Source organism: Lutjanus erythropterus, chromosome 14, assembly GCF_056507025.1.
Source record: "Lutjanus erythropterus isolate fLutEry1 chromosome 14, fLutEry1.hap2, whole genome shotgun sequence".
NCBI lineage: Eukaryota > Metazoa > Chordata > Actinopteri > Lutjaniformes > Lutjanidae > Lutjanus > Lutjanus erythropterus.
In genome coordinates this window covers 20,852,414-21,140,771 of record NC_139330.1, presented here as the reverse complement: position 1 = coordinate 21,140,771, position 288,358 = coordinate 20,852,414, and the positions used below count along the sequence as shown (strand labels likewise).

General features: G+C 39.8%; 11 protein-coding genes across 15 annotated transcripts in view; 3 read left to right on the top strand and 8 right to left on the bottom strand.

Moving 5' to 3' along the window:
- LOC146315530 (carbohydrate sulfotransferase 15-like) overlaps positions 1 to 9,865 on the bottom strand; it is a 22,921-nt gene extending 13,056 nt beyond the window's left edge. Inside the window, exon 1 of the mRNA XM_084736347.1 lies at positions 9,538 to 9,865. The gene's annotated coding sequence lies outside the window, so the exon portion shown is untranslated. The remainder of the gene's footprint in view (positions 1 to 9,537) is intronic.
- A 17,198-nt stretch (positions 9,866 to 27,063) lies between these two features.
- Positions 27,064 to 31,332, bottom strand: nkx1-2a (NK1 homeobox 2a). Its single transcript, XM_084735797.1, has 2 exons — positions 30,911 to 31,332; positions 27,064 to 28,242 (listed from the first exon to the last, which is right to left on the bottom strand). Exons 1-2 carry the CDS (start codon positions 31,125 to 31,127, stop codon positions 27,635 to 27,637), a joined length of 825 nt encoding a protein of 274 aa, XP_084591923.1. The 5' UTR covers positions 31,128 to 31,332; the 3' UTR covers positions 27,064 to 27,634.
- A 41,348-nt stretch (positions 31,333 to 72,680) lies between these two features.
- Positions 72,681 to 102,720, bottom strand: LOC146315528 (protein FAM53B-like). Its single transcript, XM_084736047.1, has 5 exons — positions 102,562 to 102,720; positions 89,134 to 89,424; positions 86,840 to 86,894; positions 83,371 to 84,245; positions 72,681 to 73,922 (listed from the first exon to the last, which is right to left on the bottom strand). Exons 2-5 carry the CDS (start codon positions 89,212 to 89,214, stop codon positions 73,569 to 73,571), a joined length of 1,365 nt encoding a protein of 454 aa, XP_084592173.1. The 5' UTR covers positions 89,215 to 89,424; positions 102,562 to 102,720; the 3' UTR covers positions 72,681 to 73,568.
- A 4,546-nt stretch (positions 102,721 to 107,266) lies between these two features.
- Positions 107,267 to 112,756, bottom strand: eef1akmt2 (EEF1A lysine methyltransferase 2). Its single transcript, XM_084735439.1, has 6 exons — positions 112,574 to 112,756; positions 111,828 to 111,893; positions 111,179 to 111,293; positions 110,820 to 110,927; positions 109,069 to 109,285; positions 107,267 to 107,559 (listed from the first exon to the last, which is right to left on the bottom strand). Exons 1-6 carry the CDS (start codon positions 112,681 to 112,683, stop codon positions 107,462 to 107,464), a joined length of 714 nt encoding a protein of 237 aa, XP_084591565.1. The 5' UTR covers positions 112,684 to 112,756; the 3' UTR covers positions 107,267 to 107,461.
- Positions 112,697 to 123,898, top strand: abraxas2 (abraxas 2, BRISC complex subunit). 2 transcript variants are annotated; one of them, XM_084735437.1, is made up of 9 exons: positions 112,697 to 112,865; positions 114,901 to 114,991; positions 116,067 to 116,103; positions 116,575 to 116,641; positions 117,151 to 117,341; positions 118,233 to 118,355; positions 119,133 to 119,217; positions 119,311 to 119,428; positions 120,524 to 123,898. In XM_084735437.1, exons 1-9 carry the CDS (start codon positions 112,794 to 112,796, stop codon positions 121,087 to 121,089), a joined length of 1,350 nt encoding a protein of 449 aa, XP_084591563.1. In that variant the 5' UTR covers positions 112,697 to 112,793; the 3' UTR covers positions 121,090 to 123,898. The 2 variants fall into 2 exon arrangements, with proteins under 2 accessions (XP_084591563.1, XP_084591564.1); XM_084735438.1 differs by having other exon boundaries at positions 112,707 to 112,865; positions 118,236 to 118,355.
- Positions 123,899 to 125,480: 1,582 nt separating this feature from the next.
- Positions 125,481 to 148,915, top strand: zranb1b (zinc finger, RAN-binding domain containing 1b). Its single transcript, XM_084735641.1, has 10 exons — positions 125,481 to 125,899; positions 128,604 to 129,670; positions 135,869 to 136,056; positions 137,823 to 137,976; positions 139,655 to 139,726; positions 141,846 to 142,044; positions 142,899 to 143,019; positions 143,433 to 143,562; positions 145,952 to 146,181; positions 147,015 to 148,915. Exons 2-10 carry the CDS (start codon positions 128,698 to 128,700, stop codon positions 147,231 to 147,233), a joined length of 2,286 nt encoding a protein of 761 aa, XP_084591767.1. The 5' UTR covers positions 125,481 to 125,899; positions 128,604 to 128,697; the 3' UTR covers positions 147,234 to 148,915.
- A 2,346-nt stretch (positions 148,916 to 151,261) lies between these two features.
- Positions 151,262 to 241,510, bottom strand: ctbp2a (C-terminal binding protein 2a). Of its 4 annotated transcripts, XM_084735386.1 has the most exons (11): positions 241,204 to 241,510; positions 212,516 to 212,684; positions 168,793 to 168,947; positions 160,841 to 160,985; positions 159,857 to 160,063; positions 159,027 to 159,241; positions 157,207 to 157,337; positions 155,529 to 155,656; positions 155,318 to 155,441; positions 154,960 to 155,037; positions 152,825 to 152,962 (listed from the first exon to the last, which is right to left on the bottom strand). In XM_084735386.1, the coding sequence occupies exons 2-10, from the start codon at positions 212,571 to 212,573 to the stop codon at positions 154,971 to 154,973; spliced, it is 1,230 nt and encodes a 409-aa protein (XP_084591512.1). In that variant the 5' UTR covers positions 212,574 to 212,684; positions 241,204 to 241,510; the 3' UTR covers positions 152,825 to 152,962; positions 154,960 to 154,970. The 4 variants fall into 4 exon arrangements, with proteins under 4 accessions (XP_084591511.1, XP_084591509.1, XP_084591512.1 ...); XM_084735385.1 differs by lacking the exon at positions 154,960 to 155,037 and having other exon boundaries at positions 151,262 to 152,962; positions 241,204 to 241,509; XM_084735384.1 differs by lacking the exons at positions 212,516 to 212,684; positions 241,204 to 241,510 and adding an exon at positions 195,799 to 198,741.
- Positions 241,511 to 243,532: 2,022 nt separating this feature from the next.
- Positions 243,533 to 255,671, bottom strand: tex36 (testis expressed 36). Its single transcript, XM_084736606.1, is given in 7 exon segments — positions 243,533 to 243,616; positions 243,619 to 243,685; positions 243,687 to 243,791; positions 253,981 to 254,216; positions 254,315 to 254,389; positions 255,173 to 255,313; positions 255,414 to 255,671. Coding segments are annotated over 7 exon segments (759 nt in total). The 5' UTR covers positions 255,465 to 255,671.
- Positions 255,672 to 255,925: 254 nt separating this feature from the next.
- Positions 255,926 to 259,727, bottom strand: LOC146315522 (autophagy-related protein 16-1). Its single transcript, XM_084736605.1, has 7 exons — positions 259,457 to 259,727; positions 259,304 to 259,367; positions 259,109 to 259,193; positions 258,290 to 258,363; positions 257,425 to 257,676; positions 257,173 to 257,294; positions 255,926 to 256,502 (listed from the first exon to the last, which is right to left on the bottom strand). Exons 1-7 carry the CDS (start codon positions 259,542 to 259,544, stop codon positions 256,429 to 256,431), a joined length of 759 nt encoding a protein of 252 aa, XP_084592731.1. The 5' UTR covers positions 259,545 to 259,727; the 3' UTR covers positions 255,926 to 256,428.
- Positions 259,728 to 261,230: 1,503 nt separating this feature from the next.
- edrf1 (erythroid differentiation regulatory factor 1) lies at positions 261,231 to 275,980 on the top strand. Its single transcript, XM_084736119.1, has 25 exons — positions 261,231 to 261,391; positions 261,659 to 261,867; positions 263,205 to 263,271; positions 263,359 to 263,484; positions 263,608 to 263,732; positions 263,838 to 263,985; positions 264,272 to 264,373; positions 264,893 to 265,014; positions 265,394 to 265,505; positions 265,734 to 265,881; positions 265,989 to 266,100; positions 267,028 to 267,139; positions 267,312 to 267,623; positions 267,743 to 267,814; positions 268,657 to 268,804; positions 268,993 to 269,184; positions 270,599 to 270,799; positions 270,981 to 271,199; positions 271,944 to 272,170; positions 272,352 to 272,510; positions 272,729 to 272,878; positions 273,341 to 273,494; positions 273,616 to 273,731; positions 273,854 to 274,026; positions 275,071 to 275,980. The coding sequence occupies exons 1-25, from the start codon at positions 261,293 to 261,295 to the stop codon at positions 275,231 to 275,233; spliced, it is 3,768 nt and encodes a 1,255-aa protein (XP_084592245.1). The 5' UTR covers positions 261,231 to 261,292; the 3' UTR covers positions 275,234 to 275,980.
- A 1,274-nt stretch (positions 275,981 to 277,254) lies between these two features.
- Positions 277,255 to 286,399, bottom strand: dhx32b (DEAH (Asp-Glu-Ala-His) box polypeptide 32b). The gene is made up of 11 exons (XM_084736390.1): positions 285,981 to 286,399; positions 285,371 to 285,564; positions 284,429 to 284,804; positions 284,100 to 284,336; positions 282,918 to 283,011; positions 282,684 to 282,833; positions 281,680 to 281,871; positions 281,157 to 281,297; positions 280,771 to 280,961; positions 278,850 to 279,040; positions 277,255 to 277,585 (listed from the first exon to the last, which is right to left on the bottom strand). The coding sequence occupies exons 1-11, from the start codon at positions 286,260 to 286,262 to the stop codon at positions 277,411 to 277,413; spliced, it is 2,223 nt and encodes a 740-aa protein (XP_084592516.1). The 5' UTR covers positions 286,263 to 286,399; the 3' UTR covers positions 277,255 to 277,410.
- Between the last annotated feature and the right edge of the window lie 1,959 nt (positions 286,400 to 288,358).

The following is a 288,358-nucleotide window of genomic DNA, read 5'->3' as shown; positions in this document are numbered from 1 at the left end:
CATTTCATTGCAATTAATATAAACCCAGGTCTCCTCTCAAGATAATTAATAGGCATATAAATTCCACTTCTCTGCTATTCACATACAACGTCAAACTATGGCCGTGATTTTTTTTCTCAACACAACTAACCAAATCAAATAGGAAATTGCATCTCTTCTTTTGCATCTCTAACTGTGAGTACACGATAAGTAAGTAGTGGTCAATTATTCACTCAAATTCATGTAAGACATGACATCTTTATCACACATACAGAACCGGCATCTTTCAAGAACTACAAAGGAGAAAATATTTTTTATTTGTGTGTGGTTTTTTTTTTACTTTACTCTTTCTGTTGATCCTCACAAAGGCTATAGTGAAATACAAGTTCAACTGTTTTGTAGTAACAATATGTTCAGATGTGATAATGGCTGTCCATCACATCAGTAGCTTGTGGCTGTTGCATGGACAAACCATGAAGCTCATTATTTTTAATTAGCCCCAGCTGGACAGATTCTACAGCTGTGTGTCAAATTTGGAATTCAACCTTTTGCGCTGCTGATGAATATTAACAGTTACTACTGTCAAACTACAGGCCAGCGTCTTATTCCCTCTCCTTCTCATCCTTCCTCCTTCAGATAGAAGACAAGGTGACAGTATATTAAATCTTGATAACATTTAATATGACATTTCAGATTTCACATGGGCTCTTATGCATCTGCTTGATTTGTTCACTGAAATTCTCTTCGGGGTGTTAAATGCACGCTCCTTTCTCCTGCTTTGTACCCTCTAATTTATCTGACAAAATGATGCCAATCAGCCTCAACCATTTCTCTGCTGCAGATACCAAGATACCAACTAAACAACAAATCAACCTCCCTGCAGAGCTCCTCCACAGTCAGAATGCTGCATGCTGTATGCAGATGTACAGCTTTGTTAAGTATCAACATTATGAAAGAAAGATGATCCTCTGTGACCATAAAATCACTTAAAGAGAACAGGCAATCACTTCCAAAAGCAACTATTCAATGCACACACATATTCTCGCCTCTCCTGAAACATGTTTTAATCATGTCTTCATGTTTATAACTGTGTAAACACGTTCTGACCTTGTATAGTACATTCTGTGACTGGGACTTGGCTGAATCCCAGCGCTGGGAAATGGGAGGCACAAGAGAAACCAATGCCACAAAAGGAAATAGAACAGCCTCCCTGTTGATGGGGAAGTCAAACAAAGACGGATGGGCTACCAAACCGCAGTAATAATAAAAACTTCGTGGATGAAAAAGAAATCAAAAGTCAAAGTAATTTGAAGAACAGAAAACAACGATTACCCCCTGCGGGGTAGAACTCAAGAGATCAGATTTGGCCCTTTTTTTTTTACAATCTGATTATGGATGAAATCTTGGCAGGAAATCTAACAGCTCCGTGAGAGCAGAAATATCTCAGGAAGTGGGCTTCATCCGTCTCATGATGCGGGTCTAGTCCTCCCCTTCCTTTTCACTTCCCACAAAGAGAAGTGATGAGCGGGTTGATTTTCTGTCACGGGAATGTGATGTTTGTCTTCACGGGAATCTGAGTCCTTAATCTGTGCAATAAGCAGGCTGCCAGAGCGACGGTACAGTCTAAACAAAACAGACGTGTGCTAAAAAAAGCACCAGAAATATTAAACCCCTTCTTTAACAGTGGTTTCTGCCCTGATCGGCCAGGTCACTACAGTCCACCTTGACATCTGGAGCGCAGATGTGGTCCTTAGCTCAACTGTGTATTTATGCATGCATGTAAGTGTATATATCTACATGCATAAGCTTGCCTAATAGCAACAGGTTGTTTACTTTAGCAGCGCTTTAAAACCAATGTGACATTAATATCAAGCAGAGAACCTCTGAAGCTAGTCCTGTTTAATGAGGACAAGAGGAAAGGACTGGGCAGTTCTGTAGATGAGAGGTGACTCTGAAGTCTACCTGGGTGGGCACTGCAGCTTTTTGCACATATTACAACCTGGGTCTCATTTTCATAGTTCTGGCCTTTGCCTCTATCACCAAAGTGATTGCTGAGATCTGGCATCAAAGCCAGACAGTCAGACGGGTTTTGTAATCTTATCTAAGGCACTTTTTCTTAGGAGCTGAAGCCAAAGTTCAGGTAATATTCCCTCATTGCACAGGAAAACAACAATGAGCATGGTAATGTTGAACCAGGCCGTCAGACTGTAAACTTCAAGGAGCTATTAAGAGAGGTGAGCGTCATGTTCCAGGATGGCGCTCTATTCATTCCAATGAAAGCTGTTCACCAGACACAAACACAGAAACATGTTTTTGATGTTTTTTTCAGCCCACAAAGCATGGATATTACTGGTTGGTTCCACCAAGCACGGCATGTCTGTGTCACAGTTCTGATCCGTCCTCCGCATGGCTGCAAGCCCCACTAGCAGTGTTTCAGAAGCATTTCAGCAGCGGAGTGTTTTGCCTGCCTGATTATGTTTACTTGCTCAGATTTTGTTGATGAGGTCCTCTTTCCTTGCCCTTTGTGCCTCTAACATGGATTAGCAGACTACGTGGTTAAAAAGTTTCTTTTCTGTCTTTATGATTGTGAATCTGCACAGGGTCTTTTATTTTGAAAATTAACCAGATTCTCCCTGCCTTTTCTGTGCCTGACTTCCTGCCCATTCGATCAGCTCTGTGCTAATTGATGCAGCATCCATCAAAAATAGACTCAGTGCTTATTTGAAGTGGAGCGGAGCGGAGAGCTGCCTCTGGGACACACCGAGGTGCTGCTGGTGGAATCACAAGCATTGTGTAGAATGACTACGGACAGCTTCATTCGATGCGGTGGTGATGGAATTCAGCCATTAGAGCCCTTCCCTGGCTGAGCTAGGTGACTTCCCTGTAATTCTCAAAAACACATCAATCGCACTGTGAAATAATTGACTTTTTCATTCTATTGGACCCACAACTTATTAGGATAGTACAAAGACTCACTATCAACTTTGTGACATTCAAAAAATGCATGCTTTGTTTTAAGTAATTTCTTTTGTAATGATTGTGCATGGAATGAAGGCTTTTTTAGCCAGCAGACATCACATGACCTGCAACTTCAACTGTGGCCACTAAAACAAAATCACCTCACAGTGCAGCACTGACTTTGGAAGCTAAGCAAACTGTGATGGGCTTTTATGGGGTAAGGTTACTGTCAAAAGATGTGTGCATGCACATATAAAAAATTGTTCACATATTAAAAATGTGTGCATGTTAGTCTATAATTGTGCAGAGCTGATGGATCTGCAGCAGCAACCTTGCTCTATTCAATTGCAGCTCATAAAAGATTAATCATTACGAAATGTAATGCCGACCATTTGGAACTCGTGAAACTTGATTCCGGCGAAATTAGGTCTGGGATGAAAGAAAAACTCACTGTCGGATTATAATTGAGGTTATGGAATAAAGTTATGAGTGTCAATAAGTTTTTCTTCTTTTTTTGTGATCATGTTGTGTCAGTTTGTGGTTCTTTTAAATCTCTTTGATGTTGTTTTGAATCTCTCTGTGGTCTTTTTGAGTCTCTTAGAGGTTGTTTTGAGTCTCTTTGATTAATTCGTATGCTCTAGTAGTCCTCCTGAGTCTCTTTTAAGTTTTTGTGTCACTGTGGCTGTTTTGAATGTCTTTGTGCTCACTTTTTCTGTTCGTAGTTGTTTTACATTTCCTTGTTGTTGCTTTGAGTCTCTTTTTTGGCTATTTTGCATCTCGTAGTAGTTGTTTTAAGTCTTGTGGTCTTTTTGTATCTCTCTGTCATTGTTTTGAATCTCTGTGGTCTTTTTTTGTCTCTTTGTCATTGTTTTGTGTCCATTTGAAATGATTTTGTGTCTCGTTTGTGTCTTGTAGTTGTTTTGAATCTCTTTACAGCAATTTTGTGTCTCTGCCATGGTTTTAAATTTCTTTGTGGTTGTTTTTAGTCTGTCTCTTTGTGGTCTCTTTATGTCTTTGTGGTTGCTGTGCACTTTTTTGTAGCCATTTTGAGTCTCTTTGGTCATTTAAAGTTTGTGTGTGAGTTGGTTGTTTTGAGTCTCTTTTTGGTTATTTTGCATCTCCCAGTAGTCATTTTGAATCTCTTTGTCACTTTTGGACGCTTTTTCTGTCCTATGGATCCTATGGATTTTTTCAGTGTGCATTGGGATATGGGGACTGTAAGAGTGTCAAACTAAAGCTTCATTCAGTGGAAACCTACAGTGTTCACACGACTGGTTGTGTTATTTGTGTAATATTTGTAAATTAGGGTTCTGGTTTGTTACAGCATGCATTTTTGTTGGTGTTGTTGTAATAAGTATGGTATCATAATGTATTTTATACTGCACTGACATCTCAGATCCATGTACTGATCCAGATTTCATAGTGTGATGTTTTCATGACAGCAGTCTGGGCTTTTCTGGAGTTGATGGCGCTGGTTTAGCTGATCAGGAAACACACAGACCAACTGCAGAGAAGCTGCATGTGGAGGAGACTGTTGTTAATGATGGAGTTTATTACAACAGTCGAAATTAACATGATGGTTAATGACATCGACACCAACCAGATGCACTTATAAAATTAAACAGCTGTATAAGGAGGCCTAAACGTAAAACAGGAGAGTCTGTGTTTCTCTGTGAGAAACTTTCAGATCTTCTCACAGCAGAGTGAACAGGTGAGGGAGGAGAGGAGGGCAGACTGATCATTAATCAATCACTGATACCGTCGTCCTCTCGGGCTGATTAAAAAATAAAAATGCCAAAATTGGTGACAAACCAAACCTGGGTGTCCACACAAATAAAGTCTTTGTGTGAAACACTGCAGAGTGTAACATCGTGCTGTTTAAAGACAGTCTGCTGTCATTAGTTTGACAGAGAGGCAGAGAGGGTCGTGTCTAGAAGGGAACCCTAGACCCGCGCGATCGTGTCGAAAATCATGTCATGGTGCCGTTGTTTTTAATGTGGCGGGCTGCCATAAATTAAACACTATTCACTGAACCACAGAGAGTCACTGAAACACTGATCACTGACCTGCTGTGATGGAAAAAACACTCACATTCTTTACTTAGGTATTTTTACATTGTGGTATTAGTGTTTTTATTTAATTACAATTTAAATATTTTGCATGTTATTGTTTCCTTTTTTGAAAAATCTAAATTTTTTTTATTCCTGTTGTTGTACTTTAATGGTATTCTTATTGTTATTTTTTGATGACTAAATACAGACCTGCAAACTCATAAGAGGAGAAAAAGGTGGCATGTTGGTAAACCAGTCCCCTGTCCTCTGGGGGTCTGGGAGCGTCTGTCCTGCTCCAGAAGAAAAATGTTGTGATTTTAACATGTTAACAAAACATTCTGGTGACTGTTTCAGTTAAAGAGTTAGTTCCATCTTCTGTTTGTGGTTTCTGCATAACATTACTACCTTTACTTTTACCTTTGTGCTAAAGTAAAGTAAATACAGTAAAAGTAAATCTACATTAAAAGTAAAGTTACTTTAATGAGTATGTTTACTTCGGCAATTTGTAGTCAAATCATGCATAGATTATGTATATATTTATGTATATTTTCTCTGTGAGAATACAAATTTAAAACTTTACTAAATTACAAATACGGATTGCAGTTTTATGGGTGGGTTTTCTTCATTATGGATATGAATCTGACAACTGTGAAATTACTGTCAAAACTACGTCACGAGGTCACAGGCATTATGTATCGTATTATGTATGTATATTATGAACATTACATTGATTCTACAAACTGCTGCACTGTTTCTTTTTTTTACTGATAGGCTGAGTTATATTTGCTAATAATATGTTGGGTTCATTTTTTATGTGTGTTTTCATATTTTAATAACTAAACCCATCATTTAGATCGTAATGTAATCTAATGCAAATCTAAGGCTAACCTTGAGTTTGTTAACGATCTGTCAGATCATCTGACTGCTTGTGTTCCTTGATCAGTCCCAGATCTCAACATTTAACTTGATGAGTAGAGTGTTTATAGGTAGAGCACAAATCTCTTCTTATGATTATAAAATGATGATAGGCTACATAACTAACTGCAGTGGACTAGCAGGATCAAATGCTTTTTAACACAAGATTGAAGAGAGATGTTTATCTTATAGATTTTTGTTGATAACTCCAGTTGATTCCAGTCTTAAATGGCAACAAAACAGCATGCAATTCTTCTTTATTGGACCTCAAAGATGATGAACCACAGCAAAAATAAGCCAGTTATATCTGAGCAAATTAACTCCTCTGCCTGATCATGCTATTCACAAAAGTGGCAAAGTCTTGGCTGGGGCTTTCGAGAACAACCACAGCTTGATCTTTTCCACCAACCTGACACATGTATCTTCTTGAGTAGCTACCAGGAGTGCATGTGGCTGCCGATTATGCTGATGACAAATGCCTGAAGACAGAACCTGTCAGCGCTGTTCAACTGCTGCTGCTTTTGATTGTGTGTGACGACCGACTACTGGAAATCCTGTTTGCGCACACAAAACGTTGCCACATGACGTGTAGCAGCTTGATCTCACTTGTTGGATTTCTTTATTAACTCCTGTGAGCCAAAAGCTGTTCACACACTCATTATATACCAACAAGGTGTGAGAGATGGAATTCAAAAAAGCATGGTAAATGAATAATTCTAATTATAATTAGACTGTAATTACTATGTGTCATGAACATAATAATTACACCTTATGAATCACTCATGACTACTATGAATACATTTCACTTTGAGTGCTGCCTGATCCCACATTGTAATGCGTTTATACATGAGGGAAAATATTTGTCTTGGCTGATGACTCATTCAGGATTACAGCAGCACATATGCAGCAGCTAATTAAAGACATGTTGATTTGTTAAATCTTGAACTTTCATTGTTGGTTTTAAGCTCTTTGGAGGTAAGATCTTATCTCAGCTAAAGATTGCAGTCAGTGTTTCAATAGTGAAGTTAAAATGTCGGCTAACAATTGTTATCACATCAGAATAAACTCAGTTTCTTGGCTTGAGTATTGATGCCACATTGCAAATAAACATCATTTGCTTTTCATTAAAAACCTCCTACAATGAAATTTCTTTTTACCATGTTAACATGTCAGTAAGGTGTTTTGTGCTAGAAGACACATCATGAGCGAAACAGCAAAGGTATAGAGTTACATCAAAGTCATTTTAAAGGGATAGTTCGTATTTGAAGTGGAGTTGTGTGAGGAATCAATAGGCAGTGTACTACCTACAGTAGGTGGTAATACATTCAAGCCCAGTTTGGAGAAGCAGAGAGGAATACTGGTGTGCGAAGCCTGGCTGTAGACAGAATCTGCAGCAAAATGTATTTTAGCCACCTAAAAAAAAATCAATATCAGTATACTTACAATATTGTCACTTTTTTTACCACCAGACAGCGTTTTTTGAACTGATATTGATTTTTTTAGGTGGACCTTTTTCTAAGTAGCTAAAATATGTTTTGCTGTTGTTGCCACTCCACAGCAGTTCATTGCTTAGCTGCCTACACCAGTGATCTTGCTGCTTTTCCAAACTGCTGTGCCAACCGCCAACTACTATAGGCATTACATTGACTATTGATAAGTACCTCATACAACCCCACATAATCTGAACTATCCCTTTAAGGCATGAAAGGATTTTGTTCATGGAAAACTTAAATATGTAATTTTGTGGAAGTACGTGACTTTTTGGGGGTTTAATCAACACCAGTAGAGGAGCTCCAAGTGCTTCAAATGGATGCATTAACTTAAATTTAAATTGTATCGCACCTTACAGATAAAGTTTATTTCATTGTTGTGATGAGTGCAAATTCAACCTCATTCAAGCTCAGTCTTAAAGTAGAAAAATGACAGAATACTTTTTAAAATCAACTGCTGTAAAGAATAAAGCTGCCGGATACAACTTTAGAAAATATGACATTGAAACATCACATCATCGGATGGAAAAAGACAAAACAAACGAAGAAAAATCCCTGCGAAAAACATAATCCATCAGGAAAATTACTCAACGGCAGGGCAGCTCAAGCAGAACAACAAGGGAGTGACAGATGCTGGTTAAAGTTTGACTACATTGAATAGTCCTCTCTAAAACAGTTTTCATGTAAGAGATAAAGCAGACGCAATCTTTCGTTACTGAGGATTGTTATCATCTGAAGTTAAAAACTACCAACTCTGGAAATAGAAACTGGGAGCTGTTGCCAGAACACTTAAGTATCATGCAGTCCTCCCACATTCCTAATATGCTCTGTTACTGGATCCCTTTCTTCCATTTGTGGTGGACCCCCAGAGTCCAGTCTAAACAATCTGATATGGTACAACTCTCCCTGCTCATACTTTCAGCATTACCTAAGCCTGTGAGCATCAGCACTTGCCAAAAGAAGCATGGCTTTGACATCTCACTGGCTCCAGACATTTGTTCCGCGAACTCAGGGGGCAACCTAAAACCTTCCTGCCCTGTCGAGCAGGCAGACTGCAGGGCTGGGTGCAGCAGCTGAAGTGAGCTCTGGCTTCGGTGTGTGTGCAGAGATATGGGGTGTGGAGAGGTGCTCCAAACTGACACTACATCTCTGTCCTCTCGCACTCTTTCACCCTCCAATTAACAATAAAATACAACTTCAGTCATTTGAAAGCTGCACAGAGGCGGGTTTGTCCAAAGGTCATCTGCCTACCTGTCAGGACCTGCGTTCTGCACCCTGCAGCCGCTTTAATAGACCACGATGGGGGGAACAGGGGAGGAAATTGACCAAAATGTCAAACAGAAACAGTGAGCGCACAAACATCTCATACATCAACAGATCACTCGCCCCAGACTTCAAACGAAAACCCCAGCAATGAGCTGGACAAAGAATACTCACTCACTTCATGGTTTGTTTGCTGGGATGCATGAGAGAAACATCTAGGCATAATGGAAGGAATTAGCCATGGGAAACCTGTTAAATACTCAGATGCTCCAGCTTGTTATGTTACAATAAACAGAATAATAATTACAAGATAAGTGCAAGACATTGGGAGCATGTGTACAAATGTTTACAGAGGTTTATCTTTGGCTCATAACACACAGTCCTGTTTGTGGTTGAATCTCGGAGGGCCTTTTACCCCCCAGAGACATGACACTGAGATATTCTACAGCTGTTCAGAGAGGGAGAAAATTCAACCAGGAAGATGTTAGTTAAAGCCTTACACACATATTATCACTTTTATGGACTTTATTTCTCATTTTTGACACTTACTACAGAATTTGTGCAGTGCTTTGATTATGTCTTTATCTTTCCTACTATTTCAGTTAAATTTAGGCTGTTAATGGGTATTACTGTCTATATTTAGTCACAGTTTCACTACTCCACTATCAAACTGTCAACAGATTATAACAACGTTTCCTCTGAGACTAACGAACTGATAAAAAGCTGAATTTATGGCAAAGCCTGAAACATTTTTAGTATCGAGATGATGAACTTTTTATCGATTGAACAAAAACGTAATTTAGCTCTAAATGCACCACAAATGTCACAGAATCATTTCACCTAACTCTTTTTTAAAAGATCAACAAATACAGGCTACTCACAGTGGAGTTGAGTCGGTTTAATCCACGCTCCTCCGGTGTGGTCGCTCACGATCCATGATGACCAACGAGCTGGCAGGTGTCTGTATGAAATCTTCCCTGAGATAAACGTGGGTGTATCCTCAGCAGGAGCGGAGTTCATGTTGACAAACACGGGCCGGGTTTTTGTCGCGGAAATGCGAGACTTTCCGGAGTCTTCATCTGTGTGTCTGAGCTCCTCTGCGCTGAGCTGCGCTGCGCTGCGCGCACCACAGAGTGGAGAGGAGAGACCGAGTGAGGGGAGGTGCGCATGTGGAGGAGCAGCGCAGGAAACACAGGCAGCACCATCAGTTTGAGCTACACTTCAACATCGACACGCTTTCATTGTCGAGGTCTGACGAGCCGCTATAATGAATGGTACATCAGTTTAAAAGAAAACCAACTGATGCCAGCTTCTCCTTCCGGTCACTGTGAGGATTACCACAAAAATGGAGGCGTTTAACGACCTCGCTTGATTAAAAGTTGTCCTAATAAGGGAAATGCTCCAACACACTTGATGGAATTCAAGAATCAGGAGAAGCAACAGTCTTGATTCCCTAGATAAACGTCTATGACATAAAATGCCTGTATTGTTTGTGTATTATTTCATGTGCACAGTTTTTGTTAGAAACAGTGGGAGACAGCACATCAAAAGTCTCGATGCATTTATGGTATACTTACCAACTTTGAGTTCTCAAAAACCATTTCAAAACCAGAGCTGAGGTTAATGGGTTTCTTTATTTTTTGGGGGAATTTGAGTTCCATAGACTAAATACATATGTATTGCACATTTCAAATTTAATTACAACACAGAATTAATATTTTATAATTGGTTTACAAGGGTATTGCTCCTTTCTTTCCAAACATTAGGTAAGAAAAAATGGTGTGAAAAGTTTGTCATACATTGTGAGAAATTGAGGGCAATGAAAACATGAGTCTTCCTGGAAAACTGGACGGGTTGGAAGGTACACACACACACACACACACACACACACACACACAGACAGACAGACACGCACACACACACACACACACGATATACAAGAGTTGTAGATTGTAGATAAGAATGTAACAGGTGGGAGTAAGTTATAAGTCACAAGCAAGTCCCAAGTTACTGTCGTGAGAATCAAGTATGTTGCCAGGTTTGGAAGCATTGCTCTAGAAATCACTTAGTCATTTTTCAAAAACAAAATGTAAAAAAATACAAAATATTCAGTTTTTTAAAAGTCCAGTTTTTTTTTTAGCAATCTTTCTCAAGTCTAAGCCAAGTCTCAAGACATAAATAACAAGTTAAAGTCAGGTTAAGTCTTTCATCAGTGTTTGTCAAGCAAGTTTCAAGTCCCCCCCCCCCCCCTTGCTATTTGATTCTGACTCAAATCCACCACCACTGGAATGTAATGTGTGAGCTATTTTGGATTTAATGACTAAAATATTATTTATTGTTTATTTACAGTTTAAAGGACCAGTACACAGGAGGATCTATGTTGGTCGTGCAAAATGTGAAAGGCCACATCTTGAGCCAGGGTTTGGTTTGTCCATTCTGGGATACAGTAGAAACATGGCAGACTCCATGGAGGAGGACCTCTGTCTGTTGTAGATATAAAGGGTTCATTTTAAGGTAATCAAAACACAACAATTCTTATTTGCAGGTGACTATACAGTGACCCCTGATCCCTATTTGTGAACCAGTGAGTACAACAACTACACCTACCTATCAATAATAAAAACACACAGGGAACTATTAACTAGTTAATCATTTAGAGGTAGAGGCATTTTCTAGCATGTAGGGCAGCTTGTATGGCACTGCTATGTTGTCTTGGACATTGGGCCACCCTAGAGGGCACTTTACCATGTTTAATCTACCATAAGAGCATCCAAGAGGGCACTTTTGCTGTGTGTTTTTTTTTTTTTTTTTTTTGGTCCACCAGCAGTTAGAAAAATCTCTTCCTCAAACTATTGTTTCACCTCTGATGTTTCAGACCAGTCTCTGTTGCACAATGCTCCAGTGTCCTCATGAAACTCCACAGAAATCAGTGACATACCATAACATGCTCACCATTTCCTGTAAATGGTCCGTTTTATTTAATTTGGCTGCACTGCAGTCGTTTCACTTTCATGAACAATCCAGACTCTTTGAATACACAGCAGCACTCCAGCCTTGAAATAATCCCCACATTATTATTTCATCTCTGTTTGGATGATCATCCGTCATACATTTTGAAGCACAGATGAAAAGGTATTAAAGCAACACTTTGTGGCCTTGAGCGATCTGGAGAATAGGTGTAGTGTTGATTCACCAACTTACAATGTGTGATGATTATTGTGCAATCAGGGACATTTATTGGTTACGTAAGTACACGGTATTATTACCGGAACAGCTGTCATGTGCAGAGGACAGGTGGCTACCTCTGGTTTTCAAATGAAGTGTTCTTTTCCACTAATAGAGAATCTTTCTTCATTAGTTGTCATGACTCATTCTGTGTGAGTGGGAGTCGTAGATGTTTCACAATGTCAGGTCTGATGATAAAACGACAAGCTGTGTTGAAACAAAATTGAACTGCAGTCCTCTGTGAGCACATTTTGAAACCTTGTTTCCTCCTACACAGGCCATGTATACCTGATAAAGAAATGAACAATAATTGTGAGGCACTGTACTGTTTACCTCCTTTGTATGTTATGTGTTGTTCTATGTAATGTGTCATTGTAACGTCTTATACTTCCTGCTTTTTGTTATTGTTTTCTGTTGTATGTGCATCTTAAATGTAAGAATGCAACACCACGATATTCATCACTTTGTTTATGAAATACAGACTGTGTATTTATCCACTTTATACACTTAAAATCTTGTGAGCTTCTTTTGCTGTTTACATTTTGCCATCTCAAGATTCTGAAGGAGAAAATAGGCAAACATCATCTTATCAGATCTAAAATACTTAATAAATAATTTTGGTGCAGTAATAATCCTCTAACCTGCCTTATCAGCTTTTACCTCAGTGAATGGAGTTAATCTTCTTGAGAATGGGCATACATTTGTTATCAGTGGAAGCTGAACATGTGCCAAGAAACAGGAGGGGAGAGTCGCCACAATTAACATTTTTCACATTTCACTCTTTTACACAGAGATCTTTTTTTAACAACATATTTAATATCTTCCGGCAAGTTACCTGTGTCTGCCATCATAAACCACTTAAAGTTTTTCAATGTAGAAGTCAGATCATGAGGTATTATATTTAAAAGTGGACTCTCTCCGATGTTACAAGTACGTTAGTCTTAGCTGTAACACCATTAGCTATGGATTTAACACGGCTAAAAGAAGAAGATTGAACAATGACAGTTAAACAGTTTTCATGGAAAATCAACTATACTTCAGTCAAGTAAGTGTTTATGTTGACTCATACAAAGGATATGATCAGATAATCTATAAAACATAATGACATTATTAAAGCAAGTCCTTATTTGTTGGCAAGTACACTGATTACACCTATATAATTAAATTAGATTGATGGAAGTTGTAAAAATACTATACATTATATTTTTTTAATACACTAAATAACCCTAATCTGACAAATAATTCAATAACATGTGACGTGTAGCCTATTGCCCAAGACAACTCAAGCTTTTTTGTAACATTAATCCCTTAAATAATCGTGTGTCACAAATGTGCTGCTGGTTGCGCCCGTTCTTTGCTATTCTTTAGAGACCACACCCAACATGCATGACATGACAAACTATGTTAACTGGTAAAGAGTAGATGCATGCAGACACCCGTTTGGATTTTTCGCTTCACAAAATACAGACACAACTTTATCTTTTAATTATACCCCTGGATCCTGATTTTTACATAATTTGTGCTAAACTGGTTTTCCAGATGCCATTCCCTGCAGAGCAGACGAATTCTGTTGATATTTCAGGGATGTTTAGTGCGACACTGGCCACATGTTGATGACATCATGTTGACGTTAACATAACAAGAGAAAACGTACATGTTACAACTGTGACAAGTTACATTTAAGGCAACTCTTCCCTTTCTGTATCAAGCTGACCAACCACAACGCAACACAACATGACTAATGACTTCTAATTTATTGAGGCTACTGTTGGTGGAGGTATTAATTGTCGAAATTGTATTAATCTCATCCACAATTGATATCTCTGTTCCACTGCTGCTTCACAAAGATTACTAACAAGGCATTTCTCTCATGTTTAATAAACCTGAAAATGTATTTATACTATTAAACTCAGTTAGAAAAGTGCTGTGAATTTTAAGTGTGACAGCACCATTAAATCCCAAAAGAGATGCAATCAAACAACAAAATATGTCTAAAAATGCCAAGTGAAGCCAGTTACCATTGCCAGTTACAGTTTTTATCAGCACAGATGGGTTTAACACGGTGTAAAGACCTATCACGATGAAATGAAATCCTTTCAGTTCACTCTACATCACACAAGATAGAGTATTCTCTGTAAGCCCTGCCATTGACATGTTTCCTCCTCTTTACAGGAAGGAAATTAATTCTGTTGTCGAGAGCCAACTCTCTCGCCATTCGTCATGACATCTGTTTCTTGCAGGGAATAAACAGAAAAAATAAGAGAAATGAAATGAAATGTTGAGGGTTGCCATGATGTTCATCTTTGCAGCTCCCACCGGTTGCAACTTTAAAGAGGTGAGATGGTTCATTTCTGACAAGTGAAAGAGCCTGCCCTGAGAAACTGACGCTGCTCTATGAAGATAAAGTCTCATTTGAATAAACTGCCTCCCCTTTAGAGCATTTCCATATGCATGAGACGCCGAGTGTAATTGCTGTTAATTTCTGTTAAACTGATTGTGATTTATTCACATCTCACAGAGATGCACACGCTGTGTGTATGAATGGAGTCTAACAGATAGATTTCCCCACAGAGTCACCTGAATCACATTTGATCTGTTTGAATGTATCAGATGTGATTTATTTTAATAGATGAACTCATATAAAATACACCATTAAATGAAGTTATCTCTCCAGGGATATAATGCCGGTCGATCGGTCAGTCGGTCCACCACCTTGGTCCCAACAATTATTTAATGGATTGCCACTGATGCCGACATTCATGTTCCCCTCAGGATGAATCGTTTGAATTGTAGTGATTCTTTTCCTGTTGTGTCACCATGAGACTGATGTTTGTAGGTCTTGTAGTTGTTTGTAGGAAAAAAATTTGGATGAATTTACCCTACATGTCTCCACAAGGATGCATTAACCTTTCATCTAGCTCCATCTACAGGTCAAAATTCCAGTTTGTCTGTACTTTCGTTTATGACCAAGTACAGAATCAGATATACTCTGTGTTTAGTGCTGATTCAGATATGTCATGACACCAAAATAAATTAAGATGGTGACCAGGAAGACCAAGGGTCTACAGCATTTTTCAGGCTATGAACCCCTTATTTGATACAGAGACAGAGCAAGGACCTCCGTACACTGCATTGAATATTTTCAAGTCTTCCCTTGTTTGCTCTTATCTGTAGCTGCTAAGTCGGCAGCAGTTATAGCATGATTAATGTTAGCTGCGTTAGCCTCACTCTGCACTTGTAGTGCTGGTTTCTTAGGTGGATGTTAGGCCGACGTTAGAGTCGCTGCTCCAGAAGTTATTAAACCATTCTTGTGGCTCATTCTGTTAGCTACTGTTCAATAATACGGAGCTAACTAGGCTGCCTTTATTGATAGGTACTGCGCAGTGATTTATTCAGGTTAGCTAGCTTTTGTCAGTGTTGTGTCAATTAAATGTTTTCAGTTTTCTTTACAAATGAAAAGGGGATGCCGTTGGGAACATCAACATTTTCCTCTGGCATACTATAAAATTCTGAAGAAAAACTTAATATGTATAAAATTATAATATATTAACTTACCATCCACTGAAAAATGAACTTCGGTCTTCACCATTTCTAAAAACATTAGCAAACAGTCATGAACTCTTGGCTTTCAGATGACCTCCACTTCAGAGCTCATGAATACTACAGGAGGATGGTGTTCATATTGACTCTTCCTGCGAACAGTTTGAACCTCCATATGAAGACAGCATATGTCAGTGTTGTACTCACAACTTGTTTCTGACATTGTTTTGGGGGGTGTTTGTTAGTAATTTCCTGTTCTATATTGAAATTCATGCATTTCCTCTTGTCTCTGGTTTCTGTTCCTGTCTTCGTCTGTTTTCCTGCCCTTTTGGTGTCTGATTGTTTTCACCTGTCAATAATTAGTTGCACCTGCCCCTTGTTTAGTCCTTTATATAGTCAGTTTGTTTTCCCTCTTTCTTGTCAGGTCATCTACATCCACTCCTTGTCCTTTGTCTGTTCCTCTTTTCTGCTCCTGGTTTTCTTTTGGATTATTTCTTTGTTGTTTTGTGGACACTCTGTCATGTGGACTTTCTTAGTTGAACTTGATTTTACCTGGACTTCCACCCTCTCTTTGTTATTTTGTGTTCCGTGCCAGTAAGTTAAATTTTCTTTTGTTCTTATACCAGTTCTGTCCTTTTTGATAACCGTGACAGTTTCCTCTTTCATCTAAGATGCCAAAAAAAAAAAAAGAGTTATTGCAGGTTGCTATAGGCACCCTTAAAAATAGGAATCAGGACTGTTTTGCTCTCAGTGTTTTACTTTTGGCTGTTTAAACTTTTTTAATTTTATTATTATTTTTTATTCCTAATGGATAATAACTAGTTCAGTACTGCAGTTTTAAACTTAAAATATAATGTGTTTGTGGAGCCATTTTATGAAGCTGATCTCTTTTTTTTATTATTATGTGAAGAACTTTGTGTCTTCTTTTAACAAATGCTATATAAGCAATTCCAGTATTTACTTTTAGTCCTTCTCCTCTCCTGTGCCACTCTAGAAAAATACTCATTATTTGAGGTCCATTTAAGATATAATTCTCATACAATATAGAATCTACCTAATTACTCGACAAACACACAACACAGGCCTGCAATCTTCCCTTATCATCTCTGGGAAAAAGTTGACACTTTCTTCAAAGCCCTGCAGAAGTATTCCACGAGGTAAAAAAGTGTTTTTATACTGTTATTGGAGATGCTTGAAGGAAAGCAAGGCTCATTAAAGAAATCTGAAATTTTCCTCACTGCACACTGCCTCCACCTTCACCGTTCCGAGTCAAATATATGGATGTCAGCTCACCTTGGAGGGTTTTCTATCCGGCACAGAGACATCATGATATAGGCAGTAAACAGAGGCTTAGGTCTGCTAACATCTGATTGAGAAATTGTGCTTTGTGGAATCGGTGCATGAGAGGTGAAAGGCAGACAGACTGTTGCATCTCAAAATCTAACTGCAGCAACAGAGTTCATTAGACTGCCATTAGTTCACACAGCAGCCGTTGCGAGATAATGTCCTCTAATGAGCATGTTGGAGCCATGTGTGTGTGTGTGTGCGCGCATGTGTGTGTGTGTGCGAGGGAGGATGAGCTCTCTTGCAACACTGTGGTCTTTGACTTTGAGACAGTCTGTAATTAACAGCGCTCTGTCCTCCTCTGTGTTATTAGCACAGCTGACCTTTGAGTGCATCAGATCAGTGAAACAACACATCTGGTAAAGCTGCAGTGTTTGGGGAGAGGAGGAGTGAAGAGAATATTAAATAGAGATCATCAATGAGAGGCGATTTCACAGATTATTGCTTGACTCAAAACTACTGTTGCATTGTTTTGATCAGAGGTGAAGTCAATATCCAGATCTGCTTGAGTAGCCATTTTTTTAGAATTTTATTTTGCACTTTGTTTTATAGTACACTAATAAGACGTGGCAAGATGTACTTTGTATCACGTTTGACAAAAACTAGAAATAATGTTATGTTAATGTTATTAGACCCTTGTTAGGCTTTATTAGAGAGTAACTAGACACCCATTACAACAGAAATGTTCTGTAAACTAAAATGAAATCACATATATGTCTGATATGTTGCTCCATGATTACAGTTCTTGTGTTTATATTGCAGTTTTAAACCTTAAAAAGAATGCATTTGTAGCTTTTTATGCTTTTGCTCTATATTATCATTGCTATGTGAAGAACTAATAACTAATTCATTTAAGTTATTTACCTTAAGTCCTTCACCAGCCTTTTTTACGATTTTCAGTCACATTTTATTTTACAGTACACTAAGATGTAACAAGCCATACTTTGTATTGAATTAGGTGAAAACTGGAAATATGTTCTTTATTAGACAGTATTAAACCAGCAGAAGACTTTCTTAAGATATAATTTGAGACACATTGGAACAGAACTCTACTAAACTAAAGTGAAATCACATATCTGGCTGATCTGGTTCTATGAAGGGTAAAAAAAAGAGAGGAATGTTCTTAAAACCGTACAGACCTGGAAAATTCTTTCTTGCAGCCAAGTGTGTAACAAAATGAAATCACATATCTGCTACTTGATACACACTTTCTTTGGCTGGTCCCATACATTTGGCCGAGTAGCCAAGACTGATGCCTCCATCTTTGATCAAATCACATTATCTGACTACATGCATCACAGTATGTCTGTGCAGTCATTATTCCTCTGACTTCTCTGACTGGGATGGCACAAGTGGGGCATTAAGCATGAAGTATATGTGCGTGCACACACACACACACACACACACGTGTGCATATACACACATACATCAGATTGGCATGAATTTACATTTATCTACTATGTTTAACATTTTAACATTTTATTTAAAAGATAAATAGTCCTACCAATTACAACACAGTGACATCACACAAATGTAATGTGTGGCATTCCATCATGTGAAATAGTTTTATTTTTATGATTTATTATTCATCTACCCATTTGATGTAAATAGTCTTTTCTGTGTGCGCCCTTGGTTTTTGCAACTTGCATGTCATTATACAACTCTGTGTTGTAAAATGATCCATAAAGTCAAATTAAAAACATACAAAAAAACATTTATAAATACTCTTCAAACAGCTGGCTCAAATTAAGATTCTGCTTCTCACTGGACAGATTTTGGAGATGTCCAGTGCTGCACCAGGCCCCAACACCCCAGTTTAACATCTGTAATTTGGCCTTTAGTCAGTAGATCTGGTTTACATGTTGTTTTGGAATGGGGAAGTAGCAGATATATGATTTCACTTCAGTTTACAATTCTGTTGTAATGTGTCCCTAATTACCCTCTAATAAAGTCTATGAAGGGCTAATAGTGTCCAATTAAGCAGATATTATTTAGAGTTGTCTAATAAGTGTCTAATACTGTCTAATGAAGACCACATTATTTTAGTTTATTTTAAGTATGGCTTGTTACGTCTTATTTCATTATTGTTCTGTAAATAAAGTGCAGCCAAATGTGTATTCTCACTGAAAATCATTGCATAAGACTGTTATTCACAGAAGCACTTGACCTTGATGGAACTTGTCTTTTTTTTACAGTGGATCCACCAGGATTAATGATGTGTCTGTCAGTGGCCCAAGCCGATCAGATGTTAGAATGATTTTATATTAAACAGGCCTTTAATAGAACAGCCAGGAACACACTGCTGTCAGCACTGCTTGAGTTCAGCCCGCAGTTAAAGTTGATTCAAGGATATGGAATCCCCCCTCATTTTACTCAAGATTAAATCATATTACACCCATTTCCAAAGCCATAAAACCTTTTCCTTGGAAAATCTGTTTTCATCCAGAGCTTGACTCCTGTGCCAGTGGTCTAGTAATCACATCAGTGTGTCCATGTTGGCCTGCATGAAAAAATTAGAACACGTTGTCAAAAGATTTGTGAAGGAGGGGAAAGGATGGACTAGACAAGCTTAAGCAGCACTGCCTGCCAAAGATTTATCCAAGACATCGCTCATACACTGGCACGCCATTTCCGGACTTTCTAGAGCAGAACCCTAACTGGGAAGTTATCCAAATATTTCCCCTGAAGTCAGATTAAGCTTGAAGTCTCACTCTAAATGATAATTGCTCTTGCTGTAGCTCAATGGGGTTGCTTTAATTGTTCTGCTACTTTTATGCCTCTCACAGGCAACTTTTTCACTCTTGCAGGGCAATTCTATTGAAATTGCTTCATCAAAACTACATTGTTCATTAAAGTAGGAAGGAATCAATGAGGAAGGGCAAAACCAGACTGAATGAGACAAAATATTGACTCTCACTGAAAAATCTCTCGGGCAAATCCAAAGACAAATCCCAAAATAGAATCCGTTAGACCGAAGAAACTTTATGAAAAAGTGATTTAAAGGACCAGTGTGAAGGATTTAGTGGTATCTTGATCTTTTGCTTGCACAAGGAAGGAAGAGGAAACAGGAGTGTGAATCCATTTTCAGGATGGAGGATAACAACCATGACCTGTACCTTGTCACCACCCATTTAGCTTGGCAGTCTCAGCCCTTTGTATTTAACGTTACCTCTGTGCTTCTCTGCATACTCTCTATCCTCTCTGTGCATGCACATTAGCTAGTTGTTAGATCCCAGTTATTGTCAGATTCTGTTATTGTATGCAAGTGGCTTGTAGATTTGCTTCACTTTTAGCAGCCAAATAATAATATTAATGATAATAAACTTTATTTGTATAACACCATTCATACAAGTGTAACATATAAATACAGTTACAGTTACAGTTACTAATGAAAACATACAGAATATTATGTTCTATTTTTGCTATACTCTGCCAATAAACCTGCATAAATCCTACACACTGATCAAACTGATTTAATTATGAATATGGAAAAGATGATATTTGCTTACTTTTAACATTTGGAGATCTCATTTCATTACATATTTCCTAATGGCGGGTAACAGCTGGAGAAGACAGCTAAAATGATGACAGACTGCAGGCAAGCAGAAGGCAGCAATTGGATTGTCGAGCATTTGGCATTTTCTTCCTTTTCAAGCACAGTAGCTGTCTGACGTTTGGGTAATTTGTGTTTTAGCTGCGAGGATTTAGACAGAATTTAACTGAAGGAAACAGCTGGTGTTACAACCATAATGTAAATATTCTGCATGCAGTATAAAGCAATTATGCAAAGATGTTCAACAAGTCTTGCTATGGTAGCTAATTATGCTGTTTAAGTTTTTATGACTTCCGAGCTTTGTCATTGAACTGACCCACAGAGGAGGTGGTACATTACAGCTCACGTCTGAATTCCCAAACAGGCGAGCCCCAAACCTCAGAGGACTCCTCCCCGACTTTAAACCTCAACCTGACTTTCACTTTCTCCAGCTGATTAAAAGACCATTACAAGTTGGCTCCTTCTGCCAGCTGACTGCCGCTTGGTACTGAAGAAATCAGTTTTTATCTCCTCCTGCTTTGGCCGGGGTCCCTGCTGCGCTGGAGGATGCAGTTGAAATACAAAGCACCTACAAGAGCACCTACAAGGCATGTCGAGTCTGACAACTCAAGCAAAAACAGGGTGTCTGCAAACTCTCCAGGACTGGCTTTTGTCACTCTTTTTCATGGTCTGCATATGCTCACAGTGAGGCAGTAATGTTTCCAGATTAACAGATATACATACAATATGTGCTTCAAAAAGGACTAATACTGTTTTACACCCCTTGATTCATTAAGTTTGTATGATAGAATAAAATGTCCAGGAGCCAGAGCACATAGAGAATAGGCTGCAGTTAATCATTAATAATAAAAACCTGGGGCTTTCTTTAGGAGAGCACTTTCACAGTGATTTGGGGAAGTTTATTCTCCAATCAAACACGCTATTCAGATATGTTCAGATATTACAGCTCATGATCTCAGAGTGAAATTTTAATTTTTAATCATAATCTTTAAACTATATCAGATCCTGTGTCTGTTGAGCTGACTTTGTATTCTGCAGCATGTAGAGGAAAGAAATCAGTGATTTCTAAAAGTTAAAGTTCACAAAACCAGACTGAACAGCCTATATGATTTATTCAGAACACCACATTGTAAGGAAAATGTAGGACATTCAGAGAAAAAGGCAGAGTTTCTGATAGTGGGCAGCAGCGTGATGTGTGTAGGTGCAAATATCTGAACTGTTGCCATTGTGGCTTATAAATACACCAAGTTGGTGGATCCTCGCTTCTGTTTTAAAAGCTGCTCTGGATATAGGCAGATAGATTGTTAAAATATTGTCTTGCTTCATTAATTCAGGGCACTTGTAATATGCAAGCTTTTCGGGGGTTTTATAGTTTTTTTTATGTTATGATTTGTGTTGCTTTGACAATAGAAACCCTGCTTTGACTGTTCAAAAATACGTGAGATGGATATAAATGTATTTGACAACAAAAAAATAATAATCACTCAAGGTCCACCTATTCCATCTCTAAGTCTTCCTCAGTGGATGGAGTTTGCACAGTTGTCATCATCAAGGTCGTGATGACAAATGAGCTGTTTCCATGACAACTGGTCCAAATCCATCTGTTGAGGAAGAGAGTGATTTGCTTTTAAAACCCCCAGATAAAGTTAGTAAATGGACAAGGAGGGTTTTTTGGGGGGCAAACTTTGGGTCAAGAACAAACTTTCACACTTGATGAAAATGTAGCTTTGCCTGTTGTTTCCTGGTCCTTCCCTCAGCTCTATGGATTGAACAGTTTTAAGCTCATTGTTTTGGTTTTACAGCCTGCGACTTGATATTTTTGTTCAGTCTCACTAGTCTCATCATCAGCATCATTTCCAACAAGCACTGGTTTTCACTGTAACACAGTGTTTTCAGTGAGCCCGCTGACAAGAGTTAGTGGTGATCAAAGTCTAAAAATATTGGATGAAGCCTCAGTGCATCACCTATAGGCTTCTGAGGAGCCATTTTCCTGCTCACAGTGTGGTGGCTCTTGGCAATGCCTGACTAATTCCTGGCTGATCCAAAAATGGGCAAAGAGGTGGAGCATATGTGGGGCTATAATTCCAACATGTTAAATTAAAATTCATCCCTATAAAGTTGTCATGAGTGGGAAAATTAGCTATAAAGATGAAAAGCATATTTGTACTGTACCAGGTGGTAATCATGTTTATTTTCCCCTGTAAAGTTGGGCATTTTAATGTGTGTGCCTGAAGGAATTTAATCACTCTTTGGGGCAGTCTACAAGCTCACTGCTTGATGCCACTGATCCTTTAAGTTATATCTTTTCTTTTGTTGCCACTTTTGCTTCATTTTGTCGACCCATCCTGCATTTTGTAAATACTTATTGTGAAAAAGAAAACTATTTATACACCTTTACCTGCTCTCTCGCTTTTATATTTGCCCTGGTCCTTTACACTGTTTATCTGCTCCATGTTAAATAGGCAACTGTTTGCTCACAAGTTCAAATATATCAACTTCATGAGGTGCTAATGTGTCAATGTTAATGCAGGTTTAAGATGTTGTAGTTCTAAAATTCAAATAAGCAGTCAGGCACTTGACCTTTCTAGGATTAAATCAGCTCATGAAAGCTTATTTTCATTCAGCTGCATCAAGGACTGAGTGCTAATTAATCTCTAATATGAGTGAGTAATCATAAATGAAAGATCAAGACAGATAAAAATGTTTCATAAATTATTAGAAGGAATCAGAGTGTGGCTGTTTTCAGCATGTACACACGGTTGTGTCCTTATAAAACACAATAATATTCTACCTGGAAACACCTCCTCCTGTATCTCTTTTCACCTCCCACCACTCCAGCAGCTCTTCCCATCTGACCTGTGAACCTCAGTGGAAACGATGCTGGTCCCTGTGGACCACCTCGGCTGAAGACAGCACACACACACACACACGCACACACATACCAGGAAATCCTCAGCTCCATTTTATTTATTCAAGCCTCCCACTCGTTTCTCTGCACAAGATAAGTACAGCCAACAGGGGCTGTAGATGGAATTTTCTCCCCATACCACTGTGAACACACACGCGCACGCACACACACACACACACACACACAGACATGAAAGCACTGTTACTATTAACATCTGACCTTGTCCCAGAGCATTCTCCAACATGAATTTTAAACAAGTGTGCTCCTCGCCCAGACTTAAATGACCCCCCTCAGATACCTTTGCAAAATTATTCATCACATTGTCATACAACGGATGCCTAAAGCCAAAATACAGAATAGGTTCCTTATGCCGGATTTTCCAGAGTATTGATCAAATCTGTCAAATTCTTCGGCTGAATGCCAGGCCTTGTTGGAATGAAAAGTATCACAGGACCAAAGGGGGGATGACATTCATATGCACCAGTCAGAACAAACAAATATGAATGGAAGGATGACAAATATTTATTAATGTATGTTGTGCATGCTTGTAAGCATGTGCAAATGCATGCATATGTAAAAGAAAGATGGATAAAATGCAGCTACAGTAACACCAGCGCCTCAGCGACAGGTTGACATTGGCCAGGTTTTGACAGCAGTGAGAAAATCCCATCTAATTGAAGGATGCTTGTCAGCCCTCTAACTGTCAAACTGATGTCAGGAGAAAATTGCCTACCAGCCATTCTCAGTCAGCTCTCCTTCCTGTCTCTTCCCCCAGCAGCACGCTCACTGTCTGCAGATATAGACAGAAGCAGCTTATTCAACCAGTGTATTGTAGATCAAAGTCGTGAAAGCACAACACACTCTTGAAAGATGTCAACTAATGACACTGGGTTGACAGTGGGTTTGAAGCTCTGCTATTCCAGTGCTCTGCTGGGGGACTGCACTGATCATCCCGGCTACCTATAGCTGTTGTACCGCATCTTTCTTTCTGCTGTCTGTCCTGCTCTTCTGCTGGTTGGCTTCTCTTAGCTCAGTGGGTGTTACATTACATGCACACTGCTACAAATGCAGGCAGAAATGAATGTAAATTAAGCATAGCAGAAGAGTGTATTCCCAAAAATCAGACACCATTTACACCGGTAGTGCAGTGAATTAGCAGGAGGTCTGCAATCGCTCCTGGCTGCGTGGCTCTATTTTTCTAAATTTCCTCTCTGTAAATAAAACATGTTCATACATGCCCTCCTGAAAATGTTCCTCTACCTATTCAACTTCCCTTTCACACACTGTGTTTCTTTCACATGCTGTTAGCAAAGCAGGAATGAGCGACTGCCTCATATATGATTTTACTTCACAATGAAAGGGCTTACAATCAATTAGAATCTGAAGAGAATTATCAAGCTTGAGAAAACATACAAAATCAATATAAAGTAAAATCAACATCAGTTAAAAGTAATATGATATGCAGTAGACTAAAATTCTTTAAAAAATCGTAAAAAAAAAATGGATATACATTAAAATATAAATAAATCCTAAAGCAGATGGCATTGATGATCATAATGTGCCCTAAATTCCAACAAATAGAGCCAGTTAGTGCGTAATGATCTTTATTATATTTTCTTCCACTAGTGTCTGCATATAAACTGACATGATCTACGTAGACTGAAAGAAAGGAAATGGTGACACTGTGTGGCTGTATGATGTAAGTGAATGTTATAGACTCAGTATGACCACTGGTGCAAGATGACACATAAAGCATTCAAGTAAAAGTCCTGCATTCAAAAGTCTCCTTCAGTTAAAGTAGGCCTGTGAGCAGATAAATGTATTTCTGTATTTAAAGTAGCTCATAACAGCACCTTTAAATATACGTTTATTGGCACAACTCTCTAATAATGACCTTTTCATAAATGGTTTTAATTGTCATTAATGGTTTCATTAACAATTAATAAATTATTTGCTAAGCCATTAACGAGTGCAATAAATCATCCTTCAGCATGCATAGTCATTAAAAAGGGTCATGGGTTCCTCAGTTTCTTGTAACCCATCAGTGAAAGTTGGTCAGTCACCTGCAGTTATAAATGTTATTAAATCATTGATTAAGGGTTCTTTTGGACCTTTTCCAAAAGGTGAATGGTTGATTCTATAGGTGTCCTTGATTCATTTATAGGACCAGTGCCTAGGATTTACTATCATCTGACAGTGAGCGACACCTCGCCTCACCCTCCCCCCACACTAGGCCGAATGAAAACATAATCATGAATATTATTGTCCATTTATGTCATATAAATCTGCCAATAAATCCCTGTAAATCTTACACACTGGACCTTTAAAACTAATAATTTACAATAATGATATCAAATGATGCAGTGATGATCCTACAGCGAATGATCACCAGACTTTACAGATCTGCTCAGACTCACAGAGCTTTATAGGGAGTTCCAGCTCATTGTTTAGCTTAGCCCATAAATATACTGTTTTGGTTTCCTCTCCCCACTCTCACAAAGTCAGTTTTGGAAGCAGATGGCAGCTGTATTCAATGAAAAAGCTCTAAAAATCCTCTTTATACTGTTTGCCCCTGCAGACAGCAGACAGACATAGTCAGCAGCTAGGTGGTGAACATAGTGAATCACTTAACTGTTAAAGGGCCAGATATTTCCCTCAGGAGATGATGATGACCGAAAACAGAGTGAAAAGAGGGTGGATATTAGACTTACATTCATCAGCTGGTCAGAAACATGACGCTGTTGTTCTGTAATTGTTGGAAATAAGTTTTTGTTAACAACTCAAAGGTGGAGTAAGAGATTCTGCAGAAAGACAGTTTATTGTTCAGTCTCATTCTCAGGTTGTCAAATACCGATGTTTCATGTTGGATTGATTGTTGAGTCTCATGTCTTGTTTGGCACAGTCCAAGCCACTTCCAACAGAGGTTGGTATTTGACAACATATAAATCAGACTCAGCAATCAACTATCTTTCTCCAGAATCACTTACCTCACCTTTAAAGTTGATAATATGACAATGTTGTGTTCACAACTTATTCCTGCTGTTCCTTAATTGGCCAAAAAAATAATTTATTGTAGGTTTAAAGAGATAGTTAAAAGACAAAGCAACTGTCCTTCTGCAGGAGGATTTCTATAACTTGACAAACAAAAGTTGTTCTTATTAATGGCTTATAACTGATCCATTAAGTAAATGATTTGCTAAACATTTGTAAAGTTGCTGCTATTAGAAAGTGGTACCCTTATATTGTAGGATTATACTTATTGAATTGTATATACTGTATGGTTTATGATTTACATGCTGTTGGGTAGGTTAATGGATAACAGTACAGCACTGTGTAAACTCATGTTTAGTGTATGTAAAATGTTGATCTGCAAAGCAGCTTGTGAATTCAGCTGTCCTGAAATGTGTTGGAGGAAAAAAGTACTATTACCCTTGAAATGTTGTAGTAGAAGAGAAAATAACTTAAAATGGAAATAGTCAGGAAAAAGTCAGGACAAATACATGAGGAAATGTACTTGATCACATAATGGTGCTATTATTAAATTGAATAATGGGTGCTTTAATGTCTTTTGTCTCTGTAAAGATGTAAATATTCACAGATGTTTCAGTCTCAGGTCAGACATACTGATTTTTGGTCAGACCTCAGCCTTGTTGCCCAGGAGATGGCAGCATATGAGTGATTTCTACTGGGCGCTTTAACAAGGACATGATCTACCACGATTACAAACCTATTACTGTAGCAGCGTTTCTCCAAATTAACATTAAGAGGGAGGCAAAATGCCCTGCAATTCATTCTCATTTGAAATGTTTTTACTTTGTAATACATGAGCCACACACAGATGTTTTATGTTTTTTTAATTAAGTTACACTGATAATGTTGTATAAATGGCAACAGACGTGAGCTGTGCGAGCCTGTGAGAGGTAGAAACACAGCTGGGTACTGGATGGTTGCAATATGCCACAGTCTGAGATGTAAGACAATACATAGATGCAGGAAATGATACTGTATGAGCTGTCAGACACACAGTGAGAGCAGGTGTTTCACCAAACACAAGGACGGACAATCAGTGCATAGTGGTGTAGTCTTTTGACAGAGCCATAAAGGAGCACTAATGTTTAAATAATTGGCGGGCTCGGTCACAGATCACTGATTTGGCCTCTTGTTGGGATGTTCACGTTTTGGAAAAGGTCCATGACAAAAGATTAAAGACAGTCAACAGCCTTCTTGCAGTTTTATAAGAAAAGTTATGACGAAAGCTGTGATTTTCTCATCAGTTTGCAGAATATGATATGACATTAATGCAACAGTTACATGATTCTGGGCAGTAAAAGTTCAGTTTTGGTAGTTTTTTTTTTTTTTTATTTGCCCAAAAGAATCACCAGTTGCAACATGTCAGTCTTGGGTTCTTTCATAGATGTGGGTTAAAATAAGCCGACTGGACGAAACCACTGGGCATGAAGGGGTGCAGGAGCCCTCCGGTGGATGAAAGCGGAACACCACCAGCTGTGTGGAAGATCACATTCCCAGAGCTGAAGCTGGGGAACGTTTGGTGAAAGCTGGCGGGGCTCGACCCACACGTGGGAGGGTTTGGACTGATGTTGACTAGTGAGTTGGAGCCGGGCTGCAAGGTGCTGTCCGCCCCGGGGTTCTGCTTTTTCCACTTGGTCCTCCTGTTCTGGAACCAGATTTTCACCTGGGTTTCGGTCAGACTCAGTGACAGGGCCAGGTTTAGTCTCTCGCACACGGACAGGTAACGGGTCGTGCGGAACTTGTTTTCCAGAGCCACCAGTTGCTCGTAAGTGAACGCTGTTCTGGCTCGCCGAGGTTTGGCACAGGCCTGGTCAGGGCGTCGCCTTTTGTGCGGTGAGGGCTCCTGCAGTGTGACCACTGACTCTGCATCGTCCTGCTCCCCGGTGAGACAGGGCTCTGTTTCAACTGGTGGGGAGGGCAGAGAGGGGTCAGCATCCACTGCATGATGCCTGGAGGCAGCAGAGCATTCATCTCCTGTCTGTTCCCCTGTAAATAAAACAGAAGTAGAACAGTTTACATCATGCAAAACTCTGCAGCAAATTTACCATTTAACATTAGGTGCTAAGATTAATATTTCATTTTCAAGTAAAAATTGCTCAATCACTTATGAATGAAAGGGACAGTTCATCCCAAAATCAAAAATACACATTTTTCCTCTTACCTGTTGTGCTATTTAGTGTAATGGAACTAAATGACACACAACTTGTGGTGCTTGCAAGTTACAAAAAAGGGGAAAAACTCAAAAACAGTGTCTCTTTACAAAAACTCTGTCCTGATGTAGGAAGATGGACAATGTAGGGAAACAGTAGTAGGATATATATATACATATTAAGTTTGAAGATAATAAAACTTTCATGGTTGAAATCAATGATCAAACTAGGATTACTATAGATTACAATCAGAATGACCAACTGTATATATTCCCTTGTTCAAACTTCCAAAAAATGTAATAAGGATTCAAAATATTCTATTTCTCTTTTTGCTGGGGATCACCTACAACCTATTTTGACCCCAGTTTGAAACCACTGCTTCACACCATAGAAAAAAAAAAAAAAAAAAGGTTCTAGATGAAACTGCTCACGATGCCTGTGGATTATTTTGATTAACCGGGTCAAGATTTTTTGGAAGTGGTGTTGATTTTTAGTTTTACTTGTAGTCTTAGATTTCTAGTTCCATTATATGAGAGAGAAGGCAAATGTCTCCAAGGCCACCATATAGGGCTGTAACTATTATTCTCATTATTGATCACTTTCCCAATAAACTGATTAGTTGTTTAGTCTATAAAATGTCAGAAAATGTAGAACCGTGCTGATCAGTGTTTCAAGATGATGTCCTCAACAGCCAAAGATATTCAGTTTACTGTCATAGAGAAGTAAAGAAACCAGAAAGAATTCATTTCAGTTGAGAAGCTGAAATCAAAGAATTTGGACATGTTTTTCTTGAAAAATGGTTCACGATTAATTGATTACCAAAATAGTTTGCAATTAATCTAAGAGCTGACAACGATTGATTAATCAACTAATTGTTGGAGCTCTAATAGACACTATCTCCAAAACATGGCACCTAAGACCAAAAATATCAGGGAAAAAAAAACTGTAAGATGAAAAATCTGTATTTTGGATTTTTTGGTTGAAAGGTGTCTTAAACAGTGAAAGTGTAGGCCCTATCATCCCCCATCTGGGTGACAACAATATTGGACATCAAGGCTTGGCTTCCCCAGTGGTTCTTAAAAATGTAATTGATTAGTTGACTGAATTTTCAAGGTGATTTACAAGATTAAAGTGAAGAGCCAGATCTTTGATTTGACCTTTTGATGTGCCTGTGTTGTGAATAATAGGCCAAAAAGCCTAAACGCTTGCTAAATGGGCTAAATTGTCCATGCATGGTGCTGAAAGGACAGCGCCTGACAAGACACAAGTCATGTGTCAAATCTCAAAGCTGAGGGCACACCGCACCTGCCTCGGAGATTCTTCTTTAGTGTGTAAAGATGTTCCTTTTTGTCCTGTTTGAGCTGCAGTTTAAATACCAAACACAAAATAAGGCCTGAAGTTGACATCTCTCAAGTGTTTGATTGGGATCCGGAGGTCGCTGGAGCGGAACGCAGCATAGATTCAGAGGAGGGGAGAGACCTGGTCACTAATCCTTAAATAATTTATAAAGCACACAGCGCCTCAAATGTCATGTTGCGGAAAAGAAATCCCGTCTAAATCCAGCTCCGCCACCTCAGCCATGACGTGCTAATGGAGTTTCATATTTGCGGGCGGGTCGATAAATGTCATCTATTTAAAGGGAAGTTTTAATCGAACGATATTTAGGATCAGACATGGATGGGGTGTGAAGTTTGTACCTGCAAGGTGCTGGAGGGAGATATGCAGGATGCAGTAATGGGATATCGATCAAAGCGCGCGCAGGCATCCTCAATGGGACGATTTAAACAATTATCTAGCCTGCCTGTCCCGGTGCCAATCACACGCTGGGGCTCTGGGAGCAAGCCTTTGTGGCTTCCTTGAAAGGAAACGTAGCCTTGGAAATTAAAGGAAGGTCATACGGAGATGACAATAAATCTGATAGAAAATAGCGTCTCACTTGCTGGTGTTTAGTCTGGAGCAAAAAGTTTTTATTGCTAGATTTCAGAATAATTTCATCTTTTTTTCTTTATTTTGTAATGTTTAGATATGGCGACTGCACATTTATTAAAACCATTTCTAAGAGTTTATAACCGGTTATGAAACCGTCTCAAACCAAAGCAGATGCCTTTATGTCAGCTTTATAAGCATACTTGGCCATCAGCGAGAAAATCTGCTATTTCTGTATAGTTATTCTTAATGCCTGACAGCGGTTGGGACAGAGGTTATCCTTGTAATCGGAAGAAATAATCCTCGCAAAGTTATATTGAGTCGTACGTTAACAAGTTAAAAGAAGCAGGAAAGGATTTTTATTCAGGTAATTTTATTTCTGACGTTGTATTTTGTGGTTATTGTGGTGAAAAAACCTTTTTTGTCAATAAGGGACTTCAAAATTGACAGAATTCCTTGAAATAGCTTTCTGTTAAACTGGATGTTTTGAATCAGTCGGCACGTGCATTAAAAATGTATAACACGTAATACTGTGATAAATAGGCTGAATGATATTGTGAAATTGTCTGCTCTCTTACCTGCTTCCGTGCGCTCAACTCTGAAGTCTCCGCCCGCAGCTCTGTCCGACTCCACACTTGTCCTCTCTGCATTTGGTGCAGAAAACTTCTCAGTCACGATGGAAAGTTCGTTCACCCTTTTACTGTTGAATTTCATCGGATCCAGTATGTCGATTATAGAAAAGGAAATCTTATGACTGGTCGTCATTGTCACTCCACAGTCTTTTGGGTCCAGCATCCTTTATAGAGAGAAACCTTTGCAGAAAGGAAAAAAGACGTGCGTAATTACGCGCGTGGAGAGTAACTTCTCATAGTTTAGTACACTTCACGTCTTCAAGCTTCATCAGAGCGGATCAATGGTGACGATCCTCCGGAATGTGTGTGGACGTCGATCCTCTGCTTCTGTCTGTCAGTCTAGCAGCGTGAATGAGATGACCGGAGCGCGCTCTTTAAAGCGTCTGTCCCCCCCAGACACGTGACACAAACACTATTAGTGTTTCACACGACCACCTAATGGGCTCAAAGCATTCGTCGATAATCACCCATATCATTAAATTCAATAATCCACGACCTGAGAGTAAATTGGGCACAGATGGCACTTGATCCATATCAGACATCGCCCTGTCTCCCCAAATTGGACTCTTTCACTGTCAGGGGGGGGTGTTTGTGTCCCTTGAGTGACAGAAAAACTTTCTCCAACGGTTTTTGCGTATAAACTGATAAATATTCATGGGGATGTTGCAGCATTACGACTGATAAGCTGGGAATGAGACTGATCGTTAAAATGTAAAACATATGAACTGTGTTCAAGTAATATTTAGGTAGGTGCTGATATATTCAGGATTACACAGATGGTGATTTTTTTTTCAGGTATTATGATAATACTGTGTTGTATTAATACTTTAGATGCTGTGGCAGCTTTAGTTGGATAACATTTTAAAAAATGTATGCAGGTTAACAAATGCTTATAGTCCCTCTATCCTTTAGAAGTTTTGCTTATTCATATTTGCAGGTGTCTTCTGTTATGAATTATATATCTTTGTTGTCTTTGTTCTTTCATGTTTGTGAAACAATAATAACATTCCCAGTATAGCATATTTCAATTTGCACTGCATTGCAAGGACTGCAAGATTTATTTTAGTGTCACTTTCTTGTGTACTTGAGACAATAGATAGGGAAATAATGATAGATAGGGAATAAAAAAATTCTGATATCAACATATCGGTCAATACTTTTTATAATATACAGTATAAAGAATATATACATAAATTTATTTTATTTTTATTGTTTTGCAGATACTCCTCTTTTGCCAAAGATATGCAATGGAGGCAGGATATTAAATAAACTTTGCTGTCCAAAATGATACTGGGGCACTGAAAGAGTAAACATTTACCAGTGTTAGTAATTATTATAAATAATAGGGCAAAATATATGTATTTATTAAAACTGAATAAAAAAATAAAATAAAATGATGCCTAGACTGTTAACAGCTAGAACAATCTGCATTCTGTTTTGTTATTAATAAAAAGTTTTTATATTAGACAACATATTAGTCAATACTGATATAGATCAATATAATTATGAAAGACAAATATCGGTCCGATATCAGTTGAGCAATATATCAGTCTGGTAACAACAATCCAACTAAAATCACACAACAGCTTCCATCCACTTAAATAGCAGAAAACAGAATGCTGAGGTTTGTTGTTTTTTGATGAGGAGAAAATTGTTTATGGCCCATTTGCTTGCACCAGTATGGTAACAATCTATAACAAATGACAAGAATGTCTGCTTGCTCATTAGAAAAAAAAAACTAAATAAAGATGTGTGTTTTGGACTAAAAGGATCCATTATGAATGTCTAGATGCTTCTTTAAGGCGTTCAAAGCTAAATAGCAGCCGTACAATGAATACAGCTGATTGTTTTCTCACCTCAGGTGATAGATTTATATTCACAATCAGTCGGCTCCCTGGTCTTTGCTATTAGTATTCAATATAAAGTGACATGGGGTTGTTTAAAGCTTGATGCCTGGTGATGGCTAAAATGGTGAAACCAGCATAGGATCAATATTCTCAGCAGGTGTCCAATACAGATAAAACCTGATGGCTACAGACAGTCATTTTGGATACTGGAAGGCCAAACCAGTAAGTGCAACAGCACAGGAGGGCTCGCTTGAAGCTTTCTTTAACTCCTCAGTCCTTGAATGGCCTAAATATTTGTTACTGCTCCTCTGATAATTTCTATCAAATTAGTAATTTCTATTTTTGAAGAATCAGAGTGGGTCTAAATTAGGGCTGCACAATATCTGATTTTCACTACACGATAATCGTAACCGAAAGAATTTACAATAATACTTTTATCTTGACATCCATAGAAAATTTGGGAACAAAATAATTCTATCAGTCAAATTTACCTTTAACTTTATTTACTGTGTGTTTTATCTTTTGTTGGCAAAAATATTGTATTTTTGCACTCAAAACAGAAATGTAGGGAGGAAGAGAGAGTCTGTGACCATAACTCTGACTGATTTAAGCACATACAGTATGTTTAAGAGGTGCAGGATTACTTACACCATATATCATATGTGCAATATTCAGGAAATCTAGATAGTTTTGGTGTGAGTTGCAAAGGTTTTCTCCGTCTCTTCAGTATAATGAGACTAATACATTTGCATACATTTGAAAAACTCAACAGAAATGTCTGTCTCAAGATAATCCACAGGCCTTGTTCATGAAACTTCTCACAACAAGGTCTTTGAACTTACATTCAAAACAATGTAAAGACTCATATAAAAATAATTCTTTTCAAGAGAGAGACCATATCCTCTGCCTGTATTTCCTTTTTTTCTCATTATTTTGAGACTGATTGCTTTACCAACCCCAAAACTCACTATTTGACACCCTGGAAATGAGACTCAGCAATCAACTATCTTCCTGTTACATTTACGAACACCTCAGACTGATCCTACTGATTCTACTTTTAAGATTCTGTTTTGCTCCACACATTTATGCATTAACATATTTTACCATCTAAGCCTGTGAGGTCCACATTGTGTATGAATGAGACAGACAGAAGGCATGTTTGTAGTTCTGTCTGGTGTTGGTGACATGGGGGATCTGATCATGTTTACACACTGTTAAAGGCCTCCCTACACAATTTCCTGTGTCACTTCTACAGTTCAGGGTGATTACTCCTCTACATGGAGGTTTCATTGCTGCCCTGTCATAGTCTGGTGGACTGGCATGGTCTGCAGTGGTTACATAGTCAAACATTTGTTAAAGCCGCCCCTACAGGGTGTCTGCGTGTCGGCATTTGCATGTGTATGGCACTTGCACGGCCATTACTGTAGTCCCTCCATATGAATAGAGCCCACTGCACACTGGAGGTTTACAACTTCCTACGAGAGAGCCCAGTGGCCGGACATCTGTTTGTGTGGGTCAGCGGGACAAAGGGATGGGCCCCAAGGACAAAGAGGCCCTCAGGTAGACTTCAGAGAGCGGGAACAGCAGCTGGCTGCAGCTCAGAGTCTGTACAGGGCCCGAGCAAGACTTCAGAGAGGAGGAGTGCTCCCTGTCAGACACCGCAGGGAGCCAAAGAGACACACTTCCATCCGAGACCCCCCTTCAGGGTCAATAAAGTCATCACTTCACAGGGAGGCTGCCCCCAGTCTGCTAAACGTCAGATAATTTGTCTAATGGCAGGAGCAGCATTATGAGCTGACAGACTGTAGTGTCTATTGTTTTCTCTGAAGTCCTCCACTGTCTCCCCAACGCTCCTGTAAAGTGGGACTCAAACAAAAGATCAGCAAGTGTCTGGTGGACCATTAAGGGAGGCTGTTAGATCCTCTGTGCCAGATTCCTAAACTTTGAGGTTGTGGTGGTTTCTAAGAAACAGTGAGATCGCTGAGTTTCGCACGTTTTAGCCCATAAGTGTACCATTACTGTTTGCCATTTTCAAAATTGTACCAATCCAGACTGAGTTTCTACCTTCCAGTCTGTCTCCATTTATTTCATGTGATGTGCATCAACTTGCAACTCGCTTGACCTCACATTGCACATTAAAGGGATAGTTTGGGTTATTTTAAGCAGGCTTGTATGTTGTACTCATCCACAGTCAGTTTATTACCTACAGTAGATGGCAGTTGATTGGTTAGTTTGTTTGTGTTACTATATGCCTTGAGTGAATGAGCTAACTTTTTGAAACTGAGTAACACAATAATGAAACAAACTAACCGATCAAGGCAACAGTAGACCAACAACTTCCATGTTCTGCAGAAGTTAATGTTGTTGTCAAAAAGGCTGCTTTGAGTTAGTTACTTTGGAGAGAGCAATTATTAAGTGCACAGTTTCCTGATGGGAAAATCTCTTTGATCGTTTTAGGTGGGCCATTTTTTTGACAATCCAATTCAAACACTCCATTGAAAACATCCAAACTATCCCTTTAAGTCTACTTATTTTTTCATTTCTTTGTTTTGTTTATGCTTTTATCAGACAGTCAACACAACCAAACCCATAACATCAACATCATCCTTCTCACAGCATCAACACAGCCCTGGTTTACTGCTTTTAATCTGGGACTCATGACAACACAGCATTTTTTTTGGCAGCTGATTTGCAAATTTTAGACACAGCACTTGCAACTATACAATGAACCTTTGACAAACAACAAAGACAAAAGTTTTTGTGTAACCTCTTGGTGTGAAAATATATGATCGAACAATTAAAATTTTGGACATGAAAGCTGATGATCACATCAATGCCATGTCATTGTTAAGTTTTGAGCATTTTATTTATTTTTGTCATCTTAAATGTATTTCAAATGTCTGCATAATCGGGCTTCTCAGGTTCTCAGAGCTTCCGTGGTTCTTCTCAGAACTTCAGGCTCATTAGCATGTGCATCATTCAAGAATCCAAAAATTGTAGGTTATGAGGTGCCCTAAAATCCTCATTTGAACAAACAGCTTTTTCTGTTCAGGTATGAACGTGTGGAATTCCTACAGAACTCAAACTGGATCCTGAGTTGGATCGAACTCAAACTGAAAAAGTTTTTTTTAAGAGGGATCAGTCATGTGGTCATGAATAATCTTCTCGTTGGTGCTCTAAGTTCTGTGTTTTTAATGTGTGTTTATCATTGATCTTGTGTTTTGTACTGTCTCTTGTGTATTTTCTTGTTGAGTTTTATGTGTTGTAAAGCCCCATCTAGGCACAGGTATTGAAAATCAGCTTATAGTATAAATGTTGGCATTGGTTTATGCTACATGTTTGTCCCTACACAAATAATCATTAAATAAATTAACAGATACAGAATGCTAACTGAAGCATTACAGATCTTACACAGCTTTGGTCTCTTCAAGTTGATTTGACATGAAATCAACCTCATAATGTATGGTATTATTTTGAGAATTTGCAGTAGTGATCCACACTCAGCTTGTGGTTAATGGGCAACAACACACAAAACCTCCAGTTTGGTCATTTGAAAGCTGTGTCTAACATGTGACGCTACTTTAGTGCTGCTACCTACTTTATCTGCACCGAGAGGCAGTTGGCATTGATGTGTGCCAGTGTAGCTGTCGATCAATACAGTACAATCTTCCTAAATGGGTATGAAGCTTCCCTCATTTTGCCAAGTCTCCTGTCTGCACTGCAAGCCTGCGGCTTTTTGCTGCCAGGCCTCCTTTCAGTTAGACCTCTGTGTTTGTTTGACTCTCTCTGACAACAAGGTCAGTGGCATTGCCCAGTAATTGTCCTAACGGCCTGTATACCTGTTGGGTGGAGGCGAGTAATGAGAGTTTTTCATTATGGGTGGGACGGGTGAGTGCGCCTGGCAGATGCTGACAGGCAGCAGATGTGTAAAGTTGGGGGTGATTTGTAAAGGGGTCAACTGCATCACAGAGGAGATGGAGGGCGATGTGGGGTGGGGGTAAATTATGCTGAGGGACATTGTCAGTCATACTGTGCCCCTGTCACAACAGGGTAAAGGTCAGTTCAAGCATTGATGTTGTCAACTAACGACTAGAACAGTGTGGTCATGTCAGCAAGGTGTGCAAACTTTCTACCACATAAACTGACCAGAGGTGTTTAGTTCAAAATTTATTGTATTTTTTTGAAGCCTTGCCCGAGATTGTTTTCATGTTAAAACTTTCCTTATAACTGGATGTACATGTGCAAAAAAAATCATAATGTGTGTATGAGTGTTCTGATGTTTTTTCATACTTGAAACTACACAGGATCAAAAATTTTCTTGCTCAGAAAACCACAAAAAACTGAATTGAACTGGATGGTAAACTGCACAAAACTCATTTATTGCTAATTTCTTTAACATTAGTCCCTCATTAATTCATCATTATTTCATTCATTGCTCTTTTTGTGTCCTTTAAAGTAAAGTGACACATAATACTGAGGAGATTACTGGCTAGTACCTCATTATCTTATGATTACTTTGCACTTTTGAGTCCCTTCAAGTCAAGTGGTTCATAGTCCTGAGTTGTTACTGAATCATTACTTCATCATCATCATCATCATCATTTTTGTTTCCGTTTCATCATTGTGTAGAGACTGTGCTCATTTGTTTCCTCAGGCTTTGCAGGGATTCATGGATTCAGAGATCAATGAAAATCATGATCCTCAGTTGTGAGAGGGCCGTGTGTGAAGGATCATCAGGGTATTTGCTTTCATTCCCATTCCCTAAGCTCCAGATCACTTTTAATTTTAAACAGAAGACAGCACTGATATGATATATGTTAAAATTATAAAGACTATTCATACTAATAGTAAGGATTAGTCTTTGTGAAAGGCTGTGTTTTGATCACCAGACCTTTCCAGAGGGACTAAGAACCTTGGAGGAGATCAGTGCATTTTAACCACAGGGACCAGGGTCTAAATTAAGTTTCTATTTCCCAAAGGTACTGGGACTTTGGGGGTGGGGCTTTCAGTGCTGTATATTTCTGATTGGTCGAATACTGGTGGCATTTTATTTAAGCTGCCAGGTTAAAAGTCCGCAGTCACAAACCAACTGTTACAGAACACAGCTTTCAACAGACGAACCGATGACAATGTCCAGGCCTCACTGAGCATTTCCAGACATTATTGAGCAATGACAAAGTGTATGGAAAAATATACAGCAAGGTAAGTGAGTCAAACATTGTTCACAGCATAAAATAGGTCCAATAGAAGCTTAAAAAAACAAAAGAAAGACTATAAGAAAATTAAAGACCACAACAACTGAAATGGTTCTGACGAGGAGCCCAGCGAGTGGTTCGACTGGCTATGTTGCTGGGTTACTGGCCGGCCTTCTGTGGTTCAGCGACAACCAAAGATTCGGCCACTACATTGTTGGACGCCGTATGGAAGAAACAGAAACATATGACCAGTTGTTTAAAAACTACAAAACAGTTAGGTGACACAGCAGCAGTTTGTCTTCCCAGAGCAGAGTGGCTACAAAGCTACGCTAGCTTGGCCTAATGCCCTGGCTAGACCTTCAGATTGTTCTGTCTGTAAATTAGGGAACACAGATATTTTGGCTGGCCGGGGAGGTGAGTGTTGTGGTGAGTAAAGGAGAGTGTACACATTGTGAGAGACCAGGAGAAAACTGCTGCAGCTGCCTGTTTTCCACAGGGCTGGGGCCCTGCTAGTAATGGCTCTGTGGTCTCTGGCATCTGCACAGAGCGCACTGTCACTCAACGTGAGCATTGATTAGCCATTGTTCTGAGAAGGTCACATCATAATTCATTAACAATAATTAGTCCCGCAGTGCCACCTGCACTCCTTCCCTCGATTGCCCTGTTAAATTACGAGCAACCATCACGGTTCACGCGTGGAACAATGAAGATGTATCCGCAACGTAAAGGCAAGAGCTATTAGTTACATTATTTAAATGGACCCGTTTAAACCAGGGGAGCTGTCTTTATGAAGGGCAATTAGGCACTAACCGTAATTGATAATTCGTGCTAATTACAATTAGGAAATATAAATAGTGGGTGTAGGATTAATCATCATTGCGGTTAAGCGGGGAGCAGCCATGGTGCATGCTGGGTAGGTGTGATGGAAGGCAATGGATTATACCCCATTCATCTCCATCTAGCGCAGAAACAGATTGTGTTTGTCCCTTTATATTTCTCCATTGACCATTATCTCTTTTTTGTTTGTGTGCCCTTGCCAAATAGTCCATGAGGTTGTGAAAGTGTGAGGCTGTAGTTAGTGAGCTGCGGAAAGAGGGCGCAGAGGCTCTGCAGTGGTATATGTTACTGGGAGGACTGATGTCTTTTCATCCACACCCTGCCCAACAGAGGTGAGATCTCTTGTTTTAGTTTCAACATTTGTTTCATTTCTAGTTCAGTAGAGACAACGTTTTCTGATGACACATTTATTTAAGTGAAGAATATGTGTTTTTATTGTTATAGTTGCGATATATATTTTGTAGGATACATCCATAACTGAGGCTGTTTATACTGCACTTTTAAAACAGACCATTCAGCTCACAATAATCAAATAAACCAAATAGAAATTCTTTTTTTTCAAATATTTAACAATGGTAAGAGGTTCACATATAGAGGCCTAATGGGCCTTTGTTTTAATGTTGGAGTTAGGATTCAGTAAAAAGAATCAGGGAAAAAAAACACAGTATATTTTATTAGTATATTATATTAGTATATTTTAAATTTTAAATAAAAAAAAAGTTTTTAAAGTACCCTGTTAAAATTCACTTGTAGTTGTATCATATTGATCTGTGTTTTCTGTGTTATTTTATTACAATATTTTAAATCATCATTGTCTAAATTTTAATTAACTACCTTTTCAGGTCTGTCTCATGCTATTTGCAGAGGACCCGGTCACATTTCAGATTAAATCTCAGCCCTTCACCTTTAATTAAATGAAGGTCCTCCCAAGGTCACCTCATCCGACCTTTGAACTTAGTATCTCGACCACAGGGATGAAGATGTATGTTCCGGTCCAGCACATTCACTTGCTTCTCAGCGCATGATGACTATATCATGTGACACAATGAGATGCGACCTATTCCCTCTCATAAAGAGAGTCAGACGACATTCTGTCTTGTTGGTATGCAATGGCTACATTTAAACTACATACAATTCATCACCATGCATGCGCCATGTGTCAAGCCACCCACGTAAGTGAGCGTCTGCAATCGAAACAACTGCACAGATAAGTCAACTTACACATCAATTGCCTAACAGCGTCTTTGGTCTAAGAAGAGACAACAGTCTGATTTAAATACAAATACAGAGCTGTCTTAGCTGAGCAAACAAACGAACGATCAGCCTGGCCTCTGCGGTAGGTATGTGGGCATGTTGACTCAGATGTGGCCCCATTAGACTTTATTGCTTCATTCACAAGGGATTTGAATTAATCATTGGTGTTAGTGTGTGTGTGTATGCGTGTGTGTGTGTAAGAGAGAGACAAAAAGAAGAAGATGCCTCTTTATTCTGCATTGTCATATGCAGATCCCAGCCTGCTCTGCTGCATGTGTATAAACTATACAAGGCCAGGGTTTTGGTAAATGTAGTAAAAAGGAAAAATAATTATTTATGTTGCTGAGGAGCAGATCCTACACAGTAAATATATGCTACGTTCCATTCTCCAGTCCAGGACGCAACCTAAAACTTTTCCCTGAGCCCAGAGCTGCATTCTCTATCATTTTGTCTCTATTTTGTTTCTATTTGTCACACCGCAGAAGTATGGGTTTTATTTGTTTGCTTACATTTATGTTTTTTATATTTGCTGTACTTTTTTATCGTAAAATTTTATATATTTTAGTATTTTCCTATTTTATCGGCATGATTTCGTGTTATTTTACCTGACATATACATAATTTGCCTTTGTCGGCAGGATTGGGTTTTGTGAGCTACTGTGATTGAAAAAAAAATCTTTGTTTTTGTGTGGAGCTCAAACTCTAACCACCTTGACAAAGACTAATGGACAGATCTAATGTTGCAGGGACTGCCAGCATTAAATAGTGGAGAGATGTCACACAGCCAAAGTATGGATTCTATTTGTTTTCTTAAATTATTTTTTTTTATATTTGCTGTGCTTTTGTATTGCATGATTTCATATATTTTGTATTTTGCTATTTTATCTGCTTGATTTTATGTTGTGTTTGTTTAATGTTTTTTATTGCTCTGTTTGGTTTTATTGCAGTTGTATGTGTCTGGTTTAAACTGTATGCTTGGAATAGTGTGGGATTTTATGTTGATATTTATTTCCTGTCTGGACATTCGGACTGATTAACTCGTATATATCATATATCTTGCCTCTGCTCTTTATAATCAGTATTCTGCAGCTGTTTTGTAGAATGTTAGGGCAGAATATTTATTCTCAAAATCATCTAATTAGTTCATTTATGAAAAAAATGGAAACCTTAATGGGAATATTTGTGACTTTCTTCTGTATATTTCAGCATAGAATTTGGAACAAATGTTCTTGTGTGTTGTTCTGTCAACTATAGTCCAAAAATGTTTCCTCAGTTCCTGTCTTTCTCATCTTCAAATGGGGCCCTGCACCGCGAGGCCCCCACTGGCTGCTGGTAATTGCTACAGTGAGAGCTGGACCGGTGAAGCTGCTCTAATCAATAAAGTCTTCATCAGCCATTTCCCCTGATGATTCTCCCTCATTTCTCCCTTAATTGTTCTTTTTCATCAAACAAGGTCTGTGCCGTGAGCATGTGTGTGAGTGTGTGTGTGTGTGTGTGTCTTTGTATGTTTGTGTGCTCCCAGGAGCTCGTGCTCCGGTCCTCCCTCTCAATGGACTGAGGCTAACAGATTGCTAATGGAAGTTGGGCTGAAAACAGCGGAGGGAACCTTTGCCTCATATAACTAGACTGTGACCTCCACGGGTGGAGGATTACTGTTGATCCAGGCTCAAGCTTCCCCAGAGCAGCGTCACTCCTGACACTGAGCGCGACCACTGACTCAAATAAAGACCTAAATATGTTCAGTCGACAGCTCAGCTGTGTTGTACTTTAACCCTGTGCAATAAACAGGGATCCAATGTGCTTTTTATAGACCTTAAAGTATATTGTGATTAGCTACTATATATTTTTATAAATGCACTGGCCCACTTGGATACTCGATAAAGGTAGAATATGTAAGTTGTGCAAACAACGAAAGATTTAGTTTGATGAGTTTGTGAAGAAACATAATGTTTAGTGATGCTTGGCGAATTCTTGCCTCACTCTCTTACGTGTCCTGTGTTTTCCCAGAAGTTATAGCAACTAGAGGCTGGTAAATGCACCGTTATCTTGAATTAATTAGCGATTTTGGACCATTGTTGGAAACAATAATGTGAGTACACAAAATATATAACATGGGTCTAGTCACTTTAAAGATGATTCCTATTAACCTAATGTATTTTTTAAAGGGTCAGCTCCCTGAATTATGAAACATCACATATATCCCTATTGTAATTTTGATTTGCAGATACTTATGGTATCAATTTTAACACAGCTGTGATACCTGAAACCTGCCAACAATAACTTTAACTTCATTTTAATATGACATGTTTATGTAAAAGGTATTTTTTATCATTTAGAGACATTTTTGTTCATCTACAGAGCAAATCATGCTCTAACTGAAGATTTTTTTTCTAGCCAGCTAACACAGAAATGTTATATTCTAAGCCAGGTGTCTCAAACTCAGATTGGCTTGGGGCCACTGCTGGTATTATCATCACATAGGAGGACCAGTTCACCTTTCAAGTTCTAGAAGAAGTGCAATATTTTGGAAAATTTACTTACCAGCAGCTTTTAACCTTTTTGTTAGTTAGCTGTGACTCACAAACTCAGCAACTCTTCTGTCACTTTGAGGTGGTCATTAATACCCCTGATGAAAAAGGCTGACTGAGCATTTTGTCTGTGCTTTGGTCAAGTGCCAAATTATGTTTTTATTTCATATTTATTCATTTTATTCATGTATATAAAAATTTAATTGAAATTTGTACGAAAAAACTGGCAAAACAAAATCATTTTGCAGGCTGGATTATATTCATGTTGCAGGAGGAGCAGAGGCATCACTTCCTTTATTAGCGTCTGATGTTTTTGTTTGCTTTGTTCAGTTTTTAAGCATAACACCATCAACACTTTGGTCAGTGCTGATAGTTTCTCTCTGCAGCCCTGTAACCTTCATCCTCAGACTGTTTTTGGCCCATGACTGCCAAAGAATCGGAAATGATTGGGGTATAATTGTTTTCCTTTAGCGCTTATGGCCCTTCTGTGCTAGTAAAACGGTGTGGGTCCTCTCCATCCCCCAGGGGGAGGAGTCGCTGGCTTTCATAAGGCGTCCGTCCTGCCTGTCTGGCTCTGCAGGCATCACTGCCCATGTGGAGCATCCAGCCGTTAAAGGGCCGACTCTGGTGCAGAAGAAGAAAAAAGGAGCAGGAGGGGTATTTTCTGAATTAAATGGCATTTGTGTGTATTTCAGGTAAATAAAGTTCATGGGAGTGACACCAAATTGCACATTCTTACAGCTATGACACCAATTTTCAGCTTTGATTTTCAGTCATCTGTGTCTTTTAACATGACTTATGGAGTCACTGTGGTTCATACAGTTTTAAAACAATATTAATTCTAGAAATATTGGAATTATAAGTGCTGTCAGAGTATCAAAAGAGGTTAAAGACTTTACAGATTTTCAGAAGTCAATGCACATTAAGAATTCTTCACTAAATACTCAAAATTACCTCTCGGGAATCAGCAATAATTATAGGGAGTTGAACTGGGGATCATCTGCTGGGGAGAGCTGTGGGTCATTAACTGCTCTTAATAAGATGACTAGACATTGCCTGAAATTAAACGAACTGCCATCACTTTAACCTCATTGATTTCACACTTATAGAACAGAAAAGGGGATAAAGCACCAAGAAAATTTGCTGCTGAAATACTTTCTGAGGTCACTGTGTGTCTTTCTGCATATGACTGATCTGATCAGTTCTGATTGTGTCACCAGCACTTACTAAACATACAAAATACATAAGAGCAAACCACTGAGGAAGGAGGAAAGTTGTAATTAACTGTAGTATAATTCTGAGTCTTAATTTTCTAAAAATGAGAATCTTAATTTAAGATACACTATGTCACTATTTAAATTATTTTGTACACAAAACTTAGTTTGTGCACAGTAAATCATTTTGCGCTGGTTCAACTTAAAATATAAGTTAACTGAACTTAGCTTGAATAAAACCAATTGAGTTAAGTTGACTGACCCTGAGAAAACTGGTTCAGTTAGCTCAAGATACTGAGTTGAACCAACAGCAGCTACTTTATTCCTGCATTGGTGCAAAGATATGTTAAGTATAAGGGCATAGGGACTGAATACTATCCATCGTCATGATTAACAAAGTTTTCATTATTGTAAAAAGAAAATGACTTATCTTAAAATGTATGAGAAACACACAGCAAGTGCTCATCTTATATGTTTTTTCACACTAAAAAAGACGGGTCTCATCAGAGTTTTAACTGTAACATAACGCGTGCCAGGATGTCTGTTAATACGCTGCATTCTAAACATAGATGTTGCTTTGATTTTTCTAAATTGTGTGTGCAAGGAAATAATAAGTTGGCAAAACATAGGAAATCGCTGCAGTTTTATGCAAAAGAAAGGAAGGAAAACATTGTTGTGTTCCGCATAACATTGAAATGATTGTTGTAATAATGTCTTTTTGTTATGTTAAGTGATTACAAATTATTTTTTATATTGAACAAGAAACTGACTACCTGTCATATGAACATACAAACACTGACTTCATACTGTTTTTTAATTTCTGAAATGTGACATGTATCAAATCTATCAAAGATTATTTAAAAAAAAACAAAAAAAAACAATACCATAGTGAAAGGGTGTGCGTCTCAACATATTATAAGAAATGAATCACAAACAGCAATAAAGTAAAATAAAATAAAATAGAAATCCAGATCAAAACTATGGTGGGGCACATGCCCCCCAGCTTGAATGATCCTGAAGCCTCTGTATGTTAAAAGCACAATGCATGTGCTGATAATTGGTCTTGAACTAACTAGATTATATCAGTTTTTTTTTAAGTCAAATGAACTCAAAAATAAAAAATGTAGCAATCTAACAAAGGACGAGTGTTTCTGACATTTTTTGTGTCATACAGAGTAGAGACTAGTTTTTCTTTTCATCATCATAGTTTCATTGATTCAGAATTAACTGCAACACTGTTTAGGAATTAAAACTTGTATAAAACTTGAAGTCTTGAATAATAGCACAGCAAGAATAATTCAATATGTGTATGAGATGATAACGGAAATGAAAGAGAACAGCTAATTTTGCCATTAGAGCGGCACACATAGTGATAGGATTAATGCTGCAGTGGCACCCTGCCACAGCAATAAATACGGCCTTGATGAATCTGTCCAATATTATGATTTATAGAACCTTTAGGGTTGTTGACTTACAGGGCTTTATTGAGAAAATTAGATTTGAGTTGTCTAACAGCCGGGCCACTCATCTCCTCAGTAAACTGCTGTAGATTGTGCCGCCGTGGGTTTTATCGACATATCCCATTACTGAAGTCTTCACGTTTTATGACCATTTCCATAAATTCTGTCTGGGACAATCTCCGCTCTCTGTGGAGCTGATGGAAAGATCATCTCAGGGCTGTCGTTTGACGCCTCAGCACCCTCTCGCGCACACACACACACACACACACACGCCATATACTCTGAGCTGTGTGGCTCACTCTCTATCTCAAGATCAGAGATGCCCCCCTGCTCAGTGATGGAAATGATTCAGACTCTCGCAGACATCAGGGGAAAGGACGCACAGTGTTGAATGAGTTTACAGATGATGAGAGCCTTAGTTCAGGTCAATCTGTATTTACAGCTCAATCACTTAACAGAGCAGGCCTCTCTATTAGACCTCTATCTATCTGACTGGGTGACACTCAGCAGCAAATAGGGCAGTATAAGGGACACAGAGGGCAACTGATAAGACCTCTGGGACACAGAGAGCTCTCTCAGGGGGGTTAGCGCTGCTTTCCTCCCATCCCCACTCCACTATTAATCCATTTATGGTAAACATTAAATTACTGATCAGTTATGGAGCATGTCCTTAATCAAAAATGATGGGTCAGTATGGGTAAATTCACTAATATAAGTAGTTACCACCAATAATGTTTTGGTTTGTGGAAAAAAACTGCAAATTTAATCCCTGCTTGGTCCCAGATTGTTCCAGTTAACGCAACATAACAGAACGCTGAATCACGCTTTTGAACACATATGGTTGGATGTTTTGTGGACTTTATCCAAACCCCATTAAAATCAGTGTTGCATAAAAAGGGGGATTTAAAACATCTATAAATATGCACATGAGAACCACAAAGGACAATTCAGTCCTGATACTTCAAAGGGTTGACTCATCCAAATGACAAAAAAAATAAAGCCCATATTTCCTCCTTTGCCTCTAATGGCATCCATGCAGATAGTTTTAAGTTCATTTAAAAATATCTATCACTGAGATTTCTGCTTTCACCACAATACAATGGAGGTAAACATTTCATTTGGTCAGTAGTGCTCACAGCATTGAAAATAATACTTTAAATTGAACAAATTAGTCTGGAGATAAAAGCCCAAGAGAGACAGAAAACCTGAGCAAACTAAACTAAACTGCCTGTGTGTGTTCTTGCTTTGGGTTGTGGCACAGGGGAGGACAACATCACGTCCTTTGTGTTGTTTAATGTCAAATATGCAGTTTCACACTTTATTTCATTATTGCTCTTCTCAAGGCATCAGCAGCAGTTTCCTGGACAGGAAAAGTATACTGGTGTTGCTGTTTCTGCTCACTGCAACGTAACTTAAGAGAAACTTAAGTGTCTCTGTGTTGTAACTCATTGGTTTCTCTGAAAGCTTGATGATATAAACACCTCACTTAAATTTCTATTTTTATACAATTATTTTCATGTATTTCTACACCCATGTTACATTATTATTTTTATTTAAGTAGATTTATCATATATCTGTACTTTTCTTGACACCTTTTTCCTTTTACTCTTTATACATTTAAACGCAAATATCTGTATTTTCTACTCTTTATATGTTCAAAACAGGCTTGTTACATTAATGTTATTTGTTGTTTTGCGTCATTGCATGCCACATTCATCAAGACCAATTTCAGTCCAAATGGATGGATCAATAACACATGTCTCCATCAGTGCATATCACGCATGACAGACATAGAACACTGCAAAAGACCTAACTAGACAAAACAGACAAGAGAGAGAAACACAGCCATGGAGAAAAGGTGAGGTTCAGTTAGCTTTCTGCAGAAACAGCCAGAACAAATGTCCTTCAGAGAGCTACTCTCTGCTTTTAGAGTACATTTCAGAGCCTGTACTTTCTCACTTTTACTTGAGTAAAGAAGTTGAATCAGTACTTCTACTTTAGTATTTGTACTTCAACTTGAGTAAAGAATGTGTGCACTTTTGCCACCTCTGCCTTTCACACAGTGGACTGAACTATTTGTGATATTTGATAGAGTCAGAAGGGGGAGCAGTGTCTTCAGAGATGTCACCCTGCATATTCATCGAGAGTTTCTCTGAAGACCTGCATGTGATGTTGTGATTAATAATAATAATACAATTATTTATCTGATAATTGATATTAGTCTGATCCAGTTATATTTTCATGTTTGTGCACAAAAGTTTTACTTTTTATTTTAAAAAAAAACACACAACAACTGTCACTCATTGAAAAACTTAGGTTAAGTCAGAAAATTCAGTCATATTTATTGTGCAACACCACTCAAATGTGGCTGTGCATTTATTTTATTTTATTTATTTAAAACATTTGAGTAAGATTTCTGAATCAAGGTGCCTCAACTTATCACCTCTGCACATATAAAAGTAAAATGGTGCCATCTGCTGGCTTGTTGTTGTAATGAGGTGCTACAGAGTGTATTGGCTGGAGTGTTTTCCCACAAATTACATGCCTTTTTATGATGGGCTTTATTATTTTGGTCACTGGACTTAGCCTTTATGTGCTCAAAGTTACTCACAGCCATAAAAATCTCCAAGTCCAAATATTGCTAAAACATGTGGTAGCTTGCATACTTGCAAGTGTGTTTGTGAGTGTGTGTGTGTGTGTGTGTGTGTGTGTGTGTGTGTGTGTGTGTGTGTGTGTGTGAGTGTGTGTGAGTGGCATGAGGAGGCTGCTGGATGCCTTTATTAAGTATGAGTGTCACTGGCAGCACAGTTTGTTCCTTGGAGCCAAGGAAAGGTGTTGTGCAACCATCTGTCAAGCGATTAATGGCCCTGATGAGAACTATTAGAAGACGACAGAGAGGTCAGGATGGGGTTATCAAACGCACACACAAATGAAAAACCCTGTTGCCGCTGTTTGTGAAGCATTGGTACTGTCATTTTTAATAATTACAGCTGGTAGATGAAGAACAGTTAACGTTGTTTAACTGTTCAGCTCAGAGCCATATAGATCTCTTCCCAGCTTCATCTATCTCCTCCTGCAGAAGCTCTGCTCAGGTTCAAAGCCATGGTGAGCGTTTGACTGCCCTGACAGCTGCCTCTCAGGGGTCAGGGTGTTGGATAATCATCACTGGGCTTATTGGTTTGGTTATGGCTTCTCAAGTTCCCTGTCCTTCTGCCAGATAGGCATCTAGATGGCTTTCTACTGAAGCACAGTGTAATAGAATGGCATTTCATGAAGGGTGTATCACATTAGCTGTAAATACATTGTGTTTCTGTGTGCATTAACATTGCACTTGAATGCAATTTGTAATGTGTTTTTTATTTGTTCAAGGCCAGATGCAAAAGCGTTGGTTCACTGCATGAATAGTTACATGCCAAACCAGTTTATGCTCTGCTCTCTCAGTTACCTTCAGTGTGTATACAAGCCCTGCAGGGTCAGACCAGCTGATTAGTCGGGGATTATTTTACCGAGTCAGGATTTTAAAAGCAGCCTGCTTATTTAGGTTTTTATCTCCCTGCATGCAGAAACTATTAGCCCATATTAGTGCCATTACACAGACTTTCATGTAAATGGTGTAACCACTTGACTCAGTGAAAGTAAATCTTGGGGGATTATTGTGGAGTTCTTACTATAAAGTAGAGAAATCTGTTGCTCCATCTGTGGATCAGATTACCTGAAGCTCAGGGGGCTTTGGGATGAACTGACCTCGGTCTCTTTGTCATTCTGAATTAAAGCCATTCTTAATGTAAATTTGGAGGCGAAACAGTTCAGTTTGGGCTGGGTCTTATTGCTTCAGTACTGTTTGTGCACATGATGTAAACTGCCAGAGAGACCCTGAAGGAAACTGTTGGCCCTGCTGACGCCCTCTCTCTCCATTTTTCGTCCTCCTTGTCCTCTCCTTTCACTCACTCCACTCTGTCCTGAACCGTCAGCCATCTGGGACCCTGAGATTTGTCATATTGAGTTGTGTCTAGAAGAGATCCCCATATTTGCAAAACTCTTGCGAGATTTGCACATGTTGTTTCGTAATTGTGCGCATCGTACAAACTGATTATGTCTTATAAAGTGACAACACTGTGGTTAAAGGTAAAATATGTTTGTAAAGGCACCATTCAAAGTTAGCCCCGGCTCACCCAACAAGAGACAGGAAGAAAGTCAAACACTGAATGGAGTGAAGGAGAACCATCAGCAGGAACAAAACAGTGACTCTGAGAAGTAAAATGTTATTTTCTGATTGTTTCATAGCAGTTAAAGCACAAATACACTGGCTCACACCCCGGCAGACTCAAAAGTTGTACAAGACAAAGCAATTCAACAGGTTTTCTTATCTCGGCAGAGAGGAACTCACACGGAGTTCAGATTTATCAACATTTGCTGAGAAGGGAATTGAACAAAAGACAGGCCGAAACAGTGTCGCGGTAAAGGCAAAACTATTATGGAGCATCACGTTAATGTTAGACCCGAATGATCTTTTTAAACCTTGTCACGAACATGATGTCTTAGTTACACGCAGAACAGGTTCCATCTATAAATCTTTGTCAGTAATGATTGCTTAATTCTTGCTTAATCGTCTTACAACATCACCTGCAGCTGACCCTGTCCTACACAACAGTTAGACTAATGATAACAAACCAGCAGAGTTAATTTCATACTTTTAGAGAGTGTTGAACTCTTGACCCAGAGCCATATCAGCTCTGTGAGAGAGCAAACTCAACATTTCTGAACACCAAATAAAACATCACTCTATCATAATAACCACTGACATTATCTGTCAGTGCCCTGACTTGGCTGGAATCCTACTTAAATAAGAAAATAAGAAAAAACAATGTCCAAGAGCGGGTGATAAGTGTGTGTGTGTATAGACAGATAGATAAAACATGTTACTAACTTTGTTTTTTGCTTGCTTTTCATTGTTGCAAATTGAACTTTTGGCCCTAATACCACATTATAATAATCCACAGACAGAAGGGAAATGACAGGGAAGAGAGGGGACAGTCAATGTGGAGACTCTGACAGAGAGAGAGAGAGAGAGATACAAACAGCAAAAACAAAAGCACTTATGATACTTTATGAAGTCCGCCCATGTAAAAACAAATGTGAATTTATTTTGGTTTCAGATCTCTCTGCATTAGTTTACATTCACAAAGATCAGAGTATGACTTTGATATTCATGAAGGTGTGTGTATGAGAAGCAGAACAACATTGCTTGTGTCCTCCTGCTCATGATTTTGTACAGTGTACAACGTCGATGTTGGGCAAACGCTAAAGGTAAGCATTAATTTAACACCATGCTGATGTGGATGGAGCATTTTACAGCAGAAAAGGGGGGAAACTGTAAACAAATGCTATTGTGAATACAGTCAACTTGTATAGAACATTTCACTGCAGGCATTTTGACATGAAATAGTGGGACAAACACAGGTGTTACCCAGTGATACTGATGAAGGAGTCAGGTTGCTATTGTGCATGTTGGGACACTGGAAAGGCTCTGCTACACTAAATTGAACAGGACTTTAATTAGCATGATTGGTAGCACCTGTGTTTACCCTGCAATTTCATATCAGTAGGGATGCTGTGAAACAGATCTATTGCTTGGTAATTCACAGTGCCACGTTAGATTCAGCCGTACTCTGGATGATACACATCAGAACAGCCCCATGCATATTATCACCAGGAAACAACACAAATCCGTAAACTGACAGTGAGAGTAAACTCCAAACATCCTCTGCATCTTACACTTTCTCTCCGCTGCCTTGCGCTCAGTTTCCCACATGTTGTCTTCACCTGCACAAACACCGTTTTCATTCCTTTTGCTATATAATTGAACAAAGATTACCTTGATTCAAATACATTTTATGAGAGATAATGCACAGTTCTGGATTTGTCTGCTGTGTCCTCCCCATCCCTTGCAGATAAGTGCCGGCTTCCTGTGTTGTTGTGCCAGCCTTCCAGTCAGGCAAGCAGCCACAGGGTCCCAGACCACTTGGCCAACTAGACTGCACACACGCAACCACATGGACAGAGAAAGGGAGAGTGAGGAATGTTGAAAAGAGCCAGAAAGTGAAAACATGAATGTTTTGTTTTTCTTTTCTGCAACTGCCATCATCATCACAAAGGATTTTTTTTTACATTTGCATGCCATGTCATATTTGAATGCATGTAATCACTGAACAATAGGCACAAAAGCTGGCACACAAGGAGACTCAACAGATAGGTCTGTCTCACTTCACTGAGTGAGGGGGTTATTTCGTGCCTTTCTGTCGTCTTTATTCTGTCTGAACTATGTTGTGGTTTGGGCCAATTCAACTCCTTATGCAGCTTTGAGATCACAATCATAATATGAGTAAGAAGAAAAAGTTTGTCCTGTCATCAGCCGTTTATTGTCTCGTTGATGACAGCCCTGTGGCTGTTGTAAACACAGACATCCAGACAGACAGACAGTGGCAGAACTTGATTCTGTGGCAGTGTTACTCTATGGCAGTTATGCGAGTCTGCCAAAAGTGGAGCAGGCACACACAAAGTGCTAGACAAACACTGGTGGTGTCATGCAATCGCACATATATCACAGGGTAACAGGATCTTAGATGTGTGTGTAATATCACAGATCATAATATTCACACAGTAAACATTCACCGGAGCAAGGTCACGCACATATACACACAAACTGCTCTACTGTACACAAATACAAGTAGTGAACATGATGTTACCACAGGGATTACCATGTCATGTGTCTCCTCTGTCACTATTTGTTGTACTAGCAGAGGCCACGATGTCACTTCAGGGAATTTGTCAGGACTTGAGTTCAGTGTCGGTGACTGCCGCTGTCAAAGCATGAAAAAACAACTTCAGCAGATTTCACCTCTGTTACCATTTTGTGTAGGTTTTAATGAGAAATCTGTAATATATTTACTGTAATAAATCATAAAATGACTATGGGAAACGATTCGCCCATAGACTGTGTATTAAATTTGATTTTAACCTATTTAATATACAGTCTACAGCTCCAACTCGCTGCACTGCAGGACTCATTTATGGATGCACAATTGTTACATTTTGCTCCTTTAAGCATTACGTCAGTGCCAAGCTTGACTGTCTTCATTCCTTAAAACACTCTTATCTCTGGCAGGGTTACACCGAGGTGGCATCCTTTGTATCATCTTGTTCTCATAACTCATCCTCCTGACCCCTCAAGCTCTTGCCTATTAACACCCATGTTCCCCTCCCTTCACCCCTCCTCCCACAGCAGATCTTGACTCATGCACCCCAGGGGCCACCCAATGTCAAAAGGCAGACACCCTACCCCCACATCTACTTGCCCATGACCCCCTAAGACCGCAACAGGAACCACATTCTTTCCTTTGTGGCTGGTCTTTCATCCTTCTCCACCGCCGGCCGGGGCACCAGAAATAACCTGCGAGGAGCATTGTGTGGCAAAAACGGGGCCTTTTGTTCGGGCCATGCCACGACGTGCTGATAAAGTAAACACACTACTCTCTACGTCTTTCTCACTTTCTTTTTGTGTGTCTCTAGATGCCTCTGTGCGTTTGTGCTGGGGCCTTTTATTGCAAATCTGTGGAAGTATCAAGTGAAACTGACATAGTTTCATCAAGGAAATGCCCTTTAAGAAATCATATACTACGTATTTTATAGGTATGAGTATGCTCAGGGAGTTCCTGTTGGTGCATCTTTTTCCTGTGAGACACAAACTGTTCCCTTGAAATTGGTAATTGTGTGCACTGAACACACCTAGTTTCATGTTTTTTTCAGCAGCTTGCATGTGGTTATAGCAAGAGAAGTGCTGCAACAGATTTATGCTTTCAGGACAATAAAAGTTATGCCTGATTTAGAAAGTCAGATACATGCCCCTGCCGCTTCTGTTGACCCAGAGGCAGCAGCAGCAGCAGTCAGGCAAAGTGAGACAGGATCTGACAAGACAAGACAGTACGAGGTGTGGTGTGTTTATCTTTTAGTTAGGTTTCCTTCATTACACACGCACTTCCTGCATTACAGATAACCACTTGGAATTGTGGTAAACATCACCCTATTTCTGCACTGTGTATTCATGTACATGCATGTCATGTGTATAAATGTAAATGACTAGTTTTTTGCTCCCTGGAAGAGAGTTAGATGAGAAGATTGATACCAGCCTCAAATTTGTCTGATAAATACAGTATGAAGCTACATCCAGCTGCTAGTTAGCTTAGCTCATCTCAAAAACTGGAATCAGTGGAGAACAGCTAGCCTAGCTCAGTCTGAAGTTAACAAAATTTATCTACCAACATCTCTAAAGCTCACTAATCAACACGTTATGTCTCATTTGTCCATTTACAGGAGGTTACGTGCCAGACAACTTCTTGGCTGCAGGCAGTAATGCTCTGTTCACGTGCTTCTCAGATGGTGCCATTTTCTGAGTTGGGAAGTCGTTCTTCCAACTTCGGTGTGTTAAGTCATAATGTGAAAACAACATGAATGCTACAGAGAGTATGGTAGGGTAGTACTTGTAGTGTGTGGCTAATGGGTTGGCTAAGACTAGCATCCCAGTGTGGACTCATGTTTCAGTGTAGTTAATATTACAAAGTCACATTGTCCCAGACTTGTTGCTACACCAGTGTATTCCATAAAAACACTATAATATTACTTCACTTCACTTCACACTTTCTAACTAATCCAGGTCACTGTATGTGGACAACAACAGAAGGCCACAACCTAATACCATAATACAAATCACATGTGAGAAAAAAATGATATACAATACATCCAAAGTTTCTTACCTGTGCTGCAAAAAGCTAATATTAGGCTATAAACTATAAACTTTTTTAAAGACATGTAAAAGCTTAAAAAATTAATAAGTGGTGTATTTACTGAATTATTTTATGTTGTAGAGCAAAACATAAAAATGCTCATCTTCACAACAGACCTTACGTCATGACAAAAGGTTGCCTGAAGGCATCAAACCAAAACCAAAAAATCTTATTTAGTTGGAGACAAAGTATCCAGAAGTGCTAATATGCTAACTAATTTCCAGGTTTAAGGACTCATTCCTGCAGCACTCTATGGGAAATGTTGAACTATTCCTTTAAGCTGCAAACAGTCAATGAAAAGCAATGGTGATCTTCCCGAATCTAAAAAGGAGTTATAGTTTCACAGTTATCTTTTTGGCCAACCAATGAAAGAGGCCAGAAGCGATCTGAGACTTACAAAGATCTCACTCAATCGTTATATGAATAAGTAAATACATAAACAGACCAGAATGTTCAAGAACAGATCACCAGCAAAACATTTTGAAAAAGACTAAGTGACTTCTAAGAATTATGAGAGTGATGTCACAATATTCGTAGTAGTCATTAGACTTTCTCAGTAACCATCAGAGAAAGTCACGCAACTTCATTTGGTTTCTCATGATCAAATATTAGCTTAACTGGGTTATTCTAACAGAATTACGATGTTTGCATCTGTCAAACCAGGTTACTGGAGTGCATGAGTTGCGCAGACTTCCCTGTACATGTAGATTTTTATTGAACACAACCATTCATGGAAAAAGAGACACGGGGCGGGAGGCATACAGCCAGACAGATGGAAGGCAGAAACCTTATACCAATCAAAGTCGGATGAGGAGGGCAGGACCTGTCTGTAATGTTTAAAGTAGAACTGGTCTGATCAATAGTTATCTAGCCTGTTTAGTTTTGTACTCATCAGCACTGTACTTATCAGAAATCTAAATCTCGATCGCCTGAATATGATCTTGACTGGCCAATGACAGTTTAAAGTTGGCACTATGCAGGGAAACCACCCTTCTGGATTACACAAAAGAAGGAAGAGTGATGTTTGTTCTGCACCTCAGATCACTCCCTTTTTCATAAACCCACAATTTCCATGTCAGCACTGAGTGCTTTTCCCTGTCTGACACTCTCTGTTGGACAAACACCTCCAGTAATCCAATGGGCTTTATGCCAGTAACTAGATGGTGTTCAGGTAATTCCAAGCTAAACATGCAGTGCAGTTTTAGCAACAGGCCTACAAGGAAACTAACAGTCATCTAGAAAAATAAGAGATGTCTGCAGCCTGGAGTCAATCCAATGAAGGAATCGTAACTGTCAAAGGAAAACACAGAAACACAAGTGGTTTTTTTAACTGAAGAAAAAAAAAAAAGTTCTACTAGTGAACCCAGAGAACATTATGACCCAACTCTGCCGATTACCTCTACTCAACCATTGGTTTAACTTAACATCTCACTGCATTTATCAGTCTTATTGTCAGCTGTAATAGGCAGATGTTTTCAGCAAAAAAGCTCTGACAATCCCACTGGACTAGTCAAACTAGTGACTAGCTCGTAAACACAGAAGAGAATTTAACGGCTAAAGAGACAGATTTTTCTCTTACCTCTACCTGTGTGTGATGGTTACCACTGAACTGCTGCAACATACACATGTAGGCGCCCACACAGACAGCTTTGCTGCTGCTGCGCTGCTTCTGCCAGCCCTTTTCTACGCTGATTTTGCAGAAGAGTTGTGAGAAGAGTTGTAAGTGAAGAGTTGTAACCAGAAAGCAGTGAGCACATTGGAAAAATACCATCCTTCACCTCAAATTTTCATGTCTGTGACCTATTCTACAGATGTAGACATGAAACTGATATGATGTTGATCATTTTCACAGTCTATTTTTTCTGTTAACATGTTAAAATGGGCGCAAAATTGAAAAGCAAGCAGATTTTCAGAGTGCCTTGGGCATTAGAAGTTGGTAGCAATCAAAACCAATCTAGAAGGAGAGTGAATATTGAACTGACATTCACCAGATGGGCACTTACACAGCTCCAGATTAATGCTAATTTTGCTGTTTATACACTGGGTATATAAATAGGCAATTTGATGTCCATAACAACTTTAAAAAGTTATAATTCATCAACAGGCATGGGTACCAATTTGGGTTAAACACTGGGGAGAGGCAAAAATGTCGGCCTATGTAATGTCAGATGGTGTGATGTGGTGAGGAGCAGGAATTAATGTTTTTCCAGAAAATTACACATTTTCTATCCTGGGATTAGAAGCTCACGATCCCAGGAAATGCATTTGTTTTTAAGGTATAATTTCAGCCATGGCATCACAACACAATGGTCATAGCCTGTTTGTTGTTTTTGGTTTGGTTTGTCCCTCCAGGCTTACTGTAGACACATGGTGGTTCCATATGGTGGACTCTGTAAAAGAGGACCGCTGTAGATATAAATGGCTAATTCTAATGTAACAAAAACACAATAACTCATATTTTCAAGTGAATATACACTAATGTAAGCATACATATGAATATTATACTCCATTTTTGTCATATCGTGCCAACAGATACCCCTAAATCTTACACACTGGACCTTTAATGCAGTTTCAAAGTTGTTTTCATTCTTTTCTGAAAATGAACAGAAAGTAAATAAAGAGTTGAGATGTACATCATCACCACCCGCTGCTGTAGTTATTTTTGCTGTATCTTTACATGAACCACATATGCTGTTCTGACAGCTCACATCCTTACAGGATCACCTTCCACAACAACTGTTTCAATGATTGGCCGCCCTCCAAAATTTGATGTATGGGAGGAATTTTCACCTCATGTCCTGAACATAAAATCTTCTGAATAGGAGGAAGCTTTTAGTAAATATTTGGATACAGCTACATTACAGATTTGTATAGATCAGAAAGCAGATCAATTGTGTATACATTAATCCGTCTAAACAAGTATGCTGTTGTAGAGTATCCAGTGAGTTCTGTCTTCATGTCGCTGTTTTTTAAGTGGTGAGACCATAGGGAGAGCAAAGCAGAGACAGACCAGATGACACAGATTTTAAAGCACTTTGTGGCCGGTTTTGGCAGCTGGAAACACCACTATAGCTTCCATGGTATGCACCAGGGGAAGATAAAATGGAGTGAAGAAAATGAAAGAAAAGAAAGAAATTGCCTTAAATGAAACCTCCCTTTTTTTCTACAGGGAGGCTTTCCGAGTATTTGTGTCCACCCAGAGCTGTAAGATGGCTCCAGAGGGGTTTAGACTGGTGAATATATGTTTGCCATTTTTCCCCAGTGGATGATATTAGAGGAACAGGAAAATCTGATAATCTCAATCCACAGAGGTCAGGCTGGGCGTCTGGGAATGTGAAAACCTAATTATGGCACATTTTATGTGAAGAGTGAACCAATTTTTGAGACAAATACACGTCCCCTTTGATGCTTAAAAAAGATAATTCTGCTGCTTTACACAGGAGGTTTTACTCAATCAACTCTGAGAACTTCCTTGTATTTAGCTTTAGATTCGAGAAGGAAAGAAAGAAAATGAAAGAGAACAACGTTATGGTGACTAATGCTGAAAAAAGAAACTTGAGCCTATATGCTCATAAAGCTCCTTCCTACTCTACTGCTCTCTTGACACCCAATCAATCCGTCCCCGACATCCTGTTCTCTGCACAGGTCCACCCGTGAACGCAGGCCTTTCCACATGGTACCGTTTTGTGCTGCGCGGGTTACATAACAGTTTGCTATAACACAGGGCCTGGATGTCATAAGCTGTCATTAGCTGACGAGAACTTTCATTGTTAACAGTGCACACACTTACTGACGTCAGTGTGATTTAATGTCAGCATGATTAACTGGTATAGGAGTTTTCATCAAACACCCACATATAACCACTAGGCCTATAAATTAGCTGGCATCCTTGAAGAGCAGTTCATGATCACCTCATGATTATTCCCAGGTTTGGGGAGTAACAGATTACATGAGGACAACAGGATTATGTAATGCATAAGAGATAACTGTGTTCCATCACAGTTACAAAAAAATAAGATGAATTCACATTTAGTAAAATGGGGCTTATTAGCACAATTACAATTTTGAAATATATTTTAAAATAAAGAACAATATGCCACCATGCAGAGCGTGCACACGTCTCATAACATCCCTCGGATCTCAGTGAAACCAGCTAATCTTACAGTTGCCAATTCATTGTCTCTTGAAAAGATACTTTCACAAGGTGGAAATTTCACCATTATCTTCTCTCAGCATCTAATTTAAAGACACATGTACAGGTAAGACCAACCACAGAAGTTAGCTACACAGGCTAGCTGCTAATTTTAGCTACAAAAACTAGCAGCTGCTGTTAGCTACACAGGCCAACGGCTAATGTTTCCAATACAAACCAAGCAACATGGTGGCCTCTGTGGAAGAGGCCTTCTCTAGATATAAACGGCTCATTCAAAGGTAACAAAAACATTAGTGGATATATATATATATTTTTAGTGGATTATACACTACACTGCCCATACACCCTAAATCATAGTAATGTATAACGAAAGTAATGTTTAATGTATCATTTTTTATTCATAAAGAAATTTTGCAATACCTAAAAAACAAAGCTTGGTTTACTTATGACCCCACATCACAGGTTGCATATGGCAGCCAAATTTATTTTTTCCCTTCTCAAACTGTCATTTTTGAATACTTATGTTATATTAATGTAAATATATCCAGTAATTAACAAGCACAACACAAAGGCTCAAAAGGAATCTGTAAAACTAAACAGATTTTTTTGTTATATTTCTGAGTTCCTATTCTGTTAATTGTCTCACAACCCCTCAGATTTATCTCGTGACCCTCTACAGGGCTCCCAGCCCCCAGGAACTACTGAATCGCTTCAATCTGCAAATCAGAAATCTTTGTCCTGCAGCTGTTGTCCAGCAAATTTAATTCGAAGTGTGTCAAGAGTTTGTCACAGGCTTCATAGAGTCCCCTGTGTGCCAGTGTGTCTGGAGGCCAGCTTCTTGTTGCCTGCATGTGTTTTTTGTCTGCGTGTCTGGCGGTGGTACCAGTAAATGAGCTGGTGACTTGTATCTCACGCCTCGTGCCAAGATATGTTTTGCCTGCTGACTGTTTCCTCCCTCCTCCTTCGCCTCCTCTCATTTTTTACTGCCCATGTTTTCTTCTTTCATGTCTTTGTTTGTTTACATTCACAGTGGATGGAAATCACAGACTCAGGAAGATGCAGCCAGGAACAAGTCTGTTCTCTCCCTTTCTTCGTCCTTTCCTTCCCCCGTTTTTTTCCTCACTGAAATGCAGGCGGTTGGGCATGCTTGGGGTTTCCAAACTAGCGTCTGTGTTGGGGGTCCCTGGAGAGCAACCCCGCCATAATAGCCGGGTGGAGTGGGCTGGCGAGCGCAGAGGAGGGAAAATGAGTAGCATGCTATGGGGCTTTCCAAACCCTAACTCCTTACAAGGCCTTTGTAGACAACATTGTACTGAATTTACCCATATTTACCCCAGCTGACAAACCATCCAGCATGTGATGAAGGACAAAGGTTGAAAAATTGTTTTGTGGCTTTCTCACACTCACGCTTGGTGAAAAAAATCGCGGTCCATCTTGTAGCTCTGTAAATGTGCACGAGAGGAGTTGTTTAAATCTGTTTGTGTTACATGCAGAAGCATTCTTGGTTCAATATTTGATTCAACTCTCCCCCAAATTTCACAACTCATCCTCTCCTCTCCCTGTTTCCTCTTTTCTCAAAGACAGAAGTGTGCTGAGAGTGTGCACATGCACATACATGGTGACATGATGGAGCCATGATGGAGAAAAAAAGATGCTAGCTAGAACTATATAGGGTTTTTAATTTTGTCCCCATGGGAGAACCCCTTTTGGCTCCTGGTAGAAGAAGCTATTTACAGTATGCAGGTGCAGGACACTACACCGGCATAAATATTCCACAATGCAAGGCTGTAGTGACAATGAGAACAACAACTTTACAGACACAGGCAGACAGCAGCCGAGGCAGCTCCAGGATAACTTCAGTAACACTTTCTTTACAGGTTATCATGATCACATGTGTCCAACAACCAAGGGAGCTCTTGGGAAGTGACAAGATACATGCTGAGCAATGTGCCCAAAAAGGTACATACTACTGTTTATTCACACAAAAGTAGGTGAAACAATGGTACAGATTTTGATTTGTAGTGCACAGTTTTAAGATGCAGTGCCAGAACTGTGGTATGTGATCCACAGGTGTATTACTAGATCCATGTGATGATCTCAGCATGAGATTGACCCTTCAAAATAAAATTTGCTGTGATGATGGTAATGAGCTCAACCCTGCAGTGGGCACCACATGACCACAGTAATGCGGTTATCATCACAGCCCTAACCTTGTCACCTTCTGAGGATGCTAACAAGAACCCATCCAGGGGATTCAATAAAGAACCTTTTAATGTTCCAAGGGTTTCATCTCGAACCCACCCAGAGGATCTAAATCTAGGCTAGAAATTTGAAATATGTGAAACAGCCATGCTTTTAACAATCCTTGAAGAATTCTGTCTTCAAAACCGGGTTCTTTTGATGAAAGGGGATCTTAACTGAACCTTAGTAACGCAAAGAAACCTCAATAAACCTTTTGTTCAGTAAAGGATTCTTCAGAACCTTGGGCCTTCAGAGAGAACCTTTTTGGAACCCTTATTTTTAAGAATGTGTGGTATGTGTGCATGTCACTGCCCTTGCATATGTGCACTTATGTCTGCGTATGTGTCTCGCTCTTCATAGCGGCCTGTGGATTCTCGTGCAGAGGAGTAGACCACGATACGGCTGTAAATCTCACAGGGAAGCTGATAAATTGGCGCACCAGTGACAGTTTGACTTCCTCCCCTCAGAATGGACTTTTGCTCCCTAACCTTGGGAAAGTACTGCCACGTGCTCCGCAGAGGAGGGATCAGACAACTCGGTGATGGAGCGCAGAGATGGAGGGGGAAAAAAAGAAGAGGAGACCCCCCCCATCTGTGCTCCCTCCTCTGACACTCCTCCCATCCCTTCATCTCACTGATTATGAAGGTATGTCAAAGGAAGGGAGGAGTGATAGAAAGAGCCAGAACAAGAGGAAACGTACGAATCTCAGACAGGCGTGAAGTACATCCACTGACTCACAAACACTGAGTGACTCCTACACAAGCGAATCGCATTGTTTGATGGCTGAAAGACGCACACAGACATGTACACAAACAGTAGAGAAGCAGGGCGCACACTTGGAAAGCACACACTGTGCAAACATGGGAAGAGCCCTTTCTCTTTTGTCACAGACATGCAAACCTACAGGGAGGCAGAAATAACAGACACCGGCCCTGTCTTTGCTTACCCATAGTGCTCTATTGTCCTCTCTGCCTTTCCCATTTACTCATATCAACTGCTTGCACTTGATCACCCTGTAGAGCTTTCACACAATGGCCGACTTAACTTGTGTTTCTGAGGATGTGAGGGGAAGTGAAAACATGAGACAGACAACAGTTGAGTCTTTACAAAGAAAGTCAAAGCCTTGCACAAAAAGGCTCCATACAAATGAATGTATACTCATTGTAAGATTCCCGGTCTCCCTCTCTTTGTCAATACAGGTGTAACCTTTACCCCCTCTGAAGAACGGATTACGCAGTACTTTGCACAACTACTAAACAAGAAATATTATAAGAAAAAACAGAATATTAATCATAAAAATATGATTAGACCATTATTAGACTTAATTAGATGGTAATGTGTCCCAAATTACCATCTAATAAGTCTAATAAGGGTCTAATAGTGGGAAATTATACATTTTAGTTTACACTTTAGTTTTGTTGCAATGTGTCCATTATTACCCTCTAATAAAGACTAATAAAGATCTAATAGTGAGAAGTAATAAACTTTAGTTTACATTACAGTTCTACTGTAATGTATTTGTTATTACCCTCTAATAAAGATTAATAAAGCTCTAACAGTGGAAAATAATTCACTTAAGTTTACAGTACAGTTCTGTTGTGATGTTTTTGATTTCTTTTGATACAAAGACTGGCTTGTTACATCTTCTTAGTGTATCAGTGGATGTATGGTGTATATTAAGGTATAACTACTGCCTAATAAAAAACACATTGTTTCTCATTTCTGTCTTATTCCATACAAAGTACAGATTGTTATGTCTTATTAGTTTATTGCAAAATAAAGTGCAACCAAAAAAAGTATTCATTTAACCTTGAAGGCTTTGCTTGACTGAGAAAAGAAAAATGAGACACACAATGTACCACTTCTACAGAGATAATGGCAAGCTGCTGATGCTTTACCAAGGATTTTCTAAGCACTCTAATTTTCTGTCTTCCCAGCTAGATCAAACAGGACTATCTGTGCCTATCCTTGACAGAGACCCACACCAAAGCAACAACACCGGCTCACACAGATTAGTAATCTGTCAGTACTTGGTGGGAACCTGAAACACCGAAAACCAGCCGCATCAAGAATATCTTCTCCCACAGGATTTGGTGGCATTCCAAGATCCTGTTTGTTCCTCCTCCCTGCAGATTTTAAGGAAACAAAATGAAAACATTTATCAGGCTGAATCCATTCATCACGCAGCTACAGTTATTTACGCTTTTCTGGATACAATATGGGAGTTATTATAATTATCTTACAGGAAAAAGAGAGAGGTGGTTTGAATCAAAGAATAATGACAAATATAATGAGGATGAAGTGCAATCAGTTTTGAAAGATGAATTATAAAAGTTTGTGAGCACTTTTTGTTTACAGTAGTTTGAAAGTGAGCCACCTCCTACTTGTTTAAAATGCAGAAGCAAGAATTTCATCCTCAGTAAATGACATTAATATATTCCATAACTACTGTGGCTGCCAGTTCATTTTACAAATATTCCTCACCCAAATTGTGTTTGCTTACTGCAAATTTTTGAAAGCATGTAATTTAAGATGTCAGAAGAAAGATCTTTTTGTTTTCAGCAAGCTAAAATGCTGTGTTCTGGGAAAATCCACTGAGGCCGTTTCTTAGCTAAGGGCTAATAGTTGGGTCATCTCCAACAATTATGTGACTGTGGTCATCTATAAAGGTTAAAAATCAAATTTAGCCCTCATGTCCCTCGTGAAAATGCAGACAAACTTTGTGAGAGCCCCAGCACAAAATGACCAGTCATTTTGGAACTGATCTTTTCAGTGGTTTGCCCTATGATGCTGCGCAGTACATGGTTTCTGTGATTTTATGGGTCCAGGAATTCATCATTTATGGCATTTGATGATTTGATTTGATGATTACATTTTGTTTTTGGGGCTCTCCCAAAGTTAGCCTGCATTTTCATAAGGAGCTTCATTTTTTTTTTACCTTCATAGATGACAAATCCACTGGGAACAAACCTCCGCGTTCCACAGTCATGGGTTTTCTGGAGATAGACCAACTATAAAATCACTTTAAAGGACTAGGGTGTATAATTGAGGTGAGCTTGCAGATTGTAAGCACCTTGTCTCACCCTCCCACCAGCTCATTCTAATGTAACAAAAACACAGCAGTTCTTATTTTCAGGTGATTATAACAAATGAAAACACCACTACTTTTAAAAGATGTGGGGTCCATTCATGAGCTTCCTACAATTTAATTCCATGCAATAGAGGAACTCTGTTTTAAAGTACTAAATTAAGACCTAAATCAGGGTTTAAATTCTTTTTGAATCCTATTTAAGCTAGTGTAGTATCTGAAGTGTATGTTTGTTTTGTGAGTTGTTAGGCTTTGGAGTGACTTACCTTAGAAAATCAAACTCACAGTGTCATCATGAAATGTCTTCAAGCTGTGTTTGTTGATCAGAGAGAAACCCAACTAACCAGTTCATCCAGGGGCCCAATTTGAACTTAATTAGCATTTTCATGTTAATTTGTTGTCTGACCTGCAGCAAATGTCTGTGGTGATAACATCAGCGACTGCTGCCTCCTCGTCTGCCCATGTTTACAGATGTGTGACCGTGGCAGGCGCCTTTCCTGTACGCACCCACAGGACCCAGCTGCAGGGTGGTAGAGTAGATCTGGTGGACGTCAGACTTATTATTCTTACTCTGACTGTGTAATCTACACCACACATCTATACAGAGCTGTAGTTCATAAATTACCTGCGAGTTCACTTCATGTCAACAGAAGAGGCAGCCTTTGTGTGTGTTGGACTGCATGTGTGCAGTTTAATGAACCCACTTTGTAAAGATAGTAATGATGTGATAATGTGATAATAATAATAGTGATAATTTGTTTGTGCTAGATCAGTGTTGCAATGTAATTTGCAATAAAGTTATAAGATCGCTGAAATCTCTGTTTATAGGTGCCATTACCTACAAGTGATACCCACGTATCATGTTTCAGTGTCTTGAATTTTCATGGTCGAAAGGGGGTGCAAGACCCAATACCCAAAAACCCAACCCAAGCACCAAATAATTGTGTAACGGATGGGGATATGGTCTTCTTACATAGCTGGGATGCTACCTAGCTACATTCATGAAAAATAGCAGCAGAAACAAGTCAGGGGTACAAGCTGTACAAATCTTCATACAGAGGTAATAACTCTTAAATAAACACATTTATTTAATTATTTTGGAGTTGAGCTAACTGCTCCTAGCAACAGCTAACGTATCCTCTGACTCAACTGAAAATGACGCCAGCAGGACAGATGTCTCACTTGCTTCTGAAGCTTGAGCTGTCATAGTGAAGTGCATAACATTTAAAACCACTTCCAGGTCAACCTTCTGGCTGAAGTAACAACGTGAAGTCCTGGAAGACAAATAAGTATAATGCATAGTTAGATAAATGGGTGGTCCTCAATATTATGAAAGCAAAAACAATATTACACAATGATGGACTTGGGCTGAGTCAAAGTTGAGAGAGTGCACATACTGTAACACATGCGAGCTGGGAAATCCATTTGGACATGGACCTATAGCACTCTTACCACGAGGGGATTTCATAAGTACTCACAGGAATCCAACATGAGTGCAGTGGACACTAAAAACTGCAGCTCCCTCTCTATTGATTTCCTGTTTCCCTGATATATCTATCTTATGTGTTTGTACTATAAACTCTGAGTGGAAGATGCTGCAGAGGAGGTCATCTGCTTTGTCTAACATCTCTCTGAAAAAGAGGGATTGTGAGATGAAAAATGAAGTGCTCTTAGAGTAAGAGCACTTCATATGTATGGAGTTTCAGAGACATGTGGCAACATAAACTATATAAACTGTAACATGTATAAAATTATACTTTGTACCATCAGAGCTTTATATTCACCAACCCATCCTGCCATATGTGCCCATGTGTGTGTGTTTTAGTTGCTGTCAGTCACCTCAATTTAAAGTTCAAAGACCTCAAGGAACAGGTGCAGGTTGTAAAGGTCAAAGTTGAAATGTTTTAGTCAAGTCTTAAAATGTGATAATAGCCAGGTGTGTATCCTCCCTCGAGTCTTTTACTGACAAACACTGATTTTGAAAATTGTTTTCTTTTTACCTTTTTTAAAACTGTTCATCTAGTGTCATGGAGAGAACAGCATAATCACTAAAACTCTTTCAAACAGAAATTGAAGTATAATCTTAAAAATGCATGTAGGCAATGTGTGTTAAAATGAATGCTGTTGTCAAACAAGAGGTCACTTCACATCCATTATCACTCCAGGTGGTCGTAACACCAATTCAGCCTCTATTAGCCATGACCAGGCGAGGCTCCTGAAATGACAGCCCCCACCACCACCACCGCCACCTTTATACCCAAGGTCAAAGGTAAGCATGCAAGCGGCAGCTGTGCTGACTGTTTTTTTCAATCCTGAAGTTGTCTCTGATAGTCGCCCCCCGAGTAATCTCTGATTTTCAGTTTGATTACAAGTTTTCTCAAGTGTCCTGACTCAACCCTGTCTGTTTTGGTCAGCTGGATCTGGAGAACAAACATCAGGGATTTAAACTGACAGGGCAGCAGACCTGAAGCCAGATTCAAGTCAAGGCTTTTATACAAAACAGTGATACAGATCTGTTTACACTGCTTTTACATGATCCAGTGCCTGGTTGCATAAAACTATTTAGGTTAATGTTTCCTTTAAATTTTCATCTAGGAATTCCTCAGAAAAAAAAATGAGTTGCATAAAATCACTCAAAGGATTCCTTAGGATGTTGTAAGGGGGAAAAAAATGATCTATAAGCATTTGCTCTTGGCTACTAAAGTATTCCCTTATGTGGTGCCAGAACATAAGACAAACGCTGAATTCATGGTGTTTGAAGAAGAGGTGATACCGAGACACATTTTCAGGACAGGGAAAACCCACTGGACAGATTTGACGTTAGCACAAGAAATCTTGTAGCTAACTAGTCAAACGTTAACATAACTCTCAGGTTTTGTCGCCTCTTGTTGATGTTCTCTTTTCTTGGTGCCACAGTAATATTTTCATATTTCTTCATTACTTCATCTATGGTTTACTGTTTTTCTCGCATCGATTCTGTCAGAAAAAAAGTTTCTTCCTTTATTTCCCACAGGTTACTTTAAATTATTGTTACTCCTCTCATCTCCTGGACCACCATTGAGGGAACATAGCAGCAATGTAAACCCCTCCTCTTTAGGAAATGTTTTACCAAAGACGGTTTATGCAACCAAGCACAGAAATTTAAGTATATTGCACTGTTGCAATTTTATGTAAAGGGTTACTTGAGTTGCTACATCCAGATGACGCTCTTGTGTAAGGCCAATTAGGTGTTCATTATTTGTTGACAGGCCAACAAATGTCATATTAGTCAAGGAACAGCTCTCATTTGTTTTATGTTTTTTCCCTCAGGATATGTTCATTATTTTCTGAAGATATTCACTGAAAACAGGGTTGATGTTTCGTCTTGATTCATGAGAAGCAGCCACGCTGGAACGGGACCAGGAGGAAGGCGCTCCAGGCAGCACTAGTCGACCCAGATGTGACTGGTGTGATGGATGGATGTGGACCAGCCATTGCAACAACATGTCTATTTCAGTCGCCCATTGTTTGGCACTCAGTCATCACTGTGTATGTAGCAAGTCAACAGGCAGCCTCCTGTGTGTACTACCCTTTAGCTCACAAAAGAAAAAGGATTCATAGGGAAAAAAAAAGGGGGCATGTGTTTCCTCTCGCTCAGCACGTGTCCTTCCACTGAGTAAAACTGCCCATCTCCCACTTTCCTCTCTCTCATTTTCTATAATACACATACCGTTGTAGTTGCAGCTCACAGAGAAATGTTTGGGTGGCATGGCAACGCATTTCCAAAATGGAATAAATGCTTGGCAGGATAATGTGTTGTCAAATAGTCTGTGGTCTGATGGCACTCCTTTTTCTTGTAATAGGAGAGTATGGCTGGCAGCGACAGTCCTTTGAAAAACACTTGATTTGAAAGAGTTGCTGTTGAATACCACAAAGCAAATCAACACCAAACAATATTGCCATCTGCTCCTCATAAAAACGAGCAAGATTTACGAGCAGCATTACAGCGTGAATTCTGGGTTTTCCGGGGTTTATCTCGGTCAAGTCAACAACATGAACTGCCCAGGTCACATCAATCAGCTGCCCATCACTATCTCACCCCCCCCCTCCTCCAACTGACAGCTGCGAGGAAAAGGCTGCTTGCTCTATGGAGACATTTTGCATCATAAGTATAATAATTAATGGCACTGATGGAAAATATCGTTCAAATAACACCCCCCTTGAGCAAATGCTTTAAAGTGGTTATGGCTGATGTTGTTCTATTGGTTAAATTATCGGCTGCTGGAGGAGAAACAGATGACTACTTATCCTTATTCACACCATTAAATAAGCGCATTAACTTTAATGTTTTTGGATTGTTTTTGAACCCAGGAAGCCGATCGTAAACTCCTCATGAGATTTCAACTCATTACTGGATTTCATGTCTGAGTCCTCTTCGAGAGAAGTGAGCTTTTCCTCCCTCAGAGCAAACAGGGAGCTTAGTGCCTTTAACATATGTGCGAGCTTATGCAATGGCAGAAATACCTAAAAGAAAAAAAAGCTTATTCTACAGGGATTTCCAGGTACTCTTGGGTGGCTGTCCTACAACAAAACCACTCATTACAGCGCATTATGAAGATGTAAATCACACTGAGATGCAGAGGTGGAGGGGAGGGCGCAGCATTCATGGGAACCATGGTGACAAAGTGTTGGGTTGCACTCTGTCACCTTTGAGTGGAGCATTAGTCAATCAGTGACATGTGACACTGCCGGCCACCTGTCCAACTACGATAGGTGTCTGTTAACACACGTACGCTCTCACAAGTACACATGTAGATGCAGACAAACCCAGCTGTCCTGGACAGGAAGATTAATCTGACCAACCTAAAGCACAAAATGTACTTTCAGTAAAGTGGAGGAGCCGTTCTCAGCATTTTTGTCTCATTAATCCTGAACAAAGAAGTAAAGCCTTCTTTCACAGTTATCACTTTGTTTCATAACTTTAATTTTCTTTTGATTGTTTTATTGCTTCTTATTATAAGTTATCAGTTTCTGTGCTCTTTTATTTTGATCTATTTCTGCACAGAGTATTTAACATATTGTTTATTCACACACACACTTTAATAATTTGTAATCTGTCATCTCTGATCTTTTACTCTGACAGAGGTGCGTGACAACAAATTCTGGTTTTTGATCAAGTTATATGAGGTACAAGGTAGATTTATTCATCATCTTTATCATATTTTTTTGTCATGCTTATCAGCAGCAGATACCTCTGTATCTCTTGCCAGACGGCAGCAGGCTTAAGATATGGTAGATATTGTCTGCCTTGACCAGACTGACCAATATCAATTATGATACCAATAATCTTTGTTATGAAAATATGCTGGTGCATTATCATGTGTTGGAAAGCCATACATCATGATTTATGAGGTGAATGTATCATTATCACCATCAAATTATTTGCAACTATTTAACATTAAGTATTTCTTCTTAATATTATCTGATATTTATTTAACCAAATGCATGTTAAAACACAGGACAGTTTCAATCATCTGCACAACAGAAGCAGAGAATAGTGCAGGCACTGAGAGTGCTTATGTAGATCAACATGGTCTAACATACAAATCCATTTTTAGTGTAAATGATCTTATTGAAATTAGCACTGATATTCAAAACAAAACAGAAGTTACCCTGCCCTCTGCCTGCATTTCCTTAATTTTCCCATTGTTTTGTTCGGGATGTTCCATCATTCCTAATGTTGGTATTTGACGTCCTGATGCATTTAGGGAAAGCTCAAACAAATCCTACTGACTTTCCTTTTCACACCAGTGACTCAAGACTTCAATTGGACTTAAGCCTTTTGACTTGAAAATACCTGACACTTTCCCCCAGCCCAAAGATTAAAGTGTGTTGTTTAAAAAAATGGGCCATAAGTCAATTAATTTCCTGAATTAACTAATGTTAACACTATTCATTCTCAGTGACTTGTTTGTTTGAATCAATCCAACAGCATCCAGCCAAGTTTCAGGAGAGAACCATGAAGAACTAACATTAAACTCAGAGTTCCAGTTGTAAAAAAAATGATGCCAAAGATAATTTTGTTCTCATACAAAAACTATGCAGTGGTCGACAAAAAATGAATAGTATGTAAAACATGTGGGTCGAAAATTACAGACATGCACAAGTTCATTTGAAATGTGAAGTTGCATAAAGAAAGTCTGTTGTCTGTTGTTAAACGGCATTACATTTGATGAAGAGCAGATTATGATTTGTTTAAGAGTCAAACTCCAAGTTTAGGACATGGGAAATGCTTGGATTGACTTGGGACTTGAGTGCTTACACTTGAGACTTACTTGTGATTTGAAAAACAATGACTTGGTCCCACTTCTGCTTTGTGCTATTTTTTGTTTCTTTGGCTCTTCTTATGCTCACTTAAGTATATATGATGTCTTCTTTACCCTGTTGTTCTGTTCTATTTCTGACTTCCCATCTGTACTATAAAATAGCAGCCTTCAATCCAAACAAAAACACGCAGAGAAGTCCAAGAAGATTCAAATGTATCAGCATTTCAGTAGAAATCAAAGAAACATACTTCTGAAGCAAGTTGCAAGCACGCATCCCACTTAGCTGGACATAAACAACAGATTAGGCCTTAAAAGGCTGGCAAAAAATGATGTCAGTATTCTGACCTCTTCTGAAGTTCTCAAAGGATAGTTCAAGTGATTTTGCTGACAGCGTAAAACACAGCTTTCTTTGAAAACGCAGCCAATGTTTTCTCACATGTAATCGAGGTGGCGCAGTCCAGGGCGCTGTAAATTTGTGTAACGTGGTCTTTCCTGTCTCCCTCTCTGCAGTGTCTATGTTTGCCAGCCACAACTACAATGCTCCCTATTTATAGCGCTTTTACCTCAGATATTAACTCTCTCTCCTGCTCAGCCCGCCATTTCCTGCCAAAGAGGAAATGTGTGTGTGTGTGTTTGTGTGTGTAGTTCACTGACCTTTGGGAGCAGTGTGCAACCATAATACTGTTGATGGCAACGGGATTTTGTGTTTCCAGCCTTTTGTGTCAAGTTAAAAGAGTGAGGTGTGAACAGATGTCTGAGGCTTTCACCAGTTTTTTGCCCGTTTTTGTTTTCCATCCTCTAAATTCGAGCCCACTGTCTCTCTTTTCATCAACTCATTGCTATTCATGCAACATCAAGAGCCAAACTCTCATCCAATGGGAATGAAAAAGAAGGAAAAGTGACAGCTAATGTTGTTTTCTGGGCCAGGTGGCAGGTTTTAAGCCTAGCACACTCAGTATCTATTTCATGGCCTTTGAATGAGTGCGTGTGTTGTACGTGTTTGGGTGTGCATTTGTGTAAGCCAACACCTCAGGGTTGAGATGTCGAACTTCACCTTCTTTCAAGGCCATGATCGAAGGAAAAGCTGCGACTGGCTGGAACATCCTGTTTTGGACGTAAACACTGTCATGCAGGCAGGGCTTTCCTCCCCGTGTTGGAAAAACAATCTGCCCTATCACTTTATTTCAGCCGCCAGCCTCCCCGGTGGCCAATAATAATGACGACACAAGCCCTTTAATGCAGACCCCTGCAGGAGTGAGGCTTATAAAAAGGTGGCAGGTGCTTTGAGTTTATTTCAGCGACTTGGACAGACATAAGAGACACATGATAGGAAATCCCAGGGAGGAACAAACTCGCCCGGTCGACGTGTCTGTCTGTCTGTCTGCCTGCCTGCCTCACAAGGCCCGGGACATTTTCTCCTGACATCACTTCCTCTGGTTACTGCTGGGTTACTGGCCAGGGATATTCCACGTCTAGACTTCCTGTCATTTTGCTTAGAACGGGTGAGCAATATAAGGGTATTACACAAGTGTTTACCTAACTTACTATATTCATCAAGAGCTGCAAATAGCTGTGAAAAGAACAGGGATGGGTATCAAGAGGTTGTATTAAATTAGTACCGGATTATGATTGGTCAATACCAAAAACTGATAAGCTCCTGGACAAACGGTACTGTTATCGCAAACATTAAAGGCACAGTATGTAAATTCCGGTGCTAGGGGTCTCTCTCACATTAAAACAATAAAAAAAAAACTAGTTTAATGAAGTGAAATGTCATGAGATCATGGGAGTTGCTATCTTCATAAACACCATAGCTGATGAAACTCTATCTGACATGACTCAGTCAGAAATCATGCTCATGATGACTGTGAAGTTTTATTCACATTACATTCAGTCACATGCGATGACTTTCTTCCTCACTCTCTGACCTATTCCTTGTATTTCTGGATGTTATGGCAACTACCTAGCAACAACTAGCAGGAAAAGCATTGTTACTTTGAATAAATTACAGATTCCCCTGCGTTTGAACATTGTTGGAAAAAATTGTGATAATGTAAGTACACAACTCAACAAAATATGCAACATATATCTAGTGTTTTTAGACAATTTAAAGCCCACATGTAACATTATATGCCATGTCCTGTGGAATCAGGCTATAAGTTTCAACTATGTGCGAGCTGTCCTGACAACCAGAGACAACCAATTTTGTGTTGCTTATGGTTGTTCATATTTTCAACTCCAGGAGAATTGAGATGATCCACCACTGTTACTAATTACACCAGTCAGAAGAAAATATTTTTTGCATCAAGTTATGGAAAGTAGAAGGGTTGGGCAATGTCCACCAAACTGGCATGAGACAATATCCATAGAGAAACACTGCTAATCGGCCCAATGCCAGAAAGTAGTATCAATAAGAGTATCAATAAGTATTGGTGTTGATAAGCGGTATCCATATCAGTAAAATCATAATGATACCCATCCCTAGAATAGAAAACAGCAAATTTTGGATTTGCTCCATAAACAAAAGAGACATCAAAAACACATCTGGGGAAATTCAAAACAATGAAGTTTGAATGAATGAGCTTCAGTAAAATGGTTCTGAAATGTGATGCAGGAAGTGAGTGTGGGGGAGCGAGTGCAACTTCTAAAGAGTAGCTGGAAACTTTGCAGCTTATTCAGACCTTTGATCTGTCACAGTGAAAATCTTCCACAGTGATCTTTAGCATTCATTAATAAGCTGAGATTGAACCAGACATATGAGTGCAGGTTGTAAATTTATTTCATGTCCATTCTGTTAGAAGAAAGGCCCTGTATTCTTGCTCCTTCACATACAGCTCATAAAAAACAGTTACTTAGAAAAATATACATTGATATTAGGACTGAAAAGTTGAGATTCAGTGTTGAATTCAAATATACAATTTGCATATTAAGAAACTACAAAAAAGGTCAGAAGAGGCGCCTTCGGTTGAGGCTACTTTCTTGAAGAGAACATGGAGAGCAAGCATCCAAAAGAAGGCACTGTCATTTTCCAAACTCCTCATAAAGCTTATCGAGCCTACATTCAGCAAAAAAAACATCAGATTTTAATGTGTGCACTAAAGATGAAGAGAAAGGGGAAGGGGAAGTCTGTGAGAAGACATTTCTTCCTGTTGTTTACCCCCCCGCCCCCTGTTTCATCCCATCCTTGATGCCCCCACTTTCTCTGAAACAAAACAAAAACTTGAGCTAAATACAGGAGAGCCCAGCTACTGCTACAGTACTACAAACCTATGGTTAGCTGACTGTGGAAAGGTCATCAGGTTGAAAAGACAGTGGGGGCTTTTAAGACTAACCCTCACTTTCCTACTCCTGAGTTAAGCTGAATACCCAATAAAAACAACTAAGGTCACTGCTTTTTGATTCAAACAGTAAGAATGTTCAAGGCAAATGTGTCATTAAGAAGCCATTCGTTCACAACGTACTCAATCACTTAATCCTTTCTTATCTTACCACTTTCCTTATCTTTCCCTTTCAAAGTTTACCAAAACCTCCTCTACTCTTTCTCACAACCCTTCTCAACAGTCATCTCTCGGTACACCATCAATGTCCAATAACTTTCCACAACAGTCCAGACACGTTCTTTTAAAATCTTCTATAAAAAAGTTCAGTTTCTCTCAATCTGGTCAAGATCCAGCTCTCCCCCCAGCTGGAAAATGTCCCTCTGTGTCCCGCAGTCACCCTTCCAGAGGGTGCGTTTGCCGCCCACGATGTCTACAGGAGAGCCGGGCCGTGAGTCCATGCTACAAGCTGAGTCGCTGTCCAGCTCCTCATAGGATGAATCCTCTTCCTCGTCATCTGCCGCCACTTCCTGCCGTGGCTCCAGTCCCAGCTCGGGCACAGCAGTGAAGTCTGAATCTGGGTGGATGGAGGTCTCAGAGGTGGGAGGGGGCAGGCTTGACTGGCAGCCATCTTTGGCTGAGAACCCGGGGCAACTCAAGCTCTGAAAAGTCTGAAGTTTCTGTATAGAGGAAAAATAAAGAGGAAAAATAAATGTTAATTTGTTTACCTTAAAAACTCAATGTGTAAAGCTGTGCAGTTAGGGGTAGTGTGGGATCATGGGAGTTGTTCTTCTCACTGTCAAAGAAGAAATCTAAATCTGTTTACTGAAATTTATCATAGCATGACTATGATATGCCATCAGAGATTAAGATAACTACAGCCACAATGTTTTCCTTTGAAATGTCTATACTGGGCCGGAATAACTGTTTTTGTGTGTCTGTGTCATGTTAACTGGAGTAAAAATTAATGCAGAATTTTCACTGAATAAGTTAGCGTCTGTTTATGAGTTGTTAGAATTCGTTAACCTTTTAGAAGGAGAAGATGTTTATATGGTTTAAACTGAGCAATAATGTAAAAGGAGTCTGACAGGCATTAAGGCAGACAGTCACTGAACTCCAACTCCAAAGTGTTTTTTTTTCAGAGCAGTGGGCTTTTGTTTTCAAGATATTACATATTTCTCTGCGTCTGCCCAGTTTGTTGTTGTTTGTTGGACAACAACAGTAACAAAACAATTTAACAAAATATTTAACATATGTCTACCATTTTAAAACATTTTAATATCAAAATGTTACATATTATAGCTTGAACTCCTGTTCACATTCTGGCTAATGAGGCTATAAAAGTTTGTCGGGGGGAATTCGAGCTCAGGGCTTTCCAGAATGTCAGTCTGAGATTGGGTTTCAGTTTGGGCAGCAGAAAGCTGGCCTTCCCTTTCACCGACGGCATGTGAACATGTAAACACGAGTACACACACAAGCCATCCAAGAACGTACACAAAGTCTAACCTTCTGGGTTGTTTTAGAAAAACAGAGACGAGTTGCAAACCACAAAAAGGTATCTTGTTTCAAACTGCGCTCTCGGCCTATTTATCACCGTGGAAGCCACTGTGAAACCCATACTGCATGACTGGGTACCCAAACCTCTATAGTGGAGGGCATTTCTTGTTTAAGCCATTGTTATTCACAGTTTTTACAATGTTTTGTAGTTCTGCACTCTAGGGAGAGTGCATGTGAACAACTGCCTGTGTTTCTGCTTTCAACACTTGACCTTAAAGAGCTTTAATTCTCCGAGAAGCTGTGTCCTGGTTTGCTTTCATGCTCTCTTTCCAGCCTGAATTCCTCTCTGCAACAAAGAAAGGCAGCCGTGCAGCGCAGTGAAGGGGTTAATGATCTCTGGAGTGCCCCAGCAGCAGATGTTGGAGGCATGGAGGTGAATAGAGATGAGGTTTTCTCTATAGAGCCTCAGCTTACATGACAGACACCTCTAATGTTCCTTAGTGAGTTAGGACATAGCTTTTCCTGTTACAACAAACTGGGAGTCTCCCTTTCTTAAATCTCACTATAGGCTCCCTATTTTTCAGCATGGGCCAAAAGGAAACTATAACACAGGATTTTGGCTGCTTGGTCACTTTTGTTGGATTAACTTTACATGTAAACTGCTCAAGCTCAGGATACTTCATCTGCAAACGCTTGAGGTGATCGTGTGAGGAGTGGGAGGCCTTTGCTGTAGTTACCCCACCGGAGTGGAAAAGGGGATTTCTGAGCCCTTACTCTCTCTGTTCAACCCCCGTATTACCCCACTACTAATTATCACAGCAGAGGAGGAGACGAAAGGAAGAGAGAAAGGAGTAGGAGAGGCAGCTTCTCCACAATGTGCTTTCTATAAATTCTGACTGGGCTGACTGGGATTTGGGTGGGTGTGTGGCAGGTTGGGGGAGCAGAGTTGGATTTCTGCTGTGTACCCAGCTTTGACTGTGTGTTTTTTTTCCCTTTCACTTGAGCATACCTCCAACCAGATGGAACACATTCAACCCACTGCCATAACCAGGGGTTAGTCTGATAATTTACTGACTAAAGAATCCACACTTTAATGATGTACTGTTAAAGGGACCACAAGTTCCAGAAAGTTGAGGGACTCAAAACAATCACTGGAAAAAGAATGGCTGAAATTGAAGCAACAGAAGCGACGATATCCTGGCTTTTAGTCATTAGTATCAAGCTCCAAAACCATTGGATACTACATTTCCCAGACTGCAACATCTTTATTTAAACAATGACTTCCCTCTTTTTTTCTTTTAAAGACTTTGCTGCCACACTTTCAAACCCCACAGCTCCTGTTTCTACTGCAGGCTTTTTGTTAAAGTCCAGATGAGCATAACAGCATTTCAAAAGCATCTAGCTTCCATTTCGTTTTTCTGAGTGAAACAAGGAGGGGCAGAAAGGCAGAAGAACATTGGGAGGATTTTGACTTGAACACTGAAAAGTGGGTGTATCATAACCATACCATGCTGTTGTTAACTGGCTCACTGATGAATCTTAGCTCTGTGTCGATAAAAGTTGAAGAGTGATTAATGGGTGGATGTCATGATATCATTGGTTGAGACTGGTAAATCACATGTCGTATTTTGTTTGAAGAAGAAAGCATGCAAGCCAGAAAACATGATTTGATTTGGATGGACGGGAAGAATACAAAAAAAGTAATTTTTGCGTTTATCGTGACCAGAATGTGATCTGAAAGGGATCTTGATTTCATCTTGACATCGACTTGATTTCCTAAATGTCTGCGCTGGTTGATTTGGCAAGTGCACTTCAATAGTTAAAATCCCAGAGCTCTTGTCAAAATGACATGTATCCACCAATGGGGGCAGCCAAAATACTAGAAATGCAAAAAAAAGAAGAGCAACTTTTCCATCTGTAGACGCTGCACTGACAGCTTTGGCCCGTCGCTGCAATGCATCAACGTCAGCAAGACTGGCCTGTGAACAAATACGAGGTAAATGGGGGAGCTGCATTTTTTTTTGTATTAAAAGGACCATGCTGTTTACATTTCTCAATTGATTTCAATAAGTCATGTTATAGTTAAGGGTTTGTCATCTACAGAGAGAAGGAAAAAAGCTTTTTTTTTTCTAACTTACTCCACATATATCATGAACCCTTGAATATAACACGACTCACTGAAATCAGTTGAGAAATGTAAACATTGCAGTGTTTTTTTAATCCAGAAAAACTGCAGTTCCCGGTTTACTTGCATTTGTTTACAGGCTAGCCTTACCCTGTCCTATATGCTGACAGCACTGACGTCCTGTCCAATATGGTGGTGACACGTTGACGTAGGATCCAAAGGCCAATATGCCATCTATGTATTTATATATATATATATATATATATATATGCGGTTTACACAACCAAACAAACTGTGGACCGACACCGTTTTTATAAAGAAGACGTAGAAGTTAACAATGTGATAATTAAGACATGATCTATTTCGACTGAAAGGCAGCGGCTGTGTGTGAAACACAAGCACACGCCAAGAAGTTAGGCAAATATCCTCCTGATAATTAGGGCAAACAACAACCTGCTAAGTACCATGGCAAACGTCCTGCTGTGAACTTGACTAGAAACACTCACACACAAATAAGCACGCATATACAGAGAGGTTTACGCTCATATACAAAAGAAAGCATGCAGGTATTTTACTATGCACTGTACAGAATCAAAATATCCGTATATTTCTCTGGATTAGCTCTATGCTGAAATGAGGTCACATAAACAACATCCAGTGACACACTGCTTTGAGGAAGACATGCAAACAGAGCTCCAACAGCAAACAACTGTAAAACAAAACAGAGGGCAGAGGTGCGCAGACAGGAGAACTTAACTCATTCGTGACAGGCAGACTACATACCTGCACACCTCCACATCAATTATCTGTTTGTGAGTGTGTGTGCATGACCACTTTGTCTGTGTGTTTGTCTGGTATTCATTGTACCGCAGAGAGAATGCATGGCAGATACGAGCGAATACCTACAGGTAAGATGAAAAAAAGATGTCAAGTTGGAGCAAAGGTTGAACAAGCAGAGGGAATTTGTGTGACTGCACAGTGGTGTTTGGTGATGCTTTACCTTTTGGACAAGTCACAACATGTTGTTACATACACGGTGAGCACTGCACCTTAAGACACCCACCTAGGTGTTCCCATAAGGCTTGCCGCTCAGCTATGATCACCATGTTTGCCATCCCAGGAATGGGGAGAGATGGGGAGAGGAGGAAAAGAGCAGAGAGGCTCGAACTTGGGCCAGAGAGTAGATATTAATAGAGAGGATTGAGGAGTTTGTCTGCCAGCTTCCCTGCAGAAATAATACCCCCTTTCTTCACCCTGCCATCTCTCTCCTGAATGCACAGACAGCCGCACACACGCATTCAAGCATTTGGTCAACACACCCCCTTTACCACCTCTACTGCTCACATAGCTAAGCCAAAGATAGGCTGTCATTTTTCTTCAAATGTACAACAACCCAAATGAAGTTGTCAACTGGGGCCACAAAGTCGACACAGGCATTAAACAATCCCAATGAAACTGGCCTCACACGGGCCATTTCCTCAAAAGCAAAGTGCGAGCTGCGTCAACAATCGTTCAGCCTGTGACCTAGAATCAAGAGATAACATTCCCCATCTGACAGCTCACTACGCCCACCATACTGAGGAAAAAACAACGGAGGGCCAAGGTGGAAGGGCAGCCATGGATAAAAATGAGGCAGTGGACAGAGGAGTGAGCTGATACATGGCTGACAGGGAGGTCATTTGAGGAATTTTGGGGGTGGTCACACCTAAATCCCTACAGTAGTCAAGTTATAGCCGATTAGCATGACATGCATCCCCAGAATTCACACCAGCCTTCATTGACGTGGTTGAGGAGTCTAGAGGCCAAATTACACCATGTTCCACTGACAGAACACACTGGGGACCTGTTAGGGGTCCAAGCCCAAAGGGGTGGGGGACCACAACTGCATAGGACTCAGGGACCAGTACCAGTGGTGCTGCCAACCCTAATAAAACAGTTCAGATTTTATTTTCTTCTTTCTAAAAGTGGTACAGCAGCCTACACCGTATAAGTGATGCAAGTAAAAATCGCAGGGATGATACAGAATGTTGCATATACATCAGACACCAAAAATGCCACATCCACCAGCAGGTGGCACTATAGTGGAAGTAAAACATTTTAGTTAGTAACTCGCATACAGTACATCGCACGTTCAAAACCTTAAATCCAGGCGTTCACTAAATTTAGCAGAATCTCATGATATAGGCCACAACCATTAATGATTTTTTTTGCAAAATATGTGAAACCTACTTTTTCAAAATCCGATCTGCATGAAACTCGTCATGTAGAGTCTATGGATGTTCATGACCAAAAGTCATTAAAAGAATTTTAATATTCCAAAAAAATGCATAAGTTAGAAAAAAAACAACTTCCTATAGGTTGCAGTCAAAACAAGAAGTTTTCCATATCTTGGGAACAATCAAACAATCAGACCTATAAATACAAAACTTACTACACTAGTTACTCAGGCCGCCCTTAGGGATGGTACACAACATGGTGCCAATGTGGTGTATTTACACAACACTGAACAATATGCAACTGTTTGGTTACAAAGGTATCCTCAGTACTCTGAAAACCCAGCGAGGTATCTCACTATGGGAAGCGCAAGGTTAGTCCAATAAATATGAAACACGTTTTTCAAAATAAATAAATGAATAAAACTAAATACATAAAGATTTATCTAAGTCATTAAACAAGCAGCAGGATCAGGTGAATGCAGAGGGATTTCCAGGATGCATCTAAAATGTAAACGAAACCAAGTAGGGGATGGTAATTTCCCCTTTTGTTTTCAGTTGCTACACTTCTAAGGCTCATCTGTGCTGCTCTCGACCCGTGACTTGCACGGGCCTGCATGTCCAACTTGCACTGCTGCCATCGATGCTGGGTGTGACTTGCGTGGGGAGCTTGGACCCCGTTAATACTTGCCTGTACATCTAGCTACTTAAACCCTTACGATCCTTAACCCTGCTGAACCTCCAGCAGACTTGACCGAGTGGATGAAACATTCCTTTGGGTGTCACAAATACACACAGACTACTTTTGTTGTTCTGTACCTGGATTTAAGACTGCATTACTCATCTACACACACCTATAAAATGGAGGAAGCAAGTATGTGTAGGTGTGAGAAGAAGAAGTAATAACTCTTAATTTACACCCTACGGCAGGGCCAAGCGGGACGCCTTGTCAGCCTGAGAGTGCTGTGATGAAGACCCACCCACTTCTTAGGAGGGAGTGGGAGAAAGTGTGTGTAGCCAGGGGAAAAAGGGAGTAAGAGTAGATCACACACACACACACACACTGTCAGCGGTCAGTTCACACATCAACTTTGCCCAAAACAGCTGAAGTAAAAAAGTCAAACACCAGAAATGTGATGCGATTCTGACATTTATAACTGCAGGTACAAATCATGCAAAGAACCAGATTCCCAAAAGAGGCGTGAAAATCTCATGTGTTCCCAAGCCTGACGGTAATTTTTGTGTTCTGTCTTTACAAGAACAGACGTAGGTTGTAACCAGCCCCACGTTTCCACATTATCACTTCCTTTTCCAGACAGTTTGCCAGCTACTAGTTTTCCCTTGGCCCTCGCTGAGACAAACCACCTCATTAACCTATGACAGTCATGTGAATCTTCAATGGGTGCTTGTGGGAGTTTCGGGTTATTTCATTTATCTTGACAATGTACAACCCTACATTTTGGTTCCAGGGTACATTTGGCCTAAAAAGACTAACATCAAGTTAAGTTGGAAGAGAAAGATTAGTGATAGAGTAAATGTGTGTTACATGTTACTTTCTTGACTCCAGGCACACAAGAGAGTGAGAAAGTAAACACAACAACAGTAGATCTGTAATGACCCATCTAACCTGTGGGACTTGACTCCTTTCAACAGTGTTGAGCACACATGCAATCATGCATGTCGGTTCAAAAATAAAAAAAAAAGAACTGAAAATAATGGCTCTCCCTGTTAACCACTGAGAAACGATACTACGCCTGCAATCATGTGCAGAGGTCTGCTCCTGCATTACTGCAACCAGAGGTAAAGTAAAACCGACTCCATGTGTGTTTGTGTATCTGTGCGTATACTGTACGTGTGATCATCATGCTTGATTTTTTCCCCTCTTAGCTGCTGGCATGGCTAGAGGAAACACGCTCACTAGGCTCCATTACCAAAGCCTTGTTTATCCAACCCTGGCTAGGTCCTGAGGGTGACTGGCTGGGAACACAAATCTTTGGGAAAAGGAAGGGAGGGTGGAGGGATAAACTGATGGTACTTTCTAATAAGAGAACAGGAAAAGGCCAATATTTCCATGACAGGAGGTATGATGAGCAAAGATTTTAGTGCATCATATTAATGTTCTGAGTCATTACTGTACATCATGTCTGAGTACAAGTTGGCTCTGATATCAGTGGCTGTTGTTGGTGCTATTCTCTATTAGTACAAGGAAGTGTGATGTTTATCCATTTTATGAGCTGCACGTCTGATTACTTCTTGTCAAATCTATACAACATCACCTTCGCCTACACACTTACTGACTTTTTCATCTTTAAATTAGTTACTTCACTTTTCACATTTAACTTGGCATATGTTACTAATAGTTCTGTTAGTTCACTGTTCTGTTTGGACATAATGTTTGAGCATTTTGATAACAACCTCAATGTCAGATAACTGTTAGCAATTTTACCTAGTTACCTAGCAGAGTTGTCTTTATTCAAACTTGACAGAAACTAAATAAACCTCATCAAAGATGTCTTTCATATTTCATATTTCCACTGCTCCGACAATCACCACATTCAATGTGAAAATATTCTGGCTGTGCACACCATTTTTCCCCTCTGCAACTACTTCCCTCTTGCTCTTCTCTCAGAGATATTTTCACATGTAACACTAGATTAAGGGCTTATTTCTCAAGTTTGAATGAAGATGACAATGCTAGCTTACCAGCTAACATTGCAAACTGTTACCTAAGACACTGAGGTAATTATCAAATTTCTCAAAAACTGTAAAAGTAAAAGAAAAGTAACTACTATTAACAATATGTATCAAGCTAACTGTGAAAAATGAAGTAACTAATTTATGGGTGAAAAATCACAAGGAAACAGACATGCAGCTTGTAAAATGGATATGTTACACTACACTGTTCAAGTAGAGAATAACACCAACTTTGATACCAAAGCCAGTCTGTACTTAGACACATTGTAATGATGCAGAGCAATCATATAATGCACTAAAATCCTCCCTTTTTGGTTGAAATAAGCCCTTAATTCACCAAGCTAGTGTGTAAATATGTGTGTAAATATCACTGGGAGAGGAGTGAGAGGGAAGCTGGACATTAGTCAGGATATTTTCACATCTAATGTGATGAATTAAGGTTTTATTAGACCTAAACCAGAGTTGGTTATTGTTGGAGCAGTGGAAAGATGGGCCAAGATGTTTTTTTCCCTAGCCAACTAGCTAACAGTTATCTAAGACAGTGAGTGATTACACAAATGTGAACAATAACTATGAAAAGTAAACTTGCAGATGAAAAATTACTAAGTGTGTAGGCATAGGTAGTGTTACTATAGTGCTGATAGGAAGGAAACAGACATGCAGTTTGTAAAACGGATATAAGTCACACTAAGGAGAGAATAATTTCAAACTTCAAGAGAATTCAAATGAATAATGAAGCAGGATGTGATGTGAAGAATCAAATCAAGATTTGTACGGGCTCTGTAAAAACATCAGAGCACTGCCAAGGAGCCAAACACTACATGTCATTAAAATACTTCTACGGTTCTATTTTGGGTTTGGGTTTGACCAGGGGTCATTTATACTCTCTGCCTGTTCCACGGCTCCCTTTGACTGTACAAAAGAACAAACACTTGTAATGGGGAGAGCAATTCCAAATATCCTAACAATTAATCACCTTGGGTTCCATGATAGTAGACAGAGGGATAGAAAACAGGATGAAGCAGAATGAAAGATGGAAATACGGGTAGAAGCTGCAAAGAGGAAGCAAATGAACGGTCAGGGGTCCAACCTTTGGATGGCCTGTTTACCCAACAGAGTAAATGAAATGATAAACCGGAGCCGGGCTTGCTAGAGCGTGGCGCTAGGCAGCGTGACCGAACATGAGGAATGCTTATTTAGTAAGCACCACTCCCAGAGCTGGAGGGAGGGAGGCCTGAGATCACTTAGCCCTGAAGCCTCGGACCGACGACCCAGAAAACTTAATTCAGCTTGATTTAATCCAGTCCCTGATCAGATTCAGAGAGAGACAGGCCCAGCTATGTTTGAGGATCTCTTGAACTTCCCTCTGGTCTAAGAACAAAAAGGTATTTGTCTGAGTGGTAACTAAAGGCAATAGAGGACATTTTGCAGCATTAAAGCAAGATTAGAAATAAGATGATGCTGAATTAGGTTTAATCAGTGAACGACAGTGATACCAAACTCTGTGAAATGAGTCAAATTATAATAGCAGGCATTCAAACACATATGAATGTGTGCTTGTCTGTGCATGTCAACATGTGTTTAACATTTCCAGCTAACCTGAGTCATCTTTGCCAGGTCCAGGGAGGGCCGCTGCTCCTGGGCATCTTCTGGCCTCCTGCGCTTCATACCAATCTTTTTGTCGTTTAGCACGCAGGGCTGGGACCTGCTCCGAGACAGACACCCTGTGCCCCTGGCTCTTTGGCCAGCTCGCCTCCCCATTTCTGGGGTGGAGTCTGGAGAGCTGGCCTCCGATGCCTCCTCCCGCTGGAGCTCTGGCAGGCTGATCTGCTCGTGGGAGAGGGAGAGAGGCCTGAGGAAGTGGTGCTGGTGGGAGTGGTGATGATGCGAGGAAGGAGAGGTAGGGGAGACTGGAGAGGCAGTGAATTGAGGGTGGAGAGGCAGTCGCTGGTTGAAGAACGGCAGGTCCAGGGCTCCGTCTAAAGGGAGGCTGGAGCGGGAGGGCAAACTGAAGCTGGAGCTGCGTTGCATGGTGGGAAAATGACCACTGGAGAAGCCCCCTCCTCCTCTGACACTTCCTCCACTGTGGCACCTTCGCTTCTCCACTGCCGTCCACACCCGGGAGCCTTGGGGCCTCCAAGATGAGCGGAAGCCACTGAATTCATCGGAGAACGACAGGGAGCGACACTGACGCTTGCTTGGGGGTGCCGTAGGAGCTTGGCTGGTGGCTGTAGTGGTGTAGTGTGCAGTGGTGGACGTGGTGTGGGAGTGGGGGCTGGCTATGCTGCCATCGCCGAGGCTGAGATCTCTTATCAGACTGGTGATTGCTGTGGCGCTGCCCGGCTCCTTGGCCCAGTGCCAGCTCCCTGGCTCAGGCATCACATCCCACAGGCTCTCCAGACTGGCACCAGACTGGCAGGGTGCTCTCTGCTGGATAGCACAGCTTTTCCCCAGGTCCAGCCACCTATCTGCCTCTGTAAAATTCAAAACATACAAACTCACTCTCATGACCTCAACAGCCCATTTGATATGTCTGTATCTGTGCAACAAGTATTGATGCACAAAACTTCCTATCCTAATTACAGCATGATTAATTCTGGCTTAGAGGAAGGCAATAATGTCTGAAAGGAACATTTAATTCATAACCACACAGACACAGAAATACGCTTAAGGCAAGACAGAATGGGTGCTGTAAGGACAAGCTGTTCAGAAGAAAAAAAGATTGTTATCTGGTAACTGCAGTTGGGAAGAAACTGAATATACACTGAAGACCATTTAGGGCAGTTAGTTACACAACCCTAAGCATAAAAATCAGAAAATCATGAGCTTTTTAAACAAATGGTATCAGTCATTTGTCTTAAGATGAATGACAGGATTAAGCCGAGAGGAAGTAACACTGCAGCTGCACAGTTCAAACCAGTGCTGCTCATGTGTAACAGTGCTGAAAGCTGAAAAACAAAAACAAAACTGACAGCAAAACTGACATTCAATTTTCAATGCGTTCCGAGAAGTGACTTTTTTAAGTCTAAGGAAGTTGTTATTTTATGAAGAAATTGGTAGCAGTCATTATGATCTACTGTACAGTTTAGTGGCTGAAAGCAAGACTCAGTGAGATCATAACATGCTACGCCTCATTATTTTTTTCCCCATCAAAAGCTAAAGAACATGCAGAGAAACATCAGCTGTGAGTCATGATGGTACAATACTCAACATAAAACTGAAACTGTCTAAAATAATTCTAGATTTAGTGTTGCCAGATGGAAAATACAACAGAATCTTACTGCAACTTTTAAAATGATCGTACTTTAACATCATCCCAGGTTGTTTCATCTTATGCTAGAGTTTTGGTCAGATTACATTGAATGGCAAAGCTATGCCATGTGCACCGTATTACATGCATGCTCCGTAGTCTGACCAAGACAGCAGCTGTGTATCACGTTACAGAGTCAAACGCAGCACATTACACTATAACGCCATACGTTCTTCCCTTTCAAAACAAAAGCCCCATATCTGTACGCCGCGTCACTACTTTCACCTTTACATACATCTACACCGTCTACAAGATCAGTAATGGTTTCTTACAAATCATAAGCAGACGCTAATGCCAAATGATCACTGAATGAGTTAATTTTAAATCTAATTAACATGAAACAATCATTCAAAAAGTTCTACCAGCCCAGAAGAGAAATTTCAAAAGGACACCGGCTGCAGCACTGATGTCAGAGAAGCAAGTACTTAAACAAACTTGACAAACTTGTTTCCTTAATCTCTGATGACATATCGTGGTCATGTCATGATTTATTACAGTCATTTTTTTTTTTTTTTTACAAATTTCTCCTTTAAATTATGGCACAAATACGACAATTATCGTGCACCAGGCACCGCTGCGTAGATCTGCAATGAAATCTAACTGTTCCTCAGACATTTAAAGAAATCTTAGTCACAAATAATAGACACTGTATTTGTGGTATCCTGCAGACAAACACAGAAGATACACATCCCTGACTATTTAAAACCCAGACCTGCAAAACTGCTGATTCCAAAAACATGAATTACATATTACGATAATAATCATCCAGTGAAATATTTGGCAAATCACTCCCATTAGTCAAGTGTTTAGCAGGATATGCTTCAGAAAGCAGTAAGACTGTTTCACAAGTCGCACGAAACAATCCATCACACAGTTGTGGAAGATAATACACCTACAGTTAAGTGTCATAGTGGCTTGAACCACCAAGCCAAGTGCTTAAGTTGTGGATCCATTGAGGCTTTTGGCAAAAGTCCTGTCCTTTTGCATGCTTGTGTCTAATTTTGGCATGCTCTCTCACAGCCTGGTGGACGGAAATCATTGTTTTGGGCGGACAAACAATGTACGGGGGCTACAGTGACGACCTGACAGGAATGTTAGGAAAACAACTTGACAAAGGGAGAAAGGGATGAACTTCAAAAGGCCACCCTTTGAAAGCAAGAGACAAAGTGCTGGTTGAACTAACAAGACATGCTGGACAATGTTAATGTCAACATTAACAGTGGAAACAGTAAGCCACCCTCCTCCCTGTGACGTCACCACGTCTCTCCCAAAAAGAAAAAGAGGATAGTGAGTGCATAGCACAGGGGCTTGTATTAACAGTAGCATGTCTTTTAACACAGGGGGTAATTACTGCAACACTAACAGAGCCAAAGGGAAATTGTTGACATAAGCAACAGCATATTCAATTACAGTTCACTCCCATGAGAGCGGTGTGCAACGTAGTGTGGAGGCAGGTGCACCCTGATCATGAGAGGGGGATGAGTGACAGACAGAGAAAGAAAGGGAGAAGTGAGAGACAGAGGGGATAAACAATGAGACGGTTATAGTGGTGGTCGCTGACCTTGATGGTTCAACTTATCAGGAGATTGAAGGGGCAATCCATTATGCTACCACATGGGTGAAATTACGTTAAGACAAAAGGACCCTACCTCAACCGCTGATCCTGTGCAGATCATGAGTGAATGACTTTTTATTGCATGAAAGAGGAAGCAAAGAACAAAAGACAAACAGAAAGACATGATAATGGCGATAACTCACCCACAGTTCCACAGGAGAAGAGGGTGGTCCCTCTGCTCATGGTGTGGAGGTCACGCTGTGGAGGACAAGCAGACAGAGGGACCAACAGTCAGGGAGATACAAAATAAAATGAAAAGAGGGGAACAAAAGTCTGTGATGTTTGTGCTCAATTAACCAGTGGTGGAAAGTAACTAAAGTAAGTACATTTATTGAAGTGCAATTTTAAGGTACTTGCACTTAAATTGAATGTTTCCATTTTATAATACAGCTGTAGTTACTTTGCAGATTAAGATTTTAAAGGATGAGTGTGTAGGATTTGTTGGCATCTACTGCACTAATTGATAACTTTATATTAACAATAGATCATATGACTGATGTGTAATGTGAAAGCTGACTCTTACTGATGATCCCATAGGAAATTAACATGCAAGCTTTACAACAACTTGCCACTTATTTTAGTTTTACAAGCAGCAATTTTACTGTTTTGATTTACCCTGATCAGTGTCATGCCCAGCGGCATGCAGATGTTCTCAACAATAGCTGCCACCTGTGCAGCTCCAAACATTTAGCAGTTAAAGAGCCAAATGAATGCTAATTTTCCTCATTGGGGAAACAACAGTTGGAAAACAACTACAATAAGAAACCAGTTATAACAGTTTTAAGTTAAAATTAAATGAAACTTGAATATTCTGTGTATTGTGGTATTGCCACTTTTACTAAACACTTCTTCCACCACTGCACTAAGCCTAGCTGAGCAAAAGGCTAAAAACAGAAAGAAACTGCTACCACATCATAGCAGTGTCCACAATGAAATACTCCAGTTACATAATTGGCTCAAAATGAACTTGTATGATTTTACCCTGTAACTCCAAAAACTTCACGTCTGTTTTAGCTTTCATAAAGAAAAAACGTTTAGGGAGTATAAAACAGTTTTGTCTACCCACGCCTATCTTCAGATCAGACACCTACACTCTCTCACAGTTCACTTCTGACAACAGGGTGGTGGCTGTATGCACAAAGGACAAAAGGAAAACATCATGATACACAGCTCTGACTCACCTTGACGTTATCACCACAACAAAAAAATGTTTTCTAAGATACAAGGTATAGACTCCAAAATAAAGGCTATCATGCTGCAGAAGACGACTAAATGAAACTAATAGTATACTCAAACCTCAGGTCCTTAACACATGTAGTGAAAATGTTAAGCCAGGTAATTTGCAAGGCTTGTCATTTTGATTTTGCTGTTAAAGAATTTTTCTGATACAACCCTGTTTGAGAAGTCGAAGGATTGTTTATATTTTGGTGACAAAATCTAAGATTTTATGTAGGAAGGGAGATTGCAGCATGAAAAGTGAAAACTTTGATCAGATCGTATATATTACACAACTCATAGTCTTGTTATGCTATCTAAATAGAGCAGTGAGATAAAAGTAAAATGTAAACTGTTCTTATTTTATGTTCAGGTATTCTCGGTACTCAGACTGAAGTGTAGGTGGAAAAGGAAATATACTGTAATCGTCCTTTAATCTGTCAACTGTCTGCAGGCCTGAGACATGTAACCCTAGATATCTTAGCACAAAAATTCAAATGAAGTAAAACATTTTGGCTAACTTTTCTGTCAATAGTAAATAGAAGTACTCCAAAACAGGCCAATTTAAGTTAACATACTGCATTCACTACACTGTCAAATATAGCACCCCCGGTGGACTCCTGGGGGCTAACGTTACATGCAGTATCCCCATCGGCCAGCAAAATACAATCTTCAATATCTTGTTTAATTTTCTGTTTTACAAATGTTAAATACACCATATACCGGCTGTAAATAATGGCTAGGATTTGTTAGAATGTATGTTTTTTTAATTTATGCTAGACTAGCTTTCCCCACTCGGCAAAATCTTTGTGTTAAGCCAACTTTAGGCTAAACACAACCTGGACCTGTTGGTATTGAATGCACAAATGTGACACTGGTATGGATCTTCTCATCTGGCAGGGCGTCTGACAGCCAATTAAGTGAGAAAGCTTGGTCTTAATTTCATTGTGACATTAATGGCAGCATAAAACAGCTAAAAGTAAAATTACTCAACATTATTTTGAACAAGCTACTGGATTGCGGTCTAGTGTGCCTACACTCATTGTGCATGTGAGTGAACGTGGCAACCCTCTGTGGCCTGTGGACATGTTCTTACATAATATAATCACCGACCTATAAATTTTGCTGACTACTGCTTAACATGTAAAACTGTGCAGATCCTTGACTGCAACAATAGTTAACAACCGGTTTGTTTTGTGCTGTGCTTAAAGGTTTCTCTCACCAGCCGTCTCTCGATGTTCTTGGACCTTACATCATTGACACCCTTCTTCTTTTCCAGTGTTTTCAAGAAAATGATCACCATGGTAACACGCAGCTCCGCTCCAGTCCGTTTGGATGCAGAAGGAGGCCACGGGCAGCCATCTTAGATGAGGGCGGAGGGCAGATAGTGCATTTGGGCGAAACAGACGACCGGTTGGTGACCTCCCATCTGCAGAGCAGCCTTCAAGTGCTGATGGCGGTGGTGGTGGTGGTGGTGGAGGTAGGAGGGTGTCTCTCACACTTGAGCCAATCCCTGTGTTGACGGAAAGACAGGAAAGAAAGAAAAATATAAACACTTATACTGACTCTAAATACTGACACTCAAACTTTTAAGGTTTATATTTAGGACACAGTATTATCTCATCACAACAGAACAAAGCAATAAAGATGTTTTCCACTCTGCCACAATGCGTCCACATAGTTGAAGGGCAAAAAAAATCCAGCGTCTGGGTGTGTCTAGTTGGCAGACAAGATGAGCAAAGAGACGGGCCTAAACACACGTCGTGTTTGAACCTAGCTTAAAGCAAATTACAGGCAAATAAAGCACAGTGGTCCAATCTAGACCCCGCCTTTTTTAAAAAAAAAAAAAAAAGAAAAAAAAAAAAGCTGACTTACTGTAAAGGTAAAAACTTTAAATTAACACGTTTTCACATTTTTCATAAATCTAATGAATACAAGAATAATGAATAAAAGTTTCATGCAAATCCGTATAAATACCCATCATCCAATACTGTAGCCTGTTCTGTGATGTTTGAACAGCGCAAGGTGCTAGAATTAAGTCTAATAAGACCAGATTTTTTTTAAATTAACATTAATATTGCTCATTTATTTGGTTTGCATGACTGTGTTGTTTTATAAGTGTCTGTGTTGCATGTTTTAAATAAGATAAATAATGAATAATGTTGTCATTTTAATCCTACATTGCAAAAGTAACATTGCAAAAGTAACATTGCTTGAACTCTGTTGGCCCTGACATACCAAATAGAAAAATTACCTCTACTCATGGATGCAATGAAAAAAACAATTTTATAACCCAATTAACTGTTAATTGAAAACATATAGGCCTGTGTTTGGCCAGTGTTTAGAATCTGATTGCTGACCAAAAGCATCAGTTCACAACAGAGGTACACCCCAAGGATACATTTTTACTGACAAAAATTAAATGAAAAGCACAATTTCACTGCTGATAGAGCTGAAAAAGAGAGCTGACTGATGTTTTTCCATCCAACATTTACCACCCTCACACTTACTGTAAATTAACCATCAAGTTCCCCATATAGATACATGCCCATAAAGAGGCTTTGCAAAGAAAACTTGTTGCCATATGCTAAATTATTTCCATTTCCCTGTGTATAATGAAACACTTGGCATGTCAACATAATCCACAGAACATATGGGAACCTAAACATACTGTAACAGAACCCAAAGTTTAGCTAATCCAGGAAAAAGACATCACACACATCACATGACTACAGATGTGGCTGCAGTACATGAAGAGAAAAGGAACATATATGAAGCTGCGGTTGCCTCATTGACTGTCTGCACCCACAGATGGTAAAGCACCGTCAGTAGCTGCTGCAGTAAACACAACCGCTTAAAACACTTAGAGGGAGTTACATATGAGGCACATGGGCCAATATGGCAAACATGTCTTGTCATGTCCGCTCCACTCAGCCTTTCTGATGCGACTTAATGCATGGGAAAGATCTAGGTAAACGATGGGCAGGCTTAGTTACGCTTTCTTTATCCTCAGTCCAGGAAAGAAAAAAATGGGAAGAGCCACAGTGACCTTCGGCCTGAGCTTCTCTCCTTCATTAGCCAACCACCAAACACACTGACAGTGTCCAATTAGAGAGTAGCAGCATGGTTCAGATCCCCCAATCAACTGCTGGCTAATGACAGCTTTCTGCTGCGGAGCAACACATGAGACTAATGGATCTTCCAGGCCTAGCATGTTATCCTGCCCTTGTAACATGTGGTTTCATGGTAAGTAAGGGTTGTTGCACTTATATAACATGCTTTAGAGAGAAGCATGCAAGTGTTCATTGGGTATTAAACGAATTTTGTAGGACAGTAGAAGAAATAAGGCACACACCATAAAAGAAAAGATGGGCAGGTTGCTCACACAGGGATTTGATAGAGCAATTTTATACCAGTCTAGTCAAGTCTTGTTGCTTGACTTTGTCATCTCTATCCCTTCCCTCTTTCTCCAGCCCCATGACTACATGAAGACTATAAATGTTTCATGTAGGCCTGCCCCAAACCAACTACTAGCATATGACTCCCATTATCTCCATTTATCCCGGAGAGTCAGTGGAGCACAACTGGGCCTCCGCAGGCGAGAGGGTCTGGTGCTGGTGGTGGGAGTCAGAGGAGGAGGGAATGTTCTTCTTGATCAGTTTTACAGATTTCTCTACTGATTAGGACTGACACTGACTAATGGGTGCGGCAGTGTAGCAGAGGTTGTGTGTATATGTGTTAGAGTGGGAGCTGAGGGGCCTGACAATCATGGGTAAAGGTTGTTACAGTGTGCCGTTTCACTGATGCTGTTAAGTGCGATGTGCCCCATCAGGGCTGAAACAGCACCTCCAGTTATGTATGTGCGTCTGTACATCCATGTCTGTTCATGCTAACCTCTGCACTAGTGTGCATGTAGTGTGTTAGTGACTGGCAAGTAAGGGTCATGGGAGAGGGCAGGCTGAGTGTGAAGTCAAACCAAGTCGAGCCATGCTTACTTAATGAAGCGACTCCTCACGATGGGGAAACCAGAGCTTAATGGGGAGAAAACTGCAGTGTTGATTTTCACTGCTTAAAGGGATAGTTCAGATTATTTGATGTAGGGTTGTATGAGAAACTTACTGGTAATCAGTGTATTAAGTACAGTAGATTATGGTCAGCATGCCCACAGTTAGGAGAAGCGGAGAGGAACACCAGCATGGAAGCAATGAACTGTTGTGGACATGGTCAGCAACAAAAGATATTTTAGCCATTTAAAAGGTCTACTAAAAAAATAAATAAATAAATAAAATCAATAATAGTTATCAGTCCAGCAACCAGTATGTTGAGAATATTTTCACCACTTTACCTTGCTGTCTTTACCTTATATAAGCCAAATATTGCTCTCCAAACCAACCAAAGTCCATTGGCAAAATCAGCCATTTTACTTCGTAGAACACAGTAGGAGTTGCTGGTCTACCACTGTTTGGATCTTTTAGTTTGTGATGCCATGTGACTTTGGTGAATCCAAACTATGCTTTTAAGACACCCAAGTACACAATATTTGGCTTAGTATGGTGGTGTCCTGTCAGAAAAGGCTGTCTGATGGCAAGATAAAGTGGTGAAAATATTCTAAATATAGCATACACTTAAGTTGACCTTTCTTCAGTGGCTAAAATACCTTTTGTTGCTCACCCCGTCCACAGCAGGACATTGCTTAGCTTCCTACACCAATACTCCTCTCTGCTTCTCCAAACTGAGGGCATGCTGACTGCCATCTACTGTAATACACTATCAATAAGTACCTCGTACAACCCCACTTCAAATAATCCAAGCTATTGTTTTAAATCGAATCTTGGCTACATCTCACCGTTTGAAAAATATTTGTTTGACCTGTTGTCATACTAAAGAAAAAACAGGAAGAGATGACTTTGCATGACAGCTCATCTACAGACTTGATGTGTCACTCTTGCACTAATCATTTCCATTACATGGTGTGCCAGCCAAAATCATCCATGGTCATTTTTACATCCTTCACTGAAATCATTCAACGCTGGTATCTTAAAACTGGACCAATCAGCAAACAAAGAGGAGTGGCTTTAATTTTGATTTGACTCGCCCACTCGAGGCTTTCTGATATCGCACACACCAATTTGAACAAGGCACTGTAAATGTCAAATGTAGCACGACTGTGCTACTGGATATGCTAGTTTTCCCTTGAGATTAATTTAAATGACAAGAAATTTGACCGTTTCAGGACAGATGCCATGCTCTTCCAGTTTGACAGCCAAGCAAGTTGTGATCAGGAGTAAGATGGGCTCATGAGGTCAGAGTACTTATCACACATCCTACTTACAATAACACCTGTCCCAAGCAAGTATCTACTGAGCCTTGCCAAACAAGAGAGAGTGACTTCTAGCTCTGTGATGTAATGTCAAATAATTGTGCAGTTATCATATTTGATTAGAACTAAACTGGGGGAAACTATCACTAAATGGAAACTATGATGCTGTTTGGGCCTATAAAACATTCTAGGTTCATGTACCTAAATTTGACCTCCATTGTGGACTAAAATCTAATGGCAATTCTAGTCAGATTTGTGTACGCTGGGGTGCAGACAGCAGCTCTTGGCTCACAATAGCCAATGACTCAGGAGGGCACTAGAAAGGGCAGCTAAGATAATATGGCTCCTTGCCCAGGCTGTGATTTGTACAGGCAGATGAATAGAAGCCTATTTGGGGCCCCCTAAACTTCTGTGACGGGGTGTTTGGTGTCCATCACCAATTGGCTCTGGTTACTGCATACTTGTGCGGAGCGCGTCTGGTGTCAAGACTTTGATCGGTGGCTGCAGCTGAAAGAAACCAACTCATTTCATACTAATGAAATGTTGAGGACTAAACAAACCAAACATTGCATGGGTGATATAAGTGCATATCAGATTCTTATTTTGGAAAGGTTAAATGTTGGTGATGAACAGAGAGTTTAATACTTTACTTAATCAGACTGGCCTTCCCAGAATACATTTTCTAGTGCAAGAAGCTGGATGTTAATACATCTGTTTAATGTAGTCGATATGGCCATGGGAAAATTAAAACATAAAAAAGGAGTTTTGCACACTCAGGTTTTCTGTAGTCTGGCCTGAATAAAAGTGAGAGCCATTCCTTTGTGAAAGTCTACGGTGCAGATTGTTAATTCAGGGTGAACACACAGCCACCCTTCTCACATATAATGAGGCCGAGGTCGTAAAAATGGTCCTGGGGAGGTCAAGACATACCACTGAATGCTCTGGCCATCACCCTAGTACCCATTGGCACAGGAACACTAGCCAAAAACAACACACCATCGCACCACTAGATCTTCAGAAGTGCATGCACACAATGAAGAGCTCATTCAGTCAAACTTTATGCGTTGTCAGTGGTCAGGTTCTGGCTTCCCTTTGCAGATTCCCCTGAACGTTTCTCTAACGACAGCCCATCAACTTCTGCATAAATACAGCCAGCACTTAAAATCCCTACTTAATGAGGAATTTAAGAAGATCATTTGCTTTATTTTTACTTTGGAATAGGAGTGGTTACCTATAACGACAGCTCTGCAATGACAACAGAAGCAGGAACCAGTGCCTGGTTGCATAAATCACCTTCATTTTCAATCTTAAGCTTGTCCCTTAAGCAAAATCTCCCTAAGCTAAGGGGTTCATTTAGGAGCTTTGCTAAAACAATAACTAAACTAAACACAGGATCTTAAAGTGAAGTGGGTATTGGAACTGTGGTCTGCACTACAGCTAGTTATAGTTATAAAAACACAATCAAGAACTATAAAAATATTCTGTGACAGCAAGAAAGGAGACTGGCAAACATCAAAAACTGGTAAGTTTCAATAAAATGATATAGCTGATGAAAGTGCAAATACTTTGAGATTAAAAAGTTCATGCAACTCATGTTTTTGTAAGGCATCCCCCTCAATGAAAATTTAAAGCGAAACCTTAGCAAAATTGGCTTTATGCCACCAGGCACATTACTTAAAAAGAACTTCTTGAGAATTGCCCTTTTTCAAGAGCCAACCTGAAAGTCCAGTTAATATTCAAGCTCTTCTCACAGCTCAGTTGGCATGAAGACACAAGCATAAGCACAAATAAGCAAGCACACTTCCCTTTGCAGTGGATGGGTTGTGCTTCCCTTGTGGTCACATGCCGCTGCTGAATTGGGTGTGGAACGCACTGACTTCATTACCAAATACATGAGGATAGACAACCCCAAGTGATTCACAAAGTATTGTGACACTGAGCCAACTTCATATGATAAAATGTCTTATTGACCACTTCTGCTTTCAAAAAAGAACACCATAAACTAGTGCAACACGCATCACATCTCATCCCGATTTTATATTAACACAGTGAGTAAGTAGTGACTTGGTTTTCCTCCACTGTGTTTGCTTGCATGTGACTGCTTCAAGATAAGGCTAACTTCACATATTTGCTGTTGTTACATTCACTGCCAGAGAGCAGATAAGTCATGTACAACATGTAATGATGATCTCAGACCACTTCAATTCAGTGTGCGCTTATTTTTACTGAGTATTGTCATCTCCTGATTTGTTTAACTCTGTGTATACCTCTGTATCTCAATATCATTGCAAATGAGGAAACCTAAAGGATTTGCAGCGCTTAAAACTGAGGTTTGAATGAATGTCATGCTGTCTGGTCACAACACCAAGCATTAAAAGGATTTTTGCTCCAAGTAAAATCAATTCAGTAACATTTTTCACAGATATCTGTATTTCTAGGGGCCAGTTTCTCTTTTACTTACTTCATAAAATAGTTGCTAGGTACTACACTGTAGGAATTTAATAGGTAGCCATAGCAACAAAACACAAAACAGTGACAACTGGTGAAAAAGGCAGACATCACACTGACTGTAAAGAATAATATCTGAACAGCTCATCATTTCTTTATCAGTGAGTGTGTTTGTTGGAGGGAACTGGACTATTGAACAAGGCTGGTGTGCTAAGCTGCAGCACAGTGGAATGCAACCTGCAAACACCACACAGCTTCTTTATTTAGGCAGCCTAAAATTTATTTGGGGTCGACCCCTGTGTCTCAGATCAGGCCTTAGTTAACTGAAATCTTAAGAAGCTTGACAGGCGTAGGATCAGGTGTTTCAGTTTGAGTAAAGGAAGGTATGGGGGCCTCTTGCCCCCTGGAGTGACCCTCGCATGCCATGACTCTCCATACATCAGGTACCCCACTAATTACACTGCCCCCTTCCTATCAATCCCTGCCTTTCCGTCTGTGGTTTCTTCCATTATCCATGAGTGCCTGTTCTGTTCTGTGCACACTAACCAGAGCCCTAATCCATCAGGGATACATTACATGGGAGCCTCCAGCACTGCTAGCAATCCCCTGCAATTGCTCAGCTCTATAAGGGGGTGGGGTGGGGGGCCACTCCTATGTCGTGTAAGCAAAAACTGATTATATACAGACTGTCACTACCAATCAACCAATACACTGACATCACTGCTATTACATAATACTCTGATCAAGTTGTCAAGGTGCATTCTGGGTAAGTTGAGAGTGTGTATGTGTGGGAGAATGTCAGAAAGAAAACCATGAGCAGCATTCCATCGGTCCATTCATTCATTCATTCATTCATGAGGGGGCTCAGCTCACCATATGGACTCTCTGACTGCTCAGAATAGTGTGTATATAGGAAGGGTTAGGGTTGGACCGATCGTGATGGCTGAGTCATCGACCACTGAGCCCTTTACCATTGTAACATGATTTAAAAGTGCCTTAGAATTCATGAATATGTATTTTAAGTCAGAGAGTACAAAATGAACGTCTGACAGCACCTTGTACCTGATTTACTAAAGGGAAAAACAGCATAGAGTGCTGCCAAATTTGTAATTACTATCCCACATGCATTCATATATATAAAGCGTTAAAAACATTATGTGATGCTTCACTATGGAAATCATCATAATGTCAATTCAGTAGACAACACCCAACTCTGTAAAACAGATGCAGCGTCATGCAACATTTACAAGTTGTCCAACTCCTTGGGTGTTGTGAAAAGCCTTCATTTTAACTTATCTATTAGAGCAAGGTTTACATACACTTTAAGAATCATGGCTGATCATTGGTGTCATTTTTTACAGCTGTAGCACTTGTGGGAATTATTTAATTTAATCAAATCATTAAATTGAGAGGGAAATGTGTGATTTGAAGTAATGTTTGATGAAAAGCAACAATTTGGGGTGAAATAATTAATTTTGACCATTGCCTCTCTCTAACAATATTTAATTGAGGGTTTCCTTTAAAAAAAAACATGCATCTGTGAGTGCCTGCCCTTTTGTATACACATTTTTGAAAGGTATAATATACAAGTTCTGCCAGCAGGGTCTCTCACATTAAACAATAACAAAAGACACATTTTGATGATATTATAAGGTAGCATGGGATCATGGGAGTTGTTGTCTTGTTAAACAACCACCATTGCAGATGGAAATCTGTCTGACATATCTGATATATCCTGTGTTCTCTCAGAAGCTATAACAGGAAATGCACTATTACCTTGAATAAATTACGGATTTTTTGTGTTTGAACAATGTTGAAGTACACACCCTAACAAAATAGATAACGTCTAACATTTTTAGACATTTTAATGTGGAAATGTTACATATTATAGCTTTAAAAATCTGGACCCAGTCTGATTCAAATAACCAATCAGGGTTAGCTAGAATGTAACAAGCCAATCACAGTGACTGAACAAACAAAAGTCACCTGGGTTTTTTGTGTCACGGTGCCTTTCTTTTACCACCGAGTCAGACACAGTTAGACAGTTTTGATATTCAGTTTCAATCCCAGCAAAATGCATGTTCATGTTTGGTGCATCATTTAGTGGCAGGGGCTTAGTGGAGAGATTAGTGGAAGGTTTTGCATTGGGTATGTTCAAATCGCCTACTACAGCTTGAAATTTGAACTCGAATTCGAATAAGTGTGAAAATTGTCTCCCTAACACACAAATTAAAGACTGCATTAAAATTCTAATACTTTAGATAGATCTCCATCTTCACCTTCCTAAATCTACTTCCTGACACTCACACTCACAATCACCTGATCTGCTGCCACTAAGCTAATCGGTTGCAAATCTTGCTGCTCACTGGTGTTCAAGTCTTGTGCTGTTGTTTGAAATGGCCTGCAGGTGTATGTAAAACAGGCTGAGAGACTCAAACCCAACTAGTGAAAGAAAATTAGAATATAGCATAAAGGCCTACAGCTGGGAGTTATGACACATGTCGCCATGATAATTGGTGTTCTTTGTGCAAGCAGTATTGTCAGGACGTATTGGCCCTATTCTCAAGCCTAGGCTTGCACAAAGAGCCACTTTTGGTGGATTTAACGCACAAGTATCAGGCTTGTATGAGGGAAAAGCTGTTACAGTTAACTTTGCTTAAGTTTTGTCACAAGTGTGGAAAACAGATTCTAAAAATACATCAAATTAGACTGTCTGTGCCAAACACCAACAGAAGCTTTCATTTCTCTTTTTTTTTCCTTTTGTAGGGTGAGCGGGTGGAGGGTGGGGGGTTGTTTCACCAGACTGGATCTACAGAAAAGCTATCACCACACCGCATGATTCACACAGGAGCTATGTGATGGTTGACATTTTGAGGTGAAGCCAATGCAAAGGAGCTGAGAAAAATAAATGAAACAATGCCAACAACTGTCATTCACAGCAGGAGGGGTGTTATGATGACACAAGGAAAAAACAGACAAAACATGAGCTCATCTAGACTACACACACAGACACTACACACAAACACCTTTTGCATGCCACACTTTTATACAATCAGACACTGGAAAATGCAAACAACCTCTGACTAACAAAGCTATGCCACCGAAGCGCATTTTGTTTTTTCAGATGGCTATAAAATTAAGACCCTGAGGGTATAAAGTCGCTCATTTGAGAGTCAAAAAGCAACACCAGAGCTGACTTCTCCTCTTTTTTTTAAACTTTAGACAATTCCTCACCATCACCACATAGAAACCCCACAGTGGGTTGTGTAGATGGGACCATTCCTATTACATCCCAGAATGCTTTTCATCTCTAAGTAGAGTCTGGTGCCTGTCTTGGGGGGTTGGGGGAGTTCTTCTCTGGTGTATGTGAGAATGCCTCTTTTCTTTTCTTTTCAGCTGCAGGTCTTTGGCTCTGTGGGCGTTGAGACGCCAGACTTACAAATCTATCATGTTAATGAGGAAGGAATATACAAAATGAGGGATAACAGCACTGAAACAAATATACTGACAAATTGAAATCCCCATGGTTTGTTTTTAACTGAAGCCAAGTGGTATGAGTTTCAGTGTGTCTGAAGCAGCAGCAGTTATGACTGCAGGTCACAGAGAAGAAAGGGAAGCTTCTGAAATGAATAGAGGGTAGCATGGAGGCACAGACAGGCATGGCTAACAACCCTTTTCTGGTAGCTTTGCATAATGCCTCAAGCCAGAGAACAAGGGGAAGAAAAAGAGCCACAGTATTAGTGGAGCAGAAAGACAAATAACAGTGAAAAACGAGCAAAAAAAATGTGATTGAAATATACAAAAAGTCAAAAAGGGAGAGAAACTGGCAGAGGGGGGTAAAGTGGCCGAATGTCTGTCAGAGTGTGTGGACTGAGGGAGAGCTGTACACACAGATGGAGAATGGACCAGTGGCTTGCTCAGCACACAGGCACACAGCTGCCCACTGACAGAATGGGGCTCTAATAGGCCCTTTTGCCTGCAACACAAAGACGTCGCAAATGTGTGCATCTTAAGCACACACTGGAGTGCAGAGCGATCCCCTTGAAAAACCCACCGGCCTTAATTGTTCCCATAAATTATGTCTATAGTACATCCAAAACAAGTCTACACACTAACAATGCCAGGGCTGTTGTCGAGTACAATTTCAATGCATCAAGTTGTTCTTAAAACAAAAAGTGATTACCAGCAACTGTGATGACAATGTGTTACTTGCTCGTTTCCCTTTAGTCAGATTTTTGGCTGAGTATTGAGCCCTTTTTGAGTGTAAAAAAAAAACTGCTCCAATTTCAAATTCAAACAATAATGTTGAAATCATAGACTGTATTTACTCAAATGTTCTTGTATGACTGGTTTATTTTATGAATAAGGAAAAGGACCAGTGTGTAGGATGTAGTGGCATCTAGCTTGCAGATTGCAAACACCTCATCTCACTCTCCCCCACCAAGCATGTAGGAGAACCTACGGTGGCTATGAAATTTCCACAAAACGCAAAAGGCCCTATCTAGAGCCAATTTTGAGTTTGTCCTTTCTAGGCCTCAGTAAACATGGCAGTGCAACTGAAGCCATCAGCCTGCCGACATTATTGGCTCAATACTGACCTAGCACTGTCTATATTAATCTGATTCCCTGGATGTACTCTGTGGGTATAAGCTTGTCGTTGGATGACTTGTTTCAGTCAGCATCAGGTATCTATAACAACAGGCTCAAAGACAGCAACCTACACACTGAAAATGGCAAATTAGCGCCTGACAATAATGGCTTGAATGTAAACAAGCTAACAGCAGTTACCTTTTCCTTTACAGTGTTACAGTCATTTTATTGCTAGGGCTCGGCTCCCAACATACAAATGTTCCTCCAAACACATCAATTCAAAATTTCAAGTGTTTATACACCAATTAAAATATAGTTATGAATGTCATTTTCCATTTCTGCCATATTCTGTTCAGTTTATTTGTCAAAGGTCAAAATAAAATGAAAGAGATACTCAGGTACAAACCTTAAGTACTGGCCAAAGTCTAGAAAATTTTAAACCCAACCCTCATCCGATAAAATCAGCAGGTACAGTAAACAATACATTTGTAGGTTCACACAATACAATTCAACAGATAAAGCAAATTCTTGTTCATTTCAAGGTGAAGCATTCCAACAGTGGTTTACTTTGGAAATCAAAGCAAAGTGCAATCATTATAATCTTCTCAAAACTGGAAAAACAGATCATACAAACAGTCAGAACAGGCTTCCTCTGAGCTTAACCAGTATTTGTGAGGCACCTTTATTAACAAACTTTGTAATTAGACACTAAAGCTAACATGCCATTAAATCCTTGCCCAGCTCTCTGCTTCACTTCTAACCTGAACTTCAGCTACACCTTGCATTGGTGAGACATTTTCCGGGCAGGATTCTTTTTAACCAAAACTGGCCAGACATCCTTGTGAGTCAAGGACAGCCGCTGCCATGGTGGCAGCAAGGAACACTTCCAGGTATTTTCTATTAGGGTACCTTGGTACCAAACCAGTTCTTCATGGCATTGTGTTTATGGTGTCCACAAAGATCAACCAACTGCCATGCAATATTAGAGAGGGCAAAACATAAGCAAACAGTAACTTTCTAACCCACAAAGGAAAGGAAATAACAGACAAATCAGCAGCTTAGTGCTTCATTGCCACTGTGCCCCATATTCAGAGTGTAATTGCCCTTCATTTTGAAAGAACAAGGCAATAAAGTTTCAAAATGAGTGTGAACCCTGCCCTACGATTAAGACACATGGCCTTCAATAAATCCACATGATAAATATTATATGATACATATTATAAGATGACAATTACTTCATTCACTTGACAGCAAAACATTTTAGGCTTGTGGGTGAACTCTACTCTCTGGTCTTATCAGTATCTTATCTGTTCTCAGCATGGGTAAGTGGATTTTCAGTTTCATAAATGTATAATAAAATATTTTTTTTGCATATGACTATCACGTAGTCATAACAGGGGAACATAACACTGACTGGACTCCAAGGATGCGGTTATATCTTTGAACATCTGAAAACTGAAACAAAATTAAGGAAGAACAAAGTTGCTCATAGTTTCAGCCCAAAAAACAAACAAGAGAAATCACCTCCTTTGATGAACAACACTCCGAAAAGTGAACCAATTAGTAATTTCACATTACTATCTTGACAGGAAACGAAAAGCTAAATGTGTGGTGGAGATTGGTGAGAGATATGCAACCAGGTATTACATCTCAAAGTACTCATGCTTCTCTCGATTTCTTCTCACAAGTTGTGGTGAGGGAGATGTGTGTCAATAATATGAGCTGCAGAGCTAAAACCACACTGCCTCTCCACCTACAGGTACTGTGTTTGACAGCAGCCTGAGCTTTATTACCACAGTTGATAGATGGAGGGGAGTTTTTGCTGGCTCAGAGAGCTTCGTTAATATGTGCACCCCCCTCCAAAGCAGGTCACAAAGCAGAGCCCTTCAATGCCAGCAACAGGTTGGTCAAGCTGGGACAAGCAAACCCAACAGGGCTGAAACTCACTTGTAAACAAATGATTAATCCAGAAATGTTGTAATAACTTAGCTGGAGTCAATAATGTGAAATTCAAAGAGTACTACATGGCAGAAGCAGGACTTTTCGTGCCTCATCTGGTTTAAAGGTAACACAAAATTACTTTGAAAGAAAGTCAACAAGAGAGACATGTCTGTTTTATCATTTAGGCTCAAAAGTCGACTTAAATGTTATGTCAGCTAACGTTTCAGTCAGAGGAAACCCAGCATGAGCAGACAAAGTAAACTTCTCAGCAGTGCGAGAAGAAGAAGAAACATGATGCAAATGCCTGAACGCAGCTATAATGGTCATTTATCCGAACAAATGCCCTACTACCTGGCCAGCAGAGGCTCTTTCGACGTTAGGTCATCTTCGACAAAGAGACAGCAGAGGAAAAAAATCACAAAAAGCTCCACGCAGTTGCAGCCGCCAGTTCAGCGTTGCCAGCGCAGGACTGAGCAGGACTGCGAGCAGCTGAGAGCTCGCTGCTGCTTTCTGCCTTCAGCACTGATTGTAACAATATCCGCGTAGGGACAAACCATGTCGACGGGGGAGACCACAAGAAGAGGAACCGACTGGCAAACGTGTTTACCAACCTACCAGGTCGTGTCCACTTAAATCCCGAAAGGTTATCTTATACTTGAAAACAACAAAACCATTTAGTGTGTGAACACATAAGACGCGAAGTTATATTTTCCACCAACACAATCCACCCCTTCCGAGTTGGTACGTTCCGCTGCGGTCCTCCCTCAGGCATTTACTACACTCATGTGCTACTTTGTATCACTACGCTTTTCATTGATGTTAATAAAGTTAATAGGTGTCTCCGTTGCTGAACTTCAAGGAAAGCCAACTTTACGGTAATTAGCCAACAGAAAGAGATGCAGCTATGCCTATTACTGGTCCGCTTCTCTGTTGTACTCGGGAATCAAAAACAACCCAGACAAAGGTTAAAGGGACAGTTCACCAACAAATCAAAAATACATGTTTTCCCTGTTAGCTAAAATGCTATGTATCCAAACAGAATGTCTTGGACACTAGGTCGTGACCCATAAGAAGGTCACGGAGATTTTATTTGGGTCACTAAATAAATAAAAGACTGTGAAAGAAATTTGGCAGATTTATATCTGTGGAACAAAAATGTATAAAGCATAGGTAGTAGGCTAAAATGTCCCATCCTTTTACTGGTGAGAGGAATTAAAAACAATTAGATGGCCAGTTAACTCAGCTTAAATGCATTTATTTCTCATTTTAAAGTATTTTACATGAGTATGTTTTTTCTTAAAAGTGATGTGAAAAAATGATCATGAACATTCACAAATTAACTCTTCATATCAAGATTTATTGATAAGGCCTCATCCATCATCATTAAGTCATGATGATTTGTCTTTTAAAAAAAAAAAAAAAAAAAAGTGGGTCCCTAGAAAAGAAGTTTTGGAAACCCTGAAGCGGATGGCACTCAATTTGTGGTGCACAGAGGGCCAAAAGAATACATTCAACATAATTCATAGACCTTGTTGTGAGTAGTTTTATGCAAAAACATTCTTTCAAGTAGAAAGAAAGTAGTGCCTGTATGTAGATTCTACTGCAGAAAGAAAGTAGTTCCCACACAAAACTGCTAACAACAAGGTCTGTGAATTATTTTGACCTATGGAAAGAGGCACCGCTGCTGTGTTTTTCAAATGTACTTTTTTGGTCCTTTGAGCACCACAAGTGTCATTTAGTTCCTTTATATTTGAGAGAAAGCAGGCACCTCACACCAAAACTATCAAGATGGATAAAAAGCAGCAGAGGAAAATATGTACTTTTTATTTTGAGGTGAACTGTCCCTTTAAGAATCACTTAAAATGAGCTTTATGGTTTCAATATGTCATGCTGTCATGCAGCTATGGTAGTCATTACTGAAAAGGCGGAGTGTGAACAGGTCTGAAATGCTTCGAAAGAGTAAATCTTTCCCACTTCCACATTGGCTCTACTGCTATGGAAAAAGTTCAGTGCTGCTACATGGTGGAGTAATTCAATCAATCCACGAAAATCCTATTAGGAGACCTTCAAACGTGTTTCCAGGGAGATGGAGTGAAAAAACATAAATATTTGCAGTATCACACTTGAGAGGGTAAAATGAAAGCATGGCATTCATGCTGGTAGGGCAGCCAGTGGGCTACGGTATTGAGTCTAAAACCTTATAGGTTAATATTATGAGTGGAATAAAAGTGTAGCTTCAGACATGTGTGCCAACCCAAAAGCCATGAAAGTGCTGACGGTGGTGAATGTACTGTACAGCCCAGTTCAACCCAGCAAGATGTGTTTTATTTTACTTCATGGCATGAAATACTTTAATAAGATGACAGAAAGAAATTCTTCCAGCTTCCCTTTTGATTAAAATAGCCCCATTAAAGAAGAAAGTAAAAGGGTACAGTATACAGAGGGGCATGTCTCAGACACACAGTGAAGATAAATCCACAGTTTCAAATTAACATTCATGTAGGGGAGACCAGGGGCAATTGTAACATTTTTTACATTTTCATTCATAACTCACAGACTACATGAGAAATTTTAAGGAACATGTATGTGCACTTATTGATAATACACTAATAAGAAAAATACTATAATATTGGTACTACTTAAAAATAAGTCAATAACCCATTTTATCTAAAAAAAAAAAAAAAAAAAAAAAAAACACTTCAAAATAATCACATTACTGCTGTAGTATCTGATAATGTTACCTAAGATTTTTTCATATGGTTTTATGCTAGGCATCAAATGCAGCTAATGCAAAAATCTTTCTATTTTTGCAGAAGACTAGACAAGTATTCTTGTGGTGAGCAGACTTTAATTATTTGAATTAAAAGTATTTTATTTAAAGTAAGTGACATATGTTTATTTTTTGAGAGAGAAGTATGTCAATACAGACAAACAATGTGTTTACATTAGACCATGCAGCTCTTATCTTGTAGCCATGATAAAATCTGGTATGCTAGCTAGCAACACCTATATTAACAGTTTCTTCATGTTGATTTTTACCCACACAAAGTAACTTTAATTTCTCAAAATCATTTTTTGTTGAAAACTTCTGCCAAGATTAAATTATCTTGTTCCTGTTCCACAGGCAGAGAGAGAACTAATTGAGCGTATGAAGTGCAGTGTGTCTAGCTTCTTTCTGATTGGAGGAATGGGGTATGTTACAATTGCCCTCGGTCTCCCCTGCATGTCACTGTCAGGACAGTGCCAGGAGCACATCACTCAGACTGATTTTGCATATAATATCTGCATGACTCGATCATTACTTAAGGACTTTGTAAAGTCTTCATTCATGACAAGTTTAAAGCAATTTCTGCAAAAAAAAAAAAAGATTTTTCTGAATGATAATTTAATTACTCTAACAGTGCAGGATCCACAAAACTAACCATAAGGCTCATGACTTTACTTAGACAAACATGATTGCGATGTCATCTGTTTCTTACACTGTAAAATCTAATAAGTTGGGTGTACTCAAAAAAACTAAGAAAGCTGAGATTTTAAAGTAAAAATAACTTATTTTGAGTCCACAGTTAGACTAACCTGTTTATTGTAAGTGGACAATACTTAAACTAATTTAATTGTGACTGCACAAAAGTTAGACTAACTTGTTTACTTGAGTGTGCAAAACCCATATCAACACTTTATGTATCTATAAGCACACTGTACTCTGTGTTGACAGTACTGGCCAGATAACTACTGACAAAGTAATACTGAACACCCTTCAATTAAGAATAATAATTTATAAGTTCTTACAGTATTTGCATACAAGAGACGTTGAGACAATTTGTGTCAAACTTATGTAAAGTGCCTCTAATTTGTGGGATACTTAAGTACAACAGTAATGTACTTAGTTACATTTCACCACTGAAAAAAGCATAACATCTAAGTACTTGGTTTATTTAAGTGAACCCAACTCAGTACACTGAGTTTGGCAGCTTTTTTGACCTCAAAGTACAAGCAACCTATTTAAAATGAGTGTTAATAGCAAGTTGTTAAAAACTGAGTTAGGTGAACTCAGTATTTGTAATTAAACTTGATGTTAGTATTTACAGTATAGCAACAGCACCTGTGCATGGGAGAAGAGTGGGATACAGTGTATTCAAAGAAGTGACTTCAGTACGTATTAAAATCTAATGACACATGAAAAACACTCCAACAGCTGCCTGACAAGATGTTTAAATAAAGTGAGAGTGAATGTTGACAGAGTTAAAAGAGAGGTTTGAATGGAGGCTTCACTTCATGGGAAAATCTCTGTGAGTTGTAAATGTGGGTATAATGTGCACATCCAGGCAGGATATCCAGAGCCTTGTAAAATTCCAGGCAGTAATTCTTGTAAAGCTTGCATGTGTTTACTCAACAGCGTGCCTCAACGTCCGCAGCTCCCATTGGACAACTGCACCGAGCTTGCAATTAGGATCCCGAGCTTGGCAGTTATTAATGATGCCATTGAGGAAGGAAATGGCAGATAGGCTTCTCTTCCACAGACGCCGTGACCTCGTGTTTATTCACTATGCCAGACGTTTTTAATCATGGTCCTCTGGACCCCAAGCTCTGCTGGTTTCCAGTTTAGCCAATTAGGTACGGGCTATTTTTCACACAACATAAAAGATGGATGCAATTAACTACCTGGTAAAGCAGAACACTGGTTTTCAAACTGTGGGTCAGGACTCTCAACAGGATCCTTGCAAAGTAATTTGAGGGGCAAGAAGATGATTTATGGACTACGGAAAAATGTTGAGGACAAATGATTCTGTGTATCTTTTTATCTCTGGAAGCCCAAAGAGAACTCTATGAAATATTATCCTGAATCTAACTGTATGCTACCTGTGTATGAGCTTTTCACATTAGTTTACATTTTGCAGTTTAAAAAAAATAAAATTTATATGGTCATCCTTAATATGCATTAGCAACCTTAAAATTGAGTGAAATAATCTTATTAACCATCTGTGTGAAACATTAAAAAACAATTTAATATAAATACATTCAACAGGGGCCCATTGAACTGTGGGTCAAGGTAAAGTTAACAGTACAAAAGGTGGTTTATTTATTTCAAGAAAACAGTCCAACTCAGTTACAGTTTTTAAAAATAATAACATAATCAGGTCTTGTATAAAATGTCTTAAAGAGCACAGGTGGCATGATTTCCTGTGACAAATAGAAAAAATGCAGAATTTATGGGACAAAAATTGACAAATGTCCACTGAGGTCATGTGAATCAATGTACACGCTTGAAGATGAGTGCTGTCACACTGTTGCCCGTCTTGCCTCCAAATTGGAAATTGGGTGTAGGCAGTTCCTGTACAAACTCAAATCCTGTGAAGCAACACAGAGAAAACGCGCAGGTTAAGAAATGCGCATTTTGCAAACTTCCATACATCATACATTGTCTTCAATACAGATGCCAAGAATCTTTTCCTGCTGACTATGGCTACGGAGGGGTTAGGAGAGGCACTGCAAGTCAAGAACTATCCATCCACCATCTGTGGTGCTTCCTGGGGCCTAGTAAATGCAGGCTGTCAGTGTGACAGATGAGATCTCAAGGCCCTTTGGCCCCCTGCAGGCTCTCCAGAGTGACTACACTGACGAGTGACGGCTACTGGAAGCTTGCCGAAATTCTGACTTTACAAGGCTGTTGTTGCCTGCAGCTTAACAACCTGCCAGGTAACTGTCTCAGTTGTGGGACTCTGTCTGTGTTTTGACTGAGGGTCGGACAACAAAACTCCCAAACATAATGCGGTTACATTCCAGATTGCTGTAAATCACACTGATACACATCTAAAAAAGGATTTTAGGATTTTGTTTTGTTTTGCTGGTGTTTTGACCCATTTACAACTCTGCACACATGCATGTAAAGATGTCCTGTGGAGTTTTCTTGTAAACTAACAAAAATTATGTTTGCATTCAGTGTTAGTCACCAAAACCCAGTGTGTAATCTTGAGTTCTAACAAATGCATCGAATGTTTCTCATTCCTCATAAAACATTTAGTATCTTGTATCCAGCACTGTTTATAGCCATGCTTAGACGTATTCTTCTTCTTCCCTGTTTTTGTGGGCACATTGCAGCGCATCTCAGCGTGTTACTGCAAACTGCTGATCAGTGGCATAGTGTGACACAATGTGTAACAATGTGTATCATGTCACATGTGGTAAAACAGTTAAAACACCAGAAGTCAAAAACTCTAGGGAACCTTTCACATTTCAGATATTTTATACATTTTTAATGTGATCTTTCCTCCTGGCGGCTATTCATTCCTATTCATTTGATAACTTGAAATTCAAAAGATTATATGGATTAGGCCTCCTTTGTTTAATTAAAATTTAAAGGACCAGTATGTAGAATTTAATGGCATCTAGTGGTGCACTTGCAGACTGCAGCATGCAGAAGAGAATCCATGCTTCTGACCAAAATCACATGTATTGCTTCAGTTGCTTAGCATGCAATACTAATGGACACTCCAAAACACCCATTTCATGTGTATTTCTTAATACATATATTTCTGCACAAAATAAGTACATATATGTATATTTTTACATTGGTACTGAGTGCTGACCTTCAGCAATACTTTAAAAAGATAAATAAAATGCTGTGTGCAGCCTGAAAATAATCAACTAAGAAGTGATTGAGCAATGGCAGGGTAGAATCAAAACTGTACTGTACCTGGCATTGTCCTCATTTACACTTTTACATGTGATCAAAGGTCAGGTTTGCAGAAAATTACCTTACCAATCGTGCTGGTTTTTGGAGAGCCACTTGGCTTGTCTGCCTGCTAAGAGAGCTAAAAGAGCAGCATACATATAATTAATTTCAGTGTTTCTCCTCACCTTCACTGAATCTTTCTAGCAGCTGCTCTTTTGTCCAGTTACAAGAAGTGATGGCAAAGAGTCCTTTGTCCTTGAGAGCATCTTTTACAGCATGAACATAGAGTTTTTTGCCCTCCTTGGTGTTGTCTGGGTTTAAGCTTATCGCATCAAATGTTCCTTTGTCAATGCAGACATCAAAACCCTTTAGCTCCCCTTGACAGTTTAAGAAATCCATCTCCTAAAATTAAGAAAAGACAAGAAAAGTTAAGAGTCTGTCTGTTGGTCAACAGCAAATATACAATATGGACCTTCATTTTTCATCAAGAGCCGAGTAGTTGATCATCAGGAAAGTAATAGTCAACTATGTTTAAAATCTTTTTACATCTCTTAAATTTCCTGCTTTTCTCATTTTCATATAATATTATTTGGTGGACTGTCGGAACAGACATTTAAAGACATCACCTTGGACTTTGTACTTATTTCTGATGTTTTATTGACCAAATCATTCTAGAAAATAATCACTGTAAATAATCAGTAGATTCATCGTTAATGAAAATACCACCACAAAAAATAGTTCCCTAAAGAAGAAATCCTTCAGTGCCAACCAAGATGAAAAGTGTTATACCTCACGGGTTAACTTTAAGACTAAATTCCAACTGCTGATATGACAGCAGTTAATTCTGCTGACGTTGCTGACCCACCATACCACCAGTGAAAGGAGTCCATTATCTGGACAGAGGGCAGAACTCTGGGGAGACCTCAAGAGACACATATTTGCGAGCTGTGGGTCACACAATGTGGGATTTATTATGGAGGACAGAAATATCTATATTGTTGCAACTGACCTGGCTTCAATTTGAGTCAGTGAAATGGAAAAACTGGGAAGGTGTTGGAGGAATGTATGAACATGATGTGTCAAAGCAGCAGCAGACAGTGACTAATGTACATGGAGACAGGGCCTGCCATAGATTCGAGACTCAGAATGACCCTTGAAGCAAGAAACCTGATGGAGAAGCTCTTTTATCATGAGCTTAAACTCCTCACACTGCCTCAGACTCCATTCAAGGCTACACATGCACACACAAAAAAAGAGCACATTCACACAAATTATTTTGGCCTTCAGCAGTACTGGAAGAAATGAAAAAGATGCCAACATACCATTTCTCTCTCACACTCACACACTAATATAACCACTGTACTCGCCCTGTCCAGTTTAGGTCAATATTGACTTCAGTGGAAGGCTTTCTGCCCAAGCAAAGCACACACCGTCATAGGTGTGTGATGCATATAACACACGGTATATACAACTGTATTATACACACAGGAGAGGAAAACTCACTCATCACATCGCTTATAGACCAGCTAGCATTTGCAACTTGTTTTTCTTGCATATATACTTTAGTGGATGTGTTAAATCTTGCCAATTCATTGGGTTTTGAGGTGCTTTAATCTGAGTGGTGAGCAGACATCCATCACTTTCATGGCCTTCTTCCTATCCAACTCTCCCACATGGTACACACAGGAGAGTTTCCTCTAACCTTCCCAGGCCCTGGCTTGCTCACAGTATCCTGAAAGCTATACTGTATCATTTAGGAATGAAGGAGAGTAATTATATCAGGTGCAAATTTAAATTTCCCAACTGTTGGTCACTTGTTATCATGATAAACATGAACAGAATGTAAGCCCTGAGGCTGGTAAATGTGTTGTCAAACTAGTGTTAGTTAACATTACAGTTGCATGATAGTTTTACTGACAAACATAACTGAACCCACCTTTACAGTGACATCTGTCAAGTCCTCGGCCTGCAGAACACTCCTGGCCAAATCTACAGATGCTGGAGAATAATCTATGCCAGTCAGATTCCTGTATCCATGTTTGGCCTTTGCACAAAAACACACAAGCAATTGAAGAACAAAGCTTAATAACAGTTATAGAAATGTCTAAGAAAATCTACGGTAGTTTGGTAACAATATAATCACAGTAAACCTAGCTGTTATGCATACATGTCCAATAAAGGCTCAGATCACCTAAATCTTCTTATAATTTTGGTGAGCTGGCCCTGAAACTCTGATGAAGTGCTCATGAAATAAAAATCAGAATAATGCCAAAAGTATTTTCACTCTGTTCACACCAGTTCAACTAAAAAGGCTCCATTTCCAGTGCCTATGTCAAGAATGGCAGCATTTTCTGGAATCTTAGCTCTGTCCATCCATCGCAGCACACGGCTCATGCTTTCCTCACCAAACCTAACAAGAAGAAGAAAACACACAGACTTTAGCAATGAGACAGGCTATTGTCAGACACCAAAAATACTGCATTAAACAAATCATTTTTAGGACGCATCTAGAGCTGTAACAATGTATTAGTTGCCAACTATTAAATGAATTGACAACTATTTTAATAATCAACCAATCATTTTCAGTTCAGATTTTCTTATTTCATCTTCCAAAGGGTGAATATTTTCTGATTTCTTTACTCTTCTATGACAATAAACTCAATATCTATGCTTTGTAGACAAAACAAGGCATTTGAAGACATCATCTTGGGCATTAGGAAACAGTGATCAACATTTTTCACCATTTTTGATGTTTTATGGGCCCAAAACCAATCAATTAATCAGGAAAACCAGAAACAGATTAATCAATAATGAATTAGATAGATAGATAGATAATCTGTTGTTACAGCCCTAAAAGCTATTGTCAGAACTAACCCAACACGTCTGCGGACATGTTGGGTTAGTTCTGGCAATAGCGAACATTCATTATTATGTATAGGATTACCATATCTCACCAACATCCCCAATGTCTTTGAATGTCTCAAGCTCTTTTTGGTATACATCTTCCCAACTGCAGAAAAAAAAATACACTCACTGTAATTAGTTATATAAATACTATAAATGACCACAAACATCACCATTAAAAAAACAAGCATTTTAATAGGGACAGGTTACTAAAAACTGATACAGAGAAATGCAAAAAGAAAAAGAAAGAAAGTTTTTTGGGCTTCTGAAGGGGGTCATGCCAAAAAAAATTGGGAACAACTGCTGTAAACACAGATATTAACATAATACTAATTAAGGCTGCGCTCCATTTAGTGCACAACAGCAGCACCGTAACTCTGTTTGACCTGAGTGGAACAGGACCTTGATTGATCACTGGTAAAAATCTGTTTACCCCACTATTTCATATCAAAATGTCTGTGTCTGTGAAAAATGTCTATAACAACCCAAAATCTCCTCTAAACAGACAGGAGTCACACAACTTTCCATTCTACATAATGCATAACAACTAAACTTAAAAAACACATGCTGGGCGCGTCAGTCATAAGTTAAGAACTTGTGGTATCATATAAAATCTTTAAATAGATGGTGACTCTATAAGCTATAACCAAAATAAATTCCTAAAAACATGTTTTCATGGGTTAACGGTATGTCAGTTAGCTCTGTTGTTGTCTCACGTAGCTATGCAGCCTGAACAGCCATCATACGTTAACATTAGCAACAAAGCTAACGGAGATCAACACTTACTATTGTTTCGTTCCGAGTTTTGAAGGTCCAAAATCCGTGTCTGAGTCTCTGTCCTCCTCTGTCTCCGAGGTATTTCCACAGCCATGTGGGCTCTCTGTTGCTACCTCCATGCTGAAGTTCAGACTGTCAAGTCGCTGCCTACAGCTCCCACAAGACGTTGCGTTTGAGGAGCGTGCTTGCAACCGCGGGGGGCATCGGGATTGATAGGGATGTTTCCATCATGGCGGCATCCATTTCAGGTTATACTTTTAGTTCTGTGTGTTATCACAGCGCCAACAGCAACTCAGATCATGTAAGTATTCACAATTATGTTGACACTCTATTGTGCAGTGGTTGCTGAAGTGTGCGTGGCTCGGCGGTACGTCTGATCGTTCATCAACGCCATTAGTTTGTGTTGTTTTCCAGTGTCATCATCCTGTTGCTGGCTAGCTAGTATTGGTTCCGTCTATTTACCGGCAGGTATGGTTAGATTAGACTGTGTAGCTACAGCAACATGAGGACATAATCAGTAATTCTAAGATGACCTCATTTCTTACAGCTGCCCAAATGTCAAATATCTTGCTATAACATAAGCCATAAAGAGTTGTGCACATGAACACCTGCTGTATCGATATGGGAAATGCTGTTAGGAAAGTTTGAGTTCCAGGAAATACTCAGTCGTTAGCTAGTTAGCATGTTAGCTAAGCTACCAAGTCAAGTGACTTCCGTGTGTCGGCTCTGCTGACAACTATAGTCACCTCGACCTATTTGATAACCGTTTAGTGTGTCAGCAAAAATAAGAAGCTAACGCAGGTAATTTCTAAAGTAATTAAACTGACCTCTGTTTATTTTTTTTTCTGGTTTCCTCATTGCTAGATTAGCTTGTTAGCTACCGGGCTAATGTTGGTTGCATTTATGTCAATACCGTCAAACAACATGACTGACATGCGTAAATTTATTTTTCTTTGTCTGTACATTGTTGTTGTTGTTGAGACATAATCGGGGAGAAATGCTTTGTGATCAGTGTATGGGAAATAAACCTCAAACACAAGCGTTGACTGGTTAATGTCAGCGCTGTTTACATGTCTTCTCCCCATGTCCAGACTTTTAAAAGTCGGCCCGGGCAGGTGGATGGCTGCTACTTTCAAGTTAGCCTGCATTCCTGACATAAGCAGAGAGATTAGGGCAACACTGTTTATCAGCTGCTGCGTCTTGTCAGTGATGTCATTTGTATGAAATAAACGACTTAATTCCCAGACAGAATTCAAAAAAATATTTGTTATTGATGTTACATGAGGAAATGTTATGATTATGATTCAGTGATTCGATAGTATATTGTTGTTCTGTATGCTCTCAATCAGAAACTAAAAACATTTTCATGAAAAGATTATGCATCAGGCTAGCCTTTCTTTATGATACCCCATATTATATTACTGCTGGCAGGGTGCAAAGTTTTGTTGTTCATCGGCCAAATGGCTGGTGAACGTTTACCAATCATAAATTATCACTGGGCTTTGGCTTGTGAGTGAACCAAATCTACCAACCACTTGAATATTTTTTTCAGTATTTGGCTGGTGGATGTTGCTAATTTTGTGCCCTGACTGCAGGGCTGTAGTGATTTTTTTTTTTTTTTTGATTTGTAAACCAGCCATTTTCTAAATACGATAAACGAGTTAGTCTATAAAATATCAAAATTAGTGAAAAAATGTTCATCACATGTCCCAGAGCGTCAGTGTCATCTTTAAAGTGCAGTCTTTTCTGAATAAAGTCCAAAGCCCAAAGAATGTCAATACATATCAGTGTAAAACAGAGAAGAGAAAACCCTTGCATTTGAGAAGCTGTAATCAGAATATGTATGGCATATTTGCTTGATAAATAACTTAATGGCTGTGTCTGAAGTCACTCACTCATTCACTAATTGCCACTCACTATCCAGGGATATAGAGGACAATATAAAGAGCTCACTATATAGTGAAGAAAAAATGCATTTGGACACTGCTTGGGTAATTTTCTCTCTGCTGTTAATTGCATCATTGTTGTTGTTTTTCTTTTACTGGTATATAGTGCTTGGTTAGTAGCCATCAGTTGTACATGATTTTTTACAATTTATTCTGGGAGTTCACGAAATAGGGTGTGATAATTCTCACTTTACATTTTGACATCACTGCAAATAGTGAACTCACCATATAGTGGACTGTACAGTGAGTAGTGAGTGATTTTGGACACAGCCAATATGAACTGATTGATGCTGTTGATGTCAAAATGCTGTTGGTCAACTTATAATGGACTAATTGTTTCAGGTCTTCATTACTGCCCTAACTGCAGTTTTGTCAAATGTATTTGCACAGGAGGGCTTCCTATTAGGAGAAGTAAGGCAAGAAGAGACTGTCAGCATCAGTGACACACAGATCAGCAGTGCAGAATTGCTCCAGGTAGTAGGTAAGCCTTGAAAACAGACAAAACAAATTCTTATCCGGGTTTTGCTGTAGCCGCTGTACACTCATAGTCCGCCCACACAGGTGTTTTCACTCATTTTTTTTTGCTTGTTAAGAGCTCTTCCCAAGACTGTGTAGGCGTGTACAGACTGAGCTTGTTGACATCTCCCTCACTCCCCTATAAAATTTGTTGCATATATCAGGGACAGCTTTTATCATCACAAAGTTCCCTGTATAGCATTGCCCAGTCTCGAGAAGAAGTTAATCAGCCATAAAACACTTCTGTAAGTGTGCAGGGCCCTTAATATCTGACTGTAAATTAACTATCCATGTTAAATAATTAACATTTCTTGTTGAAGATGCCTCATTAAATAAGCAGTAGTGACATACTGGATACAGTTACGAATCACACCTTTCAATATCAGTCAAGTAGACTGATGACAAGAGGGGATTTCTTTTCATTTCAATTTAACATCAGTGATTGCCTGTGAGCGAAACATAAACAGAGTCACAGGAATCAGTATTAAATTGTATTCTGCCAAAATATGGCAATATACTGAAAATATGAACAAGAGATTTTTTTTTCAGTTGTGTGAATTGTTTGGTTTTAATGCTGCCTGAATTTCTCCTCTGCCCATTCAGTCCTGTTAGGACAAGTGTACTTTGATGCATCTGAATGTGAAATATAACTGAGAAAGACATGATGCCAATAAGCTGATTTTTGCTGAGTTCTAATCCATCTGCTTCAGTTTGCTCTGTCAGAATTGTGCAGGTTTGTGCCAATAACGTCTTTTTAAAATGCTTGGCATAAGAGTCTGTTTGTATGTGATTTTTGTATTGTAAACTTAAAAACAACTGAAACCCAAATGCTAATGTAACATAACCAACAACAGAAGCACCTACTTTTTTGGCCGTCCAGGAATCGCCATCAATATAATTTTAATATCTGTGTGACTGGTGGTATCTTGCAGTCCTGTTTTGCGAGTTTCGTGTGTAGATTACATTTGGCTTACACTGTTAAAGATTTGAATGTATGATGTTATATAACTGAAATGTCTGTCACCATTTGTTTCCAACAGAAATCCATAATCATGATCCTTGTACACAGTTGTTTAGGTAAGATATGAGCTTTTTATTCTCAAACAGCTTCATCATTAGTTATCAATGCCTATGTTATAATGTAGAACAGACACAGCTTTAGGGGGACAAAAATGGTTGGCCAGCAATTTTAGCCATTATTGTTTTGATTTAAGAAAACCCGACCAAAGTGGCATTTTTAAAAGACCTATTGTTGCTTTGTTATTGAGAAGTCTTCTTATTGTTGTTTATTTATTCTCTCAATAAAAGTGCCTTTGTGGAAAGTAGCCTGTGATATCTTAGTTTTATGACACTGTAAATGTACTGACAGTTTAAATGGATACATCAGTTGCCTATCATTCTTTTAGGCCACTATGAATTAATTTGACATTGGACAGTAGATGGCCCCATCTGACAAGATTGGGCAACAGAAATATGCCAAGGCAGAGGAGGAGTAGGAACATGATGAATCAGGTTGAACTTACTTGTTTTTCTCCCCCCTCTCACCAGCTTTTATGACTACGCAGGCAAAATCAATGAAGAAAATCTCAACAGCATTCTTAAAGATAGGCGGAAAGTGAGTGAATTCTTTTTTTTTTTTTAATGGTTGTGATTTCAACATATGTCGTGCCTATGTTCTGTGAAATGTCATTGATGCCCTTTTGTTACTTGTAAACCAAGGCTACACTAAAAGGAATCCTAAGAAATCACATGACTTTTTCTTTGCAATAAAATTCAAATATACAAACTAACGAGTGATCTCAAACTAAAAGTATGATTGACTGGTGTCTCAAAATATAATCTCAAAATGTAAACTGCATAGACTTGCATAAAATCTGAGTCCTGATTTCATCAGTGTTGGCTTCAAACAATGTTGTACAACACAATGTACTAACATACTTGTATTGAAAGTAATGATTGATAGTGTTACTTTTCCTCACAGGTACAGGTTTCATAACGATTTTGATTTTTTTTTTTTTTTTTTCCAGATGCTGTATATTTTATTTGGCCAGTTGTGTTGTTATACAGTCACAGATGGAGATGGATTAAAAACATTTTAAAAGACTTCTTTCTTATGTCATGTAGAACGTCATTGGTTGGTACCGGTTCCGGAGGAACACGCAGCAGCAGATGTCGTTCAGGGAACAGATCATCCACAAACAGCTGACTCAGCTGCTTGGTGTGCCCGACCTCGTCTTCCTTCTTTTCAGCTTCATCTCCACAGCCAACAGCTCCACGCACGCTCTGGAGTATGTGCTCTTCAGACCTAACCGCAGGTAATAACTGCATGTTGACCAACAGACACAAACACTCAACACATTTTGACAAACTCCTGTCTGATCAAAAAAATATTTACTGTTGTCCAGATGTTTTACATGACTGAATGAATAAAGAGGTATTCAATTTAATACGTTTTCTATGTCACTGTCATTAACAACAATTCTGTGTCTGCCACTAGATGTTCTCATTTGCTACCTGGGTTCATGTTACCTATTAGAAAAAAGTGAGAAAGAGTGGGGTTGGCGTATCCCCACTTTTGCAAGTTGCTCTGTTTAAAATGTATGACACTATGTTAAGAAAATTAAACATAAATAATTTAGTGCATATATGTGCTACTGGATTTAAAACAAAAGTGTCATTGAGACATTATCAACACTTTGCAAAGTCATGAAATGTTGAAATGGTAGTTATGTGGTAGAGCTGAAAAATGAATTGAAATTTTTTCGCCTACTGCAATTTTCAAATTAAATAAAATTGAATATTGTGGTGTTGCAGAGTTGTCCTGCTCTGCACATCATATTCTATAGACTTTAGAAAGCATTTTTTGGCACAGATCCCTGCAAAAAAATCACAGCACAGTCATTTTTCTGTGTTTTTCAATGAAAATGAGAATATTACTATAGAAAATTAGCATTCATTCTAATGTCAGAATTGCGATATCAGTCAAAGTAAATGCAATTTTTTTCAAAGTTGTTCAGCCACACTCTGGGGAGAGATTTCTCCTTGTTGCCAATTAAGCTTTGTACATTACATCTACCTCATTTATAAATAAATGGTTAATAAGAGTGAGTTGTCAAAGCAAATACACATTTGTGCTTTTAAAGATGTATGTAGTATTATATATGTCTGCTATGATTTAACAGTGCTAACTGGTCATCTCCACTCAGTAGGTACAACCAGAGGATCACTCTCACAATCCCAAACCTCGGCAACACGAGCCAGCAGGAATACAAAGTCTCCTCAGTGCCCAACACCTCACTCAACTACACCCAGGTCATCAAAGAGCACGGGTAAGGTTTGGACTCACAACTTTTTTTTTTTTCTTTGCACCACACCCACGTCATTCCCACTCCCGTTTTTGGCTCGGGTAGAATTAAGACAGCCATGTGTCTCCTCTGATATGCGTGGAGCTGCAGCTGCCACCTGTTTTCACCTGACGGCACACTACAGCTTCACCTTGAGGGCATAACATGTGCAGCTCCCTCCCAACCCCCCAAACTAGTGCCTCAACTACTCAGTGGGAGTTGCTTCTCTTCCACAAACACCTTTCTGTTCAATAGGGTGCACTGCTGGCAGGGATTTAACCCTGACCCCAACACCCAGGACATGCAAGATTTGTGTGAATGTGTTACACTTGACACTGTGTGTAAGTCGTATCAGTGTACATTTGTGTGTGACTGACTGCAGTGGGAAGCTGGTAGGTGACAGGCTGTGCATGCTTCTGCCTGTATTTCTGTGTCTTTGTGTCTAAACTTAGAGCCACTGTTTCTGAATACTAGGGTGAATACTGTGTCAGTGTCATCTCGACTGCAGGGGTTCAGCCAGGCCTGTCTATCCAGCTTCTGATAAGATCACTTTATTTTCACCTCAGCTCAGTCAGCTCACATTTGTGTGTGACAGCTAGTGGAATAAGTCTGATTTAACTTTGATATAGAAGACATCCACTGCTCTAATGCGCTTACAATGCTGCATCTTGATGAATAACCTGCGTGAGCTTGTTACTGTGATGTTATTTATTATGTCTTGAATGATGTAATGGATATATATTTTGGTAAATATCTTTCCAGCGCTGAATTCTTTGACAAAGATGGTGTGATGAAGGATATTCGAACAATATTTCAAGTGTACAGCGCACTACAAGATAAAGTGCAGGTGAGTCATGAATAGCTGGTGGATTTTGTCTAAGACGTGTAGTGAAATTCTTCGCTCGCTAAAATTTTTTCACCGGTTTGTCTTGTTTTTTAGGCTGTGTGTGCGGAGGTAGAACAAAGTGAACGCGTGAAGGAGAAAATTCAAGAGGATGTGAACAAACTCAAACAACAAATTGCTCTCAGGAAACGCAAGACAGCAGAAGAGGAGAGGAGTAAGTACCTGGTTTGGCTTCTGTACACTGGAATTATGTCATTCAATTTCAAGTGTGTGCTTGTTTAAAATGTAGGAACATCAGCTGGCTTATGATCAATAGCAAACAGGAAAAACAAGAAACATTAAACTAAAGTTACTTAGTCACTTCTTTTGTTTTGATCTGTGTGCCTCAGGCCTCTTTTAAAATATTTGATCAGGCAACAGATCCGAGACATTTAATGAAACCATGTTCCAACAACTACAGGTCTTCATAAGAGCTTTCAACAAACAGAAGTGCAGCCACTCCTGCATGATTGCACCTGCCAATGGAAGGCAGTCACATGACCCAGATAAACCCAAACTGATGAAATATAAACATGAGATAACATAGAAAAAAATAGAGGATAAATACCCATATATACATTTTAAATATAGGTTATAGGAAAAACAGACTTACACAAAAATAATTAATAATAAAGAAAAAAATCTTCATAGATAAGATCTATATTTTTATATATTCTATTCTTGAATGTATGTTCAGTGGGCTCAGTTTTATACATGATTTATTTTGTCTCACTATGTGACAACTTGCCATAAAATATACTATATTATTAATGATGATGATGATGTGATTCTTGCCCAGGTCCCCTTTCCCTTAAATTTTATAGAAGCCAAAATGCCTCCATGTGCTAGCTTAGTGCGGGTCAGGTTGTATCCATCTCACATCTCATCGCATTCGCACGCAAAACAAAATAAGTAACCTAGTTTAAAACAAACATGTTTATGTCTGTTACATTTCAGCATCCAGTCGATTCAGCCACTTTTGTTACAGGCGATCATAATGTGCAGAGTTGGGTTTTAAATTTCAGATTGACTTTCGGCGTCTTTTTGTAAAGCATATAGAAAAATCCTTCCACACATGGGCACATCAAACCTTATATAATAGAAGTGGTGTTGCGATGAATAAAATCTCCTTGTTTGTAAGTTCTATCAGTGTAAACATCAGTGAAATATTTTGTTTGCAACACATCACAGTGAAGGCAATGCATGCAATTAAACCTGCCAGATGGTTTGATCAACCAAGTGCATCTACACCTTCCTCTCTGTCCCACAGGACTCCGTGAGGCTCAAAATGCAGACTCCCATTCCACTCCAGAGGAGAACACAGAACCTTCTGAGACATCCCCTCTGTCCAGGATAACTTTCCACACACCCTCTGCCCCGGAGCGGCCCAGTACCTCACCTAACCCACCGTCTTATGCTGACCTCTTGTCCCAGGATGACTCTCTGCTCTCTTCTTCTTCCCCGCCCACCAGTGCTGCTCTACTGCCCCGGCCCCAGGCTGTGGGTTCTCCAGGACACCCTACCCCCGGCCCTCTGGGGATGGGCTTGGGCCTCGGGCTGGGCCTGGGTGCCAGCTCTAATCCCGTCACCACTCCCAGCACCCCGTACCTTGGAAATGGTGATGGGTCGAGCTCTGACTCGCTAGATAGACAAGCTGCAGGGCAGGAAGATGACGAAGATGAGGACGAGGATGATGAAGACGAGGACAGTAGCGAATATGAGAACTTAGTGAGCGAAGCCACTCATCTGCCAATGGTCTCTGGCAGCGTTTTAGCGCAAGGCCGACCAGCGGCCCTTAGTCCTGACGGGGACGCTCGTGGCTCACAGACCACATAGAAACATGCAGGGTGTGTATGGGACACAAATAAGTGACACACCTTGAGAGGTGGGCATCTCAAGCAATCAAAGATAGACAAATGTAGACAAAAGAAGTGCCAGTCCTGAAAGTGAAAGGCATGTGCAGGTGGTGTTCCGCTGTGAGTATTTCTTCTTGTCTTAGTCTGATCTCCATTTTAAGGGGAGACATTGCTAGGCTTTGCAGGCTTAACAGGTGTGTCTCACTGGCGGCAAAAGTTGTCCGTTTTCATTCTTTTCTTTTGGGAATGGGGTCGGTCGGGGTACTTCAGTATGGATGTGTCTGGTTTCAGGGTTGTAAAGTGGATAATACAACACAATTTTTTGCCAACAGGCCCTTCTCCATGCTTTCCTCCTCTTTTTTTGTTTCACATTTGCATCACCAACTGAGCAGCCACCCTTGCATTACCTCTTGCACTATTTTTTATTTTTATTTTTTTTTGCCTTCTTTTAAACAAACCATCTTAAAAAAGTAATGGGGAAAATATTCTGCGGCCTTCAAACAGTTTTTAAAATAATGTAGGCAAATGGTTGTTAACTTTTTATTTTTGGATTTGAAGAAAGAGATATATATGTAACTAGAATTTCTTTATTAACATGCACATTTCTTGCATTTGTTTTTGGGCTGATTATTACAACATTTTCTTTTCCATGTTCCACAGTCTTTAATTAATTAATCATACAGTTGCCTATTTAAATGTTGAAGAATAGATTTCAAAACAAAATTTACTCTGCCACTTCTATAATGGGTGCTTTATGTATACATAAATATATATATATTTTGTCAGATTAACAGTTAATCTAATTTGATTGACAAGAATGTCAATGTCTCGTTCCTCTTGGATAACACTGAAATTGTATGCGCTTTGCTGCACTTAACAAAATTTAAGATTTCTTTATTATTGTGCTATACCAATGCTGTCATGTTGTGCCACTTGACTAGTCCTCCTTGACCACCCTGAGCCGAACTCAGCTCAGCTTTTGTGTGTTGTATGGGGTTCACAGGGCAAACACAATGTACTGTAGCTTTACTAACCAGATGCTTAAGGTTCCCTTTCTGCTGCTGCCGAAACACAGAGAGCTACCACTAAAAAAAAAAAGCTGCATCTGTCTGTTCTTCTTCACATAAAAACCTGGCTGCTACTTCCACTTCACAGTGCTGGTTGTCTCCAATACTACTGACCGTGATCATATAACCACTTCAAACTCACTTCTCACTGACTTGTTCTCTATTTAAGTCATAATGGAAGGCTGATACTCCCCTTTAGTGTGTGAATTGTAACCTTGGGAACGGAGCACGAGCAATCACCTTCCTGTCTTGGCATAGCTGACAGCAGACCCCATGTATTCTGACCTGCTTGGGTCGATGTTACGTGTACGGACCTGGATAATGTGATGAAAACGTCGTGACCTTGCTTCAGTATACAGTGCCTTTCACTCAGGGCAGTTTCTGTCTGCACACAGAACACATTCACAGATCTCTTTTGAGAAAATTATAACAAATTGTGTTGTGTTTGCAATAATTGACTTCCATCTTTTCCTTTTTTTAGTCCTGCAATTCTATGACTCTCTTTCCATGACGTGGTGTTTTGTCTACCTGAAACACTCTTCACTGCTTCCTAAAACTGTTTTCCCTTCTTACGTTCACTGACAACCTGTCTCTCTCATGGTTGCAGCTGCGACTTTGCTTGCTTTATTATTTGAAAACTGGAATTATAACCGTAAAGTCTGAGGGAATCTGCTTTGTGAGTGACACGTCCTGCAAGGCAGAGTTGGTATGATGAGCGTGACTGACATCTGAAAACATATGGCCCATTTGAAGACAACTGAGGAACAAGGTGTGGATTGATTGATGTAGGACGCCCTCCTTTGCATGAACTGCTCAATTCAAGACACTGTAATATTCAGCATGGACAGACATTTGCACTGCACATGTCCATGGAGGACGTCTGACATAGTGGTCAGCAGGTTGAAGACATTTTGTGGTGGGAGAGGTTTTGCCTTGTGAACAAGCTCTGCTTTATTTACACAGCCTGTTTGTATGTCCTGTTTTTTTGCCTTAGGGTCATTTCATTTGCCCTGATGTGTAATGCCAATGCGTCACTTATCGGGAACTGGCACTCAAAATGTTACTTAATAATCACCCAGAGTAACACAATCACACAATGTTAAAAGAAATGACAAAATCAATTTGTTAGGAGTATGGTTTCCTTTGACTACTGGAATATAATAAGGAAATATATAATGAATGTATAGTAGACAAGGGAGGGGGGGTAGCATTTAAACAGCACTTACTGTATAAGCTTGTCTCAGTTGAGTGTTGTGGTGGTATAGAGCAGCAGCAGTTCTCAGTGTTGCTCCTCACTCTTAATCCTGCTCCTCAGTCCCTAGATGATTGCTTTTTAAGTCTTTCCTTCTGGCATCCCTCAGGTGTAACCCTGACTTGATGGCCAGAATGAAAAGCAGCAGGGCTCTGGCGCTGAGGACCACTGGCATACAATGTGAGAGGACTAACATTGCTAGGATACTATACCTTTGAAGTTCCAACGTAATACAAATATACACTCATGTACTCTTACTGTATGGGGTGACCCTTCCCTTCCTTCCCCCGAGTGGGCCATTGCAACATCAACACCTCCCTGAAAGCACAAAGTCCAGTGCACAGCTTAGATCTTCTCAGCTTTTATCTGGATATGTGTACTTGATGAAAGTAGACCAAGGACTTGCTTGGACGAGCACAGAGAAAATGGTTCCTAAACTGGGGGATAATAAATGAGACATGCATATGTGAGATGATGTGACTTTGCTTTCTTATTATGGTAAGTGGAGTAGCACATTGAATGTTCAAGTGATTTTTGCATGTTTTAAAATGTGTATAATTACATTTATGCTCCTTTTTTTTTAAACAAAATGTGTTTTGCAGGTTTATTAGGCTATGTTCAAACTCCAGCTCAATTCTGAGTTATTGCTCAGATTTTTTTTCAAAGCAGATTTTTTGGTTGGCTGTTCACATTATCATTTAAATGTGGTCAGTATGAGATTTCACTTTGAACTTTGGGAGCAGATGATAATGAGGATGTGGGCCAAGTTTTATTTATGGATTTTCCTTAAGCAATTGCTTCTACTCCTGTATGGAGGAGTGTATGGATGCGTACACGGAGCCAAGAATGGTGGGATCCTGACATAAATGGCTTCACAGAAACTGATTTCATCTAAAATTTCAGAATGTCGGGGGCTGCTTTTAATGTCTGTCTACCAGTCTTATCGCCAGACACTTCAGGCAGTCATGTGAATCTGATATGACTGTTCATATTGAGGTTGCATTGCAAATACTCAAACCTGTACCTGATTTAAGACCGCATATGAAAGTGTCCTGAACCAGAATTGAAAAGATCAGATTCCATGTGACTTCTGCTGGCATGAAAAAATCTGATCTTAGTGTCACAAAAATCAAATTTGGGCCACTTTCGAATACAATGTGAACATAGCCTGAGTGACGTAAAGGTTGCATGAATTCTGACTGTTTACACTGGAGTCACATTGCAAAAAAATGAAACCTGTATCTGCTTTAGGACCACATGCTAAAGTGTCCCAAATCAGAACTGAAAATGTAAGATTCCATGTGATCTGTGCTGTTTTCACTGCCATGATAAAATAAGATCAGAGTCACATACAACCACAAAAAAAAAAGAAAAAGAAAAAAAACATTTGGGCCACTGTTGCCTGCAATGTGAACACAGCATAAAACCTTTAAAATGATTTAACAATTGCTACATTTTTTAAACTTGTTCCAAAAACTTTAAGTATCATAACTCACAAATTTATTTTGGATGTGTGTTTCTAGTCTATGCGCCAAACCTACTGGTGCTTTTTTCAGTTACATCACACCAGAGTGGGATGGGCTTTCCTGTAAACAAGAGTTGCATCCATGCATAAATTTTCCTTTGGTGGTGAACAAATGGGTTGGCAGAATATTAATTATGGTACAAATTAAATTCTGGGTTAGGAGTGTGTAGATGCCCGTCAATAAAAACAATTCAACGAGTGGAGGACTGTTGCTCAAGCTGTCATGCATTACTGCAGACTGCTTGCTGCAGTATTTTTACGATGACATCATCCCCTTATCCCTTTTGAGGGGATACCACGTGGTTGCGTGCCAGAGATGCAACAATTTACGATACACGAATTAAAAACAAATATATTTTTACTGTAAGTAACTGCACCCGTCGACTAAAAGAAAAAATAATGTCCAAATGTAATTGCCAGTGTTATTACTGTATCATTCGAGACTGTTTTGCTTTCACGGAGCCTTTTAACAGTTGGAACGAGAGACGTAGAATCTGATTGGTCAATGTCAAGGGATACACAAAAATCAACCAATCAGCGTGGTTGGCAGATTCAGGTGGTAAATCCTGATCCTGCCTCTGACTGTAACACGGCCCAGAGCTCTGTGCTCTCCCTCGTAGTGTATTTTTTAGCCCTGCCTCGGCTGCTTCCCTTCCCCTGTGCCGCCATTAAAGCCCGTCAGCTTGGTGTTTGGGAAACGGGAAAAAGATAAAAATGATTTAAAGCGTCAAAGCAGACGGCCGAGGGACGGGACTGGGGGGGTTCTTACTCCGCGGTATGTAATGGACCTTCAGCTGCCAACTAACGGCTCCCAAAAGAAGTAAATATGCGGTTACTGTCGGCCAAGTGAGAGGAGCCTGAGTTCGGATTGGAGTGGGGTTTCTCTCGGGGAAGCTCCATTTGTTTTGGCTGCAGAGGGGAACTGAGGAGTGTAAACACAGCAAAGGTAAGGGTTTCAGCGTTAGCCAACCTTCTTGTGGAGTTAATAAGGGCCTCTGAAACGGTTACAGCAGGCAGAGAGGGCAAAACATAATCCCGTAATGTTAGCGAGCAGCCAGCTAGCTTGGCAGTAATTCCTGGCTGGCAACCGAACGAACGTAGCCTGACGTTAGTAACTGTTGTCATGTATTATAAACAGCGAGCTAAGACGCGATATAGGCTTAGTAGCTAGTTTGTTGGTTCATTAATGTTAGCTGAAAATGTACACATAAATACTAGACTGCTCATTTGACTTAAGCTCAGCTTTTTTAATTTGGCCGAATGTATTAATGTTATGCTAGCCTCAAGTAACGTTAAACAGATTGAACGTGAATACTGTGGTCAAGGTTCTTCTTAGCTTTGCCGATGAAACGTGCAGCTGTTGGGAATCCTAACGCTATCACGCATATGTGTTCAATATCTCACGGTGTGTTGGTAAACTTGGAGGCGTGGTGTAAACAGTGCAACCAACTCTTCAGTGAGCTGCCTCCAGCGAAGTAACTTAAACTTAATACCTTTTGTCTCGTAGATAATGTCCATAAAGTAACACTACAGGTGGTTTGGATCATTCAGTTTCATATGTGGGTAGTTAATAGGCTTTGGGACGAATTCAATTCCAGTGCATCAGTAAGTGTCTTAACCAGTCACGCGCCTCCGTGCTGGGTGTCTGGTTTCATATGTCCTTGTCTCTTGTTACCCAGCTCAGTTGTAGGGCACATTTGCCTGGTGTATGTAACTTACTGTACGTGTGTCAGGTTGTAGTAGAAGCGCGGAGGCTCAGTGTTGCACTTCAGTCCTGGGTCTCCAAACATTGCTCCCTTTGATTCTTTCTCCAGATCATGAGCAGACATCACTGTGGATTTTAGTAAGTGCTTGACAGTAAATAACCCAACTGCTCAGTGGCACAGGTGCCTGTAGTAAAACATGCATTATCTTTGTTTTGTGCGCGTATATCGTGCATTATTGGAGATTTACCACTAAAAAGTGTAATGACACATCGATCTGGGTCAATATAGCACCTCAGTGTTAATTGATCCAATATGATTGATACAAAGTGAAAATACCGATCTATATTGTCATCTTTAAGATACAACTTTACACTGAAATTCCCATGGCATGTCTGTGTCACAAATGTCTGGAAGTTGTTAGTTGCTTTTTGTGAGCTGACCTAACTGAAAGTATGAAATGGAGATAATATTGTCTATCGGTAGCTGTTTTCTAAAGTAGGGGTAGGCGATATGGCCCTAAAATAATATCATGATAATCAGAGTATGTCTGCAGTAACGATATCCTTGATAATAGACAAAAAACAGAAAAATATTTTTGGTGTAGGGGTCACAATAGCTGTTGAACTCCACTCAAGCGTTCGCTTGAGGTTATGAAGTTAGTTTGTTGTTTTGCCCCCTTTTGCTGTTACAGTCTTATAGCATTTTATGCATATTACCATGGTTTATTGTACAGCTGATATTTTGTAACCTACCCATCTCCACGCTACTGAAGTTGCCCCACTTTTTTAAGCTAATTCCTCCACTGTGGAGGTGATAGCAACATTATTTTCACTTATAGCCATGCTTGTTGTTGCTGTGTATAATAGTGTGTCATTCTCTCAATCTCACTTAATATTGCCATTATCATGATATGATTTTTTTCACCATGAAAAACATTTTAGCAATATATCAATAAAAATACAATATGGCACAACCCTATGCCAAAGAAACAATATAATATTGTAATGTGATGAAACTTGTGATTTATACCCCTATTGAAAACCTGTGAAAGTTAAGCACCATATTTTTATACTTACCAACCTTGAGACCTTAAAAATAGGGAGGATTTCAAAAGTAAAGTGGACCATCTGGGGGTCCTCTCCCAGAAAAAAAACTGAGTTTAATAGACTTAATTTCCTGTGTTTTGGTGATTTTTTAAAAGAATGACAATAACAAAATAGTAAGTAAACCTTTTTTTTTTTGCAGACGCCTGTAGATGGCTTATAACTGACACTTAAAGCTGGAAAACACAATGGGACCTCAGCATTTAGCTTTACTTAATCCAATCTTAATTTGATTTCAGTAATGCAGAAATGAATATTTTAAAAATGTTCTTGTAAAGGTATGTGTGTTTGGATGCTCAGAGAAAAAAATGTGCCCCTTTACTTCAAGAATTTTTCTAAGAAACGGGAATTCTTCTTTCCAGGACATCTGAAATTTGCTTGAGTATTTATTTCTCTCTGCACCTTTCAGTCACAGAGGTGGACAAAGCACAAATATGGATGTATTAAGGAGAACTGATACAGCGGACACAAGCAGCTGTCTTCCATGTCTCATGTTGCTGTATTGTCTGGTTGGAGGCAGTACATGTTGTACAGTGCTAGAAACAGGTTGTAATAACGAAAAGCGAGAAAAGGTGTGAAAACCTGGTCATAAATCAGGAGAAAAAACTGGGAGAGGGTAATGAAAAATGTGATTCTCCTGGGAAAATCGGGAGGATTGGCAAGTATGCATATTTTGCCCATTTAAATATAGTAACATGTCTCTCAAATGCATTGTTAATCCTTTTACCTGTCAGAAATGTTTGCCTTTCTGCATTATGTAGTGAAATTGAGTTCAATATGTTTATTTGGTATAACAGCAAAGCATTTTGCTAAAATTCCTTATCTTTTTTTTTTCTTCAAGTGTACTGCTTGCTGTGTGATCTCCTTAAGAGTGGATCTGCCGAGCTGAGAACTCCTCTGAACGGCAGGAAGCCTCCCTCAGCGGCGGTGCGACGATGACCGAGCTGGTTGCCAAGTGGGCCTGTGAATACTGCACATACGAGAACTGGCCGTCAGCCATCAAGTGCACCATGTGCCGCGCTCAGAGGCCCAGCGGGGGTGCCATCATTACTGAGGAGCCCTTCAAAAGCAGCCCTGCTCTGGATGCCAGTCTGCACCAATGGGACCCTGCAGGCCTAAGCAACAGCCCATCCCAAGGGGGCTCCAGTTTACTTATTTGCCCAGATTCCAGTGCCCGACCTCGTGTCCGCATTGCTGATGTACCGGAGACTAGTAGCAAGTGGTCGTGCCACATGTGCACCTACCTGAACTGGCCTCGGGCCATCCGTTGCACCCAGTGTCTGTGCCAGAGGCAACAGGCTCAACAACAACAGCATGGGCAACATGCAACCCATCAAGGACATCATACCCAGCAGCCACGCAGCCCCACAGAATCACCCCAGACCTCAGGCTCTGGATGCCGCCCTTCTCCCCCAGCTACCACTACAGACCCCTGTGAGGAATATAATGACCGTAACAGGCTCAACACTCATGCACAGCACTGGACCTGCACTGCCTGCACTTACGAGAACTGGGCCAAGGCACTCAAGTGTGTGGTTTGCGACCACCCCAGGCCAAATAGTCTGCTAGCTGAACCCATCGAACTGGCATCAGAGCCTGAGAGCCAACAGCCCTCCTCAAAACTGAACGAACAGGACAGGGACAACAGGAGGGGTGTTGTTGGGCATGTGGTCGGGCAAGGAGTAGGGAGTGTGGTTGGTGGACTTGGGGGTTGTAGCAGCAGTCAGAGGAGGTCACCCCCGACCTCCAAACAGGAGTCAGAGGTAAACATGGACTTTCAGAGGATTGAACTGGCATCAGGGGCTGGGATTGGGAGCAAAGAGGAGCTGGAGGTGGATTTCAAAAAACTGAAGCAGATAAAAAACAGGATGAGAAGGACTGATTGGCTGTTTCTCAATGCTTGTGTTGGTGAGTCTCAAGAATATCTGACTTCAGTGAAGTATATTCAATTTGTTCTCCTTGTGTTTTGTTATGTGATGAGGTCAGCACTGAGTCACCTGAATGATGTAAGGCAGGCCAACAGAGAAATAGTTGACTGTGAGATGGGATTTCCCAGAAAATGTGTGAACGATTAATATGGTTTACCATCTGCAAGGTAATTGGTTGCAGTCTAGTTTATATAGCCAGGTCCAGATGTTTCTGACTTAGGGTTGTCAAAAGTATTGATACTTAAGTATTTTTCAATACCACATTTAAAACAATACAATTATAACCTTCAATAGTATCAAATGTACAGAAGCTGAACAGAAGACCTTAGTTTAGCCTAGTCTTTATTGCCCTGCCTGAAATTTGGCTTGCAGCATACCAAAACCACAGTGTTCAGTGACTCTTTCTGTACCAGCACTGTCACAAAAGTGTATTTATATTTTTTTTCTTTTTGCTGTGGTATCAAAAGAGACATTATTTTTTCATACTGGTACTCTAAGAAGTTGAAAATTCTGACTTGCATCCTACTGATGCTGATACACTATATATGCTCAGAAATCCCCTGCATTCAGCTAGTGTAAAACTTCTCTACACAAACAGCAAGTGTCCGGCCACCCACGCTGTAGACAGGAGAATGTGGAGTGGGAGGGAGGATGAACATTTTAAGAACAACTAGTGATTGCTTTTTTTCCCCATCTCTCACACCACAATCTCACTCTTTCACCTGCCTTCACCATGGTAGCTATGTACAGCTTGTTCTGCTGCTCTACACACCCACTCAACCTCCAGTCCTTTTCCCTAGCTGTCTTTTTGACAGACAATTCTTCTGTGTTATGCTGACAGCACAAATTTGACAGCCACACATGTATTTGATATCACAATGGAGCCCTTGTAGTGATTAATAGCTATACGCTTTTCATCCTGCTACATTCCTCAAAGCAAGAGAATCATCAGGTGTGAATGTCAGTGATACATCACTGTAGTTAGGTTGCTTCTGGTCCTACACCATGTCTCTTACTGCATGTGACATGGTGAATTCTCTCATGTCTGTGTGGCTTGTCCCCTTGGGACCTAGTCTCGTCTGGTCAGAATGTCTGATGTGAGTGGGTGTGATTTCTCCTAGCATATTCAAGTGTTTGTTCTCCTTATATGATCAGAAATGTCCCGTTTCCATTGTCCCTAGAAGGAATTGTAATCCAAGCTGTGCCTGAAATCACCTCATATTTGCCACCAAATTCACGTGGTACACGTGCATATTGTTTGTTTGGTCTGACCAACATTCCAAAACCCCCAAATGTTCAGTTTGCTGTAATAGAAACAAAGTTAACCAGAAAATGTTCACATTAGGAACTAGAACTAGAAAATGTTTGGCATTTTTGCTTGATAAATTACTCAGAACAGTTAATCAATTATTAAAATTGGTACCTATTTAGTAAATGATTAATTGACTAATCTTTTCAGCTGTAAGAATTTCATTTAAGTGTTTGAATTCTTTTTCCTCAAATGTTCCCACATTGGAACATAAATGTAGTGTCTGTAGTCTTCATAATATTTTTTTCCAATAGAAACACAATACAGTGTTTTGCTTTTGCTTCTGAGGTGGCAAACATGCAAGTTACACTAATGCCTCATCACATCTGTCAGCTGCGACCGGGGTGGCAATTAAACATTTAATGTGAACCTCTACCACCCACTGACAGATAAATGTTCAATATCACCAGCCACTCAATTTTTAATCTTCATTTTGTGTCTCAAATCTAGCAGCCACTTACATATTTTCCCAGTGTTTGATTGATGGTAATTTCCGACTCTGATGCTGACACAATGTGATGATCATTTACAAGTCTTTGATTCCTCTTCAGTATTCACTATATAGCAAACTACCTAGTATCAGTTATGTAGGGAATAATGAGTGAGTGAATGAGGTGTGACCCAGCTGCAGTCTCAGAAGACATAAACAGGAGTGCATAGCTCAGTTATGTTGAAGAGAGACAAGTGAGTCTGTCCTGTGTTGCTAGGAAGGTTTCCCTCTCACTGACATATAGACGTTGGTGTTTGTAAACAGTAGCCTCAAAGTTCTGACAGATGCGCTGGTTTCCAAAGGGACCTGCTACACTAAAAATAACTTGCCCCTTGCAACAGAAGTCAAAAATAAACAAAGTCATGGGCAACAGCAGTGACCTTCGCCCTTGCAGTGTGCATGACCCTAGACCAACTCCCTAAACTTAACTGAAGTTGCTTCCATGTGTGGTGCTTACATAAGAATGGAGATATACTTACTGTTTAACCACTTGTTTGCGTTCATGTATGCATAGTACTAATTTCTGAGGATGCGCACAACCATTGCTCCAAATGGACACAGGATACATGAGGCAGCCATAATGTGTAGGGGTACACAGGCGAACACATAAAGCAAGTATATCTCCTGCCTAAGAATGTAAATAAGCCACCAAGCACAATAACCAAGGAACTTGAATTGAAATAGAATCATATTAATGCACGTGTGTCAACATGTTAAAATGTGTCATATGAAAATGGACTCCATCTCATTTTATTAATTTCTACTTGTATCAGTTGGGAAATCATCAAAGTTTGTCTTTTGGTAAACTTATGTAAACTCAAATGTGTATAATATCCATCTTCACAACTAATAATCCATCATCCCTAAAACTTAGTTTCTTAAACAGTTCTTGGTGAGATAATTTCACTTGTCTCCTGTACAGGTGAGTAATGAGAGTCATTGAAACATGACAATGACTACTAAAAAATACATTATCCTGACAAAAAATTTAGGCTACATTTTATTGATTTGACAGACACTTTTGTCTAGAACGATGCACAATGAGATACAATCTGCTTGCCACAGTAGAAACGAAACAAACTGGAAACAGGTGAAATAATCTCACCTTATTTGCACTTTTTTGTGTGTTTAAAAAAAGGTCAAATGACTTGTTAAGAAACCTCACTTTTCCATTATGGGAAAACAAAGAAGGCATGGAAAGGATATTTTGTTGTGATCAAGATACAGTAAGCAGTGTGGTTTACCTTGTTTATGTTGGCCGATTGTAAATCCTGACTGTGGTGGACATGCTTAGTGTTACTATGCCAAAATATGTAAGCAAAGAAAACCCAAATTATGTTCTGCATCCCAAAATCTCTCAGCCTTACCCTGTGTCTAGACCACAAGTTTATCAGACACATATTTTACTTGCATGTCTCACACAACAAATACACTCTTATTTTACTCTCTGCAGCTGTCTGCAGCACTGTAACCATGACCTTTTATTTACTCTCTAACTCTTGATACCCAATGAAAAGGTACTGAATAAATATTTATCTACATTTTGCAACCTAGGCAGAACAGAGTCTGCTGCTACTCTGGTTTGTAATCAACCAGTCTCTCTCTTAACTTTGCCCATCAGCTGGACAAGACATGTAAACTTCTTTGGTATTGAGGAGCTGTTATCTTCAGAGGCCGCTGGATTAGTGAGATGATATGAGAATCCATCTTGACAGTCTTCAAGTTATCCATTTGTGTTAGCGTAAAAACCGGGATAGCATCAGTCTATCAGAACTGGAGAGTGTCTTCACTGAAAGAAAAGCTATTGGTTGAAGTTAGCCTGTGTTAGATGTGACAGACAGCTGATCCATTCAATCACCTGCTAATAATTTTTTGAAAGTGTCTGTCCTTCTCCAAACCATCTGGCGTGGCAGGTTAGAAGAGCTGCAGTTTTTGGTCAAACCACTAACACACACTGCTAACCTTTCCTTCTGCTCCAACCGTCAGCACCTGTCTGCTTTGAGTGCAGTCACTGCTCTCATTCAACCATACCACAGAAATGTCTGTGGTAGAGGAAAATATTTGTATTTGATTTTGGGGTGAACTGTCCCTTTAAAGGAGTCATGTTACTCTTATAGCATAATTCTATGCATCAATGGGAAAAATGCCCGGAAATGCAATAGACAGTCACTTAAATGTTGAGTGTTACACTGATGTGAGATTTACAGCCTAGAAACAGGGTTATTTACTCATTTAAGCAACAATTATATTTCAAACTAGATGAGAGAACCTGACATTGTGGTGTATTACCAACTGAAATAGCCGGTTTGGCAGGTAAACATACTAATCCCAAATAAATACCAAAAAATTGTGTAGTGGCTGTTGTTCATTTTCCTGCGATAGAGGTGACCACTATCCACATAACTGAAAGAGAAGGACATTTGCTGTATGCAGGAAAATGACCAACATCACTTAGCCTGATCCATTCTGTCTCATCAGTCTGTCTTTAAGTGTATGCTTCTTTGCGTATTTGCACCTTTTGTGTTCTCTAAAGGATCTCTGGGTACAGTACTGACTGCAGGGCTACAGGCACGCCCACACTAATGGAGTGTTTTGTGAAAAGTGGTTGTGATCCCTCTCTATCACACTGCGCTGCTATTGTGTAGTTTCTCTCCTCATCTCTCACAGTGCTAGCCAGCTCCACATGGCACAGCGAGTCCTTCCACCCACTCCATGTCTCTCTCACTCTCGGTCTCACTCACACACAGATTATGCAGCTGAGCATTGTGTGTGGTCCTTTGACGTGAGAACAAAAGCTCAACAGTGTTTAATGCTGTCAAATGTACGAGAGAATACTACATGGGCATTTACGGTGGATGCTAGAAATGGAAAGAGAAATTTTGTGCAGCTGTGTAGCATTGAAATCAATTCACACTTTGAGGTTTGATTTGATTTTACTTTGTCATAATAACACTATTGTGACTTTTTGTTTTGTATTGTGTATTTGACTATATCTCACTACTCTGCTGGTTTGATCATAGTAACTGAAGCTGGCCTAAAACCAACAACTTTTTTTGTGTCGAGCTGATTACACAACCATCCACATTTCATTCTCAATCAGCTTTTATCAGTGTGTGTTAGGGCTGGTTATTTGTACCTTTTTTAAATTATCGATTGAAATAAACCAGTGCCAAATAATATCAAAACTTCACCAATCAAATTATACCTGCATTCATTTTTTGGTACCCAGATCTAGAAACCAATGACTATTTCTATGGTTTTCTTTGCATTGATAAAGAAGAATCTTCCAAAAAAGATATCGAGTGAAGTACTCCATTGATATCAGTATCATTGTAAGGTACTGTTTAGCCATTTTTTTTAAACGATACCCAGGCCTAGTGTGTGTGCCACTGGTTTGGCTTTGTTGAACTAAAGATATACCCAGCCTCTAGCCTCTCAGGACTGCTCACTGTTATACACATGCTATATGTCTATCGCCTCACCTTGTTTTTACCCCTTCCTACATATGAAGTAAAGAATAATCTAAATTTAGGGATGGATCACTATGATGATAACTTACTTAGCGTAATAACTTCAAAGCAAAAGACAGTAGTATGTTTTCTGATGCACACAGTCAAGGATGATCCTATAGTTCGATTGTCTTGGTGAAAAGGTCGATAGTTGAGTTTGTTTGCTGGTAGTTGACATAATGTACTTCTGTAAGCTAATATTTGCATTTGCAGTACACCTGCATCTGTTTGATCAACCCTCATCCTTCAACCCTCATGCTAAGATCTAAGCCTGAAGATTCAAAAGGGGGAAAAAAATAACTGACAGATTACACTGTGGCCCCCTATTGTCTTTTCCCCTTAACTTCAAAGTCAGTGAAGTCTCCAAGCTGTTACAGCTGCGACAGTGATAAAGCACATTCTGAGTTCTAATATTTTATACTTTTTAGTTGAGCACAGAATGTCCTCTGCACAAGGTTGTTCTGATGATAGTCATTTTTTAATCCATTTTCTGCAGCCAGGATGTGATTTTAACCACAGTGATCAACATATTTACCAGTTTCTGATTTAATTTGTCACTTAAGCTACATGATGCAAACAAAAAGTAATGTGACAAACTCCATTTTACTTTGATGACTTTGGCCTTTGATTAATACAAGTTCTTATGCTGTTTGTTCTGTTTGAAGGGCTCTAAAAATAGTAACATCCTTGAAATCATAAAAATGAGACCTTATGTTTACTTCTTATTAAATGCAAAATATTATTTTTGTGCAAACTGTACACTGCCCAATCGCAGAAAAAGTCTTCACTTTTAAGTAGTGTCTGGATGGACCATTTATTCATGTTATTTATTAATGTGACCTTTTTTCCCTTTCTCTCTTTATCTAAAAGGTGTTGTGGAAGGTGACCTGGCAGCTGTGGAGGCCTACAAGTCATCAGGAGGTGACATTGCGCGACAGCTAACATCAGACGAGGTGCGCCTATTAAATCGGCCCTCAGCATTTGATGACGGCTTCACGCTCGTGCACCTCGCCATCCGCTTCCAGAGACAGGACATGCTGGCTGTGTTACTCACAGAGGTCAGTAGAAACAGTCTGTTACTCTTTCAGGAATTACTTGTTCTGTACTTTGCCTAATTGAAAGGTATCTTTTTAAATTCTGTTTATATTGTGACCAAAGACTTGACTCTACCATGATATACTTCCTGTACTTAAATCAGTGTGGATCATTCTGTGCAACAAACATTTTAAGCCTTTTCTAACATTACTCAAATTTGTTTCTCATGCTCCCACACCACTTGTTTAAAAAAGAGGTTCAATAAAATTCAACAGATTGTGCATAATAATTGTTAAAAATCTTATCTAGAGGATGCACTGTGAATTAGATAAGGCTAAACATGCAGAGAAGTTAAAACAAAGCATAATCCATTCTTGTTTGAGGAACAAACAAATCCCCATATCAAGAAAAAAAAGGAGAATTGGCAGACCTCCTAGCAGCTCCTACTATTACATTATAGTATTTTTTTATTTAAAAGGACAGTTCACCTCAAAATCAAAAATCAATGTTTTACCTCTGGCCTGTAGTGCCACATAGTCATTTAGATTGTTTTGGTGTGACTTCCAGAGGTTTGGAGATATTGGCCATACAGATGTCTGCCTTCTCTTGAGTGTAATGGAACTAGATAGCATGTGGCTTGTGGTGCTTTAGATGCCCAAAATACATTTGAAAAAATGAAAAATGATGTCTGTTTCCAGAAGTCATGACCCAGTTTGTTAAAATAATCCAGTTCCTGCACAACCAGTTTCATTTAGGAACTACTTTTTTTCAACTCACACCAAAACAATAATAAATAAATAAATACCACAACAGCACAGAGGAAGAAATATGGATTTTTGATCTTGGGGTGAACTGTCCCTTTAAGAATATGAGCATCTACATGGCCATGTGTGATTCATGTTAACTGTTTAAAAAAAACATTAGAATACCTCAAACTGGATTATAAAAATTGGAAGGTCTCTGGTGGAAATTACACCCTTGAATTATGGTATGATTGCAGCTTGTGTTTGGATCAGAGATGATGCAGCTTTTTCTTCTGAAGTCTGTTAATCCAAACATCCAATGAGATCAGCCAAGAGGAATCACAAGAGCAGAGGGTTTGCAGAGAAGAAAGGGACTGGAATTCAGCCACACACTCCTCTCTGTGCTTACAGGAGGTCGCATTTAAAACAAGCCTGGTGCACAGAGCATTTAATAACTTCACTTCCTGGTCTCCAATGTGATGGCTGTTCCTATATTAGTAATTATTTTATGTTGTGAGTAAATTTTATGTCCAGTAGTTTGTTTCCCTGATGTGTGTCTATGTGCATGTGTCTGAAGTGCGCATGTGCTGAGGCCGATTGCAGCTCACTCGCCGTCAGCACTGTGATCCCAGATTATCTGTACGCACACCTCCCCTCCCACGCTCCGTCACAGTGCCAGCTTCCTTTCCGAGGGGGGTCAGTGAGCAACCACTGGATCATGCCCTGAAAATGCTTCAAAGCTGACAACTGCGTGAACATCAAACACAGAAACATTTCTTTTCCTCCCCTTGTCCTCAAGGCAACTGAGATTAGATTAGTGAAAGTAAAATTAGCTGAGATCACAGGGGCGCCAACATAAACACACAAAAAGTAAATGGCTTTTGTAAAGTATTCAGGCACCAACTATGCTGGAAAAATAAATTCACTTGGAGTCACGTTATTCTTATTAGAAGTTATTAGAAGTGCCTCTCCTTCATTCTCAGCCTCTGTCTCATAAACTCTTTATGTATTTAGATTATGCTTCCTTCCCTTTATCCTCTCTGCAGGTGTCCCAACAGGCAGCCAAGTGTATTCCAGCCATGGTGTGTCCTGAGCTAACGGAGCAGATCCGCCGTGAAGTAGCTGCCTCTCTTCACCAACGCAAGGGAGACTTCACCTGCTATTTCCTCACTGACTTGGTGACCTTCACCCTGCCAGCAGGTCAGCACTTCATCAGCAAACAAACAAACAATTATGACCTTAAACTTTGGCGGCGACAATTAGCTCAAAAAACAATTGTGCACTCACAAATTTCATGAATATCATTACATGAATTCCAGTAGCTGCCAAAGTGCACTTTCTGTGTTTTGTATAAGGGGAAGTTAAAACCCTGTAGCCTAGTCATCCCCTCTGGCTTGCCAAGTGTGTGATAGAATGCTTGTTTTGTTTACTTGTGGCATATGAAATTGCTTGTTGTTCGGATGCTGAGGGGATATAATGCTACGGTTGTCTGTTTCCAACTGCCAGAAGACGGAGGCTACCTCTGGCTCACTGTTTGAGTATTGTTGCTGCATACTGAGTATACCAGCCCGCCAACGATGGATGTCTCTTGTTCATAACAAAGCTATATTTAGCAATTTTTGCCGATGTCTCTTAGTAAAATTGCATGCATTCAGTGTTAATTCTCTTTAATTTCATTGTGTGCGATAGCTATTATGGTTCAGTTTGTTGCTGGTAGCTAAGCTAAGGATTTTTGTTATGCAGTGTTTTCAGAACAATGCAGACCTTGGCTTCTGGCCACTATAGAAAGCCATTCTGTGCAGTTCCACAAAGTCAATGCATTCATTTATTTTAGCTAAAGAATAAGCTACTGTGTGGACAAGAGCTCCGTGTTTGCAGTGAAAGCCAGTGGCCATTGTGGAAAGAACAAAACACGATGGCTTGAGTTGAAATGAGCCACGACAGACTCTTGTTGGCCTTTTTACAGCCTTTTCAGTAGGGTTAAAACTAGCTTAAGTTGAGATTAATGAATTCATCAAATAAAGTGCAAATTAAATTTAGACTTAAAGAGATAGACTGGATTTGATAATTGAAGTAAGATTGTATGAGGTACTTGTATCCCCCCAGCAACAAAAGGTATTTTAGTCACTTAAAGGTCCACCTCAAAACAATCAATATCAGTTTAAGTGTACACTCTATTAGAACAGTTTTGCTGCTTTACCTTGTTTTCAGACAGCCTTTTATAATGTTATTATATAAACCAAGTATTACTCTCATTAAACTGATCAAATTCCATGGGCAGAATTAATGATTTTACCTTGCAGAACAAGAGTTGCTGGTGTACAACCGCCTGGAACTGTTAGTTTATTTGTGTTATTGTGTGACTCCTGTGAATCCAAACTAGGCTTTTAAAATATCAAAGTCACACAATGACATGAACAAAGTTACAGGTGGAGGCAACGTTAACCCAGCAACTCCTGTGTCCTGTGAGATAAAATGACTAATTTCACCTGTGGAGTTTGGTTTGTTTAAGAGAAAGATTTGGCTTATATAACAGTGGTTTCTCATTAGAAAAGGCTGTGTAATGGCAAAGTGTAGTGGCGAAAATATTATAAATATAACGTAAACTGAAAGTGATATTGACTTTCTTTTTTTAGGTGGCTAAAACAATGTTTTGTTGCTGACACCATCCACTGCAGTTCATTACTTAGTTTTCATGCTGGTGCCCCTCTCTGCTTCTCCAAACTGATGGTGTGTCAACCACCATCTACTCTCTGTAATACACTGACTATAGATAAATACCACATACAATCCCAATCAAACAATCCAAACTATCCCTTTAACTTTCCCTGCACCTGTGTCTGCTCTAAAAAGCCCCTTCTTTCTGCCTTTCTTTTAGACATCGAGGACTTGCCCCCTGCAGTTCAGGAAAAGCTGTTTGATGAGGTGCTGGACCGAGACGTACAAAAAGGTGAAATATTTACTCTATCAACTTCGTGACTTTGTGTTGCAGTAACACCCATCACACGCTGTACTTATATATAGATACAATTGCTTTGAGAGAGAAGCCAGATCCAAGATGACAACGATGGTCTGGCGGGTTGGCAAACACAGGGAGCCCCCTCACAAACTGTGTATACTATAACGGGAAGGCTGCCGAATGCTGGCAGTGTTATATTACTTGTATTTCCCCTCTTGCCAATTCAGTGATTTGCCTGCCTGTTTGTAACTCTGCCAGGCGGCCTGTCTTTATCGTGTGCACCAGTTGCGTCTGGCCTAATCAGCCTAATTGAGTTTTAGGGATTTCTTTGATCCTCATTGAATGATTGTACTTCCTCTTAGCCCCCCCCCCCCAACCACACACACACACACACAAATATAAACAGGTTTAAAAGGCATCACACTTCTGCAAACAGTTTCTTTATTTGATGTTCTGCTTATTTGTGTCCTGTTTAATCAGCCCAGTGTGTCAAATATTGTGTATTGCACTTAAATAACACATTTTGGTGGAAACATGAAATGTCCAAATGAACCAACAACTTTGTCTCCTTTTTCAGGTTAAGGGATTAAGACAAGGCCTGTTAACACATCTTAAGACCTGATGTCCTTGTAAACCCTTGACAAAATTTCTTAACAGTGCATAATGTGTGTGCATTTGCAGAAAAAAACACACTGGGCAGGGAAAGTATCACAGTAGCAATGGAGCGCAATGAAAGGAAAGATCACTGCTAGAGGCTTTGTGCTGTTGTGTCCAGAATAATTCAAAACTTGGTCTCATTTAAGTGCAACAAAAACATATTGATCTTGTTATGCCATTTTTGCATTTAGAAAATAAAAAGCTCAACGACTAAACAAATCAGTTTCCACAGATAAACAAAAGGTAATTTGTAAATTTCAAACACATGGTCACAGTAAGAAAAGACTGTGCTCTTCCACTTACAGAGCCATTTGCCTCACTGCAACGCCAGTCAAAATGCTCCAGTCCTCCAAAAAATATGTTTAAGTGGCTGTGTCATATCATAAACAGGTTTCCAGCAACCTATTAATGTAAATATATTTAGATGTACCAGCACTGGTTCAAAAATATGTTAGTAGGGAGGCCAGAAAACTAATAACTAACCATGTACACTCAGTTAAACTCAACAGTCAGTGCCAAGTTCAAAGCACTCAACCATCACAGAAATCCTCTTGAATTTAATAAACAACATGCTCTTTTGTTTTATGTTGGGCTATGATTGGCCAGTTGCATCGTCATTACACAGTAGACAACATCAGACAGTGTTCTGTCTGTTCTAATGGGACCAAACCAAAATTACTTATTTTCCTCTGGCCTGTAGTGCTATTTATCCATGTAGATAGTTTTGGTGGGAGCTGCAGACATACCTGCTGAAGAGATGTCTGCCTTCTTTCCAGTATAATGGAATTAGATGGTACTTGGCTTGTGGTGCTGAAAGTGCTGAAAAAATACATTTGAAAAGCTCCGCATACTCAAGATAATCCACAGACTGATCATTGTGAGTATATCTTGTATTTTTTTGGTACTTTGAGCACCACAAGCCAAGCACCATTATTATATTTGAGAGAAGACAGACATCTCTGCAGCCTCCAAAACTCTGAAATTCACATGAAAGAAATCTAAATGGATAAATAGCACTACTGCCAGAGGAAAACTATGCACTTTTGATTTCGAGGTGAACTGCCCCTTTAAAGAGATTGCGCTTCTCAAGGCAAAGCAACAGTTAACAATTTCACTTGCACTTAGCAAAGCGAGTACAGTAACACATATGCGTATGTGTTTATCTGTATATCTGGTTTCCTGCTGTAACCTGACTTCTTGCAGTCATCTGGTTTGGTGGTATATATACAGAGCCCTGCATGTACACATTATGTCAAATCTTTTCTGACAGGTGCAAGTAGTCATTCACATTCTCCCAAACAGTCCTTTCAAAACACCATGGCTCCCCACACACACACGATGTTACATTTCTGAGCCCAATGTGTTGTCTTTGAGGCGAAATAATTAGTGCCACTGAAGGGTTTTGTGGAGAGATGCAGTACTCAACTTTTTTCCCCCCTCCCCTCTTGTTCAGAACTCGAAGAGGAGTCTCCCATCATCAACTGGTCCCTTGAGCTCGGGACTAGGTTGGATAGCCGTCTGTATGCCCTGTGGAACCGCACAGCTGGGGACTGTCTCCTTGACTCGGTGCTGCAGGCTACATGGGGCATCTATGACAAGGACTCGGTACTCCGCAAGACCCTCCATGACAGCCTGCACGACTGTTCTCACTGGTGAGGCCTGCAGACCAGGGACTAGGAGTACTGATTAATGTATCTTATATGTTACATATGTTCGTTCTGTAACACACAACCTGTAAACAGTATGGCATACTAGTTTGCACCTAGTCAGGCATTTTCAAACTGGATTAAGCAATGTTTGCGTTTCCACTAAATTCTTGACCACTGCAGCATTAGCTTCCAATAACATTAAAATCCATATGCCATCCATGTTTATCCCTCTACTTAAAGCATTTAGCCTAATGTCTTACACAAAAATATGTATAAAAAGTGAGTAGTTTAGTGTTTTGCTATGCTAAGGACACTGAAACAGCTGATCCTTGACATTGAACAGTCTCACGTTACATTTTGTTTTCCTTCAGCATTGCATGACTTTGTTGGAAACTAAGACATGTGGTTTAGAGGTTGGGATATATACCCAGGCCAGAATCCAAAGTTTGGACTGCCGCCTCATGCAGAGATCTGAGACTTTGATCTGGAAATGAGAGGCTTTTACTTGGGCTTTAGACCAGTTTTGAGAAGACACAAATTTTAAAAGGACATTAATGGACTCTTACTCCAGTGATTGCTGAAACAATTTCAGGCCTGAGACTGAGTCTACATGAAAACAACAGCCCAGTGTGACTCATGTCTATTTCTATGAAACTGTGGGTTTTTCAGTGAGAAAATTACTATTTAGATATAATGCGTAATTGCTATCCAACCTAAACCACAACAGAGATGGAGGAATGGGGTGTATAGCATACGCCTTTCTGCACAGAGAGGTCATATAATGTCACAGACAAAACAACATGTGTGTGCGTGTGTGTGTGTGTGTGTGCATGCATGCATGCTTGTGTGATCTGCAGGTTCTACACGCGCTGGAAGGAGTGGGAGTCGTGGTATTCCCAGAGCTTCGGCCTGCACTTTTCACTCCGGGAGGAACAGTGGCAGGAAGACTGGGCTTTCATCCTTTCTCTGGCTAGTCAGGTAACATGCCACATGAAAGCAAACACGCATTAATGTGGAGGACAGGAGGTTTGATGTGCTTAAAATGTGACACACTAATGATGTATGAATTATGCAAGAAGCTTTACTGCTCTTACAGCAGTTTACTTAATCTGCAGTGCCCACTGAAAGTGCATCCTGTCTGTCATCAGCACTTCTGACTGCTCTGTGTGACCTCATATACTAAGTATTTGGGTGTATTGTTATTATGTCTGTTATTATATCTGGGTGTGAAAGCGACGTAATTGTGTGTGTTTTTCATGCTTTAACACTTGGAGTGAACTAGGAGAACTTGGCAGAAGGAGTGTACAGTGTGCAAGAATCCCTGCTTTATAGTTTTACCGACACCGCCTTTCTAACTGCTCTTTCCCTCCATGTTGTGTTTTCTTTTACAGCCAGGATCCAGCTTGGAGCAGACCCACATTTTTGTCCTTGCGCACATACTTCGTAGACCCATTATCGTCTATGGAGTGAAGTATTACAAAAGTTTCCGTGGCGAAACACTGGGGTACACCCGTTTTCAAGGTGAGCAGTCATTTGACTAATGTTTTGGTCAAATATCATAAAATGTGAGAGTGCAGCTCCATTCCAGTGGGTGTAGAAGGACTAGACTTCCTTTGCGAAATAGCTGCAGCCTACATGTGTCTGCATAGCTCACATAGCTGACATAACTGCCCCTCTGATCTGTCAGTAATTGCTATTTACAACGTGTATCTTTCATTAACGGGGTATTTCAGCACTGCGTGACCCAACATAACATACACAACATAACAAAAACACCCCCACATGTCACAGGAGCACATTTAGAAGTGTATTGTGATGCTGGGAAGTGTTCCACACACACACCCAGATACATTGGAACATATGTAAACCATCAGTACCCCAAGTCAAACAATCCTGAGAGTGGGGGGAGCAGGGTGTACGTTTATGGCGAGCAGTAAAAACAGCCTGGATCCAGTTTGCCTGCTGAGTGATGCTGCACAGAGGATGATGAAAGTGCTCTGTAATGGCCAACTGCTTGTGGTAAAGCCTGCCTGATGGATGCGTGATTTACCGTTGCCAGGAGCAAATGTAAAACACACAGAGGGAGGTATACATATGGCCGCCTATAGAGAGGGGAGGCCAAGTGAACCCAGTAAAAACAGTGGTTACTGGGAGAGGAGAGTAGCTAAACACAGGCTGGTGTCAGTTACAGAGGTATTCATGAGGTGTTAGAGCTGCTTTGTGTATTATGGAACATGAGACACAGGTACAGTCTGTGTTGTGTTTTCTGCATTGTTTTGTTTTTAACCGGGATCCTATTCTGTATTTAACACTTACAATGTGCTCAAACTTCCAGTGGTGGAACATACTGTACTGAAGTACACTTTTTGGGATATTTGTACTTTGCGTATTTCCATTTTCAGCTATTTGAACTTATAGTCCACTTCATTTCAGAGACAAAAAAGTACTTTTTTATATGTCAACGTTGTGTAAAATATGAAGCATTGATACTGATTAAACTCCACAATAGCATATAAAGTTGTTAAATTCTGCTCTGCCACAACCAACTGTAACATTAAAATTCTTTATTTATCAATGAAAGTAATCCTATAATGTAAATCTGTCACAGGTCATTCTGCTGCATAACAAGTACTTTTACTTTTATTACCATGAATACATTTTGCAAGTAATATTTTTACTCTCAAACCTAAGTAAGATTTTTGAATGCAGGACTTTTACATGTAATGAAGCATCTATAGTCCGGTCTTGCTGCTTGTACTAATGTAAAAGATATGTTTACATGTTCCATCACTGGGCATGTCTTACTCTCACTTATTTTTCCTCCAAATTGTCTAAATGAGACATTTTTTTCTCTGTCAATTTTGGCCAAAGATTTCTTTCATTTAGATGATCACTTCTTTAAAACAACACTGATATAAGAAATCGAGTTTTATTGAAGAAGGCGCCCCTGTACACAAAAGCAGTAGTGTTTCTACAGTAATAACCACAAAATATAATGTCAAAAATGAAGTTGCGTAAATAAAAAGATCTTGCATCTTTTTAACTGGCTAATGTATGACTCACTGTAACTTTGCCTGGGAAAATGTTAACATGGTCTCATTTAATTTGATTTCAAGGGAAATCCGACCTGGTGGCAGGCATTAAGAATAACTGTACAGAAATAGCTGATCTTTTTGCCAAAGGTCTTGTTAATTTATATAGGTCATATTGAGACATCCATATTATATTGACCTGACCTTTACCCTTTTTCTTTTACTTATCCATTTACTTCCAGTTTTATTTAGAATTTTTTGCTCATCATTCCTTTTTTTTGGCTTGCTTGTTTTTTTGTTATTTGTTTGCTGTTATAATTTATACTTTCGTTGTCTTTCAAAATTAATACTATCAGCTGGGACGTGTTTGGTTTGTTTTACTGTATTGTGGTTTGTCTATAAGCCACATAGATGCAGCTGTAAAAAACAGAAAAAAAGCAGCGTGGAGATTCTGAAAATGATTGTATAACTTATTGGAACTGAAATAAAAAGTTCAAGTTAAAAAAAACGTTTTTGAAGTGGTAATTAACACAAATTAATTCATATTAGTCATGCTATGGTCATTGAAATCGAACAATTTTTCAGAAATTTGAGAAAAACACTTGCACATGGAAATTTGTTATTATTTAATAGCACATCCATACTTCTAATTACTATATATATTTTCAGTGCTATACTCTGTAATATTGTTTCTTCAAACAATATCTTGTACAACAAAGAAAATCACATACTGTACACTGAGTTAAACGTAGATCAACAATTAGCATCTCTTACCTTTACCCCTCTGCTTTATACATTTTCTCAAAGACAAAATAATTTTCTTGGATAATGATTAAAACAAAATCTCTTTGTTTCACTTTTTCTATCTCTCCTTCTAGGTGTGTACTTGCCCCTTTTGTGGGAGCAGAGCTTCTGCTGGAAGAGTCCCATCGCTCTGGGCTACACACGGGGTCACTTCTCAGCACTGGTGGCCATGGAGAACGACGGCTTTGACAATCGTGGCGCGGGCGCCAACCTCAACACAGACGATGACGTGACGGTCACATTCCTGCCACTGGTCGACAGTGAGAGGAAGCTGCTTCACATTCACTTCCTCTCAGCACAGGAGGTACAGACTGAGTCTACAGATTTTGTGTTGTCTTTTAAAATTAACCTTAGGTTTGATGTTTTTTGTTATGGGTATGAAATGTTTATATTTGCTGTATTTTTGCACTCTCCATGTCATATGTTTAAAGGCATAGTGGGATTATTTGATGCATGAATGTATTTTAAAAAGAACTTTAAATATAGTGTGCACACATATTGATTTTTTTTAGATGGACCTTTTTTTAGAGTATTTTTATTGTGTTACCTTGCCATTAAACTGCATTCTCCAATGGGACGCTGCTGTTATTTAAGCCAAATATCAATATCAAACCAACCAAACTCCATGAATGAAATCAGTCATTTTACTTCCTAGAACTGTGTTTTAAAAGGTTTGTTAGAATTCATCGAAGTTCCACAATATCACAAACTAACTAACATCTAACTAAGTAACAGCAACTCCTGTGTTCTGTGAGGTAAAATGACAGATTTTGCCCATGGAGTTTGGTTGGTTTGGAGAGAGTGATATTGGCTTGTATAATGGTTTCCCACCAGAATAGGCTGTCTGACAGCAAAGAGAAGTGATGAAAATAGTCTAAATATAGTGTACACGTGAACTGATTTTAGGCGGTCCTGCTTTTTAAGTGGCTAAAATATAATTTGCTATTGACTCTGTCCACAGGAGTACATTGTTTAGCTTCTGTGCTGGCACTCACTATCGATAAGTACCTCATACAAGCCCACATTAAATAATCCAAACTACCCCTTTAAAAGACACAGGGCTTCAGAAAGAGCGAATGATATCCTGAGTGGTCTGGCTCCCTCTGATGGCCGTGTTTGTTTCTCCCTGTCCTTCAGATGGGCAATGAAGAGCAACAGGAGAAGCTGCTGCGGGAGTGGTTGGACTGCTGTGTGACGGAGGGCGGGGTCCTGGTGGCTCTTCAGAAGAGTTCCCGCCGCCGCAACCACCCGCTCGTCACCCAGATGGTGGAGAAGTGGCTGGATGGCTACAGGCAGATCCGCCCCTGCGCCTCTTTGTCTGATGGCGAGGAGGAGGAGGACGATGACGACGAGTGACAAAACTGAAGCGGAGGGGAAGCGAGGGAGGCAGTCTGCGGGGGGGCAGGACCTCTCCCTCCTCCTCCTCTCTCTTAAAGCTTTTCTTTATTTTTATTTTCCTTTCCTGACACGGACAAACTGTGAACGCCTTCAGGAGAGGAGCGGGAACCACGAGCCCCCACCCACCTTCCACCTCCGACAGAAGACACTGCTATTCTTCTAGCACACACAGGCACTCTCTCGTACACTTAAAAACACATTCAACACTTTACTGGGACAAACCTGAGACTGACAGACTCCACTGCTGCACAGCACAGATTCGGGGAGAGAATAAAGGTTTACGAATGCAAATTACCTTTTGATTTGTTTTGATTTTCAAAATGTAAAGGAAAAAAGGAATCTTTATCCATAGATGTAAATGCATGTGGTTGTATAAAAAAAGAGTATAAGGAAATATACCAGCATTGACTCAAATCAACACTTTATATCGGTTCAGTGTGGGCACTGACAAAAGCACACTTCCAAATTGATCTTTTTGATGTTTTTTCCAGTTGTATAAGAGTTGGCTTCTTTAGCATTTTGTTTTTGAATGGGCAGGGACAAAAGCCAATAAGTATCGTTATCTTTAGACAACCAGAGATTGTGTAATAATAAATGACTTTAATCCTTATTAATAAGCACTGCACATTTATTAAAGCATTTCTATATAAATACAGTATCATTGCTTGAATTAAGGTCATATATGAAGCTCTTGAAAAGGGAGATTTTTTCCCTTTACAAGTTGAATCTACACTCATTAAGGTTTAGCACACAAACATTCATGTTGGATCTTTGGTTACCTTTTTTTCAGACTGATGGAACTGAGAAGTTGTGTGTGTGGGTGTGTGTGTATGCGGGTGTGTGATTTTTCTCTTAACTTACTCTACATATTTATTGTTTGGAAACATATTTGAGCTAATGAGAGCTTTCTGTATATTTTTTTTCTCCTTTTTTGTGGTTTTTTTGTTAATTATTCTCTCAATCTTGATGAAGACACATTGCACAGAAACACTGTTGCTGTGAGGAAAGAACCAATCATGACCATCAGTGAAAAGTTTACTTACATTGGTGTGTGCGATTTAGTACCTCATCTGGATGCCTAAAATCTGGTGCTTGTTTTTTTTTTTCTTTTTGGGCAAGCGAGCGTGGGAGTGTTTAATGTTGACATAAACCCAGAAGTCACACTTGTCTCACTGTTGTGTCCTACTTTGTCCCCTATTTTCCTTATAGCTTCTGTTGTCAAGGTCACCCTCATGGTACACATCAGTTCACCTCCTCTGTAACGCCTGTTCGTTGTCATTATGTGAAACCATCTTTAAGTTTTTTGATTATTAAGGTCGTTGTGAGACTGCAACATATAAAACCAAAGCTGACAGAAAAAAAAGAAAAAAAAAAAACAGTTGTCGTTACTTTTTTTGCTGTGAATGTTTGCATTTTGTTTTCCCTCGCCATTATGTACTGTAACCTCTTTCGTGTTTCATTCAAGTCATACACGTTTTTGAGCATCACCTGTATGTTGCTTTGTATTTATGCAATAGTTGCAGTTGTGACGATGATGGTTTGTGGATTTAGGCCTGACTTCACTATACAGAGTGTAACGCAAAGAACAGGCAAAATAAGGAAAAAAAATAAAGGAAAACCTTTTTGAATGTCCAACTAAATTGTTTCCCGTTGTTAAATTCTGTTTCTTCATGTATCAGCCAGTGCTTTTTCAGATTACAAACATGTAATCATCATGCCACTAAATCTGTCTTAAAATATGACTTTTTATTTTATTTATTTGTGTTATTTAACAGTAAGTAAAGTGTTTCTGAAGTTGTTGAAGCTCTTCTGAAGCATGTTTCTCTAGCACCCTCTGGTGGATTTAAAATTTGTGACACTTTTTAGTACAAGCTGGTCAGATGAAGGTCATGTCAAGTAATGAACACTAAACAAAACATATCAGTTAATAAATTATTTATAACATACTAATGTAGCTGTAAGATATAAGGACATTTTTAAGTGTTTATTAATGTGTGTACAAATTATTCACAGATAAACTGTTTCGAAGACATGTTAAGCTCAAAGATCTGCAGATCTGATCCAAAACCGAATGATATTCAGTTTACTATCACTGAGAACTTAAAGAAGAAAAACAAAAACAGGAAATATTCACTTATGACAAGTCTGAAGCAAAGTTTTAGCTCTTTTTTTTTTTTTTTGCCTAAATCATTGCCATAATCATTTATTTAAAAAAAATAGTCGGTTCTTACTTTTCTATCAATAGACTATTGACTAATCAACCAATCATTTCAGCTTAAGTGTTAATTCAAAGTCCATCTGCTTGATTTCTTCCTTTCGTTACCTCATGGTTTTCATCAGTGGATGGCATTTAATCACTTTTCACTGAGAGGTAAGTTAAAATATTTACAAATAAATGAATACTTCATTAATAATTGACTAAATTATATCATTACACCAATTATATATTCATTTAATACTAAATTAAATTAGCAATCCATATTTCATGATCATATTCAGTATGAAGACATATTTCAAATGCTGACTATGTTATATTGTCAGCCAACTGTTTATACACCAGTTACAGATGTTTCACACAGTAGAAGCTGTAACACTGGAGAAATATATCAGTCCAAATGGTCTTATATTCTTACAACTACAATATTGTGTTACCTGCAATAACTTGATTTATTTCTTTATTTAATATTTTGTATTTATTTATTTATTTTTTGCCACTTGAGGGCAGCAGAAACAAGCTGTTAATGGACAGCACCGGGCAAAAGTTCCATAAAGCCTGAGGTAATTCAAGTGGCCTGAGAGAAATCCTGACTTCTGCTCCTCCTCTGGGTCCTGGTTTCAGGCTTTAGAAAATCTAGCCTGTGAGCCTCACTCTCAAAACATCAGTATTTCACAACCTTGGCTCACGAGTCAATAATCAACTATCTTTTTCCAGAGCTGCTTGCTGCACCTTTAAAGTAGATATGGGAACTTTTTAGCAAACTGTTGCGTACATGTTCACATCCAACAGTGACAGAGCAGGATTAGCATTCGATTTGAATCGTTTTTCGATCTCATCCAATATTAATGTTCTTTAAACTCCTTTAAAATTATACTCTTCATTTCAGTTAAATCTGAACACATACATATGTTTTTAAAGTTAGTGTGACTGACCCCTTTCGAGAATCTTATTATCTCTGATGTCCATCGTAAATAAATAAATCTGCTAAGAAATCATAGCAAAAAGATGTGTAATTAAGTTCCAGAACTTGTTTTTCTTCAGTATCACAGTAATTCACTGACAGTTGTCCCTAAAACCATGGATATATTGTGAGCAGGAGCTGCTAATAGCTTATTTGGCATACTTTTAATTTTTTTTAACTTGTAAACAAAAAAATGGTTTAAAAAAAACAGCCTCTGGTGGCCCACAAAATAACTTACTGGACACATGCCATGTTAACAAGCATTCAGGGAACTGTCTTTCCAAGTTGGACCATGATTATCTGAGAAAGAATAATAGGAATGACAAAATCCATTAATACTGTATTAACCTTTTTTATGTGGGGCTCCTAAAGGTGAATTTTTAATTGTGCGCACATGATAATAACTTGTTTACACAGGAATATTAAATCTCCAGTGTGTAAGATTTACAGGAATTCATTGTCGGTATGTTTCTTTAGTGTATAAAGAGCTGAAAATAAGAATTGTGTTTTCGTTACCTTAGAATGAGCCATTTAGACCTACAGCAGGTGCAGATCCTATTCCACAGAGTCTGTCATGTTCCACTGCTGCCAGAACAGACAAACCAAACAGACAAACGCTCAAAATAAAGCCTTTTGTTTTGCACAAGTTTCATTCATAGCTTCTCCTACACCCCTGGAAGGGGAGAGTGACGTGAGGTGCAAGCTCGCTGCTAGATGCCACTGAATCCAACAAACTGGTCCTTTAAATAACTAAAAAAAGTGTCCAGGGACATCAGAACCCCCACAAATGTTCCACAGAGCCAATCATCAATCAGAACAGTAAGTTTTATTTATTGTTTCCAGCTGCACTGTATGCTATATGTTCACCTTGTACAAGAAACAAATACAAATACTCACACTAAAAACCAAACAATCTGCTAGCAGCCATCTCTTGCTAACGTCGTGGGGCTAAAAAGGGATGGACATGGCTGCTGCTGTTCATGGAGGGCCCGATGCCTCCAAGAGCCACATCTGGCTTTCATCAGAGCAGAAAAACAAAGAAACTATAAAGAGGAGAGGGCGGGGTCGCTCACGTAAGACTATGATTATAAGAACATTTAACAAGGCAATACAAATCTAACAGGACTGAAAACCTCAAACATCAAAAAACATACATTTGATATATAAAAAAAATACCACTATGGAGAAAGAGGTGGAGACATGAAAAGCAATTATCCAGACTTGGTTCGTTTTCTGTTCAGATTTGGACGTATTTGAAGGTTAATATTTTTTTTCCTGAGTCAGTAAGAGATTTTTGTTTTTCCAAACACTTTTCTACCTCGCTAGCTGGTGCTGCAGTGTACTGTAGGTCCTTTGGATGCAACCAGATACTATTTGGAACAATAACCAAATATTGTAGGTACCTCAGCTTGGCAGAGTTAGAAAACTTACAACAGCAATATTTAATTGAGGTGACACACTCAACATACAATATCTAACCACAAATGCCAGTCTTTTTTTTTTTTTTTCTTTTTCCTTCCTTTGTTTTGGTTGAAAAGGGTCATTTTTACCTCATAAGCCAAAATATTCTTCCTGGAACTGGAAACCACATCTGCTGCCCCGCATCTTGTCTCTACATTCAGGGGCCACCAAGTCCAGAGTCCAGATTTCTGATGGAGACGTCTCGTCCGCTAAATAAACTTGTAACTGTAAATCCATTCATTTTCACACACGGAAGAACAGAAAAACAGATATTCACTTGCAACAGAAACACAGAATATTGGATAAACAGAAAAAAAAAACTAAAAAAAAAAAAAAAAAAAGAACAAAATAACACAAGACATGTTTTGCGCTGAAATGGGTGAAACTGACTAAGGAAGGGAATCTGAGGCTCGACGGATTGTTTATGAAGTCCCCCCAAACGCTTCCTTTAAATCAGGGAGGGCGGGGCAGATTTCCATCCTGCATGTGGTAATGTCAACATGTCCCAGAAGTCAGGAGGAATCGCCCTGAAATATGCTCAAAAATAAGGATAAAAACAAAAATCAATGATGACCAAAAAACAGATAAAGGGGGCGGAAAGGTTTCAGATCTTCGGCGTATGAGTTTGACGGTCAGTCCCATCTCAGTGTGGCAGTAACATCCACTGTCCTCACTTGGGCGTAGTGGTTTCATACAAAAAGAAAACTGTGACACGTTGCCAGGCAGGCAGTCTGCTGGTAGATTCAGATGTCTGAAGTCAAGCTTACAGTTGGATGGTTGAGTTGGTCAGTCGCTGGGTTTTTTCTTTTTTTAGTTTACATCAGGTTTTAGCCCCCTTTAACTCGGTCACAGCAGCAGCAGTCCTACGGCTCAGTCATGTGCTCTCTCATGGGGTCGCCATGTTTGGAGGGTTGGTTGGGGGAGGTGGCCTGTGACGGATGGGTACCGGGGGGCAGGGTGTGGGCGATGGGCACTCCCCCAGGCACCAACCCCTCCATAGGTCCAGGAATTCCACCGGGAGCGACGCCCACCATGCCAGGAGGGAATCTGGAGATGGACAGGGGGTGATCAGCAGGAGAGCGAAGGAAAACTGTTCAACTGAAGCTAACATTTTCTGTTTACTATTTAAAAATTACTGCTAGTCAGAGGCTGATCAGTGATCAATTTGATCAGCCAATACAAAGCTGGAACTAATATTTGTTGCTCCTGATCATGACCGTCTGAAGTAACTGTTTATTAAAAGTAGAGCTTAAAAATACCAAAATCACCACATGAAATATGAAAAATTGTGTACTTTAAAACTAATTATAGATACAATGATGGACTCTTCAGTAAAGAGAATCTAAACACCTTAAAAAACATCTTAATTTTAATGGTCTCATTAAGCATCACAACATATTTAGAAATGGTTAAACATGGCAAGGAGTACTGCAGCATGGAGGCAACAAATGTGAATGTTAGGAGTCCTAATCTGGTGTAGGGAAGGACTTTAAAAGGGCCATTCACCCAAATTACCAAAAAATAAAATAAAATAAAATACCCTCCATATTATACAGCAATACAGATGGCTTCGTTTTTATATTTACATTGGCTAAAGGGAGAAGTTGCCAGAAGGGTTACGGTTAGGGAAATGGTTAAGGCTTTCTGACAGGCAGCCCAGAAGACAAACTTCTCCCACATGCATAAAAAAGCCAGTCACTAAGATTCAGATTGTTACCAAAATACATTAAAACAATAACTTAGAAATATCTTGAGAAAACAGACTTTTTTTTAACACTATAGTACAGGTACATGAATGATCATAAATTCATACATTACTTAATGCATGAAAAATGATTAATTTATTCATGTGTTACTTCATGAACTTTGAGGAAAGTACAAGTACTAACAATTTATGTATGATTTAATGCAAAAGCAATAATTAAACTCAAAATCGATCATCATGATTTCTGAATTATTATACTGATAAGTCTGTAGATGAAGGGACAGGACAAATTCCAGTGTAGTAATCATGACTTAAGCAATTACTTTTTTATGACTTCATCATGTTTGTGGCTCATGTCCTTCAGTACAGGCAGGCATGTACTTGGGGAAAAAAATGCATATGCAAATTAGATCATAATTTGGACTTTCAGTTATCAGTTATTAAGTTAGGAACATGAAATGTGTATGTATCATGTATGCATAAGCAACAAATGATTCATAGCGATTTCACTTATGCCACCATTAATCATATGTTATTCATCAGTGCATGAAGTCATACATGTCTTGAGGATAATTCATGTACCCTTACTGTAAAGTGCTACTGAGTTTTTTTTGTTTTTTTTTTTTTTTTTCATAATTTGGGTGAACTACTGCTTTATTACAGAGAGATAAAAGGGGAATGGTGTGGAGGGAAGTTCTTACTGCAAATACAAGAACTGAAAATATCCCAGATTTGTTATTAGGGCTTTTACAAAGGTTTAAGTTTTTCCTTACTATGGTGAGAGGCCCTTACCTCAGTCTCCACCACATGAGTATCTGTTTCTTTCTTAACTTCTCAAGATAGCGTAACTCCACGTCCTCTTTCTCTGCTTTAAGTGAAAAACCTCCACAACAACCTTCATACTTTGTCTTTACATCACATAAAAAAAAAAAAAACACAATCACTGTACTATATTCATCTTTACGATGTGTTGTTGTGAATGTGCTGAAATGCTGATTAAAGAAAAATGACACCTTATTTATCTCTTGATTGCCAGTGCATCATATGTGACTGCAAATGTCTGTGACACGTCTTTAAAAATGCCCCACGTTAGAGTGATCCTGTGTGCTGTGTGTCTGTTTCTGTTTCAGGAGGGTGGTGGTGGTGGTGGTGGTGGTGGTGGGAGAGGGGGGGGTTGGGGAATTGATGAGATGCTGGGTAGAGTGGGTACAGTTACAGGACATGTGAGTTAGAGTGTGAAGCAGAAAAAGGCTACAGATTTGAATGGGATTTGGTTTTTTATTAATGATGTAGTTCATTTGCTCTGGCCTGTGGGCCAGCAGTGGTAGTATTCATTTACCTGGTTGAGAATTAGGTATATAATTTGTCCTGCATTCCCCCCGTTGCTATGGCCTGTACCATGGTTTGGTTCACTCGGCTGTGTGAGAGAAGCAGTTCATTCTGGTTGAGACAATATAAAGACTGAGAAACGCAGAGCCTAAACTTAACAAGGGATAAAAGTCATTTGGGCCAAGTTCTATGTATAAAAACGCCACAAAAACTAGGACCCAGCCTAATATTCAGGAAAAGAAAGTCAGAATTGTGACAAACAGACATTTGAACATCTAGACTACCCCTCCCCCATGTGTTGCAGGTGCTGAGACGTCACAGGTGATCCCTGTGCGACGAGAGAGCCTTCACATAAATCCACCTCCTACCTGTAGGCGGCACCATTGATCTCGGGGTGAACTTGAGGCTGCTGCTGCTCCATCATTCCCCAGGGTGCCGTGGTAACAAAGAACTCTTTGTTGACACAGTTGCGGAGGCTGTCAGGAATACGGCCTGCGTCGGGGGGGGAGGCGAGATTGAACACTGGTGAGCCGAGGAACTAAAATGTGGGATTGTGTGCAATCAAAGACGTCTCCATACCAGTGATGGCTCTGCGTATTTCTGTGGCGGCGGCCTCTCTCATCTCCAATGACGCCTGCTCGCTGTACCAGGCGGTGTGGGGTGTGCAGATCAAGTTGGGGGCGTCTTTCAGGGGACCTTGGGAAAAACTGTTCAGCAGCAAATGAAAGAAACAACAGAAACCATTAATTTATAAGGCTTTTGGGAGTTTCATTCAATAGCTTCCCACTAGTGTTCCTTATATTATGTATTCAAATCTGAACAACTGCATTTTGTTCAAAGTATGTATGTTTTTGCATTTATTTTTTTTTATAAAGTTTAAAGTTACAGGGACAGTGCAATTCTGCCAAAGTGCCAGTTCAACCATCATAGCTGATTTCCAACTGTAGCCCCAAAATGGTGATAACCCAGAGGTCACTCAGGATCTGAAATCAATTTTGATTACCTTTTAACCTAAAACACCTTTCCTTATCTGATCCAATTTTTCAGAATACCATATTTCCTCCATGTCAGAGCTTTTACGGTTCGACAAACATCTGGAGTCTTATCTTTATCACAGCTGTACAATGATGGCGTGTTTGCCTCATTTGCTCTGCAGGAAGAAAAGCTGAAGATATCCTCATCTCACATTTTTCACTGCAAGTTAGGTATTTTGTATGCAAAAACACACCCTGATTCCACAATATACCCATCGAAATGCCTCTAGAGGATATTCTTAACTTTAATAAGGCTCATTAATAATAAGAGGAATCACTAATAACCACCTGAATCCACCAACCCCTTTCAAGGCACTGGGAGAAGGACCTGGGGGAAGAATTTGATGAGGACACATGGAAGTCTATTCTAAATAGGATCCACTCCTCCTCATTTAGTGCAAGGGACTGTCTTATACACTTTAAAGTAGTCACTGCATTTATTGGCCTGGGGCTAAACTTGGAAAGATATTCCCTAATACCTACCCTTGTTGTAAACTCAAATCAGCCCCTTTTAATCAATTCTGGTCATGCTCTAAACGGTAAGATTTCTGGGGTTCTAAAATGTTTTTCAGAGGTCTTCGGATTTGATTTGAGTTTTGATTGTCAGCCAAGTCAGTCTGATAAGGCAGCACATGCCACGCTTTTGGCTAGACAGGTCATTTTGCTCAACTGGAAACTTACCTTTCTGCCCTCGTACAATGATTGCATCAGAGGCTTATTAGGCTGCATTTATTTGTAGAAATTTAAATTCAGCTCCTGTGGATAACATGAAGGTTTTTATGTATGACCTGGGGTCCATTCTGGGCCTGTTCTAGACCTTTTACCACATGAGCCAATTTTATTTCTTCCCCATTCTACTTAATGCCATGTACCACTGGATATGATTTGAGATTATACGGATGGGGATGTGGTGGACTCTTTGGTGTTTTTATTTTACATTGTCTTATATATTTTGTATTTTTGTGTGTAAACAATCTAAATGTTCTTGTGTATCTATTTGCTTTGCTGATTGCTGTGTTCTTATATCAATGATGGCCTTATAAAATAACAGAAACCAATACAAAACAGAAGATGTAAGAGCAGTGACTATTACCATCATGGACATATTAGAGAGTCTCATCATGAAAACTCAAATCTACAAGTTTACACAGTGAACTGATTTGATGAATAAAGACTAATGGTTAAACACTGTTTTAATAATAATAAGAAATTATAATAAATACCTGAAAGGCTCCGACTCGTGGACGTCCAAAGCGGCTCCCCGTATCCTGCCTTCTTTCAGGGCCTGAGCCAAAGCTTTCTCATCCACCAGACCTCCACGTGCCGAGTTGACCAGGAAAGCACCTTGACGCATCTACAGACACACACACACACACACACACACACACACACACACACACACACACACACACACACACACACACACACACACAGCAGAACAGCATCTATTTTATTCTCAGTTATAATTTCAGCATTCGACATACCAGCATGTGTGGTTTTGAGATTACACACCCAGGGGTGCTGTCATTTATTGGCTCAATGCTGCGTGGGAAGACTTAAAAAAACAAAACAAAAACACAACACAGGGGGAAAACAAATGCTTTTCAAATAAAGAACGACAAGATAACAAAAGGCTTTTCAAAAAAAAAGGGGGACATTTAAATGACACTAATCCCTTCATCTTCACAGAAACTCTTCAGGGTTTATGAGAAAACTCGCATGTCAGAGATGATGCACATTTAGATACAGTGTATTGAACTTTATTTAACACAACTGTAAAAACATATTCAGTTTGGAGGCAGGTGTCAGTTCCAGCAGCTATACATCAAATTTACCACAACCTGAAGTTTATTTTCTATCCTCCAGGTGGCAGCAGTGATCAAGAGAAGACTGAGAGGATAACTCATGAGTGTTTCTCATATTTATCATGTAAGGGGGACAAAAGTCTGCTCAGACAGACTCATCTCCCATTAGGAAACATAAAACTGGTCCCAAAACCATAAACCACTACATTTGGGGGTTAAAGCACGTGCCGTGGTTAGCCTAGCAGCTGATTCACCATGCCTGGCCTGGCAACCCACTCAGCTGGTAACTGTGACTCGGTCAGTCAGTAGCATTCCTTGGCTCATCACTGACTGCTTTATTGGCAGCTCACAATAGGTGTGGTGTTCAAGTGCATAAACATATCATGGACTTGGATTACACAGCAGGGAAATGTACACATTTATACCATCTGACTGCTAAGAGAAGCTCATTTATTATGTTAGATTTTACAAAGTGATTTACTGGGTGATAAATGGCACAATTCATATTTTTTCAACCTTGAAATCTGCATGCTTCGCTCATTTTCAGTGAAGAACATGCACACGCTCCAACACCCACTACAAACACACACACACATTTTGGCAATGCTTGGGTCACACTGACCTGAGTTATGAAAGAACAGAAACTGTGAGGAAGAACAGACTGATTACAGTGAGTCTTCCCACCACATGACAGGCAGTAACGCAAAAAGATGTCCCACCACCATCCACGCCAACTGTCCACCAGTATTTCTTTGCATGTGCTTGTTCCTAGTATCTTAAGGGTTGTTTAAACATCCTATAATAAGGAGAACAAAGGAGCCAAGAAATGCCAAGAAATGCCAAATATTGCTTTCTCCAAATCAACCAAACTCCACATGCAAAATCTGAAATTTTACCCAACAGAACATTGGAGCTGCTGATCTACTGCTGCCTCGATCTGTTTGTTTGTTTGTGTTATTGTGTGACTTAGTTCTTTTAAAAGGTTAGTTAGGATTCACCAAAGTCACACAATAAAACAAACAAATTAACACATCACAGCAGCAGTGGACCAGCAACGTCTGTGTTCTGCAAGGTAAAATGACTGATTTTGTCAACGGAGTTTGGTTTGTTTGGAGAGGGTGATATTTGGCTGCGAGGGAGTAAAATAAGTTTATTTTATCCTCCTTCAGCTGAGGCTCATATTAGAAAGATATACATTTGGTTTCTGGAGTTTCCCCCCAGCACTAAAGGTCCCCCACCTGTTTAATGGTGAAGTCGTTGATGAGGTGGTGGTTGTGTTCGTTCAGGTTGCAGTGCAGGGAGACGCAGTCGCTCTGGTAGAGCAGGTCCTGGAGCGTGTAGACTCGCTGGACGCCCAGTGAGCGCTCCAAGCCGTCCTGGAGGTAGGGGTCGTAGAAGATCACGTTGAAGCCAAACGCCTTGGCGCGCATTGCCACCGCCTGGCCTGAGCGACCTGAGGGGGGACATGAGACAGAGGGTAAGCATGGACTAAAGAGACAATTCAGAGGCTAGTAACTTAGTATTGATACTCAAAACTTTGGACAATGCTTCCATCCCTTAATATTTAAGCTGGCTCCCACTTGGTATACTGAGCTACCTCATACATACAGGCTGAGCTTACAAAAAGGGCAGGACTTGGGAAAAGTCAACTGCCTCCTGTAGGCATATTAATCCACTACACTAACTTGGTTTTTAACATTGTAAACATTAGTCCATACCTGCTAAACATCTTGTTAGCTTTGCCACTGTGAGCTTGTTAGCAGGCTGAGGATAGTAATTAGCTCAAAGCATCGCTGTGCAGCCTCATAGTGCTATTTTTGACACTTAACAGACTGAGCTATTAAAAGTATAGACAGACAAAGACAAATGGGTTAAGTCAACTGTGTTAATTAACTGACAACCTGGAAACAGTAAAAACGAAATAAAAGGACAATTAGCGCTCCTTACTGATTACCAGAATCAAACAGCTGCCTGCAAAAATGAAGTTACCCTGAAGAACATTTCATTTCATAATGTGAAAATGGGCAGATAACTTAGATTACAGTAAAACCCCAAAGAAGCAGCTCACCAAATCCGATGAGTCCGAGCGTCTCTCCTCGGATCCTGGCTGCCCCCGACGCCACCTCCCGGATCTGCTCCACGCTCTGGACCCGCGTGCCCTCCCGGAGAGCCTGGTAGAGCCAGGTGTTTCGCCGGTACAGGTTGAGGATGTGACAAAGTGTTGAGTCTGCCGTTTCTTCTACAGCTGCTGAGGGAATATTACACACGGCGATGCCTGGAAAATATAAGATGAAGAGAAAAAACATTAAACATTGAAGCTCAAAAGATGACAATGACACAGATACTTCAAGTGAAAAGTGACACAATTACTTCACAGATTTAATAGTTTTAATAGTTGGCTATAATTACTGTAGCTGTTTGAAGAGCTTTTTATTTCACCAAATAATTGGCAGGGAATGTATTTTCTTTATGACCTTCTACAAAATAAAAATGCACTGAGTATAAAACTGAACTGTGAAGGATAAGATGATAATTATATCTGCAAATTATGCGAATGAAAAGAACATTACTCAAAAAATATTCATGTCAGCATACTGAAATGTATTACCACAAGCGACAATAATTAGGATATCACACTAAATCCTGCGCTCATACCAAACATATGCCAACGGGGCCAAATGGGAATCAGAGGGAGAGTTTCATATTAGTTGGAGCATCTGCTCTGGATGAGAAACACTTACATTACATATTCTGTTTACAGTATGCAATAATTCCTCTTACATATGTTGCTTATGTTAAATCAATGCAGCAAGCAGAGTTTGCTTTGGCCTACATCCAGTGGGAGCACTTATCCATAATGCATCAATTCTGTTTTTTGTTGATTTATTCTTATTTTTCTCATGTGGTGGTGACTGAATGAGCCATATGGGCAGATACGACTCCTCCTTGTTCATTATTCACAGCGTATGATTACTGTCTGCTTCTGAACAACCTCTCTCTTTATCTATCCATCTTCCTCCTCTTTTGTCTACGTCTGTCCCCCCCGTCTCACCGAGCTCTCCAGCAGCCTTAATGTCGATGTTGTCGTAGCCGCTGCCGATGCGGATGATGATTCGCAGCGCCTTGAACTTCTCCAGGTCCTCTCTGGTCAGGGTGATGGTGTGGTACATCATGGCCCCTACTGCCTCATTCAGCACCTGATGAGGAGGCATCATCATCATCACTGTCTTATTTACACCACATTTCATTTTCATGTAGGGCAGCAGTTTTCAATCTGGGAACCAACAGGGGTCCTTGAGTAGGTTGTAGGATCTGTTTTAGCTTTTGTGAAGATGATTGGAACAACAAGGGAAGAAACAGGGTTGGCCGTTTTGATTTACTGTGTATAGTGATCCTAGTTTAATCACTGACAACCTCAGAGGACTTTAGTTTCTTCAAATCTAAAAATAAATAAATAAAATACACAGAGGGGGATTCCCTATAGGTCTACTGTGCATCTATTGTGTATTACGTTTGGGAGCCCCTGATTTAGCGATATACAAAATTGTATTTTTGTCCATGACTGATATTTTCCAACTCATTTTGACCAATTGCTGATGCCGATACTGATATACTTAATCTATTTGCATCAAGTTTCTCTTACAGTGAGATTAAAATACTATGATTTCTACTCTTTGCTGGTGCCTGTATCTCTTTGCTCTTCACAAATTTGCCATTATATGAATTGGGATAATGACTCTGATTCCAGACAACACGCAGCTCAAAAATTTCCAACCTCCAACTAGAAAAGTACAATGACTCAAAGTACGTTCTATTATATAGTAAAACCTGTTCTGCCAGTAAACTGATGTCAAGTAGCTATGTAGCTATGTAATCTACATCAATAATTAGCTAGCATTTTGCTAACATTAGCTAACTTAAGATGTGACCCTATATGCCACTTTTACTGGAAAAGGAGAAAGTTGACAGAAATACCAAGTCTGAACTGGGAAATTCAGACCTGATGTGGTCTGGAACGCAGCAGACTGGTAATTCAGTTTGTATTGTTGAAGATGTGGGACAGACAGACACATGACAGATGCTGGGCAATCACTGCAAATAGGAACTTTGCTGTCTGGTTAAGACACTTCAAAAAACCTGCACACCGCAGACATGTCACAATTCAAGCTTCACCTTATCGGCCTGCCATCAGCAGAAATATTCATTTCTGGCCGATATTTAATTTCATAAAGCCTTTATTGACTGACGCCGATATTATAATGCATCCCTAAAAGCATTAGCTGCTGGAAGAAAACTGGTGATTGGAAACTGCATTCATATTATGATCACAAAGTCTTTTTGTTCTTAATCAATACCATCCCCACATTCATATTCAGATGGTTTCCCACATTATGTATGAGCAACTTCTTGCGGCCAACATGAATAAGAAAGTATTTTCCTGGACCTAAGTTTATGTCCACTATTCTTCATCTAAATGCAAATTGATTGTTTATGTGCTCTAAAATATGAGTGCTTGTCTATGTGGTTATAATGAGTGCTTGCCAGAGCTGGTTTTCGTCACAATCAATTCATTCAGACTGTACGCAAACAAGGCTGAAGTGGATTCAGGCAGGACCATATAGTAGACTGACAGCCCCTGAGAAACTCATAAAGCATAAGCAAGTAGCTGCTGCGAGCCACAGCTGCTAAACAACAAGTTTAAATTCACAACCCGCTAACTGAATTAACCTAATCCAGCCAGATTAGCAGAGCCATGAATTTCCATACTACATTTTTATTGGAGCTAGCTGAAGTGGGAGCTGGATGCTGAATTCAAGGTTAAAGCTCTCCTCATGCATTAATCTCATTACTCGAGCAAAGCGGGCCAGCAGCAGGCTTGGCTGGAGACGGAGCTGGAAAAGGACAGAAATCACAGCGGACTGTTGAGCAACAGGAATATAAACTGAGAGCAAGTTTACATGAAGTGGAAAAAGTGAGCAAATGGGTTTTGTATTGTGTTAATTAGTTTAGGAACTCTTTAGCAGCTTAGGCTGGCATGCCATCATCACACTGTTTTGTGCACGGCTGTTACCTACAGCAAGGAATCATGAATATTGCAAAAAACCATAAACCCCAGGACAAAGGCAACACACTTGGTTTATTCTATACTAGTGCAATGGCACATTTACACAGCTACAACAACATACTTAAGCATGGTGATTCATTTGTGGTTTAAGAGGGTGTTACATAGCATGAATATATAACAATAAATAAAATAGTGAGTTTTTGGAGCGGCTAGTTCCTTATCTTTTGCCAATACGGATGGAAGTATGGCTGTTTTGTTTGGAATGATGATTGCAAAAATGTTAATTTTGCAAGTGTGGAAACTGGACATATGATTTGTGGCTGGAAGAAATGGCAAACACTACATCTGGAGAGATTTTATAATGAAGTTAGAGGGGCTGTATTTAATAAGATCTGGGACCATGTGCTGAAATATTTTCAGGGAAAGGACGAACGTGTTGTGTCCAATGTAAAGCACCTTGATGTGTATTCCTGTTTTTTTAAAAATACAATATATACTTTTGCAAAACTACTTTGTCCTTAATTTCAGGGCTCCTTCATGTTTCAAAATGTACCACGTGTCTGTAAGTAGACCTGGCATTCAGACTGAGGCAATTTCACATTTATTTGACTTCTTTATCTAAAATTCTTTATCTAAAACACAAACTATTCAGCCAGGTAGTGATTGATTATGACAGAAATGTAATTGCAGTTTCAAGCAGTTTCAAGGATTTTATCCAAAATCCAAGCACTTTTCAAAGCTTGAAAACACAAAATTAAAATTAAAGTGTTTTTAAGGATTTCTAGCACTCATACAAACCCTGTAATTTAATTATGGCTGTGGCTATTGTCATTACCTAGGATGTGCTGTGTTTGTTTGTTTTTTTTCCCTCCTTGCCATGGTTTGTTTGTTGTTGTATTCCTGCTTTGCTCTCAAAAATAATAAACATAAAACAAAAAAAATAGAGAGTTTAAGTGGTACGGTAGTTTTCCCACCTGCTCTCAGTCTTTATGCTAAGCTAATTGCCTGCTGGCTCTACCTTGGCACAAAGAGAGGTATCATTCCTCTCATTTAACTGTGTGTGAAAAGGCACATTTCTCAAAATATCAAACCACTTAATGAAAAAGATGCCCACATTCACGCACACATGAGAAAACTATGCGGACATGAAATCTAAAAGCACATTTACACCTGATATCAAAATGCTATTTGCATCCGGGCACATTATCCAGACAAGGAAAAACACATGTAAACGCAAGATGTAAATGCGTCACGATCAGAAAGTGGTTGGATCTGCCTGACCACGTCTGAGGGCAGTCTGGCTCGCCTTGTGTTCAGATCTTAGGTAGGTGTAAACACAATCCACACAATGTGCTGCCACCCGTACGCAACATAACACTGATATTTGTCTTTAGCTAACAGATAATAAAGGTTGTTATTCAAATTTAGAGACCAAGCAAAAGAGAAGGCTGAAATAAACATGCCTCTAATTACTGATTTTATGTCTACTGTGTGTTATGATCGCGCCAAAATAAGCATTATTCAAGAAACTGCCTGAAAAATAAAATAATATGGGGGTGGGAAATAAATGATATATAGTAAGAAATACCTCAGCTGATCTGTCCTAGTCACAGAGTAACCTACACACTGGCATCGCACAAAGTGACACAATATTATACATACAAAGAAAGGCATAGTCATGCACTACATTTGCCAGATTTACAAGAGTGGACAAATAATTAACAATTTGTCGTAGACGACGTTTCACGGAATTTATAAAGTTTCCCCTCAACAACTCACAAAAGTCCTTGGGCTTGTTTGCCTCCATCTCAAAATATTCATGCACAGGTTTTGCTCTGGAGGATGGAGATCTGTTCTCAGTGAAGATAATGAGAGCACATTAAAATACCAGGCGTAAATAAAAAGGTACGTTCAGATTACCCGGCTAATATATTCAGATACAGAATCCCATTTTAATGCCAGGTGTAAGTGGGGTGCAGAAAGTCCAGAACCATCATTTTATACTTTTTTGTAATATTTTTTTTCAGCTTTCATAAATTTTTAGATTATTCAAAACAGAGCATCTGGGTATGGTTAAGGCTCCTAATACATAAATAGAACATTTCTGGTTCAATTCCAGCTTTGTTGAACATGATGCGCCCCCCCCCCTCTCTCTCCCAACATTTCTTGCCCATCACTACACTGTCAACTATCAAATAAAGGCCCCAAAATGAATAAAGTAAAACCAAAACACTGCCAGTCTTATGTGACAAAGTACTGACATGCTCCATTTCTCTTGAAACGTTCTTTTGTCCTGATTGATGAAGTGTTTTCTGCATGAGCCAGATACACATAATTTTCTCAGTTACATTCTCCACTGTGGCTGAGATGTGTTGTGGAATTTTACTTTGATTGCACTAAAACAGCTGCACTTCATGAAAACAGTGGTTCTGATACAGCAGAGACACTTGAAAAACACACCACTCTGTCTGCAATTCAAAAGTCTTGCATGTCTTTCCAAGGACACCACTGTATTAGTTAAGAGACTACAAGCGCTTTCTAATAAATTTCTTTTAACACACACTCAACAGGGGCAACACAAGTTTTTGCAGATCACCGCTGTACTAGAGTTTACTCTCATTCCTTAGATGACAGATCCCTCAGTCATTTCATCTGCTCACTTCCAGGCCGTGCATGAAAAAAAGACAGCGACACTGTGCTTTTGTTTGCCTGCTCGGTGTGTGAATTTGTTTATATGCTTGTGTGTGAACAGTACTTCACTACTGAAACTTGCAGCGAGGTTGCTGGCAAGTGTGTGCAAGTGTGTGTGTGTGTAGAGTGCCCCATCTGTACCCTCTGCTGTGCAGTTATAGTTGTGGGAATGCTGCCAACATCCATTCTCCCAGATGGGTCCTCAGTATGTGTAATGTGTAACTACGAGAGCATCTTTCTGGACAGCAATTGCTTGTGTGTGTGTGTGTCTGTGTGTGTGTGTGTGAACTAAGACAGCAATGAAAAGACTAATATAATATATGTATTGCAAAGAAGAAGACCAAAAATCAAGTATTTATTTTGCATTGCAATATGTAACAACTGCATGTTCAAACACTGTAGTCCAAATAGCAAGCTGAAGCCATAGATGGTGCATTTAATAGACTGAAATTCTACTTAACATGCAATCTATGGTTGAAGCAAATTGTTTCCCCCTGCCCCCTCCTCCTCAGATGCCAGGAAGCTCAAGCAGGCTGCAGAAACAAGGAGATGGAGCACAAGACATGCGCAACATCGTAATTTGACAATAACAAGTGAGGAACAAGTCCTACACTGTAAGCTGACCAACTGTTTGTAACTGTCAGTGTAAAGTTAAGCCTGTTATTGTGAAAATGAAAGTCCACTGCTCTGAAAATACAAACTCTAGAGTTGGAGTTCAGCGACTGACTGCCAAACTATATTTAACATATTTCTAAGTTTAACTGCTATAAACATCTACTCCTTCTAAAAAAATATTGTTGATTTCTTGTGACTCCTAAAGAGACACTTACTCATTCAGCAAATATCTGGCACTAATTTGAACTCTTATTCACATGAAACGGGGAAAACAAAAACATTTATTCCAAGCCGGAACAAAAAAAAAAAGGTCAAAGGAGAACAGCGCAGAAGCAAGTACTTCAATTTAGCATATTTCCTTAATCCCTGACAACATATCATGGTCATTTTATGCTAAATTACGTAAATATATTTCCGATTTCTCCTTTAATTGTAAATGAAAAACAACAAAGGTTTTGAGAATGTAAAACAAGGCTGAATTTCCATTGAAATTGACATATCATGAAGTGTAACCTCTCCTACTCTCTCTCGGAGTGTATGAAGACACAAACCCTCCAGCTTGGACTGGAAAATTGCTGCTGACTGGCTCCAGCATATAGGCAGTAAAATAAGACAAATGTTTCACCCACTCTGGCTCGGAACAATTATACTGCATTTCTATTACCAGCCTCCTCCTCCTCCTTATTTAACAAAGCAGCACTTCAGCACCCAGTGGGATTAGAGTCAGTGATGATGAAACCATTATAGTTGAACTGGGAGAGTGGAACAAGCCAGTGGGCTGAAATATTATTAAAACATTACAGAGGAGGAGACAAAGACGGAGGAAAGAGACGATTCTTCTGCGCTCAACTGAAGGAAAATTATTCAAGAATCGTAGTCAAAGTTCATACTATGTCAGTATCACAGTCTGTGTGTGTGTGAGTGTGTGAGTGTGTGAGTGTGTGAGTGTGTGCTTCTGCCTATGAGCTCCTGCTGATACTACAACATTTTTTTGTGTTACAACAAGCAGCACAGTCTGTACCACATTATGTGGGCTGACCTATTCTGGCATTTACATGTGCATGTGCTGTATGTTAAACTTGAACACAAAGTTTCATTTCCTCTTTGCACATCTTTGCTGTCTGTCATATTTACAATGTCAAAGTTTAAGCTTCATATGAATTATGAGGAGGAAGAGTCAACCCATATTATTCTAATTGGAAAACTTAACTTTTCTCAAACTGCTGGCTTTTTTAATGGAGGGGATTAAAGAGGAGAAATGCTCAGCAAGGCTCAGCTACTAACAGTGTTGGGAAGTAACTAGTTACATGTAATTAAGTAAAAAAAAAAAAAAAGCTTAATTGTAGTATATAATTGGTACTGTGAGGAAACCTGTAATGAAATTACTAATCAAAATGTAGTGGATTACAAAAGGAGGTACATGTGAATATTCTTTTTGTGTTGCCTGGTGCTCTTCTAGTTTTAAATTCTGTGTCTCTGTGCGTTTAATCCTTTAAATTAGCTTCAGAAAATTTGAATGTTTCTTTTTTTTTTCCTTATTTCATTCTTCTCATTCTATGAATTTTCTTGAGTTTATATCTTTTGCAAAGCATTCCAGTAGAGTCAATTTTAGTCACAAAACAATCAGCAGAAGTGTTGCTTGTGTGTGGATAAAAGTGTCTCTCTGGTGCTCTTCAGTTTGAGGATCCAAAGTTGATCCTCAAACCTCCTCAGAGCCACTCAGGAAGTTAACAGTTTAAAAAGTCTTTATTGACTCATGTCTATTTTGCAGTTAAAAACATGCTTACACATTTAAGCCATTCAGGCCTTCATCAAGGCAAGTACAAAATGGTTACCCATAGGCTTTGTCACACAGCAGTTTTATTTTTATACTGCCAGATCATAACAGAGTTATCTCAGGCTACTTTCCACAAAGAGCAGATCTAGACTGAACTCTTTATCAACCCAATTGTTTTCACCATGAGCAAACACTGAGGCGACTGTGATGAGGAAAAATGTCATTCCCACACTGTGCGACTTTCTGAAACTTCTGTTTAAATAATTATCATCACCAAAGTTCCCTTCATATGCTAACACCTCCACAAACAAGCAAGTAAATAAACCTTAAATTTAGAATATCTTATCCCAGATATATGACGTAAATAATCATAATGAAAACTACAATACCAAGACAGAGATCAGTCTGGCCCTGCTGTGACGCTGCTCCACCACCTGCAACATCATAGTTTCAATTCTTCATTTATTTTCCCTATATATTGTTTTTCTTGGCTGAATATTGAGGCAGACTTAAAGCGTGTCCACTCTAAACTTAATGTCTAGAAGCTCCAGATTGCTTGAAACAATTTGAAAAAGGAATCCTAAAATTGATTGCAAATCAACAAGAAGTAATTAAAGTTAATTACAAACATAAACAAAGGCAGCTAAAATGGGCTTATAAACAGAGAGTCTTTGTGGCAAACAACCAAGGCTTTAAGAGCCGTCCGAAGACACCAGTCCATTTTATAAGAAGTTGTTGGGTCAGTGATACAGGTTCTTGCTAGTGCAGGCGACAGTTTAATTTTGAGATTTAAAATAAAATAATGTAATAATGTAGATTAGGTTTTTCAGCATAACAGATTAAGTTATTTTTGTACCTTTTCATGTATCTCCTGTGTGGACTGGGCGTCACAGAAAGCCACAGTGGCCAGATCTTTGAGGATGGGCATCTCCACGGTGCAGTCGCGCCCATCCAGCAGCGCCACCAGGGGGCGTGGGTGCATAGGCCCATTCATAATCTGGGGCCGAATACCTGCAGAGAGACAGAAAGAGAGGGGAGTTAATTATTTATGTCTGGCACACAGAAACACACACACACACACACACACACACACACACACACACACACACACACACACACACACACACACACACACACACACTCCCCTACACACACACACACACACACAGCGTCAAGTGAGCTGCAGAAGAAGCAGTAAAATGTAGGAAATGCACTGAGCAGCAGGAAGTGTTTACACAGGCTGCGACTGTGTGTTTTGCCTGTGTGATAGGCTAAATCAGTGACACACACACACACACACACACACAGAAACAGTTCAGGGTGTGTAGTTACTACTTTAAACCACTATCATCATCTCCTTTACCTGGCAACACTGGTCGATATCACACACACACACACACACACAGACTCGCTCACACACTCACAGACACACAACACTAGTGATATGAATACCCTCCTCTCTTGCTGTTATCCACACTGTTACCAGGCAACAGGTCCTTTCACCCCATGAGGTCATCACCTCCATTATCCTATCACCGTACAGAAGCCAGCAGGCCTTCAGTGTGTGCTCTTTTGTGTGTGTGTGTGTGTGTGTGTGTGTGTGTGTGTGTGTGCCTTGCTCTGACACAGAAGAAAATCAGCAAGTATTCAGTAATCAAATTCAAACTTGTTCTCATCTTCAGGTTTGGGGTTTTTCTATCCTCGAGTTGTGACACTGTTTCCCTTAAGGAAGAAAAGAGGCAAAAACTGCTGGAAACTAGAAATGTGCCAGTATTGAGTGTCTTCAGTTGACTCTGCCAGAGTAACTTTCTCTAAAATCAATGTGATGTCTTCTTTAGGTGATAAGAAAATAAAGCAACACTGAGGGGGGAAAAAAATCTGACAATGTAGACCCAAATTCCACGGAAAACAGGGGAAAAAGAGGGAGAAGAAAAAGGAGAAAAAAGTGGGGAAGGGAAGGGGAGGGAAGGAAAGGGAAGGGAAGGGGGGGTCCGCACACCACCACTCTCTGGCTCCCTGCTGCCTGTTGTCATGGTGATTAGAGGATTTGGGCAGGATTATGAAATATTTTATTTAGTGACATCTGCGCTGCTGGAGAGGACATCCAAGCCTGCTCGCTCCATGTCTGTCTCTCTAACTCCTCCAGTTTTTGGGAAGCAAGGACAGTGTTTGTGACCTACACAACTACAGCATGCTAACATATGTACTTTAAACACATTACATGCGTATAACGGAAACAAGAGAAAAATTAAGAAGTACATGTATGTGTAGCAGTCTGTTAGTTAACTGGGCTTCAATTCTGCACCAGGAGGCTCATTTTCTGTTCTGCACAGTTAATAACAAAGGTTGCATTTACTGATCCAAGACTGTGGATTTTCTGGTGCTGGTGTCCAATTTAAAGGCCCTAAAGAACTATTTTCTCAATCGGCTTGATACCACAAGTGACAGGATCCTACATGAACGCAAACATTTCTGCTAAAGTTAGAACAGGTTTGCCTATTTCACAAGAGATTTCTTTTATGGTGCGCTCATTGGTTAAAAATAGGTGGGGCTCAGCTGTGAAAAAAAATGCCACATATTTCCACACACCAATCAGACTTAAGCAACATTTGGTCTAAGATTGATGCTGGTTGTTGGGTTTGTTGGCTTATGATGCCAGACTGATCACACCACACCCACACAGTCCTGATGAAGCAGATTAGGGGAGAATTTAAGTGCTAAACTCTTTATAAATAACAACCAACAATGATATTTTTCCAAACTGTAACTGTGATTGTTGCCTCTTTAGTCATGAATGCTTAGTATTATAGAGAAATGCTTAGATTTCACATCAAGTTTTCAGGCACTTTGTTAGAGAAAGTCCTGATAGAATTTCCAGCCAGATCAGGCAATCTTCAACATTAAAGGTAGAATATGCAGGATTTGTAAGCCTAAACTGAACAAACTGGTCTTGGCATAAAATCAAAGTGAAATGGAAAATCACACCCGACGTTTATAGCGAGCAAACGTGTCTATTTTAGAAACGATTCTGGATGAAATGTTACACAAACTGTAAATTCACTTTGTACCTTTCAGGCTACGAGTTACACAAACCTTCTGTGGTGCCACATGTTCTGACGATATGTAGTGCTAAAGTGAAAAAGCATGGGCTGTAAATTATGCAGAGTCTGATGCCACACAAATCTGCACACACACCTGCGCACACACTCGACATAAGGAATAACAGACTACCTGTGTTAGACCTATCAGAGAGGAATGGAAACAGGGGATTAATTAAAAATAGAGCTCAGTAGTGTGTCATCAATACCACAGGCCGTTTTTTTCAAGTGTTAATTCATCTAATAACTCGTGGCTGTTAGTTAACCACATTCAGACATCTCAGAGGCGAGAAATAGACGTGCGTCTCAAAAAAATCTGTAAAAGCAGAAGAACTAAAGAAAGAAATTGAAGGGGGAGTGGTGAGAAACAAGGGGGGAGGGAAGGAGGAGCGGGCAGGGACAGTCTGGTGGTGGCTGAAAAAAACTTCAGTGAGGGAAAACCAGAATGCATTTGTATCTCTTAAGCTTAACATCTCAAAGCAGAATGGCTTGAAAGACATTATTGATCACCTTTTTGTGGACGGGTCTTTACAGAGACACTCCACTGATTTTACACTCGAGGTTCAGTTTGCTCGCCAGGAGGAGTACCACTCAGCCTGTGTAAACCGTTGTGTAAAATCTCCTGTGGCCGTGGAGGAACCTTTCCAGCGTTTGAAAAAATAAACCTGGTGATGTCATACTGACGTCATCAGGGTTATCTCAGCTTGGGCTCGAAACTTATCATTTTTAACAGAAAACCTGCGCTTTTAATTTGAGCAATTACAGCACACCTTGGCAATGACATGTCAGCAGTGCCAAAAACTCTAACAACCACCTCACTAATGGCTAAAACTATAAACAAACACAAAAGTGACAATTCCTACAGCCATAGAGAGTTACAACAGAGAGTATAGAGAGCAGCAGTTAGTGATGTCACACTGCCCCGTTTGTTTAGTATTAACTTTGACAGGTGGCCATATTTTCCTTCAACCTCAAGGGTTTCTGTAGCAACGTCATCACACAGAAACATACGGCACGTTACGTGGGAAAAAGCTTTTGGAAAAGTCACGACAACAGCACTTTGAGACCAAAATTTGAATGTTTGAATTTGAATATTACTGTATACTGAGCACTTCTGGGAAGCTAAAGAATGATATAAAAACTAAAAAAAAAACAACTTTAAAACCCTTTTAATACTGTTTATGCATCCATATTATATTTCTAATATGTTTATGTATGTTATATATATTATAATTTTAAACTATCAGCACAGCACTCAGCCTGACCTGACCTGAAGCATATATAAATGCTTCAGGTCGTGGTTTTTCCCATGAGATGAAGCCGAGATGCGAGTCTGCAGGAGCAGCAGACAGCTGTAGATTAAAATGACAGTATCAAGTTGTTGCTTCATGTGATAATATCACAGCATTGGAGTTTAAAAGATTTAAGCATTTAGGAGGCAGGGCAGGTCTAGAGAAAGAGGCTTTTCAACCACATTATGAGAAATAGTGTACACAGTGTTTCTGGAGCTAGACACTAAAAATCTGGATCTTGGCCGGGTGCTTTCTCAATTTTGATGACTCTTTAAGTACATCTCTTGTGTGTTTCCCAACTTTATGGAATACTAAATCACTGGAGTATCCCTTTAACTCACACACACCCTCAGATCACTGTTGTTCGATCCAAATATGAGGTTTTTTAAGACAACAAATGATTCGGCCTGGACCACCGCTTCACTTCTATTTTGAGAAGTGCTTCTTTGAGCAGTTTAAACAAGCAGAATGATTAATATCTGTTTTCTTATTCTGACAATATGATGTTATGTTAGTTGTTATTGACATTTTCTCCAGTTAGTTTTTGCTATTATTGCTTTGCTTTTATGTTTTATGTTTTGCTTACTTTGTCTCCAGTTTTGTTGGTTTTATGAGGTGACAGTTTTATAACTGCTGTGTGAGCCACTTTATAACTCTCTTTTATAACAAGCAGTAGAGATGAAGAGATTATTTTTTTATTAGATTTCATTAAAATACAGCCATTAACAATATTATTATTGTGCCGCGCTCCTAATAAAAGCAGCGCTTCATAAAAGCCTGATATCAAAAGGGAAGAATGATGAGAGAAGAAGAAAGGTGCATAAAAAGAAAAGGTTAAAAGAAATAATGTGGAAGAAGTGACCTCGATAGTTCAGAGTATAAGCTGAAAGCATGCATTATTCTCACTGGAGAGATTCATTGTGTGCATGAGTGTGTGAGTGTGTGTGTGTGTGTGTGTGTGTGTGTGTGTGTGTGTGTGTGTGTGTGTGTTCACAAGAGCAGCGGGTGGGGGGGATGGGGGACTGCTTGCCAAACACACCTGTGGCTCCGCAGCTCTCCCCGTGCCTCCTCATCACACTCCTGCAGAGTTCATTATCACAGCTCAGACTGGCTGAGGAAGAAAATACTTCTATCATCTAACAGTCTCACACAAGGAAACGCACACACAGCCTCACACACCGGGATGAAAAGTAGAGACAAACAGCAAACACACACGCGCACACAATCACTTGCTTATACTGTACACACACGGACGAGAAGCAGCTGGTGGGAAAAGCAGCGTCACTTGTAGGAAGTAGGTCAAAATGCTGTTGATTAATTATTTCCTGGTGGCTAATAGCCTTTCTCCAGCCTAATAAGGCAGAACGTGGCACCGCATTTAACACATGATGAATCTGCGGCTAATTAACGCCTAACAAGACTGTTAATGAGGGTCTTAATGAGCTGGATACCTGGCCAGTGATTTGAAGGAGCTTGTTGCTTTTGGACAGAAGGAACTCAATCTTCCCTCAGTCACTCAGCCAAAGAAGAAACTGACGGCATGTTTGTCATACATGAGCCACTGTGTGTGCTTTGTATACTTAATGTGAATGGAGTGAAGGTGCGCTCACTTAGAAACACAAACACACACTCTGTTGGAAAGCTGTTGTTGACTGAGACTCAGTAATGGCCTCTTGTCACCGTCCCTCTGGGGATTGTCTGTCACATCAAAGTAAATGAGTTTTGGGGGTTTTAGTCTCTAGTCTCACGCTGTCAGAAGTACACTACACCACGTTTCCTCGTGACGCTGCGGGTCGTGCAGAATCCACAATCGTTCCGAAGTTCTTGAACCAATCAGAATCACCAGTGACAAGCTTTAACTGCGCTAACAGCATTGGGAGGGAAGTGTTATTCAGAAACAGGGATGAGGAGACGTGATGTGGGACGACATTCTCAAGCAGGTGCGCTTCTCTCAGGTCTTCTGTGTGTGCTTGTCAACCCTTTATTCAATTTCAAGGAGCAAACACAGAGCAACATTTCTTCTTCTCTTCTCCCTGCTAACGCCTCATTGAGCTGCACGTACCAGCTGTGTCCCAGCTCAGAAGACATTTCAGGGAGATATATTTGAAACACTCTCAAGATGCATGTTTGAAAAATGTAAGTAAAGTTCAGTCTTTTGCCTCTCTTCTAGCTAGACGAGCAGAAATACTCAGGTGAAATGAAGCTGTCCTATACCTACACACTTTGAATGGCTTGAGAAAAGCTTCTGGTAATTCGGCTTAAAATAGAAAAATGCATATATGATATCAAACTTGAGTGTCCATTAAGCATCCAAAAAAATAAATGTCCCTAACTACAAGAAATTTAAAAACAGCTCTAGGCATGGCAGATCACGCTTTGATTGACATACAGTCGGGCCAATGGACAATATCATCGTCCATCACTTCACTGTGGACATCGTCTTCACATCACTCAACCCTTGATTGACATCTCCCTCGGGAGTATTAGCACTGAAGCTAAGCAAAATACTGCTAACAGGATTCAACATTAACCAAAGGCCCAAAGGTTGTGGTCACAAAATGTTACTCTGTTGCATAAAGTTTTCTTTGCTAACATAAAGTCACAGTTCCACAAATATGACAATTCCCTCACACCTTTTAATTCAACATTCTTCTTAAAAGCAAACAGTACTCAGCAGCTAGCTACTGATGTATAATGACACCAGATCGTATAATGCTACTGAAGTACGTCACTGAAAAGGACAAAAAAACAAAACAGCAACAAACATTTAGGAGTAAATGGAAGCAGGAGTTTAAGTGGCTAGAATATGACACATCTAAGGACGGCGAGTTTCCCCAGCTAGCTGCAAAGTGCAGAAAAAATATGCATTTTACTGATATAGACATATGTACACAGACAGATGCAAAGGTATGCAAAATCACATGTTGACATTTAGACTAATGCAGTATATATTAGATAAAACTTTTTAAAATTCTTGTTCAAAGCCATCGTTACTCATTTTGTTATTCTAAAATTACAAGTTGCTTGGAATAATTTATTTGAACAGCAGTATGATCTCATTACAGTCAGTTGTTAAACACCAATATTATTATCCAGTCCTAAAACATTTTGCACAATAAAAAACCTCAGATAATCATACAATAAACCGGCCACAAAACCATTTTATATGTTTGGACATTGAGTTCATTATGTTAAACTAATCACAGACACACATTATCAGTTCTGGCAGGAATATTAAAGGAATTTCCTTGTTTTTGGACACAACAGGCTTCTGTAAACGAAATGTTGATTGCAGGGCCATTATTGGTCCTTGTGGAATATTAGAAGAATATTATAGAATTAGCTCACAGCTGCAGACAGCTGAAATAACAGTCATCTGTTGATACTCAACGTAAGCATTAACATATCTGGCAACTGTATGCTGATGTCTGTTGATATTAGATGATTAACTTAAGAGAATCAAACATATTTTCATGTAATGATTATGTGAAGACAATTTAGGTTATGTTGAGACCATGAATTTGTTACTTTATAATCATGACAAAATAAAGCTTATTAATTGAGATGGTGAAATAATTATTGCCTAATCAAAAGAAAACAAGCACTCTGCAGGTTTCTTTGCATTCAGTAATGGATTTTTAAACTGCTATAAATGAGTCTTACCCATAGAAGAATAAGGAGGCAGAGCTTCCACGTCTGAAAAGTAAAGCCAATGCAGAAGTGCCTTCAATCTAAACCCTTTCTAATGACCAGCAGGTGGCGAGTCCACTGAGTGAAAAAAGACAGCTTATTGTACTGAGTCTTACGAGAACAAAAAAAAGATCTCACTTGATTTATCACCTCAGTCAACAGTTTCCTAATGAGTTTATGGTCTCATCTGCTAGTTTTAAGCCTTCTTCATTACAGGATGAAGTTCATTTTGTAAATTATGGTCCTTTTCTGAGTAAAATAGATGATTAAGAAGTGTAAGCTTTGGGGCGGGGCTACCCTTTGATTGATAAGTCATTCTCAGCGAATCTGTCCAGTTCATCACACTCGGCTTAAAAAAATAGACAGCATTGATCAAATATGGATCAAAATTCTGTCACTGCATTGCCCATTTCTTGCTTATAATGTTTTCGACAAACATAATTTAGTGCACTGTTTAGTTGCAATAGAAGAAAGATAATTAATGCATCCATGGAAAAGCTGTGACTAGGTGACCACCTTTGTGTTTCCGCTTTTCTACAGTGCCTCACAAAACTCATATGAAATTGTAAAACAAGGCAATGCCGTTCAAATATGGATCAAGATTCTGTTACTTCAAAATGTTTTTTACATATTTTTGTGTACTGCTTGGTTGATGGATCGCGACCAGGCAAGCCGCCATTATTCCTGCTGAACGGACGTGACAAAACCAAACACCACCAAAGTCACAGTGCTACACACAAGTTGCACACTCTCATCAGTACTGTGCATGCTCTGGTTGCAAAAACACAAGATGATTACCAACATGATGCCAAAACAACAGTCAGCAAACAAATGGGCAATGTCACGGTGGCTGCGACCATTAATTATTCTACTGTCTATGGTTTTATCCCAATAATTGGTATTTGTTGTGTCACCCTAGAGCGGCTCCTACTAACCACACTGATCATACACACACACACACACACACATGGCAGTCCTTGTAGGACAGAGGTCCAGCTATGAAAGACTAAAAAAAACTGATCACATATGGTTCTTTTACTTCACCTCATTTAACTTGTTACTTGCCATTTTCTCTCTGTTTACATCTATCTCCCTCTCTCTCCCTCCCCAGTTGGGCACCAGCCTGGGAGGGTTTTGGCAGCAGCCTGTCAGCTGCCCCACCCAACTGCCAGACCCAGAACCTGGACCCTTGGAAACATAAGCAAAGCCAGCCCTCTCCTTGTCCAAACACAGAGTCCCACCCAACAGCAGACAGAACACCAGACTTGCTTTTAGGGAGGACAAAAAAATGCACCACGGAGACTTTTTCAAGTGCCTATTTGCTGTTACGTAAACTTTATGAGCAGGAGAAACAACACGACTAAAGATGGTTTACATTAAGTGATAGAATATTTTGGCTGAATTTAAAAAAAAATGCAAATTGCTTGTGTCAATTTCCTGTTATTGTACCCAAAGTATTTATCATAGCACCGCAGCCAGCATTGTCTGTGAGCCGGCAAGTAATAAAGAAACAAAGCCAACAGCTTGACTAACTAAATCTAAACCGTGTTCAGTGTGACAGCAGATAGTTTTATCCAGTGGAGGTCATGTGTTGTTACATCCCTCAAGGGAAGCCTGAATGGGCTAATGTTGATATCATCCTTTAGCCAACGCTAATCACAAACTGGATGACTCGACAGGAAGTATGAAAACTTTTGGCAGAGCTGGCAAGAGTGTACTTTCAACCACAAATGGATTACAGATGTTCCAAACTAAAAAGCCTTTTTGGATTCTGACAACAGAAATAGAAGTCATCTTTTTAAGTGTTCTCTCTCCTTAGTGAATACGATCTGGTGTCTAATTCTCTCGTTTGGAAAGGGTTGATCTTGGAAAAGCGGCTCAGAAAGACGCCAGACGCTGTGAGTCAGAGTTTTCAGAGGGAGAAGGATCATTTCCTAAATAGAGCGAAAACAATCAATGAAAGAAAATAAACCTGAGCTCAAACCTCTGTTTCTCCCCATGGGTTTTAGAAACCAATCTTTAAATTGGTATTTAATAACATTGCACTACATCAGTTATCTTTATTTCTTCTGCTTTTGTGACAGATTGTGCGCTCTGGTTTTGTGGTTTCATGGATTTCCAACAGGCTGCGGTTGGTTTACAAAGACTATTTCGTTTGGAAGTTAATGCGCTCCCCTAAGATTTACTTGTGGCTTGTTTGTGAGGTTGTTTCACTCTTTGAAAGGTAAATGGTCCACTTTGGGACTGCAGAACCGCATTAACTTACCTGCACTATTGTGATTTCCTGAATAATTACACTGTGTGCACTGCCATCTCGAATCCCTGCTAATAGCCCTCTGAGACCGTTTAGTATCCTCACCACACATCAGAGAGACACACTCTGGAGACTCGCTTTTATATCCTGATGTCATTTTCAACTGACTCGAAATTACAGGTGACTTCTTCTAGCAAACCCCCGCCACCAACCAGCTCGCTTTCTCGCTCCATTTCCTTCCCCGTCATTGTGGAAAGGTGATGAAATGCTCCTAAAAGACTCAAACTGGTGCGATACGTGCCATGGAGGCTCCCACACCGGTCACCGCATCATTGGAACAATAAAACTGTAAAAACAAAAGGAAGTGAGGAAGATTTTCCATGGCACGATGATGTCAGGGCCACAGTGGCGGTCGCTGAGTTCACAACAAGCTCTCAGAGAAAGCTACTCTGCAGTTGATGCAGAGCCAAAACGGGCTCAACGGGCTTAGGACCAACAGCTGGTTCTGGTTACCTAGCAACTCCCAAGCTGGGGGCTGGGGGCGCGCCGATAACCCAGCAGGCTTTCTTTGTGGGAAGTGCAGCACTGTGAAAGAAAAAGCTTGATTTCATCAAATCTGCCCCCCCCAAAAGGTAATATGCAGCAGGCCACCCAACCTGGCAACCCAAACACAGAGGTTGGAAGCGAAGTGTCTGAACTCAAGCGGCACAATCATTTTTCATGCTTCTCTGTGGCGATACCAATTTGTTAGCAATACTTTTTTTCAATATCAAATCCATTTTATCAAAAAGAAAATTACATTACACATTAATCACTTTAAAACCTGAGTCTACGACTTGTTTTAGAAAACTAATCACCAGCATTATCAGATACTGGTAAAACCAGGCTACATGCTTAAAGGCTCACTGACACTGATGGGATTTACTCTTAGGTATTAAAACTTGGTCTCAAATGACAAGGCATATTTCAATACTAGATGTGCTGAAGCATCGCAGTTGGTACCTCAGTGATGGGATAGTCCAAGAGCGGGAGGAGGGGCGGCCGTGCCGATAACCCACTGGGCTTTCTTTGTGACAAGTGCAGAGCAGTGAAATAGAAAAAAAAACTTGATTTTATCAATCTCGCCTCCAGAAGCCAATGTGCAGCAGGCCACTCAACCTGGCAACCGAAACATGGAGGTTTGAAGAGCAGCATCTGAGCACAAGTGCCACAACTAGGGCTGGAATTTAGGATTATTTTCATTGTCACTTAATCTGCCAGTCATTTGCTCAATTAATTGATTAATTATTTGGTCCTTACAATGGAAAATGGTGGAAAATGTTGATCACTGTTTCCCAAAGCCTGGGGTGACCTCCTCGAAAGGCTTTTGTCCATAACCCAAAGATATTCACATTTGAGGAATTGAATTTGGAGAATTTGGAGAGGTTTTTTTTCTCTCTAAAAATGACAATTGATTATCAAAATAGTTGGCTATTAAAGGACAAATCTGTAATATATTTACTGTAATAACGTATAATACCACCATGATATGTCAGAGAATACATTAACATGTTAAGTTGAAATACTTGCTTATCTGACAACCACACAGTCACAGCCCATATTTTGTGTTACTGTTTGTCAGTTTCACCTTTATTAGAGATAAAAATTAATGCAGAATGTTTGGTGAATGAGTTAGTGTCTGTTTATGAGCTATAAAAAATCATTAACAATCTTTTTGAAGGAGAAGAGGTTTATAAATATAGACTGTATATCAGATGGTATTTCAACCTATTTAATAAACCATTTATGGCTCCGACTTGCTATTTGGACTGCAGTACTCTTCGTGGATGCAACTGCTACATAATGCTCCTTTAATTGAATAATTGGCGACTAATCGATTAATCAATCAATCGTTGGAGCTGGGCACAATAGGTGTTTCTCTGCCGCATCAGCAGGAACACAAACATGCTCACCGTGGCCCAACACACAGTACAGCACACACACACACCGACACTCAGAGTTTGGCTGCACTTAGCTTCACACACACCCACAGATGATAACCATTAATGATCAGTGATTATCAGGGATGTCACACATTTTGTTGAGTAAAACGTCCAAAGGCATTCACAGTTCTCAATGCCAATGCTCCCTTCTGGTCTCTTCATGCTGGTTGTGTATATCCACCTGCACACTACTTACAATACAAAACAGCAACTCTAAAATATGCGTACATGTTAACAAGACTCTGGCGCCTGTATTCTTGGGAGTGTCTACTTTCTTGAGTGTGTTTACGATGCCCTGGCATCAGTAGAAAAAGGAGGGGGAAGTGTAATCTCTTTTTTTTTGGCAGACTCGCCTTCTCCAGGCCCCCACTGGACCCTATCAGCGCCCGGCTACACTGCCGCCACCCCAGCCTGTCTCTTGTTCCACTATGTGGACACACAAAGACCTTGTTTGTCCTCCCTCTGCCTGCTCTCCTCCAAACTTATCACCACCCAAACACCCAGCCAAGAGGGGTGAGGCAAGGGAGAGATAAAAGGGTGAGACAAGGAAAGGCAGGGTGAAATTCAATGTAAAAGTGTAAGACAGAGCAGAGGAAGAAAGCAGAAAACACACGCTGACATAAGGCGATCACAGGTGGTGTCAGTCAGAGGAGCATCCATCCATCACCATCTACTCTGCTGTACTTTGCTAGCAAGGCCTAAAAACAACTGTGGTCCTGAGACAAAAGCAGCTGTCAGTGCTGATGAACAGTGGACCACGCATTCGAGGATTTACTTCACATACACACACACACACACACACACAAAAGAGAGTGTGTGCAGGTCAGGAGCAGGTATACACACACACACAAACCTGGCAGGAGAGGGAATCTAAGCTCCATTACATCCAAACAGACACAAGCACAAACCATGGCCACAAAATCAAGAAGTATGAAAGAGAGCTGCAACGATTAATCAATTAGCTATCAACTATTAGATTAATCACCGACTATTTTGTTAAGCAATTAAACAGAGTAATTTTTTAAGAAAAAAAAAACCCTCACAATTCTGTGAAGACATTTGAGGATGTTGTCTTGGGGCTTGATCGACATTTTTTTCATAATTTGCAGATATTTCATAGGTAGTCATTATTTGTAGCCCAAATATGAAACACATCCAAGGGAAATATATGGAACTTTAAATACAGGAGGTTGATTTAAGCACATTTTCAGTAGGATGATGTTTTCTGCTGTGAGAAGACACAACATTAATTAGAGCAGGTTACAGTAAACAAGATATTTTTTGCTATATTGACAGCTCTTAGAAAAATAGGGGAAATTGCTGATTATAAGTGTTTTGTGGTCCAAATTAAAATTTTAATGCTGTTTTCGCCAGGATATTATGGATTGTTTAAGGGCTGCACAATGCAGAAAAAAAATAATATTATTTTGACAGATATAGTGATTGCTATATGATTCATGACTGGTGAAAATAAAAACATTTGTTGGGGTCTGTAACAACATGTTTTTCTGTTTTTTGGGAGAACAAGATTTGTAGGCCGTGACATCTGCAGCACAACAACACTTCATTATAATGCTGTTTTGTCAGACAGTTTTCCTTTATTAAAAAATTGCAGCTTCTACAATTTGGATATTGCACATGGCAATATTGCAGTTTTGATCATATTTTGATTAATTGTGCAGCCCTTGATTGTTTTTATTTTATTTCAAATTGTTTTTATCCATTAAAATGAGCACTGATTTGAAACAAAAAAAAATAAAAACCCCAAATACATTTTTATATCCACAGTCTATACCTAAAAACACACTGCATTCACATACAGAAACAGCCATTAACACTCTGACACACAAAGCCGTGCGTGTGCCTGTTCTTCTGTGACCTCTGACCCTGCAAATGACGACCCATCTGATCTCACCCTCCTCTCGCTGCTGTGCAGAGCTCTGTGGTTTCAAACCGAGGAAACACTGACACACTCACATGGGTGCTTGCCTTCACATGCGCACGCGCGCGCACACACACACACACACACACACACACACACACACACACACACACACACACACACACTGTTTTCATGACACACTTCATTGCAAAAACATAAGAGGCTCATTAGCCTTAAAGCCAACCCCCCCCTCCTCAACCTCTTGCCATTACACACACGCACACACACCAGCTTTTTATTATTACCCCTGATGAGAAAACACACACACACACACACACACACACACACACACACACACACACACACACACACACACACACACACACACACACACACACGCACAAGACAATGTGAAACATGCTCCTTGCCTGGGAAATGCTGTCTCCACATCCTTCAAATCAGGAGCTGCACATGGCAGAGGAAATGTAGTGGAGAGGGATAAGAAAAAAAAAAGTAGGGTTTGAGGGGATTCTCACACTGTATGCCCCGGGGTTATCCTCTCCTCCTCCTCCAGCCTCCCTCTCGTCTCCTCTTCCTCTCCCACTGCTTGTTTCCAAATCTGTCCTCCTTCGTCACCTCACCCCCACTACCTCCATTTCTCTTTTTCAGACGACTCTTAAGGAGGAGGGTGGGAAAAAAACGGAAGGTGGCACAGCAGGGCAGTGGGTGAGGGAACTACGATCGTAACCCACCGTGCAGTTCAACTCCTTTAATCTCCAAAGAAGAGGGGAGAGAAAAAAAAAATGGATCTTTACTCGTCTTCAGCTATCAATCAGCACTTGTGCGTGCTCTCCTCTTTCCGCCTCTTCAGCCAGATCACTTGTATCTTCTCTCCTCAGCCTCCTCTCTCCCGTGCTCCTGCTCCGTCACCCTCTCCTCTCCCTTCACGGCTGGTTTGGGGCTATTCATTCAGACGTCAGGCTCACTCCGTCAGCCTTTTGTTGCGAGTCACAGAAAGACAGAGAGGAAGGGGTGGGGGGAGAAAAATGGAAAAGACGAAAAAAAAAGAAAAGACAAGCCAGTGCCACAGCTATGCAGGACAAAATAAAAGAGGGAGGTAAATAAAAGAGACGAGAAGGAGGAGAAGAGGGGGGGAAAAATCCTTGAAGAGCACCAGTCACAGCGAGAGGTGCAGCGCTCCTGGCACACGTACGACTCCCTCTTCCATTCTCTCCGAGCTTCCCCTTCGCTCAACATATTTTCCTTCCCTCTTTTTTTTTTTCCTCTCTCCCCTCCCTCCCCTCCCTGCCTTTCTGTTTTATTATTTGTGATCTGGCCCTCACGGTCCTTTAAGAGTGCCAGCCCCTTCCCCCCCCCCTTTTTCCCAGTCTCACTCCCTCTTGCACAGAAACTCTCCTTCATGATCTCAGGCTGTGATTTTGATCCTGCTCCACTCCTCCTTGCTCTTTAACATGAGCACAAGTTGATTGGTTTTGCTGCTCAACAAGCCTCTGAGAGCCTCATCGCTAGGCTTCAATATTGCACAATAATCACAACATTTCTCTTAGAGATGAACTGATCCACTTTTCTCCAGTTCTGATTTGATTCTGATATCTGAATTTGAGATACAGATATTATACAGATACCAGGGCTCTTTTTTCTTGATGTTTATTCATTATTATTATCATTATCATTATTATTATTATTAATTGTAGTAGTACGATTACATGAGGCTGAAACTGACCTCAGCCTAGAAAGCTTGTGTAGTCTGTGTAATGTAACTTGTGTAAGGCGTTCTTCAACCATTGTGGGGCACTGTATGATTCTGACTTGTGACATTCATTTACATACAAATGTGGAGGAAAAGTGCCGCCAAGTGTTACTGGAAAAACTTCCCATTAACCAATAGGAGCAGACTGGCAAACCCGCACACACTCACTCAGTGGAAAGATGAGCTTTCTGCCATGGGGTTGGGCGACTGAACAAATTCATCGACAACTAATTTAGCGAGTTCAAGACCAGTTGTTTTATTTTGGATGATTTCTGTCACTAATTTAATATTCTGCAGACGCTAGTATGGACGCTGAGCCAGGAGGACAAGTGAGAGACCCCCAACCCACACCCACCTGATTGTCGAGTTTAAATGAAGTTAATTTTACGGAGTTATTAACGCAATTTAAGCTCGTCTTAGTTCAGTAAATGAGAGAAACTTGATTTCAGAAGTCAATCAGTTGTATTCTACTGTTCAATGAGGAAAAGAGTTGTGAGAATATTTTCTTTCTTAACACTTCGTGTGTTCATTTTGTTTATTTTGTAGCAGCTCACACTCATCTCCCACATTTTGATCTTTTGCATTTCATCATTTAGTTTGGTTATGTGGCCTGCTACATCTGTGTTTGCCTCCAGTTTTTCTTCATTTTGCCTCCACACTGTGACGCTATCATGACGTCGGCCCAAAAAGGGTCTATATGTGGCCCACAGGAGAAGCAGAGGTGAGCAGCCACACTGGAGAAATGGCACATCTGTGAAGACTCTTTTTAATAGAAAATCCTGCAGTTGCTAAACGAATTCATATTCAAATTATCTCCAAACACACACATACACACACACGCACACCTGCCACTGAGCTCTCTAGGGATCAGAACAAGCAGAAAATGTGTTCCTCTTTCATCTGAGTGTTGATTGCAGGCACAAGCAGCCAGTTCCTACATGCGAACTTGTGGTAACGCTTCGAAAAATCCTTTCCAGAGTCTAATTGATCCTGAGATTTAAACCTCAGGACAGGAGTAACAGATTAGCTTGTTTACTACTACTGCACTAGTCAGAGAGGTCAGCACAACACTCAGCCACTTTGGCTCGGACAGACGCCTTAAAAAGGATTTTCATAATGAAGATTAAGAAGTCTGACCAGGCTGTTAGGTCATCATTCATGGATACAACTCTGCACTGTAGAGGGAATTTGCCCTCTGAAGATAAATAACAGTTCAGCTTTTTATTATCCACAGCTGAAACAATTATTTAACAATCAAGCGAACAATTAGACAATTCTGCAACTATTTTCTTAATCATTTAATTGATTAGGTACATTTTCAAGCAACACAGGCAAAAAGTTTTGATTACTCAAGCTTCTCAAATGTAAAGGCGTCAACAAACTGAAATTCTTTGGGTTTCCACTCTTGAAAAAGCAATTTCAAAACATTCAGCTAAGGACATTATGGTGGACAATTTTCATGGGTAATTAATAACAAAAAATAATATTTAGTTGGAGGTTTATGACAGATGTATGCCCTGGCATACACTATAAGTATAAAGATATTAAAGGGCATAAATGTTTCTAGGCTGCACTTTTAGGTGGATCTTTTTTAATTCAAGTTTAAAGATCCCCTCTTGACATGTTCTAGGACTTTAAAAATAAAAATAAAAAAAGCATAAAAAAGCTCAACTACCTAATTATTAACAATTCTTAAATTAATTAAATTATATTACATCTATGCCTTCTCATTTATTAAAAAGTCCATGATCTATGAATATGCAGATATTGCTCACAACTGGCTTCCAAACTAGTTGTTCCCCCTTCAGCAGATGATGTTCAATTCAATATATTGTACTCATTCAATTATTTCTTGGTCACGCAAAGCACACCTAAAGCACCTGAATCAAGACTGTTTATGTTAACTGTTAAGCTACAAAATCTGACATATTGTTACTGCAATTTTTACACTCCCAAATATAAACATCAGTACCAAAAATCCTGCATCAGTTGGGCTATAGTCAACACGAATGGATGAACAAATAAATTAATGAATTAGTGCTGAAATGTTTAGCAGATTAACAGTCATGAATCAACAACAACTTTGATAATCTGTTAATCGCTCATGTCATTTATGAAGCAGAAATGCCAAATGTTTGCTAATTCAAGCTTCACGTTTTTGAAGATCTGGTGCTTTTCTGGGTTTTACATCATTGTAGACTGAAGATCTTTTGGTTTAAGACTGATGATCAGATAATACACTCAATCTGAACGTGTCATCAACAATGAAAATAACTGTTGATTGCAAGTGATAAACTACACTAAAGGAAAAGTTAAGTTTTGACCTAATAAAGAACAAAACAAACCCTGCTGTATTGTATATATTGGAGTGTGATGCCTGTATTTACTATATGCTCAACAGAAGTGCTGTGAGTTTAAAAGGCTCCATTGAAGAGGTTTGGTTACAACATGGTAACCAGAGCCCACAAACCAGGCCTGGAGTAAAAAAAGCCTCATTCATGAAAAGGGAGCACTGGAGGGAGAAGGGCCTACAGAATAATGTGACCTCTAAAATTCACCGTCCCATCTGCCTCTTGTGATCTACATGATGTGGTGCTGCCAAACGACTGAATCACAAACGAGGTAGTGGGTAGACGGGATGGGTGAGAGAAGAGGGGCAGGGGAAAAGAATGAGAGAGATGGCACAGCTGCAGGTGGACAACAGATGTTGAGCTTTTTTTTTTTTCTTTTTTTTTTTGCGAGGCAATCTCAGCACATAAATTCTTGTTCTCCCATTCATAGCCCGTCTGTGCACCACTTCACCTCTCCAACACCATCACTCTCCTCCTCCACCTTTTTCTTTCTCTGTGACTTGAGCCAACTGGCCTGATTAGACAGAGAAAGAGATGTAAAGAGGATGTGACCAAGCGTGTGTGTGTGTGTCTGTGTGTGTGTGTATGTGTGTGTGTGTGTGTGTCTGTGTGAGGATGGGGGATGAATGGGGGAGGGCGTTGCTTGTTACACCCCTCATGTACGCTGCAAGCTTAGACAAATTAAGTGTGAACAGGCATCCATGAAAAATGAAACAGTGGACAAATGCATGAACAAATATGCACACAGAGGAGAGGAGAGGAGAGGAGAGGAGAGGAGAGGAGAGGAGAGGAGAGGAGAGGAGAGGAGAGGAGAGGAGAGGAGAGGAGAGGAAATGAAAGAAAATGAGAGGTAAGTGGCTACCCTAACTTTAGCCTACTCAGAAGTGTGTTTTAGTCAAATATCTACAAAAACATAATGTCATTTTAGTATCAAATATGCAGTGATGGCTGCTCACACACACAGAGAAATCCTGCTTTCTGTGTGTGTGCAACTAAAAACACTGTGAAACACAATCCCATTTACAGCCCTGTGTGATCCTGAACACGACTGACATGCCTACTGAGAAATGTATAATATTTTCCTCGGGTGCAAATGAGATTCATCTGCACCTCTAAACATATCTCCCCCGCACTTTTGTTAAAACACAGCCGAGCAAAGTGTCGAGTTCTGCAACGCCTGGTCACACACACACACACACATACACATACACACACACACACACATACACACACAGACAGACAGACACACACACACACTGCATACAACGGAGAGAACATGGTCAGCCCTGCCTCTTCTTCGCTCTGGTTTAACACCCGTGAAGATTTCATTTTCTCAAAATGAATAATTCAGGGAGAGGAGAGAGGAGAGGAGAGAAGAGGAGAGGTAAAGGAAATATGAAGTAGGAAAAGCAATGAAAGGAAAGGAAACAAGGGGAAAAGAAAGAAAAGCAGAGGAAAGGAAAAAATAGACAGAAATTAGAGGTAGGAGAGGAAAGGAAGGAAAAGGAAGCAAAAGGAAATTAAAGGTACTTAAATAAGGAGGAAGGAAAGGAAAGCAGAGGAAATGAAAGAAAAGAAATTAAATTGAAAGGAGGGAAAAGGAAAGGAAAGGAAAGGAAAGGCGGTAGCATGGATTCTGATGGTGAGAGTAGGAGTCAGGAGCTTTCAGTGTTTTTTTGCTTTGCTTTTTTTATTGAGCTGCAAATGTTTGAGCGTGTGACCTATTCTGTCTGTCCTTCCTTCGCCTCTGCTCTCCCAACCAGCAGTTAATCACTTCAAGTCTCTCTGAAAGGATGCAGCAAACTGGCCAGAAAGAGCTTTTCGTCTCCATGGTCAGACTTTGCCTTTCAAGGTCCAGTTCCTTTTGACGCCACCTGTACATTTTTTCATCTGTTTTCTGTACACTATCCACAAATAAATGGACACGCAAATAAATAGAAACAGCATGACAGACAGGTTCTTCACTCTCAGGGGCTCATGTCAAATATCTGCTGATTCAAGCTCATGAAATGTGACAAACTGGTTATTTTACATGTTTTGCATCATTATAAATTGAGTATCTTGGAAACATGAATCGACCAAAAAGTAAATGATTAATTTTAACAAATTAATAAAAATAATCAGTGACAGACATAAACCAGACAAAAAAGGCCAGATGTTTCTTTTTCTAATAATGAGATCTTCTCCTGCTACCTTCCACTCTTTCACTTGCTCCAAGATGGCATGACAGTTTTCATTTATATAATCTCCGGTTTGCACTCCTCCACCCACTTCTAAGACTTCTATCATCTCCTCTAAAGCAGTCAGTCTTTCACTATCTAATCTAAAGCAGCCCCTTGTGCATTTATCTCCATTCCTTGGTCTTTCTTGCTCAATATTCTCCTTTCTGCTGTCTTTGGTTGGGTTCAATCACCTCCCATCTTTCCTCGTCTCCCTCATTTTCCTGCAGACAGGCCCTGGAAGCCACAACCACAGTCATGAATGAATGTGCTGAGCCGGGTATGACGTTTGTTTAGAAACATATTTCTCCCATTACCTCGATCTTCTCTTTTCCCCCCACTCTCTTGAGTAGGAAGAGTGTCATGGCCAAATCATTTCCTACCAAGATTAATTTTCAACAAAGGGAAGGAGAGAGACAAAGAGAAACTTTACAGTTTATACAAAGAAAAAGAGAAAAGGGTGAAGAGAAGAGGAGTAGTCAAGATTTGTATAGATCTAATCCTGGCAGAGTGTGAGCAAGGCCAGACAATTACTCATGAGGTAAAAGGAAATCGCTGCCTGATATTAACAGAAGCATCTGGTGTGACACAACAGACACACACATATAAAAAACAGGCGCACTACAGACAGGCTGCATGTGATGTTTCTTGTAACGATTTCCTCAGTGTTCCTCAACATAGAAGTGGACAAGCGTCCTGGATAATCAAACTATAGGTTTGTTTTATGGCTATCAGGATTAGTCATTTCAAGTTGCAACTTTGCTTTTACCACTGATCTGTAGGTGTGTAAATCAAGTTTAATAAATTTAGTAGTAAAGTTACTACTGTGGACTGTGAACAACATCTCTCCATTCATAGGTTAGCAACTGTAACTAGGGCGCCACAGACCTGTCAAGCTTTACATTTCTCTGCAAGTTGAAGTGGTGTGCATGGGGCTCTAAGATGAGTCTTTTTTGTGGTCTTTCAAAAGCGTACAAATAAGAGCACATGTGAGGCGGAATAGATTAAACCTTGTCTTTATCTGCCAGTTACAAGCAAAGCAGCTAACAAACAACAAATGAAAGATGCTAACTACACTTACCATTCTGATATGACTGCTAGGTTTCGGCAATAGTAAAGGTATTTCAGTATGAATTCCAGACAGAGATGCTGTACTGAGGTGATGTATTGTAGTGCACAGCACATGCCATCAGAGGTCAGCTGAGATGTGAAACATGCCGTATGGGGATATATTTACAGGTTTGTCGCCATGATAAATATGAGCCAGAAAACACAGCAGACTGTTCAGAGCAGTATTTGTACTGTATTGTATTGCAGTATTGTATTGAGTGTCTAACTTAAGCGAGTATGAAAGAGGGCAAACTGCTGACTGATTACTGTGGCAGTGACTGCATGCTGAGCGGACGAACAGATGAGCAGTGAAGTTGTTGCGCTGGCAGTAAATGTACAGTGTAGGTTTCAGTTTATCAGAGAATAGAGGCTGTCACAGTGTGTGTTGTTTCCCAGCTGTGGGAATAGCATCACTACGACAACAAGCCCTGCCTTTGCAGGAGTAGCCTAAAATCTATATAAAACTAAGTTTTACACAAATCGTTTTATGCCAACTTTGGTGCACAACAAACTTCTCATCTGAGTCTGGCTCTAACCTTATCAAACAGCCAAATTTGCTGATTAGTTGCTCATCTTTTGGACTAATGATTCAACCAAAAGAGTTTCATGTCTATCCAAGCCATGAAAGTACTCCAACTACCAGTCACTTATTACTGTCTATGCACCATATTTACTCCCAGGAAGGTGAACCAAACAGAATTTCACAGATTGAAACAGGAGAGGATTTAAATGTTCAAAGGCACAATTAAGATAATGTCTATGTCTATCCCATGTTGCTCTCAAAACATCCCAATTTAATCCAAGGGCTGCATTACTCAAGGTTGTGGCAGTGGTAAGCCATCCTCCTAGGTCAGAATAAAAAAAATATATCACTGTGTGGCAGCAGACAGAGTGACCAGCAGCATAACAAAGACAACCTTTGACTGTCAGCCCAGATTAAGGCCAAAGTTTGACCCTCAAAGTCTAGTATGCAACATTGACAGCTAGCCTCATCTCCATGGACAGTCCAAGGTTGACTGACAGCTGTCAACGCCCCGTTTCCCCTCCCCCACGCTGCGAGCAGCAATCATCATCCATCAGTAGCAGGACTATGTCTCTCTCTCTTCCTTAATCCCTCACTCAGTGTACCAACTGCCCGTAGCTTTGACCTGGACCCCGTTAATACATAATCTGCTATCTCCAGAACTAACATGCCATAACCCTCCCCCATCATCACGCTAGGCCTAGGCAAGGAGGAAAATTGCGGCTAGTGTGTCACGCAGAGCAGAACTGACCTGAGCTGGCATCAGGTCACCTGGCCAGAGTCCACAGATGGGGGCCGACGCACTCAGCAGGGTGGAAGAGTGAAAGTCCTCCAATATCATCTACTGTGATTATGTCGGTGTGGGGGATGAGGAGTCCTACTTAGTCATATAGAGGCGGGGTCTTGCTAAAGGGTATTTCATGAAGCATCATATATACTGAGTGGATGAATGGGAGAGTACTGTCTATATATAAGAGAAAAAAATCTTAACGATCATGGGTGCAACTCACTGCTGCAACTAATGTATTTTCCAATCTTGACAAAATATTATAAGCCCATAACTAATGGGATTATAAGGAATGCAAAATGTGTTGTTCTTGCTATTAAAATATAATTTGTCAACCTGACAAAATGTTAAACAGGGCTCAATAATGAGGCTTGCGTGGTTGCCCGGGGCAAGTAAAATGCCATGTTGGGCTAGTAAATCTGGCAACTCACCTGCCCGACTGGGCAAAGAAACTAAACTATTAAAGAGTTTTGATAATCAACTAATTGTTTAAGTAATTTTTTTATGCAAAATGGCACAAAATGCTGTTTTCACCTTGGACTGGAAAAACAGGCATGACATTTTTCACTATTTCCTGACATTTTATAGGTGTTGCAGCCCTAGATTAAACATGACATTAACTCAAGTCTTTGTGATTATTTGATAACCACTGACACATTCAGTTTGTACAGGAGCAAGTAAATACTGAAGTCAGGCAAGAAGATTTCTGAACCATAAGTGGAAAAAAACACATTAACACTGAGCCCTGCAGCAATAATTTTTAACTATAAAGCTGAATCATATTTTCTTGCGTTTAAAATTGACCTCACACAGGCCACAGGCCGAATTCAGCCCTTTAAGAACTTCAATATGGTCCTTTTATCATTTATAAATATGAAAAATAGGAAATGCAACATAGTGTTTGTTAAAACAACAAACTACTTCTAATCTAGGATTACAAAGGTGCATTTTTTTCTTGTAATTGTTCACATACTGTTTTTCTTCTAGTTGTGAAAACTAACAGTGATTGTCATTGAATAGGCCTAAAACATAAAACATATTTGTCTTCCTTTGAAAATAGGAAGACCCTCCTAGTTTTTTTTTAAATGAAAAGAAACAGATGAATAATGATAGTTAATTAATACTTTCTTCCAGATGTGTTAAATTAACCAGCCATGTTGTTTAAACAAGAGGTAACGTGTAAATTCTCTGCGTCCTCTGACAATGGACCGACCCTTTAACCAGAAGCAAATCTGCCTGCGATTACCACCAAAACCCACGTTGCCTAGCAACATACAATTTAGGAATATGCTTTCAGAGCAGCTTTGCGGCTGTGTCCATTAACAGATGAAATTACCAAAGCAACAAATGTCAGCCACATGCAAATGAGGTCTACTCTGCTGACTGTGTGTGTACTAACAATGCGATGTATGTGTACGTGGCAGACTTGAAGAAATCCTCTCCAAAGTGTGTGTCCGTCTGCTGCTAAGAGCAGCAGCTTGTTTTGACAGCCAAGCAATTGGGATCTTTTAATATCTGCTCTCTCAGGCCTAAAAATCACAGACATGACAACAAAACTGCCTCAGTTAAATCACTGGTTCTCAGTCTGTCTTGGCCTCCCATTAAAGTCCATTTGGACCTGCTGGCTGTGTACAGTAGCTCACAGAGTCTTGCAGAAAGCCAGGAGGCTGGTCTGGACAGAATGAGAATATCTGTGGATTAGTGCAGCAGTGGAAATGGAGGATCTGCAGGATTAAACCCTCCCTCTCTCTTCTCATTACAACCTGCCCAGAGAAAATGACACAATCAGACATCGGCCATCAGCACCGTAATTCGATTTTATCTGTCCATTGATGCTGCTAGTCAGCCTCTGGTGAGCGGCTGTTGATGGAGAAATCAACCCCTATTGCCCAAAATGTCTGAAATATACTTTAATCAGGTCATGGGTGTGAAAAAAAGATGATTTTATGTAGCAGCTTTTATGATTCTGAATTAAAGCTTTAATCTGAGGGCAAATGATTCAGGTGATTATAAAATAGGGATGCATACTGAATGCATTTTAAAAGGTACTGCACAGTTAAAAGATTTTTTGGAGCTGTAACCTAAATTATATGACTGTACTATGATAAACACACAATTGCTGGTGTTAATGTTGTCATCATTAATAAATTTATAAAAATTTGCATTTAATGGGTTGAAAATGGCTGAAAACGCCACCCACTGTTTTAAATCATTCTTAACCCTGCAAAGCCAATGCTAACATAGAGTCAAACATTTGGGACATTATGAGATTTATATTAAAAAAGAACATTAATGCCCTCTAATCAGAGTTGGGTGGCCCCGCTCTTTAGTGGGATTCTGTGAAACAGTGCTCATTCCCAAATATATGCTAATCAAGACTCATCATTCACTGGAATTTACACTAGTTTCTGCTAACCCTCTACTTTGTTCTATTTTTCTATTTTTCTGACAGCAGCAGTAGCATCAACGAACTGCATTCTTTCCCTCAATTAATGATGGCTCGAAATTGACCAGACACACACACCAAGAGCTGCTAGCATTAGCTCGGTTAGCTACAACACAAGCACAACACAGACACTTATTCAAAAAGGGCCATAAATGTGCTTCTACCAACTGTCAAAGCGCCATCAGACTCTCTGTGCCTCCAGTGTCTCTCCGCGGACGCTAGTTGTTATGCTATACCTAGCAGTGTTCAGTCCGTCTCTAGCACAGTGACTCATTACCTCAAGTGGCCAAACCATGTAATGCCAATCATATGATGCTCTACATCCCAGAAAGACTTTCGTCCCATGGACTTACATTGTGAAAAGAAGAATCTGTAAAACGGTGGATACTTTTTTTGGAGCGTCACAACTCTCGCAAAATGACCGGTTTCAAAATTTCGATTTTATCCATTCAGTCCAGTTAAATTTGGAAAGTCTCAAAGAGCTGCATGATTAAATCATTTTAATCATCATTTTATCATTTAACTCAAATTAGCAGAGAGCTAAATTGGAATTTAGACTTTCAGCCGAAGGATGTCTCTACTGCACTTGCTACATGGGCCGTAGATCGAAGCTCCAGCTTCATGTTAGCTTCATGCACCACTGAGTAGCTCTCAAAGAAATGAACCAAGGCCCACCTCCAGCGCTGTTTCCAGCTTTCCTCTTATACACCCATGCACTATCCAGAACGTAGCGACAAGCTCACACCGTCTATTTCAATGAGGAGTCTTGCAGTCATTAAAACTCTGCTTTTAACTCATTTATATATCAAATGTTAGGTCAGATTCTTGCAAGAAAATTTGTTCCAGAAAACCCAAACAAAGCTTACTGTTATTTCATGAAGGTTGGCTGTACACCTTGACAGCAGCAGGGCTTAAGAAACGTTGTGCAGTGGCTGTAAAGCCTTTCCAGGCTACTCTAATGCACCCTTATTATCATAATGCAATAAGACATCCATGTTTACAACAACATGGGCTTGGGGGCTGTGGGGAGATGGTGCGTGGCAGAGCAGAAAGGACTTCATCAAAAACAGCTGCAGTCACAATGATACCACAGCTAAAGAGCCACATAGACTTAATACTGCAATCACCATTATGAAACTTTATGAATGCTGTATAGTTGAGGCATATTATGATTTTAAAAAGAGGCCTGCACTTTTGCTTTTGCTCCACTTACTTACCAAAGGCATTACATACAACCAGTAAGAGCTAAATGAGAAAAATGGAGACTGTGGCAATCACACATATTGCACACAGATGCACATCATTGCGAACCAGTGCACATGCCTGGACGCCTCATGTTGCCAGACTACTGCTTGCCATATCAGACTTTTCTGCAGAGAAGACTTAATGTAAACTGTTCACACATGAATGCAGCGCCTGACAGGCTGCAACATGAAGACAGTGCACAGTTGTTAAAATTTAAAAAGGTATCAGAAAGGGTGCTGACAGCTGTTCCTCCCAAATCCTCTATATTACGCCTCATCAATGCCATTTTGTGTTGTGTTTAATGGGGCAATGTGTCACTCTGACAAGACAACTGCATGAGATTACTGAAATAATAAAAGGACTTCACACAAAGTATGTGGAATTCTGACAAATCTGGCTCTCGCAGAGATAAGCAGACAAGAAAGCGGGATGCAAGTATCATTTTAGGATCATGGCGAATGCAGAAACCAAAAGTAGGACAGGGGGATGGAAAGTTATCCTTTTAGGGTTTTAATCATAATCCTGACAACAGTTTTGGAATGGAGATAGGCAGCAACATTTAGATTTCACTCCACTGGCCTCGATAAGAAGAAAAGACACGTCATTTATCTATTCTATTCTCATTCTATCATGTTGATAGAATGAGAACAAACAAAGACAGAAAACAAATGACAGCACCGAGCAGAAAGATAAAGGGATTTTTTAAAAATTCTCGATTAACATTCTCATTGTGTTTGTACTTTCTTAAGGTCAAGCATTATGCATCACACACAACCACATTCAGCTAAACAGATCTCACATACCCCTCGGATGAATGATGGTTGTACAAACCAGAATACACTTATTTGACAGTGATGGTACACATACATCACATACTAATGATTCATCACCATGACGCCTGGAAGTCAACTTCAACCTGACACTCAAGTTGTTGCTTTCAATATACTGAATGTCAACCAAATTGTGAAAACATGACACAATTCTTAACAACACAGCAACACTGCTTTGTGGAGCCTTTCAAAGCAATGAGAGGACGGGAAATTGTGTCTTATATAAACCATGCAAAAAAGGAAGAGCTACAGCAGAAATCCATTCTCTTATCTATTAAAAACACTTGAAACAGCCAAGAAAAAGCAACAGCAAATGTCTCAAGAAATCAGACAAACACAGATGATAAGAGGAGAAGGAGAGAGAGAAAAAAAAAAGGTTTACTTGTATCTGGAGATGCCATAGTGGACACGATGACCGGTGGACCCGTGCGTCGACTTAGCTTCTGGTTAGCAACCAGGGCAGCCTGGCTTTGGCCTGGTGCTCCCATAGGGACAAGAGCATTTTCTGCTGCGGGTCCCCCACCCTTACGCATCAGCTGAGGGCTGGGGTGAGGGCTGTGCATGGGTGACAATGGCAGTAAGTTCCTGTCCCTCTTCATCAGTTCCATGGGCACTGTGTAATTGGTAGAGTATGCTTTTGGTACCTGTTGTGGCGGCTGTGGTAAAGCTGGCATGGACACGGGCATCTGCTGTGGCATACCTTGCATGGTGTGAATGGACCCTGCGATGGCTGGCATTGAACCAGTCATCTGCTGGGGCATCATCTGCATACCCTGCATGGGCATCCCTGGCATTGTCATCCCAGCAGAGTAGGCTGACATGGGTCTTGATTGAACGGGCATAATGGCTCCAGTGTACGGCCCTGGGGTACGAGGTGGTTGGCCCGGGTAACCTGCAGAGGTTTCCAGGAGTTGCTGAGAAGGGGCACTGCTGGGCCTCCTACCCATTACTTCTCCCATCCTTGGAGAGATGGTCTGCATGGCCCCAGGGGTCTGTGGGGGCATCAGCTGTGGGTCCACAGTCAAAGCTTGTGGAGGCTGCGGTGGGTGGTGGTGCGGCTGCTGGTGATAGATGTCTGAGCGATGGCTAAAGCTATTAGAGCGGCCTCGCATGGGTGTTTGAGGTTGTGAGGGAGCCAGCGGTGCCTCAATTGGTCGCTTGCAGTTGTGGACTAAGCGAGACAGTACGCGAGCCTGACCGAGGTTGGGGGTGACGGTGCGGACATCGTTTTCCTCCATAACAGCAAGCATGCTAGTAGAGTCAAAGCCCTGCTGGATAACTGAGGAGATGGTGCTCTCTGAGAGGCCCTCGTTTCGCAGCAGGGCGAGAAACTCAGGATCGACAGTCTTCTTGGGGTCCACAGGCAAAGGCGTTTGTGGGGCAGTGGGGGGAGGAGCAGGAAGAGGAGCAGGAAGTGGAGTAACTGGGGGAGGAGGGGCAGCCTGCACAGGGACTGGTGCAGCTGGGGCAACTGGTGCAACCTGCACCGGGGCAGGTGGAGGTGGAAGTGGAGCTGCCATAGAAAGGGTAGGGTCAGAGACGGGCAAGGTGGGTGGAGGTGGCAGGGGCTGTTGCTGCATCTGGTGCTGCAACTGTTCTTGCTGGAGTTGCTGCTGCTGTAACTGCTGTTGTTGAAGCTGTTGCTGTTGCAACTGTTGCTGCTGAAGTTGCTGCTGCTGTATTTGTTGTTGCTGAAGTTGCTGTTGTTGTAACTGCTGTTGTTGAAGCTGTTGCTGTTGTATTTGTTGCTGTTGTATTTGTTGCTGTTGCAGCTGCTGCTGTTGTTGAATGGTGAAGGGCGAGGCTGTCTCTTGCCTCATTATCATACCTTGACTGGCAGGATCAACTACTAGACAGGTAGCAGCCTGCTGTTGCGTATCCAACGGGCGCCCATTAACGTCAGTATACACCGACTGACCGGGCAGAGGTGGAGGCTCGCTGGCATATCGAGGGGATGCATGCTCCATACCATAGTGAGCAGGAGAGGGGTCTCGTGAGGGTATGCGCTGTTGGCCATCTGGTGTCATTTTGGCAGCAGCTACAGCACCGGGTTCCCTATAAGCCCGACTCAACTCATGAGCGCTTGGAGGTGGGGGAGGAGGAGGTAGAGGCGATGCAGGGGCTGGAGGTCCCACTCTCCCTCCCTGACCTTGATCCCACACAGTACGAGCCCCCGGTGTCATTGCAAAATGAGAGCCTGACCTGCTGAGTGGATGAGGGTGAGGCGGCGGAGTCTGGTGCTCCGGCCGGTAGAATCCCTCAGGTGGCCGAGGAGTCATGGCTGGGTCGTGGGAATAGTAATCCGGATGCGGGATGGATCCTCGGTGAGCCATGGGTGCACGCTCGTAGTGGTTCAGATCAGGCACAGAGCCCTTCCTCAGCCCCCGTGGGTCGTGTCGCTCGGCGTAAACCTGTCTGTACAGAGAGTCTTGGTAGGAATACGGTTCACGTTTCAAATCCAGGTCAGGGGGTTGCACTCCTGGCGGGGGCTCGTACCACCCTCCTCCCTCCCCGTATGACAGAGAGCTCCGCCGGCCAGCTACTCTTGCCTGCTGCTCGTAGACACTCTCAGCCCTGTCCCACTGACCCTCATTCCCTCCTAATGTGTCCCAACTGTGGGAACGACCAAGACTCAACTGTTTGTTAGTGACAAGCATTGGCAAAAAAAGAAAAAGCAGAAAAAGCTTTAACAGAGGAAAAAAAAACTACAAAAGAGAAAAAAATGTCCTAATTGTAGCGGCGTTTTTAAAAGATCTCTTTCAAGTCTTCAACGGGCGAGAGGGAGGTGGAAAACAGACAGAAAAGAAGATGAAGCAAGGTCTATCGTTTCACCCGATATCAGGTTGTAATATTGTAGGTCCGTACTATCAGGTGACTCCCCCCTTTGGCTGTTGGTCCTTGAATAATTAATCTCTGGTCATGCTGGCTTGTTGTGCACGAGGAAAGAGGACACCACACACAAACACATCACACCAAACCACACAAACACACAGTACACAGCGGAGGTAGCACAGCAGCAGTACCACGGTGCATGCTTCAGACGGCCACCAAACGTTCATCAAACAGACAAAAAAAAAAAAAAAAAAACTAAAGGAGGGGATAGGTTGAGTTATTGGTCGGGATGGGCAAGGGCTTGTACTAATCCAATAGGGTTTATCTCTGCCTTCTCTGGGACATTTTACTCGCTCTGCCGATTGCTATGAGGGATTACATCTAAATAAAGCCTGTTTAATTCCACTTCCCACTGTGACGTCATGTGAACCAGATATAAGTGTATCTGGTGATGATGATGATGATGATGATGCCGGTGGTGATTATGCCAATGATTTAGAGTCCAACCCCAAAACCCCCTCACCCCTCTCCTGAAGAGTCACTTACCTGGAGCTGTTGATGATGCACTGTCGTCAACAGGTTTCAGTTTTGCCAGATTCACAGCGCGGGGAGGGGAGGCCAGGCAAGGAGCACAGCTTCATTGAATACAAATGAAATACAGTTCTCTCTCAGCTAAGTCCTATGTGCTGTCAGTAAACATCAAATCCACTCTGATTGGACACTAATCCTCCAGGCCCCATGCTTGCAGCAGAGCCACCACGCAACTGCTGCCCAACTCACTCTGAAATGTCCTTGATGCCACCGTGGCGCTCACTGTCACTGCCCCACTCTCCTCGATTTGGAGATCACTCAGACCTGCTGTCTGTATGTTAACTGGAGGACGCTGGAAATTACAATGCGTGGATTGCATGGAGATTGCAGAATGTATAATGAATTCCACCTGCAATGCTCGTCCTGTTCGTCCTCCTGATGACTATCATTTCAAGCAACGATCCACTAAATTATCAATATTAGGCCTACTGTAGAGTTAAACGAAGAGCTGCACAATTAACTGAAATAATGATAGTGAAGTAAAAATATGTGACAAAACAGTACAATAAGTACAGTACAACAATGAAGTAATTCTGCAGAGATGCCCTGGTCTACAAATCTTGTTGTCCAGATGTGAGAGAATATCTTTGTTTGGTACAGACCCCAACAAATGTCACATTAACATGATTTTAATAGTTATTTTAAGTGAGAATGAAAATTGCAACGCAAAAATATGCATTCATTATAATGCTGTTTTGTCACAATTTTCTGTTGGATGCTGCACTTGGCCATATGCAGTTCCTATGACATTTCAATTAAAGCCATAATATGTAACAATTCTGTATTAAAAAATGCTAGACAAAACTATATATTTTGTTATATTGTGTACTTAAATTATCCCAAATGTTTCCAAGAATGTTCAAACACAGAGAAATCCGTAATTTATTCATGGTAACAGTGTGTTTCCTGCTAGCCATTGTTAGCTAGTTGCTATATCTTTTGCAAATAAAACATGAATAAAACTTTAATATTACCTCGTCCATAAACGTCCATGATTTCTGCCTGAGTCATGTCAGATAGATTTTCATGAACTATAGTGGTTGTTTTAAAGTGATGATAACAACTCCCAAGATTCCACGCTCCTTAAAATGTCAGATCAGAACTACGCCTTCTGTTGTTGTGTTGATGTGAGCGGCAGAATATTGTACATTTAATTGTGCAGCCTTATATTTAATACTGTCATCTTGCACACAAAGTTATAATCTCAAAATTGCTATATTTGTTCATTTATGTTACTACATGAATTCTGACCATATGCATCTTACTGTCAGTAAAAAAAACAACACCTTCCCCCTCTTTCCTAAAGCTCCTCTGATCTCCTTCACTTAGAGAAGCTCTATAATCTGGATTTGCCCCTTTGCAGAGAAAAGTAAAACACTGGGGGGCGTATGAGTGCGCGTCTGCGTGTGTGTGCGCGTCTGTGTGTGTGTGCGTCTGAGTGTGTGCGGAAGAGGGGGAGGGTTCTTTTTGTCACTGCAGTTAATCCAAAGCACCTACAACCTTTGCCTTGCAAAAACACTATGCTTGTTGAGTCGAAATACAACAGGAGCTCATTCCACTTCATTCAAATATGCCACAGTGAAAAAAGCTATTTGTGATAATGCTGCAGCATTTTATACTGTGCCTTGGCCATGAGCCATACATTAAAATGTAAATAATCGCATACATTTACCATTTCATTTAACCAAGGTGATGTTCAGCGTAGGACCGACCTACCTATTTGCTGCCTGCGTGTCTCACTTCATGTCACTGTGGCTGAAACCTGATCCCTTCTGCAGAGGATCCCTGTTTATTAATGCATGAAAACAGATGTAAGGTGAGGAAGTGTCCATTTCCATCCAAATCTAATCTCAGAGCTAACCATAGCGAGGGGCAGTAATACATATTTCAGACGGTGAGGAAAGTTAATATCAGCATATTGAGAAAAGTTCCTGAATATCTTACTGAGGGCCTGTGGTAACGGTGCAGGCATGTATGTCGCTGGCGCTAATATCTTGTTTAATCACAGTTGTGTAATTAGAGTAGGAAGAGATCAGAGAGGGGAGAGGAGTATTCTGCTGTTTTCCAAAAGATGACAGGAAAAAGCTGATGACAGTGGCTCCAAAACCAAATTGTGCGGACGACTGAGAGCGTTTTTCTTTCGGTAAGGTCAGAGGAACATTAGTCAGCTTTATGTAAAAAGGAAATTAAAATGGGAAGAAGAGGAGGCAAGAGCGAGCCCTCACAGAGATCTAAAAGCGACTATAAAGATGAATTATTAAATCAAAGCTGAGGGTTGGATAAAAAAATCATTTTTGAAGCCCATTTTGATTTTATCAGGCGGGGTTCTGCTGATATAAAGTCAATCAAGTTTTACAGTCATTTCAAGTATGGGTGTCATTAATCACCTAAGGGCACACGCAGTCGTTCCAACCTTTTATTCTGAGCTCATACGATAAAGAAACTATTTTCCTAGATGTCAAAATCAGAAAACACTCATTTGTAAAAGTCAGACCTCTACTATATCATTCTAAATTTAAAAGTTACAAATACCACCACATGGTTAGTTTCTTTCTGACGCTTTAAAGGAGCAATATGTAGCAAATGTGCATCCAAAATTGAGTACTGCAGTCAAAATAGCATACTAGAGGTAGAATCCCTATTAAATATACAGTCTATGGTTGAAGCAAGTTGTTTCCCCCCACCCCCTCCTCTCCAGTTACAAAAAAGCTCAAGCAAGCTGCAGGAAAGCTGCAGGAGCGCATGACGAGCGCAGCATTGTAAACTAGGGGCGCAACAGATCGTAAAACTGTGTGTAGAGGTTACGACAGCAGATGTGGCCAAAATTTCAATGAATATCAAATCTTGTGATCCATTTCTGTGATGACACCATAGCCAGTTTCTCAGTTACATCTGTGAAATGCCTGACGTCATGATCGGGATTTCATTCGAGACGATGTGACGGCTTTTACATTAGCCACTCTTCCTTCTTTTAAGATTCCGCTGCCTCACAGAGATGCACTGCAGACAGTGTGTTGATTTAAAAAGTACCAGTGACAGTAAAACTGATCCACACTCCCATGGTTTCGTTTGGTCCATGACCACACGCAGTCTGAACCGTTGTCTACAAAGTACATAAAGTCAGTTGTCTGTCAATGTAAAGCTAAGCCTGTTATCCCGAAAAACAAAAGCCCACTGCTCTGAAAATACACACTCTGGAGTTATAGTTTAGGTTGACTGCCTAAACTACAGACTCCATTAATTTATTGTTCAATTTAACCATTTGAAACATTTACTCTTTACTCATTCGGCAAACATTCAGCCTTAATTTGAACTCTACTTAACATGAAACGGGCAAACTAAAACAGTTATTCCAGGCCAGAATAGAAATTTCAAAAGGAGGACACCGTAGCTGTAGTGCTGTTGTCAGAGAACAGGTATTTTAACTTAACATTTTTCCTTGATCTCTGATAGTGTCTTGGTCCTTTTATGATAAATTAGAGTAAATATACTACAGATTTTTCCTTTAAAGTAGTTGCTTAAATTCAGGAAATGGGAATGAGCCAAAATGTGCATACACACATGTACATGCACGTCAAGGGCAACAGCCTATAGAGTATACGTGATCCCCTGGCTTCTTTCCCCAACCTCATCCACTCCTCTCTCATTACTTCTTCTAGCCCAGCTCTCAGGAGACTCGGGCTCTCAGTGCTGCAGATCACTCATCCCCACAAAGTCAACCTCAAACAGAGAGACGGGGGCAGAGGTGTGTACTCAGGGTTTGCAGATCTAATCCTGACAGGAAAGTAAATCACAGAGTTCTGTTTGTCTCAAACTAAACAATGTTTGACTTTCAAATTCTAATGTTCCTCCATTTGCCATACTTGCCAGACTGTGCACACAACGCCAGATTCACTGTAACAGAGGGATTTAGGAATTAAGCCAGGGATTTTAGAACAAATATAATACCACCCCAGCAGAAGCTTATAAAGACCTTACATTGAATAAGACTTGACTGGCGAAAAATTCAAAACGACTAAAACATATAGAAACCCTGATAAATGAACGTCAAGTGAGGATGCAATTATGTAGTTCTTTTAACTGCTAATAGATTTTAGGAAACTTTGCTTCAGAGTGGTACTTTTTCTTTTACAAGACTACACTTCTTTCAGTGTTAGAGAAAACTGCATTAACCAGCAAATAACAAGATGGACATGATGTACAACAGTCAGATCTGTAGCTAGTCCGTCACACAAGACGCTTGCTTGTTTAGTAAACACTACATCTACTACTAGTACAAGCTGGGGTGATGTTGGACTAATGCTGTAATATTAAGGGACATCAAGACAAACTGTGTGAATTTTAAGCCCAGGGCCATTTCTAGCCTTTTGGGGACACAACGTAAGATGTTGTTTGGGGTCTCCTGTTTTGTGAAAACTAAGGCGGGGTAAACCCAAATCCTCTGAAGTGGTCTGGGACACGCATTTAATTTTAAATGCATCAAGCTGGTGCACTTTAAGAGGCTCGAACTGTGGAAAAACTCCTTTAACACGTTTATTTTCTCAAATTCATTTGACATTGCAGGTCCAATGCTGATCATTACTGCTCAGAGGCTTGAAATGATGTCACCAGTGCAAGATGGCAGTGCTCATATCTGGGATAATTTGGCTTCAGTTTTTCTGTGGGAGAAGGTGGAGAAGTGTCATCCACCTTTTATTTATGTCAGTGGTATACACCATTATATCGCACCAACAGGATTGGGGACTAACAGAAGTAACAGCGTTATATATTTAAAATACAAAATATTGTATTCTGTTCTGTTTAAGTTTAAATTGGTGGTATTCTCCAGACAGTTACTGTCTCTAAAAATAGATTACCTGAACTGATTTGTTTTTATTTTATTAATTCTAAAAATCATGAAGCATGCATTTCACAAAACAGAATTTTTTTTTAAGCACAATAATTTGTCCTTGCAGAGTGAACCTGCAGCACAGCCAGGACACTGTCAGGAATGTGTTTTTGGCAGGGAAATGTAAAAACCGTTTTAACCACATACATAATCAAGAAGGTCACAATGTTAGTGCACAGTGCAAACTCTGCTTTCTAACAAGCAAGCTGCTTTCTGTATTAAAGACTGTCTATTTTGAAGAAGCACCTTGTGATAACTTTAAGACCTTGTCATGCTAATGAGAGTCTATAAGTTATCTGCTGTAAAGCCACAAAGGGCTAATTGTAATTTTGGGCTATACAACTTGACTTGCTCATCAGATTGGCTAACTTGCTTGCTAATTAACTTACCTGATTTGCAAATATGTAACGCTAATTAGCCACATATGAGCTGTTTATTCAATGTATGATCCACGTTATATTCTTAAGACGAGTGTGGCGTGCATAAGATGCTCTACTGCCACAGGATGGCAGCACCTGCCCTTATGTAGTAATGTAACCTGTTGAGAACTGAATGTAGCTACACACCCAGACTCAGCGAGACAATTTTGAAGTACTCCAAAAGTAATGCATTACTTGAACATGTTGTAAATTACATTTTGTGGCATGATTTCAGTCATCTGCAGTGAAGTAAGTTTTAACAGCAATCCTCTAAACACTGTCACCCAACCCTAGTGTGTGAGTGTGTGTGTATGTGTGTGTGTGTGCACTCAGTGGGGGCATAACCATGTAAAATGTCTGCATGCTTTACCAAATGTTGGAATCAGAGGATTCACATGCAACAAGGCCCATTTAGAAATTTGCTGTCACTCACACTCACCCTCCATCTACCCACCCACTCACACACACAAACAGCGCACACACACATTCGGCTCACACGATCCAGGATCCCCACTCATCCCTTTGACCCCGTTCTGCTCGTCTTCTGACGTGCGGCAGAGACAGCAGCGGCCGCGGTGCTTCGTTAATGTCCCTTTTCATTCACACACGCAAACCGCCGCTAAAGCCTTGGCCTCAGTCCTGACGTGCATACATGAATAAAAATCACACGCTAACTCAAAGTGAATACTGCAGCGCAACAGAAATAAAAACAACTGTCTCCTACAGTGTGACACGTTGCGTACTCAAGGCATGATTTGAATGTTAAACACACATTGACTTATGCATGAGCGTGGGGCAGGAGGCACTAACTGGAAATGGGATTACAATGCCACTGCTGCTGCAAAGAATAATGCTGTCAGATGAATTGCAATGCACACTTAACAGACATTATGTACATGGCTGCCTTGTATGTGATTCCAGTGGGATTATTTGTCTCTGAAAACATCTCCATAGGGATTAAATGGACTGTAAAATGGAGGTCGATGGCAATGAAGCTAGTACTTATCTAAATGACAATCATATACTCGGTAAGTGTAACATTCTGAATTGATACAGTGGGTTTTTTAATTTTGCTAGTGTGCATGCACTACAAACACCCAGCAGCAATAGCCCACAATTTCTCCAGAATTTCTTCTATGTCAGCAATGTAGAGAGACCACTCTGCATCTCCATCACTCCACCTCTCCAACAAATCTCCAGCCCAATCCAGAGAAGCCACATGATACTAAGCCCGAGTTGGTTGCACCCAGCTGTACATTATTTTGCACCACACTTTAAAACTAGCTTACAATTAAGAAATATTAAATCTAAACCCCTCTTTAAACCTCAGTTTAGATAATTCTGTTGCACCAAATCAGTCATCCAGTTGACTTTAAACTCACACTTGAGGAGGTTTATTTTTTAAAGTGGCTGCCTTTTTGAGATGGATTGAGCAAAATAATCAAATTCTTCCAAGAAAGTTAAGGAGAGACTATGATGTTTGGCCATTATGCTCCATTCATGCGGCCAACAAGTTTTTCTCATAGAAATTGGAGCCTCTCTACTGAGTCATCATGCGTGAGCTAACAATGCTAAGTAACTTTAGCAAGCTAGCAAACAATGTAACGTTTTGTTATCTTTTTAGCTATGCAGCAAACAATGTCAACATTTTATTAATGTTTTAGCCAGTGTCACTTTTTGTTAACTTTTTAGCTAGGTAGCAAACAACGTAAGTTTTTATTGAGGAATACAGAACAGCTGAATGTTAACAATCCTCCACTTCTTTTACACTAGGTACTGACAGAATTCAAATGCATTTTTTATTTATTTAGTTATTTAATATTTGGGTAAGAAAGCATATCCATATTGATTAAACTTTAAGCTTGGTTTACATGAAATAGATCATCTGGATTTACTAATTTTAAACCCAGCTTCTGCTCTGATTAGAAGTGATCTTAGATTAAATTAATTTTTGTTGGTGCAACCCAGTTTTAGCGTCATAGTTGGGGAGTTAAAAGTTGAATATAAGACTCTTCCAGGAACTCATTTCAAACTTCCACAACCGCTAAGCTACAGTACGTGCCAACCCAAACAAAGGCAAATGCAGACACTAAGAAGAAAAGGAAAACCAGAACATTTCATTGAAGGTGTGCAAAAGAGACAGTCACACTGTAATGACAATAATACCACAACCACACATGCCAGTTTGATATGATCACAGGAATTTCCTTCCAAAAACGACACTTTGTACCATTTTTCTATCTGCTCATTTTCCTTCTCCTCCTCCCCACGCTCTCCTTGCCCCTCCCTGCCTCTCCACAAAGCCTATAAAGGGGTCGTGGGTTTTGGTGAGGAGCCTGGAACAAGCCCGAGGGGGGGTCAGACCCAGAGACCGCCGCTCCGATGACTTCATACCAGAGCTGGATGCCAGAGCGCAGGGAGACGAGTGGGAGGGAGGGATGAAAGCAGAGAGGTGGATGCAGCAGAGCCCCGAGTCTGTGCTGAAAAGCTCAGGATATGAAGCCCCCCCCAACTCCTGCAGGGGAGGATGACATCAGGACACCCCCTCCCTTCTTCTCCACAGCCTCTCTGGTTGTCCTCTCTATTTAATATGAAGCGTTTTGTTATAAAGAAGCTTGCAGGTCTGTTAAATGTGAGAATATGAATACTTCACACGCAGGCAAAGTTTTATTTTAGCTTGACTGGCCACATTATTTACTGTTCACTGTTTGAACGTCTCCTCCTGTTGTACACATGACAAAACAAGACGCATTATCAAGCATTAACATATTTATTTAACTGCCAACTAAAACACTTGGACTCGCCATGACAAATTGCACTACCCCACCTTGTGGTGTTTGCATCCAAGCACAGATTTACAACTTGTAAATCAACATTCAGGAACATGCTGTTACTGCGACCTAGTTCACATCGCAGTGCCGCTCACATCCCATCTATGCCCAGATCAGTCAGTTAGCTCTGGCTAAACGGCAATGGCAACGACTTGTGCTGCTGCCCAAGCCAATGCATGCTGGGTACACAGATGGAGCGGACAGAAGGAGAGACAGAGAGAGTTAGAGAGAGAAAAGGGGGGAATGGTAGAGTATGGGAACTGATGCTCACAACAGATGTTTGCCACAGTTCCCTTATTGCAGTTACACTCTTCTTGGCACTTTATCAAACCCACAACAGAAGGAGTAGTTGCACCATATACATTTTGAAAGCTGATATCTAAACTAAACAATGCTGTTAGGCTTAAGTGTCTTAATTTGTTCACTGGAAATTCAAACAGAATCCTTCTGTGTTTCAGCTGATACAAATAAACTTAAAAAATAAAGTAATTATTAAAGATTTTCATGGTTTCTCAGAGCATCTTTCAGCAGGGGTCATTGACCACCTCTTCTAACATGATAAAACGTTTTTTTATATACTCACATAGGCCTGTAGCTAATGTTATGCCACATTTTCTACAAATGTTTCGCCTATAAAATGTTGGTAAATGTTTGTAAAACAGTGAAAAAAAAAAAACGCTCATTCTAATTTCCCAGATCGCAGAGTGATGGAGCTTATTCAAAATGTGTTTTCTTTGCCATCATCCATCAGTCCAAAACCCAAAGATATTCAGTTAAGCTAACTATAGTATAACAAAATGTTCATTTTTGTTTTCCTGTAAAACATGAACCTTCAGGGACAAAGAGCACATGTGCAATTTCATACAGCAAATAACATATAGTGTAAAATAATAACCATGCTGCCTGAAAATGTGAAGGAAATTTGAATCAATTTTGTAATGTATTCCAAATAAATAGACTTTTCCAGTCAAATCAGCTTAATATTAATTGTGTTTTACTTGAGAGAACATGTTCAATAAACATAAAAAGGTATGAAAGTTGAACCAGCAACTCTTATTCCACATTTAGCACAAAAACAAAATGTGACACTGCTGTCAGTGAATTTATTCATGTTTAAGGATAAGAACTGAGTTCAGTACTAACCCTCATCCTGGGCTGCAGTGTTTTCATTATTGTGAAAACAAACAACCATGATCTATCTTAAAAAATATCAGACACGCAGCAAGTTTTCATCATAAATTTGCGTCAAAAAAGAAGGGTCTCAGAAGCGTATTAACTCTCAACAATGCATGCTGGGAAGTCTGCTAAAATGCTGATAAAGTTTCTTTAGAAACTTCATTTAATTAGTTGATTGAACTGTGCACACAACATTCATTCAACTCATCACTTCAAGTTACAGGACTTCAACTTTTAAGTCACATTCTAATGAGTTCTGTAGTGTTCTGATAATAAATGCTCAGAAAATTAAGTTTAATTAACTTGAATAAATAAGACTTGTTTATTTACATTAAGTTAATAAGAAACATTTAGTTGATTCCACTGAATTCTTGTATGTTTTTACGCTGTTTATTTAAGAGTGGCCAGTGTTGAGGCAATGGGCTCCCAAATCTTTTCAACTCAAGAACCAAAAGAAAAATTTGATTTCTCCATGGGACCCAAATTTATTTTACACTGCCTACATTTCATCTATATTTATAAACATGACAGACAGGGCTAAACAGTCCAACACACAGCATCTGAGCTGAACAGGCCAGCACAGCAAAAAGGAACGCTCTTCCTTTATTTTAATTAGGAAAATGAATTCACATATCAAAGCATTGTTATGCATTTTACTCTGCCAGCAGATAATAATAAGAACAGGTCCACAACCACCGCTGGCTAGTTTGGGAAATGCTTAGTCCATCCTCCACTAACAAAAGCGATCACAAAGACACAACACAACCAGATCTGGTTGCTCAGCTAAAACAATTTCCTCGGGGAAACCCCAATTTGATTATCAATTTATGGTCAAAGGTCATCAAGCAAACAAGCCAAACACTCTGCTGCTATTTTTTATCTTTGTCATTTCAATTTCTTTGTGCCTCTTTGACTGAGACCTTGAGTTCTGGGAAATTGAGATGAGCATGTGTCACCATTTATGACACGTTAGATGCCAAATGATTAATAGATTAATACCAATAAAAAAAACAACAGACATGAGTTTTGACCTTGCATATCCAATTTGAAAACCACAAAAACCCCACATGAAAGCAAAAGGACAGTGAGTCACATCAGATATCCTCAGTGGCAAAACATCCACCGTCTCGGTTCAAATCTGCATTCCAGCACCGTGACCACTTTTGATGGGAATAAACAGCCACACTTGATCAGCCATTTCGAATTCAATTTGGGCCACAGGCACGGCTCAGTTAGCCACTCATCACAATGAGTAAAGATGTAATCAATGCACTCCGCTGTGAAACAAGTATTGGATTGACACAGTTATCCTCAGAAGATAAATGGAGATTAGGGAAGCTTCTCCTCGCCGTCTCGCCAAGTGCTACCCACGACGGCAACGCAATCACAATCACTCCATAACATTCTTGTTTTTGTCAATACACATGATGTGAACTTTGATTTCTATTTCACGCCTCAGTCCCAACACTCTGTTTATAGATAATAGTGGGTGGCTTTGACATTATGGTGCAGAACACCCCATGCCTCTGGTTTTGAAATACCCTTTTTATATGGCTGAGCAGATTTAACGCTACCGTGAAAACAACGTGATTCACCACCCTCTGATCTTTTAACTTCCTCGACGTGAATCACCCTCTTCTACACATTTTTTTAAGAGCAGCTGTGGTGACTAACTGCACCAGAGGAAAAAAAAAAATCCCCCTTCATCTTTGGCAGAATGACTTCATTGTTGATAAGCAGAGGAGACATGGACACTGCTGAAGATGTCTCTGGGATGAATGGGACACATCAGAAAATACCGTTATATAATTTTTCAGCAGATTGTGTCTTTAGACAGCACACAGTCAATATTCTGGTGCACAAAAAATAAAAAATAAAGAGGGAAAAAGTGTTTCCAAGCAAGCAGGGTTGGTGGTTTGGAGGGTTTGAGATGCCACATGTGGCTCTCATTCTGAGGGTGGAAACAGACAGCAGCACTGCTTCATTTAGGAATCTATTATATTGTGTTTCTCAGTCTTAATGGGATTTTCCCTTGTGAAGAAAAAAAGAAGAAATGTTGATACTTGATACTCTGTGAAGTTTTAATGGCAAGTAACTCAATATTACTAAGAAAATCCTATGGTTTCACTTTTAGAAAGCTGTGAAAAGTGAAACTGGAAAATCTAAATTATTTTCCACACAGAAGAAGACCTTATTAAAATCACATGTGAAACAAGGAAAATGACTAAAAAAAAGGGGTGTAAGAAAATATCAATACACCTGAGCATCATGATAATATGTGTAGTGATACTGTGTGATTCTCAAAAACACTTTATCAATACATCATGATACATGTAAAGACTAAAAAAGTCATATTTAGTGCATATGGTGGTGTTTTACATTAAAAAAGGCAACATATCACCTTGCTTTCAGCATCGCAATATAATGAATCCCTGTATTGTGATATATACCTTTTGGGACGTTAGTGCTTTCACACCTAACCTGTTTGGTTTGATTAAAATAGACCCCGGTCTGTTACCCCAGTTGGTGTTCTTCATCTGGCTGGCTGTTTGCATGACACTGACTCTTTTACAATGATGCTGTATATTATAGATGAACTACAGGCCTGTTCAATTACTTTTTTTAGAAGGGCCAGATCTGAAAAAGTAAGTCAAAGTCCCGTTAATGTGTTATTTTATTTTGTACATTAATACAGAAAAAAAACAATGAATGGGCTAATCAGCCTACTAATAAAATGCTGATCTTAATGATCAAACAATATAAACACTCAATTAACTTAAGCCAAATACTCATGCATGAATGCTTTCTTATTTTTCTCTCACAGTTGCTCACACAGCAGTAAGAGAAAATCCTGCCAAGTCTGTTCTTACCCACCCGAGTAATCATTCTGTCCTTAAGTTGGACGTGCTTGCCAGGAAATTTACAATTAGTACATGGAAATGCCACAATAAATATAAGGGAAGCAGACTTAAGTGCGTTTGCAAACCACCAACCAACAAGCCACTCACATTTGCCGGACAAAGTCAAACAGAAGAAAAGAAGTGAAAAGACGAGAAAATGCCTCTGAATAACCAGCGTGTTTTCATGACATTACACAGCACAAAACACAATCTTCAATCTTACCTAAGACAAAACGGAAAGTACCGATGAACGCCACAAAAGTTCTTCGACTGTTCACGTGAACGATTCATGAATGAGGCCTAATTTTGCATTTAGTAATTTTTCATATTTTAGAAATTATCAAAGCGGTCATTAAAAGGATCTGGCCCACGACCCACCAGCAGACTTGAACTTAAAAGACAGATAGAAAACCCCGGGACACAAAGAGAGATGGAATGGAGCCTAAATGAGACTTTACAGTGAGTTATAGAAGCTAGTGCATCAACGGCTACAGCAGCTATACCCACATTACAAATACAAAAGAATAATCTTGCACTATACATAGCAGAGTATGAATTATTGGTGCCTGAGTGAAGTGTGATTTTGAGTTTAAGCACACTCAAACACACACTCACACACACACACACACACACACACACACACACACACACACACACACACACACACACACACACTCACTAAATAAACATGCAGACAGTCAGCGGTTCCTGTCAATGGTTAAGTAAAAAATGAGTGAGGAAAACCGAAAGGAAAATCTCTTGTTTTATCTTAAAACACACACACTCACACTCTCTCTCTCTCTCTCTCACACACACACACACACACACACACACACACACACGCACACACACACACACACTTAAATGCACAAACACACACAAATCAATCCCACTAGCAGCTATAATCAATCCCAGGGCTCCAAGGAGTGCTTCACTTTATTACAAACTCCCTACTTCATCTCTCCAGCAATCTGGAAACACCGAACTCAAGTCTCATTCAGCCATCAACCCAACCTCCTCAACAACACGTGTGCATGCACGCACGCACACACACACACACACACACACACACACACACGCTCTTTCTCAGTCCTTCAAAGCCGAAGTTTGGAGCCTCGGCTGGTCCCAAGGCTCCTTTTTGACACACACAAACACACTTATGCAAACGATCCCGCCGGCTTTTCACTGAATTTGTAGCAGCAGGCTGAAAGGCTTAAACACTGATGGAAACTTCATTTCCATATAACAGCGGAGGGAAACTTTTTTTTTTTTTTATGGCTACAACATAAACCTGTGAAACTGATACACACACTCAAAGTTACACACACAAAGACACAAGCATCTCACAACCTAAATAATCAATTTCAAGTGACCTGCAGATGTGGAGCCAGCAGCTCATCCGCATGTGCATAAAAAGCAGAAAGAGGAGAAATAAAGAGAGGAATAAAGGAGTGTGTCTCACCCTCACAGATCCTGTCCAGCCGCTGGCGCTTCACTTTATGTTTGTCGACCAGAGCCATCCCGTCACAGCTCAAAACGCTCGCTCCTCTCTTGAATTTTGTATCCACCACTCCTCCTTAAAGTCCCAAATGCACCGATCCTCCAGAAGTTAGCTAGCTGATGTTTTATACCTGAAATTCAAGAGAACGTAGACAAAGATGAGTATTCTTGGAAGAAAGTCTGACTGAAAGTTTCACAACTTTGACTTCATGTTTAGCATTTTTTTAAATGGATTTTAGGTTATTTATTTACTTTTTTCCCTTTTGTAAAGGATTATGAACTGGATAAAACTGTTCCATGTGATGTTTTGTACTAGTGTTGCCCCTGAGATTAAAACAGGGGTTCCCAAACTTTTCCATGCCAAGGGCCCAAAAATAGCATTAGTTCATGGCCAGTAATAAGTCTTTAAAACGTTGACTGTTTTTTCAGCCTCTGCTTGTTGCTTTCGTTTCAAGTGATGCTGAAGTTTATACGGTTTTTGACTAATTTGAGACGGCCTTCATAGTCATTCTTACATGCAGCAGTAAATTCCTACTTTATGAATGCTGCCCTATACTTGCAAGTTGTATTTGGCTACGAGTACTTCAGATTTTTTGCAGCTAAGTTTTTGACAGCTGGGCAGTTGGTCTAATTGTCAGGTCTTTTCCTTTTCAAAAACATGTCCATTTTTGTGAGATAACAAGCTAGCTAGCTAAATTTCAGGAGCAGAGTAGCTTTGTGATCAGTGCAGATCGGTTTAGGTCAACACAGAGAGCTTATGACGAGATCAATGATGTTTTGACTGGCAGGCAAATAGAAAGATGGGCACTACAAATACAATTTTGATTAGTTGTAAATTTATTATAAATTCTGTTTTTATTAAAGGAGAAATATGTAATTTCTTTACTATATGTCATCAGAGTCTAAGGGAAAAAAAAAAAAGAAATATCAGTTTTCCAACATCAATGCTACAGCCAGCATGCTGTCTTTTGAAATTTCCATTCCTGGCCAGAACAACTGTTTTTGTTTCTGTTTTACATTTATTCTCTTTACATGGAGTTAAAATGAATGCAGAACGTTTGCTGAATGAGTAGGTGTCTGTTTATGAGTCATAAGCAATCATTAATAATCTTTAAAAAAAAGAGTAGATGTTTTTAATGGTTAAATAGAGCAATATTTTAAAGGAGTCTGGCAGGACGTAAGTGTATAGAGTGCGTATTTTCGGAGCAGTGGGCTTTTGTTTTTGGGAACAGGTCTCACTTTGCATTGAGAGTCACCCCCTGACAGCCCCCACTTTGAAAAATCACTGAATTAAAATACAGTGTACACACAATGACTTCCAACAACACAGGACATGGCACAGTATACTTGATTACGCACAGCATAACATCACATACATCAAATAAAAAAGCATTGTGTTGTAAAAATTAAAGACAAAGGAGGGTGTGTTTCATGAAAAAAAATAATAATATGCAAAGTCAGTGGTTAACTTTTAGCTAAATGTTAAATTTGGCTTTAAAGAACTTCATAGAAGTGTAACTGTTTTTGTCTGTGGTAGAGGAGTCCACTGACTTGTGGCTTTAAGAGAAATGTATGCTCATTAAGAAGGTGAGACAGTAGATTAAGTTTCAGTCACTGCTGCGCACACTTATCATGATTTCCTGCCTTCCTGAAAAGTGCAACCCAAGAAAAACACAAACTGTCATCTGACAGGCATCACGCTCAGCCGTTTCCGTTTCAACCTCGGCAGAACCACTGAATTGCCTTGCAAAATCCACCTTGCGGAGACTCGACTCTCCACTAGAGGGAGCACCATCTCAGTGAGACATCATTTATTTAATTAAATGAATAAATGTCCCTTCTCCAACCGCAGCCCCCCAAACAGAGTGGAACATGACAAAAAAGCAGATAAACACAGAGTGAGTGAGTAAATGAGGCATTTTACCAATCTTTTACGTTCAGTGACTGATGCTCCTCTAAAGAGCAATCTTCTAATTGGTTCCTGTTGAAGCCTGAGGGACACGGCACAGTTTTTTGGGGAGAAGCAGGCAGACAGAGATAGAGGAAAACTGCACACACACACAAAGGCAACTAGGTATACACACACACACACACAATATGACAAGCAGAAATGCAGGCTTGCGCACACACACACACACACTCTAAGGGCAGCGAGTCACACAGAGGAATGTGGGTCAGTTAGTCAGCAGACGGGAGGAGGTTGTATCAGCAGAATAAAGACATAAAAGGGGGATGGTGGGAGGGAGAGGAAAGTACTAGAAAAACATCGTCTGACAGGATGAGTACAGTGTGACACCATCCTCCTCCTACATTTTAACTGTATCTCTTTCAGCACTTTCGCATTCATAACCCTGCCTCTGTTTCTTTCTGTACTCGCCTCTGGGCCCAATCCTAGAGTGCTGCACTTTGAGAATGGCTCTCACTTGACTCTTTATATGATGATATATTGATATTTGCGCTGTAACTGCAATTATAACTGTTATGTTTCGGTGGGGGTGGAGGGCAGGCTAAGCAGCAATATGGCTGGATGATGAATTGATGTTGCATTTTTATTTGGCCAGCTGTTGGGGCAGGAGGAGAGGGTGGCGGAGGTGGTGCACTGCAGCTAAGTGAATTTAAAAGAAACACTACAGTGGGTGCTCCATCTCTCCCGCATTCACCTCGACAAACACACTGCATGTCTTTCTTTAACCAAACACATTTCGGCTCGCTCCGCCAGTCAGCTGTGCCTCGGTTTCCCTCCTCCACAAGGTAAGCCTTCCTGCCAAAGAGCTGAAGACCCACATGTGGGAGTCAGAGGAGAAGTAATTGAGCAAGAGGGAAAGCAGGAAACAGTCAGTCAGAGGCGGGGGAGTCACACCGCCTTGGCTATGAATAGACCGGAGGAGACATGCATGGGCATCTCCTACTCTGTGCTGCATGAGCGGCAACACTATAGGTCATGAGTGCTTCCAGCCATTTAGTCATTATAAACTCTCCTGATATAGACTTCACTTCACTGACAGCTCACAAACAGTAATATAGGCTGCTCTGGTGCACAGGTGCCTGCAAAACTAGTTCTCAAACTCATAATGTACAATAACATGGTGCTTGTACAATTTCATGAGTGTAAAAGGTATTATCACAATAAAATACAGTCTAATCCAGAACAGACGCTATTTTTTCTAAAGTCAACAGCAATAACTTTAATTAAATTAGAGGTAGGGCTTGGCAACAATCCAGCATTAACATTTATCTTTTTTACCAACACTTAGAGAAACTGTACTGTGGTGACAGACTGATAACATGCTATCTGGTTTAAATTAAAGGGGAAGATAGTTAATTCTAATGCACATCATTTTGATCATCTATATTTGATTGCACATATTATGTAAGCTTAGGCAATAAAGCAATAATGATATGTATCGGCAATAGACACTTTATCAATAGCAATAATAAAAAAACATTGCTCAGTAAAACGTTCAATAGTTTCACTTAAATGTATTAAATGCAGACCACCATGACAGCACATAATCAATATGCCCTGGCTCACAAACAGCCTATCAAATCCCTTGATGATGGAGCGTACTGAGAGTCCAATGCAAACAGACAGTCATTTAAAAGCTGTGCTGTTTAGCTGCACCATGAACGTGACACTAACTGAAACAGTCAGGAGTGAGAAAATGAGTTCATACGGTGAGGAAATTAATAAAAGACGGCAGATCAACTTACATCAGTATGGCAGTTTTTGTTTTTAAAGTCTACAGAGTCTATTACCCGTCTGTATTGATAAATGAAGAGGTTAAGTTCACACAGGCCTAATATTATCATATATAAGGTTCAAATGATGATTTTGAGCCCTATAATGAGGTGTTTCTTTGTCCGCCATATATAATTTAGGTCTACATGTTAAGTATTGATTGATTCACTGGCTGAGCATACTGAATAAGTTGATAAGACATAACATAAATAATATCCCTCAATACATCATTTAAAGTCCCTGGTAAGTTGGCTTGACATAGTAGAAACATTTACATGATATCAAGCTGACTGTCTCATTAAGCACCCACAAAAATCTGAGTGAAAATAAACATTCGAAAAGAGCACATTTTGCTGTTTAGACCATTTCATGAGACTGTGGAAGTGCGGCAAGTCGCGATTTGATCGACATCATCCTTAGAACGAGGACGGAGGCAGCAACAAAACGTGTTTTAGTCAAAACAGAATTAGTGCACGTTATGTTGTAGCTTGTTAGTGTTATCGCGTGACTTTGGTGTTTGTAATGCGTTAATTCAGAATCAAAGTAGCCTTATTTGCTGTGGACAGAGGCAGCAGTATACCCACAATGCCTGTGTTCTGCGAGGTAAAATGACTGTTTTTGTCAAAGGAGTCTGGAGTGATATAACGGCTTCAACTCCATGTTGTCGAGTTGGCTCAGATTCAAAGAGGCAGACTGAGCAGAACAACTGACGTGGATTTTTTATGAACAATTCACAGTTCAGTAATTTTCGTAATAAAAGTTTGAGCATAAGCACACAATGACAATATTGAATTTGGATTAAAAACTATTTTTTAATACTTTTTAGATGCTTTGTGATGTTACGTTAAATTACATAGTTAGAAGGCTATTGTAGATTTGGGTTTTCAGTGGCTTTAATAATGTTTTTTGATAAATATAACCTCCCCAAACCTCTACATTTACAACCGCAGATCTACGCTCATCTACACCTGGAATCATTTCAAACATCACATTTCATCACTTCTGTTCTCGCTGGTGGTCTCAATGGATGGGATGGCAAAACCCAGCGGCGTAGAAGAATGGCCCACTCAGCAGTTTGAGAGCTACATTTTGACCAAAAACCCAATTCTGTGGTATACATGACTTCATTTCCATAAATTAATTCCAGAGATTTGACTCAAGTAAGAAGCAGATCCGCTCTGTTTCCAGAGGGAAAAAAAAAAAAAAGTCTGCTCCACAAAGCGGGTTGAAAAGTCAACAACAAGTTTGAGAAGAGCTCTCAGCCTGAGGAGTGTCAGAGAGGAGGAACAGTTATCCTGCAGCCCTTTCGCACCATCGCTGCTGGATTGTTACTTGACTAAGTGCTGTTACGTAACTTAACAATAGGGGGACTGACCTGAGAGAGGGAGAGAAAAAGAGGAGAAAGTCGCACACTCTCAAACACACATGCAAATGACAGGAAATACACAGCTCCAGGGATTGTCTGGCTCAGCGCTGAGTGTGTTGTGTTAGCTGTGTGGTAACACATTGTAGTCATGTTCACAGGTTTCCTGACAAGTCTGTGAATGTTACCAAGTAACTGTTGTCTGATATGACAAATGCTCTAAACCACATAATATTCTTGGTCATGGAAGTTTTTTCTTGTCTTTATAATATATAAAATTCTGACTTTTATGAGCTACAGTATGATTTCTGAAGACAATAACATCTTTATCTGACTTTCAGTATACACTCTCACACCTACATACACTCACATATCTGTGAAATACAGCCAAATACTGTTTTGTGATTACATCTTGTCTTTCTATTTCGACTCGCAACCTGAGGCAGGCCTGTTTTTAAAGCAGCAGTTCCCAAATGTATTAGGTGCGTAACTTTTTCAGAAATTTGTGACAGTGCAGATTAGTTGAGAATTTAAATAATCGTTAGTTGCAGAATCCCTATATCAGGAAAATATAGTGGACATTTTCATGCCATGCAGTAAGTGACCATCTATAGTCAAAAGCAAAATCTAAAAATGTCTCTTCACCAGCAGTGGGACAGAACGCTTAACTCCCCAGTGATGGTTGAAGCTGCGTCCAAAACATTATACCCACCACCAACATCCAGGATTTCTGGGTAATGAAGCTGTTTAAACTTTCTAGAAATTCACAGTTTTCATACGGTTGCATGTTTGGGCTACAGAAGCGTGAAGTTCCTCCCTGTAAAGCTTCGACGTAGGTGTTAGTTTCAACAAGTAACCTAAATGCCACTCATATGACGAACTGCAAAAATAAAGCTCTTTTTTTACACTTTAACTGTGACTAAATTACTGGCACAGAGTTCAGTGGTGTTCAAAGTTAAGAGCTTTGTAATGCTTGTGAAATGCAGCAGATGTACACCACAGATGTGCTACCACAGCTTCTCTATGTGAAGTAACATTTTCATCAAAACGCCACAAAAAAATTCAGAGAGCCGTGCCAGGCGTTACATTGCATTGTTGCAGCTGTTGCATCATTCCAAGAGGTTATGAATTCATACAGCGCTTCTCCATCTGACACACTGTACATCAAGAAATTTCACAAGCAGAAAGAGCCAGTTGTACACTTCAGAAACACATCTCTCCTTCAGCTCTTTATGTTACATCTCTTTCAGTCGCGTTTATTCCTTTCAACTCCTTTTGTGATGAAAAGTACATAACAAGGCAGGCAGCCCAAGAGATCTTGTTTAGGTTGCTTATAGCACAGAAGACACAGAGGGAGGGAAGAGAAAGTGAAAGAGAGAGAGGTCTTTTTCTGACTGAGGCCATCTCTCGGAGGAGCCGTCTCACCAGATTAAGAAACCTGTGGGTTTGGCTAAGGGTAAAGAGGCACAGAACGAAGTAAAGCTAGCTCTGACTTTGTCATAACACGTGTTTGACTGAAATATCTTTGAAGGCGTTTACTACAAGGGGGAGTTTTCATCTTGAAAAAGAGCAAGACACTTTTTTTTGCTCTTTCCTTTTTTTAGATCATCAACGAAGCTCCCAGCCCTTGACCTCAGTGACCTAGTTTAACTATGTGAACTTGATGACCACCAGTCGGTACGCACACAGAAGTGACAGAGCTACACAAGTATGGGTTTGCAGTCAAACAATTATGCTGAGGGGAAACCTGGTGCCCTTTAGATAAACTGGAAATAACTTTTTTCTTGTGAAGTCTATTTAAAAAACCCTCCAATTTCTTGCCTCAGGCAATAATCTAAAAATCTCTCAATTTGCTTTCTTTTCCATCTTTCACTTTTAAATTATCTTTGTTCTAAGTGCAGCCTTGTCTCTTCTTCACACACCATCCCTTTGAGGGAACAGTTTGACATTTTGAGAAATTCACTTCTTCACTTTCTTGTTGAGAGTGAAATGAGAAGATTAATATCACTCTCATGTCTGCATAAGAAGTTATAATCAGCAGTTGCTTAGGATAAAGGCTATGAAACAGCTAGCCTGACTCTGCCTAAAAGTAACGATATCTGCCTCTAAAGTTACATAATTAACACATATCATGTTCGTTTGAAGTGTGTAAAAGTGCACTGAACTGTAACCCCTACCCCCAAAATATTTTTTGAGGACCTTTTATTCATCTCCTCTCCTCCTTTTTTTTTCTTGAGCAGATCTGGAAAAAGTCATCCATGTTTTTGTCTTGTCATGACTAGAGACTATTGCAACTCCTTGCATTCTGAGTTCAGTCATAGTCAAACCATCTCCAGCTCATTTCAAAATTCGAATGCTAGACTTCTAACAAATTCAACAAAGACAAAGAGACAAGACCATATATGCTCCATCCTTGAAACATTATACAGGTTCCCTGCAAGATGCAGATTGATTTTAAACATTTAGTACATTCTGTCTTATTAGTTCCCATATCTGTAGGCTATATTACCCTTTGAATGATGTTTGCATGTATTGTATTGATGTATGAGTGTTTTCTTTAATGATTTACTACCGATTAGAGTTGCTTTCAGTTTTGCTTCCATGCTACAGTACTGCTACTCCATCAAAAATGTGGGGCATTCAAGAAGGAAAACTAAAACTATAGTTATGAATTTGACAGGAAAGAGGAAACTCTCCAGATGACACAGAATTTAAAAAATCAAATTAGATGTGCTGCTGTCTTGTGCGCAAAGATGCACACAGCCTTGCTTTCTCTCTGGGGAGACACACCCTCTTTCCCACCCGTGACCCATTCAGTGTGTTCATTTTTATGACTCGGCCCACAGTGTCCACAGTTGTAACTGCGGTCCATGCATCGTTAAGACGCAGACCTTTGTTACCACCACGGCCGACATCTGGACAGCTACCAGCAAAAGCTTTCTGGGTGTTAAGAGTTCACTGGATCAGCAGATCAGCTTTGCAGAGCAACAAGCCTGCCAACGAGGTACGAAAGTAATATAATGAGTAACATAACTGATTACTTTTAAAACCAAGTATGGCCAAGAAATAGGCATTAAACAAATGAGATATGTTAATAAGTGGGCTTTAGAGCTGCTGATTGGCAGCTGTTTTTATCTTTTGGACAGAACCAGGCTAATTGTTTTGCCCTGTTCCAGATTTTATGCTAAGCTAAGCTAACCATGTGCTGGCTGTAGCTGAAATGAACGTGGTTCAGTGGACACTAGCTGCAGTAAAATCTCATTAATGCAGCACGTCACGGGATAGGATACCTTACAGTCAACATTTTGAGGAAGAATTGTGTAGCAGCTCCCTAAAGTGACTGCTTAAGAGTCTATGATTTATGTCCCTGAAAGTGCAAGATAGCAGAAAAAGACGAGGCAGAGAGGGGAAGGTGGTTAAGGTTTCTCTTCTCTCATTAATCGGATAGTTGGGGCTCCGAGGGGCACGTAAAGCTGTCGCTCAGACCGCTGATTTACACCTTCCTCCTCCCTGCTTGCCTCTTTCTTCCTCCTACCCTCCTTGTCTAAATACACCAGTTACTGACAATTACAGCTCTTCTCATTCTACCTCTCCATCACCATCACTATCCCCCAACTCCATCGGTCCATCTGTGCCTCTCTATGTCTCCTTTTACCTCCTTTTGCATGTCCTGTCAGCCTCTGGCAGATAGCGTCCTTTTCATTCCCCATTCCTCCTTTACATCGCCTTTTCTCTGAACCATTCTCCCATCCTCCCCCTTCCCTCTCCCTCTCCCTCCCTCCTCCTCTCACATTCTCGCCATCTTTCTCTCAACTCTAAACGAAATGAGACTGCAGCAGCACTAACTGCTGACTTGGGCTAATGCACAATTTTGTAATAATGCCTATTCGTTTAAGTCACCCAGGAAACGCATAATGGTGACATTATTGTGCACGGCAGCCTGTTAGCCTAACCCATTGAGGCTTTCGGCGTGGCCTGCATTCCTCCTCTCTCCAGCTCCTTACATCTAATGAACTAAAACAAAGTCTGGCATAAAATCTCCACTGGGATAATTGGCAATTTATTTTTGCACAACACCACTACAAAACACAGACCACTGATGACTTAGAACAATGCAGAGTTCAGAGTCTGAATTAAATAAAAAGGACTGTAAACATGTCTCTAAATATTATGCTGCTATTGTTTTCTCCTTTACCTGATAGACTAGATACTGAACACATATTTACCCATCTCAACTCACAAAGCAAACTTGGAAATAAAAACATCTGTGTGTACACAAACACACAAGCAATCGCACCAAAACCTGCAGTGCTTAAGCTGACAGGTAAAAGGTTGTGTCCAAGATGCTTTTATTGTGGTAATAAATCTGTCTTTTCTACTTTCCTGTTGAGATTCAACATGAAGAGAATGACCTCAGACCTTTTTCTCTAAGGGACAAAGACCAGTCCTGAGAGTTAAGACAGACATACAAAGCTTACCAACTTCTCATTAAGGTAGGTAAGATCAAACTGCTCTGTGATGAGAGCTGAACATGATAATGAAAGCGAACTTATGATGCTCACTGCTAAGTAGGATGTACACTAGGTTGATTAACTGATATGTGGTCATGGCAGCAAAAACAACATCAGCAGGAACTTGAGACATGAGGTTTTTTTTCAAGTAACATTTACCTCTTTCCCTTACCTGAACCAAAGCACTTTCATTGTAGGAGTGTGAATATGAACTCTGGATTTTGGTGTTAAAGTCCCATGCTTTCTACACCTCCCATCAATTGTTGGAAATAAATTAGTAATATACAAACATATTTTCTAGGAGAGTTTTTAACTGGTTATGAAACATGAGACCATCCCCAAGAAGATCAGCTATTTCTATATGCTTATTCTTAATGGCTGCCAGCAGATTCTCCTTAAAATCAGCTGAAAGGAGCCTATGTTTACAATTTCCCAGGCCAAGTTAAAGTGAGTTGTTGAAAATGTCCATAAAAACGGGTGGACAGAAATACACATAACGCTTCAGACAGCACAAACTAATTTAGCTAAAGATCGTGAGTGTTGCTCTTAAAGTCTTGCCAGTGACACATTGTAGTCTGCAGTGTGTGTGAAACTGAACTCAGCTGGTGTCTTTACCACCTCACCTTGTCTTTCTCAGCTCTTTAGCACTTTTTTATTCCTCCGCTATCAGCTCATTAACACGAGGCCAGAGCAAAAAGCTGACACCTTATCATTTAGCACGAGTCTAAACAATTTAGTTCCATTTACTCAAAATACCTAACCTCATGCTGACTGATTTCTTACACCTCTCCAGAGTGAAATGTTTAAAACCATTTAGCTGTAACATGATAGAAACCCCAAGGAAAGAGCAAAGACGAGCAACAAAAATGCAATTATATTTTAGGGCTATGGAATAATTATGCATCTGGGAGATGGAACTTCAAATTCTTCCTTCGTGAAAAAAAAAAAAATTAAATGAAGAAGAAAAAAAAAAGATTGTGTTGGAACAGCGCCAATCTCTTAAAAACTCCCTCAACCAATGGCTGATTGAAGAATGAAGATGCCACAGTCCCATTTCAGGAGTAAATTTAGGATTTTCAAAGAAGCACCGAGCATGACTAATGAGGAGAGACTATAAAAACGACTGCTTCTGGGTGTAAAGAGCAAAGTGAGGGTTTGTAAAGGCAAAACACACGAGGAGAATGAAGACAGATAACCACAAATACCTTCTTTTCATCATGATCACTGTCAACAGTTTGCAGCTAAATCTATTTGAATATTTCTCATCAGGTACAACATTAGTGAGAAAATTTTCTCTCCGCATAATGCATAATTGTAAGTCGTTTCCACGAAATCCCCTCAGAATAGTTTTAGTCTAATTAGATACACTCGTACATTTTTGTGTGTTAAGGTTGGCAAGTTAATTGTTGAACTTGATGATCTGTCTTTTCCTACCAATTAACTACTGAGCACCTGATGCATATGCAACAACAGTAAAAGCAATTAAACTGCAAATTAACTGTAGAGATGAGTTCACGATGTGAGTGCAAATGCTCATATTTTGAACGAGCTCTGGTTCACGATTTCACATTTCTACAGGAGGTAAATCATGACACAGAAATGTGATTCGTACTATAAAAGCTTCTTGAACCCCTGTTACTATAGTATCTCTAATTCTTTGAACTACTGTAACGTTAAATCTGATCTTTGTCATGTGAACCCTTTAAAAATAAATAGTTTTCACAGCACAACAGATTTTTACAGCGAATAGCAGCTCTTTTAAACATCTTAGTTTTATAATTTAGGCTCGTATTCAATGTAATGGGGGATTTCATGTGAAACATATGAACATACAGACAACTTAAGTCTTAAAGATGCATTATCTATGGGAACATGCTACACACATATTTTTATTTTGGGGTGTAACAGTACACATAATGGTTCAGGCCGCACACAGCTTCTTTCAGTTTGCAACACCCTATGAACCAGAAGTGTAAAGTGTGAGGTCCACCTGATATTTTTTCAATATCTTAGTTCTGGGAATACAAGAAATTATTTTATTTTTATTAGACAAAACATGTCAAACTTCTCAGAGCAAAATATTAGCATTTGCCTTCACACAAGCAGCCAAACAAGAACTTCATTGCAATAAATTCCAGCCTAAACCATGGATCTTCAACAGGGGGGCTGCAGAGTTACTGCGGGGGGGCTGCCAAATACTTGTTTATCAATAATTATTGTTTTTTTCCCCCCAACATAAATCCATCCATGGAATCAGCCTACTTGTGAAAACACACAACAATGATAAAAGCTTGCTAACCTCCCAAGTCACTGTGCCGCATTTATCTAATGGTCAACTAGTTAGCTTTGTATTAAAACATATTGATCAATTAGCCCTGCAAGTATCCAAAGTTTTGTCTGAACTAAGCAGAGTTTTCAACTTGATCAGGAAATATTTGATCAAAGAGTTAGTAAACAACACTAAGAATCTTGTACAATGTTTCATGCAAACTTTTTTTGTTGACAGCTTTCAGTATTTGAGGTTTTGGGGTTTACTACCCAGCCTGACTGGTGGAGCTGCACAATTACTTTTTGACTGAAAAACTTTTTGATTAAGGTAAAATCTGTGACGAAACAGCATTATAATGAAGTATTGAAGTTTTGCTGAGATGCCCTGGCCAACAAATTTGTTCTCCAGATATAAGAAGTGAATCATATCACAAAGTTCTTAAAATATTTCTAATATGATTTTTTTTCTTTTTTACAATATCTTGCAGCCGTACCGACTGGTAGTGTTTCTATACTTAACTAAACCGTGCTAGTTGAGTTAGCCTAGCTCAGCTAACATAAATTCATATTCATCTGTCTACTGGCACACATTTCTGACACATATGGTGATTACAAGAACAAAACGAAACCTTTGGAAACATCTTGGAGTGTGTTATCAAGGTCCAGGGGCCTCCACGGTGTGAGCCATCTGGGCTGCTGGGAGGAGCCGCCATTGCTCCCATTGCAGAGGGCCGGCTGAGGCAGGTACGATACTAATCCACCCAGCACTGCACAGCGTTAACATCTCGTCAAGTTCTTTAACAGCAAACTGCGTATGAGGTACTGTAAGTAGACTGTAAGTTAGCTGAGTAACCGGGGTTAAAGAAAGGCCAAGCTCGCCCCAGAGGCAGACTCCTTGGGAGCTGAACGCCACTGACCTAGATTAATACCAACCACAGCAGAGGCAGGACTATTAAACACACCCTGGTTTCCTGTATCCTGCCTTTCTGTCTGTGTGTGAAATGATTCCATCTGTCAGTCTCAGCTGGGCTGTGAGAACACCGCTGAACGCTGCTGCCCACACACACAGACACATATATACAGACGGACACCAAAAAACACAGACGTGTCGGCTGGGAACGGGGGCCAAGGTGGGTGTCTGGCTGCATCCAGCCTCCGGGGAGGGGGGGGGGGGGGCTCTGAAAAACTCTGCCCAGCGTGAAAGCCTTGAGGATAGGGAGCGAGACGACAGAAAGCGACTGTGGTGCATCATGCAGCAGCAAACCATCGTACAAAGCAGTGTTCATTTATGAGGCCTAATAATTTCAGCGCCGAGAACTAACTGCACACAACGTTTTGTCAGAGTATCCTGAAAAGACCTCTTTTCAACAACATCAGGTTTTGTCTCTCTACTCCGCCTCTGATGAGCACTGTGCTTGTGATAGTCTCTTTTTAGCCTCCTCGCTGTGCGTGTGTGTGTTTCTGTCTATGTCTGTGTGCAGGTATGTGTATGTTTTTATATATATGTACGCATGTATTAGCTGTGCTTCCATGACCAAGGACAGCAGCTGGTATTCACTGGATACCAAACAGAAGACACACACACAGCCAGCACAGAGGAGCCAGCACACCCCTCAGCCACCTGTGAGCGAGAGCACACAGAGATGAAACTGAAGGGAAAAAAAAGAGATGAGATAAGGGCACTACTGATATTCAGAGGAAAATAAGGGAAAGAGAGCTTAGCAGCAGAAAAAAAGGAGAGAAGAAAAAGGTCAGGGATGAGGTTTAACCATGGGAGAAAAGATGCGGACAAATGGGTGAAAAGTGGAACAAAAAAAGCTACGTTCTTTGAGTTACTTGAAATATTTCAGTGATTCAAACTTCTCCTGAGGCTGAAAAGACGGGAAAACATATAGCCTCTGCTCCGGGTTATTATCGTTTCAGCTTGCTGTGTACAGTCAAATGAAAACAGGTTTTCTCATGGAACCTTCTAGACAAGATTAAATTAAAAAGAAAACTTCATAAGAAGAGGAAAAAATGGTTTTGGAATCTATTAAAAATGTGAAATATCAACAACACCTGCATAAAGTGAATGGTGAATGGAATTCATATGGTATTTCTCTTAGTACATCAAATTTTAAAAATAAAATACATATTATATATTTTGCAAATTTTGTGCATTTTCCAAGATGAAAATGTTAACAATCGATTAATCGTCTTCCTTTTCATCTTCTTCCTAGATTTCTTTCCCTTTTTTTCCAAATTTAATAATGCCTCCACCCGACAAAACAATAACTACCCTTTCTAGACTATCAATTAATCATCAATGACTTTTTTAATTAAAGTTTTGAATCATTTAAATTCTTCAGTGATAAATCGATTAATGATTATTCATTAACATCCCCATGTGATGTGATGTTTTTGAAGGGTCAGTCTCAAGTTAATCCACTGTGCAATGTGTTTGAGATCAGGATCAGCACATGGATCTATTAATACATCTATGGATCAGCACTGCCACAAGTCAGGAACACAGCCTCTGATTGGTTGACAAGTCAGGAATACAGCCTCTGATTAGTCAGCATTCAACCCAAGGCATCATGGGATTGCCAGTGGATGGCTATTAACAACAACAACTTTTTTAAACATGGAAAAATCGATAAATTATCACAGAAAACATTCCGTGTTGGACTTAATCATTATGGACTTTAAATTGCAGCAGTTCAAGATTGTATTACAAAGTTTCTGAAATAAATACAATTGCTCCTTTCTTTTTCCAGCAGTCGGGAAATAACAGACATGACCTTTCTTGGCCTTGAGAAGCTGCAGTGTTTATTAACTGACACACTTTAACACTGAATTGTACATTTGCCGAACTTAACAGTTTGCTCACTTACAGGTCAGATGCAGATTCTGCACTGCCACGCCATGAGCCAGTACCCTTCAATAAAGTCAAAAAAAAAAAAAACGCAATTAGTTGGGCAATCGCAGTAAATCACCATCCCATAGAGATAAGCTCTGAATAAAAAGTATTCCAATTATCATTGTTATTTTAGGTTGACCAGCAGTGATATAATGATGTTTTAATTGATAGTAGAAGACATATGAGTTTCTGCGTTCCTGGTTGAAAAGCATCTTAGACCATCATCACACCAGAAAGTGGCAGAACAAAAGTCATTGTGAAATAATTGATTCAAAAAGTTTGGTGATGTATAGTGACAACTTGCAGGGCTTGTCTGTAGGACTGGGACGATACTTCGGTGCTGATTCAATATGTATTGCGATTCAATATTATGAATTGCGATTTTTGTTGCCTTTTTTTAAACCCTACTTGAGGGAAAAGTTGAATCGTATACTTTTCACTGCAGTCAGAAAAAAAATAAAAAACACCTTGTCGCAGCCCCAAAATAGAGTATATCTTCCCAGCTTGTGCTGCATTGACTGCATGTCTGAACAAGATAATAGGACTTCTCAGTTTCCTCATATTCAAATGTGGCTGTGCTGCTTTTTTAAACAGCGAATTCAGTATGGCTGTAGGTAAAACAGAGGCCTCATGCATCAGCAAAATCCCTGACAAGGCAATACCAATGAACTGCAGCTCTGTTATCGTACTAATGCACTCCCTTGTCTCCTGATGGCACAAAACTTCATTATTGGAAAAATGTTCACCTTGGGTCAAAAGATGTTGGGAGCTATAAATAAAAAGCAGCGTGCACTTTATGTCTGGGAACAAACTCCTGTTCAGTAAATGTTATAGAGTTTTGTCTGCTTGATATGTCAGATATATAGTTTGCAGAGATTGCAGCATACACATGTATTACGCCTTAAAATAGCATTTGCTAAAGCTGTCTGAAAACCCCAGGGACACCTATTTCTAACCTCACACAGAGTCCCGAGGGGAGTATTCACAGAGGACTGAGTAGGAGGGACTGAGAGGCTGTGGCTTCTCTCTGGCTCAGTGAAACATTAACCCACAGTAAATCCTTTTTGTTCAGGATCAGGAATCAAACATCTCCATACGGGTGAAAATCAAACATGTCTTTGTGCGAACAAGCTGACGAGTTAAAAAGCCAACCATCCCACTGAGCTTCTCAGCAGCCGAGAATCAAAGAATTAGCCTCGGGCTCACCAAACACTGGTAATATCCATATTCATAATGGAGATAGCTGAGGTGATAAAGACTCCATCGCTCACTCAGCTCCGCCACTCACTTTGTCAACACTTCCATAACTGCTAGCAACGAGTAGATAATATGCCACTTTTCACCACACATGAGTGATGAGGAGCAGGATGACAGCTCACCCTGTTTAGCTCTCTGTGCAGCAACAAGTAGATAAATGCTTTTGTGTGACACTGTGCAAGTATGTGCATATATGAGCGCTGACGCTCTGTAGCAGCGGACATCAGCATGGCCGCTGCTCATTCAAATCAATGGGAAGTGCAGTCTCTCACTTAACAGTGTGGTTTAGGAGTCAAATGGTTTCATGGACATCTGCCAGATTTCCCTGTTTGGACTTCTGCCAGTATTTATGCAAGCAAAGAGGCTGTTAGATGCATGAAAGTGTGGTATGTAGACAGATTTAACCTGGCCTGCAAGGATAAACTTACGGCATTAAAAATTATCTTACTGGCCTAAGGGCCAGGGAGAAAAAATTCACGGTGAAATCAATTCATTCCAATATAAATGTTGCTATCAGTGGATTCGCTCGCAGGGGCAAAGTAAATCCACAAATATCTTTCACGTCAAGTTCAACTTTTGGCAAACTTTGACACAGAAATTCTCAATAGCAAGCTGTCTTGACAGTGCTGAGTTTAGTGGGAACAGAAAAGAGTCTAAAATTAAAGAGATATAGCTTATACAGCTTTCATTCCCCTTAAAACCGGGACAGGCAGTTTATTTTTGGAGCCATTAGGAAAATGTTCCATAATAACTACTGCAACTAACAATTATTTTCATTGTCGATTATTTTCTTGATTAATGGATTAGTTAGTAATGGACTCAAATGTCTTTTTTCGTTCACAACTCAAAGATATTCAGTTTATAGTAGAAAAGAAACCAGAAAGTATTCACATTTTTGACTTTTATCAAAAAAAAAAAAACTCCATTAATTGTTGCAGCTCTAATAATAACCTTTAACCATAATGTAATTCATTTGGTCTGAGAGAAAACTTCTGCTCCTCCTTTTCACTGTTTTCAGGCTTTAGAAAATCCAGGCCATGATATTAGACTTTGGCCAATCAGTGCTCACTAATTGCTGAGTCTCATTCCAAAAACAAGTATCTGACATCCTGGGAACAAGACTCAACATACCTGAGCGACCAATCCAAAGTGTTGGTAATCTGATAACCAGGTAATGAGAGTCAACAAGTAACTATTTTTCTCCAAAATTGCTTACTGCACCTAAATAACCCTCTTCATCGAATGAAATTCTGTACAATACAGAGAACAAGATGTGAAGGAGGAGTAAACGGCTCAGAAGGAGCTACTGTGACTGTCTAGCGCTAGCATTTTAGTTGTTAGCTCTCCAGATACAGCATTTTACAAACTAGTCCTGCAAGTTGTCATTGCGTCACCAAGCTTCCCGGACAACATATTTCACAACACCTGGAGGAAGTTTTGCTGTGTCACTTGCTGGTGTAATGGGTCTTAATGGTCTCAGATTCATGCCATGCAATGGTGAAACCGCAAGAAATCAACCAGAACGTTAGACGCGTGCCATTCAACCCCCCCACCTCCACCCCCAATGCGGTAAGAAAGTTTTGCAACACTGTAATACTGTGATTCTTAAAAACACTGCATTGTGATATCATGATACATGCAAAGATTCATGGGAGTGGTTAATTTTTGGTTCATGTTTAAATCCCACCTGCTAGATAATATTGTTGTTATCTATCTTCACTGTTCTGATTGCATAGAAAAAGTTTTTTAACTCAGATTTTATACAAATGGTTGTGTGTTCCTTTATCATGACAGTATTCCTAAAATTAGATTAAAAGATAGCAATAGATCACTTTGCTTACAGTGCTGTAATTTATTGCAATATACTAAATCTTAACCCATCCATCATAATTTGTGTCATATCGCCAGATGCTTGCCAATACACAACCGTACACTAAGCCCATCATAAATGAAGCTCTCCTCAAACAAATAAAACAGTCATCCTATAACTATCAATTAAGGGCTGAAATGGTATAAAATATCAACAATAATGAAGATACTTTTTTTCATAGATATGACCACATCCATGTTTTAAGTAAAACGTGGGATAAAAGGCTCGCATTCAATACAAATTCTTATCTAATGACTTCATCAATTGTCCACACAATGAAAGCAGGCAGGACTGTGAGACCAAATACTCCATAAGCAGGTCAAAGTCCGGGGAGATCCATGGCACTTGTGGCTGGCTACTGCTAACAAAACAGCTCATAATAAACCAAGGACCTGACGCCTCACTACAGGGCTGCCCAGCCAGAGCCCCAGGGGCGCCGTCTTAGACTAGCAGCCCTGCTCTTGCCACACAGCATCAGCAAGCTTGTAAAACAAGCTGTTAAACTTTATCTGCATCATAACCATTGCGATAATACACCACAGATGCCAGAATTTGAAAAACAGATTTCCCGGAGGGTTTTTTTCTCACTACAAGCCTATTCTTTGTGCCTGTGTGTTGAGATAATCTCCATGCTGCCATAAAAAACGAAAGTGATCATTTATGAAAAAATCTTCAGACTCCACATAATCAGTTAATAAAATGAGCTGATGCACCTTCCACAGCTATTAGAAGTAGCACTCAGTGTGCCTTCATACTGAAAGTGTACATACTGCACTACTCCAGATTGAAACATCCTATTAGCCTGCACATTCACAGAGCCATTAGCATTTAAATATGCAGGAGCTGTGCTCCTTTCAAAATGCCATTTTTACTCTGCTGCAAGGAGAGTTCTCCAGTTGTCATAAACAACTTTTTTTTTCTTTATTCAAGGACCTTTTCAAATGTCAGGGCCAATCAAACACAACACGACAGGTCTCTGGGTGGAAAAAAAAACAGCTCAGAGGGCAGAGAAGAAGAGCGGACTTATCATGCATATTCATGTGGTTGGAAGGTTCAATGACTGCTGTCTCTGAGAATTGTGAGCAGAGGCAAAACAGTTTGTATGGCGAGAGACAGCTGAAAAAAGTGAGCTTTTCTATTTTTTTTTTTTTTAACTCTTTTCTCCCCCTCGCCATTTCCAAATGTCAATGTCACAGAACCACAATGGGCAAGGCTCTGTGTGCCCACAAGTGACTCCCAAAACCCCAACTTCAACTCTTTTTTTGCCCTTTCTCTCTGTCAGCAGATTTGGGCAGAAAAGTTTTCTCTGCGAAGTGGTGCTCAGCAGAATGGCAAACAAACAGAGCCATCTCTCCACTGGCCAGAGCCCACTTCAGCATTTTAGACATCTCTTTCAGTTTACAGCTTGCCTAACATCAGCAGGATGGATCCTCCTGACACAAGACTATGTCAGCTGGACTGGAATAGGGGCTCTGCCGAGACACAATGGAACCCTTCCTCATCCTCCTCCTCCTCCTCTTCCTCATGCCACCTCCCTCCTGAGACGCTGAGTGAAGAGAGAGCGAGCAGGAAGGAAGGAACATAAAAAAAAAAAGAGGAAATAAAACACATTACATATGCCCGTCTCTGTGTGTATATATTCTGAGATAGGAAGTAACTTCAATTATTCAGTAGCATTTTCAGGTATATGTACTTTACTTGAGTATTCCTTTTCTGACAACTTTTCACTATAAATACAATATAACAAATATAATATATACTATAAATAACTAGAAAAATCTGAACTTTCAACTTCTTACATGTCAAAACAAGCTTGTTACTTTAGTTTCAATGCATTTAGGGGAATCACGGATTATGTTTATTTTGCATCATTGAGCGCCGCCTTCCCAGCATCAAGATCAATTTCAACCTAAGTGGTTGGAACAGTAACATGGAAAAGATGATTCCTTTGTGTATCCATCAGCGCATATCACACAAGACTGATGTAGTGAGAGGAAAACAATGTCAAAGATGTAAAAAAAACCAAAATGACGTAAAAGATGTAATCAGAAAAAAACATGTAAAAGAAGACAGAAGTATACAACATAAAAGATGAAAGAAAAGATATAACAAAAACCAAAATGATGTAAAAGATGTAACAAGATGAAAAACACATAAGACCAGAACGACATAAAAGATGCAACAATACCAAAACATAACCACGTAATTAGACTAAAATGCCGTGAAAAATGTAACAACAAAAATTAAGTAACAACACGCAACATGTAACAAAAAGAAAACAACATAAACGATGTAACAAGATGAAAGACTTAAAGATGAAAAAGACAACACAAAACGATATAAAAGACAGACCTAACAGGATGAAAAAGATGCAACAAGACAAAAACGATGTAAAAGGTGTAACAAAAAGAAAACAAGGTAAAAGACAAAACAGACAAGAGACACTTAAACACAGAGAAAAGGCAGGGTGCAGTCGAGTACTTTGCAAGGCCTGTACTTTTTTCACTTTTACTTGAGTAAAGGAGTTGAGTCAGTACTTCTACTTTTACCAGAGTGTTTTTTTTACACATGTATCTGTATTTCTACTTGAGTACAGATGTGTGTACGTCTGTCAACTCCGTATATATATGTCTGTAATCCTCCTCGGGAAACATCAGCGGCTCGGACAGGGAGAGCTGCACGCCGCACTGCTATCTTCCTCTCTATCTGTTTCTGTCTTTCTCTCTCCTTCACTTCCTGCCTCTCTTCATTAATCTCTGTCTCTTCTCTGTGGCTCTAGCAAGGCACAGTCATCCAGGAGGACATTATTAGCTGTCAGCATTAACAAGCAGTGTAGCAGCAACAGCAGCAGCAGCGGCAGAGTTGGTTTCATAACAATGCTCACAGAAAGCTTCTTCTCTGCCCCAGCGAGAGGAGCAGGCAGTCAGGACAGCCTGCTGCGTGCAGATGGTGCTTTGTCTCTGCTAGTTCCTGCAAAAAGTGACGCTCAGACACAAAACACGAGCACACATGTACATGCACACATAGTTGGAAGACGGTGCCACTATTCATTCCTAATCCTCTGTGGTTTGCAGGAAAGTTAATGGCAGCTCTGGCAATGCCAAGCAAAGGAGGGGAGGTGAGTGGGAGAGGATCAGCTCTTTTTTTTCCCCCTCCTGCTGGCAACCACACACACACTTTTCCATGTTAGAAAGACAGTGTATTACATCCCTTTTAGATCTTCAAACTGTACCCCTTCATCCATCCTCACTCTTTCTATCTCTGGCATAATGTCCATGCATGCAGTTGAGAGCAATTAGGACTTCTTTGGACGAAAATGGCCAGTCATTAAGGAGGAGCGGGGACTCCAAGTGTGATGGTTTACGCCAGGTGGGAGGCTATTAGACAGCCGAGTGGTGAGAGCAAACTCCCATGGTCATAAATACAGGCAACAGTAAACATCTTCCACTGTTCCCCCACTGCTGCTGAACACTTTCCTCCAATCATATAATGAGTTAATAATTTAGAGAAATGCTCATTTATGCATCCACAACATACTATACCCACACTGACTATACTGTAGGCTACAGTCATTTAAAAAATTGAATTTGTTCACGGCAGATCTTTTAGCACAGGTATTACTTGTAATATTAACAACAACTCTGTCCTATTTTCATGTCCCTTTTTCTACTGTTACATGTCAAAATCCTATAATATTCTCATTAATCATAGACAAATGACACAACTTAAACTGTACTTTTTGTTTTTCCAGCTGAACATTGACATGGGTGAGTGATTGAGCGATTCATTTTTCAAAATAAACAACAGGAACATTCACTGCTTTTGAAGGGACTGTCACAACAACCAATACTTTACCAAGCCAATGCCAAAATTCTGAAAACATGATGGCATTCATTTTTCTCCAATACTTTAAGTATCAGGGGTGCAATTGGTATTGATATCTAATATTGTGATACTATTTCAAAAAGTCAAATGTTTTCTGCTTTACTTTGTTTATATTGCTGTAAATATCTGTTTTGGTTTTGAACTGCTGGGCAGAGAAAACAAGCAATCTGAAGAAGCCGCCAGAGGCTCTTGAAACATCTGATAGACGTTTTCCACTATTTTCTGCCAAAATACTAATTGGTTAATCAAGAAGTATGAGATTAATTATGAAAATAATTAATTATATCTTTTAATGAAATGCAACCAAAAATTTACATTTTAACTCAGAAAGAAAAATACACAAAGATCAAAGATTTTGAAGAATTAAGATCAAAGTTTGATCTTCATTTTCTCCACTAGTTACAAGATTATACTCCCAGCCATTAAACACAATGGCTGGGAGTATAATCAGGTCATGACAAGCAGGGAAATGACGCAGCACAATACATACAGTAATGAATATCTAATACAAACAGCAGTGCAACTTATTCACTAAATCTCTTTGGATATTATAGTTAATATTTGGCAACAATGTGTGGATATGATTCTGCAGTTTTGTGTTTGATCATCTCAATTAAAAAACTTGGAATATAATTTGCTTGTTTTCTGGCCACTATGCCAGCTGAACTGGGAATGACTATTAAATACATTATTTTGGATTGGCAACACTTACAAACAAGCTTGTAGGATGCCAACGTGGCAGGAGCAAGCTACAGAGAAGCTGTGAGAGGATGAAAACTGACTCCGGCTGCACTTGAAAGCAAACAACTGAGGATGTATCTATTTCTCCATACTGTATGTATTATATCACTGGCAGACAAGAGTGCGCGCATGCACACACACACACACACACACAGACACACACACACACAGACACACAGAGGGAAGGATTCAGAGCGTCCTGTATCTTTTAAGCACACTGTGCAAACAGGCCGTATCAGCGAAGAGAATCAGACACCTGCTGCTGTCTGCTGCAGTCCACATCCACTCTCCCAAAACTATCCTTCAAAACCACAAACACAAACGACTGACTCAGAAGCAACTGAGACACAACAGAGCGTGTTAGAACAAGCAAGAAACAGGTGCCGAAAATTTGAAGACGGCACCAATTACACTAAACACACACAGAAGATTTTAAAATGTCTGTTCTTTGAGACAAAACTATTACCAGCCAGCATGAGATACAGTACAACAGTTGCTCGAAGACTAATTGAAGTACAAATGTTCCCTCATTATTGTAATGCTTCTGAAACACAGTTCTCTACTTCACAGCACAATCTTTGTTTTCAACATCAAAGCCTTAATACAAGTTTTAAGATGTCTAAAGATCTGTGTGACTGAAATTCAACGGGACCTTTTGAAACAAAGAACAATGTTTCCCCTTCAAATATTTTATCAGGAAACTATGAAACTTTTAAAAGCTAAACTGGCTAATGAGCTGTAGCTGAATGAGTGGGACTCACGTAAGAGCACTTTCATATTCTTATATTAACTTTCTCTTACTTTTTTCGTACAATGGGTGCGAACATGCCACGTCAGATTCAGCAAATGTTCCTAACTTCAGATACCTGGAAATAATCTGTATGTGCATATTTGGGTGCACATGCGGAGACTTGTAAATTAGCATAATTACCGCCCCAATAATACCGTATGAGGCTATGCTTCCTGTTACATATTTGAGGAAGTGTTTGTTCATGAAAATAACGTCAAAGAGTAAACAGAAATGAATGAATTTGGAGTTTGAAGTCCTGCTTCCAGAGATCCATAAAGGAGATCCTAACATTTTAACAGCATCAGCAGTGGAATTAAGGACCCTGTTAAAGCTGAGGATCAGAAAAAGCGAGTGCTATTAATGACAAGTCACCTGAGGATCGTATTGTCACTGAAATAAAGAAGAAATGGTTCAATATGAAAATCAAACATGTACTAATCCATTATTTTCCAGTTCTGATCCTATTCTGCTATCTGAATTTAGATATCAGTCAACACTGATACTACACCAATCCAGCACTTTTTTCTTGACGTTTATGATTATTTATTATTATTAGTGGTGGTAGTAGTAGAAGTAGTAATAGTAGCAGTAAGATCACACAAGGCTAAAACTGACTCTCAGTCTGGAAAGCTTGTCTAGTTTTTGTGTGTAACTTGCGTAATGGCATCCTTCAACCACTGCAGGGAATATGCATCAGTTTCATGATCACAATACCCGATGAATGCCTTTCGTCATTACCGGGCCCTGATATGGATATTGTATGGATTGGTCCCATTTCTGATGAAAACGTCTTAAAAACAGAAGAAAAATAAAACGCCTCCCCACACCACGGCAATCACTGACTGCAATGGGAGGTAGGGGTCAAATTAAAGATGACAGGCTGTAAATTTACAATTACATTTTAATTTGAAATGCAGTCAAACAGGAAAATGTCAACATAATTATAACTCATTATATTATAACTCAAACTGTCTCCAAACTAATGAAATATACAGCCATTAGTAAAAAAAAACTTGAGTGTGTGTTTGGATAACAACACACTGACTGTACATGACTTCTACGACAGGTCTGGACTACTCATAAATTGTATTTGTACCCAAGAGAAAAATCAAACTATGAGAAAATTGGCTAACAGAAAACCACTTGAAGATAAATCTGTTAGTACAAGTGGTTCTTGCAAGAGGCCCAATGTTTCACACTCAAATATTCAGGAAACTATGACACTTTTCAGAGCTAAACTGGCTAATGAGCTATAGTTGAATTTATGTCTTTTTTTTTTCTTCTTTTTTTTTAAACAAAACTGTCAAATAAAATGAAGCAAATATAAATATATCAGCCAATAAGGGCCTATCACAGTTAGATCAGTATTGGCATAAATATGTTTTCCAATATGCACAAATATGAAAACTTTTATAATGCAAATATAATTATATATGTTGGGCAACACTTATGGGGACAAGAGGAGCTCCCTCACAGGTGTAAATAACATAAGTAACATCAGTAAAGTTATTGTTTAAGAAAGCAGCTTCTGCATAGTCATGTTGGTACACAGTCCACATAGAAAAGGTCTAAAAATTCACTATATCAGCCACCATATTGTCCATTTGTGAGTTTTTCCCCACTAATGTTTATAACGGCATCAGTCTCAAAAATCCGACACAAAAAAAACAAGCTAATAATTATGAAATACAACATGATTTGCAGCCACATCAAAAGACCAGTGGTATAAGCCGTGCTTCTTTCTTGCTCTGTGATTCTGCAAAGCAGTATGTGTGAGTGACATCAGGCCGTGCGTTTTCGGCCTCTTGCAGATGGCACAGTGTAATTTCACACCCATTACCTCCTCTCCACAATGCATAGCACAATCACATGACAGTAAAATCCTCTCAGACCAACTCCTATGGGAACTTTTAGGAGCCGTTAGTGGCCTGGCCATTATGGGAATTCTCCGAAGAGTTCACGAGAGCTATTTCAGCAGCGTCCAAATTACTGTGTTAAATGGAGTATTAGGCTCTGAGAATATGATTAACCAATTGTAATTACTTTCCTTCTGTGACTTCAAAACAGGCAGTCAATGCACGATTCTGTTTTTTTCTTTCTGCTGCTTTTAGCTCTACGTCAGTAAAAAAGAAGGACAAGGCAGCAATTCAAGATGGTAGCCTCACGAAATAAACATAACATGCGTTCTCCGTCCAAAGAAAACCACACACCAAATGAGTGAGTGGTGAGCAAAGTGAGAGACAGCACCTGTGCTTTCAAAAACCATCATCTCTTCCTGCATCGGTGCACTCGCTCCCCAGCTCGCCTCTCTGCTATCCAGCGTGTTATAATACAGCAGAAACACACAAATGAGTCCCTGCACAAGCATGTTGTACAGCAGATCAGCCATGTACAACAGTGCTCTGTACAAGCACAAATCATGTTCGTAATCACAGTACACTGACTCCACCAGTCACCAGGGAATATCTGTTCAGGCAAATGAGACTCCTGATTTCCAATACAAACACATGCGTGCACACACACACACACACACACACACAAGCATCAACATTGATAGCTACCATCAAGCACAAGCCGTGCGCATGATATCATAAATATTAAAGGGTTGGTTTTGCATTTTCTTGGCATTTTCCTCCACAGCGATAAATCAAAAGGCCTGATAGGAGCTGCCATGTACATTGTGATGCTGCCTGTGATGCGTTTGCCTTGGGAGGCCAGCTTTCATATCTAAACACATGCAGGCCACGGAGACGTGAGAAGAAGTTCAACCCCCGGCGGAGTTGAAGGCAAAGGCAAACGGGGAGGGCGGTGCTCCAGGTGGGACGGAGGAATCAAGCAAGGTGTAGATTTCAGATGCTGGTAACGTGTCCCCCCTCAATAGCCTATTTAGAGCACCTGAATTTGTCCTCCCAGTAAAAACACAGGAGTAGCAGAGGACTTGTTTTAACGATCAGCTAGAATGTGATGCAACAACGCCTCTGGTAAAGTAGGTGGTAGCAGTATGAAACCTCGAAAGCAATGGCTACAATCGGCCATAAAACAGAAAAAGAAGACACAACTTTGATAATCATTCACACGGTGGCCATTTTTCTCAAATGTGATGCTTGTACTGCTGTGTGTCGGGTTGCGAGTCTTGTAATGGTAGGGAATCTGACAAATCATTATCATTTTACCGTTTCTTGATTGGCGAGCAACCGAAAACACAATGGATAGGACATTTAAAGCTAAAATAACACATTTTATAACCCTGTAATCTGTGTGAATCACAGAGAAATGTGTGTTCTAGCAAACACAATGTCACATAATGTTACTGACTGAACCAGAACATCCCTGAGGTCGGGGGAAAAAGATAGCAAGACAATGAACATTAAGATTGCATACATTGCAAGATTGATTACATCCAGTGTGTTTTACTTCCAGGCTTAGCATTAAATAAATGTGTCCAAGAGTGCACTGATATTTCATTATTAATTTACGTCTTTCCTATCCTATTATGTAACACTATCAAATGGTAGCGTCAGCTAGGAAGTGGCTGAATGCTACTGCTAGCTATCAGAACTAATGGGTTATCAAATATGTTATTTAATCTTGAAATATAGCTCCATATCCCTTCAGATTTTCACTATTCATTATCTTCCATTTGCTAATCAATCTGGAAGCGATGAAACAAAAGCAGTTTGTCAGATTCTCTACGTTTATATGACTGAAACACAGCAGTACGACATGTGAGCTTCCCACCCCGAGCGTGACATCAGAGGAAGATGGCTGCCTTGAGAATATGGTTAATGGGGGAGCCAGAAGACGAAAGGAGGAGGTCTGATATTAGGACATTTTTTCTCAAAAAGTCTGAAAACAAAGTAAGTTGTGCATTGGGATGGTAGCAAATGTCCTACAAGGTGATATTTTTTAATTTACTTTTAGAAGTGCTGTTTGCCAGTTTGCTAATTAAGGCAAAATCTTAAGACAACGTTGCCTGCTGTGCCCAGAATTAAAGCTTGCTAGGCCAGCAGTGGACAAGCTAGTTTAGCATTAGCTATAAAGCTGCTGTCCAAAGACATTCAAGAGAATGGCAGCATGGGATTTGTTGACAGCATGGGACAGTTGGAAAAATGGAAATTCAGGTACCATATCTTGTTTTCCATAAATATAGACATTTCCACTATATTCTGATGCCAAAATGCATGCATTGGTGCATGAAATTCACCAGAATGCAGGAAATTAAGTATTTGATATTCAAAATCTCCTGGGGAAGGACTCTCTGACCGCCAAATTCATATGTGTCCCCCTCCCCGATAGTTGAAATGATTTCTACGCCCTTGCTCTGTCTGTTCATTGCCAGAAAATGATTTTTTGGGGTTAATACACTTCATAATCTCTAGCTGAAAATACACCTCTTGAGATGATCAAGATATTCTAACAAGCATGGAGTTTTAAATGCAAACATTCGCCACGTGAACCATGTGGGCCACGGCCTGTATATCATTCACAAAGGCCTTTTCTCTGCGGGCAGGCTCCACTCTAAGTTCCCCTGCCTGTTGTGACAATGCCCACGGGGGGAGAGCAGATGTCCGTTGCCAGCAGCACATCTGCATACAGCCTCAATCCCCACCCCTTCACTGGCCAGACAATGGAGCCGCCCTCCTCCTCCTCCTCCTCCACTTGAAGCTTTCCTCCACTGGAGCCTCCAAATGCAGTAAAAAAAAAAAAAAAAAAAAAAAAAAAAAAAAGAAGAAGAAGAAACAGAAGAAGAGGGAGTGTGGAGAGTTTTGAGACCCAATGCCTGTCAACACTGTGAAATAGAAGGATTATCCTCCTGTTTCAACATGTGCAGGTGCTCATATGGATGCCTGATTGGGTCACTAATTAAGCACCCATTAATTAGCAGGCTACAGATGACAAGTGAAGTTCACACTGGATTTGTTTGCTGGCACACATGCTCTCAAGAAATGTTGCAAAAACACACTTATGCAAACTTTTGATGCAACTCTTCCAAACACATGTCAGCATTCTTTATGATTTCACTTGAAAAAGAGCTTACAAATATTTACAGAAAATTCCCATTAATTGATTTTCACAGGGATCTCTAATATGCTCACCATTACCTTTGTAACTGCCCAGCTCATTAGGAACTTAATAAAGCCAATTCCCACATCACTATGAAGTGGAGTATCGGCTAATGTCTACTCCCACCCTCCCTTGTCCCTCCTTGCTGATGGCGCAGGGACACATGGACAGCGACGCGAGTATAGCTTTTTCTAAACTACACCCCGGTGGAGCACACAACTGAAATATTTTACACCACCCTTTGCAATAATCTTGAATCCTACCTCGACTGGATGTTTACTGAGAGTTCAAACGTCGGCTTTGGGGGCTCCAGAAATAGCATCGCAGGCTACGCATTTCAAATTCGCTTGTTATCTCGGATTTAGATAATGATCCACCTTTAGATGACATAAAAACTTAATCCTGAACGCAACGGGACAATCTCCGGCGCTGGGAAACGGTGCCCGCTGTCGCTTTTTACGGGGGGAAGTAGCCTCGGCTCTCGGTGTGCCTGGTTATCCTGCTGTTTACTTATACGCTTCATAAACACTCCTATTCTTTTCCTCCTGCCAGAATTGAGAGGTGTGTATCAGTTTGCTTTTCCTTTTTTTTCTCTCGCTTTTTGAGTGAGGCGGAGCCTTTGCCCACTTCTCCCTCACACACACACACACACACACACACACAGCAGAGATGAGAGACACTTCTTGCAGTTGATGGAGATGGGACAGTGGGAATTTTCGAGAAAAGGCGATTTGTGGTTGTGATATCTGTTGTTTTAGGCTCGATCATGTTTTTTTTCTTCTTTCTCATATTATTGTAGTAAAAAAGTTTAAAGGACATATTTAAGATTTTAAGTCCATCTTAACGCGATTCTCCAATACCCATATATGCACTGAATGTTACTGGTCATTTTAATATGGTGGTTTTTAGAGAATAGCTATTCAAAATCATATAACTAATTTATAGTGATTTAAAAAGTGAAATGCATCATTATAACTTGAGGTACGTCTCAAGACTTTATCAATGTGTAAATTAACACGTTAAGTTCATTACTTAGATTACACAAAAATAACACAATATACATTAAATTACAAAATTTTATGTTAAAAATGTTAGCCAAATGACTAAAGAGCATCTTCTGGGTTAATTTAATTAGCGTAACATTTCCCGCTAACTTCAGCTGAAATACCAACCCAAAAAATATCTTTTTCCTCATATATAGACAATATATAAATCATCATGCCTATTTTAAAATGCTTGAGTTGAGTTAATTATAAAAATGAAATGAGGAAGTGATGTTATAACTTGTAATGCTGAAGTAGCCTCCTGTTTAGCATTAGCTTAGCCTTGTTCATTGCTTTTGATTGGTGGGTGTTTAAATAGCACTTTTATCAATTATCAGCCATATATTTTCCTCTTCACAAAAGCGCACCACATTGCTCGGGTTACACCTCTGAATGAAATGAAAACACACCTCAAAGGCCGTTGGACACCACTTCGAGGAAGTGTGTCATTCAATCTAGAAACCAAAGCAAAACGGTGCATGGCGTTTTAAAAATGAACGTGCCCCTGGTCAAATATTAGGAAATATTTTTTAAATGGTTTTGTCAGTTGGTTCATTCAGAAACCTGGGAGCAAACCTTAGTAACTTCCAAGTAAAAAAACAACCAGCTAGCTTAGTGATGTGTTAATCAATCATTCCTATTTAATGAGGATTTAGAGTCGAAGTCATTGAGGTTTCAGTTCTACTTTCTGTTGTAACTCTTACAGTTGCTCATTCAGCATTTCATGTAACATTTCTTGTATCAATCTCTCTGATGTTTGTTTATCAGCATCCACTACAGCTACTTTTTCTCACCATTAGAAACGAAAACATCCACGGACTCACCTGTTTTGTCAAGTCATGACGTTTAGCTGGTGAGGTTTAGGACGTAATAAACAACAGTCATTATTACAGTCAACATCATTACTCAAAAACTAACATCCTTATCTAGATGTATGTATGAAGTGAGCCAAACAACGTACTCTTGAGAAAAGAAATGTTCCAAGCAAGCTGTTTAGTTATTAGCATTATTAGAAAAGTCACTGGGATTTTGAATGTTTTCTCACTGGGATGTTCCTGTTTCACTTTGATGCTCTGCAGCAATAATATAACATAATTGTTTGCTTGACTGGCCGTAAGATTTGGGCTAATAGCTAAATAATAGCTAGAACAAGTAAGGTATATTATTTTATGCTAATAAATTGGAAAATTCATCAGACTTTGCATTTGCCACCGCTCAAATTAAAGGAGCTGCTTTCACCTAAAAAGGAGCTGTAGCTCTCATTTATAGAATCTGATCAATTTAAATTTAAATTAAATCAATTTAAATTTGATTTTTAGGGTAATTAAAACAATTGTTGAATGAATGACAAATTTAGTTTTCCCAAACAAATATTTTTTCCTGCCAGTGACTTTGCAATAGTATTTAGACCTTTGGGGAAATAGAATTTAAATGACCGCTTTACTGTATAACTTAGATAGATAGATAGATAGATAGATAGATAGATAGATAGATAGATAGATAGATAGATAGAGTTCAACTGCATGTTTACTCACTTCATTCTTCCTCTTTATGCCACAGGTGCAGATAGCAGCAACTGCAGCTGTGCCTTGATGTCATGCTTAAAACATGCAATCTATATTTCCCCCTTTTTCTAGCTCCAGTCTCAGCAGCAGAGAGATTATGGACTCTCTCTTCATTCACACAGTGGTGCCGGCCATATTACACGGCACAGATGGCAGAGAGCATCTTTGGATTTCCCGGTCACTTCGGTCTTTGCATACTTTTCCAGCACTTCCAGCAAACTGTAATCTCTGAATGGAGCTTTCCTCAAAGACAAAGAAAATCACCATTAGCAGTAGTTGAATCATTTACATATCTTCTATTCTGTATCTTGCCATAGCTTCTGTACCATGCACCCTGTGTGTGTGTGGTCCCAGGCCTGGGGGCTCTTGGCCCTGTCCTGAGTGCATCTTTCCCTGTGGTCATTTTGTCTTCAGCACAATGTAACTACTGGGCATGAACCCAAACCCTCCAAAGACCAACACCAGCCAACAGAGGACACCAACTGAAGCATATGTTTTGCAGCACAGCGGATGGATGGCAGGAGGAGGAAGAGGCTGAGGAAACTATTTGAATCACTGCTGGGAGGCTGTATCTGTAACACAAAATTTGATTTAGATGAGGGCATCCCTTTTTGCCACTTAAATAAACCAGTACACAGAAATGCATTTAAAAGGATAGTTCGGCCCCAAATCAAAAATAAATATTTTTCCTCTTACCTGTAGTACTAATTATCCAGCCATACACACGTTTGTCTTCTCTCAAGTATAATCTAACTAGATGGCACTCAGGATCCACTGTCCCTTTAAACAACTACCAAACCAACATTTCAAAATCCAATGATGAATTCAATGAATGATGAAGTCAATGATGCGGTTTATTGTGTAATGATGTAAAATGCTGTATAAAAAAGTATGTAACATATATGTTGGTATCCTCAGATCAGTAACTGTATATGTGTCTGAATTCCCCTCTTGTCATTTTGAAGAATTGTTTCAAAATCTGCTTTCTTGGTACAGATTTAAAACCTACAAAAGGCTGTGTTTGCTAATTATAAGTTTATCCTCTCTTGTGTTTACTACAGTATAGGTCAATTAGTAAAGGACCTTACTGTGCTTTGTTTGTCTTCAGATAGCACTTACACTATGTTCCTCTTTTTTTTATTATCCTCAAGCCACTAGCATTAGAGTCTGGTTGTATTAAATCAATACAGGCCTGAAAATAATTAAAATGTTCACCACATTAAGGGTTTGATAGTATGATTTTTGTTTCTTCGCTAGTTGTTCAAGGATGACAGTCAACACACATACACCTCTAATCTGTTCACTGTACAGAGGGTATTTGAGAGGATCAGTTGTGTGCGACTGCATATTTCTGCAGAGAGACATTATTTCTTCCCTCAATTCCTCCTGGCAGAGATCTGAGTGTTTGACCTTTTTAAAATGCAAAGCGATTCTTCTACTCCAGAGAGTGAACGGGAGGCTCATGATTGTGCCACTAAATTTGAGGGACTTAATGCAGTAACTCACAGAGAGGGAGAGCTGTTCTGCACCTGCTGAAGTCGAGACTTGGTTACGGGGATACAATAACATCTCCAAGGGTTATGTTAATCTTTAAAGACGGGTTATTCTTATGCTGCTCCACTCTTTACCTCATTTGAATGAATATTTCACCGCAACCTTGAATCAGTCTCTCATGCTTAAATCACCTTATTGCATAGCAGTTCCTTTTACTCGGTCCTGAATGCGTACTATAACACTTAGGTCTTTTGCTTTACAGTCTCTAATATCAAAATAAACTCTTTTTAATCTTCATTCAGCCCAACCATTCCTCAGTCGTTATTCTACCAAATCATTGGTTCCTATTCAATATAACCTTGACTAAATCACTATGGAAAACTCCTCTACCTCTCTACTGACCTCTCTTGTGATTTTAGATTAACATTACACATCGTTTCACATCTTTCGTCTTCCTTGAGAAAGGGAAGTGCAGCTAATTAAACTTCAACATCACTACCCGAGCACTTACGATTATCAGCAGCTAAAAAGTGAAGATCATGTTAAATTGAGAATTTAACAATTTATGACACACACTACATATGGGATATTGTAATGAGCAGCTCATGGGAGTGTAATTTACATTTGATAATGATGTCAGATTGTTAAGAGTGTGCCATTGTACTGTTATGTACCTCCTCCACTGAGTGTGCATACAGTGCAGCAGCAGAATGTCTTTTAACGTTGCTTTTGAGAGATGGCATAATATGGTTCAAACAAAGCCACACAATACCACTCTGACCGCACTCACATCTAATTATATCCCACCACGTTAAGGCCTCTGACACATTCATTGCAGCCCTTTAAAAGACATTCATTGGCTTATATTTATGCCTCCCAACAGAATGCAAATGAGGCAGATTTACCCCTTTGACTGGAGAATAAGTGTGAAAACAGTTAATTAGACTTGTTGTGAGGTCTCTGGATGTTTTTTGCTTCCTCCTACAGCAGGAAATAGAGAGCTGTGAATGTTTATGTGCAATGTTAAAGCAGTCTGACTACTGAAACTGTAGATATGGTATGTAATGGAGCTGAAAGCAGGAAGTTACACAGTCACATCTGAAAAACAGCAGCAGTCTGTGCACAGAAAATACCAGCAAAAGGAAGCAGAATTTAAGATAAATTGTCTGAAGTGTCACTTTGTTTCAGTTGCACACGTCTCTTCCAATTACAGGATCATGTCAGACGCGACTAACTTCTCTTGTTGACACATTTTTCATGAGGCTCCAGCCTGCGTCTGGTCAAGTATGAAAGACAGACTAAACATGAAGATTGTGTGGGGTGTGTGGTCTGGTTCCTGATCTGTAAATTGGAAAAGATTTATCCATTTTACCTAATGAGATTAAAAAGCTGTGATGCTGAGGTTGAGAAGGAGCAGACTAGATGAAACTAAGAGGTGGAGCTTCTTAAGTAGTGATGAAATACTCGGTAATATTGTACAAATGTGGCAAGCCAAACTGAGCCACGGTTTGAGCTAAGAAGTGTGTTTCTGAGAGGAGGATAGAGGTGTCCATACTCATCGCCTTAAGGTTGTCTCTGCATTCTTGATGCTTACTCTAAATATGCTCAAGAAAAATATAGACACAACACTTTTGTTTTGTTCACATTTTTCAGGAGTTGAAGTAAAGAAGGACTTTTTCGATTTACAATTACACAATTTGTTGAAATCTGTTTGTGAGCACTTTGCCAAGATAATTCATCCACCTGATAGATCTGTCATCTAAAGATACTTATTTAACAGCATAATTATTGCAAAGGTGTGCCTTTGATTGGCCACAGTAAAAGGCCACTCTCAGCTTTCTCTCAGCAGGGCAAAGTCATGACCTGCCCTACTCTGCCCCTGATTGACTTACCCTGATATTCACACCCTGACCCTAACCAAACACTCCTCATGCTGAAACCTTACTCAGCCAAAAATGGCAAGCTCTAGCCAATCAGAGGCACAAAAGGGCAGGTCATGACTTTGCTGCCCTGGGGAAAAATTGGTAAATGTAGTTCTATATATTTTTCTCAGGAGGGCAAAGTCATGACCCATCCTAACCTGCCCTGATACACTGTTTTGCTATGGTTTCCTCAAAACGGTGTACAACGGTGTGCAACAGGGTTTTAGTTACCCTTTCCCTCATTCAGAGCCATTACCCAATCAACAGGAACATGTATGTTACACCACCGTATTAAAAATGCATTGCAGTGCAGTGGTTCAACTGGGTGTTCAGCATACCATCATTTTACCATTGTTTCTGTTTGAACAAAAAGTTTTGCAGTGTGTTGTTGGGGGTGAACGTGGCCCAGGTTTAAGCATTAGGAGTGATTGGTAGGGTTAGGGTAAGAATATCAGGGTAAGCCAATCAGAAGTAGAGTCTTTTCAAAATTCTTTTCTTTTCCAAATAAAACTAAGCAGTCTTTTATTGCGATTAGTCCAGAGCACACCTGTGCAATAATCATACTGTTTAATCAGCATCTCTATGTGCAACACCTGTCAGGTGGATGGATTATCTTGGCAAGGGATAAGTGCTCACTAATACAGATTTTCTGAAATTTGTGAACAAAATTTGAGACAGGTTGCACAGTAGAAGTCCCCATTTTTTTTACTCCAACTCATGAAAAATGAGAGTGAAAACAAAAACATTGCATTTATATTTTTGTTGAGTATTTAAAAGGCTGATTCTGCTTCAAACATGTGCCACTTAGCAAATATCTAATTTCACATAGTAAATACATAAGCTAAATGACAATAATCAATCCTTTTTACAATTATTTAGCACATTTTTGCAACATTGATGTGTACAAACTGACAAAGTATGGAATACATTTTTCTACTTGCAAATTATGCACGATAAATTCATCCTTGTATAAACTATTTTCTTGTTCTCTCCCGGGTGGGATACTTGAACAGACTGCTGCTTGTAGGTCTTTGTTTACAACCAGCCTAATGTAATTATACTCACCACCTACACACAAATTAGCATGCAAACTGTGTCGGAGGTTTGAAAAATACAGGGTGGAATGTGATTTAGTGCATGGATAGGTCTGATCTTCTGAGGCAATGTTTCTGCAGCGCTGCTCAACACCCTGATACCAGGTCAGTGGACCTCACGGCTGCAACATAGGAAGCAGGCCTGAGCAGGACTGGCGCTAACAAGCAGGCTTCGGAAGTAACAGATTACATGTAACATAATTATACAATTAAGGTACCAAAAAAAAAAAAGGCAAATGTATTCCATTATAGTTACAGACAAAAATATAATCAGATTTCAGACACATTTAGTAAAAATGTGGATTAATAGCAGGATTACATTTTAGAATAAATAAATATACTACCATCCACAATGCACACATTACTAAACTTCACAAGTCTCATGGCACCACTCTGGTTTCAGTGAAACCAGCTAATCTTACAGTCAATTCTTTATCATGACCTCTAGTGAAAAAAAATGCTTCACTGGGTGCAAATTTCAACATTTTGTTGTCTTTAAATCAGAAAAGAGGAACAACATCAAAGTACCATACAAGTTCTGCCTTAAGCTGTGAAAATGCTGTCATCATCCAATGATTCAACATCTAATTTAAAGATACATTTACAAGAAAGACCAACAGCTAATATTAAATACATAGAACAACCACAAACATTAGCTACATAGATGAACTGCTAATCTTAGCTACAGAAAACAAGGATTCAAGGATATTATCATCACTGGACTGAAGTTTCTTCATAATACACACAAAATACAAAATATATGATTAATTAAATTCAGAATGGAACCAGGTGATTATCAGGAGCAGCCTTAAGTCCCAGCAGTAGCATGGCTTTCATTTGCTCACCTCCTCCTCTCCTGTGGTCACCTGAAGCATTGCATCCAGCTGATCTGACTGCATATTCAAAAGATGATAACTGCACTTGTCAATCGTTTCAGGCTCTGCTGCTTTTTAATCCAAACCCCTCATCTTAATTTCCAAAGCCTACAAGTGTATGTCTGTCATCGGTGACAGATTAAAAAGAGAAAAGTAGTGAAAATTGAAGGAGCTATTGGCCGCTGCATCCTACATATGCTGCCACTGCCATACAACCACTGATGTTACCTACATAGAACAACTGCTAAAATTAGCTACACACACCAACTGTTAACATTAGCTACAAAGAAATCCTGATAGCTTGCTACTACTACTACTACTACTAGTACTTATTTTGGGACTATAAGTGGTGATGCTGGAGACTGGGATGGTTTGTGGCTGTGAATAACATACGTACATTTAAATGTGCATTCTTGCATAGTAAAGGGAGGAATAGATGGACAAATAATTGAGGTAATCCAAAGGTAACAGAAAGTAATAAGTTACATTAATATTGTGACACTTGGAAAAGATTACTGACTACATTTTTTACCAGCTGAATAGTAACTGTATTGGAATATTTTTTTAAAGTAATTTTCCCAACCCTGCTAACAAGGTCCAAAGTACTCAATTTAAAACCACATGTACAGTGCAAATACACACACAAAATACACACAGCCAGAGCTGAATCGTAGCTGAGCTGCAGCACGGGAGCTCTTATCTGCTCTGAACAAACTCCTCGAGTGATGGGAATGTTCTCAGGATGTTATCTTGTCCTCTGTGGAAATGAGATAGCCAGCCACCTTTATCACCACCCTCAGACTCTGGAGGGCCCCTGACCATTACTGGAAAAAGGACCACTGGGCTGCCAGGGGACAGTAACCAACTGGCTGCTTGAAAAAAAAAAAAAAAAAAAAAAAAAACGAGACTGCCAGGGAACTGCAAGTGCTGCAAGTGGAATGACTGACAGGAGATTGGAAGGAGTCTTACGGTTAGGTAGTTTAACCCAGCCAAGGGAGTCAACGCCGTGTCTACGAGGCTGTTTTGGACTTTGCTGTTGCTATTTGGACAGAATGCTGAATATTTGAACTAGATTAAATGTTAAACATGGAAAAATATTGTGAGCCATGACACCTTATTAAAAAAGATGTAAGAAGAGAGGAGAAAACTCTAAAGGGATCGGGGGAAGATAGACATTAGTTATAATTGGCAAAAGAATAAACAAAAAAAAAAAAAAATTTGATATATGTGATTTAACCGCAGCATCTCCATGGCAACTCTCTTTTCAAGTCCCATCTTTAATGAATAGGTAATGGATAAAATGCAAGATGTACAACTTTATAACGTCAGAACAGACACCAAAACTGGCAGGGGGGGGGGGGGGTAGATTTTTGTTTGACAAAAAATGATTTTGTGCACACAACAGAGTACGTCAAAACAGCACAGCAGCCTTTTGGAATAGAAAACACACACACACACACACACACACTCACACATACAATGTACCAGGGCAACACAAATCTTCCTTCTGTTGCTGTCATTTTTGACTGTCTGGCAAATCCACCTCTTGTTTTCAAAGCTTTTTTTTTTTTCTCTAACAGGTGCAAAACCTCTCAACTCAACACATCAAAGAGACACATGCACCTGCGAATAAATCACAGCAAATGGTAAGAATCCAGGCTAGGGCCTCCTAACACCAAAGAGGTAGGATTCAAAGTGTCTGATTTAATATTCATGAAGTGCAAGGCTTTGGTGGTTGAATGCTTGTTTACTGAGATGTGTCTTTTGTCCTTGGGAGGAAGGTTTGATATTCCACCAAGTAACTGTATTTACATATACTTGCGGTTTTGCCTCCCCATGATATAACACACGTATCTCGCCTAACATGACACATACAGTACGCACGACCACATACTGACTAATGATTGACACACACTACTTCTCAGAGTTCTCTCGCCCTTGCAAAAATATTAAAAAAAAAAGCCTCACTGCCATTCTGACAGAGCTAATGAGAGTTTCTGATTATGAAGTGTCTGTGGTTTCTGTGTGGAGGAGTTGTTCAAGTTGTGGCAAGTCCGAAGGGAAGTGTAGTCTGCAAACTGCACCCACAGGGACAGAGAGATGACAGACAACCAGTCAAGACCAGACAGAACCAACTGTCAAACACAAGCGCAGGTGTTTTTCATTAATAAAACACCACAGTCCCTCTAGTCAACGCAACTGTGCCTCTTTAAAGAGTGTTTCAGAATAATTTAGGTATGATCTGACCACCAAAAATGTTGTTCCAAGTTTATTTTACAGTACACTAATAAGACGTAAAAAGCTGTACTTTGTATAACATTTGACAAACTCATAATATGTTCTTAATTAGACAGTATTAAACCTTTTATTAGACCCTTATTAGACTTTATTAGAGGGCAATTAGGGATGCATTAAAACAGACCTGACCTGTTAAATACAGCAGAATGACATGCTACTTGAGTCTGTGCAGTCATCCATAGACAAAATATTCCTCTACCTCTATATTTTTAGCCTGTACTTGGTAGATCTGGTTTATATGTTGTTTTTTTGTGAAGGAGAAGATATGTGATTTCACTTTAGTTTACAGTACAATTCTGTTTTAATGTGTCCTAAATTACCTTCTAAGACAGTCCAATAAGGGTCTAAGGATCTAATAAAGTGTCTAAAACTGTCTAATAGGGAACATATTTCTAGTTTTTGTCTGATTTGATGTGTTACTAGTGTACCGTTAGGTGTATTGTGTCTTATTACAGTAGTGTCTGTTTAATGTCTCAAAAAAAAAAAAAATTCCATAATTTATTTTTTTTGTCAAATGTGCTACAAACTATGGCTTGTTCCACCTTAATAGTATGTTATCGTCATATACAGGAGGTGTCTGTTTGTGATATGGTGAAGATAGGGTTAAAATAGAGCTGGTAACCTTTTTCTTCCCATCTGTGCACCTGTTTTTTTCCCTATTTTATCAAAAGGTATGGTCATTACAAACCCCTCGCCCTGCAGCTTGTTGTCAGTCGTGCACCTGCAGGCAACAATGTGTGAGATAATCTCAAAGTGAAATCACAAAGGGGCGGCAGCTCCAGATGGATGTCTCACAGCTTTCTGGTCTTGCTATATAAAAACTGTGAGGTGTATGTCACCTTTTTAAAAGTGAAACAAACTCCTACAAGGTCGGCGCCGTGTGCGGATCAGCTAATTACAACGGCTGAAAGAAAGCTTGTGAGAAAAACTCATCTCCCCGGTGGGTACTTAAAGAAAGAAAGCAGCTGGTCAGACCGTACTCTGGAGAAAACATCAGCTATTGGAGAGAGTGGCTGGGGATACTCTTCTCTTAAGTGCTTTTCTCAGAGCAGTGTTCTCTGTTATTCGCTCCCACGCTTTCTCCTCTCTTGTATGGGCGGCACACACACACACACACACACACTCACACACATATGCATCCCTTTCATCCCCAGGGGTGAAACAAACCCATGCATTATGACTCAAATCAAGCTTAATTTATTTCACATGCTCTAATTTAATGTCTTCATGTTGATATGCATTGAATAAAAATAGCTGGATTCTTTTTCTAATTATTTCCCCCCACATTTTCTCCAGAGCATGCACATTACACAGGGGTTTTTGGTTATTACATTTCTAACACAACTTGGCTGTTGAATAACTCAGTGGATCATCAGGCCAACTTGATGACTCATGCAAACCTGCTGCCCTCTGCTGGTAAAACTATGAACTACCAACAGTCTTCATAAGACTCTTCTAGTAGTTCCTGATACAAATACAGTCATGATTGTGTATAGTTTCATTCCCTACAGTTTTATTGCCTATATTTTCTCATCCCACGTAGGTGAAGTCCTTGACCCTGGTATTTCGAGACACTACTTAAGGAGGTTTTGATACGGTTTGGGGAATACTTCATGTGGAAAAAGTTGGTTCCACAGGGAGCTATGGCAAGTCTGATAAATCGCCTCAAGTGACATAGCTCGAGGCAACAGCAGCTGGGTCTGAAGACCACAAGTTTGAAAAGGAAAACAATACGGGGGTGTGGAGTTAGAAAGAAGTGAAGTTATCAGCTCTCTGCTCGAGGCTAGTAGCTCCAGGCTGCATTACTGAGCTGTTGCAGGTTTGCATTGTGGGTAATGTAGACGTCAGGTTTTGACAAAGAAGAAGAATGTTTGAAATACATAAGAAGATATCTCCGGTTCTGCTGTGATTCTGATACCTTAGAAAAACAAAAACAAAAAAAAGCTGTCTATTGTGAGTGCAACTCAGAGGAATAATAATTAAGTGTGTTAGTAAAGTACGCCTACCATTTTGTTGTACTTTATATGTGCCAAAATCAATTCAGGGAAACTATTTACATAGATTTATTACGTGGCTTTGTAAAATGCTCGACTCTGATTGGCCAGTTATGGTCTGTTATTTCTGAATGACAGAACGTGGCATTAAAAGCATATCTAATACAACATACAACTTGATGATGATAAAATGGCATCATCACGTGCACTTAAATGTAGTCAAGGTCATGATAAGATGCACTAATTATATATTGTTAGTACATTAAGTGGATCCACTTTCCAGTCTAATTAGGGTTGTTGCGGAACAAAACCTTGTTGGTAAGGATCTTACTTTTCCTGCCTGGAGTACAGCTCTAAGAACAAGACAAAATGCTATCTGATGTTTCTAATTCAGGACTTTATTTGGCAGCTGAAACCTCCAGAAAGTTCACTTGATCCTCTCTATGCTGTGCCCCCTCAATGATGCCATCTAGTGCTTTACAGGGAAAATCTGGATTATGTGAAGTGGGGTTCTATGAGGAAGTCAGTGTATTAAACTACAGTAGATGATAGTCGGCAGCCCCCAGTTTGGAGAAGCAGAAAGGAGCACCACCATAGAAGTGAAGTAAATTAAAGCACCGACTATGGGAAAGTACCTCATACAACGGCACATCAAATAATACAAACTATCCCTTTAAACATTTGGGTATCTGTAGTTGTTAGCTGCCAGCACTTGCAGGGTCTCTGAGCGATTAGAGTCATGTCGTCCGAACCACATGAATTGTTCCCCTGCCTGTGCCAGAGCTGCCTCTGCAGACTTCTGCTGGTGGTTGCGGGGGAACCGTCTGGCGCTAGTTGGACCATTAACAGCCTGCTTTACCAAAAAATCATTCTGGTAGATCGTAGTGTTCTTCCCGGTCTCTCCAGCGCTGTTGTCAGCTCCATCATGGCACAGGCAGAAGTGGGAGTTTTGTTGTCTGCGATCATCAGGACACTTCCTGCGTCCTACACCCTGAAGCATACACAGAAAAGACATGGTTTGCTTTCAGTGAGGAATGTGTTGATGGATCTCAACATTTCATAAAGCCTTGAATTTCTTTTCATACTCACATGAGAGAACACAGAGATGTCATATTTTAAGGTAAGCTTGTTGTCATGGTCTGAGAATGGATACCCTCTGGATTCCTGTAAAGACACACATAAAGACACTCATATTGGAAGGACAGTATATTGTATATACAACTGAGGCCACTTCTTTCTTTGCACAAGTGCTCTGATGGAAAGTGCAATGAAATCTTTCTAAGCCCAGGGACACTGCATTGAAGACTCTTCATACACAGAGATCAGCACAAACATATAAAAAAAAACCTAACTTGTTATAAACTACAAATACTTGCTCACCAGTGTATTTAAATAAAATATAAAGTACTGGTGTGGAACATGTATTTAATTCAAATACAAGTGGTGTGTTGAAAATCCAAAAATACATAATATACAAACATATATTGAATATGTATATAAATGTGTCGATTTATTTTAAGTATTTCAAATACACAAATAAAAGCTTTTACACTATAAAACATCATGCATCTTGCTAATTGCACTCAATTCCTGATCTTTTCTGATGAAGGTATTGTAAATACACAGCTTTATTTATTCACGTTAATTAAATATAAAATGTCTAGTATTTAATTTATGTGAAATTATTGTCTTTGTTATTACTTTTTGTTTTACTTTTACTAACTCAAGGAAATTGTTACACATTCAACATAAATTAAAGCACATCAGTGCAAGGGTTTGAATGTGTGTGTGTTTATTTAACTAGAAAAGTTTATTTGTTTTGAACTAACTGTTTTAACCTTTTTTTCTGCCCAGCAAACTGCAAATTACAAAACACTCAAAAGTAATTAAATACATACTTTAAACACATTTAATAGGAATACTGTCCATCTCTGTTCACACACACACCTGCTGAGTTTTCCATTTAGGATAGCGCTTGAAGTCCAAAGCCTGAGGCAGTGAGGATTTAGCCTGACTCAGCATGATTCCAGTGCTTGTGCAAGTCTCACGATTCCTTGGTTCCTTTTCTGGTAAATCTGGATGAGCAAACTGAGAGGAAAATGTGAGAAAAGCTAATGAGACATCCAGGAGGTTTGACTGTTATGATTCGTAATGAACTGATTATGTGATATGGTGAAGAATTTCTTACCCATTTGCCATCATTGCTCATTGAAGAATATCGCTTTCCACCTTTTACCATTTTGGCGTAGTTTGGGAGGTTGAGTTCACCAAGTTGTTTCACCAACACACCACAGACTCACTGCCCAACTTAACAACTAATGCAAACACTGGTGACTATGGAAACCTGCAGTAAACAAACAACCTGAAATGTGATCTCAATTGCCATGGAGAGGTGGAACTGCAGTTCTGACTGTGAAATGTGATTTACATCAAACAAACAAACCAAAAAACTTCTGTTGAATTAAGTATTAGAATGTACACAAATGTAATTGAATTGATGTGCTTCCTCAGTGTGGTCAAATATTTGAAAATTACAAGAAGAAGATCTTTGTTTTCAATGAGCAAAGTTTCTCTCATGATGACAAGGTGACAGGTGGTAAATTAACATAGAAGTCACTTTATTTTTTTTTTTACATTTGAAATACAGAAAAAACAATACAGAATTTCATACAATAACATTCACACGTTTTGTTAATATTTAAAAAAACAAAAACAAAAAAAAAACTAAGGCCCTGGGTTATTACACTCTTTTCAAATACACTTTCTGACCCACGAAGTAAAAGTGATTCACATGATTTTCTTTGCAAATAAACAGTTAAAAGTTGAAACAGGCACATAGTCACCAATCAACTAGAGCTGTTTCAATGGCTTATCACCTCAAATGGTACAACTGAGATGATTTTAAAAATTCCTTACTGAGGGGCATCAATCAGGGCAAATGTAAAATTAGGCACTCAAACAAAATCCACATTAAATAACATATTTATAGACTATGGTGGATCTTTAAATCAATTTTACATTCATTCAAAATACAGATAAGAAACAATTTTTCATAACACTGCTAGCTGCAAAGGGGTCGCTCCTCGGCCATTGCTCTGGCGTCACATATGGGCCATTAGTTTTTCATCTACAAGCACCAGGGAAGTGGACAGAGAGGTAATCTTGATGCTGAGAACTGTTGTTTCCTGGATCCCATGGGGATATTAGACTTTTGCTGCAGCTGGGATATGGTTGTGGTCTGAGCGTCCCTGGTGTATATCTGCTGTATTATTAATCCCTGAGGACAAGATGAGCATGACAAAGAGGTTGTTTTATGTTGCATTTAACACACAGCTGAAGAGGTTACCACCCATTCCTACTACAGTATACAGTATTAATTTGAGGCTCCTTCTGACGACGGCAGTAGCAAGGGTTTGAACCCCAGAAAGTTTATGATACCTGTTATCTCTGACATGGGTTTTAGGTTTGGCAAGCCAGCTCATGAAAAGAAAGCCTAGCTACGTTGAGGTTCCTTTGTAGTACAGCCTACAGCCACAGCCAGTATCAAAATAAACTTCAAAATGAAGTGAAGGTACTTGGATATGGCTGCCTTAGATTCCTATGAGACTACAAAATCACAGAACCTTGAGGTAGAGTCTGACCTTTCAGTTGGGGTTGAGGACGACAATATCTTGAAACTTTCTATGAGACACTGGATGGTTTTGAGCTGATCTCTAGAATTGTTACTTGATGAAGACTTAACAGACTATCATCAGCACCATTATTGTGTTCTTGATCATATTAGCAATTCACCATTCAGGAGCCTCGTCTGTCTGACCTCACGGAGTGATCTTGATGAAGACTCTTTGTGCCTACAAGGGATCCATGTGTGCAGCATTGAAATGAATTAATGCTACTGCATCTACTGCATTATGCTCTAATATGTTGAAGAGAATGTGAATTCTTACTCTGAATAACTGATTGAGACGTTTCTGTTGTGCCGCTCCAAGAACCGGTCACTATGGGAACAAACTCTTTTCTCACTTCCCTACGGAGGTGCTTCTTCAGCTGTTTGGCCAAATGATGCCACCTGGTGAAAAGCAGTAATCACTGACAACTTAAAATCTCCAAAACTGCGGTTTTGTCATCATTCAACGTGAGTAGATTCTTACTTTTGAGCTTTGTAAGTCACGCAGAAATTATACATTCACCTCTCCTACCTTTCCTGGGTGTCATTGTGCTTATTCAACCTGTCGGCCTCCACCCTCTTCTCCTCCAGCCATCGTTGTAAGAATGCTTCTTTCTCTGTCCAAGCCTGCTCCAATGCTTCCTTTAGTCCTTTCTGCTCTGTACGCAGCGCTGTCAGCTCTTTGGATTGACACTCTATGGTGAACTCCAATTCTGAAAGGGTCGCCTTCAGGGTGTTATTCCCTTTAGCCAGAGTGAGTGCCTCTTGACGGTAGTGGGACACACTGAAACGGTTAAGTAATGAAAAAAATAGTGATTTACTTAAATCACCTCGTGGTACTTCAAACTTTTAGATGTTGGATTTTACGTCACAAGTTCATCCACCAACACTGGAGAACACAAAGTGGCTTAAACTGGATTTATGTTTCTTAATCAAAGTGTTTCAGTGGTCCCACTGTACAGTAAGTGCCACAAGTATTTATTTATTTATATTATTTTATTATTATTTATTTATTTTGCAACATATGTAAGGATTATGGGAAGGTTTTCTTTGAACACAACTTTGCTTGCTCTATGATGGCTAATACAGGATTGAATGACTAATATTAGGTTTTAGAGGGAGGCTGAATCTTATATTTACTTTAAATAAAAAGCAAGGCCCTTCCCTTGTGTTACTGGTATTGTCTTTGTTCCGACTCCACAACTAACAAAAAAAAAGACACAATGTGCTCCCCCTGATATCTCAAATGGTATACTAATTGGAAACATAAGAAAATGGTACAAAATACATTTAGCTGTTTACTATTTTTGAGTAAAAAGCTGCTAAATAATAAATCCCCCCCTAATTTTTATACTCTGATGACCATCAGCAGCAGTGTGCTAAAAGCTTGAAATTACCGTGACTGCCAGTACTGCAGTTCAGCCCCTTTCAGATACAGCACGGTGGTCAGGTCAGACACAGTCTGAGACAGCTGGGGAGACAAAAAGCAAAGGAGGAATTGATTGAATGATGGACTATGGGAGGATTTCATGGGTTCAAAGGTCACTGTCTGCACACACAAATCGAAGAAGGCTAGTTTCATTTTTTTGCATACTGTATTACTAATTTTACATGGTTGAAGGCACCTAAAACAATCTATTAATGTACTTCCTGATTATTTGATGTATGCCTAAGATTTATAACACAAATCTGCATAAACTGCTGCTGCTTATATGATAAGTGAAACCTCAATATAGGTGGTGGCTGAATTGTAGTAGAGTTTTCAGGCATCTATACTTTACTTGAGTATTTAGGCCTACTTTCTGACAACATTTTAGTTTTACAGCAATTTTCACACAGATATCTGTACTTTCTACTCCTTAACTTTTCCTTGCCTTCCCAACATCAGGACAGATTTCAAACTAAATGGATCAGACAATAATACATAGAAAAGACACTTCCTGAGTGTATCCATCAGTACATATCACACAGACAGACGTGGCAAGATGAAAACAACTTCAAAGACAGAGACACACAGTAGAAATATCCTTCAGTGGGCTACTTTTCTATTTTTGTACTTTGGGTAAATTTCACAGCCTGTACTTTTTTCTGAGTAAAACAGTTGAATCAGTACCTCTACTTTCACTCTTTTTTTTTTTTTTTTTTTTAAATACAAGTATCTGTACTTCTGCTTAAGTAAAGATGTGTTCACTTTTGCCACCTTTGATTTACCTCACCTTTTCAGCCAGGTGTTCACTCTCTCTAAGTTGGAGTTGAAAGAGTCTGGTGTCTTTCCCAACTTCAACTCCACCTCGTTCTGAACTGAAAATAAATTTAAAAAGCATGTGTACAGATTTAAAGGGAAATAGCCAAGCTTTAGGCATCAACAGTAAGGCCAAACGTGGGGTCAAGAGAAAATCCACATTTCTAACCTCTCAGATTGAATATCATCCAAAATTTGTTTGCGAATTTCAAAACGTTCTTCCAGCTGAGACACTAGACGAAAACAGAGATAAATATCCTCAGGCCAAGACAGTGAGAACACCAGCATTTCAACGGCTGAAATAAGAGAATATTAAACTTACAGCTTGTAAAAACGCCGACGTACGGGAGTTTCTCCGTCAAGTCTCTCTGCTGCAGCCGAGCGCGGACGTGGTTCTTCCAGCTTCCCATCGTAATAAACAATAAGTTGTCTGAATAAAATGTCCTAAAGCGGCTGGTTTGCAACGTTTTCTGATCCTGCTGGACTTTGGCGTGGTCGATGACCAGGGGGATTCTTAAACTGTTGTCATCAACACTGAAATGAAGTGCTGCAGCCAAGTTTCACAGCTCCTCCCTGTTCAGTCAGCTGCTTGACATTCCCCTGCTGCATATAACCTCTGATCATGATCCAATCCCCTACTTATAAACTATAATATAATATAATATAATATAATATAATATAATATAATATAATATAATATAATATAAGATAATCTTGCACTTTACAGGGATATTTCCATTATATACTACTTTTTACTTAAACTATTTTCACTCACTTTTAGAAGGGAACCTTTTTTTCTTTTACTCCACTGTTTACTCTAATTCTACCTAAATAAAAAGATCAGATAATATGTTAATCCCTCACTTTCAGATCTTATTGTACTTTTACCCCACCACATACAAGTGAAAGCTATAGGTAGCCAATACGTTGTAACAAAATATTTTATATGTAACAATATTTTCTAACAAGGAGCACTACACCGACTAATATTGCTATTACTATTAGTATTTTTTTTTTATATTTACCATATTTACCAAGAAATATGCAAACTATGAATTAATGTTTTATTTTATAGTAATTCTAAGTATTTTAGTCACATATGGCTACTTCTACCTGATTAAAAGATCTTGATAGTTCTTCTCCCACTGCATATAATATAATATAATATAATATAATATAATATAATATAATATAATATAATATAATATAATATAATATAATATAACTTTCGCTATTTATGTATGTGTGTTTCAAAATAAAAGACATCAGACCAGAACGGAATGTGCTCCACTTTTCTAGAAAGACGGTAGTACAGCTCGGAAAGTACTTCCGGTTCATACATTTTTCTCAATAATTTGCAGGAGCTGAAATTATCACCGTGACACGAGCTAATATTCTACGTTACAAACTGTCAAAAGCTATCGTATATATTTTTTCTAATTCCAATGGAAGAAATAAGAAATAATATGAGTTTCAGAGTTTGCTTACAGTCAAACCGGAAGCTGTTGCTTGCCTGCCACTCGTGCTAACGTGTGTTCTGACAACAACAGACAGTCGTGCCTAGAAGGGAACCCCAGACCCACCAAAGATCTCGAGAGAGTGATCAATGTAACCCTAATAATGGTCTTTCTCTAACCCTTACCAAGTTCCTAAACCTAAATAGGTCTTAACTACAGTGTTGCGACATTATAAAATATACCTACTTCGTACAATATGCACAAAAAAGGGACAACGCTTACAAATCTCGCGAGAGTTTCACAAATGTAGAGTTCCCTTCGAGACAGGACCACAACATACTGACTGTAATGGACAGAGGGGAAGCTGCAGGGTTATTTTACTAGTTAAGTAGGGACTAAACATCACTAAGGTTAACAAAGCAACAACAGCTTCTCACGTGAGTGTCTTTCAGCTTCTATTTAACAACAGTGTTGGATAACAACACTTTTTTTCAGCTCTAGGAGTTGGCGTTGCTCTTTTTAGGGGTTAGCTGTCAAGCTAGCAAACTAGAGATATCTCTAACTTTACTGACATAATTGACGTGTCTCGCTCGTTATCTCTCTATTTAAAGATTATCCATTAGTTGTCCAAGCCATGGACAGGTTGTTTTGTTGTTGAGAAATCGCCAGTGTTTGCTGGTTTGAACGGTGGCGTGTCCAGTATGAGCGCACCAGCTGGGGACAGAGAGCCTGGGACCCCCTTGGATAATGTAAAGGAAGAAATCAGTGGCCCTACCTGTACTGGAGAGAGCAGCAAACATGTAAGTAACTAGAACTGAGAATAGGGAGAAACGGTTACATGGGCTGTTGCTGAATGCCTGGCTATTTAGAATGTAAAATAATGATCAACATGTCTACCTTTGCTCCATTTGCATTGGTTAATTGATTTACAGGTTCACCAAACACTGATTCTCAGGTGATTACTAGTCAATGGTTAATGTAAAAGGACAAAACTCAAGTCAAACTCGTTCAGTGATTCCTGGCCATAATAACATACTTACAATATGTTTTACTTTGTTATCTTGAAGGATTCCGCAGTATGCATAGGCAACAGTGAAATAAAGAGCCGTGCTGTGGTCAAGTACTCTGCAGCCCCACCTCCTACAAGCTATGCCCTCCTGCAGGAGAAGACAGACCTGAAGCTGCCTCCTGCCAACTGGCTGAGAGAAAACCCCCACCTGGGCAGTGCTGGAACCACTATATTAGGGTCCAGCAGCAAGAGCAAGCCTTTTTCCAGGTATAACATCATGAGAAATACTAGTGCTACATCTAAAATGTATTGCTCCAGTGTGAAACTATGTTGGTCTCTATAGATGTGTTTTTTCTTGATTGAAGGAGTGCACTGTAGCCCTGCTATAAATATGATGTTGAAACTGTTTTAGATGGGTGATTTGATTCAACCTTATGGTCATTTTGGTCAGTTTGTGGTGCTGTTGAGCTGTATAGCATTATACTTAGAAGCATTTCCAATTTTTTGTCCACTGTATTTATAGGCCTGTTGTGATAACTACATTTGTTGGTCCTATATATTGTCCCAGAAATAAATGTTGTTGTCATTTTAGTACCATTTCATGGCACTAATATCTAGTAGCACAATAATGCAAATACACTTCATCTGGTTCACTGTTGCTGGGTTTAGAGAAGTGGAGAAAAGCAGCAGGGCCAGGAGTGACCACAAAATGTGTCTTGGTATAGTGTTTTTCTGTGCACTTGGTTTAGGTATTGTGAAAAAATGTATAGATCCTGTGTCCAGGTCTTATAATGGTAGGGAAAACCCTGCTTTTTATATGTGTTAAGGTTCAATAAAATGTTGGTGACATTCTTATGTAAACAAACAAACACATAAATACAACATACAATATCATACAATATATTGACATTACCTTGATAATTTGATAAAATAATTATCATTACAGGCCTACCATTATGTCAATAAGGGTAAACAAAATATTAGAATCACCTCTCGCTAGGTTGGTATTTTAAGATATATTTTACATCAGATGTGGTTGGGTAATGTTTAAAATGATTTGAAACATACTTATCTGCTATAGTTTGACAGGGCAGTATGTCTGATGACACATTGAGATCTTATGAATATGTTTTCTTGAGAGAAGATATGTGTCAAAGTTTGCATTAGAGGCTGAAAGCATCAGTGCTCTGTTGTATTGCAGAAACCTGCCTGGCAGATGGCCTCCGTTGTTGGTCTAAATGCACTCATGAAGACTGATTAGTACTCACTGTTCTATCCATAATGGGCACAGTGTGTTTTCGACTTAATGCATTCTGCCTTTTTTCATTGATTTTACAAAACTATATTTGAAACAGAATTATATATGATACAGCAAAAACACCACTAATGAGAAGCAACTTCTCACTGCATAGCTGAAAGTGCTAATGATCTTCAAATCAGCTGCATTTATATTGGGATTATCAGTGGGTAAATCACAGGTACTGATTCATCTGTGGAAGCCTTTTCATGGTCAGTGAATATTGGTAAATCTTTAATCAGTCTGAACCTAATCCATATCACCATTTGCAAACAGAAGTGATTAAATTCCTTTTCTTCCTCTGTAGTTTTGGGATGGCTTACGACTTCATTGATTGCATCGGTGATGATGTCGACGTGGTGTCAGACTCTGAGGTTTGTGGACCTGTTGCAAAGCTAACATATCTGTAATTATCTCAGGAACATGCACCTGATGTTAACATTGTTTTCTGTCACATTCAGAACATCAAGAAGCTTTTGAAAATTCCCTACAGCAAGTCCCATGTCAGTATGGCCGTCCACCGTGTGGGGAGAACATTGCTTTTGGATGATCTGGACATTCAAGAGCTCTTCATGAGATCCTCTCAGGTACAGCGGGGCTGATTCCAGACTTTTGTTTTTCTTTTGTGCCATTATTTCTATTTTTCCTGACAGTAACTTATAAGTATGTGGTTAAGAGATTGTATTCTCCCTGCTTTGTGTATGTTGTAGACTGGAGATTGGACATGGTTAAAAGAGTTTTACCAGCGGCTAATAGATCAGAAGTGGCAGAGGAAAAAGAAGAGTAAAGAGCACTGGTATCAGAAAGCAATCCTGTCAAAGTTCCTTTACTACAGGTGAGTATTTGGCATTATGGAGGAAAAAAAAGTAGGATTTCCCACTTTACTTTAAGGTGCATATTTCCATATCTTATCCTATAACAACTTGTGTGTTTCCTCCAGTATAAATGGTGATGGGGCTGCAGAGCCTGTACCAGACAACCTGAATGAAGGGGAGGAAGAGAACGAGGCAGAGGAGTTCAATTCTTCATGGCCCACCACCTTCACCAGCACATCGTCTGATGCAGAAGAGTCAGATGCTCCCAAGCAAGTACGGCATCTTGGCTGTTGGACAGTTATTTACTAGTCTCTGATAGGGCAGCCAGACCTGTGATTGAGTGGAGAGATAAATGTTACTTTGGAAAGGATTTGTTCTTGAATAGAAATCAATCATGTGTGCAGTTGACACTCAAAACCTTCTGTGTTTAGTGGGATGAAATGTATCTGAAACCAGTAACCAGTGGTTTTAGATGAGATTGGCTCTTGGGTGACTGCTAAGCCCATGTTTGTGAGGATTTTGATTTGCACTGACAGTATTGCTATTATTAAATACCCAGGAAAGTGTCTCTGTGGACAGCAAGTTTGCTCTGGGCCAGGTGACGTCTGTACCCAAAGAGCAAAACCTCCCAATGCTCTTCAATGAAGGGGAGAACAGTCAGGTAATACAAGCTTCCTTAATGGTCTGCTAACCACAGTTGGTCTTATGATTTTATGTGATTTTATTGTTTATATAAAGAGCAACCCTGCAGCCCTACAAGTTAGTGTACATAGATTAGAACAACAGAAACGGCAAACAAATCTCAGCAAAACTACACAGTACAACCTCTCCATTCATTCATCCCCATCCACCCTGCTAACCAGGAATCCCATGACCATTATAGACATAAACCAACAGCATTCAGACATAGATACTTAGATACTTAGTCAGTTTCCCCCATTATCCTTGATAATAGCCACAGAAGTAACTAAGAGTATACATAAAGTATATGTGTGTATACGAACCAACCAAAGAATGTATATACTGTGTATATGTACAGTATTCCAAACAAGAAAATACACAAAAACTTAGCTGAGAAAGACAATACAGTTGGTATCTTATGTTTAGTGCATACTTGCATACATTGTTATATACATTTTGACATGTTTTTTTTTTCTTTTTTCTTTTTTTTTTTGAACAGGGTTTAAGAAACGACTTTGTGCGAAACATCATGTGGACATTTGAGGACATCCACATGTTGGTTGGGTCCAACATGCCTATTTTCGGAGGTGGCCGTTATCCTGCCGTCAGTCTGAGACTCAGGTTGGAATTTTAAAACATTTTGCTTCCATCCAGGATCTGAAATTAACACTCATTTAGAGAGTGATAATGTAATTATATTGCGCTCTATGATTTTTTTGCCTTCTGTTGGGGTCTGAGGTCTGTGTCAGCAAGATAATGCAAATTATATACACAATTAATAGCATAGAAAATGATAGGATGACCTAAAGTATGTCTGCACATTATTATAGATGGTAAAAATTATTCTTGGCAGGACAGTTTTTAAATTTAATTTGTCTGACATTGGGTGATGAAGCAGAACTTTAATTTGGGATGCTTCAACCTCATCAGAATCACATTTTGGTTCCATTACATCTTTCCTGTGTGATCTAACCTCGAATGTTCTTACTCCGATTTTCAGGGACAACAATAAACCAATCAACATTCTGACTGGTATGGACTACTGGCTCGACAATCTGATGTGCAACGTCCCAGAGCTTGTCATGTGCTTTCACGTCAATGGCATTGTTCAGGTAAATTACAGTTGGCTGTAGTCCAGTGTTGAAATAAGTATTATTATTATTATCTGTTCAATGACTGTTGATAGATGAGTTCATCTTCATAGTAGAACGTAAGTTATATTTACTATCGTGGTCATTTTAATGGCAGTAAATGTGTTGTTAAAGTCATTCATTTAAAGCTTTTATTGAAAATGTGGTAATATTTTTTCATTGTTTTTGCCTGTGTGGTTTTATGTGCAGAAATATGAGATGATAAAAACAGAGGACATCCCTCATCTGGAGAACTCAACTTTCTCCACAAGGGTGGTGAAAGACATCGCCCAAAACATCCTCTCCTTCCTTAAATCCAACTGCACCAAAGAGGGTCACACCTACTGGCTTTTCAAAGGTGGGAGATAAGTGAACAGGAATTTGTCTTTGTAGAAAGTCTGTACTGTTCAGTGCTGTGCGCTTTTCTATCTTGATGTTTTCTCATGTTTTTTCTTTAATCTGCAGCTAGTGGGAGTGACATCGTGAAGCTTTATGATCTCACTACTCTGTGTGAGGAGGCTGAAGAAGAGAAATGTCAGAATCCCTTTACTCTTCCTGTGGCTGTGTTACTGTACAAGTGAGTATCTGAGAAAGACTCAAGAGAGGAGTTGGAGTTGTGAAAAGTGGGAAAATCAATGCGTTCAAGGAACTGAATTCCAGGACTGAAAAGATTCTGAAAATATTTTTCCTATTCAAAAAGAGCTTTGACATGTCACAGAGAGTTTATTTAATATTTTACCTGTAATATTCATGCATCTTTAGGACTGCAGCTTATGATTATTTTCATTGCCAATTAATCTGTCATTTATTTCCTTGATTAGTTGTTTGGTCTATGAAAAATGTTGTTTTCCCTACTTTCATAGAGGAGTAAAGAAACCGAAATAATCAGATTTAGTAAGCCGGAATCAGAATTTTTACAGTTCTTCCCAAAAAATAATTACTCAAACCAGTTAACTGTTTATCAAAATATTTGGCGATTAATTTAATAGTCGTTAACTAATCAATTAACTATTGTAGCTATATTTGAATTAGCTTAAAATATTTGCTGTAGTTGGGCACATATTTGGACTTCAGGTTCAGTTAGGTAGGGCACCTAACTGAACCTGAAGTCCACAAAATTAACAAAGTTGGAGTTTATTTAAAGCTATAATATATATTTTCATTAAAATGTCTAAAAATACTAGACATATGCTATATGCTCAATGTATGCCCATGATCCACATCCTCAAACTATGTCTTCTGTTATTGATTTGATGTGAGAGAGACCCCATAGTGGGAGAAGTATTTCTATTGTATGTTTAAGTGCAAGAATAAGGGGCCTAAAGAGCCAAATTGCTAAAGAGCAATTTTAACAGTTTAATGTTGTTATAAATGGCCATTTTCAACTTGCCCTTGTTTAAATAAAATATCCCTTCTACAAGTTATGCTTCAGTCAGACAGAATTAACAATGAAAGTGTGCAACACTGTAATGCGTCCTTGTATATTTTATGCTTTGTGATGCAGAGTTGCCAGTAATTTGATGCTGAAGGCGAGGCAAAACAGAAAACACTACGGCACAATCAGAACTTTACTTCTAAACTGCGTCAAACTTCTGGATGAGGAAAGGCATCCGCAGGTAAGCATGAATTCAAAGAAGAAACTGCCACTTCCAAAGTGTATTCTCATCTAGATTTGGACAGCGGGGAAGTAAAAAGTGAAACCACTTGACTAAATCTGAGATGGCCATTAGTTCAGATTTGATTGAACCTGACTCCACTTCTGATCTCCTTCATCTCCCGTCTGTTCAGATCATCGCCTCAGCCCACTACATGCTGTCAGAGCTGTTCCAGCTCGACGAGCCTCCCCAGGAAGACGGAGGGGAGTCGCTTCGGGCCGGTGGCTCAGAGGACAGCTACAGCGACGAAGACAGGGAGGAGGAAGAGGAGGAGGAGGAGGATGAGGAGGAGGAGGAGGACGAGGAGGAGGAGGTGGAGCTGATGGAGGACAGCGATGAGAACGGCTCCTACAGCTCGCAGGATGATAGCAAAGCTGTGGCTGTGATCCGCTCTGTAGGGGAGCTGTCGGTTCCAGAGAAATACAAATCCACTCACCAGATCAGAGTGAGCGCTTCTCTAAATGTTTCTCCTCAACACAGACCGGAGGGGACAGTGTGGAATGTACAGATAAATATGTTGCACATAAACATCCAAAATAATCTCCCCTTTTCTGATCCCCACAGCCAAGTTGTGCTTTCCCTGTTTCTCAAGACAAGGAGGAGAAGTGCAGACACGTTCTGAGCTACGTATTAAAGGCAAGTCCCTGTTCATACAGTGCTGTGAAAGTTTTTAAAATTGCTAACAAGTGTTTACCTAGATTTAATATACTTTGTCTTAACTTGCATACAATGGTCAATTTGAAATGCATTGTTTTCATAAATTAGTTTTCTTTTTACTGTAAACCATTCTGCGAACGAGTGAATTTTTGGCAACAGACAAGTCAACTTTACTTTATATAATGTACAGTACAAATAAAAAGTGTAAGTGACAGAATTGCTACAGTAAAAGTTTATTAGCAGCATGAAGTTGCTGCCAGTGGTCAAAACTTTCTACTGTATATGTCCATGTATTAGGAAGAATTCAGTTCCATGTAATTGGACCTGCTATGTCTCTGGTTGACATTATATTCACCTGTGGTTGGTCAGTTTTACACAACTTACAGGAAATCTGCTGTTTGTCAATGTTTCAATCATCTGTTCATTCAGAAATACTCGGCAGCTGTTCCAACATGTTTTGTTGTCACAGAAGTAAAGACTTAAGATTATATTTAAGGTTTTGAACATTTTGTTTTGATTTTGTGCATGCTGTGTGCAGGGATTTGTAAATGGAACAAGACAGATCAGTAATTTTGGTATTAGGTAAGCTTGTATGCTTGTATTCAAGCATTTTAGAAACATGGTGATTGCCTGCATATATACTATGAAAACAACATGAATTGTGCTAATAGTATGGTCTGCAACAGATGGATGTTCAGCTAATCGAATTTTGAAAATAGAACTACAGATTGGACAAAAGGATGTTAGCAATTCTAAAAAACTGTAATGTATCCAGAGAACTGTGTTATTATTAATAATCGCTGTAATACACACATCCACAGGGACTAAAGGCAGTGGATGGCACCATCAAGAAGGAGAGTGATCTCCCAGCTGCAGACCCTAACACACCCATCCCTCTCAAATATGAGGACAGAAGTGCAATTGGAGCCTGTGCAGCTGAGACAGGCATCTCTCTTCTTCTTGAAAGAGGTCAGTTTACTTATTTCAATTGATAATCAATATAATACAGCATAATAAAACAGGAAATAGGTATGTGGCTATTGCATACACCATTTGCTACTTTTGGCTCAATGACTCGACTACCAGGACATTCTTCATCTCTCAGTCCTGCATGTATCTTACTCCTGGTCTTCCAATGTGTGTGTGTGTGTCAATAGTTGGGCCGTTCCAGGCAGACCAGAAGCACCCAACTCGCTCAGGGATGATCCCTGGCTCGTGGCAGCACCGTTTGAAGCTGCAGCTCTTCCTCAAAGCCTCCAAGGCCTACTACGTCCTGTCTGATGCAGCCACGAACTTGCTGAAGTATGGGCGAGCTTTGCGCTACATCAAGCTATCTCTACAGTGTTACGGTAAGGTTTTTTAAGTCTGTGAAACATTGGAAAATGTCACTGTACTGTAATAGTTAATTGCTTTTCAGTATTTTCGTGTTTTTTTTAAATAAGAATGTGCCTGACATTTTGCTTTATTGTTGTGAAAATTTGTAGTTTTTTCATTTCTACCAGCTTACATTTCAATAGTGTTAATAACATGATCTGTTAATTCAGGCAAAATTAAGTTAAATAAGAATTAAGAAACATACTGGAACAAAATACTGTTTTTTTAATTTTTCAAACCGATCAAATCCTTACATCTGATTGAGTCTGATATAACAATAACAGCAGTTAACATAACAATAACTGTAACAACTAGAAGAGTGCACTCAGTAAAGTGCAGATCTCTGACAGGTAACATTATTATGAAACACCTACTGCAATGTCAACACAACTGTGAGATCCAACTTGTATAGTCTCAGGTTTCTTTAAGAACATGCATAGAATAATGGTAGTGTGACTGAGTGTCCTGGGTTCATCTGCATAAACTGAAAACAACAAACAATAAAAGGGATGATAACGTGAAACTTATCAATTTTTAACATTATTTGTTTAAGAACATTGTGTTATTTATGTAGAACATAGCAACCAGGCAGCTTAACAACAATAGGAATAGAAATCTACTGTACATTTTTGAGACTCAAGAACTGAAATTCTAAATTATTTACAGTTGATGCTGGTTAGAGCCTGCATGTCTCAGTGGAAGTTGAGGATACTAAGAAGGTTAATATTTTCGCACAGGGCTGTTTATATAATGATAAAACCAAAACCAAATTTCTTGTAAGTCAGTTAAGAATTAAGTAAGTTGCATTTGATTTTGAAGTGAAATCTGCAGATAACCATGCAGATACATAGTGGATAGTGGAGATGGCAGCGCAGCTGACAAATTCAGGTTTTATTCATCTCACATTGTGCCGAACTTGGATCATAACATTTTGGGAATGGAATTATTTTGCAGATGCTCTGGTTTTCAGTGAAAAGTTGAGCCTTGACAAAGGCCAAAATGTGTCCTGGAATAGACTCCTTAAACCTTGGTTTTAGCTTAGCAGTTGTTGATAACTTGTGGCCCCTATTGGCAGGTTAAAAGGAGTGATGAGTCAGCAGTTGATGTAAAACAGAGCAGCTAATAAAATAGTTGTTTTTCAAAGATTGTAAATCACTGCAACCAAAAGAAGTCCTTAAGCATACAGTCATAAATCAACAAAAACTATTAGGTGTCCAATAATATGCGAGATTAGCTGCAGACAGAAGCTCCAGACCCATTCACACACACACTACATATCACATGATCCTCCCCAGGCTTAAACATGGCGGAGAGAAAAATAAGAACAATAAAAGTAACAACATCAGTAACAGTGACCCTCCTCTCTTCTTCTGTTGTTGTTTCCTCCAGATGCCTATTGTTCAGTGAGCGGCACGCTGCACCCGCAGGTGCTGCACTTTCACAGCCAGTGCCTGTCTCTCTGTGGGGACATCCAGCTGATGTTGGCCCAGAACGCCAACAACAGAGCTGCTTACCTGGAGGAATACAGCTACCAGACCAAAGAGGACCAGGAGATCCTGCACAGCCTGCACAGAGAGAGCAGCTGCCAGGGTCAGTTCTGCTTGATGTATTTAAATTATGGTTGTTAGTGCACTGTGTCCATTTCAGTTCCAACAGCATCATTCACAACTCAATTTCAGTTAGTTCGCTTTAGTCTCTTAACTAAATAGAAAACCTTCAAAAGACAAGAAATTATTGATGATTCCATTTGTCAATACTCTCCACCCACTAGCCTTCAACATGGCAACAGACCTGGCCACAGACCCGGAGTACCAGCTGTTTGTTAGCAGTAAGTGTTATGAGGCAGCGTATGAACTGCTCGTCTCTGAGGCTTTGAAGGATCATGCCTCAGATCAGCTGGCTCAGGTGCTCAAAAGGCTGGGAAACATCCGTAACGAGATGGGAGTCTACTACATGAACCAGGCTGCAGCCATGCAGACGGAGAAAGAAGGTATGTTGGATAGACAACAGCAATAGACCACAGATGGAACTTTGGGAATTATAGCCACTGATATAAGTGAACAGAATGACAGCTAATCCTTTTAACTAAGTACATGCTCCTGTATGTATTTATGTAATTTACTCACACAATTTGCAGAATTTATGAATTTGTGTGACTAATATTGAAATTTAGATACTTTGCACCAGAAGCATAATAACAAAGGAACTGTGACACGTTATATTAAGGTGCTTGTAATAAGCTTTATTTAATAGGCAATAAGGCCCCTTATAAGATGGCTTTTAATATTAGTATGTGTTATTAAGACTATATAAATGTTAATTGCAAACATTGCATTCCCTCTTACTCTTTTAACTGTTAATAAGTGTATAATGAAGACTTTATTAACCATAATAAGCATTTTAGAGTAATAATTAATAAGCACACTTTAGATCCAGTACCCTCAAATAGCAATGGGAACAGTTAATAATTGCTCATAAATCTTTTAGAATCTAACAATAAACATGTTTTTAACATGATGCTATTATTAACACTTATTATTGTTAATAAGCATCTTATAAGTGCCTTATTACTTATTAAATTATTAGAAGCACTTTAATATAAAGAGTCAACTGCATCAGCAGCAATTGGAAGTGGAAAATAATAAAAAGGAACTGCTGCGTTGTCCTTATATAATAGTTTTTACCTCCCTTTTTGTCCCTGTTGCTGTATCTAACTGACCTTGTCCCCCTCTAGTGAAGAAGTCGGTGTCTGTAGCAGAGCAGGAGATGTGGAAAAAGAGTTTTGCCTTCTTTGAAAAAGGCATGAAGGACTTTGAAGCCATTGCCGACAGCACTAATACAGCCCTGCTGCTGTGTAATACGGGCAGATTAATGAGAATCTGTGCTCAGGCCCACTGTGCCATCTCTGCTGACCAGAGCAGAGGGGAATTCTCACCTGAAGAGGCTCTGTACTATAACAAGGTGCCGTGTCAAACCTTTTATTTCTGAAGTTCTGCACTGAACATTGACACTGCTGCAACGGAAAATGATTTGCTCTTTTGCAGTCCTAATGCTCTCTCTGTTTTTATCCACCTCGCTACGTCTCAACCTTTTCCTAGCATGCTCTTGATCAAAAGTTCGTTTCACCTGATGTTTACCCCAGGCCATAGACTACTACCTGCGGGCCATGAAGTCTTTGGCAAGCCGAGAGAGCCACCCAGCAGTGTGGGACAGTGTAAACTGGGAACTGTCCACTACGTATTTCACCTTGGCTACACTTCTGCAGGACTACGCTCCACTGTCTAGGAAGGCCCAGGAGCAGGTGGGCTTGAACACAAAATAGAGAAGATATATTCTAAGTCAAGTTAAACTTTGAACTCTTCCACACAGTTTAATAATCTTACATTTTTCTAATGGCAACCTTTAGTCTACATGTTTGTATGGATATATTAATTGGAAATTGGTGACTATACAGGGGTGCATCATCGGTTGTTTTTTATCAGCAGTTGCAGTCATCCATCCCTATGCGTGTTTTCCCAGATTGAGCGGGAGGTGACTGAGGCAATGATGAAGTCCCTGAAGTACTGTGACCTTCAGACTGAGTCGGCTCGCCAGCCGCTCTACCAGTACAGAGCTGCCACCATCCACCACCGCCTGGCCTCCATGTACCACAGCTGCTTCCGCAACCAGGTGAGAAACCATGTACAATTATCTAATATTTTTTCTTAGGACTGAACGGTCAGTTGAAATATTACTGATATCACAATATGGCCAAGTGCAATATTCAAATTGATGGAGCTGCAAAGGTAAAATGTGTCAAAACAGACCATTATAAATGAATTATTGTGGTGCTTAAGAGAATTCAGGGTCTACAAATCATTTTCCAGACATAAGGGAAGATTCTTGTTTTGTGTAGAGTCCAGTAAATATTGCATTATCATTTCTTTTTTTTTCTCCAGTGACTATGAAATGCAATAATTACCAGTCCCACTAAGAGATAGCGAGAGACAGATAAATTTGTTAATTTCTCTAAGAAAAAAGACCTGCACAGTGGCTAGAATAGAGGCACTGGTGGTGGGATGTATTTCATAGTTACCACAGTATAATGCACACTGAAGGGCGTCTGTGTTTCTGGCTCTAATTGTGTGACAGGTGGGGGATGAACACTTGAGGAAGCAGCATCGGAGCCTGGCAGAGCTCCACTACAGCAAGGCTGTCTGTTTGTTCCTCAGCCTCAAAGACGCACCCTGCGAGCTGCTCCGCACGCTTTTGGAGAGGGTGGCCTTTGCTGAGTTTACTATGGCAGGTGAGGCGCCGTTCATCACAGTGAATGATGGGATGTCGTCTGTAATGTTTGGTTTTGTCTTAAGAGACGGTTTGAACTGGCGAACAGACGATCCTCTCACAGTGATGTTGTGTTTCCACAGGTCAGAGCAGCAGCGCGGCTAAGTTAAAGAGCCTGACTGGAGCAATAGAGATCATGACAGAAACTCGCCATGCTTTCCAGCTGATTCATCACGAGCTGCTGGAGGAGCAGATAGAGGTAAGTTTTAGAGCAGCAGATGGGAATGCTAGCTCGTGCTTATTCATCTTTGAAAAGCTTTGTTCAGTTGATCACACACTGTAACTTACAACATGTTTTTCCTCTCACGTCCTGTCCTGTAGTTGAGTGAACCAGACCCTGCCCGATCAGCAGAGTCTCCTGATGTGGCCAGTGGCCCTGCCTCAGGACTGAACCTGCAGGAAGTGATGAAGTTAATCGGCGTGTTTGAGCCAAGTTTCTCCTTCCTGCTGCTGCAGCTGATCAAACTGATGACGACAATGAAACGGAAACCAAGGTGAGCAAGAATCTAAAACCCTTATGGTAGGTTCAGCTATGTATAGATCGAATATCCTTTAAAGGGATGGTTCAGATTATTTAATGTGGGGTTGTACGAGGTACTCATCAATAGTCAGTGTATTACCTACAGTAGCTTGTGGTCGGCACGCCCCCAGTTTGAAGAAGCAGAGAGGAGTACTGGTATAGAAAGCTACTGCTGTGGACAGGGTCAGCAGCAAAACATATTTTAGCCACCTAAAATAATCAACAATATTTTAAGTATACAGAACATTTTTAATATTTATTATTAACTTGCTTAAGTTACTGATGTACTACTGCCTCTCTTAATTTAACTTTTGTGTTTTAAAAAGTTAGTTTGGCTTCACCACCATTCATCACATAACGCCAACAGATTAACTACATATATAACAACAGTTTGCCTTCAGAAAAAGGCTGCCTGACAGCACCATAAAGCAGTGAAAAATTAAACTGAAAGATTTTTTTCTTCTGGGTGGCTAAAATATGTTTTATGTCCACGTAACTGCTTAGCTCCTGTGCTGGTACTCTAGTCTGCTTCTCTAAACTGTGAGTGTACTTTAGATGATACACTGACTACTGTCACAACTGTCACAATGCCAGAATTTTAAACTTGGATATAACACTAGTATTAAAAACCAATACTCTATACCTCTTTCAATACCATGGGAAACAGAAAAAAAATCCTAGGCAAAGAAATTAACGATCTGTACACAGTGCTTGTACAGAAAACTGAACACTGTCAAGATTTGTGATGATGCCAGCCAAACTTCAGGCAGGACAATGAAGATTGAACTGAGGACTTGAATAAGATCTTTTTTTTTTTATAGCTTTGGTGCTTTCACTACTATGAAATGATAGCTTTGTATTATTTTTAAACAAATGAACAAAGAATCAATACTTAGGGAACTTTTGACAGCCTTACTATGGGTATGTACTTCATACAACCCCGCTTCAAAATAATGTGAACTATACCTTTAACCTTCACAACGCTCCCTCCTGACCAATATATTTGTCTTTATTGCAGCAATAAGGATGAGGAGGTGTTGAAAACCTATAAGAATGTGTACTCCAAGCTGCTGCGAGCTGAAAAAAACACACCTCTCCTCAGTCGCGTCGAGCTCTACATAGAGCTCCTGCAGCAGCTGACACCGCAAACAGGAAGTGACAACACGGGTACATGTTCATGATAATGAAACAAGACTTCAACTCTGCACCTCACCGGAAGCCCCACTCTGGGGAAGACTTGAAAGCTGTCTTCTCACAAATACTGTGACAGGAAACAGTGATTTTAGATCCCATTATCAACGGGCACATGCTCAGGCAACACTGTCCCACTCTGAATTACAGTTTAAAAGCGAATTTCACCTCCTCCGCCTTTAAAATCAAGTCATCTTTTTCTAACATTTACATCACAATTGTACATTTTTGTGAAAAGCGTTGTAAATTCAGAGGATATTATTTAATTTTCTTATTGCTTTAGCAGTTATGGATCACATGTAAAGCTCCTATGTATAGGATTTGTCGACGGTACCAAACATCACCTGGATTGCCTCATTTTTCTACAAACAAAAACATACGGCATAAAAAACATTTCAAAGATGGTATTATATACGACTTCTACACATAGGGGCTTAGATAAATCTTTTAGCATATGCTTGGTAAAATGAGGATTTATTTCCATATGTATTTGGCATTTTTGACATTCAATAATGCCAATAATGCTGTGAATAAAACAGAATGAAGTTTAACTGATGGCTGATAAGATGAAATAAGCTCTAATGCGTTATTTGCTTTCCAAAACAACAGTGTGCAATAGTTTGGCAACATTCAATGCAAACTCAGAGGCTAATTTGTCCACATTGCTGTATGTATACACGTGAGTTTATATCAGCATGGTTTGCTGTGACATGAAAATAAAATGTTTTTCAATTTTATGTATTGTGTTTCTGTAGATGTTTGGTCAAGTTGTGGTTATAGCCGCGCTTCCACCACAGTGATGTTTTTCCCCCAGGGACCAGAAACCTGAGAAGGTTCTTACTATGTTTTGGTTCCAGGTTGGAACCAACATTTTGGGTTCTCAATCAATTTATTTCTGGTGGAAATGCTCAGAACAGCATAAAAAAAAATTAGGTACTTAAATCAGAATGGCCTGATTTCATGTTTGTGGAAAAGGCCTATTAGTGTAATTCCAGCACAGGGACCAGGGTCTAAATTAAAGTCCAGGGACTTTATTTTATCCTTTAAAAAGTCCCTGCTCAGGGGCAAGTACTTTCCAAATGGACAGGAACTTTGAGTGTGGGGCTTTCAGTACTGGACATTTCTGATTGTTTGCATACTGGCAGCATTTTATATAAGCCACCATTTAAAAAAAAACTGCACCTGCAAACTAGTTTGCTTCTTGTTGGTTTTGTTTCAACACCTCATCAGCGGGGAGGCACAATGAAGTCCAGGCCTTATTGAGGATTTATGCTGAGAACAAGATCCAACAGGAACTGTCCATCGCTTTATATGGCATTGTCATAGTCACATGCAAATGACATATATAAACAGCAGTTGCTTTTTCATACACCAGCAGACTAATTTAGCTTGGACTGTGATGGAAACGCAGACAACTGCTGGCTGAAAGAACTTGTCAGGTCCTTGAAAAGTAGTAGAGTGGTAGTTGATTGTGCGCCACTTGCTGCCTTGAAAATATAATTCAGAGTAAAATAATTTAAGTGGGTTAGGCGACACTGTACCCTGCGGGTTCTGGCATTGGTCCTTGCTGCACTGTTCAGACCAGGGTCACTGAAGAGGGGACGGGATGTTTTCAATGCAGTGTTGGTGAACTGGGTCACCCCACTGTTACTGAACTGTATCCACGCCAGATGGAGCTGCAGGCGGGCCCAAACTGTCCCTACACCTCATTAATCAGGCTGGACCCTGGGTGCTGTGGGTGACTGACTGTTAGACAGTGACTGAAGGTAAGATGTGAAAAGGAGGAGCAGGATGTGGAACCACAGAATCATTAAAATCCTCAGCGGAGACTGAGAGACTAAATTATTAACCCCATTGGAGCAGAATAAAAAAAATATTCTTAAGTATTCTTCACAATCCAGTAACCTATTTTTTCAGTTTAATGGAAGAATTGATCCAACTCAATGACACTGAAAATCAACAGAAATTACTGTTTTTTTATTTAATAGATTAGTGCACTTTTGACTATTCAAAAGATAAATACAGGACAGGATATTGTGACGGAAATGATGGATAACAGGCACAGATAAGAGGAAATTAAATTGTAGGATCAATTATACAACTTTCCGGATAGTGCAAGTCCTACTGATTATGTCCTCACCACCACTGGGAGCGGTGGGTCGGTCAGTCACTGTATGACACAGCGGTCATTAGTCTGGTCCTCCTGGGGCTCCTCATGTGAGGTTGGAGGTTTCTCCTCCTGGCACCGAGAGGCTCCCTGGTTCAAAATATTTTGGAGGATGTCTTTGCTCTCACTAGGCGGTAGATTGTAGAAAAAGTACTGCGGGGCCATTTCAATGAACCTAGAGGCAAAGAGGACAATGCTGTGAGTAAAAAAATGGACTCAAGTCCCACCTCTTTTTGCTCCAATAACTGCTGAGCAAACTTGTTACCGGGCGGAACGTTGATCATCTTTCTCCCCTCAACATTTCATAACATTAGCTATCAGATGTAACTAGCTAGCTAATGATTGAAGTGGATTAGCTGGTAGAGTGCTACATGTTCTTACATTTGTATTATGTTTATTCTTTTTTATTACACTGTATTGTTTTATTGCATTGTCTAGTTTTTTTTTTTTTTGTTTTGTTTTGTTATTTACTATTCTTTATTTTCCTATCCTTTCATATCCCTGCTGCTGTGAGAATAAAATTTTGCCATGGGGAAAATAAAGACCTAGCTACATACTTACCTGCAGACAAAACATTAGTTAATTAGCTACTGCACTGTATTATGGGATATTTATGCTATATGCTATATATATACTAAAAAGATCTCAGACTGCTTTCAGGTACTAAACGGCATGTTAGTATGGAATTTAACTTATTTTATTATTAACTTAATTCAGCTTAGACCAAAGTGGCCATAGGGCAATATTTTAACAATCTCATATTTAGTTTTTCTTCTCAACATAGACAAGCCTAGCACACAACATATCTAAGTACAGGAAACAGGAGAGGAGAGAGTTGACCGAGGTGCCAAGCTTGCTCAACTGACATTGGAATAAAGGGGCGGGTCTTAGGAAGGGTCAATTTTAGTGAAACAAGCTGTTTTGTGTTAAATGTAACTGGTGCATATTTAGTTTCCATTTGCAAAGTTGTTTTCAATTTGGGTTTTGTTCTTAATTACACAACTTACAGTGCTGTAAATATCTGCTCCTCACATTATTTGAGCTGCAATAAACAGAGTCACACATTTCAGGATGTGGAAACCTAAAAGAGCATGACAAAGGCTGCAGAGCTTTCTCTTCGTCTATTAAGCTGCAGCTCCACATTCAGAGGGAATCAATCCGTAATCCCCCCCTCCAACCAGCTGATACTTGCAAGCAGGATTATGATACCTCCCCTCATAACCAGCACGACTAGTCTCTGCTGAACTGGGGCTTTACATCTGGTCCAAAAGGGAAAGGAAATGTGTCTGTCTGATTACTTTTAAGCTTCTTTAAATGTGAAGATACAAGGATGTTCTACTGAGTTCTGTAAAAGTAACAGAATACTGCATATGGTCAGTTATGTGAACGCAAACCAACTGCACATTTTCAGACAAAATGTTAACACAGCTGATACTTACTGCACTGGTGTAATGTGTGTTACAGTACGGAGGCAGTTGTCCTCAGAGAAGGAGTGCTCGTGGAACAGCACCCACTCCGGCAGGCCCAGCTTGGGGCTTTTTGCTCCATAGCCAGAAAGAGGACTGATCTGTGCCACATGCTTGTGGGTCAGAATGAAGTAGTTCCCTGATCCATCCACGTCCCGTGCCACCTGAGGGAAATCACAGCCAGGCACAGTCAGATGGATTTCCACAAACGGTATTTCAAAGAGTCACTACCCAAGAGTACTTTTTTTTAAATAAGCCAAGATGACAGGAGGATCCACATACAAAATCCATCTCTGAAGTTACACCTTTGATCTTGAAAACAAAATAAAAGCCAAAACAGACAAAATGAAAAGGCTAAATTCTCTGAAGAAAATTCACTTGTGCCTGCTGCTGAAAAAATGCAGTTGAGACATTTGAAAGTTGAAATAATTAAACTGTTGAAGTAGCAGTCGAAATGCAAGTACTGACTGAAGTTGAAATCACAGTTAAAATGGAAGAGCTGAGAGAAACTTAAGTGGAAGTTGAAGCCAAATTGCTGAAAGGAGGCGAAAATAAAAAAAAGTCCTAGTTCATTTGTATGAATTAAAAGAGGATGTCTTTTGAAGTGTGAGCCGAAGTAAAACGGAAACGGAAAGCAGTTGGAGACAACTGCGAATAAAACAGTGAAAGCTAGAAGAGCCGTGGCAGTTTTTTGAGTAAGAGATAAAAGCTGTTGAAAACTCAGTTGAAAAGCATTGTAGCATCACAAGCAATTGAAATGTCAGCTGACGTTCAATAGTTCAATTCAGTGTATTGCATCAGTGAAGGTAACAGGGCTGCACAATTAGAATTTTTCATTGCAGCCATATTGATATGAAATAATAGGTTAAGCACAGGTGTTACCAATGAGAATAATTAGGGTCCTGTTCCATTTAGTGTAGCAGAGCCTTTCCAGTGGGCCAACATGTGCAACAGCAGCACCCTGACTCTGATTGAATTGAATAGAAAAAAAAAAAAAACATAATTACTTTCATTACTAACACCTGTGTTTACTCTATTGTTTCATGTCAAAATGGCTGTTATGAAGAAGGTCTTTCATGGCAGGATAATAATTCAGATTCTCTAAAGTTCTAACAGGTTCCCAGATGTAGATTCTCACCTGCGCCTCCAGCAGTTCAGTTCAGTCTTTAAAACACTGTCAAATATTGTCAAAATGGTAATTCAGCTGGATCCTATGATGATATACTTTCAGCATAGCAGGAGAGAACAATAATAATCTTTTGGAACTAACTGAAATAAGCAAATGTGTCACTTTGTTAGCACAGACCAACTTAAGAAACTGAGACGTGGCTCCTCTGATAAATTTGGAAGGATTTGAAAACCATGTCTGTATTATATTAGAGCTAACACCTTCCTAAAGGTAACTCCAAATGAAGAAAGTCACATTTACTTATTGTATTTCTCTGTTTGTAGCTCATCACACTAGGATAAGCCTTAGGTCCTGTTTTTGCTTTTAGTGTTTCCTTGTATTGTTTCTTTTTCTTCATTGATTCTTCTTGTATTTGTTGTGTGACTGTTTTGTCTGTTCCAAAAAAGCTGATAATTTTAAAAAAGTATATCCGTCAATTTCAAGTGTGCAAATTAGTCATAAAAAGTTACATGATTGTTTCTGCATATATTAACCACCTACATTCAAAATTTCAATGAGCCCCTGTGATGATTATCTGTGGAAGCTAAAATCACAGTATAATCACACACTACACAATGATGCATTTGTTCCACTTAGGGGAGCATAATGGCCTTTAAGAGTCTTCACGTCTCTTGATGTTTGATGTAAGCTGGAAAGTTGTTAGCTATTAATGTCGCTGAATAATTTTATTGTGTTGAGGGGAACAATGAAGCGATGATATCTGACCTGCATGAAGAATCCTGCCAGCAGGGCTCTCCTGATATTGAGGGTGTTGCACCGGGAACCAAAGGCGGGCACCGAGACGGGCAGCTCGATCCTCTTCAGAGTGTCAGTGAGCTCAGTACGGAGAGCGTCAGCCATCAGCAGAGCAGCGTGGTTCAGGTAGAAGTCCTGACACCACTTCTCCACATTACAGTCTGACAGAGGACAGAGGACAGAGAGGATTATAGGAGGGCAGAGTCAGTGACAATCACTGTAAGAAAACATATACAGGAATTTAGTGGAATCAACTAATCTTTCCTCATTAACTTGATGTAAAATTAACTCAACTTGTCTTTTCAAATTCAGTCAAATTAAAATTTTGAGGCACCTCTGCTGCTCTCTAAACTCACATGGATCCTGCTGGCACTGTTTAAAAGCCTTGTAGATATTGATAAGGGTGAAGTGGTCTCCCTCTGGGTGCTGGAACTTCATGTGGCACTGGGTCGCCTCTGGCTTCAGGTCCACAGAGGGAACCATGAAGCAAGTTGGTGCTAAAAAAAAATCCACAACACAAATGTGACCTTTACAACTTACTGTTACATAAGACACATCAAAATGTTTGTACATGTATATGGTATTTGTGTAAGTTTACTAATAGATTTGTTCAAATCAGTCCATCGAAAGAAAATTAACAATTTCAGTCATTTCTCTAGTTCCAGCTTCTTAATGGAAGGATTTGCTGCTTTTATATGTCATTTATAACAGTAAATGAAGACTCTTTGGGTTTTGGACTGTTGGTTGAACAAAATCAGCAATATGAAGACATCACTCTGGGCTCTGAGAATTCTGATGGGCATTTTTCTTTTTTTTTTTTGCCATTTTATAGACTAAATGATTAATCACTAATGAAAACAATCATTCTGCACATGTTACCTGTTAGCATGGCAGCGATGATGACCACCTCGCTAACACAGTCAAACTCACAGGAGGCGAGCAGAGTTTTGGCCATCTGGGGGTCCAAGGGGAACTCGGACATGATGATGCCCATCTCAGACAGGTTGCCATCATTATCCAGAGCTGCCAGGTAGTCGAGCTCCTCCAAGGCCTGCATGAGGCCTCCAGGATCTGGGTTGGAAAGGGTTTTGGATTATTATTATTATTATTATTTTTTTTTATAACATTAAACCTTTGTTAAACATTTGGCTGAAAACTGACAACTAAATCCCCCAGAAATCCAGGAACATGTCTTTATGACTGTCTAGTATTTAAACTCAGAGATTATTAATTAAATACAAATACATTTTGACCAAAACTGTTACGGATTATGTTCCAGTTTTCATGCTGTCTAAACTGTAATCCAAAGTGGTGACCCACTGGGACAATCCCCCTGCAGTGTACTGGCACCCTGGTGGGCACATTTGGAGCAAAAAGCCAGCAGAAGATTAGGACTTTATAATCCTCAGCAACATCTGTCATGCATCACTATGTAAAATGAAAAAGTCTTTCATGGTACAAATTAGATTTTCTATTCTGTTTTTGCAACAAACATGTTTTTCTATGAACGTCATGTTGAAACAAAGAGACAAGGACACTCCCACACACCAGTTTATGCTCTAATCAACTAATGGGAGGCTGAGTGTGTGTGTGTGTGTGTGTTTGTGTGTTTGTGTTAGTGTTAGTGGGGGTGAATAAATCCGGGGGAACAAAAGCTCATGGAAGCAGGTCAGCTCTAAAAGGATGCTCGCAGAACACGAGCTGTCAGTTCAGCTGAGGCACGGCTCACTGCCTGCCAATAAAAAAAGTTCCTGTCTGTTGGAACAAAAGGGAACGGACTGACTGAACCCAAAATTTATCTCATTATCACCGAGGACATGTGAAGTTTAGAGAACAAGACAAATATTGTCTCTGTTTATGTTGTCACTCGATGTTAACCTCACCTGGCCTGTCGATGAAGTCGCAGTGATGAAGCCCAGCGATCTCCATCCTCTTCAAGAAGAGCACAGTGGAAGTGATGTTAGACTCCACAATATGTGGACGTGTCTCAAGTGGAAGTTCTCTGTCCTCTGGGTAGAGACAAAAACATTTGCCTACAGGACAGAAAGATCATTTTTAGACCGAACAGCAGCGAGGAATTGACATCCATCAAACACTGTACCAGTCTGACTTCTCACCTGTGGGACCTGCCAGCTGTTTGCGACTCTTGGCTTGACCTTTGCTGATTGGCTGAATGATGACTGAGTTTGTTCTGATCCTCGGGTTGTAAACCTATAACAGCATCACAGTGTGTCGACCTTGATTATTTACAGTGGTTGAATGTGTGATGATTAAACTAACCAACATTTAGTAGACAAGCTACCACCACATCAGCTAACTAAATCACAGCGCTACTTACAAATTAATGCAGCGCTTCTCTTTTTTTACAGTAAGGTGCTACTTTTTTCAGCCATGTCTCCTCTGATCAGTGCAAAACATTTTTAGTAGAAAAACTCCTATATAAAGAGCTACAACACAGATCAGTTCAGTGAGATGATTCGATTTAAAATATTCTCCTCTTGACACTGACATTTCTGTTTCTGCTTTCTTTTTCACTTCTTTCTCTGTGCTTTCAGCTGTGTTACTGCAACAAATCCATTTTCTTGATCGTCATCTGTCATTCAGTACAGAAACTGTCTTCCCACTCACAATGAACGTCACTGTATTTGTTGCTTTCCTCCTCTGTGAGGTTTTACAGGAGTTGACAGTTTTTGTAACAGGAGCACTTTCCTGCAAAACAAGTACTTTTAGTTTGAATAGATTTAGTTGGTAAGACTTATCTTCTTTTACACAAGACGGACTTTGAATGTAGACTTTCTGCTATTGCTTTTACTCAAATCTAAATACTTCTTCTACCATTGATTGCATATAATGACACAAGAATCACACACAAATACAAGAAATATACTCTCTGCACAAAAACATGGAGAGCTGACTCTTGCTAAATCCTTTTTTTCTCTGCGCTGCAATAACATCTGAGTGAGCTTCGTACCTGATGGGAACCTCCTTTCCTGTACCTACATATCTCTCTTTGCAGCTCTCACAGACAGTGAGCAGAGCAGACAGATGGAGAACAGTGGTCACTAGTTCTGACCTCACAATCTGAGCACTTTTATTAGCTCAGAAAGGAGCATCCAGAACACAGCAAAATATGAGATAATAAGACAACACAGGCAGAGGACACACACTGCCTCACACTTCTTGTGGGCTCTAAGTGATGACTGACAAGGATTATATTTATACAAGTACAAGCATTGGTTTTTTTGGGGAAAATCCCACACTGTATCCCTTTAAATTACAACAAGCAAGGACCAACTTACATATCTTTTCTCTAGCCCGGCATCGATGACAAAGCTTATAGAGCTAACAGCCCAGAAGAAGTCCTCGTTGGGGCTGGATGTGAGGAATACTCTGCGAGTCCGGCCTGTCTCCTCCTCCCCCAGGACTGGTAGATTCCCAGGTTGGCCGGGGTGCACAGCAATGGGCAGGAGCTCCCCGAGGTCAGGGGGTAAGCTGTGCCCCTCATGACACAGGATGTCATGGGCCAGATCTATCTCCTGGTAGAGAGTAGAAACAGAAGACAATCAGAGGAAAAAGTATTTTCAGACTGCTCATTCCTTCAATCAGCTGCTTTTTTTTTTTTTTTTACCTGTGTCGTCACCAGAAACACAACCACATCTCCTTCCTCTTCAGAGTGGTGGATCTCCAGCACCAGACGGAGAGCGGAGCAGAAGTAGCTGTCACCTGTGCTGCTGTGCACCACCTCCCCCGCACCTGGACTTTCCAGGCGAATCAGAGGCACCGCTGACCCGGTGAAGTGGGCCAGCTGTTTGGGTTCAGGTTCAACAGCTGTAAGGACGACCACACGGAGCTCTGGCCTCTGCAGGGCGATGTCCTTTAGCAGACCCTGGAGTACATCGGTGGCTACAGTCCTCTGGTGGGCCTGGTCCACAACTACCACACCGTAGCGCTCGAGCAAAGGGTCTGACATCATCTCTCTCAGGAGCATGTCATCTGTGCAGTACCTGTGGTGGGTGAAGTGATGCTTGACATTAGGAGGGAACAAATGCATGCACAGAGGCGCGCAGAGGCGAGAGACGCATTCAAATTCATAACAGCCTGAAATAAATCATCAGATTTCTTTCATTGGCTGAAAGAACGGAGCTGTATTTTCAGAAAATCCATTCAACATACCTCAGAGAGGCATCTTAATGAAAGCCACTTTGTCTACACATCAGCTTTGCCCCTATTAGTGTAATTTACTCAGATAATTAGTCTGGGGAGTGGATCCTTTCGTACTCGCTGCCTGCCTGTTTATCTTATCTCCCTCCCCTCAATGTGCTGAGTTCCTTTGTTCCCCAGCTGACTTATGAGGGACCCACATGAGGGAGTGTGACATATGGGCAGACAGGGAGCCGGGCAGCTGTGGAGGAGCCCCTGAAAAGAGCCCCCTCGAGCCTTTTGTTCGCTTCTCTCTCTCGAGAATAAAGAAAAGGCTGGGTGATTTAGCTTTGTGTGTCAGGACTCTGCTTTATTGTAGCCCAGCGAGAGGAGAGAAGGAATCAGATAGAGAATCACTGCTTCGCCGTACCTGAGGACTGTATCGTTTGTGCAGCATGTTTCCAAAGGGATGCTGTACCCAACTTCATGGCCAATGTTGACGTCCATCTCATCAGCCACTCTTAAGGCGAGATCGACTGCCTGCTGGGCGTGAATCTGCGTACAAACCACCATGCCATGCTGGAACTGGACGGACAGGCAGAATTCAGCACACCACTGAGGAATCTATTTCAAAATAAGAGTGAGATAAGTTGTTTATATCCCAGATGTTTCCACTGTATTATTGCTAGTGAGAGGGCTTGATAATAATAATAATAATCTCCATGTATAGAGGACTTTTCTAAACCAAAGTTACAAAGTGCTTCACGCATAGTAGCAACTTCATTACATGCAGGTTATAGAAACAATTTCCATGCAAATAAATAAAACTTGCAAAAGGACAGTAAGTAAAAATCCAAGCAAATAAAACAGATAAAACCAGTAAAAAGACAGTCAGTATGAATCAAAGCAAATTGAAAAAAAAGTCAAGGGAAATAAATCAAAATCAAGTAAATCCAGTTAAATCTGTTGCATGAATGAAATGTGCAATATTTTCCACGGCAGTGCGAACTTAAGTGTCAAATGCCTCACAGTATACTCACTTGTGAACTCCTCCCAGTTTTAGCAGAGCCACTGACATTGACAAACTGTCCTTTGGCCAAAGTGTCCATGAAATCACACTTTGCTTTCCACACTGGCAACTCTTTCCTTTCTCTCAGCAGTTTGTAGAACCTGGAGGAATAAGGCAGTCCATCAAACTGATTAAGCTCCAAAATGTCATCATACTCTTTGTCTCCTTGACTCAAAGCATCTGTGTCTGGACAACAGAGTGATTTCCCCTCGAAGCCGTCCTTTCCAGTTGAACTGGTGATGTCCTGCGCCATCACAGGTGCATTCCTAGCCAGTCTGGTTTAGACTTCATTTACGGATCCACAGAAAGGAAGTTTGGAAGAGTCCAGCTCTCAGTAAACTGTTGGACAGCACACAGAGCGCCTCTACAAGTGAAGCCAAATGAAAGGCTCGCTAGGCGGCCAGCCCAGTGTTGTCATGTGGCCACTAATCCCATAGAAGTGCGGTCATCAACAGATGACACACACACACACACACACACACACACACACACACACACACACACACACATACACACACACACACACAGAGGGTGAGAACAGAGATAGATGGGCAGACGCTCAGAGGGGTCTGGTGTTTACAATGAGAACTGGCTCACTCACAAAGGCCACAAGCTCTACATAGTGCAAAATGCATTTATTTATCATCTGAGGTTTAATTTAGCAGTTTAGAAATTGATTATCTCAGCGGTTGACAAACACCTCATTTATTCCTACACCCAAAGAGCCAACAGTGGAGCCAGAAAATGAAGCCCTGTAAAAATAAGAGGTCAGCACAATGTCTGCTGGATTCTACTTTCAGCCCCCACAGTGTTCCTACACCTACAAAAGCCCGCAGCTTTTCAATTATAGAATCATATCTAGGAAAAAAACAAAAGAAATGTTCTTTGGCAACAGTTTTATAGCGACATTTGAAATGTGACCTGAGGTTGTACCATTATTGTTGTTGTTGTATTATCACTATTATTTTAACTGCTCATGGCTTCTCTCCAGTATGAGCTAAACCTGGAAACTTGCTTTCTGGCAAAATTGGGACCTTTGTGTTTTATAAATAGAAGGTAAAAAAATGTACTGAATAATTTTGTAATATAAAATGAGTAGGGAAACCTATGAGTGACTTCATACATCTTGTAATTTAACTTGTGCTTATAATAATCTATAGGGCTGCAACTAATTATTGTTTTCATTGTCAATTAACTGATTATTTTCTTGATTAATCAATTAGTTGTTTGGTCTATAAAATGTTAGACAATTGTAAAACATACCGATCAGACTCAAATGCCTTGTTCTGCAGACAATGCAAAGATATTCAGTTTACTGTCAGATAGGAGCAAAGAAACTAGAAAATATTCACATTTAAGAAGCTGGAATCAGAAGATTTTGACTTTTCTTTGTCCAATTAGACTTTTTAATATAATTTGCCACACAAAGTCTTGTGAAAGGCTCCCTCTCTCAGCATATATTCTGGCAGTTTCACCGTCAATACACAGGTGTGGTCAATTAAGAGTTACCACGCAACCATCTGTGGTGATTGTGAAATTGCCAGAATGCGAACAAAAGAAAGGCACCTTGCCCGAAACATCCATGTGGCAACATAAAACAATCACCTAAACAAACAGTCGCAGCAAGACAACATAATTATTTTTAACATAAAACAAATCATTTTGTAGTCATGTCTCTTCATCATGATATCATGAAATGTCCCACAACTGCAAAGCTATTTTGACCACAATGAATTTTAACTGAGTGCAGCTTTTTTTTTTCGGTCACTCAACTTTTCTTTGACCAAAAGATTATTTTGTCTTCCTGTTTTTAGTTGACTATAAAACTCGATGTGGATTATGTTATTGTTGTTTGATTCTAGCATGTTCTTTAGTTCACTCTGAGGACAGTTTAGAAGTCAAGGCCTCTCCTGTTTCTGTATTCTCTCCCTGTGATAGTCTAACTTAACAAGTGTTATGGGGGGCTGATCCTTAATCAGCACTCAAGGGCGACTTCACCCTGTGGTTTGAGGGAGCACATTAAGGCAAGATAACAAGATAAAACTGAAGGGAGCGAGGGAGAGAGGGGAGCAATGTTTTTTTTTTTTTTGTCATGACCAGCGTTGTCTGGCAGGTGGCAGTGTTGGACAACCATGACAGGCTGCAACAGCAAAGTCTGGACGACAGAGCAGACCCTCATATTAAGAGACACGTCACAGATCTTTGTGAAAATGACGCACAGAACACACACAACTACAGTGCTTGTTATGACATTTACTTTTGTGTCATTTTCTCTTTTTTGGTGGCTGCTTATTAGAGGAAAGGCTGAGCAATCGTCTTAGTTTTATTGTTGTTTTCTTGTGTTGTATA

What these genes read in the sequence shown, in the direction of transcription:
- LOC146315522 (XM_084736605.1), bottom strand. Translation starts at nt 259,544, where the DNA reads ATGGGAAGCTGGAAGAACCACGTCCGCGCTCGGCTGCAGCAGAGAGAC. An exon ending in CGTCGGCGTTTTTACAAGCT is followed by an intron (nt 259,368 to 259,456) that starts GTAAGTTTAATA and finishes GTTTTCGTCTAG; the next exon opens with TGTCTCAGCTGGAAGAACGT. An exon ending in GTCTCAATCAGTTATTCAGA is followed by an intron (nt 256,503 to 257,172) that starts GTAAGAATTCAC and finishes TCTTGTCCTCAG; the next exon opens with GGATTAATAATACAGCAGAT.
- eef1akmt2 (XM_084735439.1), bottom strand. Translation starts at nt 112,683, where the DNA reads ATGGAGGTAGCAACAGAGAGCCCACATGGCTGTGGAAATACCTCGGAG. An exon ending in GAGCCTTTTTAGTTGAACTG is followed by an intron (nt 110,928 to 111,178) that starts GTGTGAACAGAG and finishes TTTTGTGCAAAG; the next exon opens with GCCAAACATGGATACAGGAA. An exon ending in GCTAGAAAGATTCAGTGAAG is followed by an intron (nt 107,560 to 109,068) that starts GTGAGGAGAAAC and finishes GTTGCTTCACAG; the next exon opens with GATTTGAGTTTGTACAGGAA.
- edrf1 (XM_084736119.1), top strand. Translation starts at nt 261,293, where the DNA reads ATGAGCGCACCAGCTGGGGACAGAGAGCCTGGGACCCCCTTGGATAAT. An exon ending in AAGAGCAAGCCTTTTTCCAG is followed by an intron (nt 261,868 to 263,204) that starts GTATAACATCAT and finishes CTTCCTCTGTAG; the next exon opens with TTTTGGGATGGCTTACGACT. An exon ending in TCTTCATGAGATCCTCTCAG is followed by an intron (nt 263,485 to 263,607) that starts GTACAGCGGGGC and finishes TGTATGTTGTAG; the next exon opens with ACTGGAGATTGGACATGGTT.
- abraxas2 (XM_084735437.1), top strand. Translation starts at nt 112,794, where the DNA reads ATGGCGGCATCCATTTCAGGTTATACTTTTAGTTCTGTGTGTTATCAC. An exon ending in CCTTGTACACAGTTGTTTAG is followed by an intron (nt 116,104 to 116,574) that starts GTAAGATATGAG and finishes CCCTCTCACCAG; the next exon opens with CTTTTATGACTACGCAGGCA. An exon ending in CTCTTCAGACCTAACCGCAG is followed by an intron (nt 117,342 to 118,232) that starts GTAATAACTGCA and finishes ATCTCCACTCAG; the next exon opens with TAGGTACAACCAGAGGATCA.
- ctbp2a (XM_084735383.1), bottom strand. Translation starts at nt 198,073, where the DNA reads ATGCTTGTCACTAACAAACAGTTGAGTCTTGGTCGTTCCCACAGTTGG. An exon ending in CACGAGTCGGAGCCTTTCAG is followed by an intron (nt 155,657 to 157,206) that starts GTATTTATTATA and finishes GCTGCTGAACAG; the next exon opens with TTTTTCCCAAGGTCCCCTGA. An exon ending in AATACGCAGAGCCATCACTG is followed by an intron (nt 155,442 to 155,528) that starts GTATGGAGACGT and finishes CCCCCGACGCAG; the next exon opens with GCCGTATTCCTGACAGCCTC.
- dhx32b (XM_084736390.1), bottom strand. Translation starts at nt 286,262, where the DNA reads ATGGCGCAGGACATCACCAGTTCAACTGGAAAGGACGGCTTCGAGGGG. An exon ending in AAACTGGGAGGAGTTCACAA is followed by an intron (nt 285,565 to 285,980) that starts GTGAGTATACTG and finishes ATTTTGAAATAG; the next exon opens with ATTCCTCAGTGGTGTGCTGA. An exon ending in ACAGTGCCAGCAGGATCCAT is followed by an intron (nt 280,962 to 281,156) that starts GTGAGTTTAGAG and finishes GTCCTCTGTCAG; the next exon opens with ACTGTAATGTGGAGAAGTGG.
- zranb1b (XM_084735641.1), top strand. Translation starts at nt 128,698, where the DNA reads ATGACCGAGCTGGTTGCCAAGTGGGCCTGTGAATACTGCACATACGAG. An exon ending in TGGCTGTGTTACTCACAGAG is followed by an intron (nt 136,057 to 137,822) that starts GTCAGTAGAAAC and finishes TCCTCTCTGCAG; the next exon opens with GTGTCCCAACAGGCAGCCAA. An exon ending in GGGGTACACCCGTTTTCAAG is followed by an intron (nt 143,563 to 145,951) that starts GTGAGCAGTCAT and finishes CTCTCCTTCTAG; the next exon opens with GTGTGTACTTGCCCCTTTTG.
- nkx1-2a (XM_084735797.1), bottom strand. Translation starts at nt 31,127, where the DNA reads ATGCTGGACCCAAAAGACTGTGGAGTGACAATGACGACCAGTCATAAG. An exon ending in AGTTGAGCGCACGGAAGCAG is followed by an intron (nt 28,243 to 30,910) that starts GTAAGAGAGCAG and finishes TTTTATTTACAG; the next exon opens with GGGAACAGACAGGAGATGAA.
- LOC146315528 (XM_084736047.1), bottom strand. Translation starts at nt 89,214, where the DNA reads ATGGTGATCATTTTCTTGAAAACACTGGAAAAGAAGAAGGGTGTCAAT. An exon ending in AGAACATCGAGAGACGGCTG is followed by an intron (nt 86,895 to 89,133) that starts GTGAGAGAAACC and finishes TGTCCTCCACAG; the next exon opens with CGTGACCTCCACACCATGAG. An exon ending in ACCTGGCAAAGATGACTCAG is followed by an intron (nt 73,923 to 83,370) that starts GTTAGCTGGAAA and finishes TCCTCTATACAG; the next exon opens with AAACTTCAGACTTTTCAGAG.